Below are 243,793 nucleotides of genomic sequence, written 5' to 3'. Positions count from 1 at the left end.
TTCTTTGCCTTCATGGATGCAGACAGAGGGGTAGATGTTTTGCACCTGTGCCTGAGTTGTGAAAAGCATTAAACTATGAAGTTCAGGCACTCATAAAAAGTGCATCCATGACAGCACAGTGCATACATTTGGCTGCAAAACCCACTCAAGAAGCCGGGTAAATTCTTAAAGCAGTTAAATAATCATTACCTGAATGCATCTAGCTATGGTCTACCTGAGTTAAAGGCACAGAAGGCAAGATGCAACCCCTGTGAATCAAGGGCTAGTTAACAGGAGCCTATAAGAAGAAAAATACCTAAATACTTTTTGGAAATCAGTCATAACTGTAGGAAACCTTCAGCAGTAACAAAAATATTTATTTTGCTCCTGTTGAAACTTGCTAATGTCCATGTCCAGCTCATGGTAGCAAGAATGAAAACCAATTTTGGCAAATAAATAGAAGAGCCTTGCTGCACTTTCTGCAAGGCATCAAATGAATGGGAGGGCAGAAAGGGTGACACTGTCCTTGGGTCCCAAAGCACAGACTACGCCTAGGGGCTGCATTTCACACAGCAGCAGCTACTGAAACCTGGGTCACTGCATCTTCATGAACAAAGCTGGTGAGTACGGGCCACTGCTGAGCAGAACAGGTGAACAGAAGTATGAGGAAGGAAACATGATGTGTCATTTATTACACTCAAAATGTTTGAGTAGCTTTTTATCGACAAATCCTAAACAATGCAAATGCACCAGTATCTCACAGTGTGCTTTTATTATTTTTTCACAATATAAACTAGACAGACATGGAAAGTTTAATGGCAGCATGTTCTTATAATATTTTAAAGACAATGAACAACATAATCATATTAAATGATGATAAACTGACAAACTACATTACCATACCTACATCATCCAAAGGTACTGGATAAACAATATCTGCTTATGTACATTTATGCTGGTGATAATTAAAATTCAAATATTCAGAAGAAAAGGAAAAAAAAACCTGCTATTTAAATTATAAAAATATATAGTTTTTGTGTGGAACTCTTAATGCTGTATTACTTTTTGAAGATAATTTTATTGTGTGATGAAGCTGCATTAACTTAGTATAGAAGTGTGGTTTAAACCAAATACAGATTAAATTAGTTCTTTCATCTTCCTTGCATTTAGCCTTGCTGGAAAGAGAGATAGGAATGTGAAATAAAGCTGGGCTTTTGCAATTAGAAAGAATTTTATACACATAAATTATGTATAATTTTTCATATAGTACTGAGCCATAAACTCGTAATAGAAATAAATCATTTTTCTAGTTTGTTCAGCGATAGAGAGAGGAAAAAGAAGAAAGGCTTTAAACATGCTACTTCATGATACTTTTAATTAATAGGTTTGTGGAGTGCAGGTGCACAGTTAAGCAGTGTCATGCTTCAGGGTCAAAGCATGCAGTCCAAACTCTTGCTGCCTCAGCCGGGGAGACTGCATGGACTGGGGGGACTGGGACTGTGTTCTTTGAACTGCATCACCTTTGTGTTGCCTTTGCACATCTGGTTTCAGACTTACGTTTTTTCATAATTGTTCCTTAGTGCAAAACTACGCAGACTATATAATTCCCAATCATAACAGCAAACTGATAAACTTCTACAGACTAGATAATTTTATAATAATTTACCTGTAATTTTGTAATTGCAAATTTTTTAGTAATCATAGCCACGTAGTGCACACATTTGTAGCTGCTTTTAGTTAACAGTTATTTTCAGACTATCTTGAGCGAACTCCTACAACATGTGAAACCGAAGATTTTCTGACATACCAGTGTCATTCTTCAGATCTTCCAGCTCCCTTTCTCATCTGTATATATATACCTCTGTTACCTTGACAGCCCCATTAGTCCTTTGGTGGATCCAGTGCTTGTTCCATAAAGAAATTTCCTCTGTATCACCTCTAATTTCAGAATACCTTTGCACAATTTTTTAATCTATTCCTAAGTAACTAATTTATGACAGATCTCATGTGATCCTACAGATTATTTTTTCAGAAACATAATACTCTTCTTCATTATTTTCTTTAAAAACTGACTGAAAAAAAATTAAAGACACCTAAGCTGAATATAGCAAAACCAGTACTTCTCTTCAATGCCTATGCATTTGCTGTTTAAAAATAGACTGCCTTCAGCATTAACAAAGTTATATAGTGAAAAATAATTGTGGGGTCTCTGCAAGCTTTTTCTCTGACCTTATGGCATCCTTTTTCAATGGAAAGGATGAAAGATAAACAAATTCCAGGTAGCACTCATCTTACCAGGGAGATGTTTCAGTGATCTCTCTATTTCCCTCCACTTCTTGACCTCTTCCTTCCTTTTTGACCTCTGATTCTCTACACCTAAACATTTCAGAAATGTCCCTCTTAAATTTTTTTTCTTTTACAATTTGGATATGGTGGGAGTGATCAGATGTCTGTGAATACACAGTGACAAAGGATGAGTTTTCACTGAAGCGTAGTCTTTGAGCATGGAAGTCTGTAAGGCATTTTGTGGAGAAAAAAATCTTACATGGAAGTGTAATGAAGAGTAGGAAAGACAGGAATTATTGCAAAAGAAATGCAGGAATGAGAAGAGAGGATTTTATTTAAGAAGTTCAAGCTTTTATATACATTCAATGTTTCTAAATGTTTTCTTAATAAATGTATTATCAACTATCATTATACCTAATGCAGCCACAATACTGTACTATTCTGCAGTCAGGATGGGAAAACTCCATCATCTCTTTAATAAAATAAAATCATCAACAGTCACCATGACTCTTCTCTTTGCCTGTTACTAACAAATACACTGGGAAGTCCAGTGAGTAGACACAACGGAACACAAAATCCTCAGTATTCATTGAGTTGTGTATCATGTGTTGTCTTCATATTATTTCTAAAGCAGCTTTAAAAAACTTTAGCCATTGGAAGGTATTAAAAACCAAAACCCCATTCAAATTATCCTGGTATTATAGCAGCACTGGAATCGACATTTTAAACTACTTTTGACAATGTAAACCTTTAATAAAACAAACAATGTTGAAACAATTTGAGGTCTAATAGTTAATAAACTTTAATGGGCATATGGGCACAAATCAAAAAGAAGACTAGATTGTGAAATGAAACATAAGCTCAATAGCAGCCAATTCCAGTTGTGCAATTGGCTGCAAACAAATTCAGTTTTTAAGCTGAAATAAAAAACAAAGCCCACACTCAATCCACAATACTCCTCAGCTCCTCTGATTTGAAATATTTTTCACAAAACCCCTACATGACCATGCCCACTCCTTAGAGAAGCACTCTGAAAGCACTGCAGGTACTATTTGTTTGATGGAGGGATTTTTCCTTTTCCTTTAATCAAGAATAGTTCACATTTTTGTCCTCTTAAAAATATTTCCTTTCTACATTTCTATAAAATTAAGTAATTTCAAATCTGAAATGTAAGCTTGCCCCATCTTTGCTCATACAAAGTGTAGGTGCCACGACTAAATAGCAGTAAAAATGCTGAGATGTACAACTATTAAAAAAAAACCCAACCAAACATAAAAGCAGCTTTGAAGACACAATATCAACTACAGCCTTAACATTGAACATATTACATTCCCGAGTTACTGGAGATATTTTGCATATAATGCCACAAAGTTATTCAGCTGAAATCTTGAGGTTGGAACTACAGTTTATTCACTGTGTGTTTTTCACCCTTTGAGCACTTATGTATTGTACGGTACATTTTATCCAGAGCTTTGCAAACTTTCCTTTTATATCTGGACATCCATTTACCCACAAATTCCAGATTTCAAAAGCTTCATATCAAAAATAGAAGCGCAGGATTTAAAACATTTGTGAAGCTGGACATTTCCATGCCACAGAGCAGCCCCTGGGACTCGACACTTCAGAGTCTTCAGTTTCCAGGGGACTCCTGGCCCCGTCGAGCTCACAGAAAGCCCCACTTTGAACACAGGTCTGTTTATAAAACTGTGTTATGTACTCTGCATTAATTTTACTTGCGTTGCATTTTGTAACAGGAGCAGATGACTTCACACCTCCCACTCCCCCTTTTTCTTTACCCTATTTTCACTTGAGATGACAGTAGACACCTGCATAAGAGAGGTGTCAAAGAGTCTCTGTCCAGAGAGAGGATTTTGGGTTTCTTCATCAACTTTTCTTCTGTAGATAGTCTTAGGAGACTATTCGCATGAAAATATTTTGAGGGCAAGGGGCAGGATGGTAAATCTCACTTTCCTTTCCTGTTATGAATATGAACTCGATTTTGGTGTCCAGTTTGATAAACAAGGATAGTCAGAGCTAATCTGTAACTTAGCTGAGGTCTGCTTTTTGCCAAATAAAATTAAGATTTTTTTTCAACTTTCAGGGATTTAGAGACCACATCTAATTGGTTTCAAACCCCCAGAGGAACTCTGTAAGTAAGCAGGATTAGTTGCAGATATGAGCCCACTAAAGTGGGACACAGGTCAGGTCTTCAGACTCCAGCTCTGCTCTGTTGAAGCAGGCACTTAAGGTCTCCTGATGTTTCTGTGTCAGTAGCCACAAAAAACATTTTGCTGCTGAGAAAATCATTGGAACAGCAATTTCCTGCGAGCCCCAAAGATTTAACTTCACACTTCTGTTAAAAAAAGAGTTGACATGTATTGCGTGGGTATTGTGATTACAATGTGATGGCACAGCTGGTAACTTAAAAACACATGTTTAAAAGGCATAGGCAATGATATTTCCAACTGTTCTCCTGTAGGGATAGCAGAGTGTCCTTCAAGGAGTTTCTGTCTTGACTCCACATATGTACCATGTTGAATTGTTTACTACATCAGTTCTTGCCAGCAGGACAGGGTGAGAACTTTGTTCATGCTGACCTTGTCTTTCAGATCCCTCCTGGAAAATGCTAGGAAATTCAACACAATTTGGCAGTTTTTAGCAGCTCAAGTAACTGCCCTTGTAAGTGTAAGCAGGTAGGTCTTTGTCAGTATATTTGCTCTTCAGAGATAAAATAATCCAGCCAGCGGCATTAATTAAAAAAAAAAAAAAAAAAAGAACGTAAAATACTCTGGGGCTCATTAAAGTTAAGAATAAGAACATAATGTGATGACAGATACAACTTGCTGAGGTTCTGAAAATAGCAGGTTAAATGTAAATATCTTTTAATAAATAATTTTCCGGCAATGTAAAAATAAATGATATTTCCTTTGGCAGTAATAGCTGATTTAATCTTTCGCTGGGAAGTTGCTTTGCTCATAAAATATCATTGTGCTACAGAAAAAAAAATATTATTTTGTTGTTTTGAAAGACTTTTGTAATCCACAATAAACTGGGTGACTCTACTTATGTCCAAGATAAGCGCCAAGAGTGATGCAAGCTCCCACCAGAACCAGACTCAGGATAGTCTTCAGAGAGATCCAGGAGAAATCAAACAAAGGCCTCATATTGTTGCCATACAACTCCACAAAGGCATCCTAGAAAGGGAAATAATGAGAAAAGGAATATCAGAATTGCAGTTACTGTTTTTTTGGGGGGAGGAGGGGAACGGGGAAAGGGCGGTAACTTCTTCACCCTCAGGGGTCACCCAACAATCATGCTGGCACAAGAAGACCACACAAACCTATTAAAATAGTGATTTGGGAGGTCTGTTTTGTGTGCTTAAAAAAAGTTCTTCTGCCTATTTCTTTATAAATATTGCTGAAATTACTTATGGTTGTGACTTCTGATTTAGGCATGCCCAGTTTAACAGAAAAGACAAAAGCAGCATTTTAAAATATAAGTTACCACTATTTTGGGTCCTAAATATTGTCTATACAAACATAAGCAAAGGAAGTAGATGAACCTTCTTTCTCCAAATCTTTCATTTCCACTGGATATGGAACATCTATATTGCAGATCAGCTTCATTGAAAATAAGGCAGTATTTGTTTGGTTCCCTTGGGATGGGCTCAGAAGACTTTGTGTAGTAGCCACAGATGTTTCTTCCATATGAACTGAAGGTGTTAGGGTTGTGTTACACCTATGATAATCTTTCACAACTGTCACCAATAAGGGTGATGCCGTGGTCCAGTGCTCCAGGAAAATCTGGTCATGCACGTAGGCACCAAATGGAAAGGCTGTTTAAGTAGCAAAGATAAAGTTTTTGTGACTCATAAATACAGTGGGATTTGACTGGACAAACGACTGGATTGGTGATACTCTGCACGTAATGCCTTTCTTTCAGGCTACAATTCCTAACGAGCATGACGCTTCAGGGCATTCCTCAGAGACAGATAAATCATACTGTATGGCATGAAAGCAGCAAATAGCCAAGCTGAATGACTTTAAAAATGTGACAAAACTGATAGCATCATTTATGGCCACTCTTTTACTGGGCTGCCAATTAAGGTCTGCTCCCAAGCTATTGCAATAAGCCCATGAAACAGCTATCTAACGTGACAGTTTCTGTCTCTACTTTTATTACCCTAGACTTCCTATTTTTGGTAGAAGTTCACATTCTCTATTAAAGTTATACTGCCTTTAGCTGTTTTGCAATGTTATTATGCTACAAGTTAACCTGTCTTCTAATCATGCATATCTGTCTTCTAATAATGCATATATTGCTATGGTTTACAGCAGGAACTGATGAGAGAAAGGTGTAAACCTTCCAGCCGAGTTAATGACAATCGAATTCTGTGGTCAAATTAACTTGCCTCATCAGGCATCTCTAATTATTGTCAGAAGAGGCGCTTTTGTGGTTTTACCACGAGAGGGCGTGTAAGGATTTTTAATATTTTGACTTCTATTCACTAGACGCTGAGTGACATTCAAATAAATAATAGATATTTGCTTCCAAAATGTGTTATTACATTAAGTAATATTGATGTACGGTGTAGGTCAGAGTGGATGTAAGCAGGTAAGGCTTGGTAACAGAACAGCCACAGGCTCTGGCCAACTGAGTGACGTGAAAACACGTCTGCCTCTTGCTATTTCTCAATGCTTGTTCCTCTAGGCAATCATTTTCCAACTTGGGTTTCCAAAGGTATATTCTCAAGTGAAAGCAGCTTAACCTTTTGTGGGGAGGATGGAATCTTTCATTTCATTTCAGAGAGAAATTGGCAACTTTTACTTAGCTGCCTGGTTTTTGACATAGACATTCACAAACTCTGGCCTTAATATTCTGCTGTGCTGTTTCAGAGCTGAAAAAACACACTCAGTTTGCTGTGCAGCTCTTTGGAAAGCTGCTTTTATTTCTCCTTAAGGCTATGAAGTAACACAATATCCCAAAATGTTACAGACTGGGCTAAATCCTGTTGTCGCCAGTACAGACTCACTGACTTCCATGGGAGCCTTGTCTGTATAGGGAGCTCAAGATCGGGCCATATAAAAATACAAGGGTAAAGTTCAACACTTGGTGATATTATTATGGGTGGAAAAGAGAGGAAATGAAAAAAAAAAAAAACTCATGGAAATGCAAGTCATGTGAAAATATTTAAATGTTAAGGTTTTCATGGTTTCTTTCTGTGGGGAAGGTCTCACTTCTGTATATTCATAATAGCTGATGCATACACAGTATCAATATCAAAATGAGCGTATTTTGTGTCTTCCAGTTCAGGAATATTCCTCCCAGTTTTTCTGTGAGACCATTTCCAATGATTCCATCGAGCTTCTGGTACTGGGTATGGAGATGGATGGAGGTGAACAGTAAAACTTGAATACAAGACAAAAATATGGCATAACCTATGGCTCATAAGAGGAATGTTAACAAAAAATGTGCAGCATGCAGTACTTTTTTGTCCGAGATTATTACAACAATAACATGAACCCAACCTAATGGTGTCTGCACTATATATTACAAGTAGCTCTTTATGATCGTTCCCCCTCCCCTTCTCAAACATTCTGATTAGGCCTATTTCCGAAGCTTGTTTGAACAGCCTGTCACTATTTGTTTAAGTTTCAAACCTGTTTTAAATAAACACATGTCCATTTTATGTACTAAAACAAGGGGGGTGGGAGGAGGGAAGTATGACCCGTTGCTGAAAACTATTTTAGCACAAAGAGAACCCTAAACAGAATTTTAACCTTTCATAAGGTTTTGTCTTCTGTAAACCCATGTATTTGTCACTGGATTTTTGTCACCTAAACTGCTCTGTTTAAAATAAGAGAATTTCAGCTAAAATAAATAAGATTAGGAAAATTGTTTGAAACACTTGATGTCCTTTGAAAAGCACTCTTTATAATGAAAGCAAGGGTCGCCTTGGCAAATAGACTGAGGCAAGTTCTGGCTTGGTCAACCTTTCTGGAAGTCTTACACAATTGGAAAGAAAATCTTTGCAGACCTTGCTTTTAAGACCTTCAAAATTTAATGGGAAGTTATATCCTGGATGTAAAATTATATCAGATCTGTTAAAAATTATATGGAAAAGAACTCTTCATTCACTTCTGTAACTATTTAAAAAGCCATTTCTTAAGAAGATTTTATTAAGTCAAATCAGTCTGTTGCTGGTTTACTGTGCAACTTTGTGTTGACTGTTTCTGTGAAGCAAGAACGGTAGCGGTGGAGAAGGGAAAAGATGCTCTGCCTGAGCTCCTCTTAGGCAAAGCCCCTGAGATGCCTGCTTCATCTTGCCTGCTTTGACTGGAAGCATGAGGTGCCCCAAGGGCACCCCTTACTGCCTTCTTGCCCACTGGACTATATATAGGGAGGATAGGGCATATTCCTGGCCAGAGTTCCAGGGATTTGTAGGGAGCCCAGGACAGAAGTGGAGTTTGTCCCTCTGGGAGGATTAGGAGGCGTAATAGTGCACTGAGTCAGGGCAGTCTCAAAACAAAGAGATCACACTATTTCGCTCTTCCGCTGGCCCAAATTCGGCAGCTCTGATCCAAGAAACAAATGTCATCTTTAATTACACGGGCATTCTTTGCTTGTGGAATGAACCAAGTTTGTTCAGCCTCGGTACTTTGGCAGCTCAGCTTGCACCCCAGCTCGAGAGGCAAGGCACAGCTCCTCGACCACAGAGGAGGACTTGCTGCCCACAGTCCAGAGAAGCATTATGGATGTGAGGGCTCCTCACTGAAAGTGTAGAGGGAGAAGGCAATTTCTGCCTGGCATTTCTGACTGAGGGGGCGGCGGGGAGAATGAACATGAGGAAGTAAACGCTTCCTTTTTCTACCTGAATCAAACAGCTGGTGAGGAAGTGACTTTATTTCCCTCGTTATCATTGGTTTGGCAGGATATCCTCTTGAGCCACATTGTATTGAATGAAGAGCCAGAGAGACTTCCATTTTACTGTACGGGGAATTGCCTCGCAGCTATTTTACGCTGCCCTCTCTGTGACTGCAAAACAAACAAACAAACACACGCTAGCCCCCGGCTTTTTAAGAAACTTGCACAGGTCTGAACAAGACCACTTTGCCACCCACTACGGGGCAGGAGAGGGAATGGCACACACTCTGATGCCAAGGTTTGGCAGCTGAATGACTTTTCCCTCACCCCTGCCTCCACACGATTGACATAAATTCTCATAAAAGCCTTTGTTCCCGCGTGTTAACTCATTTCAGAAAGAGTTCAGGGAGGGAGGGAGGGAGAGAGGGGGTGGACAGAGCTGGTTAAATCGTCCCATGTTTTCTATGCTGTGAAACCTCATTAAAATGTCATCTAGCAGCTAACAAGAAAAGTTCTTGGAACACAAAGAGTAGACAAATGTGTAGCTGTTCTTTTCCCAAAGACTTTATAAGTCTTTTATGCAAGCCTAAGTCATGAGTACAAATAAGGGCAGCTCAGCCCTTGGCTGTGCTGTGCTGAGGTGTGGTGTTTCACAAGGTCCATATCTTTAGAGAGGCCGATATCTTTTTACACCTGGGAGTGCCAACCTGCTGGTAGTCCAGGTGCATATTAACAAATTATAATGGGAAGGAAAAGAAGGTGTCGCCACACAAGCCCTGCTGATCATGGAAAAAGAACCTGCCTGGGGAGTGGCTTTGGCATGTAAACCCCTGAATCGATTCCCATCTGGGTTTTTTTCTTTCCCCCTTCACCTTTGCTCGTGGTAGAAACTGGGTCTATTTTGGAGACATGGTTCAGTGGTGAACATGGCAGTGCTAGGTTAATGACTGGACTTGATGATATTAGAGGTCTTGTCCAACCTGCTGTAATTCTATGATTCTGTTTCGAATTCTGTTTCTGGAAGGCCTGACACATCTTAGGTCTGCAAATGATATATTAGATGCTGGCTGCATAAACCTTTTTGTTTCTTCAGTGTTGTCTGAGGTTTCTGACTTTGAACAAAATTGGTTTTCATCACAATAGTCTTGCCTACCTTCTTTGTTCCTTGTTCCTTACTATCTATATGTATAAATTCCTGCATCGGTGAGCCTGTGATTTTGGGGCTCTCACTGTAAGGTTCTGTGAACTGGCATTAGTGGAAATAGTATCTGCATGACTGACTATACATGTCACTCAGATGGAGACATCTAAGGATCCAGGATTGACTGTGGTTATGTTTGCTCATGAAAAGTGATGCATATGCTTAGAAATATATAAATGTGAATAGTTATAGTAATGGTGATGACTAGTTCCCCTGTCTGTGCTCCTAAAGAGTGATCCTGCTGGCAGGTAGGTTTTCTCCAGACCCCTGTGAGATTAAGGGTAAATCCAGGCTTTGAGGAATAGTCAAGCCATATCTTTAAACACGGGATTTGAGGTGTTGATCACTCAGCTTGGATGGAAATCCATCCGGTGTTCAGAGTAGGCCACATTCTTGTCAAACCAAGTCAGCATGAGAACTGTTTCAGTAATTTAGTCTTGGCATCTCTATTTAATTCATTTAAATGTGGTTCTGCAATATGCAAAAGCCCAGACCTAATGGAGGCTGCCTCGTTCTCTTATTCCTGGAAAGGTGCACACTATAAAACGAGGTATTTCTGGCATTAGGATAACAGCACTGCAGGATAACAGCACTGCAGCAGCTAGCTGGTGGTATTTGATGGGTGCTACTTCTAAGGGAGCACTATTAGCAATTATGAGAAAAAGAAGGCAAGAAGGCCTTCTGGACAAAATACTGTGTTCATACAACACAGTTAAACTGCTCTATTTGATCCTTCATATATTTTGTAGGTTGATAGTCCTACCCAAATAATTTGCTGCTTTATTTAATTTTCTGAAGATATCTTACTTAAATAGAGTGCTAGAAACTACCTAGAAAACAAATGTGTTCCTACACATGAATCTCAGTTGCACTAAAACCAAGTCATTAGTAGGCCATATTCTTCCCCAAATTACCAAACCCATTTAGTGACATCCATTTGTGAATTTGTGAATCGCTTTGAAGGAGAGAGCAAGTGTCCCAGAGCTGCTGGGGAGACTCATCTCATGCTGTAATGTCATTCTTATACCTGCATACTCCAAAAAGAGGCTGGATGCATGAAGACCCTGGTCAAATATTCAGAATGGCTTAAAAAAAAAAATGGGATTGAATGTCAATGGAGGCCTGTTTTTCTCTAAATCTTGCTTAAATTCTCTGTCTTGTTTGTAACTGGCTTTCAATATGAGTGGTCTTGTATTGCAAATAGCCCAACTAATTTAAAAGTGCAGCTCTGAAGATTTGTCTACAGTGGGTGTTGCACTGACAGTAGAGGGAAATGTGAACATATCCCCCATTATATTCCCTGCCTGCTCCAGCTGCCTGGGCTGCTCTTGGGCTGCCGCAAAAGAGTTAAATCACAATAACCACTTGGGAAATGGGAAATAAAAGTAGCTGCTTGTAGAAGTGCTCAGAGTGCTGTGGCACAGTGTTTGTCCTCCAGGCCACTGGGGCTCTCATTTAACAAGCGCATCCAGAGGTGCTGGGCTCAAGGTGGAGGCAGAGAGAGGACAGCAAGGTGGCAAAGCTGTCAGCCTGGGGAGGGACCTGGCTCAGGGTGGCCTTGGCCAGAAAAGGCTGAGTGCACATGTGAACCAGATGGGTGAAATCTGACTGGTCTGAGCAGGTTGTCCCATTGACTGCACCACGAGGGACCAGTCACGTGTTTTTCTGCTGCTTGTTTTAACATCCCTCAGGGATATGCTCCATCGAATGTTTGTTGTTTCAACACTCCGTTCTGATCCAAACTCCTTTGGCTTGACAAACTCGTGCTCAGCATTGAGCAAGAGTAGCACAGAGCTGGAGTGGTGGCCTGGCTGTTCCGTGGTGCTCTGTGGTGCTCCATGGTGCCCCAGCACCCAATCCTGGTGTGACTTGATGCAGGCACTTTTTTTTTCTAAATCTTGTGACAAGGAACTGATTTAGAGGGCCAGCGAGACAACACAGCTAGCATTACGCTAAAGTAACCTCACAATAAATCCACAATTTAATGAGTAAGTGCAAAAAAAGGCCATGCTGTAGACTTCAATGGACAGTTACATTTCTACCACCAGCCACCTGGAAAATACGAATTTGCCCATGTGTTTTCTTTGGCAGCCTACACCTCATTAGCAGCTCAGACCATTTCTGCTCACCTGAAAAAGGCTTATTTGAGACAGAGAAGAGGCAGCATTTTTTAGCCATTGCTGTCTTTAGCCATTTCCTAAGTCAGCCCTCCCACCAGGAGCTATGGGAGGCAGACAGGTCCTGGGAGTCTGATGGAACGCTGCAAATTCTCCCCTTCCAAAGTGGTGCACTTGAGAATGGGGCCTCTTGGTGTCTTGCTCCATGTTCTCATCAATTCACAGCTAAGTGATAATGGGAAATTAAAATAAGGGGAAGTTCTCTGTTCAGAAGAGATTGTTTTTAATTGGGTGCCTTCCTCCACCCCCCTTTTAGTCCTTTCTGTTCTGTTCACAACTTGTGCAAAAATGTGAGACCTGGTAGAGAAACGGAGGGTGAAGGAGCAGGGAAAGGAATGAGCAGAGTCTGCACAGACTGAGGCAAGTAGAAATTTGGACAAAATTAATTAAGTGGGACCGGTGAAAACTGTTGTCAAACAAGTTGAACTTTTATGCCACAACAGCTTTATGCGTTGCTTGCCTTATAGATGGGGGGCTCATAGGTTAAGGTGGGCTGGTAAATCTTCAATTTTTAGGTTCATCCAGAAAGTCGTCTGGTAAATGTTATCAGGTAAGAGTTAACAGGGACCACTTCAAAAAAAAAGGACCAATAGAATACAAGCCAAGTCACAGAGTAAAGGACTTTGTTTTGTTATTCAAAACAGCTCAAATTTATCTGCATACACAGTTGTAATTCATTAACTATGGCCAATAGATTTATTTAAATGCCACCCAACAAAACCAAAATATGAAGCCCTGATAAAAGGCAAACCATCTCTGCCTCTCAACCTGCAAAACCAACACCAAAACATACAACAGGCATCCTTCAGGAGAATTGGGATCTTCTCCCATTCAAAGGAAGTACCACCAGGAGGTTGGAAAGCAACACACCTCCTATCCATATATATACTTTGACTCTTCTGTAACAAGATATAATGTCTTGATGATATAAGGAAGAGCACAAATTCTGCATGTTTCCTTTCAGCAGGAAACTCTAAAACTGAAAAATACTGAACACTGCTAGCAGGAGAAAAAGTACTGTTCTTTAAGTACTTCAGGGGCTTTGCTGGTGTCACTGTTCTGGCCGTATTCCTTGATGGAAACATGGTTATACCAGCTGCAGCAGCCTGCCAGCATGGTTGAAGTACCTCCCAAACACTGTGAGTTATACTGGCAAAAAGGCTCCTCTCTGGTCTAAGTCTACGTAAGTCTACATAGTGGGGAATGGAATCATGCCAAAATAGCTATCTTTGTAGGCTAGGGATGTGATTTTTTCCTCATGAGATAGTTGTGCTGGCCAGACTTTGTCATGTAGACCCTAGGAATTTTTATTTGCAAAATAAGACTGTAATTTATTTTAACCAGATGTTCAGCACTGATCTGTGTCTGTGCATTCACAGCACACTCCAAGTAATTTTTACTGTGAAAGACATATACCTTGGACACTGGTAAGATTTTTAAAACATAATGCTGAAGCTTTAAGACTGTGGTGGGCTTTCCTTTCTTTTTGTTGGTAACGGGTAGCTCCCAATGAAGTAAGCTGGTGTTGTGGGTGTTGAGTTTTGCTCCTATCAATCAGATTCCCCACAGGCCCTGTGGGGAAAAGTCTCATCTCTCCCAGGTATCAGAAATTCACATCAATTGCTGAAGCAAGTCATGCAGCTCCTTACAACCTAATAGTTGCTGGGAGAATAGAGTGAGAGCTGAAATGACCTAGGATCTCTCTTTACTCAGTAAAAAGCAGGAGGTACAAGTGCCAGTCTTCTGAATAAACAGATCCCTCTTTGTTTTCTTTCATGCCTGGTGTTCTTGAGGGGAGGCAGGGGCTGGTTCTGCTACAGGACAGTGATCATCAGAGTGGTCACGTAGCTGTCACTGGAGCCTGATGTACCAACCACTATCAACAAGTTACACATACACATCCTTGGGAACAGCTGAAATACAGCTTAGCCTGCATTCCTATGGCCAGTCATTCAAAACAGAAATGAAAGGATTTAGCTAACTGCTGCTTTTTTTTTTTTTTTTCATAAGCCTGCATGTCCTTGCATATCATTCACAAAAGGCTGCACATTTATATTTCCTGTTGACATCCTTTGAAAGGGAGAATGCCAATGGAAATTGGATCTTTTAATCAACAAATTTTGTGGACAGCAAGCCAGATGAAAATTCATGAAGGATTAAATTTGATCATTGTGACCTTGAACTAAGAGGACAAGGAAAGAGAATGCTGTTAACTTCGGCAGGAAGGATTGGTAATTACTCCATGTGTTGGTATTTGCAAGTCAGTAGAAATTTCATGCAAAATTTCAGACATTCAAAGGAAAGAATATAAAACAAAATCAGGACTGTGTCAAAGGAAACAAAAAAGCATCACCTATGAAATTGTCCTTGAAAGCTTCCCCAGTTTCTAAAATAAATAAGACCCCACCAATCAGAAACCACATATCAAAATTGATATAAAGTCCTTCATAAATGTAATAATTATTTTTTTTTAATACTTCTAAGAGCAGATGGGAGCACACAGCAGAACACAGTTCTGCAGAGGGGAAGAGAGAGCTCACCTTGCACTCATCAAGCTACCTCAGGGTCAGGGATAGGGGTGCAAACACTGTGGGTATATTAGAACAGCACTCCAGGCAGAATGAATATTCCTGCTGTGAAACTGGCACAACCACTGCTCAGAGGCAGCTCCAGAATCCCTGTGCAGTGCTGCGCTCTGCCATGTAGATGTGCCCCGAGGCACTACCGGAGAAAAAATGAGGGATCCTGCTCCTGCTTACGGCACTGCCTTCCCTGTAGAGCCGCATGAGCTGTGACTCCTGTGCCAGCAGCTGCTGCTGAAAGCCTAGTCTCTCCTGCCCAGTCACTTCAGTGTAGCCTCAAGAATTTCATTAACACATTAATCTGCAATTAAAGAGCTGCCCTTGCTTAAGAGCCAGAGGAAGTGATTACAATGGCTGAGGGATTCATGTGTGGTGGAAGGAGAGACACTAGATCTGGAGGTAGGTACAGCAATCATCTAGAGGATGACCACAAGTAACTCCTGTGTGCAACTACCTCCCACTTCTGTCCCTCTTCAGGTGATGTCCCCTGCACATCTTGATGTTCTTTTCCTTGGGATTCTGCCATTGGTGCTTCTCCCTCAAGATCTTCCATCACCAATATCTGCTGCTCCTAGCCCGAAGCGGGAAGGCCCAAAGATGGTTTCCATCAGCTTTGCATCATAAGAGCTTCCTGCCACAGTGGTAACTCTCAGCTGGCACTTTATGGCTGGAATCCAATGTATAAGTGCCATAAACCCACCCAGGAGCTTCCTTCATAACCTCCTATAATTCACCGTTGCTGCTATAAGTTTAGACAAACCCAGGAAATCACATGCAAAATTCTGTCTGATTTGCTATCTAATCAGCTTCTATCTAGGTTCTTATACCACACACATTGCTGTGGTATCTGAGCATCTTGATGCCTGGATGCAAGTCAGATAAACCGTTTTCAACCTAGCTAAGCTGCAGTCCTGACACTTCTACACTCTTTTGCAGCCAACACTTCTGCTACCAGCAAACTGCAAAGAAGCTTCTTCAAAGATCTGCTGAATGTACCAGCTTCTCCTGTCTTCCTTTCCCAGATAATGTAAGGTTGGGAAATTTGCCAAGCATCATGCTAAACTGAAAGAGACATTCAAATTGCAGGGAGTGCAAGAGCCAAGGGAGCCCAGCCTGCCAGAATGTTATTGTAGTGTTCTCAAGAACTTCTCAGCATTAAGACTTCATTTCGTTGTGTGCCTGTCTGTCTGGTTAGGAGATGCTCCGCTGGAGACCAGAAAGTCATTGCTTCCTCAATATTAAACACAAGTGTCTCAGCCAGCTACAAGCCATTTGTTAGCTTCAAACTTTTGAATCAGTTTTGTTTCTTTTTCTTTTAATATTGGAGGCATTTGATCCTGCAATTACCATCACTTGAAACAGAACTTCTGCTTTCAAGAAGATTTTGGATATACCCTTTTCTGATGACCATATGATTGAAGCAAGAACACAGAGAGGGACCAGCAGTCAAAAAGGTGATGAAAAAAACATGTATTATTTCTGGATGAAAAATAATAGATAAGGGTTTGATTGATTTAAGAACAAGTAAGGGAGGAAAAAAGTTCAGAACTTATCTACACTTTTAACAGTAAAGAAGCAATCCTCCCCCCAGGAGGGACCATTTATACTGATATCAAAGTGTATTCTGACTCATTAACTGAAATATGTTGTGCTGGTGGGAGACAGTTGTATCAGCAAGATTTTGTCTACAGATGGGTTTGCACCAGTATAACTTATATCCATACAAAAAGTCAGATGCATCAGCAACATGGGCACATGGTGGAGTACAAACCAGGCATGAAACATAGGGAAGCATTTTTAGACCAATGTTTTGGGCTGTTTTACATCTCAGCATTGTAAAAGTTCCTGTATGTTCATAGTGAGAGCAGTTAAAATACAAAGACCCTCAAACCTGATCTAGAGCAACACAAGCATCAAGAAACTAAAAGAAAACCAAAGCAGCTTCTTCTTTTAGGCCATCTACTCCCACAGCTTTAGCCATAGAGTTTGGGGGAGGGGGGGTGAAGGAAAGAAGCTGAACTGAGCTAGTAATCACAGCATTAAGTTGATTTGACTATTAGAAAACTTTAATTTCAATGTTCCCCATGGCGTTTCTGGTATTTATTTCCTTATTTACTTCTTGAGCCTATTTAATACTTTGACCTGAAGGAAGAAGAATTCATACAAGCAAGAAGATTAAAGGTTCAAATTAGTTAAAGATGAAACAAATCCATTGATTCATTACAGACCAGTGTTCTCAGGATCACCAGTGAAACTATCACGTATTAATGCCATAATGTGCCATCATGTACTATGCTTGAAGAAAAAAGCCATTTTCAAGAACAGGTTATGGATGGCTTTTGATTGGAAAAAAATATACTGCTGCTTTGCATTCTTTTGTCCCAGTGCTTTCTGTCCCATCCAAATGGCCCTTCTACACATGTAAGAACCATGAAAGGGTCAGTGAGTCTCTTCTCACACCGACCTGACCTTGCATGTTGGTTTCAGTCAGATTTTACCATCTGTGTTCACTCCAAAATTGTACTTCTGAATTTGCATTCCTTTCACACATTGGGGGCTTTTTATATGCTTTGCTCATGTAGTCGCTTTCCTTCTGGTGCATGTTTCTTCTGCCATTTCTTGTGTGATTCCTTCTTCTTCTGGCTATTTAACCTTACTCTTTCATTACTTCTCTTTTCATTATTCACTTTCAAGCATTCGGTGCTGCCTCGCAGAGTTTCTACAAAGCATTTGTCCATACACATTTGTCCTTTCCTTAAAAGTATATTGCTTATTCCCATCTATGGAGCAGAAGTTAGTGGAGACAAATACATGATTGTCATTGTGCCAGCTAATCATGCTTGAGCTGTGGTCCCAGCAGGTTTTAACTGCAGCTGGCTGCCACAACGCTGAGTTCAGCCTAGGTGGATGCAATAGCCAAGTCACCGCAGGCACTGTGCCAAAGGTACAGTTGTGCTGTGACACAGTGGTAGCCTGCAGCGAGACCAGCCCTGACTAGTACTTGATGATAGCTCAAGACCCAGTTTGTGTCTCAAAGAAACCCAAGTCAAGGTGGTGTTCCTCTAGAAGCAAGCAGGGGTTGGGTAGGAATGTTTAAAATAAGGTTTAGTCCAACACCATTTGTGCCAGGTTTGCTGTGAAGCCAACACAAAACCATGCTCAGAAAGCAGGGATGCCTGGGCAATGTTCAGCTGGAAACCTGCATGCAAAAACCTCCTATGTGAAAGGCACAGCACACCTGCGTGATTTATCAAGGAGCTGGTAGCAGCTGAGACATATGAGAAGTTCTCTGAAGGCTTTCACACTCCCGGGAGGAGGAGCAGCTCATAAAGCTGTGTTTATTACTTCACCTCTGGTCAATTTTAAGGGTAGATTTAGGAGGAGGAAGGTGAAGTTGCTCTTTGTTGAATTTTTACATATTAAAATACATATTTATGTCACAGAGGTTAAAGAAAACAAAAAGAGCATCATCTCGAAGAGGTGAAAGTTTGATCCCTGAACTGCCATCCCAAATTAGGTTTCTGGTACACGTAAGTGTTAGTACTCAGTGAGTTAGCTTCAATCAGTTTGTCATTGATACCCGAGTTAAGGGTAGTTTCTTCCTCCTGTCTCTCTTTTCCAAGATAGAGTTGTGCCAAGTGTTAACAAAATTGCTCTTCTAATTTCTGTGCCTCCTGATTTATTTGGCCAGGCTTAGGGGAGTAGCCCAAGTCCCCATTACCACAAATCTGTTAACAATTCTTTTGAGCTCAACAATGCTCATTCTTTTTCCTTTGCTTAAGCTGGATATTAGCAACAAAGACCTGCTAATGTCTTTACTTTTCGAAAGTTGTAAAAATGCTTTGGAATTTCTACTTTAGCATTTATTTATTTGTCTTCAGAGATTCAGTTGCACAGCCCTTCCCACTTACAGTTCAGCTAAATAATGTTCATGTTATCCTTCTATACAGGAGTATTTCCTCTGCCTCCATGGCCCAGTCTTTCTTTCCTGAACAGTTTGTAGGTAGATAATTACATTGTTCCACTACATTTCCCTACTACTCATTGCTATTAAAATCATCCTCCATGGCAAAATACTCTGATTGTTCTTTTCCTTTTAAGCTTGTTACACTTGTCTAAATAGTTACGCTATTCAACTCCTTTTTCTGATACCTTCCCAGTTTTCCTGAATTCCCTTTTATACATTACCAAAATTACGACTCTCCGATGGTCGTAATTGGCATCATGTTCTCTGAATTCACAAGACGCTGCCATATATACAGATGTCTTTAATAGACATATCTGACTAATATGTTCCCCAGACGCTCATAACTTCTGGCTTATTTGCAGGATCTACTTCTGTTCTGGTCCTCTCCATTTTCTAGGCTCTCTTTCATGCAGTTACTGTACTCTCTATCTAGAAAACTAAAACACCTTCTTGCACAGTCTGTTCTGGCAACACTGAGAACTGGCACAGATCTCATCACTTCATCAGACTTGCATATGAAACTGGGAACAGCTGAGTCAAAGCCATTTGCCCTGTCTTGGACCAGAGTTCTCTGTCTAGCCAAATGATGTTACTTCCCAGACAATTTCTCTTACTTACTGGTAAGAAAAGTTCATCCAGTGCCTCATGATATCCATTGTTTTGGCTGAAATTAAGAAGCTTGCTGAGCTCATGTTCGTCATGACCGTGTTCCTGGGGACAACTGGGGGTGTTTGCCTCACCAGTCTCATTCTGACTGGTGGCTAAAGCCAGCTTTAGTTGCTAAGGGTCACATTGTCTGCCGGAGAAGGATGATCTGACCCTCTGCTCTGCAGCCATAAGGAGACTGGCTTCTTGAAGCAAAGACTTGGCCAGCTCGTGCCTGAGAGCCACCCTTCCCCTCCCAGATGACCTTTCAGCTTCTGAGCTTCCTCAATTTGTCACAGACATTTGTAGGACTTCAGAACATTTGAAAGTAAAGAAGCAGAAGCTGTGTCAAATCAAGGGTCCTTAAGGTAAGATATTTTAACCAGTTCCATAGTCAAAATTAGAGTTACTGTCTTTTTATCTACTTGCTTGTGGTAATAAAATGTTTGGCTTTTGGCTGGGAAAACAACTGTCAGTACTGTATAGCCCACGTGAGTTCCTTCTTAGTGTCACGGTAATGTATCCCACTCAACTAAATCTTGAAAAACTATGCTTTCAAGTTAGATTCCTAAACACATGAGTAGACATCTGAGTAGACTGAGCTCTGCAGTGGGGGCCTCCAGCCTTGGTGGCCTGAAGTTAGGCACATGACAAATATTGGAAGTCCTGGGCTGAGAAACATACTACAAAGCTACAGTACGGATGGGGACAGAGGAATCAGTTAAATTCCTGATTCCATTTCTAAAATTTTAAAATTATGCATTAATAATCATTGCACTGATAATAATTTATTAAAGCTGTTGGAATTTAAGAAATCTTTCCTGAAAATTATGTTTGAATTTTCTTTATTTGACAGGGTTATTTGACAGGTCTTACTGCTCTCAGAGTAGAGCAATAATACTATAAGAACACAGAAAACTTTTCAATAGGGAGAGCACTGGAACAAGGCATTTGGGAATGTAGCCATCTAACAGAATAAGGAGTCAATGAGTGACAGGGAGAGAGAATGTGCAGATGGAGATTCAGCACTCCCAGTCCTCATCATGCAAGAAATAGAGGGATTTCAATAACATAAGGAAGGACAGGAAATTCAACGCTGGTAAGACAGCATACTTTTGCATGCCATCCATCCGCAATTAGACCATCTTATTATATAAAGTATTTAAATTAGGTAATTGCTACAGAATGCTGAGATGAGAGTTTAGTGAGCTTCGAAGAATAAGTAAATATTTCTACAGTAAACAAAAGCCATTAACAGTCCAAAATAATAGGGACAGTAGTAATAATAATGGTGGCAATAACAATAATAGTAATAATAGTTGTTATTATCATAATAATTATAATGAAAGGCTGTTGTTTGAAGGATTAAATAAATCTCTGATTTTTGGGATTGGTGTGAGATCTTCAAAAGGACTATACAAGACAGGGGGAAGGGTAGGAGATGACATTATCCTAAATCCACCTCTTGGGGCATTTCTTTACCTTCATTGAAGCAGGTGGTGTCCAGCACAGGCACAGACACAGTCTGTGCTAGATTGATCATGATTCCAATAAAGATGGACAATTTAAAATAATTATGTATTAGCTGACCAGGGGATTTTTGTGTCCTTTTGTGTTTATAAAGACATTCTTCTAAATTTTTTCATGTTCATCAAAAAAAAAGACTTTGAGACAAAAATACATGGATTCCTAAAGTAAGAATTGTATAGACATTTGAAAAAATTCTACACAAACAACATAGTACCCTTAAGAAAAAATTCCAGTATGCCTTTTTATCTTCAAAAAATGTTTTAAGTTAAATGCAAGGCATAATGAAAGACTGAGAAATTAAGTTCAAACCAAATTTTTAGAATGGGCAATTTTTTTAATCTTGGAATGAACATTTTCATAAACTATTAAATGAAAACTAAAATTAAACAGAACAAAATTTAGGTTTTGTTCATGTGCTTTATCCAAATGGAAGGAATAATAATTCAACATATAATGACAGTAACATAAAGGAAAGAGACTGTGTTTAAAAAAAAAGAAAAAAAAGATTGTTCTTTTTCTTACTTAACTGAAAATAAAGCTAAAAAAACCTGGTAACAATACAGAATCTAACCATGTGCCAGGGTATAAAATACTACTTGTTTATGTAGGGCTGCCTTCACTCCTTTGTCCAGCCACAGACACTGTGACGGGTCAGTCATGGATTTTTAACTGAATTAATCACAGCAGGGGAGGACGCTCTTCCCGGCTGCTCTGAGGACCACCCCTGCATTCCTGCTCTGTTTGAGGCTGGAGTGAATGCTGGAAGAGGCCACAGAAGTATGGCTGATGGTGCTGATGCAGAAGAGGATTCACCATGCTGCAGATGGGCAACTGGAGCCAGGGGCAGGCTGAGCACAGGCATCCTCGTGGAAGGCTACCTGTAGGAGCAGGGCACAGATTGTCTCCCTTCACATGATGGTGCTACAGAAGACAGCAAAATCACATCAATCTGCAGGACTTTATCAGTCTTTGCTTCTTCTCTACTCTCCCTAGAGGACTCCTCAGTTTATTTTTATTTTTCAGCCTTCCTTGAATCTCTTTCATTTCCTCCCCTGCTTAATTATGCAGCATTACATTATATAATTTAGACAGAAGAACGTGAGCATTTTTAATGACATCTAGTCTTTTAAAACTGCTTCTGAGAAGAAAATACAGCTTGTACATCTGTAGTGTGCCACGGGGTAACACAGTAGTGTGTTTCCCACCATAAGCTCTCCCCCAAGTACTTTCACTCACCCCTTTTCAGACCACTAAGTAACCACTGCCAATCACCCTTCACGCCCCATCCCACCACTTTCGCTCTCAGTCATTTGCTCACTGCCTGTGAATCTGTCAGGACTTACTTCACTAAACCATTAGACACCCACCCCTTCTTAATCACCTCCCGAACACTTTCATGTGGGCAGGGATATTCATCAGTTGCTCAACTACAGCTCTCAGTACTGTGGCCAATGCAATAAATTCAGAGAGAGAAAGAGAGGAAAGAACCAAGTGGTATGGGCACTAGGTGGGAAACTCCTCAGTCAGAAGTTTAAGCAGGTATGAGTGGCTCAGGGCAGCTGGGGAGTGCAGGAAACTCTTTTGCTTGAAGCACTTCTGTAATGCAATAACTACACCCTGAGGCAGGTCCCCTTAGGTTCAGTAATTGCAATGATTCAGAAAGAAACTCTTCCAGGTGATTCAGAGAGGCAGCCACATAATGTGGCTATCCCCACACTGCCCTCCGATGAAACCTCTCTTCCCGTCTATCGAGCATACAGGGGAAAGTCCTTGCCTACCTACCTGAACCAGAATGCCTCATTTAGTCTTTGTATCTCAGTGCATCATCTGTGGGTGGTGGTAATAAAGTGCTTGTCTGGGGTCCATGGAGAAGTGTTCCTGGAAGGTGAGTGCTATGGCAGCTGTGGAGGATCACCCGCAGTGGGAAATGACAAATGACAAATGCCTCTGCACGTGCGCAGAGCTGGGAAGTCCCCACAAATGGGGTGTCCATGCCTGCTGAGATCAAGCACAGACACTCTTCTCTGTTTCTCTTGTAAAAAGGGTCATGGTATTTCCCTTTGGGAATTGTGTATTGTGGTAAGTCAATTTTTAGCTGTGTTTATCTTAAGTGGTTTTATATTCCCGCATTACTTTGCTACAGTAAAAGAAACTTCCATGCGCATATCTCCTCAGTTTTTGAGTGGAAAATGACAAGAAGAAGAAATTTCTCAATAACTCTTCAGCCCGAACACTGTTTATCTTTCCTTTCAACCTACTGTTGAATGAAGTACCATTTCAAGCTAAGGGAGGCACTATTTGACAGAACAAAAGGTATCTCTCCATGCCTGTCGAGCTCAAGGATATCTGGAAGGTACTGTATTCAGATTTACTACCTTACAGAAGTATTATGCAGAATCCAAAGATACTTTTCCCTGTAAATACATCTAATGCCTAAATACTGGAGATAAACATATATGTATATATATATGTATATATATGCATATTATACATATGTATATATATACATAATATATGTGTGCGTATGTATGATGCTGAGCAGTCTGAAGAACTAGGTGAAAAATCAAGACCCATGCAAGGAAATTAAATCCAGTATCCTGTTGCTGTTTTCCCAGCTAAAGACCATCCTCTAAAATACTCTGGTTCATTAGTAGAGCCCACCACTGAGTGGTTACCGATGTAAAACACCCATCTTACACGTTGTAAAGGCTCAGTGCCAGAGCCTGCACTTCCTGTAAGCACCTGTTTCATCCACAGCCCTGAGGTCAACTGAAAGAGTTCCCATACTTCCATTTGACTTTGATCAGGTCCTCGACATCCTAAAGTGAACCTTCCCACCGTTCAAAGAAAGAACCTCCCAGCTGTGAAAAGGACCCCAGAGCTCAGTTTGTTGTGTTACCAGGGGTGTGGGGGTAGTATCTGCACAGAGACCAGGCAGACCCTGGAAGAGAACGGTCTGGACTGTGCACTGAGGGTTTCAATTACAAGGTTCATTTAACCCAGAAAGCCTCCTGCTGCAGAAGGCCACAGATGTTTCATTACTCCCCCTTGGTTCTTCCTATCTTGACAGACATCACAGAGACACCGTGCATAATAAGGGTTTATTCGAGTTTTCCGCTCGGGACTGTGCCCTGACCCCAGACCACTGAAGAGCCGATCTCATCCCAGCTAGCAGATGCCTGTGTGAGATCTTAGAGCTCCTGTCCTTCACAAACACTTCTTAGTCTGTCTATTGCAAATTAAATCTCTCTATTGTGATGCAAAGAATGATAGCAGCATTTTCTATGTCTACACACTGCCTAAACTGATAAAACGCTCAGTATATGTTAAGAATATAAGTGTGCTCAGTCCATTCACAACACACAATAAGTGCACAATTCAATTAACTAATGCAATTCATATTTCATTAGGACAGAAGCTGTTTGTGACCTTAAACGGACAACAATTTCATGACGGCACTGCAGAATTTTAATTAGATAGGAAAATAACAAAGACAAATGAAACAGAGGGAAAACGCGCTGCCTGGCATAATTGTTCCAAAGAACTTAAAAACAAAAGATGCAGTTGTTCTGCTAAGTTCTTCTCCTCCTTCCCCCTTCCAAATGATGCAGAGAACAAAACATTATTGCCTTTCTTTGCCTTTCATTTGTAGAGAAGACTGTCTCAGCATGTGAACCTGGTATGGTACCAAAAGGCACAGGGAAGAGTAGTCCAAGGGCCTGGTTTAGCTTTTGTTCATGGGTACCTAAGTGAAGAGCAGCTCCTCTAAGAATAGTTTTTGTATCAGTTTTCCAGAAAAGGCCTAAATATTGGGCCCTAAAATAATTTGTGAAGGAAAATGGTAAACCAACCAACAACAGACATGATTAATAAAATTGTTAGTAATATTAGGACAAAATAACACACAAAATGACAGTATATAAAGGACTCTGATTAAAGCAGAGAAGGATTCAAATATTAAGCTGTGATTGCTGTAATATTTCTTTTTGAGCTACTCTTAAGAAAATAAGAAAAGATTAACAAGGTTCGTTATTACAGTCCTGTAGTAATTTCATACTTAATCCAAAGTATTACCATATATGCTGACCTTTATGTGAGAAAAATGGCTCCCTACAGTCTGAAATTTGGTTTCATTATTTTACTATGTATTACCAAAACTGTATCTCATCTTACAGAAACATAAAAGGATGATATCCTTCAGTTTTTGGATACTACATTTAAAGAGATGACAGAAGGATGAAAGGATGAAACTATCAGATCAGAGTTCACGTTCTGCAGAACAGGCTCCCCCTGCCCCCTCCTTCCCAGACTATGATTTATGTTTTAAAGATAAAAACAGTAAATACATTTTGTACAAAGCTGGCCAGATTTTGTGTTAAAGGCAAGATGCTGAATAGGAAGCAGTTGGATGTGGAGCAAGATGTGTCTGTTTAATCAGGGTATTTGTTGATCTGGGTCAGTAACAGGATGGTTGTTTGTCCTTGGCCAGTGGGTGGCAATGGCAGCAAATGGCTTATAGTAGACAAGGATTGATTTTGATAAACATGTCCAGATGGGTATGATTTAAATCAGTAAATATATTGCTTCATATAAAGAGATATTTTCAAATTAATTTTAAACCAATGTTTGCATCTACAAGTCAGTAGATCCTACATATACACTCTTAAAATAGTATTTGAACCAGGGGAATATCAGTAAAGAAAAAGGAAAATAGCTTTGCCTTCTCTGATTGTAACACCACTGATACTTTATTTTTTCATGATATATTAGATCAAAATCCTGTTGTCTGTATATTAATATCATTTATTAGTTATTTTCTCAAACTTATTGTGATCTGAAGCTAATTTTACTGGAAGAGATGAAGTTAATTTATCGTCAGTCTTGTAAAGTAAGTTTTTAATGCAATGAAAGTATCATAACAGCTGCTAAATGAGAGAGACCATAAAAAGGGAGTTTCCAGAACTCACTGATATTAGCTGCTCACCCATACATTCCCTTCCTCTCAAGTTTCAAGATGAGATTATTATAAAAACAGGCTGATTTGTTACCAAAAAAGAAAAAAAGAAAAGAAACTGTCTGAACAAATCTGCAAATAAACCAGCTTGGGGGAATTCCCATGTCTGTGTCTAACCTCCATGATCAAAATAAGGTATCCTCGAGCTGACAGAAAATTCTGCTATTTTTTAGTACTTAACTCTTCACCTGATGGGGTATCTGAGCATCACAAATCATGCTCCAGGAGGAAAGCTGTGCTTTAACTGTGGTGGGCCCGGCGGGCGCCAGACTCCTCGGGCTGGAGGGGTGACTGCTTAGGGATGAGCAGTGGGAAGCAGGGTGGTGGCCATTGCTGGTGACAGCGGCAGCATCTCGCCCAGCCCTGAGCTCCGCACTGTCCCCACACCATGGAGAAGCTGGGCCCAGGCTATTTATCTGTGATAAGTGCAGCCAGTTGTGCAGCCAAATTGCTCTGTACGGCTTCCTTTTTATTTCTTTCCTGTTGAGTTTTTGGCTTGGCTGATGGAAGACAGAGAGGAAATGCATCCCAGCAAAACTGCCTCTCTTGGATTTGTGGGGGCCTTGTTCCAGTCTGCTTGCTGGCCTTGGGCTGACTATGAGCTGCAATTGTTTTATTTTTTTTAGCTTTTCCTACACTTAAATTTACAAATCTGATGCCAGATTATTTTCTTTTCCTTACAATACTGCAAAATTGGGATAACCCCACAGCCATTCTGGGATCTGCTCTGCACAGCCAGAGATGCCACTGACAGTTTTTAGATAGAAGGAAGCTGAGGCTAAAGAGCAGAGAATATTTCTTGCCCTACATTGTTCTTAAAGACTATTTCTGGCACACAGGAAGGTCTCACAAAATTACCATCAAACTTATTTTAGCTAATTCCATATGTGACTTGAAGTACTCCAGAGGTGTGTGTCAAGCCTTGGAGAACTGATGGCAAGTTTCACTCCCTGATTAGACATAGAAATAAATGTATGACACTCTAGGGGTTGCCTGGAAGTGCTTTTCTTATAAACAGAGGAGAAAACAGCCTTCAAATAATACACAAGCAAATTAGCAGGAGTGGGTCCAAATATTGTACTCTAAAATGAACATTTTGATAATCATAACAATGTGGTTTGAAAAGCATCACTTTAAAAGGTCAGCTATACCAGCATCTGATTGCACATTGAAAGCATAGCGGATATATTGACTCATACATATTGTTCATTGTCATTTGCATTTGGTGAAATCCCTGCATTTTACCCAATTTAGTAAGCAAGCACCGCCTCGGACTCCCTTGGCAATACCTCTAAATGCAGTTACTGTTTGTTGGGCTAAAACAACATCTTGTCCCATCCTGCACCAGTAAATCACTCTTCGGTCTTTTGATCAATGTTTGCCTTTTCAAGCCTGTGAGTCATTTTGCATTAATGGAAAGAGAGGGAGTGACACATGAGAGCAATGCGGGTATTTTGAGCTGCACCTCTGGGATACTTTTGTGCACGTTGTTCTGAACAAAACGACCATCTGTATCAGTTTGCTAACAGCCACTAGTGCACCAAAAGATCTGACTTCCTATCTTTGTGGATAAAGGCTGGCTTAATTCTACAAACCCCATGCAGAGTCATCAGGCGACATGTCATGAAAAGGCTTTACTGAAAACAAGCACACTTTGCAACCCAGCATTTTTTTCAAAATTGTCCTCAGCATCCGATCTCATGGCCTTTTCCATATTTTTCTGCACATCACCCATCAGTGTTCAACTTCCCAGTAGTCATGTCAGTGATGTTTCCAAACAGAATAGGGCGGAAGCTGTCCTCACCCTTCCGGGGGCTACACCTTAAGAGTAAGCAAATTTTGTGGGTGTTTAAGCCTGTTTTAATTTTCTATGAGCAATGTAAAAATGACTCATTCGTGCTTTGGCTGGAATATATAATTGGTGGGGAGCAATCATATTTCTAAATTTGTAAATATAAACAGTCCATAATACACCAACTCTTTGGTCCTGTATTTTTTGTGGGAAGGGCAGGGCAGGGACTCAGCTTCGCAGCTGGGCAGGTTTGGTAGCTACAGCCAACAGCAACTGAGGGGGGAACCAAGAACTTTCTGGCAACAAGGAGACCAGGAGGAGGTAGAAGAAAAGAAACAGAGGCACCTTCCCATCATAGCACTGATCAAGGTTTTAAAGCCATAAAAAAAACCCCAAAACAATCCCTCTCACAAAGATGTGTGAATATGCAAAGCACCATGGAGCCTAATCCAAAGAGCACCACAGGCAAAAGAAGATCCAGGAAGGAAAAGTCATGGATGCTCTGGATTGAGTTCTGCAGGGAGAGCAGTCAAACACATGTCCCTGCAACACACAGACTACTTTAAAACTAGATGGTTTGCTGACTGAAATAGCATTTAGACTGATTGTGTAAAAGCACATATATATCATGCACAGATTCATCACAAAAGAAGTCACCTTAAAGTGCATTTATAAAACCTAACACTTTTACAGTGCCTTCAAAATCATAATATTGCTAATAAGGGTTTTTATTAGTATTCAATAATTTTAATACTAACAATAATTAATTTGTTAGCACTCCATCCAAGAAGGTATGGAAGTCATATGCCTTTCCTTGTCCCTGATATGCACAAAAGACCAGTGCTCAGAGGGTTTTATTTGGACCCCATACCTAACCTGTACAAGCAATTCTGATGAAAAATCTGGAATGGGAACCCACTGACTTGCTCCTTCTCTCCATCAACCACCAGAAGGAGCACACAGGCTGCTGAGGGTCACCTGTGTGTGTCCTCCCATTTTGCTACTCCTGCTGGACTGGGGCTGCTGGGCTGCCATGCCCAGCACTCTGGTTCCCGCAGTTATTCACCCACTGACTTCCTAGTCCCAGCTGAGGATTCATCTCACACAGCACTGCTCCCCTGCTGCTGGGCCACAAAGTTTCTTTGAGAGTCAGCACATCCCTCCAGTGAAGCCTGTTCGGAGTTACCCACTGATGAGTAATAGCATGTAAAAGTCAATTACATTTTTATTCATAGAGCTGCTACTTAAAATGTTAACAATGAGGAAACTTGCCCTACAGGAATGAGGATGGGGGCAAACTTTTATTAGCCCCACATGAGCTTTTATCTGCTTTAAATGTTACATTGTCCTAGGGAAAGAAGTGCCATTGTTAACAGCATTGGAGGCAGTCAGCTGCACTCAATTTAAAATTAAAAAGGGAAGAAAAAATAAATGAAAAGGGAAAAAAACCAAGGGTCTGCCTGACGCACTGTAGTATGGCAGGCTATGGTAAATTGCTCCAGAACCTTTTTATTGAATCCAGTCTTTCACTACAAAAGAATTCATTAACCGCTTCATGATGCAAAGTCTGCTAAAGACATTATCCTCAGTGGCCAGCACGGGGCTGTTCCCATACACTGTGAGCACTGTTTTCACTGTTCACTGTTGAGTCCAAGGTCACGTCTACGAGTCACTGTTACCCAGTCCTGGGCACCAGTGGGATGTCCATACTTCCAACTTGAGATGGCTCCACATCTCTGCCCACTGTAACCCTGCTCAGGTAAGGTCTGGAGAGCTCACCTTCAGGAGAAGGCATAGTCTGGGAGCATTAAGTGTGAAGCTGGTGTTTAAATCAGCTAGTATTGAGTCTTTTGTGGGTTGAACTTCCTCCCCTCTCTGCACAAGGACTACCAAGGGTGCACAAAAGCCTTCTCCTGCCTTCCCCAGGAAATTACCTGTGCCACACATGTGTTGCACAAATGGCACAAAAAACACCGTGCCAACCACCAGCTCAGTTCTGTATGGTTGGGTACACCTACCCTTGGGGCAGTGCAGAATCTACTCTAATGAAGTTATCTCAGTGTAAAAACTCCACAAACAATAATGCCACATGAATGCAGTCTCTGCCCCACCTTTGAAAATGTTCTTTTATGGGCCTTAGAAAGGCTGGGGCAAGAGAAGCCGGCGTGACTCTGGGAACCGCTAGAATCTTCATATTATTTCCATTATGATTTCTATTCACTATCAGCCAGCTTGCACTTCACTGATGCCTGTGGTGCTGAAAGAGATGCACTAGTGGATGTTTGTTATATTTATGAACCAGGTGGCCCTAAGCGCCCCAATTACACTTGCTGCCTTCCATTCATCACGCCGCCTTAATGAACAGGGAGGCTGGCGGATGTCAAACAAGCAGCCAGAAGAAACAAAAGAGAAGCCAGGCACAGTGTCACCCGGCTTGAGCCAGCCCACCGGTACCCCTCGCGTGGCTGTACCCATTCAGCTTCCCTGCAAATCCCAGCGTGAATGAACCACAGCCACTGCCGAGCAAACAGATAAGAGTCCGGAGGAAGTGATCGATATATTTAGATAACGTGTAACAAGAACACGTAGGAACCTGCCCCCTTTTCAATGCTTGGACAAAGAGGAGAGCAAAATAAAAATCTCTATATTGGTTGCTTCAGGCTGAGTCATTCTTTGACACCATGGTTAATCGACACCACTGTAACCATGGAGTTAGCCTAAGTTCAGGATAACACTGTGGCTTTATTAAGAAACTCGAGCACAGAAATACAGTTGGAAAGTCCTAGTTCTCCTCAGCAAATTAATCTTTTGAACTCAGCTCAGCCACCTGCACCTTTGCGTTCACTGTTTTTACAGAGTAGATGCTGGAAGTGTAAAAATAATTCAAAATATGTTAGTCATGCTTGAAATGGTCAAATGAAGATTAGAGAAAAACCCAACAGCTTAAAAGAATGTGAAGGGACATTAAAAGGTATGTAAATATTTATCCATAATTTTATAGCAGTATGCTAAATACTGCACTTTTTTTTTTTTTGCTCATACACTGATTCCAGTGCTCATTAATTGGAATTTCTTCAACTCTGAAAAGGACCTTTATGGGATTGAGAAAAGAAAAACTAGGACAGAACTGAATATGAACTAGCTTTTGAGACAAGAGCCACTTACGTGACCAAGACTATGCTCAATTGCCTTTGCTGTTTTCTTGCAGAGAAGCAGCTGAGCAGTTTTAAATAATAGAAGAAAAGAGTCTGTTTATAGAATAACATGGAAATGAGACTCTACCTGCAGAGGCTGAGCACACAGCCAGCCTTCCTCTGGGTTCACATTAGTTTGAGTTTATTACAAAGCTAAATTCTCAAGCTGAAAACAATGTTTTTCAAGCTGAGAGTTAGTCTTTGCTAACTAGGGTATAGTTCAGCAAAGAGGATATAGTTCATCTTTTCCTTCTCTAAATTATATATATATATATAAAGACACATATAGGGGCACACAGGACAGAAAAAGTTAACTCTGTCTGTATAAAAAACCCTCTACTCCTCTAGCTGAAAATTTTCTGCTGTTGTCAAATTCATAATACAGTGCAAAACCAAAATCTAGAGAAGAGTATTTTGAGACCTATTTAGTTTTCAGGGCACTTTTTCCTTATGGATAAAATAAAGACTGTGAACTTACCTGTGTCTTTTGTAAGAATCTCTTACTTTTCTGTGACTATATGTCTGTAAGACGAAGTGTTTGGCATAGGAAAGGCACCAGTTACACAGACTTTTGTTAATCAAATTTTACAGAAAAGCTCAGCAAATTGCTTATGGGAAAAAAACCCCATCCCATTAACGTTGCAGCACCCATGTTTGTTCAAATGTATTTTTTGTAAGCACACACTGTATTACCTACCAGGAAAAAAAAACTCAGCCAAGCTGCATCCCAACACTGAAGCACAAGGCATGCACATGGATCTCTCCCTCTGCTCTGTTCCTTTAAAAGCAATTTCCCCACAGTTTACTCAGGTACTTTATTTATAGCCTGGCCCAAACATTCAGCTGTGGTTTTAGCTTCAGTTTTCATACAGTTTTCATATACTGAGTCCGTTAGATTTCAAGTGCTGTTTTGGCCTGTGAGGTGCCCATCGTCCATCCCATGTGCAGATTTACCTCTTGGCAGATGGCCACAAGGAACCCTTCAATGCCAACAGCATACAGAAGGCCACAAAGTGATTAGAACCTTAGTTGTCATCTTACCCATGCCAGCCCCAAATTCAGGCAACCCCTCTCAGTCACTGTGACCATTAATGTAATATATTTTTAGGTCTCTAGGTGTTGGCTGTCTATGTGGCTTTGCTCTGTCTTGATCTGGTATGCATCTACACAGATCACTGTCAAGATCAGGCCTTCCAAAAAAACAAAAGACTTGTGTAATCCTTATGCTGCTAGTCCCAAGAATCAAGGTCTGTTCTCTCCCTTGATCACTACAAAGGGTATATCATGACCTACAAGACTACTCTATAAAAGAGCATTTATTTTCAAGTGCATATCTCTCCTATTGAAAGGTCTTCCATTTTGTTTTAAATATTTAAAATTAGTCCCTAGAAGATGGTGAATCCCACATCTTACATCTGGACTAGCATGAGCCTGCAGAGTCAATCTGCAATGGTGTCTAATACAGTTATTGCAGGCAAAATGAAACAGTATGGAGAGGAGATTACATAGATGTGGGCCTTGCTACATAATTCTGGGCCATGGGAAGATTCCTCAGGGATGGCCACTGCAGCCCTCAACAATTTCTTTGTGAAGAACAGACCAATGCATGCTGCTTATGCTTCCAGATTGCAGGATGCAAAATTCACTGTAATTATAACCCTAGCATTTGGATTTGTATCAGAAAAAAGCAGCTCGTTGCCAATTGCAATTGTAAATACCGCTTACATTTTTGCAAAGCCCAAGCCAACAGATAGATCCCTACAATCCAGAAAATGCTGAGCTACAGTGTTCCTCATTTGCCTGCTAGAGCCAGGGATGCCCTAATACCACGATGCCAAACTGCAATCATGCACTTTTCCCCCCTGAACATTTACTTTAATGAATCTGCAGGCATAGTAATGATACCAATTGTCATTTTGATCACCTAAGACAGGCACATTATCACCTGTCTGAGCTAATAGTGCACGCAGGGCTGGGGTTTTTTCCCCAGCTCAAAAATAAAGTCTAGCAGAAAGTACTGCAGAATGACCAACAGCTGTGACAGTCTCTAGTTAGCAAAAACTAACTCTCAGCTTGAGAAGCACTATTTTCAGCTTGAGAAGCACAATTTCCAGTCAGGTGGGGATTCATGGGGCAATTCCCACACTGACTGAGACACTGGCTCCTTAGAAAGGAAGAAGTAGCATTGCACTAGTGAGATATCGAAGGCCTGTAAGAGAAGGTCTTGTAGAAAGGACAAAGTCATCCACAAGCCCTTCTGCCGCCAAGTCACCTGCAATCCTGAAAACATCCCCCAACACCTCTTTCACAGGACAAAGAATTGAGAAAAAAAAAATCTAAACAAACTAAAGCACAAGGAACCAACCGTAACTGTATCTTGAGAGAGGCAGAGGGGGATATTTTACACAGAGACCCTGAGAACATCTTGCCTCATGCAGGTACCAAATGTCCCTCTCCCCTGCCCACGCTGGGAGTCTTTTCCAGGGGTCTGTCCAGGTGGTTATGTTCTACTACCTGCAGATATAGAACCCCATGCTGAAGTGTATCTTAACTGCACAGCCCAACGCTCTGCATCTGTTCAGCTTGGATGGGTTCAGTGGTTCAGTTAATGTAAGCTCAGGCTCGTCTGAGCCTGTTAAGTGCTCAATTAAGCCTGATCCACTGCACCTCTTTATTTCCTGTGTAGCTGGATTCTGTTTTTTCCATGACACAAGCATTTCCCTAACCTTTTGGAAAAGGCATTTAGCTGAAAAGCACAGAGTAGTAGGAAGCTGTTTGCTCTTGGTATGCTGTGCCGGAAATAAAGTCAACATGATAGATTAGTACTGAGTGAGTGGAAGTTGTTTTTCCCAAAATGTCACACTTGTGTTTCAGAAATGATTGATCTTGAGCATCAAATAAAGCACCAGCAAACCCATGAAAATATACATCATGTATAGCAAAACAAATGCCATAAAGAAATGTGCTATAAACTCTTGCTGAGGCCTGCAAAGCCCAATAAACATTTGCTTGTCACAGTGCAGAGCAATGGTTACAGCATGCAGAGGAAATTATGTCTCCACCACAAGAACATGTGTCTGGACTTAAAACTAGGTGAATGGATCAGATCTTCATCTGGAGTAAGTCAGAAAAGCTATAGACATTTCAGTCAGGTTTTAGATGATTACTCCTAATGAGCTCGTGTTCCATGATGTCTGCAGAGACGCTTGGTTTACAAGGCTACGGCTTTGAAAATTCATAATCTTCCTTTTAGGCTTCTCCATCAGGAATTCCTTATACAGATTTGTTGTTTGATCTTCCACGGAAGGAAAAAAACCTGAATAACTCCGCTCTTGTTTGACTACTGCTGACAAATTGACACAGGCACCGAAATTAAAACTCTGTTCCGTTCAATTTGGGAATGAAAGAAGAACCTGCTTAGGGGTTGGGGAGGTGGAGTTAAAAATAAAGCCCACACAGCAGATTGCCTCCAGCAGCTCTCGCAGGTCCTACGAGCTCCTATGACACAGACAAACTTCATCTCCCGAAGCAGGGATGACGGGGAGATTCCCTTGAGAGCTGTAGCTGTAGTTTATGAACGTGCAACTTCATTAGCAGCCGGTGACCCCATTAGACAGGGCTCTTAATTTCTTGGCTTGGACAGAACTCTCCAGGGATTATCACAGCTGTATGCCGTGCACAGAGATCTCATTGCTGGGACAAGGAAGATGGCTTTCAAAGTCACCTTGAGAAAAGCTCAGCAATTCAAAGACCATCCTGTGGATTCACAGAAAATAAAGTGTTTAATTTCAGATTTTGCCGAATGAAATTGCTGTAACTTGTAGGAAACCCACTCGAACTCCCAGGTGAGGAGCTGACACAGAAAATCACATGTAGCCCAACAAGGCTCCTCTTTCTATTATTAGGGGAGAAGGATGAGATTATTTCTAACATTACTTCATACTGTGGAGTTTTTTTGAGAAAAAAAAAATTAGAAACAGAAGGAAAGCTCATAAGCAGCTGATGACCTGCTCCATGCAGAACAGTTACAGAGAAGCAACTGTGCTCTTCACAAAGGACTTTTGATGTAGGCAGCAGGCCATGATTTAAGATGGGCTGGGTTTGCGGGGTGGTAATGGCAGGCCCAAACTTTTTTAAAAGTCAGTTATCTCAAACCACAACAGACCTCAGAGTTCTGTTCTCTGGGAATGACGGTGTTTGGGACACCCACGGGGGTGTCTGGATAGCTGGGGGATGCTGCCGAGACCCAGCGCTGTCTTATCATCCCTCTACAAAACAGAGGAGAGGGAATAAATACCCCTGCGACTAGAGATCCTAGTGGGATGGATGGATGGATGGATGGATGGATGGATGGATGGAACAAACTCAGAGTATCAGGCACTAAGACTAGGAAGAGAGCAGAGATTCAAGTATCTACTGAGAAGAAAGGAGCTGTGAGAACAGTGCGGAAGGAAAGGTCATTCTTATGTCATGTTTTTCACTATTCAAATCTGTCAGGTCACAGAGGCTTTCAAGCAGCCTGTAATGCTTTAAATTGGATTGTTCAATTAACTGTTTACAGCTTACCCAAGTTTAAATTTTGTGTGGAGGGAGAAGCAACAGTAGTAGTGTTCACAAAAGCCTGCAGTGATAAGAAGATGTGGTGAATGTTGTATTAACAGAGTTTAAACAGTGTGCTCTGTCTGTAAGGTTCTCACATCTATTTTGGAGAGAAAGGGGATATATATGTTGTCATTAGTACATGCCATATCAACTGCTATTCCTAATGTGTTCATCTGGCATGATTCTCTGTTCCTTTCCTTAAAATCTCCTTTTATGGCTGCCACGCAGTAGATCTGTTATTTTTAAACTACTGCATTTTTTTTCTCCTAATACTCATCTGATTGTTCAAAGCCTGACCATGGACTCTCAAAATACACATCTGCATTTTTCCACAGCTTCATGCTGAGTTCAATCTAGATTTTTATCAGCAGAAAGATTTCAGCCTGGGAGGTTTCATGGCTTCAGCCCCAGTGGCTACAGGTGGGAAGCATTGATTCACGAGCAAGCAAGTTCGAAGGCTGCAAAAGAACCTTCTGCCATGGCTCTGAGGCTGAGCAATGAGCTATCTGATGTACTGGAGTTTCCAGTGAAAGGCATTTTTCAAGATGTATCAGTAGTCTTGAACTGCTGGTATGAGCAAAGGGAAGTTTTTTTAACTGCCCCAAAGTCTCCCTTTGTCCCGCTTTTGTGCTGTTGTTCTACTTGGGATACTACTTTTTGTTGTCAGTTTCTTAATGCCGACGCTTTCGTTTAAGAGAGCTGCTCTTCAAGGCAGCACCGTGGCTGATGCGGAGTGGTTCGACTCCACTGACTTTTCACTGGAGTTGTGCCAGCTTGCACCACCTGAGACAGAACCCTCCCTGCATTTTCAGAATCAGATCTGCTGTATTTAGAAGCAAAAATCAATTTCAACAGTTTCTTAATCTCGTTAGCTCTATAAAATCATGCAGCAGGGCAGGGAATGGCAGCTGGCAGGCATCTGTTACAGAACAAATTTTACCAGTGAATGGAACATCTCCTCAACCATCTGTTTGTAATGTGTAGAGAGAGGAATTACCATCGTTGGTGACTTCAGCCTCAGAGATATTTGCTGGAGATCTTATGTGGACATTCAAAAAATACCTTAGACGGTCATGCACCCAGCACACTTAAGATGAGTACTGACCTCATTCAGATAGACAAAAAGTAAAAAAGTTTACAGACTGAAGAATTATCAGGTGGCTGTGCATAATGATGACCATATTAGGATCAAGTAGAATAAAACATCAATCATGGAACCGTATTAAATAAATTTAAATGCATCAGTATCCTCAAACTTGACGTATTAGCATAACTGAGGGACGACAAAAATTAACAACAGAAATAATTGGCAAAAAGATGGTTTTATAAAAAGACAGCCACAATTCCACAAGAAAATTCATGACAAAAAAGACTAAAACTACTAGTCTAGATAGAAATACATTTATACTAAAATACATACAGAAGCAGTATAAAACATAGAGGAAAACCAAAAAGACATACTCAGTTAGTAAGAGATTCAGAAATCACCACAGGAGCCTGGTGTGAAAAGACGAATGCCTTTTTCCATGGTCCCAAGCCAGTGAAAGGTGCGTGGAAGGCTTACCCATGGGAAGCACCACACTGGGGAGACATGCATGAGACTGTGGTGAATGTTGTATTAACCACACTGGGGAGACATGCATGAGACTGTTGGGGTAACACAGCACAGCACAGTGTTGTGTTTGTCTGTCCTGACCTGCTCTTGTATTTCCAGGCCCATAGGTATCTTGGAACCTGCATATCACAGGAGACAAGCCTCTCACTATGATCCATCACCTGCACCAATCATCTGGAGTACATTTCTGGGTCCATCTGGGGATGCTTCATTTTCCCCTCCCTTTGTGGCTCCAAACACTGCAATATAAAATCTTTCAGGTTTAGCAAATGAATGTGTGGGTGAAAGTTATGCATGACACATAGGCAAGTAGGCCAGGTGAGTTAATAGCCACCATATCCATAACCTCTGCAGATCTAAGGAGACTCTTACTCTTTCCCACAGATCAGAAACAAGTTTAACTACCCTCTAGCAAGCTCATTTCCCAGCCAGGATGCAGGAGGCAATATAAGACCTGCTCTTCATCTCAAGGCAGGAAGGCATGCAAAGCTGCACTGGGGTTGGTCTGGTGGCTGAGGAACTGTGCCAGCCCTAACAAATGCAAGCTGCAAAGTATTTAGATACAACTGCAGGTATCACATCATAAACAGATAACTTTTACTTGGCTGTTTTGCAAAAACAAAGTCCAGTATTTACAAAGCTCTTTGTGAAGGCACATGAGCACTGCAAGGAACTTTGCTGACTCACTGAGCCTTTGCAGTGAAAGGAGACCACAATCCTTAAGGATCAGCATATGTGTGGCAGGGGAGCTCTTCGGTCAGCAGGTGAGGATGTTTACGGCCACCAGAATGTCTGTCATTAGACATGAGCCTCTTTTCAAAGGGAAAAAATCAAAGGCAAGAGAGTTCAGCCATAGACTGTCAATAGTGACAGTTCTGCAAGGAGGGGGAGCCTGATACGTGTTACAGAAGGAAGGGCTGGGCTGCTGTAATCTTAGGGTGGGCAGGGGGAAAGACTCATGTATTTTAGCATCTGAAGGCTAGAAGGTTTTGCAATGAACTTCAAGGCTCATCAGCTGTAGACAAGGCATGGGTTACACTGGGCCTGAAGGATTTTGCAAAACAAAATCCTCTGTCATGGAGCTCCTGAAAAAGATTTCTTTCAGCTAAGGACATCTTCACATATCCAAGCAGAGGGTGCCAAATGCAGAGGCTTTCTAATCAGCCCCTGGCACTACAGATTGGGCACTACCTTGCCTTGGGAGAATCTTATTCATGACAGCCTCAAGCCCACAAGGAGCTGGCCTTTGAGTCTGGCCAAACCCATGTGTGGGGCTGGGGTTTCTCTGCTTGGAGCAGAGGGAATTTTAAACATTTAGGAAAAGACTTAGTGGAAATCAGCTGGCTAAGTGATGAGCAAAACCAGAGAAAATGTGGGAGACAAACCATGCCCTCACCCCAAGGCCAAAGTGTGGGGTTAACTCGGGATTGCAGAGCAATGCCTCTGTCCTCAGGGAGTTCAGACACTTACATTTGGAAGCACTTACGTTCCTTCAAAGAAAAAAATATAACCCAGAGGCCTGTGCTTTCCTCTTCCTTCCAAAACTACTTCTCTCTGATCTAATCCATGGGATCTGGGCTCACCCCACTCTGCAGGGATATGGGAAGACTGGGGATCATTCCTCTCCCAGCCCAAAGGGATTGCAGCCCACTCTTTCACTTCATTTCAAACTCAACAGTGTGGGTTTGAATATCCTGAGGAGAAAATGCAGCAAGCCCCACTTGCTGTAGTGTTTTCACATCTCACAGCTAATTTGTTGAGACAGAGGGAGGAACAATCCCTGTGATGGAGCAGCAGATGCCCTCACCCAGGAACCACTGTGAGATCCAGCATGAATGGCAACAAAGAATGGCTGCCCAAACATGCATCTGGCTCCCCACCACCGTCCACTGGGGTAGGAATGCTATAAAGATACCACTGCTGACTACAAACCCTACCTGACCCACTTTCCAGCACTGGGGTAGCAGCAAACTGCAGATCCACACACTCCCTGTGTGGTACCATAGCCCACAGAAATGCTGCATAATCACTGGAGCAGTCCCTTTACAGGTGTGCACACTGTGCTTTCTTTCCTTTGTTCAAAAACCAGACAGAGCATTTAAAGGAAAATAATCTCTTTATCCTTTGTTTCTGCAAGTAGGATTTACCTTGTGTATCTAAAATGTCCTGTAGAACAGCAAGAAGTGAACATAAAATAACCTCTTGCAAAAGCACTTATTTTCATGTGTCTTTGAGAAAGATCATTTTATATGTTTGTTACTTTATGTAATCACAAATATGTTACAAGCCAGTAGATACAAACAACAGAGTTTACTTAATTTAGGGTTTTTTAAACAATTTTCCTACATTTTTCAGGTGTCTTTCTCTATACCTTTTATCACTTCACTTGGCTTAAAATTGGAACTATTGCTCTTTGACCTAGGACTGATTTGTTTTTCTAGACTTTTGGCCTAGATGTTCGTAATACAACAACCCAGGTTATCCAATATCTAATTAAACACAGGTGGAGCTTGAATGTCTTATAGGAAGGCAGCAGAATCCATTTTGAGCAGTCTGAAAGGGAAAGGACTGCATTGGCAGAGAAGTGAAGATAAGATGGTGAGGGAAAGAGATCACCTTGATTAACTTTGTCTGCTCGCAAATGTATTCCTAAATAACCAATCTGTATGTGAAATTTTTTTGGGGGGTTTGCTAGTATCTGTTGCATGGATTATTTAATTCTGGATGAACAGGTTTATCTGTAATGTTGAAGCATCCCCACAGCACTCATTAGAAGATGGAGCTAGTTCATCCTTACCCACCCCTGCTTTTTCTCTGTGCCTTGAATGTATTTTGTATTAGGTTACTGCTCCCTGTAAAAAGCATTGTGTTTTTCACCTTCTCCTGCCTGCAACTTCACCACTGACAAAGAAAATTTTTAGGCTTATGGTACAGAAAATAGAGGAGAAATGAGTTCTTTGAGTTCCACTTATATACACAGCTACTTCTAAATAAGAAGAGCTCTATTAACAACCCTGTCCCAATATGAACCATACTCAGGTTCCAAAAGTGGCAGAAACTGTAACCTTGTCTCAGAAAGCTGGACTCCAAAAAAAGATTTCAAACTCTGCACCAGTTTACTGCCTTGGGCCTCCTGCATGGAACCACAGAATCATGGATTGGTTTGGGCTGGAAGAGACCTTAAAGATCACTCAGTTACAAACCCTGCCACAAGTAGGAACACCGTCCACTACACCAGATTGTTCAAAGCTGCATCCAGCCTGGCACTGAACACTTCTGGGGATGGAACCTGCACCAGTGCCTCATCACCCTTCCAGTAAAGAATTTCTTCCTCTTATCTATCCATCACCCTTTGTCCTAACCCTGCATATGCTTGTAAAAAGTCTTTCTCCAGTTTTCTTGCAGTTCCCTTTTAGGTAGTGGAAGGCTGCTATAAGGTCTTCCCAGAGTCTTCTCCATGCTAGATGGAACAACCCCAGCTGTTTCAGCCTGTCTTCATAGAAGAGGAACATGTATGTAACAGCCTTAAAGACAATTGATTAAAGATGTGATGCTTTTCCTGACACAAGAGTATGGATCTGGACACCAAATAGGCAATTCCAGAACCATGCTGTGAGCCATCCTCCCTGCTTCCTCATCCAAACAGTATTTGGATGTCGGGTGTTGGATTTATACAGAGATTACTATCACAGGTAAGTCAGGCAGGTGAACACCCATGTCTGTTGGCTGCCAGTGGGCAGCGGGTACCTGATGCACCTCAAGTCCCTCGACAGTGTTACATCAATTAAAGGCACACACTTACTGGTGCTACAAAAATGAAACAACTTTGTGCCATCTTCTCCTGGATTGCCTCCTCAGCATTTTCCTTCTGAGTGCAAGGAAACAGCAATGGGAAGAAGGGCTATGGAGCCAGATGGGTGAAGGCATGACTGGTGGTGTGTCTTTAGGCAGCTGATGACTATGAGGGTGATGAGTGACATGAGCTGGGGATATGGAGCTCACTGCCTCACTGCCAAGTGTCTTGCACACAGATGGACCCAGGATACCACCCAGACAATTCCCCTAAGACCAGAGTGATACCAGCCCTCCTATGGTAGCAGAATGCTGGTGTGTGTGCCTCTGTCTGCAGGATCTTTGCAATTTGCTATTGCATTAGCAACACAGAAAACACTGGTGATGACAGTCTGTTTCTGTAAGGAGGCAGTTGTTCAACACTCATGGGCATGGGTATGAGCACCAAGTATGGACACAAAGTTTGCCCACATTACCCTGCCGGTGGCCCCAAGACATGAAGTTCCCATGAAAAAAATGTCACTGCGGTTCCAGCCATCAATCTTTTGGGACCTCCCTGGTGCTGGAGGCTGGACAAAACCCAGGGACGCCTGCCTGGCTGCGAGGGCACTAGCAGCACCACTGCCGCTCAGGGCGCAGAGGCGAGGACGCACCTCTCCTGCAGTCGGGGCGAGGTCACAGGCACTGCAGAGTTCTTCCTTCCACGATCTCCCCCGTCTGCAGGAAGCCTCTGTGATGCGATGGGGCGATGCAGCAGCCCGCGCCTCCCCCACTTCTGAGAACCCCAGCTTTCACCACTACCGGCTTTCCGTGAGGCCGAGTGCCACAGCTGGCACAGCACAGCACCGCACGGCACCCGCCTGCTCTTTTCACTGGAATCCCCTGCTTTTGGCTATTTACATCCTTTTCTTAGAGAGAGACAGGAAGCCAAATGAATCAGAGCCATCTATGGTTACCTCCGCCCCAGCCCTTACCGGGCTCTCAGCGGTGCCCGTGCCTTGATGGAGATACCTCTGTTTGGGTTCATGCTCTGCCCACTGCTGAGATGGGGCAGAAGGGGACCAGGAGCACCTGTGTCATCCCTGCTGGGGCAGCAGGTAGGGACCAGGAATCACAGTGGCCATAGGGAAATGGGGAGGGGGGGCAGGCTGCAATGGCCCTGTCAGCATTTCCCACAGGAGGCAAAAGTAGAGCTCTCCTCACAGAGGCTCCTGCAAAAAGCAGAGACAGGACAGGTCCCAGGGCAAGCCTGCAGCATTCCTGCTGCTGCAGCCAAAGTCCTAATCCTGGGTCTGCAGGGGTGTACCCCAGAGGAAGAGAGGAAGGATGTAGATGAAACACTTCATGGTAAAAGTTGGTTCCACATAAAACTAAAAAGCAAGCTGTACCTTTGAATGAGCACAAAGTATATGAAAACAGCTCACCAGAGGAACTAAAGTAATATCCTTTGCTCTTCTCTTGCAATACCTGACTGACACACAGGGTTAAACACCAGTGAGCTCTGCTGCACATCTTCTGTGGAAAGGCTTTCTTCCCTCTGAAACTTCGAACAGTTTAAAAGTGCAAAGCAGCAGTTTAACCAGATGCCTCTGATCAAGGAAATAAACCCCATGAGTGAGGATGGGGCCCTTCCCTCCTGTAAGTGAATCGCAGTTACAATCTTTTGCCCATCAGATGTAGCAGGCTGCCTCTGAACTCCAGTGATGCATCCGTGCACTCCAAATTTTGCTCTGTTTTAAATGAAACCTCTTGCTTCAGGGAATCATTTTAGCTGCCAGAAAAAAAAGAAACTCCAAGGAGAAAATTAACATAATATTTGGGCCACCTTTGTCCAGCTTTGTCCAGTCCTCCTTTCTTAGGCCTTATTAGCTGAGGGTCAGTACTGCAAAGGAGCTCAACCCCCACTACCCTAAGCACAGCTGTGCTCAGCTGCTTGGATCCTTCCAGACCTCCTGGGACCTCCCAAAGTTACCAGGATTTCTAGCTGCAAGGCAGGTTTCCCACCAACTCATGGAGGCAGCTTTCTGCTGTACCAAACTTGCTCGTGACATATGCATGGGGTGTGGGACATTAAATCAGAGCCAGGCATCTTCCTGACAGCTTTAGAGCCAGGCTTGGCAGCACCATGCCTAGTGCTGCAGCACCTGAGGTGAGGCAGGCGGCTTGCTGGGGACTCATGGAGCACAGTAGAGAAACTCAGATGCCTGCAAATGGCACTTGCAGAGCCCTGCAAGTATTTCCTATAGAGGTCTTTCCTTAGTGGGCAGCAATGCTCAGGGGAGAGGGAAAGTGATGCTGGGAAGCTCCCATGCCACCCCAAAAAATTCTTTGTCCCGCAGGCTGCCAGCACATGCTCACTCTGCTGACCACAGCTGCCAGACTTTGCTCTGGCTCACACTGCAAGCCCAGCTCTTGTATGAGAAACTGGAAGTGTTCAGGACTTCTGAGGTCCAGGCCCTTTTTGCCAATATAAAAAATTTACCAGCATGCTGGGAAGGTCAGAACAACGCACCCTTTGTGTCTCAGCTGAATCTGCAAAACAAAGCGTATGTCTTCTCTTTTCCTTTCATTAAAGGAAAAAAAATAATCCCTAAGTTACAGCAACAGGACATCCAAAAAAACCCTCTCCAACCAAACGAAGCCTAAACTTGCAGAGGCAAGTACTCAAAAGTTCAGAGATGCCAGAACTGAGACTGCCTGCTCGACACCAGAAGCAGCGAGCGATTGAAATAAAGGACATTCGTCCTGCCTCGCTCACAGGGGGAAGACTGCATTCTCTGGCCACGTCGCACTGCCATAAAGTACCTGGAGAGAACAAATGGAAATATTTTCTTAAGCAGCAGGGGAATGACAGGGAGAGGTGAAGCCAAGCAGCTCAGAGCCAGGGAGCTCCAGACTGAATGCTGTCCCTCCCGCACCCAAGCACTGTCCCACTGCACGACCCACAGAGGCAAAACCAAGTTCTGAGTCTGACTCAATCCCGCCTTGTTCCAGCTTTCTGCCAGTCCAACACCCATTACTTGAAAACAAGCAAGCCCTTAGCTATAAAAGTCAGATTGCTTTTCTTTTTAAGGGAGGGACAGAGGAAAGAAAAGAGAATAAAGGAACCTCTACCAATAATCCATTATATGGAAGCATTTCACGGGAGCTGCATTGCATAAAGCCCAGCAACAAAGCAATGGTTTTGATCTTTTCTGAACAGATAGAGCAGACAATGCTTTTTATCAGCATCATAAATATCAAGTTATACTTTTTGGAACTTGCACTTCAATACATTTCTGCATTGTGGTGTAGTCATAACAGCTTGGGCCGTCAACTACTCAGGTCCTGTACTAATTCTGAAACTAAATATCCGTGCTTACAAACAAGCACCACAAAATACTCTGGCAGCTCAAAATCACACAACTATATAGAGAGTGCACCCACCTCCCAATAGCAGATTATGTCACTGAAAAGTCACCCTTTTTTGGAAATTCAGGATCTATACATGTGCGATAGGAAAGGGTTTGTTTCGAAGTTTCATTTGCTCCATGGTTCCAGTAATTTGGTTTATCAGAGGGTGTGATTTATTAGAAAAATACAAACAGTGAATAGAAAGTAAAAATGTAGTGACCTTTCACTGCAAGGAAAAGCAGTATCACAATGCATTCCTGATTAGAAAAGAACATCAAACTACCCACATGCTGGTAGCTGAGAAACTGCAAAGCAGACTTTTTGCTATCTACAAAATCATGGGATTTTTCAATTTTTTCTTTAAAAAATATAAACAGTCTGTGTTCATGTTCCCAAGTGGAAAAAGTGTCTGAGGACCTTATTTACAGACTTGGAAGGACAGGCTAATCCCTTGTCCTTGTAGCCAGTTTTAGGAACTTACAGGTTTTTCTTGGCAAATACTCAAATGCAACACTGCTGTCTTGCTCAGACTAGCTGTAGTCAATATGATTTCTGTTAAACTCACCTGCAGTGTGAATCGGGCAATTGTTTGGCCTTATTGCTACCAAACAGCTATTTTAAAGAGTAATCCTTACAGTTTACGAAATGACAGCGGAGGCCTTGGCTTAGATATGCACCAGGAAGAGAGCATTTTCTTAGAAAAGCATAGTTCTCAGTAAATGATAAACCACAGAGCTACTGCTGTGCACATTAAACCACAGAGCTATATTTATATAGAATTAAGGGGCTGAAATCCCACCTCCACCTCCACTCCCCAGCTTCTGCCATCCAAAAGCAAGGATTTTGAGATGCACATCTGGCATTTGGACTCCTAACACAATCTCCTGACCCACCTATAAGGCATACGCATTATAGTCACGGTGAACACAAACTCTTTTTCCATACGACTGTTTGATTTAAGGCATCTGAAATGACTCCACTATTTATCATTATTGATCTTCTGGGCTATGGTGATGCCAAGAAGCCTTACTGTGCCAGCTTCTCAGCAAACTAAAAGTCCCTTCCTCACAGAGCTGCAGTTCAAAGAGACCACAGAAGCATCAGGAGTCAGAGGAAACAAGTGCTCTGATCCCAAACACGTACAGGAGGAAATAAATCAGTCTCCAAAACAAGCAAGCATTTCAATTCAGAAACACACTTTAAAAATGCCCACACTTAACCCTTTTCAGGGACCTGCGGGAGTAGTGAACTCCATAACTACTGCTTGTCTGGGCTTCATTATTTGTCCCAGGCTCAACCAGTGCTACCACCAGCAGTGCCATGTTGGCAGGGACACTTCAGGCTCACTTCATTTTTCCAGTGGAGAAGCGTGAATAGCCCTTACAGAGTGTTGGTATCCAAAGCTGGTATCCATAGCTGTGCAGCTGCAAAAAAGTATTTGGCAAAGCAGCTTCTGTCCTGAGGGAGAGAAAGGCAAGGCTCATGGAATGGGACAACAAAACAGATCATGGAGATGTTTTCCTATGCCTGATCATAAAGCATACTCTCCTGGAAACTAGACTGAGGCACATGGCAAATAAAGATGTGGTTGGTAACAGCCAACGTGGCTTCACAAAGGGAAATCATGCCTGACAAATTTGGTCACCTTCTGTTATGGGGCTACAGTGCTGGTGGATGAGGCAGAGGAACTGACATTGTCTGCCTGGACTTATGAAAAGTGTTTGACGTTGTCCTGCAGGTTATCCTTGTCTCCATATTGGAGGCATGGATTTGAGGGATGGACCACATGGGGATAAAGAACTGGCTGGATGGCTGCACACAAAATGTTGTGGTCACTGTCCACAGGGACACCAGTGACCAGTGGTGTCCCTCAGGGGTCGGTCCTGGGGCTGATACTGTTCAACATCCTGCTGGTGACATGGACAATGGGAGTGAGGGGTGGTCAGCATGCTGCAGAGAAGGGATGGCATCCAGAGGGACTGGACAGCCTGGAGAGCTGGGCCTGTGCAAACCTCCTGAGGTTTAACAAAGCCAAGTGCAGGGTCCTGCACATGGGTCAGGGCAACCCCAGGAGCACCCACAGGTTGGGCAGAGAGGTGACTGGGAGCAGCCCTGAGGAGAAGGACCTGGGGGTGATGGCTGGTGAAAAACCCAACGTGAGCCAGCAGCGTGTGCTCCCAGCCCAGCCAGCCAAGGGAGCCCTGGGCTGCACCCAAGGGAGCGTGGCCAGCAGTCAGAGGAGGTGATTCTCCCCCTCTGCTCTGCTCTGCTCTGGTGAGGCCCCACCTGGAGTGCTGCACCCAGCTCTGGGGTCCCAGCCTAAAAGGACATGGAACTTTGGCAGGGACACAAAGCTGGTAGGAGGACTGGAGCCCCTCCCCTAGGAAGACAGTCTGAGCTGGGGCTGTTCAGCCTGGAGAAGAGAAGGTTGCATGGAGATCTCATAGCAAACTTCCAGTACCTGAAGGGAGCCTACAGGGAAGCTGCAGAGGAACCCTTCAGCAGGAGCTGTACTGATAGGACAAGGAGCAATGGGCAAAAACTGAAAGAGGGGAAAGTTAGGTTAAATATTAGGAAGAAATTCTTGGCTATGAGGCTGATGAGGCACTGGGAACAGGTTTCCCAGGAGGTTGTGGATGCCCCAACCCTGGCAGTGTTGAAAGCCAGGCTGGACAAGGCTTTGAGCAACGTGGTCTGATGGGGGATGTCCCTGCCCATGGCAGCAGGGTTGGGACTAGGTGATTTTTAAGGTCCATTCCAACCCATTAATTCTATTATTCTATGTGATAAACTGCCAGCAACATTACTTCTGTGGGATTTTTTTCACAATTTCAGATAGTCAAGAAGAAATAGGAGTTAACAGTGCTGCACCTGCACAATGCAATCCAAATCCACGTTCCAGAAACACAGACTGTCCTCAGAAGAGAGTTATGGAGCACATCCTGCATTTCTCCAGGCTTACATATGTCTGACCCTTTCTAAAGAAACCATGGGTAGGAGGCAAAGGCCACATGAATCTTATTCCAGCACAGTCTCCTTGAAGGTATCTGCTTGAAGGTGGGAATCAGAAGGTAGAGAGACAGCTGAGGCTCTGTTAGCACATTCTAACATTTTAAGAACAACACAGAGCTTTCTAGATGACTTGAAAGAACTTCTCTTGATCCTAGGTTAAATCCTGCTGTCACATAGCTTAAGCCAAGAGCAGCTTCACTGAAGCACTTAGGGGCAGTGCTTCTCAGGAGTCAGGGGACTGTGTGTTACCATGAACAAGCCCCACTCTCGATCCCAGCTTGCAAGGACTTCTTTCTCCAGCTGACAAAGGGAAGTAAAATAAACCCTGTCTGTCAGAAGAGGCTTCAGCTGACCACAGTCAGACCATTTCTGGCCTCCATTGTTAGGTGAGTGCCAGGATTCAGCAATAAATCCAGCAGAATTGAAAACTGTCCTAATACTTCAAAAGTAATAAGTAAGATACTCTTTGCAAAGTAAGGTGGCCACTGGTTGTACCAAAGCCTCGGAGCAATTGCTGAGATTTTCCTTGAATTTATTTGCGATTTTGGGCAGTATTAGCTGTAAAATGACAACTGCCTACATCTTAGTGGTACAGAGTAGTACAGGGCATGCAAATACCAGCAGGGCAGGGCCTGTGATAAGCAGTAAGTAACAGAAAAATCAGTTTCCCAGCTTCTTGAGCTCTCAAGAGAGTTAACAGAGCTGTGATCAAGAGGACAGAAACCAAAACACAGTTACTGGCAGGACAGGGGCTGTGTAGAAGCAGGATGTGCAAGCTCAGCCTGGCAATGCCTGCCCATGGCCCAGGGGCAGAGCTGGCTCAAAGAACAGCCCTGAGGAGCTATTCAGTAGTTTGTGCCACGATCTAAATAGGCTCTGGGCACCACTGAACTGCATAGTTACTAATTACTACCCTGATTGGCTTGAGTTGGGCAAAGATTTCATGCACTCCTCTCTGACCTCACAATGCTGACAGCTCCGGGAAGAAAGTGGAAAGACTCCAGCAATGACTAGGAAAAAACCAAAACCATTGGGTGACCCACTTTTCCATATCAAACGTGATTATTTTGTATCTATAAAGATATTTAATCCCACAGAGACTTCTACATCAAGTTCACTCACTTCACAAAGCAAATAATAATTTTCCCCTCTCAAGACATATAATTTGGGGAGCACCTGTTATCAAACTATGTAGGGCTGGAATGAAGGTGCAATTGGCTGTTTGACCTAGGCTGACCAAGCCAAAATATTACATACTGCAATCTTCAAGCTGCTGAGGAATGAGGCAAACATGGGTTAAAAGTACTCAACTAACGTGGTGTGGAAATAGAAGTGTAATTCTGGTACCAATGAATCCTGTGTTAGCAACGTATTCACTGGCGGGAGGAGAGGAACAATTCTGTCACTTCTCAAAGGCAAGTGGGAAAGCAGCCTTATGCTGGAAATATAAACACTGCCTCAGTAACCCTTACTATATCTAAAGGGGTTTCTGTTTGGGTATAATTATCTTTCTTTCCCTCCAGGCACTGCCTTAAGTAACTGCTTTGAGTAACAAGGAAAACAATGACTAAAATGGTCACTGTGCTCTCTATAAACCTGCAGTGCTCCATAAGCTCCCAATGGGAGACACTTTGGACAAGCTTTATTCCCTGATCTGCACCACGTAAAGTCAGTGAGTGCTCCATTTCTGCTCCTCCAAGAAGAATTTCACCCATATATTTAACTACAATGACCAAATCCATCTTATTAGATTTGGGTGGACTGGAAAAATGCCCCAAGTATTTTTACACAGCAACCTGGAGGACACTCCAGATCCCGGGTTTTACTGTGGCTAAGCTCTAATTTATGAAGCAAGAATTTGGCAAGAAGAACAAAAGCACATGGACAAGCTATTGCACATCTCATGATCAGTTCTTAAATGGAAAAATGTATGAGATACCTGAGCTAGGAATAAAATCATTCCAGCCAAGGGAACACACAAACTGAGTAGGTCTTTAAAAATTGCAAGGCATCACAAAAACATGAAGATACCAGTCTATTGCTATATCACTATGTATTACACTATTATTATGATAAGAAAGAGTTTACTAAGCAAAGGAGTACTTGTTTCTTTTATTCAAAACAAATCAGAGTGGAATAAAAAGCCACCTAACAGATTAGCAGCTAAAAGATGGGGAGAAGACTAACAAAATCTCCTACTCATGTACCCAAAATTATGAGTTAGATAGAGCACACCAGAGAACCAGTTTCAGATGAGGAACCAAACAATTCATGTTTGCCATTCAGATTAGCCAGCATTTAACATTAAAAGTTTAAATGCTTCATAAAATTAGTGGGGGTGTTGGTGTTGGTGGTGCTCTAGTTTATGTCTCTAGACTAACTGATGATATGCTTCTGGCATTTCTATAATCTCACAAACTTGTAGATATAAATTAAAAAGAGTTGCTTAGATCTGTAGAAACATTAAAATATAAATGCCTGGGGAAGTGAGGAATCCCTTTTTTAAAGGAACAGGATTACGTGGAAGAAATGTGAAGAACTGTAAAAGGGAAAATATCAATGGAAGAGTAGCAAAAGCCTTCCTGATAAGTTTAGTTATAAAAGGAGTAAAAACTATCACTGGATGCATATAAAATTTTACTAGGCTGTCATAGATGTCTTGCATACTCACTCACAACCTTTTCTGGTTAGAGCTTCCTTTGTAACAGATGGATAGGCATGAAGAAGCAAAGTGTTTCCCAAATACTTCTCTTACAAAAAAAGTTAAGGCGTAAGACAGCAGAAAAACTTTTCACTCTTGAAAGAAACAAGCTGAACAAAATGACCACCACATGACTTTTCAGTAAACCCTACCAATTTTGCACAGAGCAGAAGAGGTAACTTTACCTCTTTGTTCAGGTAGTAACAGATGGGAAAGCTGGGAGAAGAAAAGCTGCCTCTGGAAATGTTAGTGGCATCAACAAATTCTTAGCTTGATTCGCCTCCATACCACCAGCTCTAAATAATCCTTCCTTTACTGTGGCACTGGAGGATCGAAGAAAATCTCACCTCTGTACAACTGCAGCAATTGGAAGGACCTTATTTGGATTCCTCCCCCCAGCTCCACTTTGCGCTGAGAATACATGGCTTCAAGAGCATTCACGAAGGGATTTTTTTCCTCCTCTGGCTTAAACAGTGAATGGCAGAGCTCCGAGTCTGAATAAACAGTGTGGGTGGTGACTGCTCTGTGAGGCCCATGTAAAGGATGCAATCATTTTCTGACTCTGTTCAGCATTAAATCATGTGAAACTAGCTTGATTACCACACATAACATTGACTCTGTAACAGACTATAACATACCGTGTATCCTTCCCTAACTTTGCAGGGGAAAAAAAATAACAATTAATTCTCCTAGCTTCAAGTGTTTAATTGTGTATAAAGTTCATTGACCTCACTAGTTGCTGTCAGATGATCTTGCTAAGGCCTGTGAAAAACATCCCAGGAATGCAGTGATGTGGGCAGAAACAAAGTGAGTTCATGCCACAAAATGCTTTAAATGGAACAAAATCAGCAACCATCCGGAGAGCCTGCACTGAAAACAGGACTTCGGAATAATCGTTGATTTAACCTCACCTAAGCACAGCTAGTCCTTGAAAAGGGGCTATTATAAATCATAGCTTTTAAAAAAAAAAATCCTTCAGGGATCCTGCATGTGACTACATGAAGTAACTTTGTTTACTGGGAAATCTCTGCAGCTGACTGGGAGGCAATGTTTTGGAATGACTGGAGAAACTGGGGCATGCAGGAGATAAGCTGGGAAGTGGGGAACCTGCTTTTGTGCCCTGTCCAGTTCCCATTAAGTGCAACCGAAGATAAGTCCTTTTGCCTCCCTGCACTCAATTTCTTCCTCAATAAAAATGGAAATAGGTACGCTTATCTACATGAAGGCATGCTCTGTTTTTTTCTGTGTGGGGAAGACACTGTTAATGGGAGGTATTATCATGTATTTGACACATATGTGAGCATCCTGCATAATTTTTGACATCTCTCTGAAATGCAGCTTCTGAGCTATGTTTTAAGAAATCCTTCCCTCAATGACCCTAAAGAAGTGTGTTGTGTTACTAATTTCATACATCGTTTCCAAATGAATAATTCAGCATGAATTCTGCTGGTAGTGCCCATTAAAATGTAAACTGCTCCTCTTTCCTGCTTTTCACAATTGACCTATGCGATTTCAGCGGGGTGTCACACTCCAATTTTCTAGGGAAGCATTGCAAGAACCGCTGATTAGATGGCAGCTTTTGTTAACCTGTAAATCTTAGTACAACTTAAAAGCAGGTCTGCTGAATCTCTAACCAAAGGTACCCTATGGGCATGGATGGCATTTTTACAATCGCCACTTTCATCTCAGGGTGATGCAGCCAGATGAGCCCCATATCTCACCAGGGCTGGAAACGGAGTTCTTCCCTGCTTCTGGTGTTTTCTTGGGAGCCTCCAGCAGAACCTGACTAAGTAACAAGTTCAGTAACAAGTTCTTTAAGTGTGATCAGGCAAACATCACTGCAGGGTGTCTCTTCATTGCATTTATTTCACATCCCCTCCCGTACTACTCTCACCATCCCTTCCCTCCTCCTCTCCAAAGGCTGATTTACACGGTGAGGGAAGGTATGGCTCATAGATAGTAGAAAGGGGATTGAAAAGCTGGTCTGCAGTGATGATCTAGGACATGCTTTCATCTTATCTAGTATATTGCCTAACAGCAGCTGTCTCCCTGCTTTGGTGTGGGGCACCATTGGCCGAATCCTTTCCCATATACTTCTGATATTCTGCATATCTTATGGTGGCTACAGCAGATAAGCTCCTGAACAAATAATTCTGGTGTGACCATTTTGCATTTGGTTATTTGGTTCATTTTGGTGATCATAACAGGCTTGGATTATAACTTCTACCATCTGGAATTTAATCTTCTTCACAGACAGTTAAAACCAGATAATAGCCATATTAAATTGTGGATTATGATTTCTCCTGGTATTAAGTTCTAAAGTCTTGCCCCAGAAGGGTATGGGATTAAGACAACCTCTACTATTAAGTGCACTGCAAAATATGTAGTTCATAATTTCTCATATCTATTTCATCTACTCATTATCAATGACAACAGTGGCCTTAAAAGATAAGAAAATGCTCCAATCAAGCTCTGTAACCCAAACAAAGTGGCTGTGGGAGAAGGGGGTTTAATTAAGTTTTTCTTTCCATTGCCCCATTGCAAGTGTTTGGATGGGAGGGGAGGGGGATGGAAAAGAAAAAACAGAAAGTGTGATGCAACTTCATGTTTATGGGAAAAATATTTGGAGGACAAGATATCTATGAAATCAATGGGTTCCAGGCCTCAGCCAGCATTTCATGCTTTTCCCAGATGGTGACATATTGGAATGTTTTCCCAAACAGCAAGAAGCCAAACTGGGGTTTTTGCAGCTGCAAATAGGTAAGAAAACTTTAACCCAATTCCTCGAAAAGCTACAAAATATCAAACCATTTCAAGGTATGTGTAAAAGACAACTATAACACACAGTGACATACAATTCTTCTGGATTGTATTTTTACTAACAGCAGAGCAAACTACCTAAGTAGTAATAATAAGAAATAGGCTTCTAAGCAACACCCACACGTTTAAAAGTAATGTAAAGACTTGGGTTTAGTTCAATCATTTCCAAAGTTCAAGATAAATAATCTTGAACAAAAGGCTTAATGTAAGTGCAATCCTATTTTATTACCCAGAAAACTACACTCCACCAGAATTAACTGAAGAGAAGTCATGGAGTTTGCAGTTTGTCAGAAATGGAGAAGACATTAAACTTGCCTTAGGGGAAATACACACATGTATATATTATACACTGTACAATCCCTGGCCATTAAGATTTCCTCTTACCTGAAAATGCCATTCTCTCTTGTTAGGACATAAAAAATACAACACTAGTAATTCAAGAACAGCTGGTGAAAACCAAACAAACCTGGGAAACCATCTGCATATCAATTCAGAAATTCTTGCCACATAACTCCCTTCCTTCAGTTTAATTTCAGGAAACCAAACACATCCTGGGAGCAGTTTTACCTGAGAAAATCAGGTACTTCAGTCACGTTTGATCCTAATAGCTCCTTGAATCCTCTTCTTCTATCTCCTCCCTGCTGTTTAAATAAAAATTATTTTATCAGCCCAGTAGTTAAAATTTCCTTGTACTAGCAACCCCTGATTTACAGATTCCAAATGCTGAGTTTCTGGACTGTATGAAGAAGGGGTTTGTTATGTTTGATAGTTCCTGACACAATTGACAGCAAAAGCATGCAGAAATCTGAATTAAGATGACAAATATTATCTATATATACATGAATAAAGACTTTTATTTATATAAGGTTAGTATCCTCAGATAGTATGGAGCTAGAACATTGTTTGGATAGCGGTACAACAATATAATCCCAGCATTCCCTTGGGATGCAGCATGTGTTTCTATCCCTGGTGATTTATGAACTATTGGACCTTAAAACTCTTGCTGCTTCTTTCCTTTAGCAACCTTTCACTGGCACAGGTCCAGCTCTGAATACAACCAGTCTACAGCCTTTGATTATTAAAAATATTTGGTGCCTGTTCAAGGTGCCTGTTGTCATGCACAACCCACCCTGCAAGGCCGACTGCTGGACTCACAACCCCACCACGTTCAGCAGAGACATCCTGATTTACACCCCTTCAGTATCTTATCCACAGTCCCACAGCAATCCATTAAAGAAACACTGAAAAATCTAAGAACAAACAAACAAATCAACCCTGCATTCCCATTAAGATAAAAATGTAAAATGAACATAAAATGAAGGGAGATACTGCTGTCACTTCAAGGAGTGAGGATTAAAGGACTCCAGCCTCATCAGATAAGACTCTGGATTTTCTTGTCTAGCACTCTTGTTTTAATCCATTTTCCAGTTCTATATGAAATGAATTATAGCTAGATCTGCATAGCGTTTAAGGACATAAATCTATCCTACAGTGTATTTGAATTTAAAATACACACAGCCTAATATCTTTCATGCCTGAAAAAAATGGACGTGAAATCTCAGGGGGAACGGAGCAATTACCTATTTCAGTCAACGTGTGAAGAATAGTCAAATAAATGGGCTAACAGGCCCACCAGCTGGAAAAATTAAACTGAAAGCCTGCTTCTGAATATATGCATTATATCACCCTTAGCCAGAATGGCTTTAATTATTCTTAAATATAGCAGTGGAATGAGAAATAGGAAAATCTTACAGCCCTTTTCTCCCACAATGGAGAAGGAGACTAAAATTGCCGTCATTATGATTTTTGTTGCCATTAGATAAATGAGTAGTCTTCCAGGTCATGGTAATCCTCCTTGGCTTTTTATATTATCTATTTAGCCCGAGGATCCAGAGATATTTTTTTAAGTGCTTGTGGATTCTGTCACTCATATGTCATCTGCTGGTTATGGAAATAGAATTGGGCCCATTTTGCAGGCAGACACAAACACAGATCTGTCAGTGACAAAGCGTGACACTCACTGAGCCCGTGCAGTCAGATCTCTGCTCAGACCATGAAGCCACTCAGAGAAGTCACAAAAAGGAGGGTAGGATGTATTTTACCTAGCTTGAGCTGCCTTAAAACTGCAAGTCTAAACAAAGTGTTCATATAGACTTGCTCCCTGGATGATTCATCTCATTTTGCACCACCTATCTTAGGACCAGATGAATCACCTTTTAAAGTGTCTGTCTGTTGGATGTCTAATTTTTAGATACCTCAAATCCATCCTATGCAGAAAAGCATCATTATCTCTACTAAATACTTGATAAACTCTAAAGTGCATCTCTCTAAGGCTAATAACAGAAGTTTTATCTAGTATTCTTTGACAGAAATTACAAAATTTCCGAATGCTTAATTTTCATACGCTCAACAGTTTCTTCTGATGGAAAACAAACAAAAAGAGCCACTATGTTTTAACAGAAAATGCTTCAAGAAGAAACCACTACTTTGTCAGGCACACCACACAATTGAAATAAAACCTCTCCGTTGAGATGGTGAAGAAGACAATGCAAACACAGAATCAAACTTTGAAGCCAGCATGCCTTTTTCTGTAGTTCTAGCTTTGTACATATGTTTCAGGAGGGGCTGAAGTGACATTTGTGTTTTCTTGCCAGTCATGTGCCAGATGGGTTCCTTCTCAAATGTGTGCTGTTTTAAGACCCAATCTTGCCTGAAACAACATATAGCTCCTGGATCAAGCCCACTTTGATGTTACAGCTGGACACAAATCTCTGCTGCTTGTGTCTCTGTTGCTCACTTTTCTTTTAATGTCCAATTCCAAAGAAGATGGTGGAGTTCAGTACAGATCTAGCTACAGAAATTATTTGCAGAGATGACAAGAGTTTCCCCTCTTAGGGAGACTCCCCAGTGATTCCCATGTGACCAAACCCCTTCCAAGCCATCAACTTAAAAATAACATGTTGGGTTTTGGAAAAAATGCAATTCCAGTGGGTTTGTGGAGTGTCTGGTTTTGACTTTTTTAGGCTGCACTGGTGTTGAGCTTTCAGAAGCACAACCGAGAAACTTCTCAGCAGCCAGTTCCAGAAGCAAAGGTCTTAAGGACATGGGTCAGGGTGAGACTCAGCCCTTGTAAGGAAGGCTTGGCAATGCTGCCAATGTACATGGCATCCCAAAAGGCCTCTGAAACCCAAGAGGCCTATCTGAGCAGACCTACAGACAGATAAAAAGCATCTTTGCTCCCACAGTGACAAGTGCCTCAGCCAAGCCAACAGATAGACAGCCTCAAATTCAAACTGGTGAGTTTCTATTTCATGACTGATTTCACTCTTATGGGCAATCCCCAGGGTAAAAAATTCTCCTTGTTTTATGCCAAACTGCTACCAACAGGTTTTAGGGAGGTTCTGCACAGCTTGGGGATTTTTACTCAAGTGTTTTAAAGCCTACATGATGAAAACCACAGTGACTAAAATGAAAAGCTTGGGCATTCTGCACCATATGTTACTGCTTTGCCACAGAAAACTTCAGGGCTTTAGGGTTGGCAGCTGGGAAATGATGACCTCCTGCCTGTGAAGTTGCAAGTAATTAGTGCACTTGCACAACTGCACTGTTCATTCTTTGATTTCATAGGCAAGAGGAACAGTGGTAGTTTTTGTTGTTAAATCTGTTTGCCTAAAAAAACATTATTTTAAAACCTCTGAGCAAAAATGGACTTAGTGGATGTTCAGAGGTCACAAATGGACTTCTCCCCTTTGCCCCAAAGTGCAGTTTCCTTGCTTTAAGAAGTCAGGTCTTACATTGTTCAGTTGCAAACCAAAACTCCTGGATGTGACCTGATGTGACACATACACTTAGAAAAAGATCAAAGAACTGCTCCTGTTGAGTTATATGGACAAATTTATTGATAACAGCATCAAATTACTGCATTGCTGATAATAATAATGGAACAACTCCCTCGCCAGGTGTACAGGCAGGGCCAGTAGTTATGGGTGAACCTGAATATAGCTGCACATCTTTCCACCAACCCCTAACCTTATAGTATCTTCTCTATATAAACAACTGACAAAAATTATAGAGGCCCTTGAATCTTCCTCTGCTTAAGTTCTGAAATCTAGAAAAGAGATTATATTACACTTTACCTTACAATGAATTAACTCCTCATCATGTCCATTCCAATGCCGGGTTTGTGAACTGTGCCATGACAGAAAAACTTTCAGTAAGCTTAGTTTACTGCTAAGGAAGATAGTTCTCTAAAAATGCAGCAAAGAGAGGGTGATAAGCCCCAAAACATTGTAACACAAGTTTTACTGAAGTATGTATGTAAGTAAAAAAGTGAATAAAGGGTGGCAAAACTGAAGGCACTTTCCCTACTCTGGGTGACGAGATTATTTGGGATTAACTTCTGTATTGGATGGATGACTCTGAGTACACTGTGGGTAAGAAGGAAATAATACACATTCTTGTGGCTACAAACACTAAACCAAAAAACTAAACTGTCTGGCTTTATATTGCTAAAACACTGAATTGTGGAAACATTGCTGAAGTTTTGTTGGTACAGACCATGGAACTAATCTTGTCCCTTTCTCACTGTATTTGTCTCATGCTTTATCTTCCCTTTACTTTCTACTTTCATCCCCCTTTCCTTTTCTTTCATCCTTCTCTCCCCACTCAGCATACAGTTTCTTTGTGTCTCAGGTACAGTAAGGTTGGTTAGCAAGGAAATCCAGACACAATCATGATGCTTTCCTGCCACCCTTCATTAGTCATTAAGGTTATAAAGCCATAATGAATGATATTGTTATTATTAAATAAATTCTGCACAGATTAGATTTCAATAGCTCAATCTTCCCCTTTTGTTTCATTCTTTAAGACAAAACCTTTCCTTTTTTTCAGTATAGTCCATGGAGGGCACATCATCCTTTTTCTTTTTTTTTTTTTTGACAGCCCATGAGGCCACCTTGATGGATACACCTGTGGGGCAGTCCACCCTCCCTTTGACCCAGTGGCATTGTCCCCTCTGGCGGGACACTGACCACTGAGGTGGGCAACTGATTCCTGAAGGCTCCTGAGATAATGGACTGCATCCCTCTGCCTGCCTGTATCCATAGGGAGAGTGGGAACCACAGCTTTGCTGCCAGCATCATGCTGCCGTGCTCAACAGGAGGGCAGTGATGTCCCCACCCCAGGATGCAGACAGAGATGGGGTCACCACATTTCCCTGAGGTATCTAGCAAATGACCCAGAAGTTAGAAGGAGCCATAAGTGGAGAGGATTTTGAAACTCAGTCCAAGGCTTGAAAAAGCAGGCCCTAATATCTCCTCTTCATTTTCATCCAGTGTAAAGCTCTAAGCAAACTAGAGATGAAAGAAGAGAGACTAACATACTGTGTCTACTGCTTCCCCTTTAGCACCCTCCTACCGATTCCGTACTCATTTCCATCTGTGCAAAGTGCATGTAAAACAACTTCACCCCTTGCCAGATAGACATTGAACTGTGGGATTTGAATCTTTCTGGGTTCCTGGGCCTCCTTAGGTACATAAAAGCCGTGTCTGCGCCTCGGGAGGCGGCTGAATCGCAGCCTTTGTGTGCTAGGCACAGGGGAAACGGAGCCCGACCGTGGGCATGTGCCAGCCCCCGCCGGGTAAGAGCTGGCATTGTCTGCCCAGCAGAGCCTCGACATTTCCACCAACCACACTGAGGAAATTTTCAATGGCAGAATCTGGCTGTACATGAACAAATCCAAGTTTCCTAAAAGCGGGAAGGTCTGTGATCAAAATACAACATGGAAAGACCTGGGTTTGCTAGCCTGGTGCATAGAGCAGAGAGAGCAGCACATTTGGAGCACTCTCAAATGCTGAGTTTTAGACCATCCTCTGCTGCAGCAATCCGTGCCTAAGAAAAGGGCCAACGGAGGCTCAGCATTGCAGGGCATCACCTATGGGTGCTCAAGGGGGATGTGCCCAGCAGGACAGTTTTGAATGAAGCAGTTCTATGCAAAATAGCCTTTGCTGTGTCCTGTTTCCCCTGGACGGATGCATCTCCCTATCACAGAGTAGTGAGTGGCATGTACTTGACACAGCAGAACAGAAGCAGAGCAGCATTATGGCACACCAGCAATTCCAAAGTTACATCTTCCAAAGTAATAAGAAAGAATAACTTGTAGTCTGCTACATGAAAAAATCTTTCAGCAAAGTCTTTCCAGCTACAGTGACATACATATAGCTACATATTTACAGTTAAGACACCAGGGAGATAATCTATGTACATATACTTCCAAAGTAGCTTTGGACAAGAACTGGAATTTTCCTCTGCAAGTAGCGTAACAACTAAATATTTAAATGGTTAGAACAACAATTGCAAACAACTCAGAAACAACTATGTTTCTTTCAGTTCCTGACATTGCCCACTAAAGACAGCTGTAAGACAGGACCTGAGTAAGCCCCAAGTTATTCCTTTAAACTGAACATCCTCCTCCTCCTCCTCCCAATAATAATAATAATAATAATAATAATAATAATAATAATAATAATGTTCAAGCAAGCAACAGCTATATGAAGTAGAAATATGTATACCTCTCTCAGAAAATCTGCAAAAAAGCCAGTGCTTCAGAGAGCTCATCATTTTTTTTCATGTAGCCATCATTAAACACTTCTTTGACAAATTGCTATGCAAACTGATGCTTGATGGAGTTTGGACTAACTAAATAGTCTTGTGTCAGAATCACACTCATAGAAGAGCCTTATATGGGTACCCAGCATCTCAGCAAATGCTCCCAAGTCCTGCCTGCTCAACTGGTGCTGTGCCCTGCAGACAGTCCATACCCCTGGCACCCTCACAAGCCCGTGTGTCATGAGCAATGGCCGAGCAGGCTAATCAGAAGCAGCCAGCGGAGTTTCGGGGTGCGAGGCTGCTGCCCTCGCCAGCCAAGCGGGAGATGGGTGCAGGGGGCATGGGGAAGGACGTCACGGGAAGGAAAGAAGTGAGGCTCTACAGATGTCCCGCCAGGACAACGACACAGTGTTCCTGCTACATCCCGAGCGCAAACGTGGCTTGTGTGCATTCAATGAAATTGTTTTTGTATACAAAGAGGATTTCAGCTGCTGTGAGGCAGATGGAAGGCGCTTTTGGCCGCGCTGAAATGTCTGGTACTGCCCGCGTTCGGAAGCATACACAGGGCAAGAACAAAATACACTACTGTGCAATGTAAGTTGTCTGGTAAAAAATTAATTCAGCACATAGCTATCTGAACTACAGGAAAACAAGGAGGAGTGGATGGCTTACCCCGCTGCTCTGCCCGTTCCTTTCTCTTAGAAGAAAGAGCTGCTCACTCTGCCGATCATGAACCCGGGCCACTCAAAGAAAGGTGAGGAGGCGGCAAATGTCAGAGGGCAGCAACAACCATGAGAAACTTCATTTAGATGAGTTTAAACTTGGAGTGAGAGAGCAGAGCAGAGTGAGCAGGGAGCAGCTACAAACAGGGAGCCTTAACCTTCGGCAGAGCACCGCTCACCTCCTGTAGTTGCTGGCAGCAGCTCTCTGCCCTGGGCTGGGGGGAGGCACATCCAGCCAGCGACTACAGCTCCCCCTCTCTCTGCTCTCCTTTCCCCCAGGAGCTGAACTGCTTCTGCATGCCTTTCAGGGTGGCACAAAAACAGGTGAGACAAAAGGCAGTCCTGCTTTCAGAAAGTTTGAGAAACTCTTTACTAGACCAGCTAGTTCATCCTACTAAGGCGATTGCATCACTTAAATATCTGGTTTGCTAAACTCTTTTTAATTGAGAAAGTGTTTTTCTATTAAAATTTGCAGGTCTCCATAGATCATTTACCTTCCAGTACCCCATGCCTGTTAAAAATCTTTCTCCCAGCCTGGTTTTGTATGGTGCTAATGTCAATCCACATCAAAGTCCACAGGAATTCTACACATGTGAATCCAAGTTTAAGCAAGAAAAAAAAAAAAGGGGGCTCAGATTTTTATTACGTGAATTTTATTGGAACATTCCCTTCATGTCCCTACATACAGAAGAGCGTCTGGATTGAGTTACAGCTGCATTTACTCCCACACATCTGCTCCCTTATTGTTATAGTTACCTTTTCTCAGAGGATTTAAGAAACTACTCCCCCCAAAAAAAGCCCTTCACCTTTAGGTCCATGATGACAAAGATCAAAAAGCCTTCAGCATTCCTGCACCATGACATGAATTATGCTCTGCAGCAGTTTAAAAATTGCTTTTCTAATTCGAATGCTGCTGCTTGACCGCTGGGTTTCCAACAGCGGCATGCAGCAGAGCCGGTGCCCTCACTCTCCCTGTAGGTGTGCAGCTTTGCTTTATAACCCACAGCACGTCTGGGACTGGTGTTTCACTGGGAGGGGCATGAGGCAAGGTATAGCAAATCTCCCTAGCAACAAACATAGAAACAGAAAAATAAACTTTGGATGCACAACATTCAATTGATTTCACAAGTTGCTGGGCTGGCTGCATGATGGAAAGCAATCGGAGGACAGCGGAGCCCGCCAAGAAGGGATGCCAGCCAGATTAAAGGTACCTAACACTTAGAAACATAAGGGCCCAATTGTGTCAAAAACCTTATTTTTGTAGAATAATACAGTATGAAGCAAGATACTTCCCTACTTTCCAATTACTCTATTGTGCAGACCCTCAGGAGAGCTTTGAAGACCAGATTTTATCTTGGTCTCACTGCAAAGTTGAATCCCATCCCAGCTGAAGGCAGGAGGAAAGTCCTGGTTTATTTCAGTGCTAATGAGGGTGGGCATTAAATGTGTATGTTGATGGACCTCTTGCAGGAAGACAGACAAGGATGACAGGGACATCAGGAATGAAGCCCTGCAACAGCACACCTAAACATACACCCTGGCAACGGAGGCTTGAGCAAAGGAGTAGAAACCACTGCTCCGCTGCAGCAATTACAAGTGACAAGGCTATTACTGACATGAACAAAAACACATAGATTGCTTTCATTAGCTGGTTATGGCCAGCTAGTGCATATTTGGGGTTGAAAATTGAACTGGTTCAAAGACAGACACTGACTGCATTTTCTATCCAGGAAAACACAAACTAGGTCTCAGAAGTAATCATCTTGCAGGGAAACAGTTCAGAATTACTTGCTTTTAAGTATGGATGGGTATGATTTCAAAGAAGCAAACTGGTATATCAAGAAACTTGTGCATGGCAGGGATAAAGGCTAAGACCAGGGGAGGCACAGCTTATCTGAACTATCTCCTGATAACCTCAATAATGAGCTAACGTTACTTGGAGCAGAAATGGCATGGGCAGATGGGGTGCAGGCTGCAGGACTGCCTTTGCCCTGCCCAGCGTGATGACTGCCCTGGGAAGATGCTAGTTAGTCTCAACATCAGTGTGCACATTACCCTCCCAACCATACAGCAGCAGTCCTATCTGAGACCTGTAAGTAAGGAGAAACAGCGTATTCCTCAGCTTGTAAATTAATTTAATTCCTGGAGTGCACTTATAGAGTAATGCCTGAGGCTTATGAAGGCAAAATGGAGCTAGAGACAGCACATTAGTCTCTGGAGAGACATACCAGCTGTTTCGTGTCCTGATGGGGGTAGGGTGGAAAACAGTTGTATATAGTCTGCACCATGCACTTAAAATTGGAGTATTTTCCCCTTACTTCCCCATACTATTAAAAATCATATACCTGAATGAATATAGCGAATTAGCAATTCACAGAGATGCATTAAGCCCAAATCCTGCACCTCCGAGGTGCAATGCTAAAATAGAAACAGCAGCCTTCTCCTCCTACAGAGTATTAGGAAGAAATAATGATTCTCTCTGATGAAGAAACAGATTAAGAGGGAAATTAAAGTGCAGATTTAATTTCAATAGTAATGCACCCAAGTCAGCCTGTAAATAAGCCAATCTCACCACCTAAATTAGGCATCAGTAGAGAATTAATGCCGACCTTAGGAAAACTTTAGGCCTTAAGAAAAGGAAAGGGTAGATGAGTGCACCCTTTTCAAACATAAATCTATAACGAACTCTTTCAAAGCCAGATAGGGGTTGATGGCAGGCAAATTTAATTTTAGAAGTATCTAAAGAGTTTTCATCTTACTGAAGGGGCAGGGTTGGCCTTAAAGCTGGGATCCTATTGCTTCTAAACTTTGTGGAAGTCTAAATTTATATCCAGACATTATGACTAGTCTAAATATCTTTAATAAGCTACATCAAGAGCCTGCATTCAGATACCTTATCAAGTTGAAACATGCAAAGCTCATCTACGGATCCCAAGGTTTGATTTCCATTAAAAATCCCCTACCAAAAGCTTATAGTACCTGCTAGGAGGTTCTGTTTGGTGTCCTCATTTCTGTCTCCCAATGAGTGGTGGTTGGTACAGTACTGAGTCAGAATATGATGTCTCCAGCTCAGCTTGAATCAGCCAGGTAAGGCACAATGCAGCTGATCGCTTAGAGCACATAATTATAGCATCCATGAGCTGCTCAGAGGATGCTGGCACTGACAAAGTAGGAAAGGCTAAAAGCATCATATTAAAATGTCATAAAACATTCATTTTACATGATTAGAGAAACCAGTAATTAGCATTTTTCTTTTAGTGCTTGACTTTTTATTCCAACTGCTCTAATCCAGCTTCTTTCCATGGCAATTATTGCCAGGAAAGCTGAATTTGGCATTCTTTTCATGTCCACTTTAAAACCTGCTCTGTAATCCGTCAGCTAGGCAGGTCTCACATACAGTATTTGAAGGTAAGTGAGGCGGTTTTTGCCCTATAGTCAAATTACGTTTATATTAAGTCTTAATTGTAGGACTATGTCCATACACTATTAAACCATATCAATATGTTTATTCTCTGTTAGTCTAGATTTATCTTGCCAAGGCTGAAGCTTTGTGTAAAGGACTGACCCCAGGAGTGCATATGTCAAGCTGAATTAAGGAAGAGGGAAAAAAATAGAGCCATATCTAAACTTCCTTAGAATAATAGGATGTTGATTAAATTGTTAGAAAGTTAAATAAACAAGCGATTTTTTTGTAATTGTCCTTTGAATGCCTCAGACTTCCACTGACCTGAGCTGTCTCTGAAGGTGAGGAGGAGAAATGGCCCATTGCTGGAGGGCACATAGATTTCAGGAGGCAGCTGCCCTGCCAAAGCTTTCTGAGTGACATTGGGTAAGTTGCTGAACCCTGGGGCATTTTGACATCTCATTTCCATCAAACTAATTGAGTTGTTGTAGGAGTAAATAGAGAACAGAGCCCGGGACTCCTGCAGCAGAAGGGCAAGCTAAGGTCTGCTTCAATAGGCAGGGCAAGCAGCCACATTGCTCCAGACATGAGCTGTGCTGGGGCCCTGGGCTGGTCTCCTGGAGAGCAGGCACCAGCACCATCCTGCCAGGAGCACGGACAGAAAACCTTGGTCAGGAAGCTCTATGAAACAAGTTATCACATGGCTTTGGCTGTGCACTGTTTCAAGAGAAAAAGACAAAAGCCATCAAGTAATCCCCAAATCTTCTGACCAAGAAAGGGTCAGGTACTATTTAGACTGGGGTAACACGGCCATGTCTGTGCCACAGCCACAGAACCACTGCTGTGAGGGGTAGAGAGAGGGTACTTCAGAGGCTTAAGCCATCATCCATCCTTTTTTGGGATCATCGCTTCTTGGTTTGGCTTTAAGAGAACAATCTACGTTCATGATTTGTAAATTGCTTGCCACCTTTCACATCCCCGAGGAGGCAATACTAAACTCTCAAAGCCCTTAATGTAGCAAGATTTCCTTGCACTTAAGCTAAATTTTGGCTTTTTCAATGTAATTTCTGCCCCTGCTGTGCTCTGACTGTCAGCCCTCATTATGTGAGTTGTGCTAACCAAGAGTCAGTGGCTCCAGCCACCCACGGCTGAACTGCCTCCACAGCACTGAAAGCCATGCAGCCACCTTTGCGTGGCACAATGCTCCAGCCACTGTCTCCACTCCCCAGCAAGTGTGTTACCTTGGGGACAGCCCCACAATCACCCACAGACATGGATTTTGGTTTGGAATTGACTTAACCTTCAAGCTGCCCTTAGTGGGTCACCCTGGTCAAGTGTAGGGTCGTCCGCATTCCCTCACCATGACCCACAACCACTTAGAAAAAGAACAGGCATCCTTCCTCATACATGTCCTTTTTAGCACTCCCCCCCCCAACCTGCTTTTGTTCTTTCCTGAACCCCTGCAGAGCTATCAATCTCTCTCTGACAAAAAGTGTCAATTTTTCCAACTACAGCAAAGTCATACAGAAATGCAATAGCATTTCTTGGCTCATTAATAATTCCAGAGAGGTAGAGACATTTTTCCTCTTTTGTATGATTGGCAAGCTGGTTTTTAGTTTCATATTAAATACCATAGGTAGACATTAACTAGCTAAACAAAGATACTCTTATTTCCCTAAAATGATGCTTTAAATATTTCAAGTTCCAATCACCTTTCTGGTGCAACATGAATTCCTAATAAAACCATTAACTAATCAATGCTCCTCTTTGATATGTTAGGAAGAAGCCTCAGTATGTCCATGTGCTGCCATAAAGCTCTAGAGAAACTTAGAAAGATGCTTGCATTATTTACTTATAAAAGGATCTCGCCAGTATTTGAGGAAGAAAAACATGGAAATCAATATCAAGGAACATAAACACAAACAAGGAAGATATTAAATTAAGCCACAGTTGAAAAGTTCCTTCTCCAATGAGTACATGGTGTGCAGCCAAAAGCCTATTTTTATACTACAGAAAGTATTTAAGTGAGCACATCTGCAATAGGCTTCTGTGGGAACATATATGGGGGGATCTTGTTCACAAAACGCACTCAGGTGGATTCCCGTTCAGACAGCAGACTTCCAGAGCATTGCAAGTGGCTTCTGCCCACCACCCCTGCCACACACCACTACAGAAAACTGGTTCAGCCTGGCTTCCCAGCATTTTCAAGATCTCTACACATATGGCCATGGCTTTTCCTATTGCCTGTCTGGTTTTGCTGAAAGGGAGCGTGACTTCCTACACGTCAGCTGTCCCCCACTACTTCCCTGTGGCAAGCAGGCAAAGGTATGGGTACATCTTTTTGCCAAATCTTGCATCTGCTGAATGTATCTGAGGATGGTGTCTGCCTTGCTCTCCTCCACCACACCCTCTCCTTTTGGGAGCCCCTGGCCCTCCCACACCTGTCCTGGCATCCTGGATGGATATGAAGGGCCCCTGCATTACAAGCAGCTCCCCAGCAGCTGAAATTATTCCAAAAGAGCCAACTGCAATGCAATGCCCAGGAGCAGCGGCAATTCTTGACAGATACCATCTCCTGCCTTCAGATACAATGTCAGCAGCGCACTTCGCTTATCTTAGTGACTGATAAGAGGAAGTGGCAAGGTAATGTTGGACCTTACAGGAAAAACCTGAAGAGTAAAACTTTCACAGCTGAGCAAAACCATTCCCTTTTAGTCCTTCTTCTCTCTAGCTTGTAGAAATTGTGAGCTCTGTAAATGTTTTCAATAGGCTGCAATTCCTTTTTGTGCAATTATAAATATTTTAACATATGACATCAGTACAATATGTTTTCATTGTGTTTAGATCTCTTTAATTAGGATGGGGCCTGAGTTCTCCTTGCTGCCTTTGGTACTTGGACTTGGCAACCAAATTTGTTTTGTCTCAACTTACTGTTCTTTCTTTCAGTGCAGAAGGAGCAACACGCACTTTTTTATTTATTGTTCTTGATAATTGGCTTCATTTTCAGTCAGAACTGATCTGATCATCATGGAAAAAGAAATAAAACACATAAAAAAACCATTAAGGGATATTTATCTCCAAGTTAGAAGGGTAGTGAAAATATCCAGAAGGATGAGATAAGTGGTATTTCTAATCTAACGGACAAAGTCCCCACTTAAACATCTACAGACGATGATACAGCTTTCAAATGCAACTATTTATGTCCTTTTATTTCTGGACTTTGCACTTAATACCGCAGTTAATTTATAGCAAGCAAAGGCAGAATTTACAGGACTGCAATAAACCAGGAGCCCATTCCTGACATGAAAGAAGTCAGTGACACACTGTCCGTTCCCTCTCCATCACACGGGCCATAGCTGCATGCTGGGTCACACCTGGACAACGTCACCAGCTGCAGCGCTGGGCCACCCCAGGTATCCAGCACCCCTTCGCCAAGAAGTGTGTTCCACCCCATCCAGTTGGTCCAAAAAGCCCTCAATGCCCTCTAAGTGACAAGTCCCATCACCTTGAAGCCATACTGGGAGACTTTGGGATTATTCATCCTGTAGCTGGAGCCCCTTTGTGCCACTTGGTAATGTGAGAAGTGCCAGCAAAGGGGACTTTCCATGGCTTGTTTAATGTTTCCTGGTAATGGCTTAGGTGACAAGCAGGCACAGAGGCTGGGTAGAGGGGACTGCTTCACTGGGACTTAAACGAATATGGGCAGGAAACTTCTGTTTGGGTACATCTGACTACCAGAATTAGTCTACAACTTTTGCTTGCTTATTTGTGGTCATCGAAATTGAGCTGCTGCACCACATTATTAGTCAAGGCTGATACTAAAACAACTGAATCTCTAGAACATGGAAACAAGCTAGTTAGAATGAAAGATTACAAATTAGTAAAGTACATGGAGTAAGAATGCAACTCCCTTTGCCAGCCAATACAGCAAGGACAACTGTTTTCTTCCCTGTAAGCAACCTGATCAGGGATGCTAAGAAGAGCTCCATTTGCTCTTGAGAGAGAGGCTTTTAAAGGAGATTTAAATGTATTAACTAGCATACCAAGATGCTTTATGAGAAATCCTGGCAATAGAATTACTGAGGTTGACAGCACATTCAAAGTGAGAAATTAAATCATAAATGGTGTTCCCTGTCTAATCCCATTCATTTCAATCAGTACAAGAGCAAAACTTGTCATAGAAAGAAAAAAAACTAAACTATCATGATGCTTGGGGACTTTCTGGTTCTTTCCTTGATGTCTCCTAGAGGCATTGAGAGAAAGTTTCATCCTGTGATTCAGCCAACTGCCCAAAGACTGCATGTACCTGGGCCTGATTCTCTGCTTCCTGCCTGACTTCAGGCACATCAACTCATGGTCTGATCCAGAAACAGCAATTGCTAGCATTTAAGCAGGACATGGGCTCTTCATGTCTCTGTAAGACCCACAGTAAGAACCGGAGAGCCCAGCTGGGTACCACATAGCCCTGGAGCTAGGGAAGTTGCTGAGTCGCCACAACTTCATTTTTCAAAGCAGCCCAACCCAAGGAGGTAGGACTAATTAGCTATGGAGCCAAACCAGTAAAGCACCCCAATCCCTATCCCTATGCACAAGAGCAGCTTCTCCCAGCTAACATAGCTCCTTTCTTTTCTCTGAGCACAGAGCGGTGGCTGTCTCCAGGCCAGCAGTTAACATTTACCTAGGGAGTGGTTTTCTCGGCCTCCAGTCTGATGGAATTCAAGGTGTCCACTACCATGGAAAGCAGTCTAACCATCTGAACCTGGTGCTTGGAGAAAAGGAGACAGCACATTGCAACCACAGATGGACACCAAGAGCTGAACTCAGTACTCTGTACAGAGTGCCCGGGAAATCAAAGCTTACAGAGTGTTCTCCTGGAAAAAGAACAGTGCTGCGAATGTAACAAAAATACACACACAGGGTCTCTTTGAATTAAAAGAAAGGATTTCACAATGCAGCATTAAATGCAAAAATATGACATGTGAAAGTACTGAAGTAGTAACATGAAAGAGATGGATATTTACATTTTAAAATCTCCAACTATTACACAACTTTTACAATGTTTTTTTTTTCTTTACGGATACAAAATTTGCATACAGAAGAGGAAAAATGTTTGGGGGGATAAAAACAAGGAGGAGTAACATGATCCTCAGTTCAGATCTTCCTCGAAGTATTGAAAGAAACCAGAAGGAAAGCAGAGGCAAAGCTTCCAATAATACTGTGAGTTACTCAGTAAAAGTCTTCAGGAGCACATGTCTTTGAAGTACCACAGGGAAGGCTCAATCCTATTACAACCCTCCTGAGGAAGTGTTAATCTTCTAGACAAAGAAACCAAGGCTCACTTTTTATGAACTCCCATGTACTTTTGATTGCTTCTGGCTTAGTTTATTTGTTTCTTTAAGGCTCATCAAACCTGATTTTTTTCCTGAACCACTAAACCTACAGTTCAACTCAAAGGCAAATGGAAGCTGCTATGAAAAATCAGGCCACTTTCTTTTGGGAAGGGTGAATTTATGGCCTGTATTCTACTGTTATTGATGAAAAGCCAGCATTGTGGAAATCAATAAAACAGCCTATTGCAAAAAATGGCACTAGTACTAGGACTGTATTCTTGATTTAGAAATTGCTGGCTATGATTAAAAAAAAAAAAAGCAGAAAAGAAGACAAAATACATGTTTTGTGAAAATGCATGTTTTGTGGGTTCATAAAAAAGGCAGAGTGCTAGGAGATAAGCTATATTGATAAACTGTAATCCTTTTAGGTTGGAATTATAAAGGATTCAAGGTTTATATTTATGATGCTTTAGACTGAATTTATCATAAATAAACCAAAGTTAGTATAACATCATGGCACTGTCTGTTGGTGAAAATGTATAAATCTCCCTGTTTAGTAGGATTACTATTATTACTTTAGGGGGAGGGCAATCAAATCCAAACTCTGTTTTTTTTGGGTTTTTTTTATCTTCCAGAGACAGATGAACAGCTTTTGGTTGGGGATTTTTTTTTTTTTTTGTATGAAAACCAATTACTGGTCTTGACTGAAGCTGAATTCAATTCTTTTTTTGATGTTCTGCAGTGTACTTCTGAGCAGTTTTTGCAAGCTATGACTAGAGCAGAGCATTTGCAGTCCCTCCAACAAAACAGAAAAAGTATTTGTAAGCTCATTACTATCAGAATAACAGCACAAATACGACTCATACAGTTTGTTCTTGCAACAATGATGAAGAAAATTCACAGTATGAGCAAGGGGAAAATCGCAGTGAACAGTTTCTGATTTATACAATCAGTTAGGGTTTTTTTTAGTTTAGATGTGGATACATTGCCTCAGATGTTTTTCAACATCTCCATATTCTTGCAGATAGGTTGGCAAAACCAAAAGGCAAGCTGTCCCAGAGGACAGCATGCATCTTATAGAAACCTGTATTCCTGCTCAGGAGGCCTTCAAAATGGGATAAAAGAATTGAAAGTAATTTTGCATTTCTTCCTCCTTTGCAAGGATCAGTGATGCCATCTTCACCCTTGCTCTCAGTGACCAGGGCATTGGCTGCCTGTAGTTTGCCCACTGCTTCCCCCACATCTCAGCCTTCTCCCAGGATGTGCATCATCCTGCCTCCCAACCAACAAGAAATGCTGCACGCAGCCAAACCATGGAGAAGGATTTGTGACTTCAACATGGATTCTACCTGGTATCCAACACTAGGGCCAAGACTTAAAACTCAGAAATTGCATTTGCTGTGGCACTACTGCTGTTCTGCATGCACACTGCAAGCTGCTCCAGAGTAAGTAGAGAAAAAATGCACCATGGAATTTAATTATTACATTAATTTGATTTTGTTCAACAGCAAAAGGGAATAAAAAAAGACATACGAGAGCAGCTTCAGTCACAAACAAGGAGTGTATCCCATTTTGGACCGGCTCACGTGCTGTGTATGGCACAATATGTAGTTTTCTTCTTTTTGTTTGTTGTTTTCAGTTTAGGTTTTATCCAATTATATATCTATTGTGTGACAGGCCTGGCATGAGAGATCCCATTTACAGGAAATATTTCTGAGATCACAGGCCCTGCAGGCTAAATGCAAACACTGGAGCAGATGGTAACTGATCCAGTAGAGCTGTACCTAGGGGTGCTGGAAGGGGGAAAAGACTTGGAAAGTAAAGCCGCTAACAAAATAACCTCGCATTATTAAAAACTACAACCAAATCAGCCCAGCAAGCAGCTAGGGACCTCATTAAGGATGCCTCTGACCACTGCTGCCGACCTGCTCGTGGCAGGGAGCCGGGGTGGGAGGGAGGACAGGCAAAAGAAGGTGCTTGCTTATGGAATGACTTGCTACCTGCCCAAGAGCAGAGCAAAGGGGGGTATTCTGCCCATTGAGCAATCCCCATTGAACAGAGGTGAAAGTTGCAGAGGAGAAACAAGAGAGCTAAATGCCAATCCACTCTTTAACACAGTCGTTCCCAGGCTCTCCCTCTGGCATGGCTGCAGGATGCCGAGACCAGCCCGGTGAGACTAATTCCCGTCCCTCCCTAAAACATACAATGTCTGTGTCCAGCCAGCTTGCTGATGCTCCTTTTCAAGCAGGTGCCCTCTAGACAGCAATGCCTCTTGGGTTCACAAAGCTGTGCTGAGGCTGGGTCAGCAGGACGAAGAGCTGACCAGGTCAACAGGCAACTTCATTGCACAGGTGAGCTCAGGTGTTGCAAACGGCATTTACTCTGGGGAACAGTGCATAATAAAGAAGGAAGCTTGCATATGCTCCCTTTCTTGCAGCAAAGAAAAAACCCTTTTGATGATAAATCTGTATTTATACTAGGGTTGTAGAAGTGCTGTGACAAGAAATAACAGCCCTAATGAACCAAACAGCTGCAGGAAAATTCAACCACAGACCTGCAGAAACAGGTAACTCTGTCTCCCCATATATTTAAGTAGCATCTATCACAGTACATTTCCAACCTTGATGATACTATGACAGTATTTCAGCATACTGACTGACATTAACCTGGTTTTGAACACACGAGGGGAAACTCAGAGAGTCTGGATGATAAAAGTGAGATTCCAGACCAGTAAATGGGAACAGCTGACCAAAGCCCTTGAGAAACACTGACTCATTCACAATCAGTATTTCAAAGGTTGGTAAAAGTTACATCATTTCATAAGGCAGTGTGCAAAATATCAGCTTAAGTACTTCACCTACTTTATTTTCTGGAGAGGGACTAATTATACCCACTTAAAACACATCAATTGTACTGTTTCATCCTTTATAAAGTAGGGTTTCATTAAGCTAAAGGTGATCCCTCACCTATGTGTTTTTTGTCACTTCTGTTCTTGTCCCTTTGTTCACTGTCTGCTTCTCACTCATTTGAGGACTTATCCTTCTGCACTTTTTCACAGAGCAAACAAGCAGATTTACTCTGATTTTCCTTGCAGACGATGCCCCCCAAGCCACGGGGGAGTCCCCAAGGCTCCCTCTCACAGTGGTCAACTGCTTTTTTGTTTGAAGCAGGGCACAGCATCCAGCTGAGACTTCCCCAGCGTGGAGTCACTGTATAAAGGTTTCTTCACACGTCTTGCATCTCACTCCCCTCATGTGACTTCTTCACCCTTTGGAATGCAAAAATAAGCCTTGATTTACATGAACAGTCCAATTTTACCGGATCCTCTAAAACAAACCTTCCACTGCTGCTGAGCCCTGTTTAAATCAAGAGGCCTTCACATGGGTGAAGATGTCTTAAAGAAAGATCGGGATGTAACTCTGTCACAATTATTATGATTTGGTAACATTTAGCAGCTGTGTTTTTTTGCTGCAGACATCAGTTTATAGCTGAAACTGTTCCTTTAATTTTTTTGCAAGAGTGTTTCACTATTTTTTTTGTCATTGTTGTTTCCTGGACTCCTAAATATAGCCAAGTGGAATAACTAGCACCTCTGTAAACTGTTGGTTAAATGCCACACTGAGTTTCATTTTGCTCTCTAAAAGGCCATTTAAAACACATCAGACTTGCAGAGCTCAAAATTTAGGAAATTATTTACATTCTGGGAATAACTTCTAAGATTTCCGCAGGCTTTTCTGCCTTTAATACACATTAATGCTATTCCCACCAAATAAAAGCGTGACCTGAAAAATACCAGGTATCAAAATAAATGGCACTTCAAAGTTTAAGAAACACAATTGAGAAACAAAAAACTGTAAAGGTTGCTCTGCTGTCCTGAGGTGTTTTGTCACCAGGGTGCTAAACAGCAAGCAGTCTGCTTTAGTCTTCACGGGACATTTCAGGCAAACTCACTGGTGGCAAATGAAGTCACTGCTGCTCTTAACCCTACGGAGCTGAGCTCATTTATGTCATTATTTAGTATAAAGATGCAGTACTTCAAAACTAATGGAACTGAATGCCACATTCCTGCTGGAAGGGGAAATAAGATGTCCATATCTCTTGTGTTTACGTGCCACAAGGTGTAAGATGGTGAATGACACTGCTGTTGGACACAAGGCCAGGAGTTATGGAATCACAGGTTGGAAAAGGTCCCCAAGATCACCCAGCCCAACCACAATCCCTCACCCCATCCTGAAACAGAATCTCACACACACCAGAAAGCTGAGGTATGGGGATCAGTATTGAAAAACACAGTAAGTCCTCAGAGATTCAGATGCCTGTGCTACATCCCTTTACTCCAAAGTCATTTGAAATAATGGAAGCTCTGAAGTCCCTCTGAAAATAAGACTGCCTGACCCACAGGGACTAGAACTTGCTTATTTACTCAGTTTTCTGTCAACATTTAAAAGGAATCATCATTCCCATTTTGCAGCAACTAAGCTGTTTGCCTAAGGTCAGAGAGTGAATTAACGTTAAACTAGATTACACAGTATCGTAGCTCCCATTCCTGTGGTCAACCAGCTACCATCTGATTAGGTCACCTCAGCACATTTAATTTAAAAAGAATGTTGAATCTAACACTTTGCCGAAGAAGTGCTTGGGTCTTCAACAAAAAGTCATGTGAAAGCGAGAGAGGGAACAATAAACAAGAAAGCTTCCTACGTCTCAGTTACTTGCAAGTCCAAAGAGACAAAGAGTAATTCAAAGTCCTGAAATACTGTCATTTGTTGCAGAAAAAGTCACATACAAACTCTTGGCTTTTGGGGTAGAACTGCAGCCCACAAGGCCTGATCATTGCTGCAGCTCAGGGCCAGGGGAAGCAGCTTTGGGGAGGCAGAGCTTTGGGGAGGTTCAGCAGTTCCTCTCCTATAGCCCCAGTCCTCCTGCCACACTGCAGCCTGCCCAGAGGCAAGGTGTTATGGAAATTAGGTAGAATGAATACAACTCAAAATTACTTCTTGTATTTTTCAGCTTTAAAATGAGCAAAAGGGCTGCAGGACCCCTCCAGACATCCACATGAAGAGCCTCTCAGAAACACCAACCATCCTGTGCTGGAAGAAGACTGGAAAGGTTTTAAATGATGAACTGCATTCCTCTTTCAGGTGCTGATGAAACCCGTAACACCAAAACAATTAAGATGTTTTATATTTTTTTTTTTTTTATTTGCTGAAAGAGCTGGAGCTTCTCAAAAGACAAGAAACACATGTTTTTGCAAGACCCAGCTATTCCTTCTGTTACCATTAGCAAAGCAGCAAATTGCTGCCTGCCTAAACAAAACTGCAGGACTCCACAAATGAGCACTTGTACTCCTGCACTTTTAATATTCTCAAAGCATCCTGACTCTGAATTTGTACTTTGAAGCAGTAGTATACATACGACGATTTTTCTGAAAATTCAATGTCATTTGCTGACAGTTACAAACATCAACTAGCCTTCTGTACCTGTGTGGTTATTTAAACAAAGCTTGTTCAGTTTGCCTGCCAAGCTCAGTGCTTCTGAAGTCATCATTCAGACAACCACTACGTAACATAAACTGTGACGACAGGTCTTCAGCAGGCCCAAACCAAACCTGCAGCACATCCACAGAGACCACTGAAAGAACACAGCTCAGCTTCATGTGGGATTCCTGAACAGCAACTATTTATGAATTCTTCCACAAGTTGCCACTTTTTCCTCTGCAATAAGATTGCTCTGTTCCTCTTCAGCCAAAACCAGTGCTGCACTACCCGAAAGACTATTGGGGGCAATGTGGCCTCTTTCCAAAAGAAAAAGACTACTGGTTTATGGACTTGTTCTGGAGCAACTGCTCTTCCATACCTATTTCTGAATAACACATGAGTAGAAAAATCATGGGATATCTGCGTCATCAAAAATGTCAAACTATAGTCTAGTGGGATATGTTAGTCACCTATGCACAGGTCATTACAAGTTTGAACAGTGCAGGTTAACTACCACTCCTGGATGAGGTGCATAAAAAGCTGTTAAGAAATTGGAACAATCACTACAAAACCTTAAAGATCAGAGTTTCTGCTGGCAGAGTCACCATGTGTTTTCCAAAGGAGATCTCCCTGTGGTATCACCTTTCATCTGTGATAGTTGTATACATATGTACAGGGCTGCATTTCAATCAAATAAATGATAATTATGTACTTAAATAAGCTTTTTTTAAAGGCCAGGCAGCAAAGAAAAATAATGTATTCATCCATCTATGCAATGTGGTCTCTGCTCACGAAAATCAGAGGCTTCATAGTTGCATAAGGAGGATATGGGATGCCTTTACACTTGTACGCTTCCCCTGGCTCTAAAAGGTCTTAAAAAGCTCTACAAGCTCTACAGCTCTGGTGGTAATTTTTCCAACCAGATTTATTAAGCCTCTCCTCCAAACTCCCACACAGCAGAAGTATCCAGCTTGCATCCGCATCTTGTGTGCTAACATGGAAGAGAGCTTGAGAGATACTGCTACACCCACAGCTGTTTTCCGTGAATCTGAAGAACACAATCAGCTTAAATGTTTCTCTGAAGATAGACCATCCTTTTCCTGTGGCCTAATTTAGACTCAACATTACAAGCATATAAAGCTAAAACTGGAAAATCAGTCATAATTAAACTTTTAAAATATAGAATCCATTTTTCATGAAACAATCTCAAATTCTACTTTATCCCTTCCTCGTTCAGACAGTTTCCTACTTCAAATGGAAAACATTATAGCAATGACCTACTCAGTTATGAACTCCGGCATTTCTGATCTGTAGCAAGTAGGACACCACCCGGGGTGAAAAAAGATAGCTTAGAATCTGACTCAAATCGTACCAAGGTCAAGTGAGAGCCCGCTGGGACTGGGATGATGCCCACAAGGACTGCAGGTCTTCTGAGACAAGAGCATGAGTGCAGAAGAGTACAGAGGCAATAGGAGCAGGACAATAACCATTGGTCTTTCAGTGAAAACAAGCAGCTGTTGGATGTTAGAATAAGCTGCTAAATAACGCTGCTTACTGCCAGTGAGTAAGCAGTTTCAGGGCATGCTTGGTAGAGGAAGTGTCATAGTGGCAACATGCACAATTTTGAAACATGCAACATCTTCGATGCAGCAGGAGAAACCAAGGTTATGATATACCCAATAGCCCGTTTGCCTCAGGGCCCAGCTGACAATATCACCTCCACACAAAGGCCGGTGTGGAAGGAGCTCCCAAAATGCCACAAGAGAAGAAGTCTTAATGGATCCTTGCAAAACCTGGGAACTGTGCTATCCATTCTTCAGCACCATCTGCTGGTACCGTACCTAGCATCAAACTGGTTATCTGCCTGCAGGCCACAGCCAGCTGCCACTTGCCCATTCCTCCAAGCCAACCATGGACCCCATTAGGTATAGGGTCCCTCTGTCACTAACAACAAGGTGGATAAATCCCAATGACGCTGCTGGAACTTACCAAATTCCTTCCCATGCTGAGACATCTAAAGCTTAGACTTGAACCATCTTGATACCAGGGATAAAGGCTATTCCGGCTCAAGAAATGAGATGATGTATTCCTGTGATCAAGAAGTTCCTGACCATACGTGTGACACTGACCTATAAATATCCTTGGCTCTGCTGACCAGAGTGCTATCTGACAAGTGCTATCTCTCTTCCTCTTCACACCTTTATCACCTTTTGGTCTTCAGTCACATCTAAGTGGCATCGTAACACTGCAGTGACTTGGATGGCACTGCTTGACTCATTCCAGAGTGGCTTCAGGAGGACAAGAGTCCAAGTGCAAGGCACAGCAGCATCCCCAAGGACGGCACTCACGCTAATCACATGCAAACAGACTGGGCTTTCATGGGGGAAGTGCAGACCACCCCAGCTGAGCCTCCCCAGATTGGAAAGGTTTGTGTCTCACCATGCAAGCTCTGAGCAGCACTCAGGAAAACAGCCCCCAGCAAATACTGCAAGTGCAGGTCACAGCTGGTTAGGCTGCTTCTGGAAAGCAAAGCAGTTGAAGGAAATATTCCCATTAATAGAAAGAGGCTTTCTGAGGCCACGTGGACAGTTCTGGAGACCAGAGTCAGTACAATGCACAGGCTCTCATCTCTGCTTCAGTGTCCCCATGCTCTGCTGTTTCATTGCTTTAGCTAATGTTGGGAAAGTGCTGACAGGGATTTCAAAGGGAAGTTTCTGGTCTAAGCACATTGTTGAATCCAGGCCCTTGGTAGTTATTTTGTTGCACAAGAGAAAGGAGGGAAAACACTGAATAAAAAACCCACTGCAAGCACTTTCCCAGGGCACGGGCACAGTCACCCCAAGGGCTGAAGCCTGGTCAGTCCTGTGCCCTGCCACCCCACCCACCACCCCGCCACCCCTACTGCACCCTGCCAGCCCGGCACCCAGCCCCAGCGTGGGGACACTCCCCAGCGATGGTTACTGGGTTACTTTGCAGAGCATGGTCTGAAGAAAAGATGAAAACTACCGCTGGCAAAAATAATTCCAGCTGGGATTTTTCAGCCTGTTTTGGGAAGACACAGTACATGTAAAGACCAAAAGAAAAAAATCATCTTTCTTATCTTACTGCCTAAGAAAGCACCTTTGAAGAACCAGAACAAACAAAATTTACCCAAAAGGGGAATAAAGGAGGACCCAAATAAAGATGATAACTACTGACATTCTACTTAAGGCCAAGTTTTTAGATCTGAACATGGAATTTAAATATACCATACACAATCCTGGAAGAAGTGAATTTCAACCTCTGTTACCCATGTTTTTTTCTTGTTTGGTTCAGTCATTTAAAGGAACAACTTTCCCCTTGAACTCTAATCATTTTTGAATGAATTATTAAACAGCCTGACTTTACAAGCAGATTTCCTTTTATATACAACAGTGCACAAATAAAAGAGGAAGCTGATTAAACGGGAACATGACAGTATTCACTTGACAGCATACTTTGTAAAAAAACAAATTGGGCATGTGTGGTGCATGTGTGCACAACTGCTGGCAAGGAGGGGTGGTTTCTTTTTCCAGTCTTCCTTCTCATTTAGAATAACCGTGTACTGTTCTGGCATTTTGAATTTTAACATTATGATCCAGCTAATTATGATAATTTTTTAAGTGGGCAGTGCCTCTTTAAAGAGATAAAATATTTTAGCTTGCAATTACATTCATTCCTATAGTTTTATTGTGAAGTAATGGAGCTTAAGTTGCATTCCTAAATGGCTTGCATTTTATCTAAATAAATACTAGCAACTACAGAATATATAACTTATTCCTTCTCTTTGAAAACAGATTCTATGTATTATATCCATAACAAAAACCCAGAGGTGCTTCCAGCTCTCTTTTGAAAACTCATGGCAAATAGGAAGTCTATGTTCTTCATAGAACATAGAAGCATGAAGCAACTTCTTCATGAAGCAACTTCATGTACTTACCCTTGACTGATAAAAGGCTCTTTTTGAAGTAAATTATAAGCATGCAGTACCTTGAAGGGACTAAAATGGAGTAAAATATCTAAATATGCTTAATTCTTGTGTTAAAGCAAACACTTTTATAACAGCAAGGAAATAGCATAAATGGCAAGAGTTTTCCCCTATCTCCACATATTAAAGGAAAGATGCTCTCAGGGTGAGTGGGCACAAGGGACCAACAATGGTTCCATGTCTGCTTACGCTGAGGCTCATTGATGACCAAGGAGCCACAACCATCCACCCACCTGTACTCTTCATTTGGCATGTCTTACCTGTGTTACCTTTGCAACAAAGACTTTGTCTTCCAAGAACAATTAAATCTAAAATGAAACAGGCAGCTTAGCTCTGCGCTTCCTCTCTAACACATTTTATTTTCATGTCCTTTCTGTCCATTTCTACAGAGGGCATACACATCCAGTAACTTACATGTTTGTCTGTATTAGATACTTTTAGCTTCCCACATGACTTCCATTAAAAAGAAAAAAGTTTTAAAAAAAAGATTTATGAGCAGCATGAACATACCAGCCAGCCTGCTTTCAGAAAATTACAAATCTATGCAAGAACATGATGACAGGATGATTTTGAATGAAAATAACACCAGCATAATCCAAGCCTGGGAAATCGTTCCTCTGAAATTATGTTCACAAAACACTAAGGCTGATTTCTTTAGGTGCAAATTAGTCTGTGAATCTCAAACGACATGGCTACTCAGAGCAACCTCTGTACAACTCTCCTGCGCTCAGAGCCTGCCCACCACCAAGTGCCAGCTGAGGCTCGCTGGGAGAAGCGCTGTGATGCTGATGCCTTGCCCTGACCCTGGGCACTGGGGTGAGCTGTGCCCACAGCGAGGAGGGGACCTGCTGCCAAGTGCTACAGCCGACACGGAGCAGCCGGATCACACACCCTGCGAGCGGCATGGAGCAGAGGACGTGGATCCTCTCCGACGTGCGATCCTGGAACCTCGACTGACGCGGATGTCCAAGGACTGCTTGCCAAGATACTGACTGCTGCACTGGGCCCTGGGGTCATACATCAAATGTTCACATGCACTGACAGATGTTTATGTTGGTCATCCCGATTTAACTCCCATTACATCATTTACCAAGCTACTGATGTTATCATAAACGATTCAACAAGCCGGCAAAGGGGACTCAAATACAAAGCTGATTTCCTCATGGTACGAGGGCATTACCACTCCAGACTGAGTCTTGCTCTTAAATCAAATTGAACAACTGCACAGATTCTTTAATTCATTTGAATTCTGTATGGAAAAGTGCTCTTTTTTCCCAGAAGACTGATTTCATTCATCATTTGACCATCACAGGATGAATGAAAGGTATTAAAAGGCAAAGGGGGGGTCAGACTTGGAATCAGAAATTATTAGTGTAAAACTAAAAAACAGTTTTGTACTTTAATTAAGGAGCTGCTCAGGCTGGGATTCATTTAAACTACCTTCAAAGTCTGCTGCATTATTTAGTGCTTCCAGTCACTTCTGGTTTGTGTCTGGACTATTTTAACATACTGAAAATAACTGAAGGTTCTGAGAGAGCAAAATTAATAAGCAGAGGAAGTCCTCAATCTAGTGTGTACATAACATGCTTTCTGCCTGCCATTGAAACACAGTATTATCAAATACAAGGGGTTAAATTTAAACTCTGTGACCACCTCCCTGCTTGCTTGGTTGTCATTAAGTGTGGGGAGGGAATAGGAAACACTTCACACATCTTGTTTTCCGCTTCTAATATATTTTTGAGTTTTCTACTGCAGGCTTTGCTTGATGTGTAATCACTGTGGAATGGCTACTATACTCTTACTTCACTGCATAATACTTTCCCTTCCTCCTTCTGTAGGATTCCTCATGAAAATAGGCACTTTGTGTTTTTGGCCCTAAGGACAGAACATAATGTACTGTCTCTAGGAAAAAATTAAAAAAAGAAAAATCATTAAAACATTTTCCACTACTTAAAAAAACTTCGACACATGAAGTACTACTGTATTTCTGTTACACACATAACCTCATAGATAGATGTGTGCATCCACACACACACGAATGCATTCAATTTTCAATTTAGCTATTTATAGAACTCTATAATTTTTCCTGGCTCGAGTTTTAGTAAGTCTTCCCTGATGGGGTTCAGTTCATACGGTTTTGCAGCCCTTCATTTTGCTTCAAGTTTGTATCCATGGAATGCCCCTCCTCAACCCTGCCTCTTCTTAGAACCCCATTTAATGTTTTGCTGATTAAATTGGCCCTTTGCTTTCCTGAACTAATCACAAAAACCAGCAGTTTTTTTCTTTCCTAAGAAGCTCTGTGTGTCTTGACAATTTTTTCTTGCAATCTCCTAACAGCAAAGCTCAGTTGCTTTTGTCTACAACCCCCCCTTTTCCTGCTGATGAAATACACCTAGGAGGTCTTGGCAGAGGCACATAAAGGTTGTCCAGCCATGCTGCTGCTCCCTTAAGTAGGAACGATGGAGGTTTGGGGAATGTTTGAGAATCATTGAGCCTTTGTCCAAGCTGGCAGCAGGGCAGAAGTTCTGGAAGACAGGCATCTATATGATGCTGCTCTACTTGCTCCACTTTCAGTGAGATGAGCAAAAAAGAATGAAGTGTTCAGAAACCTCAAGGAAGGGAGAACCTTTTCTTCCCTGTGTTCAGTTCCCTCATACTTGAACAAACCATCCTGCCCCAGAGTAAGGATGCCCTTAAACTGATTTAGGATAGATGGATCTGATGGTACTTCCATCTCTTCCAATTCTCCATCCTCTTTCCAGCCTGCCAGGTGGGAAGACAAGGCTGAACTGCACTGCAGCCCAGCAGTTGTGTGAATGCCCACTGAGAGCTAAGTGCCCATTTATGTAACGTCCAGCTAAGCTCTGTTTTCTTTTGGTAAGAAAAGCCATCCTGCCATGTCAAGGTGCAGTGCTGGAACACACAACAGTGACAAGAGGGAATTGCCCCCTCTCCCCACTCTCCAAAGCTCAGCTTACTTGGGCTGGGGGCATACAGTCTGAGGCAGTACTCAGAAAGCAAAAAGTCATTAAAGTGAAAACCCATGAGGCAGATAACAGCTTGCTGCCAGACTTCTCAAAATTTAAGTGTTGATTGTTCAGAATTTATGTCTAGATTTTTCTTAAGAATGCAATTTCCTGGCACATGGTACAAGTCACTCTAGACCTGCATGTCAGCACAGCAGGCATCCTGTTGCAAAGGTTATTATGGAACTATTGAATGTTTTCATGCCAAATTTGTCCAAATTAAGCCGAGGGGAATGGAAATACTTTCCCTGGATAGGTGGTGGTTGCATTAGGTGGGTTTGTTTATAAGGAGAATAAAAGTTACAGCTAAATATAAAAGCAGATATATCACAATATTGTCTGAGAACTTGAATAACATGTCATTCAGCCTGTGTGCTGTGGAAAGAACACGAAGGTCAAGTCTAAAATAAGATCAGTGACTGTTTGACAATAGAAACATGTAGGAGGTAGAGCAGGAGAATTTTCCATATTTTTTTCAAATGGCATTTTTCTTTCAAAAAATATTCTTCTCTACCTTGCAACACATTTGATGCAAAAAACCTGTTGAGCTTCATGCAAAACATACTGCTGAATTCAGTGTGTTTTTGATCAGCCTCCTGGCAAACCTGTATTAGTAATTTGTGCCAACTGTTTACTTTTGCATTATTGGGAAAATGAAAGAAAGCTGCTCTGTCGCATTTGTGTTTTTAAAGAGTTTCACTTTCTGCTTGAGCCCTCTCATTCTGCTTCCCTGGAAGCCAGAGACTTCAACAAGTCTATTGCTACCCTTAAAGGTAAGCATACCTGAGTTCCCAGCATCAGGGAGCGTACAGAATCCTTGCCAAGGTCTAAAAGAGAGAGAGGGTGAAAAAAAGCCCACCCAAACCACTACTTGGAAGTATTTTATAAAATCTAATGCATTATTTTTTATTTTGTCCATCCACCAAAACCTAGGGTGAACAGATGATGTTAAGGTTTTGCCATTTGCCAAAGTGCAATGGAGGTGGGGATTTCAGCTTCTACCCTGCAGCAGGCAAAACCATCCCTCAGCAAGTCTTGCAGGAGAAAAGGAACTTGCAATCCCAGTCTTGACAGAGACATCCAATTCCCTCTACTTTTACTTCAGTCAGTGATGTCAGACATACTTCTTTTTTGTCCCCTACATTCACTTTCAAATAGTTACAACCACTTCCCTGTAAAATGTGTTACAAAAGGAGTCTTGCAAATGCCCCAATTCCCCTGCCAACAGTTCCAATGTCAAAATCCCATGACTTTAAAACAAAGGCAAGAGACAGAACCCAGCTCAAGGCTAAGGCCTGAAGGCAGCTGCTCTTTCTTTCCCTCTGAGCTGTGGTACACAGTCCATGTAGTTTTCAAAGCCAATGTTGAAAGATTAATTGCTAACTTGTTCCTCCATGGGAGGACTCTCAGGGTTCCTGGGAGGAAGGGCTTGGAAGAGGAAGGAAATGTGGGAGTAGATCATCCTCTCCTCAGCTCCCTCAACCTGTCCATGTCCCCTGGAGACTTTGCACCAAAGCTCAGGATGGCAAGGAGAGGACTCGTCCCCTCTGAGGAACCTTCAGTGAGGCTGCAGGGGAGGTGGAGGAAGAAGCCAGCCTCACCAGGGAGTCAGAAGAAGTCCCAGGTACAGGCTGGCCAGAGCCCGCTGCAGGGACAGGTCCTGCTTGGGTTTGTGCTCAACAGCCCCCTTCTGCTCGACCTCCAAACCCTGGGACAGACATGGCCAAAATTAGTATCACACTGAGGGCTGGCACATGGTGGCTTAGACCCTAATGATCCCATTGGAAATGCAGTATTGTTCTTGCCCTATTAACAATAATTTGCATGTTGTCTAATGGCCCTGGAGGAAAAAAATAAAACTAAAAAGGGTGGCAGGCCCTGAGGGGAGAGAAGAGGAAATGGGACTGCTGCCATTTTCTTCTGAGACCTGGCAAAGTAAGAAGGCTGACTTTCTTAAGGAGCCAGAGGTAAAACCATTCATTGCAAAATTATTTAATCTCTAACTTAATCATTCAGCCTTCATTGCTTCAAGGCAGGGTTTTGAGAAGCCAAGCTATTTAACTACTCTGAAGAGCTCCTGTCAAACCAGCCTGATGGGGACCTTGATCATAGGAAACTGATTTTAGCAGGAGTCTGGGTCTCTCCCAAGGCCCCGGTGACAGTGATCTTTCAGGATGAGGAGTCCTCTCAGCAGGAAGTTCTGAAGTACAGAGACAAGGGACATCTGCTCACAGCGCTTCCCCATCGAACTCAGAGCCTTACATATAAAGAGCAGTCAGTAACACTGAGCTGCCACAGTTCCAGTCATTATTTCCTTTTGTTGAGAGGAATTTCTTTAGGGATCAAAGACTCCTGAAAACCAAACAAGCTGCCTGTCCATCCCTTCTAAAAGAACAGGTAGTTTATTCCAGCTGTCAGCAACTGCAAACCAAACAGCTCCTCTCCCACTGTCAGTTTTTGCTCTAGGCCAGTTATTAAAGTTAAACAGTTGCATTTGCAAGAATGATGTATTGTGTCTGCAGGGGGGAAGAGAAGGGAGTAGAGAAAGAGGGGGGAAAAAAAAAGCAAGCAAGTTTTCTAAAACAAACCCTAGGCCAGTTTACACAGCCTAACAGTGTGCCAGTGCTGCTTCTTCCTTTGGTCCATTGGACTCCCACAGAAGTCCCAGCCTGCAGGGACTTGTGACTACCATGTCACAAGCATCCTTCCCAGTGCATTGGAGAAAATAAATATTAAAAAAAAAAAAAAGACCAGAAAAAAAAAACCCAAACAAACAGTTGCTTGTAAAATACACTATTGGCTTGTGAAAGAATCCACTTCAATTGATATGAAAAAAGGTACAAAGGTACACCTTGGCATACCACCTGTGCCACCCAGACTGAGAGCAGAGTGGGAAGGCGCCCTTCTCATGCTCCTAGAGCATCAGGCAGGCTCCCCCGCTTGCCCTTGGGGATGAGAAACCTCTTTACTGGCCAAGCTGAGCAGGACCAATTTCTAGAAAACTGCTGAGGTCCTGGGGAACACTACCACCCCTGTCCCACACAGCACAGTCAGAAGGATGTGTGTGGCATCCTGGGCCCCCCTTACAGTGAGGATGCCTGGGGAGGCTGAAAAGCATTCACAAGGAAAAGCCAGAGGCAGCCTTGCTCCAGTTTTCCACCACTGCACAGCCGTGCCCACCCACCCACCATAACCAGGGCCCTGCACAACACTTTACTGATCCCTGTCTGGGTCTGTCCCCATGCTCACTGCTGTGTGAGGCTGGACACCACCAGTTCTAGCACCCACACTATAAAAAACAGCTGTTGACTCCAAACGGGCAAGAATTCCACACATTCAGTCCAGAGCCAAATACATGGGTGTTCTACTGCAGGGATTTTTTTCAGACAGCCGTGAGCTACCGCAGAAGCCTGAGCAGACTCCAGGCCGGCTCATTTACTCGCAGCCTTGATTGCCACCTGACATTTCAAGAGATTGGTTTATTTTCTCCCTTGTCAGGGCATCCTGCTGCGGCACTCCGGCCCCGTGAGGAGCAAAGCCTTTCCCTCAGCCAAGCTCCACAGCAGTGCTGCTAATTACTGCAGATCTGGAATACAGAGAAAGGAACAGGTCAAGCTGGAATCTGGAAATAACACATGCATTAGGATTCCTTCTCAGTTTTATCTGGGACCTTGTGCATCCAGCAGCAGACAGAGGATTAGATATATTTGGAGAGTGTGATTTAACGTGATGTGCCAGATCACTTCAGGAGAGGGGCTTTGGATATGTCTGACTTGAGCAAAGATTTGCAGACACTTGGAGCACAGTGTAGAATTTGCTTCAGTTATGAACAAGGGAGTCATTATTATAGTTTTTTTAGTGTCTTTTCTTTTACTTAAGCTGTGAGCTCATTCTTGAGAATCAAACCTCAACAGGTTTTATCTATCTACAGCACTGACCACCTTATTCTGCTAATGGAAATGCCAACTCATTTACTAGAGTATTTATATTTGATTTATTTCTAAGTCGTTTTTCTCTACTAAAAATAAGAGATTAGAAATAGGATCCTCTGCTACATCTTATAACAAGTCTGAACATTGAAGAATATTCTTAAGAAAGGAGCTCATTCTGTTAGAGAAAAGCCTGCAATAATTATTCCATCACAAAAGCAGGCTACAGGACTGTCCCACAGATTTCACTGGACTGCTGTCTGTGTTCTTATTCCATCTTTCTAGTGACTTATGCAAGTCTCTCCAAGGTACATATCAAGAATTTTGTCTCCTAAGCCTTAGTTCAGCAAGATAGTTAAGAGTAACTTCAAGCTCATGGTTAAGCCAAAAGGTTTGATTACTACCCACTTAAAAAAAAAAAATAAAAATTGCTTTTGCTGCTTTCATCTGAACATTTAATGAAGCTTGTGAATGGAAACACAAGAATACAAGTGTATAAAGATACTTCCTACAGGTGCATATGATATACCTATACTACTCCTTCCCTGAAATGCCACAGATAGTTTTTCATACAGTGGGAATAGAAAAGGAAAGACAAATTCCTTCTTGAAACACTTAATGAACTGTGCTGATACTTAAAGGAAAACACAAACACTATCACTTGCCATTTCTCACTGCTTGCCCTTCCCCTATATAAAAGCTAAACATCAACACCTGAAACCAATCTTTTAAATTTGTTTCCATCACAAGGGTTGCTAAACACATCCAAACAGTGGAACTGAAAAAGTTTAATTTCCATTTAACTCCTTTTTCCTTTTTTATCTCCTCTCCACTCAAATCTCACCCAAGATACTTTCACAACCTGACTCACTTTGCTCTTTCCCAGGCTAGCAATCTCCAGCAATGATAAAATGAAATGCTACAGATTTGAGCTTTATTCTAAGCTCCAAATTACTAAACTGGACATTTTGTTCAAAATTGTACCTTGTATCACTCATTTTTTTTTAAAATTATAGACCATCAGCTCAATTCATGATAGCATGATGGGCAACAACAAATTTCCCATACCTTGTGTGCCATATAGCAAGAATACCTATTTCATATATGGGTTAACTGAAAAAGAGAGATATTAGTGATTTGCCCCATTTCCTATCGTACACTCAGTACTAGAGCAAGAAGAGGAAGTTAAGTTTTGACTCTCAGTTACTTTCTCAAACAACTGTGTGATGGCCTCTTTCAGTCACTATGTGGGGTATAATGAGGCCTTTCCTTTTTCATTGTACCTGGCCCACATTCTTAAACTACTCACTGAAGTGTCCTGAAACCCACCGAGCTGCCTTTTCAATCAACAAAGCGGAATCATTCTTTTTATGCTTCCTAAAAAAAACAGCAATAAAATTATGTATGCACTGAAGGATCCAGACTATTTCTTTCAACTAATGAAAAATCATAGAATCACAGAATCCTTTAGGCTGGAAAAGAACTCTAAGATCATCGAGTCAAACCACTAACCCAGCACCTGGTTCTTTTCACAGAACTTCGATGACAAATACAGGGAGGATTGGCTTGCAACTTTAAATGAGAAGTGGCAATGCATAACCGAACTCCCGTCAGCACATGAGCAAACTCTGTGATGTGGGTGCTCTTAGAAACACACCAAGTGCATTTACAATTATCTTAACAAAACACATGCAGGAGTAAATTTTCCCTGGTTGGATGAGACCAGCAGCGCATCCATCCCAGTATCCCCAGTCACCGACCAACACCAGCTGCTCTGGGGGAGAAGTAATGGAATTGGTAATTTTGAAATAGCATTACCTGGAGAAAGCTCTACCCTCAGTACCTGGTGATCTGATTTCAGCAGCTGATGTTAAATTTACCCCAAGGTGTATGACTTCCCTTTCAAGGAATTTGACTCAAACAGAAGCATAGATGTTTTCCTTAACTCTTACAAATAAATATCTAAACCTTTCCTGAATGCAACTCAGTACTTTCACTCACAGCTTTCCCATGAAAACAACTCCCAAAGGTTAATCATGTGTTGCAGAAAAGGCTGGTTTTCTCTATTAGCTGAAAACCTGTGGCTTTTTCATTTGATCTTATTCTTCTTGCCATGTATACAAAGTAAACACAACTACAATTGTCCAATTAAGTGCTTCTTCCTGTTCCTATTGAAGTCAATGGCAACACTTTCGAACATAAGATTTGTTTTCTTACTCATTAACTGTAAAATCCAGAAACTGGCAAGGAACTTTCCAGCAAGGGGGAATTTTGCAAAGTCTATCAATATACAGTAATTATGACAGCAAACTAACATTAAGATAAAATAACAGAAAATAAATTCCAGACTTTCAGATGCATTTGAAAAAGTTATATGGTTTATAGTCTTTTGGAAGCCAAAAGGAAAAAAAAAGGCAAAAAAAAAAAGAAAAAAAAGCCATCAGATTGTTAATGAGACTGAAAGCCAGAGTAAAATAAAAATCCCTCAAATCTGTCATCAGCATTTGTGTTTGCCAAGGCCTGGATGTTATCCTGCTGGGGAAGAGAAGATTTATAGCATCACATACCTTCATCCATCCTATTATTATATATGGAATGGAAAATAAAACAGGCTGGTACTGCCCTTAGAAATAATCAGTATTTTGCTGCCACTGAGTAACTAATGTTGTTATTATTATTACTAAATCAGCAGGAGAGCAGCCACGAGGTGCTCATAAATAAATTACTTTTAAAAAACCAACAAACCAAACAGGGCTGGGCTCCACCCTCCCAAGGGTGTGAAGGAAAATAAAACAGGGATGGAGGTGGGCAGGGCAAGGCCAGACCTGGCACACACAATTCCTGAGGGCCAGGTGACAGTGCCCAGCACCCAGTGCCTGGCGCCAGCAGCAGGGATGGAAGGGGGCAGTCAGGAAGCTGGGGACTGCTGGTCCACTTTGAAGCAGAAAGGAAAAGCAGGCAAATAACCAGAATGTCTCACCATAGCCCTGATCACCAAAAGGGATGGAAATAAATCGGGCAAGAATAAAAAATCTTCTTTGCTAACAGGATAGTCATTATTCAATCAGATAATTCACACTGTTTTTTAGCTCCATGACTGTCCAGGCTGCTGACCTAGTTTGAGGCTACCCAGAGCTCAGGTCAGATGCCAGTGGCCACTGCCTTACCAGAGCCCTGGGGCAGGACCGTGGTGATAAAAGGCTTTGGGCTGGTTTGGTGAGGGGGCTAAAGAGCAAGATGGGAGACAAGGACACAGCACGACTGCTGGCATCTGGCTCCAGCAAGCAGAGAGCCACCACTTCAGTCACCCTTGCCCCAAGCCCCAGCCCAGCAGCCCTTGGTGGCGATGGCAGAGCACCAGTCTGGCTTTCTGTGCGCCAGGCACAAACCACCACACGAGACCAAAACCACAGAAGAGGTTTCAGAGCGACACCTGAGCGCCACTCCTGTTTCTGCATCCACCTCCTTCCACCATTCCAGGTCCAAACCTGCTAGAGATGACCCTCCCTCTCATCGAGGACACCTGTGTTGAGCACGAGGGCTTGATGTTTGCCGGCGATGCAGTGCAAAGTTCCCATGCTGCCTTAGGAAGCCCAGGCCCTGGGATCCAGCCGCTGGGAAAATGCTTCTGCTCCACATGCAATTTCACACATCATTGCATAGGTCTTGTGATTCTCCTGCTTGAGCCGAGCTTTGCCAATGGAGGAACACTTGTGCCTCAGCAGAAAAATTCAACTGGATTTTCTTCATGGATTACCAACTCTGAATTTCAAGCTACATACTCAAAAAAATTAAGCTCCTTACTGTCCAGCAGAGCTAACACAGCAGCTCGGGAGATGCCTGTGTTAGTGCAGGCACAGAACAAACTTATTTCTCAATATTGAAAGTAAAGTAAAACTTTTTAATAGGATTGCTGTTTGAACTTTACAGTTCTTTGCAAGATCAAGGCAAATGACATCATCTCCACAAGTGAGACCCCTGGTTCTGAAATTTTAAAGGTCACAGTCAATACATTTTTTTTATTTTTTTAGAAAAAGCCCAGACTTCTGAGAAAATACGCAGCTCACTGTTTTTGCAAGTTACAGAGAAAGCTATCATAAATGAAAGGGACTAGAGAACCACAATTATTTTCTCTTTTTGCCCTAGCTCTTCTCCTTGCACAGATACTCCACAGAACGAATTTCTTTCTCTTCAGCAACAGCAAAAAGAAAAATATTTTGATAATATTTCAAGAATTCGATAATAAACCCACAAAGCCACAAAAACTGGCAAAGGACCTAGAAGGTGCAACACTTGAAACTGCCAATTCACTTATTTAACTGAGTGGATTTCAGATAGTTTCCTTTTACCAGTCAAACAGTGACTTGGGGTTAGCCCCACTGGGGATTGAGTCGTCACAAGGCCGTGTGTCACCACTAAAGAAAGTCGAAGCGCCTCTGCTCCATGCTCTCCTTGGAAAAGCATGTGGCACCCCTCTCCAATCAAGGTGAGGTCCTGTGCTGAAAGAGCAAGAGGCTTTTGCTTGGGACTTGCACAAGAAGCAGCGTGTTGTGCAGGCCCTGTGCCGTGCTGATCCATGATCTCTAGATCTATCCTGGAGGCAGATCTGCCATTCCTCACCTTCATGACACAGCCATGGACCACTGCAGCAGGGCACAGAGATCCTCCCAGCTTCCTTTCCAAGGTGTGCCACCAAGCAAAGAAAATTAATTATTTACTAGGCACAAAATAAAAGAGGAAGCTCAGCGATTAGGACAGTCAGCTCAGAAGAAGAGAAACCCGGGGTCTTGTTGCTCATGTAAGAAACATTTATTGATTTGGCTGTGGGCAGCCACCTAAGAAAACACATCAGACTGCAGGAATTAGACAACCTAGCTCTTCCTCCTCCACCAAATGAAATCTCACCCCTGTAGAATTAGAAGGAGTCCTGTTGCCAGAGGGGAAGACACCTCAGCATAATCAGCAGCCATCTGGAAGGTGAAACTTCCAGAGATGCTGGAAATGTGATGCTTCACTGCCAGGCTGGAGAAAGTTTCACTGCCAAAGCTCAGAAGAGACCTAAACTAAGGAGCCACCAGGAAAAGTGGGGACTTCTCCTCAGATGCTTTTGCAGGTGAGGATGGCACCTAAGTGACAGCAGCTGGGCTAATGGGTGCCGGCTAGTTCGGGACATGTATGTTCTTGGGAATGGTGTCCCGCACAGCCACGAATTTTCTTCCTTCTCTCACGGAAGAATCTCCTGACCAGCTTGGAACAGTGAGAAGCCAGGGACTTCTGCCACCACTTTGGCTAGGCTTGCATTCGGAGGATGCACGTGCTTATGTTCCACCTAAGGTCCTCTTCAGACATCTAAATCCTGTATGTGACTGTAACTCTCGAGCAGAATATAAAAAACCACAATAAAGGAACAGAATCAAATGAAAACACATGGCCATTGCATTCCTGGTTCGAATGTAAATAGAGTAATTTAAAATTAAGTGTTCTTGGCTGAATTTTTTCTCTGGTTCTCTCACCTGGGCTTCTTTTCATACTTAACATCAAATATGTACATGCCTGCGTAAATATGACAGTGCCTGTGTCTCCTTCTGTAGTGCTCACACTCTTGTTTTTCTTGAACAGCTTGGAGAGAAAGCCATATGCTGGACTAGAGGTGCCCAGAGCTAAACAGGCTCCCACGTCTGTTAGGTTGTGTGACCAAAGAGGGAGCCCATCACTGCAAGACAAACACAGTTGTTTCAACCACACCAACTGCATCCCTTCAGTGTTCCCCACGTCAATGTCAAAAAAAGTTGCCAAGTGCGGCGGGCCACTGCCAAGCCAGTCCTTCTGCAGCTCTGGAAATTAAGATGAAGGCATTAAGTTTTTAATCAGAAAGCATATATTATACCAAGTAGCACAAAATTGCAGAGATGAGCTAGTTCTCTTCTTTCTTCTTTTTTAATACAATTAAGATGTTATCAGGCCAAAGTACAATATTGCGGTATCCTGGCCAAAGTGAAAATCTTTGAAAGGGGCATTTATTTGCCACCAGAACCACAGGCTAATAATGCAGATTACGTGCAGTCCCCATCTGTTGCTTTTTCTAAGTTTTGAACAAACCCATGAGGCTGTGTATTGTAAGAGCATTAACAAGCCCAGACACCATTATCAGCGATGTCTAGTGCCTAAAATTTATACTCCACCACCTAATATCCCCCTCCCACCCTGCCCTTCGATATGCTTTCCTTCTTAGTTTCCCTTGCAATTAAAATAATTCACACCCTGAAAACACATTGCCAACTTATAGAATGGATTCAGACCAAACAGAAAAATAAGAAAAACATGTCAACCAAATTTCAGACCTGAGTGTAAGACACAGGCCCATTTATGAGACACAAGGCCCATGTTGCTCAAATGACCCACTGTGTAAAACATGCTCTCATTACTATGATGCTCTCTCCTCCGGTACTATGTAGCCTCTAATAAACTTACCACTCCACAAAATACTAAGGAGCCAAAATATAAAGGAGGAGAAGGCTGCAGCAGCCAGGGATCCTGCCTGTTGTAGTGCCCTGCATGACAGGGAGATCTTGCAAGAGGCTGTGCTGAAGTCCTACCAAGCATGACCACATACAAAGCTGGAAGAGCTATTGGAAGAGCTATTTATGAGTAAGGCTCATATGGTGCAAGAGGCAAGTTGAAGACCAAGCACATATATTGAAGCATCCTTTTACACTGACAGATCCTGAAATGTAGAAAAAGGAAAAAAAAAAAAAGAAAAATCCACTGCCCCATGCCCTCCTCGATTTCTTCTGCCTGAAGAGAGGATCCCAGAAGCTGTGTTTTTAATTTCATGTTAGTCTTTTGTTTTTTGTAACCAGCTATAAGGTTTTTGCCTGTGTTTAATAATGCTAGGGTTCAAAGGTACCAGCCATGTACCAGAGAGACAGGCAAAAGCCACCTTCATGTAGTATTTCGCACATCTTCCATGTGTACATTACAAGTAACAAGTGACAGTAAGCGGTATCACATGCATCCAAATTCTGGAGCTTTTGTTGGTAGGAAACCTCAATAAACAATTAAATTGCTATCAATGAGAAGTATCCTTTCCTTTTAAAGGCAGTCATTGTTTACAGTCTGAGTTTCTTGTACTTCTAACTGTCAGCAACAGCTCCAGCACTCACCTCCTCTGGCCAATCACGCCTGGTAACACCTGTCTTTTCACATTCTCGGTTTTATTCATTATTTATGTTTCTCTTTACACAATACACCCACAGGACAATACATCTCCAGCATGCTTACGATTTGATCCAAAGCTTACTGGAGTCAACAGAATGACTTCACTGGCTCTGGAGCGAACCGAGGGCCCCAGCTCCGCAGACGGGTTTCCAGCCTGAGGAGGGACTTACGCACAAGTTAGGCATCCCAGCCCAGAAGTGCAATCCCAAAATCCCTAACCCTTTAGCTGCTCATCTCTGAACAAGCCAAGGTCTCCAAAAGCCTGAACCATTCAGATTTATTTTTTCCTCCAGTTATCTTTTTTGTGAAAAAAGACCCCCAGAACACTAACAAACCCACTGTAGTGAACCATGAACTACGAGGTCAGGGGATAGACCTCCCTCTCCCAAGTGTGGTCCCAACAACCAAGTGCTGGAGTCATGCTGTGTGTATGTGTGTATATACATAAGTGTGTGTTTGTATATATGTGCATATTTGTATATAATACACAGACACACACACACATTTTTTGCTCCCCCTTCTGGCCCCATGAATCTTGGTGTTTTTTTTTTTCTTCTTAATGGAAGTGGAGGAGAGCAGGAGAACAATCCTTCCTCCAGCGTAGCCAGGGATCAGCAGCACTCCTCTGGGAGGCGTGCAGTGTGGATTCCTGCTGAGAAAAGGGCCCCAAAGCCTTGCTCCCTCTGTTATAGCAGCAGGAGATGTCCTCTGCATCCCTGGACACGAATCCCCTTTAGTCAGGCAGGTTCAGCAGCAGGGAAGGCAACACCTTCTTTTTTTAACAGAGATGGTCAATACAGGCAGCACATTATTTAGCCTAACACTGATTTACCAAGAGACCCAGGGCTAACAAACACCAGGCTTGAAAAACATGTTAAGTGGGAAACATACATGCAATTTACTTTTTCCTACCTCTTAAGCACCTCTTAAAGATGTGCTGTGTAATCAAGTCAGCTTTCTGTATTTCACAGGAGACCAAACCTGAAATTGCCAGTGTCCTACCTAGCTGACCTCCATTTCTAGGTGAGTTATGCCAGCTTTCAACCCAGGTTTCTTCTTCAGTATAACTTTTGCCATTTCTCCCTCCAAAACAGTAATATCATAAGCTCTACACATACAACAGGTTTGGTTTGTGGGAGAGTGGCTGGGACCACATTTTGTTCCAGTACATCATACTAATAAAGGAAAAAAGGAAACAGTTATCCTTCTAATTCAATGCAGTTACTTCTGGAAAGAGGGGGAGAGAGAAAAAGGAAAAGCTTTTGACTGACTACAAGTGAAAAAGCTATCCATTTTCCACAAATGGAAATCTTGCCTTTCTAGTTGATGCTGAAGCCTGCCCCAGACAGAGGTGATCTCTACCCCAGAAACACAGCTGCCCATCACTCATTTTCTAGAACAATCCCACAGACACAGCTCCCAGCACCTTTGTTTCATCTCAAGATGAAGATTTTTCACTCTAGACATATCTTATCCCATAAAACCCCACTCCAGTGACGACCACAGCGGCAGACACTGTCACTGATGGCTACCTGCTTGCCAGGATCTCATGTTTGTTGCACACTGGTCTGGTGCATCACCTCTCACGGCTGGGGATACTGCATGCACACACAGGTGGTCCCTGCTGTCCCAACACTGCCTGGGACCTCCCACCATGTGCCTCTTCTGCCTGGCAGCTGGATAGGCATCTCTGCTGCCCCCTCCCACCCCACTGCATGACCTGCCTTGGCTAGGAACCTGCCTCGGTTCTGCCAACAGGCGTGGGCGGACAGGAGAAGTGGAGACCACAGGAAAGTGGAGACCGCTGATAAAGACACAGCCTTGCTCATCCTTGTTGCTCACAAGCTGTAGCTGTTCCCCCAACCTCAAACCACTCCACCCTACCCTGCATCCAGGTGAAACTTGACAACTGGCAGAAGGCCAGCACTGCTTTGGCACATCCCAGTGCAGACACCCCCTGGACAAACTTTTTGCTCCCACAAGTGCCATCCCCCGGGCACTGCCCAAACCGGGGTCCAGCCAGCCACGGGCCAGAGCCAGGAGAGGAACCGAGCAGTCAGGGGACTCACCCAGCCTCCGTTGTCCTGGATCCAGTTGTGCAGGTGCCGGTTCAGGTACTCAGTCATCCAGGTGGCAATGTTGTCCACGAGGGGAAACATCTCTCGGTTGACGCTCTCCACACACATCACACCGCCAAACTCGAAGAAGGCCACAATTCTGCCCCAGTTAACCCCATCTCGGAAGAGCTCCTCCACCACCGCCACGAAGCGGCTCCTGGCCGTGAAGGGCGTCAGGTGCAGCTGGCCAGACATTTGGGAAAAGTCCCTCTGGTAGCGTCGGGAGAACTCATCCCCCGCCTGGCGCAGGACGAGGTGGACGACCTGGGGTGCAGGGCGCAGCCCCTCTGCCGGGGGCGTGTGGCTAGCAGTAGCCGAGCCGGGGGGCTCGGGGTGCGGAGACACCAGCCCAGTGTGATCAGAAGTCCCAGCAGCAGCAATCGCAGCAGCAGCAGAAGCGGAGTGATCTGGAGGCAGGGATACCCTGTCCTCACCGGCAGCCCAGTCATATCCCCTCTGAGAGAGTTTATAGTGGATGTACTTCAGCACTATCTCCCGGTTATCGTAGCCTCTTCTCCCCGGATGAGCCATAATTCCCACGAGGAAGCAGCAAGAGGAAGGGAGAGAGGAAGAAGAGGAGCAGGATGAACCCAAAAAAGTAAAGCAGCCAATAATAATAAAATTAATAACACCAAAAATTATAATCCAGTTATTGTATTGGACACAGTTTCATTCATGCTGGTGTGGGGGAGTTCTCGGGGTCTCGGAGGTACTTTTGTCTTCTCAGTGTTTCCTCCTTGGTTTGAGATGCACGGCATAAATAGGGATTACAATGCTGTAAATACTTTACTTCCAGGTGCACATTTATTACTTATTATATATTTACGTTAGGACCATTTCCTCCTCGGTGTTGAAATACATCTTAAAAAATATTATACCGATTCAAAATCAGGTGCATTTTCCCCTAGGTGCTGGACTACCATGGACACGAAGGAGCAGATGAACACACACTGTAAAAACTGCAATTCAACACAATTTGCTAAAGCAGCCTTGGATGGACGTTAATCCAATGCACTTTAAGACAGAAACCTCAACATTAGGATTTGGGGTTTTTTTTGTTACACAAACTAAGTTTCCTCTGTAAAGTACTTACTTGGACTATAGATATGTTCCTCTGTCAAGTTTCCTTTAAAAGAAAAATAGCAACAATAAAATCCAAACATCACAAGTCTTCAGAAGCGTTAAGTTCTGGTTGCTTTTGATGCTTCAAGTCAACAAGGGGATAGGAACGGGGCAAAAAAAAAATTTCTACGATTTCAAATGTTTTTTCCCAGACTCCTGTTTAACAGACATCTCCAAAGATGTGTCAAAGCTCAGAAAATCCCGCCTCGCAGACCGGGAAGGCGAACAACCCCAAAGAGACGGAAAATCCTGGAGACCAGATGAACCACATTTGAATCCAAGCTCTCGCAGAAGTGCTCTGTTTTCCCCTCCAGTGCAACGTACAGACATATGCATTTACGTAGTTTCATTCAGACACCGATCGCAGGAACGCGGTGCTTCCACACACACGCACGCACACACCCAAAAATTTAAAAATAAAAAAAAAAATTGCATGTATTTAGGAAATTAATTCTTTTTCACAAGAAAGCGCGGAAAAAAATTAATTAAAAAACGAAAATAAAAATAAAGAAGGAAAATTGCTTTTGACTGCTGCCATTTCCCGAGCAGCTTTGTATCGGCGGAGGAAGAGCCCCTGGCGCTGCCGAACAGGGGCGCGGACGGGGCGTGTGTGCGGTGTGACTGGTGCCGATGGGGACCGCGGCCGCGGCGCCGCTGCTCGCCCGCCCGCCCGCCCGCGCAGCCCCGCGCACCCGCCGGCTGCGGGCGGCTCCTCCGGGCGCTCCGCGCTGCTGCTGCTGCCGGCGGCGGCGGCGGCAGCGGCGGCTCCGGACGGCGGCGGCGGCTCCGAGCGGCGGCGGGCGCGGGCGGGGAGCTCTCCCGGCGGCGGCGGTGGCGGCGGCGGGGGGAGCGCAGCGGAGCGGCGGGGGCGGGGAGAGGCGGGGAGGAGCGGAGCCCGAGGGGGAGGCTCCGGCTCCGCTCGGCGTAGCCGGGCGCGGTGGTTTCCTAGAGCTCCGCCTCACGCTTCATTCAAGAAAAGGGGGAAATGGGGAGGGTGCTTAAAAAAAAAAAAAAAAAGAAAAGAAAAAAAAAAAAATAGGCGGCGGCGGGGGGAGGCGAGCAGCCCCCCGCAGTCCGGGCCCGCCTTCCATCGCGGCGCGGGCCTGGGGCCGGCGGCGGGGCGGCGGGGGCGGCGCGGAGCGCGGCGGAGCCGCGGGAGCGGAGGAGCGGCGGGCTCCGGGGCCGCGGGCGGTGCTGCCGGCCCGCGCCGCCCCACCGCCCGTGCGGAGGAAGCGGCGGCGGAGCCGGGGGCTGCCGGTCCCGCTCCGCGCCTCTGCCGCCCCGCGCGGATTCATTTAATTTTTTTTTTTTAATTTTATTTTTAGTAAATGAAACGGGGAGGGAGAAAAAAAAAAAAAAAAGAAAATAAAGAAGTCGGAATACACCTTTTTAAAAAGCAAAGTGGCCCGCTGCAGGCGTGCAGGGCTCCGTGCATTTTGCCTCGAGGGTGTGCGCTGGCCGCAGCCGCTGCGCGGCCGCGGATCCCGTGCGCTGCCGATCTCGCCGGCCTGGCTGTGCGGATGCCCCTCTCCCGGAGGCGGCCCCGGCCATGCGGGACATGCGGGTCCCGCACACCTGCTCCGCGCAGGCCGCCCCCGGGTCGGTGTTCTGGCGATGGGACAGGCAGGGGGGTAGGTTTTAGGACTTTGTATAGAAACGAAGCTCAGGCTTGTTCCTGCGGCCAGCCTGAAGAACTTTTTTACATTGAAGAGAGGCATTGAGGAGTTGCTTGAAGATGAGGTCAATCTGGAGTTGACCAAAGGAGCAGAGTTAACCTTTAAAGTTGGTTAAATCCACAGAGCTGGGAAATAGCGATGGCTGCCCCCTTGCCATCCGAGCAGGGACACTGGGGACCAGGGATGTGTGATGCTGGGACTGCCCCAGCTGAAATGGGGCATCATACCGGGGAAATGACAAGCCGAACGTGAGCAGGTGCTGTATTGAGTAGCACCTTTCTCTGCTCAATACAGGAGGGGAAAAGAGATGTTTGATAAATTCTTCCAGTTTTTGTCGATATAAGGGTGATTGGGATGATAATCTCATCTATAAACTACCCCGAAAATAAAGGAATAAAATGCATAAACAAAGCTGTGACCATGAGTTCTCTTGGACAGGGGCCACTGGGAATGAATGCATCCTGCCCTCCAAGTCTGTTCTTAGAGATGGTTCCTTCAGGCACGGACTGGTCACGCACAGTCACAGGGTGGCTGCTCCTCTGAGGAAATGGCACTGGTGTGGGAAGGGTGAGCAGCTTTCTCTCCAACAGAAGACGGAGAAGTCTCCGCGTCCAAACGAGGATTCCCCTAAAAGGAGCTCACCTGTGCCCTCGGTGATCCAGGGTTTTGTTTCGAGGCCACACCAAGGAATTGGTTTCTGTCACGTACGAAACAGCGCTTTTCCAGGTGCCTGAGGACGCGTTCAGGCTGTTTAACCTTCTGGCGTCTGTTTTTTAGGGGGGCACGGGGAGGCACTCGCACCATACCTAGTGCCAGCATCCTCCCCTCTCTCCCTCCCTTCCTGCCTCCTCCTCCTCTCCCTCCCCGCTCCTCTCCGGCGGGCGGCTGTTGCCACCCAGCGGCCGCCGCTCGCCCCGGGCTCGGGGCTCGCCGGGACTCGCTCAGTCCCTGCGGGAGCGAGGAGCTGGCCTCACACCCGCCCGGGAAACTGCGGGAGCGAGGCGGAGCCCTCGCATCCGTCCTGCGTGCGCTCCCGCCTGCCGATGTGCGAGACGGGTTTGACTGTGGATGGTTGAGTTCTCGGGGGTTAAGAGGGACAGAGATTGCAGGACAGCAAGGGAAATGAGTTCAGGTAAGACTGATGAAATCGTGGACTAAGGGCGGCTGTACCTCACCAGGGTGAGTGTGTAACTCACAGCATGCTTTAATGATGGACCACAAGCTCATCTCCATCCATATGAAAGACTCCCAAGGTGAGGGATGAGCTGAGGGATGGCTTCTGATGGCAGAAATGCAGACAAGGTATCTGTCAACCAAGTAACATCATCACCTTTATATTCTTTCACCGACAGAGAACAAAGAACAAGAGGTGTCTCAAAACTGAAAGCAACCTGACATTTCCATGTACCCATTTCCATGGTTTAAATGGAACAAGTGATACAGGAAATCAGAACGGCCATAACCAACGTGGATGCTCATTCAGTCACTGTGTTGGTGATTGAATCTAATGCAATTGGTTCTGCAACTGAAAATGCATCAGAGATGCTGAGTAACACAGAAACCCTGTCTAGGTAAGCTGCACATGACGTTCTGGCAAGATCAGTTTTAAAGCCCAAAGAATCAACCAGTGTGGGACAGATGCAGAAGATGCATATAAAATCAATGGGTTTTTGTAAGGAGGAACTGAAAATATCACTAATTCTGCTTACAGTATTTAAAGGTATTTTGCATGTAAAAATGCAAGTGAGGCTAGGTAAATGAACAGTGTACTGAGGACATAGTAAAATAAGAGTTTCATAATTTATAACTGATTCCTCATGGAAACAGGTACAGCAGAATTTTATGAGATACCCTGTTTGAAAGGGTATGATTATGCTTTTCCCTCAGCAGCTCTACATTCAGCACTTTGTTATGGGAGTGATAGCTCCCAGCTTTTTAAAAATGTTTAATAGGAAAATAGTGGTCATGGTTCACCAGAAAGTTTGCTAACACCAAACACAGCTGAGACTGTACCAAAAAATATAAAAAACACAAGGGAAAATCCTGGGAAGTGTTTGCTTTAAGCAAGGGTATTAGTGTTGAGTCACAGGAAACAAAAACTGTGCCTTGAAGAATGACAAATTGGGACTCTGTAAAAACGCAAAACAAAAAGCACATTTGAAGCCTTGTTCTTAACATTAACCGTCAAAAGCATTGCATCTGACCTATACGGCTCTAATTGAAGGGAGCGGCATCTTAAAAACAATTATGGTACCTGAATGGGTGACAAACATCTATTACAGTGTCACGAGTTTGCATCACAGCACTGCTTTTCACCTCGCTTGTTTGTCTGAGCTCAGCAGGATAAAACAACAGTTAAGAACACATCCAAAAGAAAGGCAATATGGTTTTGGAGGCAGATGGAAGAAATGGCAAGAGAAACTCAAGATTTATTAAGGAACATGCAATCAGTGCACAAAGTCAGCTAAGAAATCATGGGGCTTTTAGGTAGCAGCATATATACTACTCAAGATTTGATCCTGCAAGTCCTTCCACACATATTTACCTTTATGTGAGTCAGCCCACCAACATTAATCAAACTTATAAGAATTAGCTGTACAAAGAATTGGAACTTGATTAGGAATACAAGAAGCAGCTCACCTGCAGAAAGCTTTTTTGACACTTAAAGAGAGGTGAAAGTGTTGCCATTCAGGCATCAGTCAGGTCTGGTAGCATGAGAGACAGATTATTTTCTTGAGATAGCTTTCTTATTCATGCTTGGTCAACTGACCAGACAGGATCCTGGAAAGGCTGCTTTTTCTTCAGTGGCTTCTCAGATGCCCACTGTACAGCAGATGTATTATTAACAAATTATGTAGAAAAGTTTGTAATGTCTGGCAACTATAAACTTAACAACAACCTGAAAGCAGACACCTTTTCCCTGTACCTTTGTGTTGGACATCAACAGGCTTTCAGCAGCAATCCTGGTTCCTGGTGACTGCCCACCCTTTTATTTCCTTGGCTCATGCGCAGGGAAGTTAGAGAGAAGCAAATGATTGTTTAAAGCCCTGCCTGAGCAGGCACGAAACAAGCAGGACGTGTGTTTGCACTCACAGTGAGCAAGGACATTGCCACATTTTTTCTGAAAATCTTCAGGGGTTTTCTATCCTGGAAAAAAAAAAATCAAAACCACCATCACCACCTACCAAAAACCCCAAAAGCAGTAAACTAAATTTGAGCGACCTGAAGGAAGCATTTAGAGCAATATAGGTAAATACACCTATGACACTGGAGGTCTATTGCCTTATGGTGTTGGAGCACTGCCTAAATACTGGCTTCACTGAAAGAATCCACTAAGACTGTGCCCACAGGTGGGGAATTTGCACATATGCAAATCAGCATGCCACTCCTCACAAAGCCAATGGCTCTGTAAATACTTTTTGGTGCCCTGTCCAGAGAGGTATTTGTCTGTGCCACCCACTATGACCATGCTTCCCTCAGTTCCAGGCATTCAGTGCTGCTCCCTCCCATGCCAGCATTCATTTACTCGGCATGCTCTTGTGTCTGCAAGAGCTTTCTAACCCTGAGTAAAACTAACCACCAACCACATGACCTTTCATGTTTGTTTCTGTCCGTGAGACCACAATATCTACAGATCTATGTGGTATCTCTGCCAAGCTGGATGAAATGTCTTGAAAGCAATGTTCTTGTACAGACTTGCATGGATGCACATAATTCTCAGCTATCAGGTGGCACCATTTATTGCTCAGACTCTCATCTGGTTTGCTCAACATGAGGCCCAGCATTGCTGCCTAGGAAGCAGCTGTCTGTCATATAGAATGCTTCCAAAATCAGTTTTCTGCACGAAAAAAATATAGGAAAAAGGACTACCCATGAAGCCTGGATGCATATTTTCCTTATTCTTAACCAGGATGGCGGTAGGCTAATCTGAACAAACATCCTCGCTTCTTCAGAGTGCATTCCTGAAATGGGAGATTGCCTTTCATCGTGCTGGTGTTGCAAATGCTACAGGTGTGGAGTGGATCCTTTTTGGCTGGAAGCGCTTACAGAGCAGATAATGCTACTGTAAAACACTTAAAGCACGCCCAACCTGCAATTATGGTTTATTTCATGGGGTTTAATTGCGCTCATCAGGAAAGGCAGCTGGATGAGATACTCGGATAATATCCTTAGGGTCCAACATAGCAAACAGCTCCTGGCCTTCAGATGCCTTTTAATGTACTCATCCCTCAGCCATCTTCACTTCTTGTCAGGGTCCATAGGCCCCATGGTTTGGATTGGAAGGAGGCAAAAAGCTGCATCCAGCCCTGGATATCTCTTTCTTTGACATCTCTACTTCTCTATGTGGCAATAGGGTCTTGCCTTCACAAGAGCTGAGCTGTCTCGCCACCTTTCGCAAGACTCCAACCTGTGCTTGTGACTGAGGCAATGCCGCCCATGCCCTGTCTTTCTGCTCTGTGGAAAAGGATTGGACACCAATTTCCCAGATGAAACTGCAGAGGATCAGAGCAGGCAGCTTCTGTGCAAAGGAAATCCAGTCTTCTAGACAAACAGGAACATCCATGTCTGATTCATGAACTTTTATTACACCTGTTAAAATTCCTTAAAGTAAAAAAGGGGGAATGTGCTTTTTTGAGTAAATGCTTTGAAATAAAGACCAACATACTTAATTTTAACAACTTTCTTTGAAGCACCTGTTAAGCACCTGAAAAAGAGCATTTGCCTCAGCTGGAAGTAACCTATATTGTTAAAAATTTCATTTTAGGCTTAAATTTTATATACATTATTTACAGTTGTTATCTTTATAGATTGAACCCCTTTTGTTGGACCAGGGAGTTGATTCTTCGTGCTTGGTAGCATGATTGTGTTAATCATGTATGTTTTGCTCTTGCCCCTTATGTTTATTTACATTGCTCTTGCAGCCGACTACAGAATCAACTTCAGAGTTAGAACTGGAAAGGTTTAAAATTAACATGGGGATTCCCCTTCAAGCTGAAAACAAACTTGTTTTCAACTTAAAAAAAAAAAAAAAATCAGACTGGATTGGCAGTAGTCTACCACAGAGAAGACTTAGTATTGTATTCGTCAAGGTTTCCCCAAACACCAAACCTTCCAAGTCAATTCTGTGAAATTAATCTCCCACATCAAATTAGATTCTGCCTCACCCCCCCTCCAAAAATTAGATATGCATCTTTTGGGTTAAAAAAAAAAAAACAACAAAACGTGCACTTCCCAATTCCTGCAAGTTTCATCCAAAAGCTTACTAGCATTATTTCCCCCCACTGCAGCCCATCACCCATGGTCAGCCTTTCCCACCAATTTAGAGCAACTTAGGTTGAAAGTAGTAAAAGAGAGGATGCTCTCATCTTGCATGGCAAGACAGACACCTTTTGAAATCTCCCTCCAGTGACAGAGGCAAGGAAATTACTTCATGAGGCTTATAGTAGCAGCTTTTGACAGACAATCATGCACACACCTACTCCATAGCATGCCTGGTACTGGTTGTGCAGGAAAAAACCCAATTAAATGGAACTACAAGATAATCTTATTTCACTTACAAGGCTAAATTATGAAAAAGATTGAGGAGCAATCTGCTTTGGCCTGTTACTTGTACTGAACTGGAAAAAACAGGAGCTCCAGTTGCAAAATGGCCTTCTCCCATTTAAGAACTTAGAATATTGGGGGATAAAAAATTAACATCAGCAACATATTTTAGACAGCATATGCTTTCCTCAATCCATCTTTGATTTTGTCTCTCTGATAATTTAATACAAATGTCTCTTTAAAAGATTGAACATTTGAGAGTTTGAATTTGCTTTGAGAATAAGTATCTTGGCACTGTTTTTCCCTCACTATTATGCTCGGGGCAAGCTACACACTCAAGCCCTTCCTACCACAGAACTCCAACATAATACAGTGATTTTCTACGTAGCTGCATAATCAGTGCTGGTACAGAAAGACATCTGCCCTAACTGTTACTTCCATTGTTTTCCACTAGGAAGAATGAGCACCGCTTTGCTCCTCAGGATTCTCAAGCACTTCCAGAGTGCACAAGCACTGGTTACATACTGGCAGTACTTCCAGCAACAAAGGCAGGTTTTGTCAATTTAATCTCACTTTCATTATAGTTTGAGGATACTGGGTCTACAGACAATGCCCAGTCAAATTTTTTACATCCTTTTTTACCTCTGCCCTAAGCTGCTCAAATGGAAGGACATGTTGCCCCTTCTGCTGTGCTAAAAATTAAGAGACTCTTGCTGAGCTAATCTCAGGTTTAAAAGAAGAAAAACCCAAACCAAAAAATCCCACCACACCAAAGCCCTGCAAATGAAATTATCCATTGTTCTTTATCCTCTCAAAGAAGTTAAAAGTTACAGGCTTTGTTGATTCTCCATTTATTTTGAGAAATATAAAATATGAAAACTAGTTTACAGTTCTGGCACAAAAAATGATGTCGCAATAAGCACAAAGTTTCTTTTTACAAATAATGCTATATATCTTTTCCATTTAAAAGTGCCTAGAGTTCTTCACAGCAAATAAACTTTATTCACCTATATATTTTTTCCTTATTAAAATATTAGATCTATTTAAATTGCACGTGAACACTTGGTGAAGTAAACTAGAAGTAAATTATAATAAATCTGTATATAAAGCAAACAGTCACTAGAAACTACATGGAATAGGAAAGACTCTCAAAGCCTAAATTGAATCTTAAAGGATGACCAAGAAAACAAGAGACAAGACAGCAACTGATATGGCACAAGTGATTAAATTATTGACAATTAGACAGTAAGTAGAAAGTAAAGCCTATTTGAAGATCTTCATGGAACTAATACACTGCTAAAACATTTCAATGCAGAGGTTTTGTAACATTTAAACTGGCAAGTTTTTTAACTGCTAAACATTTTTCCACAAGATTACAAGGCATCTCCTTCACTTTATACTGGACCTTAAAATGAATGCATTGGTAGATAGAGAATGTACATAATAAAACAAAATTTACACCAAAGGTTGCTGTAGTTGACAATTTACCTTGTTTTGACAGTAAAACAGTGGAGAAGTTTATCAGCTAAAACTAACATCATTAACTTGCAACAGCAGAAACTAGAACAATGAAAAAGATTATTCTTCTTCCTTAGAAAACATACCTTGTCCCAATCTCCACAGCTGCTGGGCAGTTCAACCTACAGTTTCACTGTCAATACAACCACTTACACTATGCAAAATCAGGTCTGCAAAACTGAAGTGTCTATAGATCAGGGCCGTAACTTTCACCTGGTAGTTTTACTTATCCAGATACTTGCACTGAATTCTATCAGTTATGACTGGAAGGTGAGTGGTGATCCAAGATGTCCAACCTGAAAGCTTTAGAGGCCCAGCTGCCACAGTGTTGTGTGTGCTCTGATCTTCTGGGTCATTTTTCTTAAAAGCAAACCCTTAACGTTCCAAGTTGAAGATCCAAAAAATTCAAGTATCCAAAGGCTTACTGGTTTTAAGTCCTGACCTTCAAGCTTGTGCTGGTATCAAGTCACTTAAATAAGCACTTCTTTCAAACTACAACACAACCAATTCACCCATTGTGGCATCTTTTCCAAGTGATCAAAAGAATATTTGGTGTGCATCAAAACAAGAGTAACATAGATCACAGGGTCTGAGAAAGTGTTCCAAGGCCAGGTTGAATGGAACTCTGAGCAACCTGGCCTAGTAGAAGGTGTCCCTGTTCATGGCAGGGGGGCTGGAACAAGACGATTTTTAAGGTCTCTTTCAACCCAGATCACTCCATGATTCTATGAATAGCATTGTTATGTTGCTTTAAGAAACACAGTAATGTTGACAATGGATGTATGATAAATGCTCCTTTATGTCATTCACATTAAGCAGCACAGGAAATACAAATGCACACTAGATTTTTTCTTTTCACTGAAGCCAAACTGTTTAAAAATGCAGGAATACACTATATTCTCAAAATTAGTATTATATTATAGGCATGCACAACCTCACATATCTAAACAAAATCAGGAGGCAGGACCTAAAACACAGGCTTTGTGAAGAATTCAACAGCACCTCAACATTTGCAATCTAATGAGTTTTCACCACTTAAAATGAGAGCGCTAATGTGATCCTCTCCATAAAAATATGTTTATAACCAGGTATTAAAGTAAGTTTAGTCTATGTGAAGAAAATTTGAAAAGTGATCAACCTAATTCAGAGAGGGGAAAAATTAGTCTCAATAAATTACATTCTAAGGTTTACCAGTTAACCACCTAAGAATTTTCATCTCAGTTTAATTTAATACCTCTTCTTAAATAGATATAGAGAATCTCTCTCTTAACAATAGCAATCAAATTTGCCTATTTTGGTTGTTAAATATTACTGTCAAAGAAGTGAAAGTGTCCAGTTTTACACATAATTTTAGATTCAGAGTACTGAATGAAAATGGAAATATGACATTGAAAACACAGCAGTGCTAACAAATATAAAATATGCAGCTTTTGAAAAAAAAAGCAGCTCACAAGGCACTTATACTATAGTGGTCCATTAAACAAACTGTATACATTGTGCACCCTTAAAACATCATTATTATGCATCAAGCTTTTTCAGTGTTAAACAAGATTTATTAGAAACAACCACTGGATTCTGTGTATTTTGAAGCAGTTATTGAGCAGCCTTGTTTCATAAAACGTAAATGAAACAAATCAGAAGTGGGTCATATAAGGACAGCATTTTATGTAATTTCTCATGTGAAAGCTTTTCTGTGCAGTGATAAAATGCAGTGTGGAAGGCAAGTCTGACACACATCTCTCTCCCCTCCTGACCCCTCTGCCCTAAAAAGCTACATTCCTGCTACTGGAAGAGCCCGGCATTTTAATTACAATTGATTCTATCATCAACTACTGGCTTGGCTCATTGTTTGCAGCTTTGAAATTAATGTGCATAACAGTAGCATTAAGCCACTTTCCTTTCCAGATCAAAAACTGGCAGATTAAATATCTGTAAAAATTGTACGTTGTTTCAATGGCTTAAAATGCTGAGTTATAACTGACACACTTGATACTGGTTTGATTTGTTTTTGTTGTTGTTGTTCTCAACATATTTCAAAGGCCAGAAGGGCTACAGACCCAATCACATCTCCTAGGATTTCTCTGTGGGAACGGGTTCTTCATCTCCCTTTAGAAAGTATGCATCTATTAAACCATACTTTTTAATTACTCCCACACTGAGAAAGCTTGGATTATAGAAACATATTTGTGATCTTCAGGTTTCCACAGTCGTATGTTGGACAGAATAAGGAAAGCTGTCATTGACAGAAGGATCTGTAGATTGGCCAAAGGAGACGTTAACATTTTAAATCAAAAGCAGTCCCAAAATGTTAGCAAAAGGTACCAACTTGTTCAGGGGACTTCAATCTACTTCAGCCCAGTCTGTCCTGGTACTTATTTCATCCATAAGCACCAATGTGAGAAAACTTAAGTATTTGTCCAGAATTACCACACATAGTCCATTCTCAAATTCTACTCTGCAGATCACTTAACGAGCTCTCCAAATTCTTTCCAACTCAAATCACCAAAAAAAATTGCATCTAATCCTCATTCACACTTTTGCATAGTTTGGCATTTTCTGGATTTGTACTTTTGTTTTTTCTTTCATAGCTTTTGAGGGGACTCCTCTGTCACACATGCAAGTATTCCAGCCTAAATCCTTCAGGAGCAAAACTGAGTCCCACTTAAGCAGCAAGCTGTCCAGGACCGCTTGACATTCTTCTTTCCACTCAAAGTAAAGATTACTCAGTTTTATCTGCACTTTCAGATTTTTCCCTTTGCATCATGCAGCGACGAACTATGCTGTCAAAACTTCCTAGGTAAAATAGGCCAATGATGCGAAAAATGCCCATGCAAACAACCTGGAAACAGAGAGAAACAGCTTTCAATTCATTTTGGATCCCGGATTGCACCGTATTATTGAGTCATAAAATTTAAAAAAAAACCCAAGTTCTAGGTAGGCATGTTATATAATCTTCAGAAAACAAACTTCCCAAACCAAGCTAACTATGCAGCAGTTCAGGACTGAGTAGCAGCAAACACTCTCAGCTTTGTCACCAACTTGCTGCTTCAGCTTGAAAATACTACTGCAGTTTCCTAAACTCAAGTGCCACAGTATTAACACCCCTTGGATGGAAAGATAATCCATTTCTTCATCATGTTCTACTTTCTGATATTATTTTAAACTACCAGAAATTATGACAACAGGTTCTTTCCAAATCCTACCTGCTGAAGACCTTCAGTAATAGAAGTGACTGGTGACATTCCACTTGTCAATATTGACAGCATGTAACCATCTGATCCAACTGAGCTGTTGAAATTCCCTTGCTGGATGGAAGGATTAAGAAAACAAAAAGTAATTTCCCCAGTTGTGGCAAATCATGATGTGTCTTATTTCAACAGCTACTCTTGATGGACACAGATAACTGATATCACTAACAACAAATACTTAATTGTAAAAAAATATTGCCACAATTAAGAAGCAAAATACTCCAAAATATTCTGGGCTGTACAGAAACATTCCAAAAGGCATTAATTTAAAAATGGAAAAGGAAATTAACTTCTCTTTAGAGAGAATGTACTAAATTACTGCAAATTTTTACAAGATATCAAGGCTGTAAATTTCTTCTTGAGGCATGCTTACTTCTGTAGAAAATACACTACAGTCTTCACAGCTACAAGCGTATTTTAGAAACAGAATGGCACTCTAACTCTATCAGATCACCACCCACAACCGTAATTGTATGACAAATACAGCTTGCCTTTTGTTAAAATTAGCTTTCTTATCACATGAGATTTGCAAGGGGGTGTATTTCAAATGCTAGGTAGTAGGTTCTCTTTCACCTACATCAAGGATTTTTAACAGCAAGACACAGCTTGCTAAGCAATTCAAAGGAGAGAGAAGGGGGGAGAAGACACCAGGAAGAAACCCCAAGCACCAAACAACTTTAATTACTTAACAGTAAAATTGCAGTTCTACAGCTCTTACTCCCAAGCTTCTCTCATTTGTTTTCATTTGAATTTATGCCAGAACACAGACTTTCTGAAACACTGTGGGACTAAATCTGTGGAATGTGGAAGTGAAAGGAAAAGGTGGAGTTCCTGATTCAGGGTTAGGGGTAAAACTATGCAAAGCAGTAGAGGTTATTAGATCTGCTTATTTCCCAACACACACCTGAGAGTACACAAACACTTTCTTGTTTTCTATGTCTCTGCTAATTGCCAGAGTGCATAAAGACCATGTCTGAACTAATATATGATCCAAAGTGTAGAAAGCATAGTATAAATATACCAGATGCTTAAGATGAGAGAGGAGATTAGTTTTCCTTAATCACCAGAGAACAATACTCTGTTGAGGTAATAATCACTTTTAAAACAAAATCGGACATAATTTTGTGTTTATGTGCTGTATTTGTGAAAACACTGTAAAAACTCCACAACTGAACACCTGCTGTAGATGTAAACCATGTTGAAGATCAAGAGTATTTGGAAATGCAAAATAATTGCTGATTTTAGGATTCTATGAGTGTGCTTTATGATCATGAAATTTCATGTTTGTTTCTATTCTGAGGTGCTTTATTAAGCAGGCAGGCATTCCTTAGCACAAAAAACATTGGAGAAAAATCCTCAGAAAGGCAATAAATTAAGAACAGCATTTTATGTGTTTTAATCACTCATAAATCACATACTTCAGATATTAAAAGCCAAAAAAGGTCAACTGCCTTCTTTTATTGTAAAATTATTTTTATATGAACTCATTTTCAAGAAAAATGAGAGTACAGCAACCTTTTGAGGTTACACAAATGGTATTTGATATACAAAAAGTCAACAGTTTAGTGCTTTCAAGTCAGTCATAATCCATCTTTGAGACATTGCATCATACTGATGCATCTTTTTATTCTGTCTGTACAACTTCAGATACCTTTTACTTCTGAGAGACTGTATAAAATCATTTGTGGGCACAGTGGCAAAAGAAGAATAAAGAAAACAGCTCTTGTTCAAACTACCCTAAGAGAACTGTTTTGTGTTAATTAGTTTTACATTTAGCATAGCCATTATCTTACAGTCACAGTCCTAGTCTCTTTAACACAGAACATGCTCAAAAAACCAATTTACTTACTATGGCATCTTTCACTATAACTCTGGCAACTTGTTCTGCTTGGCAAACAGATGAAGTTTCAGAAATTAGCTTCGTCTCCAAGGGCTTTAATAGAAAAACACCAGTTTAAGTTTGACTAACAACACACAGGAGAGAAAAACATGGTAAAATTTTGGGTTGGGGTCTTTTGTCACGGATGACATCACTGCTAGCAAGTGTCACCTAAAACACCCATTTAAACAAAGGTATAAGCATATTTATAAATAATAGTCCAATTTTACAAAGGGAAATAACAACTTATCCTTGAGTAGTACTTTTTTTGTATATAGTTTATTACTACAATGAAAATGAGGCTTTTTTCCCCCAAGTATTTTATTTTCACTAGAAGGTATCAAAACACTTTTAACTATTTTTCCTCAATACTTATAATGATTAATTTATGTTTTTTGCCACAAATGCAGTATAAGATAGGCCTGAATATTTTAAGATCCTATAAAACAGCTTGGGGTTTTTTTTCAGCCCTACTCTAATATTGGGACTAGTTTAATTCTGGAATTATTATTTTTTTAAAAAGCACTTCTAGGGAAAAGTTGAGCAACTACAGATTTCTCATCATCAATTCAAAGTACTACAGTAATTAAATTTCATAGAAAAGGGCCTATTTCCCAATATTTGTAGAATTATGAGTTCTGATTTTTCAACCAAGCTCACTGAATTTTATTATTTTTAGTATGTGTATTTTAAAGGTTTGCCAGTACAAATCACATACAAAAAACCTTCTACGTGCATTCCTAGAGTGATATGGCTCATGTAATCAGATCTCCATTTCACAGCCCCTTATTTACTTTTGAATTTACTAGTCAGTATCAAACAAACCTGAATGAGATACAGTGATATCAGCAGTAATTAAAATACTCTAAATCTGGGGGGAAAATAGCAGCTGTTCAGGACCAACAGCTAAAGTTAATGACATGTTGGGAATAAGGCAGGCAGAAATCGGCCATTAAATGCTTGATCTGGCTACTCAGCTGGCCAAGGCACGGCTGTCATTTGTGATGCAGCTACCTCAATGAAAAAAAAAAAAAGCTTACTGAATAAACACAGGAAAGCTGTATCCTAGCTCCTGACATTTTCTTTTACTATATTCAATAACCACAGAGAAAAATAAGGAGATGCAAGATGGAGGCATATGTTCTAAATAGTATTAAATATCAATATTAATTCAGTAGTATTAAATAAAAGAAACAATAAATGAGTATCTGAAATGTCAGAGCAATCCAATATTGCAGAGATTTAAGGTACACTAACATGCTAGGAGCAAGTCATCCAAAGAGGTCATATAGGCTAAAACAAAGCAGAATCCTCCCCTAAAAGACAAAATATTTTTTTGTCAAATAAGATAAATCTGTCTGAATCTCTTTCAAAGAGAAATCTTAGATGAACAGTACATTCTCCTGGTGCCTGCTGGTGGCCTGAAATAGGCTAAAAATCCTAGAGAATATGCAAGTTATACAAGTATCTGCAGATGTCTAATCCTGGCACTTTATGCGGATGTGTGGGAGTATACATTTAATACAGAATATCTGTATCAAGAAATGATGAAGTAAGAATTGTGTTATACAATCCCTACTGATTCCTATTCAAAGGGTGAAAGACAAAATGTAATTCAAACTCAATTTCCAATTGTACGTGATGGTGAATGTTGAAAAGATGATAGCCTTAGATACCAGATTTCTAGTTCACAGTATGCAAATAAAAAAAAAGTTGATTTTTTTTTTCTGGTTACCTGAAAACAGGGGGCCTGAATGTAATTTTTAGAATTATACTTCACATGTATGGACATGGCAAATGACAAGAGGTGACTAAAGGTCAAAACTTTCACTTTTAAGGTAACCCAAATGAAAAAGGCCTCCTGCTGCTGACACATCCTTTTGAAAAGTGATACTGTCGTTTCCACTATGAACACAGTGCCAGAGAGTTTCCTTTCTACTGTAATACTAGAGAACAGCCATTACTGAACTGGGTCATTACTTGCATTCATACAATATGATCTGGTTGCAGGCTCCACTGGAGGAACTGATGTTTACTTCGATCTGTCACATCTATCACAACAGCCACACATTATCGAAGATGCAAAATGGGAATATTATTTTTTGGTTAATTAAGCTTTAGTATCAAAACAAATGACTTTACAGTTTACCACCCCACAGCAATATTCTGATTGCATGCAAGAATACTTTGGAATGTTTCAGATCTTAAAGGCAAGTATTAAAGCCACAGAACAGGAAACTACACAAAGTTATCCTACAAGCTGTATAACTCTGAATAGTTAAAAACTGGTAAAATTGAAGTGTTTAAGAGTACTTCTTAAAATCCTAATATGCTTTAAAAATACTGATTTCAAAAACTGAAGGACAATTTACCTTTGTTTTACTTTCTTCTGCAAAGCCAGGAGTATCAGTATCTGGAGGATAGGCCACTGTTACGTAGACATTGTAAGGTTTTACCTGTGTTTTACAAAAGCATTAAGTGTTATCTTAATACTGACAGCTTTTACATGTCCCTTATAATTCCATCATTTTCTCTTGTAATTAATAAGTTCAGCAAGCAACAATTCAAATTGCTTCTAGGTTTAAGTACTCAGCAATTTCAAGACTTGCAGCTTTGTCAACTGAGAAACAAAACAGCAAAGATTTTTAAAAGGCAGTTGTGGTGCTTTTTCTAATAAAATCCCCTAAAAACTTTGCAAACTTTTTGATGAATCTTGGTAGTTTTCAAGATACTTAGGAAGAATATTGAAATACTTTGGGTCTATAATTTTACCAATTTCAATTTCTAAAAGAAGACTAAACCACTGTCAAATACCAGTACCCAACATTTATAAACACAAGGCCAAAAAGGCTTTCACAGAGGGGAAAAAAACAACAAAAATGTAAAATTCAAATTTGTTGTCTTTAAGAGGTATACTCAAGTCTCAAGGCTTTTCAACCCATGGCATAAACTTCCAAGAGATCAAAGCCCAAGGAGACAAAAAATAATTGAAAATGTGAGGGAAAATGGAAAGTCTTACATCAAGGATTGTGTTTATTTATGTATTTGTATGTACATGTCATAGAATTACATTATTTAGTGCAATCCTATTGAAACTGCTACAATGTAAATCTCTACCACAATACAAATAAAAACAAACTTTTAATGAAAATATTCAGAGGGCTACCATGAAGAAAAATGTTGTAAAACACTGAGCATTTTTATTTATATTATGAAACATCTATATTGAAAGCAATTCCTGAAATACCACACCACACACCCATAAACACCCTATTTTTAGTCTTGAATAATTCAGTCTACACAAAAGTATGTGTCACCAGTCTGAAGAAAGACCCTGCAATCACACTGTTCTATTTGGCACACCAGAAGTGATTAGAGGCAGTTTTACCCCACATTATTATCCTGATCTAGGCATATGACAGGGACTATGCAAGGGTCTGAAACCAAACAAAGGCATTTTATATATAAACATGTAATTACTCAAATATCTATTCTTGACAGGAAAATGACAAAAGTAATCTTCAAACCAGTTTCATATCTCTTACTACAATGTACTTACCCACCCTGTTCCACTGAACAATGGAAACAGTGTTTGTATCATTTTGGTCTTAAACATAAGCTTAGATCACTGCAGGATAAAAAGCTCATATATATCAAAATATAGAAGGATGAGTGACTGCAAACCCAATTTTTGTTTTGGTGGACAATTCTCAAATTCTAGCTTAGGAGTTTTACAGTTTCATATAGTTCACATACCACTTACCATGGACACTCAAACAAACTGGTCATCTCATGCATCCATGTGATATCTTCAGTACCATTTTGCACTTAGAACCTTGAAGAAGGCTTTTAATCAAAAGTCTTAAAAACCTAGTCCTTTTAATTAAAATAAAAATTAAAAAAACATCTGCACATGTGGTCATACTCAGTTTTAGGAACAGACTCAATCTATTCCCTCTTATGCAACTGAAATCAGGTTAATTTCTGCAACCCATGCAGAGCAATAGGATTGTACTGCTGCCAAACTGGTATTGCCAAATGAAGTCAAATAACAAAAAGACATTAGCAAAGCTGCACAATACAAACCCCCCTAACCCTATTTAAATGAAAATGTCCGGTGCTAAACAGAACAGTCAACACAAAATTGTTTATAACCAAAATGACTTAAAATAATTGCACACATACCTCCATTTGCAGGGCTTCAGCCAACCCTCGAAGAGCAAATTTCGTGGGGGAATAAGCTGTATATCCAAACAGGCCTAACTGCCCAGCCTGAGATGATACAAAGACAATCCTTCCCATTCTGCGTTCCTTCATGGTAGCAATTACTGCTCGGCTTGGGTAAACACTGCCCAGGTAATTGACTGCCATTAATCTCTGTACAAACAATATGAATATTGGAGTATTTGAGCCTCAGATCCAGAATTCTTCAGCTGTTTGGTCTTATTTATCAAAAAAAAACCAAAAAACTACTTCAGTCTGCTTTAACAATCAAGTTCACCAGATCTTTTCTGGCAAAAGAAACAACTGTTTTCTATTCTACAGCTTCATAAACTGTTTTATAGCTAAAAATCTCACTCCACGCCAAAAGAAAGCCTGGAAGTCTTAATAGCATCCAGGATACTGATAACACTGTGAACCATATGGCCTTGAAGGAAAAAGAACAATATTTCAGGGAAAATCTAACCTGAACAGCCTCCAGGAAGCAATCCATTTATGCATGACGGATGAAAACATACTGAAAGTTTAAAGAGCTTTCTAAAACAGGAAACAGGAAAAATGCTATGTATTTACACATTTCAGAGATTTTATTCTTTGCCAGGATAAAGGGAAGTCTTTAATTTCATTCTCTACAAGACATAAAACACAACCGATAGCCTACACAAGCAATAAAATGGATTATTCAAATTTATTATAAAATTATGTCCATTTAGTATTTTCAAATGATTCAGCATTGTCTGTAGATTAATGGAAGTCTGAGGGCTGTGGGCAAAAAGTAACCAAAATAGAGGTGTTTTGGGGTGGCTTTTTTGTCTTTTCATCAAAGCAGAAGCTTCTCAAGCTGAAACAATTTGTGCATCTCAGAACTGAACACCGAAACAGCTGCATTTTTTCTTGAACAGTTTAAAATATTTTTTAAAAATCTTCAATAGAAAAAAAATTAAAATATGTGAAATCCTTATGGGAGAAGTTAGAGGCAACCTTTGCAAATCTGAAGAGATTCTGCACAAGCTAGCATAAGTCAAGTGTAGCACTGTTCAAGTCTGCAGACATGGGAATGCAATCTAATTGTTAGAATGGTTAAATAAGAAATTATAATATGATAAAATGAAAAAGTATGCTCACTCACTTCAAAAGAATTCACTTCGATATCCTCAAATTTTCCTGTAACTGATGTTCCTGCACAGTTTACAAGCATGTCAACTGGCCCCAACTTCTCCTGAGCCTGGAAGAGGTGACAGAAGTTAATATATATTTTTATGAGGAAAAACCTTCCTATATCACTGTACCAAGTAAGAAACTATTTCCAACAGAAATAAAACACACAGGGATAAGTTTCTTAAGATATATAGGTGAATCAGTTATTTTCTCACCTGTTTTAGAACATTCTCCACCTGTTCGTAGTCTTTAGACACATCAACAGAAATACAGAGTACAACCTAGAAAAGGAAAGTGAAAGCACTTTTTCACAACACAATAAGTCCAGTAATTGCTGACTTAGAGCCTTTCAAAATGAAACAAGCCCAATGTCATATCTTTTCCACACAAAAAAAAAAAAAAAAAAAGCCTTTTAGACAAGATATTCTGCCTTCTAGCACATTGGAGAAAACAGTTTCTGCTACCTCCAAGCTCCTCCCTGTCACAGACAGGTTCTAGTATAAATAAAGATTGCATTAAAAACAAATAAGCACCTCATGATCTTCAAAGCATTGACTCATGTGCAAAGTACAATTTCTAATTTACTGTACTAAGACACAGTAACTATTGACCAAGTTATTTACGTGAAGTTAGTAAAAGCTATTTTAACTAAGACAATCAAAATTCCCTAGTGATATGTTTAATTTCCAACAGCTAAACCTAAGTCAAACCACTTGTATGGCTTAGGCTCATCTTTAAAGAAAAAATGTTTTTTTCCACCTCATAGCAAAGCATGGTTGCAGTGTTAGTTGCTGAAACAGCAGCACCAGCACTGCAAAAAAAATCTGTTCCAAAATTTAGAAAGCAAGTGTTAAAACCCTGCTAATTTTAGTACTCAAAATGCACAATACCTCCTTATTTCATGGGGTTTTTTTTAAGAATAGTAGTAAACCTAGTTGCATAATATTTAATTGGGACAAAATGAAAATAAAAATTCTATGAGTAACTGACTCATTGCAAAGTGTCATAAATATCTAAAAAAGTGAAGGCATGTGTACATATTTACATCTTGTCTGAGTATCAGACATTAAGGGGTTTAGTTTGAAAGACACAGAAAAATTAAAATAACCAGGGAAGAAAGAAGCAGAGGAGAAGGGTGGGCAGGAAGGATGAAGGAAAATAGATTATACTGATATGGATTTTTTGCAACTAAAAGTTAGGTCCTGTTTTCCTTGAAAGTTACTGACTACTTTCAGCAAGATGGTCTCAGAATCTAGGTTTTCAAACATCTTCAAATCAACTTCTGGCCAAAGAAAGCAGTGCTTCTTTTGGGTTACTACTTCCAAACTGTAAGACTGCTGCAAACACCAGGTACTGAAAAATAAGCTACTCTCTCTGCTAAGCCATCAACAGAGCTCTGGGGCAATTCCTCATCTTGAACAGAAAAGCCATCTCCTATTGCAATAATAGGAGGGATTCCAGTATTCTTATTCCAACTTCTATTCTTTCTGTTACTTTGGTCAGTTAAAAGTCAGAGATTACCAGTCACTTATTACCAGTAGCTGGTAATAAGTATGCTCATGACCACTTACCATGGAGCACATGGGCAAACACACACACACAAAAGCTCACCACAGTGTCAGTGTCACTAACTGCTTTGGCAGCCAGCGATTCGTCAGTCCTGCCCCTGGTCAGACTGTGACACTTCTTAGCTGCATAAACAGAATCTGCCTGCCATTCCTGTACAGCAGGTTGGCTATTCCTGCCTCCCAGCATTGTGTGCAGTTGGACAGCAGAGTAAACTTGTGGCACAAGTTATTGGCAGGAATCCCCTTAAGGCATTTATTACACTTTGGAAACATATATCTTTTCCCTAAGTTTAAGAACAGAACAGCAGCTGAATGCAAACAACATTGAATTATCATTTGGATATCATGGTTCTCTATAAAAATTGGAGCAATTTGTTAATTTAACAGATTGCATAGATTAGTTACACTGTGAGCAACACACTCAGGAACTACCACAGCTTTTACTGACTACTATCATGCTCTACAATCCACATCTTTGCTTCTATTATAACACATTCTTTCTGCTACCATATACTAATTACCTGTACTCCAAAATATGGACCACAGATCCACATCTAGGACACTAAAAGTTGTCTTATACCCAGCCCTGCTCTTTATATTTTGTTCTAAATATTGCATGGTATTAGATCATTAATAAAGCTTTCCCCAGTAAAAGATAAACTCAACCCTCAGTAAAGTAAGTGAGACTATTCTAGATTAGAAAAAGGATTTTAAAAATACTGGGAAAAAACTCAAAGGGTAAGGATTTTGCCACAGTCCACACCTACATCCATAGAGGTTGCACCATCAGCACTCTAAATCCCAAGGAAAGCTGAAACATTAAAGGTACAGATACACCAGAATCTGGTTATCAATGCTTGGTTTCAAGTATGTGTCCAAGAGCTGAACAGTGACAGCACATGCCCAAGAACAGTATTCTTTCCTGAGGATCTCTGCCTCTTGACATGGGACCATTCAGTGTCTTCAATGACACAGACAATGAGCTCTGCAGGAAGCTTGCAGATGACACCAAGCTTGGTGGTGCAACTGACACAGACGAAAGACAAGATGCCATCCAGAGGAACCTCAAAAAGCTCGAGAAGTGGGCTCTTGGGAATCTCATGAAGTTCAACATGACCAGGTACAAGGACTGCACCTAGATTGGGGCAAATCCCCCCCTGCCATTGATGCAGGTTGGGAGATGAACTGATTGAGACAGACTGAGAGCAGCCCTGACGAGAAAGGCTTGGGGTGCTGGTGGATGAGCGGCTGGACATGACCCAGCCATGGGCACTCACAGCCCAGAAAGCCAAACATGTCCTGGGCTGCATCCAAAGCAGCATGGGCAGCAGGGCCAGGGAGGGGATTGTGCCCCTCTGCTCTGTTCCACCTGGAACACTGCATCCAGCTCTGGAGCCTCAGGAAGCACATGGACCTGTTGGAGGCCACAGAAATGACCAGAGGGCTGGAGCATCCCTCTTAGGAAAAGGGCTTAGAGAAGGGTTGTGTAACATGGAAGAGGCTTCAGGCAAACCTTACAGCTGCCTTTCAGTATCTAAAGGGGGCCTGCAAGAAAGCTGAAGAGGGGCATGTGATGATAGGACAAGGGGAAATGGCTTAAAACTGAAAGACAGTAGGTTTAGATTAGATATTAGGTAGAAATTCTTTACTGGGACACACTGGCACAGGTTGCCCAGAGAAGTTGTGGATGCCCCATCCCTTGAAGTGTTCAGGACCAGGTTGGATGGGGCTCTGAGCAATTTGGTCTAATGGAAAGTGTCCCTCCCAAGAGCAGGGGAATTGGAATGAGACAATCTTCAGAGCGCCTTTCAGCCCAAACCATTCCACGATTCTGTGATCTACTAAAGGTAACAGTCAGTGTATGTCACCTATACCAGGCATCACCTTTTTCTACAACCTGAAAGTAATCCTTGTGTACATCTTCTCTGTTCCTCTACTGTCACTTTAGAGCTCTTGATCTGTTGCTCCAGCACCAGCTCTGTCCCAGACTCCCTGCCTTCTCCAGTTCTGTTTTTTCCATTTGGATCAGTCAGGCTTCCCTGAGACCACATCCGCAACCCACCAACAGCTACAGAGGGGCCAGCCTGCCCACCACCTCTGCTGCCAATTGCTTCACCTGGCTGCAAGCCTGAAATTGATTCTGCAAAAAAACTCCTAGTCAGTCCACACTGGAGCTAGCTCAGCCTTGAAGATGCTTTTGGATATTTTCATTGAACCTCCTAGGTACTAGCACCAAATAATAGACTTTTAGAAGTCAGCACCTACCAAGCTAGGACAGATTTTAACAAAAACATCTTGACACAGTGTTTGACAAGAGATTAACTGCAATGCTAAGCTTGGGAAACTGCTAGAGAAGCTAAAAGAAAATGGTTATCAGGATTTTTTTTTTAATGGGCAAAATACAGCTTCTCCTCACCTCAAATGGTTTAAGATTTTCAAACAAAGTTGATCTGAGTAAGGCAGCATGCACAGAAAAAAAAACCAAAAACAAACAGCTTCAGCCATTTGACAAACATTTAAGAGAGCAAAGACAGAATCTTATCTTATAAATAGAGGTATTAAAAATTTTTGTATCAGCTACTATACTAGCATTTTTGCCTGCAAATATTCAGCTTTTTTTCATTGCTTCTTTTAAACAGAATATCTACTTTATCAATTTAAATCTCTAAAGTTCTTGAGAACTTCAAAGTAAGTTCTCAAGTGTAAGTAAATTATCAAATCAGCTGGGACTGAGGGCCCCCTAAAAATTATGGACAAATTACTTTTATTTGTCATCATGAAATGAACTTAATTACTAAGTTAATTTTATGATCAGCAAAGTTCTGAGCACAAGAAATCAAATATGTTAACAGTTTCAGTACTATTTCCCATCTCCTCTTCATTATTACTAGTAAGAAAAAAATTGTTTTACTATTTCACCTCACACAGCAAGCTTAGCTATTCCAAGCTAGTACTTCTGCAAACTCTAAACCATTGCCTTCATGCATGAGTGCATTATCTATTCAGCAAAGCAGCTTCTGTGTTTAGAAGTCTCTGAACTTCACAAATTTAATTTGTGTAACTGGTACAGTAATTAGACAGGAAAAGGAACAAAAGTATAACATAGTGAAATAAACCTGGGAACAAGCAACTAAACTTCCTTCCCAAGATAGATGCTGTATTTATGAATTGCAAAAACATGGTATTTGAGGAAAAAAAAAATTTGGTTCTTCCACTTCATTTGAAAGAATAAAATGCTCATCAAATGACAGTAAATTACAGCTATCCAAAAAAGCAGTCTACACCTACAGATGAAGACATCTCCTTCTAAGAAAAGCAGGCTAATGCACTAGCTAGGCAACATCAAATATAGCAAGAGCTCAGAACATCTAATGTAAACAGACTGGTATTCCTGAATCCAAATACTGAGTCCTCACTCAGTTTTGCCAAACAGCTTTGTTTTAAATACAGGACCAGTGAACTGTGTTGTAGTCACTGTCTTAAACAAAGCACACAACAGCCCCTCTTGGCATCGACCTTACCTGCTTGTCATTAACAGAGTACTTTTCTATTTCCTTCTTCGTCTGCAACAGCTTATTCTGAAATGGACACAAAGACAACTGTAACATAGTTCTGAGAGCAGTATTAGTCCTCAGTACTTCAATAAGGCTTAAACCCTAAAGCCCCCCCCAAGTTATCCTTGAATAGTTACAGCATTTTACTGTAATCATTTTGAAGACTTACAAAGCTATGAAAACAAGAAATTTATCAAGAACTCTGTTTTTCACTTTCTGTTCTAAAGCCAATAATGACTTCCACAGATTTAATGATTTTGTTTTATGCTACAGAGAGCACCTAACACTGTAGGTATTGATTCTTCTCCTTTATTTTGGCTCTATTTTATATTTATGTGATATTACATAAACATTCCTGCAGAATAATCACTGGCATGAAAATCTGGTAAATTCAAAGTGTAATAATCCTTTCAAGAAAAATTCGCTTAATTCTGACTACATTCAAGGTTGTATCATCTAAGTCCTCAAGTGTAAATAAATTATCAAATCAGCTGGGACTGAGTGCCCCCAAAAATTAAGTGCTTTTGTTTCCAGAATAATTAGGTTTTTTACAACAAATAAAACAACAACCTGTCATGAAAACAGAGTAACTTCAACTAAATTCTGAATACCTCTTATTTTTAAAAAAAGCAACAACCAAAAAAAATAACCCAAAAAACCCACAAACAAAACCAAAAACCCAACAAAGCAATGCTTTTTCTTCCAAAGCTGTCTTGATTAAGAGTTTTCCACTAGTAAAAAATATGATATAATGCTGATTAGACATCAGTACAGTTTGTGAATTTTAGAGATGATTAAACTCCCACATGTTACTTACTGTAGGGAAATTCCACAGGTTTAACCAATATAGGGGTTTTCTGATTTTGTGCTCTGGCACAAATCTATACAATGATATAACAAATGCCAATAACAAAAGCAATAGCACTGGCAAAGTTTTAAGGCAAGCTAATCACGAATTCAATCTTGGGCTATGCTTCTTAAAAAGGCAACCACCTCTGCTATTCAAATGCATTAATCTGGAATGCTTAGGGTCCCCTTAAAATATACACTGAAGAAGTATGAATAATCACCAATTCCAAAATTATTCCCCACCTATACAGATTTTGTGAACAGTTTAGCCAGTAAAATGACATGTACACTCACCTCATCCCTTGCAATCAGTGTTATGAAAGCACCTTGCTTATAGCATTCAATAGCAATACATTTTCCAATTCCACTGGAGCCTCCAGTTACCTAAAAGTTGTTTGAAAATACCAGTGTTAGTACACTATTCTCATCCCTTCTCACATATGCATGAGTCAAATCACATGAAAATTATAAAAACATACTGAGGTTAAAGTATCGCCCAATGAGACATAAATACAGAAGATGCACTAAGATCTGAATAGATCAATGAGCTTTTGCTTCTACCCTAAAACCAGTTCTACCTCAGTGGTAATTTTTGGCCATTTCTGTTGTCAGGCACACTTAGACCACTGCCATGTGGTTGCTCATATGCTCCATAGGTTATTTCTAAAAGCATGTTGTTAGAAGTTTGAAATCATTGTGAATGTCATGATAGTGGCCACAGTAGAAACAACTTGTAAAATCAGGTATTGCAGATTGTTTTCGGAAGATGTCATAATGTAAACATAAACAGAAAACACCTTCTTTCTTATTAAAGGAAAAATCCCATTCATTCAACAGTTGGCCCTTTGTAGTGTGTTTTTTTCAGTTCAAGTCAGAACCTTGAACTGCCCCCATTCCATCCTGCTATTTCAATTTAGTGGGGATGCCAACATCTAAACTTCCATAACCTTTTCTTCTTCCTCCAAGCTGTAACACCTGGATAGCCTTATACACAAACAGGAAGTTAGTATTTCATTAATATTAGACAAATATAGGTTGATGGCTACAGTCCTGCATCATATGCTGCAGGAATGTACCCTATCAAATCATACCAACATATAGATGAAGTCACCTTACCACCTCTCACTACCCTCAATAAACCTACTTATGAACTGCCTGTGGAACAAGATGTAGGTGACAATCCTGACCTCTCTTTTTGACTAAAATAAAAATGTCTGCCTGACATCTTTAGGTGACTTGGATCAGTCTCAGTCTGCATGTGTCTTTACTTCTAAGACACTGGTATCTTTCTTGTATGCCCAAGTTATTTGAATTTTCCTTAAACAGCATATTAAAACTCATATTGGGAAAACACTGGAACAAAATACCTAGAAGCAGTTATTTTAAAGAAAAACACATAGATGAAATGAGTTCAGAAGAACAGGAAGAAGATTAAATTCAGATTTCTTCAGAAATCAGCACCTTTTGCTCTCTGTCAAAACCTTTCCAAAGACTCCAGTGAAAGGTTACCTCTTCCATTTTAAGAATAATTAGTGTACCAGTGAAGATCCCAATCTCTAACTACACATCCTATCAAAAGCCTTGTGTTGTCTCCTCAATAGGCAATGTCTCAGTTTTGTTTTCAGAGATGCATTATCCTCAAAATTCTTTCCATTCCTGGAGGCAGTAAAGTCAGAAGAGTCAGAAGTACATTCCCATGAGTCACTAAACTCTTCTTTCATTTGAGTATTTTACCACTAGCCTTCAAAAACACCTTAGTGCAAATAAAATAATCCCAGCAAAGTTTTACGATACAATCCACAGCTCCTGATTGGTTCATCTTGAGCCGTAAATGGGCACAGTACTCACAAAGATTAATTCTGGCACTTAAGGCTTCCTCTGTTATTAGAGAAAACTGCTGCAGATTAACTTCTGACTGCAAGATCAGCTTCGCACTACCCAAACCTTTGAGGTTAACTCCAAGATGTGTATCCTGTTCTGGAAATGCAAAACCATATCTGTAGTATTATGAACCAACAATGACAGCTTTCAGAATAAGTAAGTCCATAAGAGTGCGAGTGTCAATAATTGATTTGTGACTTTAGCAGAACCACAGAACTAATTTAATGATTCATTATGGAAAGAAGCAACAAATACACTGAAATTCTTAAAGCAGATTGCAATATTTCAATACATATCTGAAAAGGTTAAAATAGTTTGATACATTCAGGCAGCCCTCAGACCCACATTATGTGTGAGATGCTTCTACAGATCAGCAGCAGGTACACCAGCACAAATCAATGGGCATGGAAGACTGCTCCAATTCCAATTTTTGGTGAGACAGCTGACTAACCAGCACGAACTGGCAACTATCAGGAATGGATCAACTACACCAGTGCTTGAGGAACTCTCTGCAGGTGACGGTACTGGCACCAAGCCTCCAGCTTGTCAAACAGCGCTAATGTTCACGTCGGAAAGAAAATGTCTGAAGTCATGCAAGAACAGAAAGAGGAAGTTTCTATTTACAGTCACAACCAAGAACACTGGACAGAGCTCATGTCAGATTGGCCAATGATAAAGTGCAATATCAATTAGCTGGGAACTTTAGCATTTAGGTGGGAGGCTGCTACAAGCACATGGGAGGTTGTTACTAATACATCTTTAAGGAGCATTCACTGTAAGTGTTAATGTAATAGCAAAAAAAAATCCCCAACACCAGTGAAAAGTTTGCTTTGTGCTAAAATGAAGTTAACCTAAGCAAATTTTTGAGGTCTGTTAGTTATGTAAGCTCCTAACACATGCTCAGAACTAACAGAAGAGCACACACCTGCTCTGTTAAAGACAACATTATTACAATGACTTACCCTTGCGGGCCAATGGTGCTACACTGCTACTGCATTTCATTAATTTTGGATATTTGAATTTCCACTAATCCCATTTTTAAATTTTACTGTAACTCAGCCTCAGAGGAGTTACCAAAAATAAAAATCTGGCTGCTGCAAGTCAAATCACAGATTAGTATTTTGACAAGAAGGCACAATTAAAACTTAGTATTAATTCAGATCTTCAGAATGCAGCACTTGAGCAGCATTACTGAGCTGTTTCTATGTTTAAAAACAACAGGTACCAAACTAGGTATGCCAAAAAGTGCCTGGCTCCAACTTGTTGAGCTATGATCCTTGAAAATAGAGTTAAAATTTTAAGTCTCAGGATTTATTTCCCTCTTTTAAATGGAAACAGTGGTGTGAGATACAGAGAATTGATCTATTAGATCTTCAAATTTGAGATACAGGTAATTAATTTCATTTGATGCGACAGTCCAAATCCAAATTAACTGAACTGTCATCAGGAATGATCAAGACTTGATATGGCATCTCCAGTAGAATTTAATAATTTTCACTCAGAACTGGATGCAAGCTGTCTTCATGTTTTTAGACTGATAGAAGGTTCTACTGAAACAGAACGTGTCTTCAATCTGCTCTAAGTGGTTAGCACGCCTGACTAGACTCAAAATGACCTCTTGTTGAGCCACTCGGATGTGTCCAAACCACAGATCTTATCACTCCCAACACAGGAACGACAGTGCTGAGACACCAAGATGGGCCTTCCTTAAAGCTGACCACAGCTACCAGGCTGGGCTCCGCACAGAAGTGAGGAAATTACTGGACTAGAGATGACCCATGTACAGAAGGGTTCGGCACGATCATCCTGAACTACATCCACATGAAAAAGGGCCCTTGTCCAACTAAAGGGGAGACAGTCCCGAGCAAGTAATGTCTTTCCATTTCCTGCCATCGCTAATCTGGACTTTGATAACTGCATTCATAACACTGTGACCTCAGGGGTTTGGGCTCTTCTCAGAAATTCAACTTGGTTTTAGAAAGATTAAGGCTGAAACAAGGGGAGAAGATCAACATTCATATTTCAACACGGAATTTTTACACATCACTCAAGAATTTTTGTGGAGAAACTTAACAGAGAACATGTACAGAGAGCAGGTGTAACATCCCTGACAAAGGGCAATTAAATATGGTCTGAACAAGCTTAATGAAAATGCAGCAATGGTGACTGCCTTAGCTTATTTTCATATTCCTGTCTACTTTTACAGCCAGTTACCAAAATACTAGCTTATTCTCACAGAATCCGTGACATGTACTAGTTTGTAGCCTGAGACCAAAGGAGAGAGATAAAGCCAATGGCAAAATAAGAAATGTATTAAACTACCTTCTGAATCACAAAGCACAAAGAAGTTTAGCACATTAAATTGCATCTCTACAGCACAAAAAAAACTTTTACACCCTTTCTTTGAGAATGTTTTACTAGTTATGCAAGAAATCAAAAAGTATTAAGCATCTAAAAAGCATTTTGTTTAAAATAAGCTAAACCTAATGCTTAAGAGCAGAGAAGGCCCTTATCATATAATGGAGTAAAGAAAATACATAGCAGATAAGGATAGGGTGTGGGGGAGAGGGGGTGAGGAGCCCACAAGATTAGATGATGAGTAATTTGGAGTTCTCTAGACTCTCACTCTGAAGAGCACTCCTTTTCAAAGAAAAAGGGACTCTTATAATTCTATGATTTCTCCAGAAACCATGTCTCACCTAACATAGCAAGGGCTTCCATCATGCAAACGCGCAAATGACTGTGGGAGAGGAAAAAGAAAAAAACCCCTCAAATTTCTGCTTCAAATTCCTATCCCAAATGGCAGCCAGAATAAGTTACTCAGACATCTCCTAACCATAATTACTAGAAGTAAAGAGAAATAATTTTTCTGAAGGATTTAAAATGAAAAGAATGCTGACTTAAGTTGAAAATAACAGGTATGTAACAGCCTCTGAAATTGCCCAGTGACCTTCCTTCAGAAATGTAACACATTTCATTATACTTTCAACAGACCCCTAGAAAGAAAATGTTTCTAGGGAAGACTGACTTTTTCTGCTTCAGTAAAGCAATTTATTCAGGTGTATTTTGAAAAGTTATAGTGTGCAATGACAATCACTTGCCCTCTTGAAAGGTCTCAACTAGCTGCGTACACAATTTGCGAGCCATTATTCTTTTATTTATTTCGATAGTGGGTTTAACTAAGGCCTGATACTTGAACAGATTTTGATCTTTTTCTGTGAGAAGACTTCAAAGAAACCCTTACATAATGTTACGGTCCTTAAATATTTTCATGAAGTTTCTCAGCCATTTCAGTAGCAAAGAATGTTCACTCCCACCATATGGTTAAAGAATTCACTTTACACACACAACATGGGAAGTCTTCTTGAATAGTATTTCCGATTTACATTACCATCGTCCAATACTCTTCCTTATGCATGACATTAGGGAATCTGAAATCCACAAGTACAAGTGTCCAGCATTATTAACAGCATCTACACATCTAAGAACTAGTGATCTTCAAACCAACAGCAGTTCTACAAGCAGTGACATCAATAAAACTGTTTGCCTATTTGATGATTTGTATCATCAAGTTGGATGTATCTTACAGCCTTTTTCTTCATCAATATATTCATATAGTTAGTTTTCCCATTGAACTCCTAATTTTACAGGACTCGCAGGAATACTGTTTTTCAGACTTCTAGTACTACCAAATTGACCTTAAACTGCTAGTTAGCAGCAATGGTTACAGGGAGGCTTCTCCAACAAAACCAGCATTTTCAATGTGAATTTGTTTAAATGAACCCTTCTGATTGGAAGAGCCAGTACAGTAGCTTTTAAAGAGTTTAATCACTATACAGAATGAACAAAACTCCATGTAATCACTGCATATATAAATAAATAAAACCAACCAACCAAAATCCATTTCACTTTTTATGTTTGCTATTCAATTTCTTCACAAAAGTCACAGAAAGTGTGTAAGTTTCCTTCACATTTGCCTCAAGAATCATTAGTCCTGCAGGGAAAGAGCCACAACCTAAGAACCTTAATGCAACCTTGAACACACCTCACGCAGAATATGATGCTGTAAAGCCAGTTACAGCACCCAAGTTACCACCTACTGCATAAAGCAACTGGGAAGCACTGTTACAATTTCAAAATATCTTAATCATTCTGGGGACAGCCACATCCTCCAAAGAGGAACTCCAAAATATAATAATGAAAAAAACAAACCAAAACTACTCACAGTAAATTTAAACAGTAAACTGCAGCTTCTCTGCACAAAACATACCCTGAAGATCTGGAGGTAAACTAAGAAAGCTAATTCTAGGATCCTGAATCTTTTGAACTGCTTAACTCATTTGCTGTCATGTGCCCACATCCCTATTTTGTGATGCCACCTGAAAAGACCTCATCTTCTGTTCCCCTCTTCCCAAGCCACACGCTCCTAAGACTTCCAGCGATGTACTACTCATGGACTCCTTCAACAGTATGCTCTTCCAAAGACTTCCTTCTACCACCTTGTCAAAATATTGCTCAAAGACATCCATATCTATCTATGTGCTTAAAGATGAAAGGGCGCCCAAGTGTCATCTGACCACTTCCTTTGTATTAGTTCTTCCATTTCCTCATACCTGACTTGGTTTTTAGACCAAGGAGATAATAGATTTGGCCTTTGGTTTATGCGTGTGTACACACACCACGTCACTACCCCGAGAGATGCTAACAGAAAAGAAAACTCGAGGCTTGGAGAGTACAAAAGGAATGTCTCAAAAAGCCAGCGCTGAGATTGGAAGATGGTGACTCAGACCATCGCCTTAAGCCAACCGGGACACGCAGCGGTTGTCAGAGCCATCGGGACAAGTAATTTCCTTATCACCCGGGACTTGTGGCTCCCGGTGTTTTGGTAGCTCGGGGTGCCTCCGCCAGCTTTCCACGATTCCTCCCGGACCCGCGGGCACTCCCAAGGCCGGCGCTGCCCGGCCGCCACCCCGCTCCGGGCGCCCCAAAGCTCCCTTCCCCGCTCCCGCCGCGGCATTCCCGCAGCCATGCCCCGGCTGCCGGCGGGACACTGCCCCAGCCCGGGGGCCCAGCCGCGCCCCCACCTCGGAGAAAGCGGCTCCCTTGCCTCCTTCCTTCCCTTTCCCGGCGCAGGGCGGGCGGCTCGGGAGCCATCCCGGCGCCGAGGCCGAGCGGCAGCGCCCGCCCGCTGCCTCCTCCCGCGGCGGAGCGGGCCGGCCGCGGGACCCCCGGGGCGGCGCCGCACTCACCACGACGTGCGCGCCGGGCAGCTTCAGGGACTTGGGGCTGATAAGCGGCGACACCATGTAGAGGAGGAGGACGAAGGCCACGATGAAGGCGGCGGCCAGGAGCAGCATGGCTTGGGCTGCGCCGGCGGAGGAGAGGCGGCGGGCGAGCGGGGTGCCGAGCCCCTCGGGCGGGTGTCGCGGCGCGGGGGTGGCGGGGCCGCCCGTCCGCTGCCCGTGCCGCGGCGGGACCGGCGGGGACGGCGCTGCCGCGGCGGGAGCGAGCGCGGCGCGGAGGAGGCGGGCGCGGGAGGCGGGGCCGGGCCCGGCCGCCGCTCCGCCGCCCGATTGGCTGCCGGGGCGGGGCGCGGGCCGCGCGCCGCCATTGGCCGGCGGGCGGGGGGCGGGCGCGCGCGGGTTGGCGGCGCGGCGGGGCCGGGCGCGCGGATTGGAGCCCGCGGCGCCCCCGGGTCAGGGACGGAGGCGAAGGGCGGCGGGAAGCGGGAGCCGCTCCCGGCGCCGCGGGCGCCCCCTGCGGGACGGCGGCGGTGCTGCGCCGCCGCCCCCCGGGTCCGCCCCCGGCGGCCTCTCCGCAGGGCACCGAGGCGCGGCCCCGGTCCGCAGAGCCCGGCCTTGGCGCGGTACCGGCGGCAGGGCGGCGTGGGGCGCCACCGGCCCGGCCCGGCCCGGCCCGGGGCTCGCCGCTGCCGCCCGCCCCGAGATGGGCGGTGCGCGCCGGCTCGCCGCGGGGGCGTGGGCTCGGAGCTCGGCCCTGAATGCCCTGCCCCTGAGCAGGGAGCGGCCGGCCTCGGGATGGAAAGGAGGGAAGGCGCTTGATGTTGGCTAATCATACAGCCTTAGAATGGTCTGGGTTCCAAGGGCTTAAAGATCGCGTCGATGCAGCCTCCTGCCGTGGGCAGAACACCTTCCACCAGAACAGGTTGCCCAAAGCCCCGGCCAGCCTGAATGCTGCCAGTCATGGGTCATCCACTGCTTTTCTGGGCAGCCTGTTCCAGTGCCTTATCAGCTTCACAGTAACACAGTTCTGTATATCCAACCTAAATTTCCCTTCTTCCCGTTTGTACCCGTTCCCCTTTGTCCCATCACTACCGTTCTTGACAAAGAATCCCTCTCTGTCTTCCCTATGCGTTCCCTTCAGGTACCGGGAGGTTGCTCCGAGGTCTTTACACAGACTTCTTGTATGGAAAGTATGAAGCACCTGTTTGTACACCAGCTTCTTAATACATTGCCTGAGGTTACCAACTGACACGAAGAAAATTGTGGAGATGTGTTGGAACGTCCCTGCAACGTGCGCTCAGAATGGGATGTGAGCAGAGAGCTCTCCCTTGTATGGGAAATATCGTGTGTCAGTGAGGTAGAATGCATAAACCCTTTATGCAAGATAATTAATAGACTTTATCACGGCGTGTTTTAAAGCCTGTTTTACATCATCACCCCAGTAAAAACAGATGCAGGTTCTGTGGGACTTGGTTTGCACAGGGATTGAGTTCCACTGGGTTGTGCTGGCTGCAGTTGAAGCTCATGCAGCTCTCTTCTGAATCCAAAATTTTCTTCAGCATGGTGTTCCCTGCTGAGTGAAACTACAGGTTTTTCATGTTATTGACATTAAAAGAAGATAAAGCAGTTTTCAGCTTTAAGGCAGAATATTGGAACAAATATTCAAACAAAACAAAAACCTAGAGCAGTTTGAGTAAAATAATTCTGTATATTTGACATAGACATTTAGATATTTATTTAGGATATTTTCATTTAAGTTATAATTATTTGTAACTTAAAAACTCAGATTATTTTTTCGCACTAGTTAATGCAGTCACTAGTTAAAATGCACTAGTTAAACTGCAGTCCTTAGCTTGTACAAAATAGTTCCCCCCTCAAAAAAAACCTCACAAAAACAAAATAAAACAAAGGAAAAACTAAAATCCCCTAGGCAAGAGGGTGTGCAGAAGGGTGTTGAAAGTAATATTGTAGAGGAGGAGACTAGAACTAGTGAGTAGGTGGAAATGGAAACAGAGTTGTGGGCAGGGATTATGCAGTTTTTAGGGTGAGAACAAAGGACCTGAATTTGATGCAGCAAAAGGATGAGAAAACCAAGGATTAGTCTTGAAATGGGATTAGTCTTGGAATGGAATATGTCTTTGGTGGCATTTTGAATCCAGTGCTTCAGAGGTGGAGGCACAAGGAAGTGAGAGGAAGATACTGTGCATAATAAAAAAATGCTAGCTGCTAGGGTGACATCCATGGCAGCTGATTAGTGATCCATCTAAGAAAAGTATGTAAATTATGCTGTTAGCAGAAGTTAAAATAGGATGTGGACAGGAAAAAGTAGCAACCAAATATGCTCATTTCCTCTTTTACATGTGGGACAGTCTAGATGTGCTGTCTTTCCAACAACATCAAATTGACACAAAAGAGGAGATTAATCAGATAATAGCTACAGACTATTTCTAGACTTCCACCACAAGAGATATTGAGGCTTTCAAAGCTCAAATGTCAGCAGTATAGAGATAAAGCAGACAGAAGTAAATCTGTCCTTCACCATATAAGTTTCGAGATCAAGGTGAGGTGAGGACATGAGTGCAAAAAATCATCTGCACTAAGGTCCCAGTAAAATTAAGGTTAAACTTTGGTAGGGGACCTTTAGTATCCTTGAACTTGTGATACTGCCCTGTTCAGTCACAGTTAAATGTTCACAGCTTGCTAATAGGGAAGTTCTCTTGTGGTAGATTTCTTGGAAAAAAAATACTGCTTTTATCTTCTGGCTAAGAGGCCACTTTAGTAACCTTGGGATTGACAGTGCAGCTATGATAATGTTTGTTCTTGTTTTGCTCTCTGCACTATAAAAGTGACGTTGATTTCTGTGTGAGAAAGGCAATCAAAGGGGAAGACTTTATGAACTCCATAAAAGTAACCAATGAATTCCCCAGCAAAGCTTTTTGATTATTTTAAATAATGCCAATGGAAACTGAAGTCTTCCCTCCCCAGGTCACCTGGTTTGTATTCATCTCACATGACCTCAGTCATGGAGGAAATGCATTCCTGGCATGAGGGAATTATTTACAATAGAACTGTTTTCTCAATGACTCTGGAGCTGGAAATTGAATGCTAACATAAACATCATAACACTACTCCAAACAGCAGTTATATATAAAGCAATAATTAATCTGAGCTTCATAAATAACATCACAAAGTGTATAATTTTCAAGAGTGAGCCGGCCAATGTCTGTATATACCCTGAGGATGGGGAGGGAGAAAGAATGGATAAAACATACTTATTACTTTGCTAATTAATCTGCAGAAGAAGCTTCAATACAACTGTGTTTAGGGAAGGACAGGGAACGCAATACAAGTAGATGAAAGCAAAGTATAAGAGCTGTTGCAGCTGTGGTTTTCTGCTTCCTCACATTTGTTAATTTAAATCTTTCAACGGAGTTTTGTGGGTTGAACCAAAGTGTGGCAACTGTAGAATCAAAGTTATCATTTAAACATGGAAAAAAGTTTTTGAATTGGTAATACTGCAGGACAAATGGCTGATAGTAGAAATGTCCTTTTGCTCTTCAAAGATACATGTTCCCAAAGTACATCAACGTGCAAATGAAACATGTCACACTTCCAGAGGCCTTTGGGAGAAGGGCTGAAGTTTTGGAAGAGTGGGCAGCATGATTGGAGGCTCACTTGTGCCTGACTCATCATCTGCTGAATTTTCTGTTTGTGTTTTCTGCCTATTGGGAAGGGCAGGGGAAGACCAGGGTCCCATAGTCTACACTGTGATAAAGTTGGAGACACCTTGGTGTGATTTCCATTGAAATTCTCCTACTGCATTTAGAAAAAGAAATAGCAGTGAGAGAGTAATTTCCATGCCCAAGCAAAATAACTGTTTTTTTCTGTTTCCAAAATAACTTGCTTTCTTTTCTAGCCTTCCCCAACCTTTTTTTTTTTCTGTTTTTCTTGTAGCAAGCATAAAATTAATGTGGCATCTAACAGCCCTCTTAAGAAATTAGCATTAATGGTTACACAAGATAAGAGCCGTGTTAGTAATTCTGGGATTCCTGGGAAACTCAAGGTTTTAGAATAATGGCAGTGCAAATAGGTGGTTCCTGTGAACCAGCTTTCATGAAGAATAGGTAATAGGAACTCAAGAGCTGCTGTACTCCATCAGAAAAGGATCTAACATACTGTCTGTCCCTGTCCATTGTCTATAGAGGATACTTGGGAAAGGGGAATGAAATGATGGCCAGTAGTGACAATGTAGGCTGATTGAAATGTGTATCACACCCAGTTGTCTGTGTGGCTGCACTTTTCCAAACAAAAAACTGGTCCCGCTGTATCTGTACAACACCTTATGTGCTGGTGGTCATGCTGGCAGAGATCACAGAATTGCCTTTGTCTTGCAGGGCCACACAGCTCCCAGAGCAGTGCTCAGGCCATAGCACCCCGTCCAGGTACCCTCTCTGCTGGAAAAATGTCCGTCTAATCCTGTGGGTTTCCCTGGAAGGAAATTTCCTGTGCCCCTGCACTCTGTGTATCTGCAGGAGGTGCTTGTTTGCAGCAGGGCCGGGTCCCAGTGCTCTCACAGCCCTTGCCACGATGAGCATGGGCAGGGCTGATGGCCCAGGGGCTGCTGCAGTCACCCCCAGGGTTGTGTGCACACAGGCAGGCGGTGCTTGTAGGCAGCCAGGGCTCAGGTCGAAGAGGGGCTGCCTGCTGGGAGCAGAGGAGGTGTTGGTGCCTGATTGTGTGCTGCAAAAGCAGGCGACATGTACATACATAGCTCAGGCACCAGCCTGCTTCCCCAGGGCTGCTGCAGCTGCTTTGGGAGGAATGCTCTGGAAACAAAAGTGCTCAAAGCACTGTTTGAATCAGAATTTTGCCTTCATGCTGTACTTCAAAACTTATTTAACTGCTTAACATGTTTGGCATAGGTGTTAGAAAGAAAAAAAAGGAAAACAATATTAAGAATTAACTACTTGTAAATTATGAACCATTATATTATAATTTTTATTTTATGCTGAAGAAGTAACTGTACTGATATTTTGCAGGTTGAGCACTAGATCTATTGAAATAAAATTAATGACAACCCAGTAGTAAAAGCAAATCTTTATTCTCTAATTTGAAAAGACATAAATTAAACTTGGGACCAAGATGATCTTGAACTTCATTTAGTATGTGTTTATTTTCATTTGGCACTCCTACTTATACCAGACCTCACATGGGAACAATTTGCAGTTCACACTTGGACATGAGACTCCTTTGGCTTGCTAAATATTTCTAGGGATGCTGTGGATTGTGGGTTGAAAGAGAAGGCTGAGCTGCCTACCTTCTCCTCAGGTGGCATGGAAAAGTACTGCTGAAAGCGAGCAGGCACAGGCACAGGAGGGAAGAGGCTGTGGCTGGTCCCTGCACTGAAAAGTTCAGAGCTAAAACATACTTAAGTATCTGCAAGAAGTGAATGCAGGCCTTTTACATAGGGACATCCACTTTGTCTCTTGACATGAGCATCCACTCTCAACTGGTCCAGTCACCTCAAAAATTATACTTAAGCAGATGATTACAATGGAAATTCATGTTACAAGATAGCACAGCTGATATTACAGGTAACAGCAGTTGTTTGACTAGATGAAGCTCCAGAGACACCAACTGTGTGTTCATCTGACACTGTAACAATACCCCCAGTGCCTCACTACCTTATAGCACTTATCCCCTAGGAACACTCTACTGGGCCACAATCATTGAACATGTACAGAAAAATGCACTATGGGATTAGAAGTGATACACTGGAGAGTTTGAAAATGCAGTTCTACCAAAATCACCTTCCTTTCAGGTGTATGATTTTCTCCACTACTTATTATACCTTGAGTGCTGGGGAAGGGGGTTCTTTTATTCCAAATGAAAGGCAGTCCTTTTTATAATATGCAGACATGCCATAGTCTTTATTGGAGAACGCTTATAGCTTGTGTTCCAAAGGTCTTTGTCATAAAATCGAATGGAGAGCCATTCTTACAATCAACAGTGGTTCAGGATGTGATATGTGTCAGCCTTTTCTGGAATTGCTCTGGCTTTTCACACCTTCCCCTGCATCCTTCCACTTCTCAGCACTGCCATGCAGCCTTTCCTCCTTTTCCAGCAAAATCAGTTGCAGCTCCTATCCTGCCTCACAGCTCTCCAGCTGGTTGCAGCTGCTCCTTTTCCCCAGTGTCCTAAGGAAGAGCTGAATGGCTAAGTGCAAAAACCAAGGATCTGCCAACCAGTAGGATCAAAAATGTGCATTGTCTGAGAATTTGTGCTTCAGGGGGATGGAAGAGGAGAAAATGCCAGTGCTGTGCTTACTGTAGGGTGACACACATCTCCTGCTGAAAACTGGATAATGAGAGAAAGAGAAGAGGTTCATAGGCTTGAGAGCCTCCCTCCCCCTTTGTTTAACAAACTCAAGTAAGAGTAATGTGAGGATTGCCATGGCTTCACCTTCCCTTGGCCCCTACATGTCTAGAAAATCCACAGCTGCTGCTGTTACGGTTTCTAAGCTCCTATTATGATACTGTGACAGAGAGAGTTTTAATACAGAATTTCATCCATGGGGAAATTACTTCCTTGGTCACTATAGTTTTCTAGGTTTTCAGATAGAAATTCTAGGCAGACAGCTAAAGGAGGGAGCCTTTTCTGGCTGTTTTCAACTATGTCTTAGGAATTACCAATGAAGCCACTGCATTGCTTGCTCAATATTTGTGTAATGTTTTGCATTCCCTCAGACACAGTCTTTACCTATTACTGTCATCATTATTTTTCTGGATATGTATTTTCATGAATGCTTTCACTTTTTAGCCAGATAGGGAACACTTTTGTAGTAAAACTTGCAGCAACTTCTCGCCTATATATACTCAGCAATTTGGTGATTAAGTTGCTCCACCCAAGCTGCTAGCTAATGTGATTTTCAAAAATAGGAATAATTTTCTGCTTTGTATTGTGCTTTTGGAAACACCTCTACATAATCTTTAAAGATTGACAGCTCCTACACGTTTGTGAGTCTTCTCTGCTTCAAAACTAAGCTACCAGTTATACCACCCCAGTTAAGCCATGTCTATTAAACTCGTGTTGATGAGACTCGATTTTGTTACAAAAGGCCAAATTAATGACTTGTAGTCTTGGTGGGCCTCTGGTTTTCTCAAAAACTTACCTTTTGTAGGTGATCTTGGGTAGTTGCTATTCTTGCAAACCACCACATTGCTCCCCAGGTCTTCTTTGTGCCTCTCACTGACAACTCTTGTTTCTGGAGCTGCTTGCCCTACCCCACATTGCTGTGTGGGACAGCATCCTACTCTCCCATTGCTCTTCACTTTATAGCTGCACTCTTAAAAATACCAGAAGAACTGAAATTACGTCCTCCAGGTTCATGCCAGGTTCTCTGTCAAAGTAATTCAGACAACTTTGTTTGCACAATCTTTTAACATGAATTAAGTCTGTTTCCATTCCAGGTAACACACAGGGTATTGACAGCACTGGCAAGAGGCTGATGTTTATTCCTTTAAATGAAATTACGCAACCTCTGCCCTTGCCATCAGTCCCTGCTAAGTTATCTTTGCATTGCACTGCAGAGAAGCTGCTGCTACACAATGGAAATCTAGAAGATGCCTTATACATAACTTTGTTTCCCCCCTCTAACCCAAGAAATAGGTACAAAACAGGTTGCTGAATACAAACAATTCAGCCATTCCTCCCCCTTGCACTGCTACCAAGTACATTAGAGTTGCTTGTGCACCTCCAAGTTCATCTCTGCCCTCCAACAACAGCACAGCCCATTGCCTTCCTGCTGTCAGCCTGGAAAAGGACAGCATGTACAGATGGACCTGTCGCTTTGAAGGGAAAAACAGAAATCAGAGACACTCTGTCAGCTTTGCTTTGTTGGATATAAACTTGCTTTGCTATAAACACTGGAGAAATATTGGAACATAAAGAGCTTTGAAATAGGATTTAAAAAGAAATCAGTGCTTTATCTTCTTTTTGAGAAAGGAAAAAAATGGTGTGAAGGACAGAGAGTAAGTCAAAAAAAGAAAGAAACCGAAATTTAAAAAAAAAAAGGCAAAAACTTCAGAAAATTAGTCAAAAGCAACAGGAAAGAGGCAGGCAAAAATTGCCAATTAACATTCACATCAAAGGAAAATTCTCATCAAAACCTTTTTCTTCCTGTAAGAAGCATCATGCATTTCCAGTATATACTGCAGTGACGCGAGCACACTTTACACAAAAGAAGGCCCAAGAGAATAAGCCAAATAGCCTCAAAGCTTGTGAAAACCATTTTACACAGCTGACAACTAGGACAAAACCCCACAGGAGCCCTGAGTAGCAGCATCGCTGCCCTTGTTCACCAGTCAGCTTCCAGCCTGTGCCAACTCCAGGGGATCTGAAGCACAAACCCTACACGTGTTTCTATGGATTCATTTACCCCATGTAGAGCCTCAGGCTGCCCAGGACAAACAACACCACTGTGTCCCACTGCCCCACAGAAACCCCAGAAACTCCAGCACATTTGTTCCTAGCTGGACTGAGCCTATCTAAATGTGGGATGGACAGGAACCTCCAGGTGCTGAATGGAAGTAAATTTGCAGCACCTCCCTGGTGTGCATTGGGTGGGTGGTCACACAGGACTGTGTGTTTGTGACGTGTCTGTCACCAGTGTTCCTATGTATGGGTGTGCAGGTGTGCCCTGTGTGTGAGTTTGAGCCACGGCAGTGTCCTTATAGGGGCACCCCTTCTGTCTTGAAGCTGGTGAAGGGGCAGTGAAGATGAAGGGTGGGCAGAAAGGTTTAGGCTCTGTCAGCAGGTGCTTTGGCTCCTGTGTGAACTTTGGCTATGCTGCAGCTGAACCAGCTTTGCTGTCAGGCAGGCACAGTGCCCTGTTTGCTCCCACACTGAAAGGGGACACATGTATGGTGGGCATGAGCTTTTTGAGCAGGTAAGAACAACAACAACAAAAAAGAAAACATTTTAAAATTATAGTGACAGGGCAAGGCAGGACACAAACATACCAGCCCACAGCAAAACAAGAACAGGTATAAAGATTAAAACAGTAATAAATTCTTTGCTGTTCAGTTGTACTAATAGCTGTGATTAATTAATTAAACATCATTAAAGCTTCAAGTGAGCTCATTCTCAGTCAGGCAACAGCACGAGTATTTTAATGGGCAACTTAAATGGGACATTTTAAAACAGTAATCAGCTGATTTTTCCATATTTTCTAAAATCTTGCATAAAGCAGAAGTCTTAATAGGTCAGAGCCTCCCTGCTAGAGCACATGCTCTAGCCTTCAAGGAAGAGAGGAAAAAATTATAATTTGCATTCATATGGTTTAATATTTTCCTAACTTTCTACTGGGCAAACAATTCACCTGGCTCTGCCAGAGCCTAAGTCGCAGCTGCAAATAACAGTCCCCATTTGCTGCTGTATTTCCTGAATGAGATGATGATATTTACAGCCACCTTCCTAGCCCCTTGCCTAGCTGACTCGCTATTGCTGAGACATGGATAGAGAAGCAGCAGAAGGCAACTACTCCAGCTGAGATTTTTGTAACAAATTACCTGTGGATGGTCATCAGACCAACAACAGAGTGAGTCAGAGTAAATTACTGTTTATAGTTGACAGAATGCATGTGACACTGAGCATGTTTAAAAGCAAAGTCCCTGTCTTGAATAGCTTGGATTTAAATGAGTTGAGGCAGCAGAGGAGGAGCAAGGGCAAGCAAAAGCAAGTCCTGCCAATTCATGTTACAGTGCTTGATAATAGGTCACCAAGCAGGAAAGAAGACTCTGGCTGCATTATCAACATCAGGCCTGTGTCAGGTGTCAGTGACTTATTTCCTGGAGATGTCTCAAAACACAACCAAAGCCTATTTAGAGGGGAACCTAGCTCCTGCTATGATGCAGATAGGACATTCTATTGTGTTTTCATGACTAATGGTTGAGAAGTTCAGCTGAATGAGCCCAAAAATGTCAAGTATTTCTGCAAAAGACTAGCAGATTGCACATGTGGCAGGTAGCATACACAGGTGGCACAGATAGATGGAAATCCAGTGTTCCTGAACTCAGGACATGACAAGGGCAAGAAGTATCTTTGTTTATTCATCAAGTTGGAGCCTCTCTGGTAGGAAGGCTGCAAGGGCGAGTAAACAGAAAATGTCACAAACCAGCAACCTAATCGAAAAGCTCCCATCAGAAGGGTGTGTGTGCATGTGGAAGTAGGGAGGGAGAGGAAAGATTCTAATTAGGTCACAGGGACCAAAAGATAAAAACAGGACAATCTTATCTAATACCTGGGCTGTCACTACACAAATGCCAGGACAAAGGATGAACGACCAATTAAAAGAGTTTTTACACAGCTAATTATGATGACAGAGGATTTGTGGAATAAAATCCCATGACTAGTATGTTAACAAAAAGCTGAAGAAAAATTGAAGGGGGAAGCACTGAAGCTACACCACAAGAGCTACAACAAAAGCTGACTGCTCGAGAATAAAAGGAACAATGTTTTGATAAGAATTAATTATCTGTTGGAATAGCAGCACAGTATGAAACAAACAGTCCACTGAGCTCTTGCAATAGTTTACGTAAGTTACAGGAATGGCTTTAAGTCAACCATGATTACTAGGGTGAATCTGGTTAAGACCAAAAACATGTATGGAAGCCAATCCTGAAACAAGCTTGTCATTCTGGAGGAAGGAAGAGTAAACAGCAAAATGCAGATGTTCCTGCTGTTTCAACATATTCAGAACTATTAAATAGCTTCCTGTCAAGATAGTCCTAAGAACAACAAAAAATGTGGAATATTCTTATTAAGAACACTAAATAAAAAGTAGATCAAAACACCTGACCAGAGAATATTCAACAGTCTCTTTGCTTCAGTTGACAAAAAGTGCAAATTCTGACAGGCAGGAACATGAGAAAAAACAGTTCCAGAGTGTCTCCCTCAGCTACATTTGTTCTTCTCCACTAGTTAAAACAAAAGCTTATGAGTATATTCAAAGACCAGCAGACTTGAAAAACCAAACCAAATGAAAAACTTAATAGATTTATGGAAGACTGAAAAGATTTGTATGCTTTTGTTATGCTAGACAAGAACAAAAAAGCAACACATAAATCAAATGACTCTGGAACTTGATGTTATTCAGGGAATGTAGGAAAACATGTAAGTTGATTTACTGAGCTATTCTAACCCTGTAAGTATGTACATCAAGACACAGACCACAAATGGTAGGAAATCAAAAACTTAATGTCACTGTGAAGAAACCATCTGTGAAGGACATAAGCATATACAGAAGTGATTTAATTGAAAAAATTGTTTTACACACTGGAAGGAAAATTACATTTTTTCATATTGCAGTCAGAGTAAGCAGTAACACCAGAAGGTATGAAAAAAATTTGTGAGCTAACCAGCCAAAGATCAGACCTCATTAAAAATGTACAACTAATTTGTCCAGTATTTACAGAGGTTTTGATTATTCAAAGCAAATACAGTCTTTCATGAATTCTTTGATTTAGAGTATTTTCAATTAATACTGAAAACTACACAGTGGTTTTACATGCTTCTTCGTTAGGCTATCATCTGCTATGGATAACTTGGCTAAGAAGCTCGGTGATATATATATATATATATTAATTTATCATTATTTTACAAAGACAGCAAACCAAAAAGTTGCCCTTGTAGCTGCAATTCTAAGCAGCAAAGTTTATTTGGAATATATTTCTAAAAACAACTTTCAACATCAAATAGTAAATGTTCTGTTACAGATGTTATCTGAGCAAGCAGCAAGATGTAAATTTAAAACATAGTATATTTTTCTTTTGCATTAAAGATACAAGATTACACAGTTAAGCATATGGAAGCCCATAAGACAAATCAGCTTACCACAAAAAGGAAAAAATAAACCAAAAACCAAAACGTTCCTGAGAATTTTAAGATTGCAGAATTGCAGTAAGGACTCTCATTTTTCAAAAGGTCAAGAGATAAATACTTCAGACAGTGGATTCAAACCTCTGAAGGACAACCACGCTAGTATGTGGCTCACTTCGGAAGTGTTCACAAAAGAAAACTACAGACGACATCTTGTTGCAATTAAGGATTAAGTTTACTAACCATAGTTGCCTGTACCTACACTGGAATTCCCGCCCTCACCCACTCCCTCTCCTGCCATCCTCCCAAAAGATGTCAGAAAGATCTGCAGCCCACTGATTCACATTTACACATTCTGATGTAAGACAACAGTAAAGCTGTGTAACTGAAGGATTTTGGAAAAAATGTTTCATCATGTTAGTAAAAAAAACTCAGCACCTTGCAGATCACAGAATATTTACCTATTTTGTTTGGCTATTAAACACAGAAACAAAAGTCTAAGAAGACAATAAAGCAGTAAAAACTTGAACATAACATAGAAGAAATACTCAAATAACATAGCTGATGTTGTACTACAACATTTTACTTCATTAAGTACATTAAGAAAATGCCACCCATCCTATGATTTATAAAGTACACAAAATATGTACAGAGAAGAAACCAAACCCCATCAAAAGATGATCATAGTTGTGCATATGTACATAGAACATACACACCTAAAATGTGCAAATTTCTCGTAATGCAAGTTAAACAAAACATTTGCAGGATAGAGTTGTACAATGGTAATGGAAGATAGAGGATTCTAGATATTCTAATGGTGTTTCATCTCTACAGCCAGTGCAAACTTACAAGGCACAAACTCAATGATGATGCTGTAGTGTTTTTAAGTTACATTCAGGCACATCTCCATTTGCAGTTCTGCAGAAAAAGAGCAATGGAAGTGCTACTTCTATACTAAATTGCCAGCTTTCTCTCCCAGTTTAAGCACTAAACTGATGTAACCTATATGCTACAGTTACCAGTGGGGCTCTGGGTTAATTTATCACTGGAAAGACCGTGGCAAAAACATCTGCTCTAATCTCCTTGCATGTGAAGTATGCTATTTCCCAAAATACCACCCAGACATTCGCCAAAGACTACATATACCTTGCCAGCTGCAACATGTGGGATCTCAGAGGACATTACTAATGCTTTTTTCTACCTTCAGTCAAAACTTCCCCAGGAAGAGAATCCAGATTTTAAAAACCAAAACAACAAATAAAACAAATCCAAACAACCCCCCAAGAAGAGCCAGCAAAACACCTTGTGAGTTACTTGCATTTAACAAACTTGTGTTAAATTGCATAGTGACAGTGTGTACCAGCTAGTAAAGAGTTAAAAACAAAAGCTTGCTGTTTAAGGCAAAATTTTAACACAGCATAGCAGAAAAAAAGCCAAATAACAGGTCCATCAATATTTAATCAAAGTACTGGCCCATGTAGTCTTATCCTCCAGTGTCTTCTTTCTTACTTTAACAGCAAACCCACACTTGCAGTATGCTTGATTAGAAAATTTTGTTGCATTTTCCTAAATGAAATGAGAGCAATTAATACATATGCTGATTGACTGATATTGAAAACACCTGACAAACATGTTCTCTCCTACCGTTTAAAAAGATTTTTGACCTTACAGGGAGATAAGGTCAAAACCTAAAACTCATTGGTATCCAGGTCTAATATACCACCTAATATGGAACTAGTAATTTAAAGCTTTCTAGTATTTATTAGACATTACCACATCACTTTGCTGTCTCACCTAAAAATTGTATTTTTGTATTACTTTTCAATAGAATTAATTTAATAGACATCTGAGGAGAACAATACAATACAAAAGCTTAAGGGTCTTTGCAAAGGTATCTTCTATTCCTTCTGCAAAGTGTGAAAGGGGTAATTTTATTGGCATTTATTTGAAGTGCCATCAATAAAGACACAAGAATACTTAAAAAAAAAAAAAAAAAAAGGTTCTAATGCTTCACACATATCTTTGGTTTAGCCTTCCTGACCAAAGTCTTCTGTAAACTTCTTTAACTTCTCCAAGTCCTGTTCATTAACTGTTGGTTTTGTGCTAGCAAGCGACCTGAGCATATCAGCCTGTCAGAAAAAAAACAAACATGTTTTCAGAAACAAGTACAGTACCACTGCTAGCAATTTTGTTGTCAGGACAAATATGCATTAAAAAAAACATTAAAAAGTTCCTATTAACACAAAATTTTAAGCCTGAATACTTCTGCACAGAGGAAGTCTTTTAACCTTTTGAATACAGACAACAGTCAATGAGTTTTCCAGTAACAAAATCACAATCTCAGGTTTAGGTTTAAGCCATTCATCCATTCAAGTTTTATTCACCTATTTTTTTAAAAGAACTGAACTTTTTTTTTGGTCAGTTACTATTTTCAACCCATGATTAACTACAGCAGATTAGGTGGAAAATAATAAGACGTTCCCATGTACTCTTCACAGTCCAGCAATGTAGAACAGCAGTCTGTGATTCATCTCTAGCGAAGTTTTACTGCTCCTGATTGGTAATTTCTGTCCCTTCAACTCAGTAAATTTCCTAGATAAATATTTAGATGCTAGGAAATGGAATTTAGAAAAAAAATCATAGGCCTATGAAGTTGGAAGCAGCAATTAAAATACACTATGAATAAAAAGGGTAAAGAAAACGAATCAATTCCCAGCCAAGGGCAACTGAAAATAGTAGATGCCCAGCACCTCATATTGCTATAAAATTACAGGTAAAATCCAGAATTTAGTATAATGGTTCTCCACAACTGATATTTCTCTCATCAGACCAGAGGCACCCTGCTCAAAAAGAATTAAAGCCTTATGTTTTAGAGACAGGAACTTATTTTGGACACTGAAACATCTGCCTGTAATGCACCAGAGTTGAGCTACCATTAGGGGCACACAAGGAACTGCTGTCTTTAATTCCAGGAAAGACTGATTAAAAATCCAATTAGACCATGCAGAGAGAAGTTTTAGGGCAGGCCTGCACCTGCATAAATCCTCTTCTGCTTCCTCAGTATGCAAATACACACAGTAAATTCTTTCCTGAAATACAGTGATGGTTCTATTTTCAAAGCATTGCCTGTGAAACCCACGATCACACTGATTTCTTTTATTCCTTACAGGACTCTGCACACACGAAACTACAGGAACACAGATTTGTTATTAAGTGCTTCCCACAAACTTTTTACTTAAATACAAAATACAGAATGAGTGTCCAGCAATTATTTTTTTCTTATACAGTGATCTCAAATTGAAAAATGTCTTACATATTTTATTCCCTAGGCCAAAGCAAGTATTTTCATATGTGCAAAGAAAACAGCAGAAAGAGCTGTATCACCTATGATGAATTTAAACCTAAACTACCATTATATCCAAAATCTTCTTAACATTTTGGTTTTATACTTGTATTTGGGCAATAGAAGGACAATATTTACCTATAGCATATCACTTCCTAATTTACAGTGAATGTAATTTTCCATTTCCCAGTATTAATGCCACAGTGATGAGAAGAAAGTGCCATGGTGCAGGAACCCTAAAGGTTTTGAATGACTAAAAGCCAAGTGAAAGAACAGTGCAAGAGGCAGATACTGTCTATGGATGAAAGGATGGCAGCTGCATGCCAGCAGACAAGAATAAGAAGTGCTTATCAGGGATAGACAGCTGTCTTTTTCATAGCATGCCATACTGTAGTGATTTGTATTGAGAGTTCAAATGTTATCTGGTATGCCCAGCATTTCTGAAAACAAACATCCAATTGTCCTGAAAAAGACTCTTTATCTTAAAGTCTTTTCAGAGTTCTGTAAAATAAGAAAGAAATGCTACAAGGAATACCTACCATGGAAACTCTAGGCTCCAGTAATTTATCACCTGGGACCTCCATCCATGTCATTTCTATGGCTTCAGGATCACCTGGAGAGCAAGGGGTGAATAAATCTACCATCGTATTTGGATTAGACACTGATGGTCCTTTTACCTAAAAATAAGAAAACACTCAGTTTATGGGAGTTATTATTTTGAAGACAGAAACCAGAAGCCAAACAGCATCCCAAGCAAAAACCATTTCTTGATTTTATGCAGATGCCCTACCCATTGGGAACATATGTCCTGTGAAAGAGAAATTGTACAAGCGTACTGGTGTTATTCACTCTGAAAACCCGCAGCTGTAGCCAGATACTTAAATTCACATCAGGTCAAATCCCAGAAGCCACATCCTCTCAAGGCTGAGGATTTCTGCGGAAAACTGACACGGCAGGAAATCTGCTTGGTGAAGACCACCCCTCCTGGTCCCTGGTCACTCCAGGAGTTCATTCATCGCTAGTTCACAGCCCTCTAAAAGCTTCCCGGTGCTTTCCGCTCTGACATCCCGCATTCCCAGTGTCCCAGAAAGTTTCCCGGCGCCACCTGGGCAGCGCTCCGCGGAAAGCAGCGCGCCCTAGCGGGAGAACACGGCACCATCTCCCCCGCCCAGCCAGACGGACGGACCCACAGCCCGCGCATCTGCTCGCGGTGCGCAGCACACCGCCCCGCGTGTGCCTTCCCTCGCTGCTCCCCGCAGCCCCGCACACCCACGGCAACCCGCGGCATACCCAGGGGCTAAAGGACACCACACTAACTGGCTGTGGACACTACTGCGTTTGCTGCTCCAAGCTGTATTTACAGCAAGAGGCTGGGGAGCAGATTGTCATATTCAAAATGCACTCCGGCAAACCTGCATTATCACATGCGGCAAGGAAAGGTTTACAGTTAATTACTGACAACTGAGGAAAGCTCTGCTGAACTGAGGCAAGTCGTCTGTTATAATGCAAATAATAACGCTAAGATTTTTGCTTACAAAAACACCAAATCACATCCAATTAAAGCATTAACAATACAAGTGGAATCAACTTGGCTCATGTCAGAGCATTCAAAGCATCGCACTTTTGGGTTTTTTCCTTCCATTTTTTATTTTCTTGAGCAAAAATAGTTAAGATGCAAGAAGCGCTTTTGAAGTTGTTCCACAAACAGTGACAACTGAGGTTATTTCATTGCTCCATGGCGAGCTGGAACATACCTCAGATTGTTCCAAATTTGAACCAAACACTAAAACCCAACAGCCCTTTAGCCGGAAATGCCATTCTCATGTAAAGTTAACAACAGATAAATACTTCAGACATCACTGCTTAAGGGAAGGAACCATCTAGAAAATCCTTGATACATCAAAGTCACTGTTTATTTATCAACAAATACAGTTTACATTACATTGTTACTGTGAGTGTCCCCAGAAATTAAATTTCCTGCCCTCTCATATTCTGGACCATACTGGATTTAAGTGTGTCTTTCTCTTTAAATCTTAAGCTGAATGAATTCATTGGAAGAAAACACATGGAAAAAAAAAGAGTCTATTTTCAAAGTGAGTGTAGCTGTTCAGTTCAGGGCCCTTAACCCTTTTATGTCAGGTTGAGATACTGGTAAAAAAACTGTTAATTGTAACTGAGATGACAAAGACCTGCTGCCAACACAACATACATGGTACTCGACACCTTAGGATCTGAAGTTTTTCCTACCACACCTGCTCTTTTAAAAAACAACAAATTAAAGCTTCCTTTTACAGCAATTAGCACCTCTGCAGAAAATCCTGACCCACCTTCACCCAAAAAACATTCTGTAAATATCAAACTTTGCACTAAAAATATTAACAAGTACCTTTAGTCCGGGTCTACTTTAAAAATATTCTACACAGCAAAATAAAATTTTATTCAACTGATACACACTGTATATATTTTAAACTCTGATTATAACCATTGATACTATCACTCCTTTTTTTTTCCATTTAAGAGTTTAATAGTTTTCAGGGAACAATAAATTTGACTGAACAAGGCCAAACTGTGCAAATTCTCCAGGGGAAAGACATTCCCAGATGTAACAGATTTAGACTGGTGGCAAAGAATGCCAGTTGGTTTTTGCACATAGTTTCTGAGATTTAAATATTGTGAAGAGATGTTACTTAAGTCAATACATAGCATGTAGAGGTAACTGGAACATAAGCCAAACAATGTAGTTTGAATTGGCTCTTTGTACCTATGTAAAAGTAAACCGGTTTTTACATTACAGCAGTGTAAATGAAACACAGACCTTGCTCAGTTGTGCTGCATCTTAAGTACTATAATTTATTCAATGTTTCTTCCAGAACTCTACAAGAACCTTAATTTTTCAGTTTGAAAAATATGCCAAGTAAACAGAATGCACTTAAATACAATTCATCTGTTCTCAAGTGGATGAGGGATACTTTTTTTTTCCAGCACATTAAGAACCACTTAACTTGAAATAGGAAAAAAGCACTTCTGTAACATTGCCATTTAAACAGCAAACTGAATGCTTTCAACACTCTCTAGAGACATTAAGAGTCAGAACATGAAAATTAGCTCCACCAGACCTATGGCAGGACTGGGGAGAGGTACAGGAAAAGGAAGAACACTTCTCCCCAGTCAATAAAAGGGACATCATAAACATCCAGCATTATCCAAAACCAAAGGAATTTTCAAATTCAAACTGTTCTCGTAGATGAAATAACTTGAAAAATTTTGATTCCTACTTACTTTTTTAAAGTGAGTCGCCAATTGCACTTTTCTAACAGGCTGCATCAGTGCATCACGGACAATGATGCTTATATCTGCACCAGAATAGCCATCAGTTCTCTTCCCAAGCTCTCGATAATCTGAGTCTTTTAAGTCATTTGGAGTTGACCCGAGGTGAAGTTTGAACATTGCAGCCCTGGCATGGTCTTCAGGTAAAGGAATATAAATACGCTTCTCAAACCTGGTTTAAAAAAGACAAAAACAAAGCGTCCCCAAGATGCTAACTCATGCAGGTGCACAATGGAAAGAGCTCATGCAAATGAGCTTGCTTCTAGCAATATTAGAAAGCAGTTTCAGTACCACAAACTTTTAAAAAAAATTTTGAAGCTAGTATTCAGCAACCTGTTCTCATAAATAATAGGTTAGTTACTACAAGCTAATATCCAGAATAAGTGCTGCTTCCTTTCCATTACAAAATCCTCTCTCCAGACTGACGTTTTTCCAGTAGAGTTTGAGTCTTAAAAGAAAAAAACTGAGAGGAAGAAGTCTTTAAGTGTTAAAGCGTATTTGAACAGATTTCACACTCAAAGAAAGAACTGCCTGATAACCAGTTTACGCAACAACTTTCTACAGTCTCCAACTAAATTAAGAAAACACCATAAATGGAAGTAAATTTGAAGTAATTCTCAAGAAAATATTGGTAACAGCAGTTCCTCCTTTGAAGCAGCATCTGTTCTCAGAGTGGAGATTACCTCCCACCAACAAAGTAAGAGCAATTCCAAATTCTGCTGAACACAATAAACCTCATATACATGATAAAGTGGCTGAAATCCATGAAAAATTAATTTTAGTACAGCCACTGTTGTACAAGTTTTTTTAAGTCTTGTGGGCAAGAGCTAGGGAATTTCTCTTTCATGTTGCTGAGAATGAGAAAATGGTTTGGGTTGAGAGAGACCTTGAAGACTGTCTAGTTCCAATCCCCCTGCCACAGGCAGGGAGACCCTCCCCTAGACCAGCTTACTCAAAACCCCATCCAACCTGGCCTTAAACACTTCCAATGATCCACAGCTTCTCTGGACAACCTGTGCCAGTGTCTCACCACCCTCATGATAAAAATTTCTTCCTTATGCCCAATCTAAACCCATCCTCTTTCAGTTTGAACAACTGCCCCCTTGTCCCGGCATTACAAGCCTGGGAAAAAAACCAAGGAACATCTCTCCACTCTTCTAATAGTTCCCTTTATATACTGAAAGGCCACAATGAGGTCTCTCTGGATCCTTCTCTTCTCCAGGCTGAACAGCCCCACTCTTATAACTCACCTTCAGAAGAAAGGTGTCCTGATCATTTTCAAGGTCCCCTTCTAAACACACTCTAATCAGGTTCATGTGGTCTTTTACTGTGGATCCCAACCAAAGGTGGAATTTCAAGAATGGCTTGAAATTCTCAGCAATACCTTCACTTCTAAATCTGGCTCATACAACTCTAGAATCATGCAGAGGAGAAGTGACATCTGGAGGTGACCTGGTCCAACCCCAAATCAAACTGAGGTATGGCCAGCTTGAATTCAGTATATAAATAAAAGTTAGCGTCAGTCACAAAAAAAATCAATTACTCTTTAGCCAACAAAAATGGCCATTATCCAAGCTGTGTCCTCATCACAACATAATCCTATTTGTCACATAACTGTATCTGTCCTCTGTTTGCTCTGCAGCTCAAAGAAAATCCAAATAATCAGGTACAGGCAATCCTGTATCTGCAAAAGTCCTTTATCTGCAAAACAGCAGTTAAAAATCACAAGTTATGCCTGACCAGTAGAAGAACATGGCATTTCTTTGTAAGGTTGCACTTCCATGAAGAAACTCACCAGTTTGTTCACAGCTAAAAAGGAAAGCTTTACCCTCTCTTGCCCTTCTGAGGTGTGTATTTTCTATCTTGTCCCCTAAGTCCCCTAGAAAACTAAAAAGCAAGCAGAAAACTCCTGTTTCTTCAAGCATAATCATCAAACCAAGAAATCAGGTAAACTACAGAACTGAACAACCTACCTCTCTCTAAAGGGGCAAGTGACTATCAGTTTAACTATGTCTAGTTCATGGAATTGAGTTGCAGAACTTTAATGGTGTCTGCAAACATGAGCTGGATGAACACCTTAAGCACTCTCTGGCTGAAGACTCACACCAGTTGTGAACTGCACATCATAAAAAAAGTGCCATCATACCTTCTCCTGATAGCAGAATCCAAAACCCAGGGTATGTTTGTTGCTCCTAAGACCAGGATTCCTTCATTGTCAACACCAACCCCTGTATCAGGATAGAAATAATTTCAGAGTTTAGATGATACACAGAGATTGTTTTAAAAAGCCATCAAAATTTAATGGGGTGGAACTGCAGACAATTTCAGTATTCTAATGCAAGTTACACTTAAAAATACATGTCTTAATTTCTCTGATTTTGGAAACCAAATAAACTTACCTTGCATCTGGACTAGAAATTCTGTTTTTATCCGTCTAGCAGCCTCGCTTTCATTTTCACTTCTTGACCCACAGAGGGAATCTATCTCATCAATGAAGATGATAGAAGGTTTGTTTTCTCTGGCAAGCTGGAACAAGTTTTTCACTAATCTTAAAGAAGGAAACAGCTTCAGCTATATTAATAATTACAACAGCAGAAACACATAACTTCAGATTGTGATACAGTATTTTCCTTTAGAGAAAGCAAGGGGAAAAAAGCATTAAAGCAGCATAAAGCTACTCAAAGACACAACATTCTTCCAGCTCCACAACTCAGAATTACACTGAATGAGAGCACTCAGAATAATAATAATAAAAAAAATAAATAGAGTGCTCCAGGCATGATTTTGCAAGATAAAGCCCTTTTTCAGTTTACACTTCTACATGACAGCCTGGACTATACAAAACCACCAATTTAGAATGATTCAAAAGAAGAAAGCTTTATCTAAACTTTTCTAACTTAAATTAATTCTAGAGGTTTTGTAAGAAATAACATGTATCTTTACTTTATACAACTTTACTTACTAAATAATTTTTGTATTACAAGAAGTACTGGTTTCAAATCAAATAAACAAAACAACCTAAACCAAACACCCATATACTCCTAGCCATCTCTCATGAACACACTTTACTAGTTTATAAAAGAAAAATAAATAGGAACATGCTGGGAAATTCTTCATATTACAGCACTAAATCTCAGGCAATAGTCTCAAATGAAGTCAAGCATAAAATCTAATGCCAAGCTAGTCTCCAGTTCTGTATTCCTTTTGCAACAGAAGAAAAGCAGCTTAAGGTTTCCAGCTTTCTGGGAAAAAAATAACTCACTTCAAACATTTTATCTAATAGCCTTTCTTTCTCATTCTATCAGCTTTAAATAGTGTTGCTCAGTTGTCCTACACTTCAAACTATTAAATCATGGTTATGACAAGTATGCTTATCATTATATGAAAATCCTTTCCCTATAAACCCAGAGCTTTTAATTAATACAGGAAATCTCTTTTGGAAGACTAGATGGACAAATTCCTGGACTTCTAGACTGCAGCCAACATGTCACTCATGGTCTTCTGGCTTCCTGGTCTTCTTCATACATCACACAGTAACAAATGAAGAGTTATCATGAGCTCTGTGGTGCTCCCAAAATCTTTCTGAGCACTGAAGAGAGTTTCTCAAAATGCAGCATATAATGGTATCTTTACATGGCACTGTAGCATGAAGCATGGAAACACTTATAATTTGTTTTCAAAAAGACAAGACCATTCTCTTAAATTCTTTATGGCAACTTATCTAATTTTATAAAAATTTCTTCTTGACAATATTTCCTGGATCTCTGGCAACTCCAACTTACTTTTCACTTTCACCTAACCATTTTGAAACAAGGTCAGATGAAGATACTGAGAAGAAGGTAGAGTTGTTTGCTTCTGTTGCCACAGCTTTTGCTAAATAAGACTTTCCTGTTCCTGGTGGTCCAAATAGGAGAATTCCCCTCCAGGGTGTCCTCTTTCCTGCAAGAGAGAAACCAGTAGTTTTGAAAAGACTATTTTCTGATTGTGCTTCTTTAGGGTGCTTGGAGGTTTTCCGCATCTGCCCATGAGACTTCTGTCAGACAGATCAAAATCTTTTGTTAAGAGATCAGCTTGAGTCTGTGATGCATTGGTACAACACACTGCACAGGCCCCAGTGCCAGTCCTGACTGCCAATAGTAAATAAATGCTCTAATCCTGACCTGTAAACAGGTGTGGAAATTTAATGGGAAGGATGACTGCTTCTTTAAGTGCCTCTTTGGCACCTTCGAGGCCAGCGACATCACTCCATTTGACATTTGGTCTCTCCATAACAATTGCTCCTGTAAGAAAAGATTGTCTAAGTTAGTGAGGTACGTATCTTTTCACAATTACAATAAATTCCATTTGGTGAAAAAAGAAATCCATGCCCATGTCTATAGTGAATAAAAACAAGGCATTTCTAAGATGATAGGAGCACTGAATTCCATTAGTCAAATAGATGTTATTTTTACAGAAATCTGTCACAGTTTTTTACCAAAATAAACCATGGATAACAAGAACATTTGTGTTAGTAGAAGTCCTGGCACCATCTCATAACTAAATCACTGCACTTCCCAAAAAATTTGAAATTTAATTTTAAACAATGTAGCTACACTAGCTCAGGATATTTTAAGATTCTCCAGCAGATGAAGTAATTTCTTGGTATCTGCAGACATGCAGGAAACAAATGGATCATCTAATAGAAAAGAGGTTTGAGAGCTAGGGCTAAAAGCATCAGAAAGGTTATATGAATCCTGTTTAGCTGTAGAAGCATTTTCTTAATCAAGACACGTTCAAAGTTTTGCACTAAGTCTCATCTTCCTCAGTGAATGAGTTCAGCCAACTGAGCTGTAATTCAGCCTTCTCTTCAGACTGGTTAATCTGACATGCTAAAAATTCTGTCTCAGCTACTTCTAGATGGGAAAACTTGGAACTCAAGTAGTAATAGATTATTAGATCTATAATATTAGATCTTGTAATCCTAGCCACTACTTCTACTATCTGAGGTCAGATTCACGTGGGAAGAAATGAAGTCTGTATAGTGAGAGAGAGAATAGGAGTTCAATGCTCATCAATTTTCTGTCACTTTTAAAAAAACATAGAACTGTCTCTTATAACTGTGCATAGGATTAAATAACGTGCAGAGAAGTAGAAAAAGCACACTACAGTTTCCAATGGTGATATAACAGCTCCTGAAATTACACAGGCGCAAGATCTGGTACGTGCTTTTGGTCTTTGTTACAGTCAAAACCAGGAGAACAACAAGGTTTCTTCAGATCCATAAGCACCTTCTAGTAGGGAAGTTCTGAACAGTTCATTATTAAAAGGAAATAAATACCAAAAAGCTCCCTTTTTACTGCACACCAAACTGTTGGAAGCTGCTATACATTGCTTCACTGACTGTGTTCTGTATTTGAGTGCAAAAACCCGAACTATGCTACTGAACTGGGACGGCATCATCACTCCATGTAAGAAAATGCTGCCTGTTATTATAAATGGGCAAGAATCTATGTTTCTTACTCCTAAACATGAATACCAGTCTTTTTGTGAAAACAGTCCTGCTTACACTAAATGTTTGTATCATCATTTCCTTAGCCTCTAGGAAACATGCTACTGCACTTCAGAGTAAAATATACTAGATGTTTAGCCAATAGCTACCTGGGATTTTGCAATTTCTGTTGGAAAATGCTAGCCTGATAGGTGATACAATTTTAACTTGAAGCGTAGGGTGCAGGAGATACATTTAAATATAGTCACTGTGTAAGTTCATGGCACACAAGTCCTTTTACTTTCATAAAGACTATGCTTTTGCACATGAAGATTACATACTAGCTGAGCCACTTACAGACATTAAGTTATCCATAAAAATTAGACGGTAAAAATATAGGAACTTGCTTGACTGAAGTAATCCCTGTATAAAAAAAAGATGCTTTAAATTACCTTGAAGTTGATTCTGTAGCTTCTTTTTTTCAGGGTCCTCTGATTCTCCTTCCCCATCACTGTCATTCCTGATTAGGAAACAAAATGTTGAAATACAGTAAGACAGACTTCTGTCTTAGCATAAAAATCAGAATGCAAAAAGCAGAAAACCCATCAGGCTGAGGAATGAAAGAAATACTGAGATGCTTTCAGACCCTCTACAGGTTTATATGATTGTAGAAAAGCAGAAGTACACTTTCTGTGATTTTTTTCTTTTCAAATTCAGCCTCCTTTGCCATTTCTACTTCCTCTTATGGGTCTGAGCCCTCTTAACACACTTCTATGTGCTTTGAGCCAGCTTTTAGGAAACACAGCCCCTATGTCCAGCAACACAGAGGTGCTGGAATGGTTTGTTTGTAGACATAGGCACTTCTCTATCTGGACATGCAATTTGTCTAGTTCCATCTAGTACTATGAAACTCTCATCAGAACAAAGGAAACGGGAAGTTAAAGGAAAAGAGACTAGAGAGGGAACACTTGGAGTGGAGGTAATGAAAATACATGTAGCTTTCATGGTATTACCATTTCTTTCTATTATAAATAAGCAGAAGATGGTACAGCTCAAAAAACAAGGCTGATAAGATGAGCAGACACTGAAAAAGACTGAAAATCAGGTGAAGTTTTAAGAGACGACTGAGCAACTTTAGCTGTTCAGGACTCCTATAAAGGGCAGTCCCACCAGAAGGTATAATCCTGAATCCTTCCTCTCTCCTATCCCCATAAAGGGAGTAGCAAATGCAAAAGAGGCTGGGCTTGTTTGGGTGGCTCTGCTTGTTCAACGCTCTGCTATGTAAAGCGAGAAACAAATCTATGAGAAGTGAAGCAGTGGAGAGACCAAACACTGGGAGGATTCAGTCCACCTTACACAACTTTACATAGGGCTTTTCATCTCTTATCAAGTATGAGACAGATCATACTCAGTAACCCCAGTAATTACCAGTCTGAAATAATTTTCTAGTTACTAAGTATTTAAATGCAGAAAGCCTTTAAAGGTCATCAGTCTCCTTGCCATTAAATCCAAAAATCATTGGATTCAGCTGTTCGTCTGAACAGCTTTCATTCTTCAGTGAACTTCCCAGGCAAATGTTCACATTTCAGTAAACAAGCACAGAAATGCTTGTGATTGTAATTCAAATTATTTTTATTAGTACACTGTACTTCAGCATTCGTAGTCATCTGAAGCATTTCAGAAACACAAGTTAAAATTATCTTTGAATAGCTGAAGTTTGGAATAAACTGAGTTCAGCAATTATTTTGCTTTACCTTCTCCAAAAACATACCCTTTTCCTTCAGCAGGACCAGACTCTTTAACTGGTTTTGGTGCAGTTTTTTCTCTCTTTTTCAGATATTCTTTCAGCTTTTCTGCTCGGTCCAAGTATTCGGTACATTTTGCTCTAATGCTTTGTTTTGCTTTATCACCCTGTGCTTCATCTAAGAGTTTGAAGATAAACAATTCTTTGTTAACAGCAAAACACAAGTGCATCGATCAAAAAACAAGACTAAAGATCTGTCTTCTTTATCTCTTATCAATACACCTCTCTCAGGGCTCACAACATAACCAAACATCTCAACTACTTGTTTTTCCATTATACCTTGGAATGAACTGACCAGAAGAATGTCATCATGTAACAGAAATCAAATATTCACCTGAACATTGCCTTGGCTTAAAATTTGACTGTAAAAGATTAAGGACATCAGCAGTGGAAGCTTTTCTGTCAACCTTTCAAGCTGCTAGACATTGCCTTAATAACTGCTTTTCTAAAATAGCTGATCAAGAAGCTGCTTGTGCTAGGCAATTTTTATTTAGAACCATACTTGATTCTTCCATAGCCTGCTAATTTTAAAAGATAAAGAAACATTACATAAAACATCTGAAAGAATTAAGTGTGTTTCAACAGCCACGCTGTTCTCATAATCACTATTACAGTATTTCAAACCAACAATCGAAATTTAACATGTCAGGTTTTTGAGCTAAGTTTCCAAAAGTACATCAGTTTTGTTAAAAGCATATAAAGCGATATTCTGAGAAAGTCTCTGAGATTCAAATGGACAGGAAGTGATAAACACAGATTATCCTAATAATAAAGGACTATAAAGAAAACTATTTTTTTCAAATAATGAAGATCTGTAAGTGTACTTTTGTCAGGCAAGCAACCCTAGCCCACTTACACTAGGGCTGTACCCACATTAAGAAAGCCCACTCCTTGCATACAAACACTGAATGTGGCACAAAAGGTACACAGCAGTGGGAAAAGGAATAAAGTAATGAGAAGATGGAAACTGAAGAAAAATTGTTACATACAAGTCCATCTCATACATTTTCTTGGCCAAGATCAACAGCAAGACTATGACATTAAGGAGCAAAAAATGTCAGCAGAGAGACTTTAGAAGGGCAAGCAGCATGAATTAAAGGAGCAAAAAGCACTCTGCAGATACAGCAAAGACTTCATGTGTAACATGGTTTTCAGCACAACAGAAATACAGGGATCCCTGTACTTATTGTCATATTTCCTCGTGCAGTGGCCAGCTTGAAACACTGCTACAAAAGTCCAGAGGAGAGACAGCAAACACCTGCCTCCTGTCTTAAAAAAACCTAAAACAAAACACAAGTAAAAAATAATCTAATTTCTTACAAGAACGGAGCAAGCACACAACACAGTAAAGGTAAAAGCTGAAAAATATATGACCTCAGTCAAACTACAATTAGCAAGTATCAACTGTTGACGAGGGCAAAAATTTAAATACTGATGTCAACATAAGAGAATACTCTTGTGCAATCTGACGACTAAACTTTACTTAATCATCCAACACATCACACTTACATTTAACAACATGGATAAAATACTGCACGGCATGTTGGTACAAGCGGAAGGCTTCCTCATAGTTTCCTGCTTTATCTTCTTGTGCTGCCTTGCTAGCAAGGTCTATTGCTTTCTGTAACACAAACAAATAATTAATTGCTGTACAAGAGCATTTTCCATGATCAGAGACCATTTAAGCTGTTACTGTCATTTGACGGCCAGTTTTTCTGCTCCTCAACATTTATCCCCTCAGAGTTGAAGGCAATTGATTGTCATAGGTAGTGTTTTGTACAAAACACAATATTTCCATCCTTTTATGAACAGCATGATTTACAACCTGCTGAAATTTACTAGCACACAAAAAAGCACACGTGAGAAGAAGTTTCTGTGTACTAAGCTGGAACTACTACTACTACTATGCAGTCTGTCTTGCCAAACTCTTGCACTTATTATGAAAAAATCTGGAAATCCATTGTAAGGCTTGGGGTTTTTTTATTACAGACATAGAAACTTTGAACTATGATACAGATATGCTGTTTTAAGGCATGGTTCAGGGGTGCACTTGACAGCGCTGGGTTAATGGCTGGACTCAAATCTTTTCCAGCCTAAACAATTCTATGATCCTATGACTGATGACATCAGTAAACCCTGTAAACAGCAAAGTCAATACAGGAAGTAGCTGATTACAACCACTGAAACTAGCACTATCACTCTTCAAACATTATGCTGGGAGACATCTTCAAAGACCAGTTGCTTGGCTTCTCCAGGAGGATTCGGACTCTTGATATCTTAGTGAGAAATTCTAATTATCATTCCAGTGGGAGAGGAGAAAAAAAAGCTCAAAACAGACAGAGAACATACCCAAATCTCAAGCATCAAAGAGTTCTATGAGAAACTATGAATGGATTTTTACTTTATTTGTTCAGTTATTTTCAAGTAAATCTGACTGAGATCTAAGCACACACTGCCTTGTGGATTTATTGTATCACCACTATTCCGTTGCTCACTCCTAAGTGCTTATTACTTTTTATTACACTTTACTCCTTGGAATGACCATACCATTTCCAGACAATTAAAACTGTCATTTTGACCACTGGCTCATGTAAGTTGAAAATAAGCAGTCAGCCAGTTAACCAACACCAACTAAATAGTCTATAATCCTTCATCTATTTTTTCCCATGTGGTTCCCTTTCCTAAGCATTGCTCAGGATGATTATGTAACGCCAGGGAGCAATGTTGAGAGTTTGAGCTGCAGCAAGGAGTTTCCATTAGACATTCCAGTACAGATATTCTTGCCACTACCTACACTCTGCTGTTTCAGGCAGAACAAAGCTAGTAAACAATAGCCATGAAAAAAACAGCAAAATCTTGCATTCTATTGCTTTGTGTTGATGTCTTGGAAGCAAAGATCATCTCAACAGATCTACTTGACATTAAAGGTATTTAAAAGCAATGAACCAATTAAACAGACTATGGCTCTGTTGTGGCAAGTGCTGGAGCACTTTAACATCTGTTTCTTTGGAACAGAAGCTAAGTCTTTCCTTCTTGGAGAGGCTGGGAGCTCAAGAGCAGTTTCCCAGGTATGAATGGACAGCTACCTCCTTGCTGCCCATTTTATGCTGACTCCCTTACGCATATCTGTGCACCATTCAAATCTAGCAACAGAGCAAAAATTAACCCCCCAAAATGTTATTTTCATATTAAAGTTCTTAAGTCTCATTAGCGACTTTAATTACTATGGGATAGCCCAGTAATTCCTGGATTCAGTATAAGAAAGACAGGTGACATTAATTCCAAAGAATAAATGTCAAAGATCGTGTGCTAAAACAGAACGGTGAGAAAACAGGGCATGTCACAAACCTGTTGCTCTGAAATCGGCAAAAGTCTGCATCATGTACTGCCTGGTTTTGCTACACTCTCTTTTTGTAAACAGCCAAAGACTATTACCTGGCTATTAGATTCTCAGCTCTAATACTTCATTACATCAGCTGCACCTTAGCCTGTTACTGTGAAGAACATCACTGCTATCAAACAGAAAATCATTATTAGAAAGCTGTATGAACTAGGGCATAGATGACCAGTTCTAACTATGCCTAAGGCACAAACTACGTTTATCGGCCATGGGCTTATAGTTTGATGAACATCCCCCAAGGAAAGAATGTCAGTTTAAAGAGGTGTCATTCTTCTGCTTATTATAAATCCTGTAACATCTCCTCCAGCTTTGCCAATGCAAACATCACACTGCCAGTGTAAACACCGCATACAGAAACGATCACGGTTCAAACAGCCGAAGAGAAAAAGGGGCTCTTTGGAACGCAGTTATTTCACTTCGGGGTCTGTTTCGCCGGCCAGCCTCAGCACCGATCGCACCCCCGCAGCCGAGGGTTCACACAAGCGGAACAGCAGAGCAGGCAAGGGCTTCCTACAGCCACCAGGAGCCTTACGGCAACACAAGCCAAGCCACGCGTCCCGAGCACAAGAGGCAACAGCGCTTCCCGGGCGAGCACCAGGCCTCGCTGCCCGTGTCCCGCGGGGCTGGGACGCCCTCCCCGGGACGAGGAGGGCTGACCCCGTGGGCTCTGCCCCCCGAGCAGTCCCCCCACCGCGGTGCCCGCGGCCCGCTGAGCAGAGGCGTCCGCGCTCCCTGCGCCCCGGAACACTCCCGGCCCGGGAACCCCGGGCCCCGCTCCTTCCCGGCGCCGCCCCCCGCCGCCGCCGCCGGCCGGGCCCGCCCCGCGCGGGCAGGGCCGGCGCCGCTGTACCTGCAGGTTGCCGGTGTTGGCCGCCATGGCGGAGCGGCAGGGGAGGGCAGGGAGCGGGGGGAGAGTGGCGCGGGAGCGGGCCCGGCTGCCGGTGGCGCAGCGCCGCCGCCCCGCCGCCCGCGGAGCCCGAACCGCGGCCTCCGCCGCCGCTTCCGCCCCGAGCGCCGCTTCCGCTTCCGCCTCCGCTTCCGGGCACGCCCCGAGCGCCCGGCCCGCCCCGGCCGCGGCGCTGCCCGGGCCGCGCTCGCCCGCTGGGGCTTGGGCTTGGAACGCGGCTCTTGGAGCCTCCTGTGCAATCCCGCTGGGATCTCTCCACAGGAGAGCCCACGGCCTCCCTGGGCAGCCGGTCCCAGGGCTCGGCCACCCTCAACGTGAGGTTCTTCCTCATGTTGGGGTGCGGCTAACCGTGCTTTAGTTCGTGGCCGCTGCTCCCCGTCCTGTCGCTGGGCACCACCAAAAAGAGTCTGGCACCGTCCTCTTGGCACCTGCCTTGGGGATATTTATATGCATTAAATAAGATCTCCTCTCAGTCCTCTTTTCTCCGGATTAAACAGGCCCAATCCTGTCTAATCAAGCATGACAGTGTCATGGGCAAGTGTCACTCGCCCGTGGGTTCGTGACAAAGATCAGTTGACGTGCGATGCTTATAGAGTGGGGAGGAGGAAGTGACTCAACACGCAAGCAATTACGAACCAGTTCTGGAAAGCCAACTTGCTGTATGGATGCAGGGATATCTGCTAAATAAGTGCCATATCTTTCCCTCTGGTACATTAATTTCTTCAGGGCAAAAAAAGTATCTGGCAAACTCAACTGCAATAAAACCCGTTCTTCCAAATACCTTCAAGTTATCACAGTGCAGCTTTAACTTAATAATTCCAATGTAACTTTTTTGATTTTATTTTGTAATAAAAGGTCTCTGAACCTTTTTGATATAGTCAAGTAGGCTGTATACTCTGGGCATACAAGGGAAAAAGGCACATTCACAGTTCCCCCTGTACCAGGGAAGGTCGTGGTGAATCTCTTCACTATGTTGTCTGGCTGGCAGTTTATTTTGGTAAGTGTCCTCACGAGTTGAGGATGCTTTGGTTGATTTTTAGATGTTGTCAATAACAGCTGTTCTCCTTGGATTGACTGCAAATGTGTAAAGACATGATGTAGGAAAGACTAGGTCATGTAATCAGGCTTTGGGAAATGAAATGGTAAAGAGGGTTTGCTACTAAAGACAACTGAAATTGGTCAAATTAGAAGGAGAGATGATGATTTCTAAAGGAACCTTACAGCTGTGTGGTCATCAGGATTCAAGCATAGCATCAGTGGTGGGAGGGGCTCAAGGGTTAAATATTGTATACCCATTTCTTTCTTATTCCATCTTCAAAGGATGAGGCGAAACCATTCCTTTCACTCTTTCATGGTTGATTATGCCATAATGAAGCCTTTGGGCTATTTTTAACCTTCTTTTTATTTAAAACAAGCTACTTCCTTGAGTATCATTTCCTTTTTGGCTTTACCTTCTCATTCTGGTTGGTGTAACAGAGTATTTTCAGATATGTTCCTGATGCTAGTAATTCTGTGTCATCTGTACCTATGATTTTTAATTCTTTGATGTTATATTTAGGTTTTAGACTGAGGTCTAAAACAATACGTACCTCACAAGAGTGTAAGTATGCCTCTCCTGCCACACTGAACTGGCTTCCAGAAAAAATGACTGGTTTCTGCAAATGTGATTAAAGAAAGTAAATCAGGAAAGGCACCTCTGTAATTTACAGATAACAGGCTAAACTTTGCAGCCCTTACTTAAGTCTTACTCATACAATATTCCTGCTATGATTTGACTTTGCAGCTAGTTTTGCCTGAGGAAAGACTAGATGAATGCTGAGTAATGACATCAAGATTATTTCTTGAGAAGCTAATGAAGTGTCATGTTAAGGGCATTACTTCCATTTGAGGAACAACTACAGCCGCATTATCTAATACTTCCCAGTGCTGAAGTTCCTTTGTTACTATATTCTAAGAATGACAAGTGTAATGAAAATAAAGCATATTAAAGGTGTTAATATGGGTACCTACTGGGCTCAACTAAGTCCATCCCATAACTACCTGGGGCATTATTGCTCACATTGCTATGGCATTACGTGGCACAGGTACTGATGATCTGTGTTTCCTAAGGCTGAGTAAGCTGTTGTGGAGAATGCTTCCTGCTGCCATGCCTTGGATTGGAGGGAAGGGGCCTACACTTCACCTTGCCTGGTCACCTTGGGCCAAGAGTAAGTAGATGGATGCATCAACTAGATAGATCATGTGTCTGCAGCACAACCAGGTGTCGTATCTATGATTCTCCTCCGCCGTGGCAGCTGAGGAGTGGCTAGAGATGACTAATGTTACCATCAGAGTGAGATTGGCATCAGCTAAATGACGTGAGAGCCATGCAGGTAAGGGAAGTCACTGCCTCAGAGACCTTTACAGTGCAGACAGACAAGGCAGAGAAGGCAGGAAAATATAGCCTTGTTTTCCTGTATTTCTTTACCAGATGAAATGATGATGAATCTGGTCAGATCAATCTGACCTAGGTAACAAAGGCTGTCAGTAGCAACACTAAGAAGTAAAATTCAGATTGTCCAAATTCCATTGTGGCACCTCGATCCTGTTTGGTGTACACATAATGAGCTCATGCACTTGGGACAGGACCTGCAGTGCACTCGTGGTGCAGCTGGGTCCCTTCTTTGAACCATGCTGGGCTGAAAAGCAGGAGCACTTCAAGCCACCAGCTGTGTTGGGGAACCTTTCTACCTGTTACGTAGTGCCTGGCCTGTGGGAGTCCTGCTGGGAGAATTGCAGGTGGATGGCTGCCATACATAACCCCTTTAATAGCACTGAAACCACAGCAGCCTTATGGAGGAGAGCTGTATCCTAAGAGCTCTTATTCCTAAAGCACTTGGTGCTTTGTGTGCAGAGAAGGTGTTGTGCAGCTATAGAGCTTAGGAGGGAAAGAATTAAAGCTGTGTTCAGGACCAGAAAGACTGACAACAAAATAAAGCCGTGTTACATTTATGGCATTAGAGACAAGAATGAGCTTTGGGGCAAAACTTGAAGCACTGGGTTTTGAGGAGTTCATGGTCATCCAACTCTGCCCCATCTCATGGGTCTGAGGTGGATGGTGACAATATTTCCTGCCATAGTACAGTAATGGGTGTGGCTGTGCCTACCTGGAAAAGAAAACTTAAATTTGTCACTTTTGAGCTAAACTCTTCATATTTTTTAGTTATGTTAATTTTCACTCTACTTCTATATACAAAATGTGTTGTCTTCTGGACTAAATTAGTTTATTCCAGCCAATGGAATGACTTAGGATGCATATTCCTGTAGTTCATAGTGAGATTAATCCAGCACAACATGAAAATAGCCTAAGAAAATGATTGCAGGTATAACTCAGGGCACATTTTGAAAACTGTTCATTTGATCTTTTGACAGAGTATAGAAATAGAAATGTGCTTATTTTCTTAAGTTGTGAAATATACAATCCACTTCTACTACTATGTTTTTTGAATGACATTTAGCATAGTGAATTTCAGGACTTTTTTCCTTACTGTTACGTGAGTACCAGCAGAAATTGTCATGAATAAAAATGAAATCTGAAACAGTATTTTTCTTAACTTCACATGTGTTATCTTCAAGGGCAATATTTGCCCTCTATGAGCATAAGGTTGGAGATTTCTGAGGTTTTTCTCATCTTGAACTCAGCGGATGGGGACACTCGTGGGCATTCTCTGTAGAGACCAAGGGCAAACAATTCACCTAAGTCTTTTCTGCATAGCATTTCATTTGTTAGGTCTTGATAACTTGTTGAAATTGAATGGAATAAAATCTCTTCAATTATGGTTTTTGTACAGTTGAGCAGACACGGCCTCAGGGATGTATCGGTTGACTCATTTTCATTTAAAATACACAATTTTGCCAGCTGGAAACTACCAGCCCTTTTAGACATATATGAGTTCAGGGATTTTGTGCTATGCATTGTTGAGTTTGGTGTAGCAGCATTTCTTTTTGAAACGTTTTCATAGTCACAGGACTTAACAGTCTTATATAGCCCTATTCACTTCAAGAGATTTTATTGTTAAAAGTTTAAAAAGTGCTCCCCAGCCAATGCTTCTTTGAGTTTAGAATGTTCGAGTTTGGACTGTGCGCTTCAGATTGCTTCATACTGCCTTCATTTAAAATTTTGATGACCTGTGGAATTATTGGAACAACTCCTAAGGATATTCTAGATGCTCTCATCAACTGGGGGTCTGTTTTGATCACTGCCAGATTTTTCAAAAATATATGGTCTAACCCAAAGAAAAATCATGAGTCTCATAAAATTGGTAGATCAGGTTCTACAATCTGTGTTATGAAAGGGTTCAAGCCAGCTGGTTGTCACAGCATGTGTCTCACTGTCTTAAAAAAGTCACAAATCTGTGAGTTGACCCAGATTTTCTTTCCATGAATCTCCTATGCAATAGAAAGTCTGTAGTGTTTACTGTTGCCAGAGTACCAGAAATCTGAATTGTATTAGGCAGGGAGAAGCATAAAAGCAGTTCTGCTCCAGTAGGTGCTTTTAAAAGTATTACCAGACTCCTCTAAACACATGACAGGGGAATAACTTTTGCCATTCCAATATACAGCAGAATAACTGAACTTGGCTGTTGCAAAACAAGGGATTCATCTGCATGAATAAGTTTTAAGGTTGATGAGCTGCCTCTGATGCTTCCAGGCTTACTTTTCATGCTACATTCAGAGTGGCTTTTGCCTGTATGACTGTAGAGAGCAGTGTTTCCAACAAAACTGAATGGCTTGTGGTCTGAATGATTAAAGTGATAAAGGGAAAGAGAGCTGGTCTGGGACTAGACTAGCTGTGAGCTACACTAGCAGTGTAGTCTGCACTAGATTTCTGGGCTAGAATTTCCTTACTGGATCCCTGTTTATTAACCCCTAAGCCTTTTAATTAGGTATGGAAAGGAGGAAAAACTGGATAGAGAGGTCATTTAATTTTCTCTTGATCCAAGCCACTCTTAGCAGAATAATTTTCATTTTAAGCAGGAAGCTCTTGGAACCAGGCTATTATTCTACCATAACCTGTCTATAGTGCTTCCACATGTACAGTGCTTCCACACCTTTCAATACAATTGTCTCTAGGAAGTCTGTTGCCCTTTTTTACCCAAAACCCACTGAAGTCAGTAGCCATATTTGCATTGGACTTTGAATGCTGGCCTTAGATAGACAAATAGGGAAGTATTTGCATTACCACAAGTAGTGACATCTTTCCTTATTATGTTTTTGTGTTATTAAATTTAATGCCCTACTCCTGTTATATAAATGTTAATGTTATTGTGCTAATAAGTTTATTAACTTGTAATATACATGCAGTATCCTCTGAAGTTTTTCCATAGAGCTTAATGGGACCATTAGATCTCAAAAGGACTGAGGAAAACTAGTTTTCAGTGGACTACCTATTGCCTGGGTAAATGTAAGTGGGAAAGTAAGAAGGAAGAATTCTATTATCAAGTCCTAGAACTTTCTTTTGTAAAATATATAACTGAGTCTCACAATTTACAGAATGTATATACTTTTCCAATCATGGGCTAATAAAATATTACTTTCTACATATTTTTTGATGCAAATCTTACAGTCCTGGGTCAGTGGTATAGGTGCTGAATCAACTGACTATGGGAATAGCTGCCTTACTTTCATGGACACTAGGTTTGCATTTTACATTAGCTGGAGTCTTTGACTATTATTTGTAAATTTTAAAACCAGGAGTCAAGATAGGTTTGCAGGCATAACTTCTGTAATTTGCTGATTGCACACACAACATGCAGGGTGTGATTGCACACACAACATGCAGGGTGTGTTTCTCCAAGCTGTGCATAAGAATCCACACAGTGGTTTGATTGCCTTTCACCTGAAGATATGAGAATTAACATGTTCACCCCTTGTCTTAGCTGCATTCAGGGATAAACAAAGACCTTCATCCTACCCTGAAAACATGCAAGAAGTGTAAATTCACATGTGAAGTCACCATTTCAATTGAAATATTCAGCACATATTAATTCTAAGTTTTTATTTTCCTTTAATTGCATAAAATTGGACTGTGAACCTGCACTAATCAAGCCTGGGAAAATATGTGCCTCCACCAAGATTAATCACACAGAGTTAACTACTTGGATTACAGAAGAAAGTGACTCATCTACAGATGACAATGGGTAATAAAAAAGGGGGTGAAAATTCCCTAAGTCTCATTCCCCCTTTCTCTATACTGATAAGGAGACACTTAAGGGAGTAGTACAAAAAATACATAGGTGGAAGAGAAATTGTGTGTCAGAGTCTAGGTCTTCTACGATGAGCAATTAAGGTCATGTAAACCCTTCCAAAATCTGCTGGATCTTGAGTTAAAACTGATTTGGTGTCTGAGGGAAGAAGCTGCTTGGTCTCTTTATTTCTTTTGGGAAAGATACTTCTGCTAATTTACCTTATGTCAATGTGATCTCCTCCCTCTCTAGATTCCACATTGACAAGAGCAATCTTATTCACATAAAGACTTTATTTTTTTTATTTGAAGTCAGATAATTCTAAAATTGTTCATATGCTCAGTTTGGAATTTACTAATGGATTATTATGCTGCCAATAATTCACTAGTGAGGTCTTTCACAAATCTATAATCAAGCACAATAAATTGTGGACACATAGGGAAAGCATTCCTAATAGCAGCACACCTGTGGTTAAGTGACTTCAACTAAATAATACTAGAGAGTGATGCTTCAGACATTTGAAAATATCACTAAATTGAAAAAAATACTGAGAAAACATAACAAATGTGAGTATGTTTGCATTTTTTCTGGGACAAAAATAGGGCAGGTGATTTTGAATCATCGATTCAGTCTGGTGAAGGAAGCTGATGCAGTAACAGTGGGAACTGGTGACAAAGATAAAAGAGTATTATCTTTGTCCCCGTGAGATGGCACCCTGAACCAGCAGTGCAAACAGGGATGGGTTCCAGCTTAGGTTTTTTTTCATATGAGGAATGGATCACAGGTGTTTTGGTGAGAATTTATTAATCAAAAGCATTGTCTCTCTGCTTTTGTTTCATGAAAATTGATCTTTGTACAATTTCAGAATAATGTGTCAGAGTTTTTAGTCTCATTTACATATATTAATTCCCCCTTGTGTTTCAAATTCCTAGTTATATTGTGGGGCTCTTCCAAGTAGTCAGTCAAACCTGTGTCTTTATTAAGTTGGTTTACATGAAGCATTATGTCTGGTGCCAAGTGTTGGGAGCAACACCTTTAGGGAAAGTAGTCAAATCTTCAACAACCTTATCTCAGCACATAGAATCATTCATTTCTTACTGAGCAGATTAAAAGTCTTGCTCTCACTGAAATCTGTTAGCTGTTTGGTTGCCTATTTCCAGTTTTTTTCCCCAGTGAAACATATACCTCTTCAGAAGAGTTCGGAAGAACCTCACCAAAAAAAAAACCAAACCAAAAAACTCAACACAGAAGTGAAAGCATTGAAGTATGAGTAATGAATTTTCTGTCTGTTATTAGAAGTAACCACTGGTGAGTAATACTTCTACGTTAGCAGAGATGTCTGAAGAAAACTATTTTGCTACCATATGTGTTGGTTCATTGTGTTGCTATGTGACTCCCTCTTTTACATGTGTTGGTGAAGATGCCTTGGGAGGGAAAAAAATAGGCTTGCTGTTCTGTTTACGTCTCTCTCAATGGAAGCATAGAGTAATGCTTTGTTATTGTAATGTTATTTTAATTTCAAATTAACTTGTGGTCAATGTGATCTTTTACTCTCATTTCTTATTAAATGAAAAATGCTTTGGCTATGGCTTATTCCTGTTATTAAAGAGTAATATAGACCCATGCTGTGTGAAAATTATGAAAAGCTCTGCTATGTATACTTGTTTACAGACACTGCAGTCTTTCTTACCTTTTGAATATTTGTAATTGTATTGAAGCTGTAGCCACTAAATCAAAACAAAAGTGTACAAATAACCTCCTACCTCTGGTTTCCTTGCAAGATCCAAAGCTTATTGTGAAAGCTGTAACATGATTAGAAGATCTTTCGTGACTGAAAGTATAGAAAGAGTGCACCAGTTTTGTTCTATTTATTATTCAATCCCACTTGTAGATGAGTTCCCGTGTGGTCTTCTAAATATGCGGGCATTAATTGCAATCAGACATGCACTAAGACTTTATGATTAGGGGGAAGGAAAACTAAGGACCACAGTGGATACATTGAGCTTCTGAAATAATTGAAATAGTTCTTCATGCTGTATTGAGCAGCATGAGTATTCCCTCTCAGCAGCAAGACTGGGGAGAAGGCAGCTGGAATTCCTTCCTTTCCAGCAGCATGTAGGAACAGTGTTTCTAGGAGGGAGTGGCAGGGAGAGCCAGGGGAGTGAGGACTGAGAGCAAGCTGAGTAACAGGAGAGTCACCTGGTAGGTGGCATCCCTTCTGCAATGGAGTGTGTCTGGCATGCCATTTCAGAGATGCAGGCACACAAATGTAACTGCTGGATCCTGGCATCCAGCAACATCTTTGGATTTTTCCTTGAGACCTGGAAGAGTGAGGACAGTAGCTCATTTATTACTTTGCCAGTAGACTGTAACTTGCCTGTGTCAAAGGCTTCACACTAAGATTCAAAGTGTTCCATGTCACATCCCCATTGTTTCTACCTTACTCTTTTTACCTACTTTTTGATAGGAATTGTCCCATTTACAGAGGGCTTAAAAATAATTTTCATTTTTTCATAAGGAAAAATCCTGTTATTTGTTCTATTTTTTTATTGTGGTTGTAGAAAAATAGGTCATAATTGGTGTGAGTTGAAAATACTTTGAGATTAAGCTAAACAGAATTAATTTAGTGAAAGGCAAATGAAGGACATGGGGATGCTGATACAAGTAGTTGTTATTCAGTCAGACTGAGGAAGAGTGTTTGTGGATAGAGACAACTACTTTGCTTCTTGTACTGTGCAAACTTGAACTACCTGAGATTCAGCGTCTTCTTACTTTTCAAGTTAGCATCTGCTGCTTTCACACATCTTCCTTGTTGGGCTGTAAGTAACACCCAGTTATATACCAGCAATTCCCATAAATACGGATATAGTTAGCAGGAAGTCACAGTTATTTTAACACTGCCTCCAAGAGCAAGTGAGCCCAAACTGTCCATTCTTAGGGGAAGCAAAACTGTCCTGTGAGTCACTCAGTTACCAGAGCCAGTGTACTTCTTCACTTGAAGCTTAACAATTGCAGCAGTAATTACTAGTTTCATGGCACCATGATCAGAATTAATTAATTTCTCAGCACTAACTAGGTCAGACTGAAGGATTCTGTACTGCTACATGGTGCCAGATCTCAGCCATCGCAGAGCAGTTACCCAGTGAAGTGAAAGTGATGTTTACACGTCTGTCTTGGCAATGCAGAGCCCTTTCCCTTTTCCACTGTCCAGCCCTTTGAGGCACATACTTATATGTGTATTTCCTGCCTATCAGTAAGAAGGAAGTGGATCTGGTGAGTTGTGCTGTCTCTCTGTCTCTGTGAAGGCAGTCTGCCTGTTGTCCACCTCCCCGCAGCTATCCAGAAGCTCCTGAGCCACTTCACAGTGACTATACTTGTTAGACCTGGGTCTGAAAAAAGTTTTGCTTCTGCAGAGGTGGCAACACTTGGCTTTAGATTACCTGCAGACATCTGAGAAGAGTCTGGCAGCCAAAATTATTGTGTATTTACATAAACATTTCTCTTACAGAAAGCTTAATTAGATACATAACAATGATGTCCCAGATGGCACAGTTTAGCAGCTGGCCTGTATCTTATTTTAATTGCCTAAACATATCCACACCCTGTCTTTGTTATGAATTCAGTTGTGGAAAAGGATATGAATTTTAAATGTGCTGTCTGGCAGTGATGGAAGGTGAACTCCAGTTGCATCACTCCATCTTACATCATCTGCAAAAAAAAAAAAAAAAAAGAATTCATTTGGGTAATAAGAGCTTAGGGGCCTCTTGGAAGGAAACATGGGTAGGACCCTATCAGGATACTGTGGTGTGGCCTGATTTATGCTCAAAGCAACACAGAACCATGTCGTTCCAGAAGGAGATACCATCTCCCCATTTCCTACTGTCACCTAGGGAGTACCATGCTGGTGAAAATGCATCCTTTGGTGTTCTATCCCTTTCATTTGGGCAGCTGGGCATACCAGCACTTCAAACCTGAAAGCAGATTCAATTATCTTGCTTGTGCTTTTTGTAGTCTAAAAATATTCAGGGCCACGTGGAGTTACTGAGGTGTGAACTCGAGCTGTGCCTGTGGTGCCATTTCCCCATGGGGACTGAGGGGCAGCCATGGCCTCCCGGGGGTACTTGCTGGTGTTGTCCACTGTGAGCAGCTCGGAGCAGGAGGACAGGACCTGGTAAGGATTGCACACATCTTTCAAATGATAGAAAATAGACCTGGTGGGCTTCACTGGTGCCTCTCCCCATCCCTTTCTTTTCCCACCCTGTCATGTTCATTGGTACTGACGTGGGATGTGTTTACGTGAACCCAGTGGTGCCCATTCTGGAGGTGAAGGGGTTGGATTTTCTGTTCCCCTAGCTCCTCTGGGGACAGCTGGAGCAGGGAAGTCTGCTCCCCTGCAGAGCACCTGGCTGCTTATGGGAGGGAACTTTGCTTTGCAGCAACAAGGTATTTTCCTTTGAGCATTAACTCCAGTTTGACCTTGGGCTTTTTAGGCAGCCAAACACACACATATGCCTCGTAGGCAGAGTTAAGATACTGTCTTAATGCATATACAGATGCAAAGTGCCCAGCCACACACTTCTACATGTTTTGGTTTTCTTCTGGGTCTCTTTTTCACTATTACAATTTTTCTGCAAATAGCGGTAATCCCAGTTGGAGTTTCTTGGAGTGCTGGTTTTGCTGAGAAGATCTTTAAATTGTTCGTCAACTCCTGCTTTCACTCCCTTCGTTCGTTCTTGTCTGGTGCCTTTTGTACTGTGCTTGCTGAAGGCAACACACAGGGCTGCTCTTTCCTGCCAGAGCTTGTTGTTGTCTTCAGTGGCTGGGCAGGCAAAGACAACTCTGGTGTGAATCATTTTGCTCCTCCAATTTAGGAGTTGCCATGAAGAATGATTAAGGGAGGGGAAAAAAAAGCGAGAGTGAGAGTGAGTGTGTGTGTGCACAAACTGAGGTTGGGAAAGTGGGAGTGGTGTCAATGAGTAGGCAAGTGACAGAGTCTTCTCAGCTCAGCAAGGTTTCAGTACGGGCAGCTGGTTCTTCGTGCTGTGCTCACTTCATTGATTCGTTTACCAGGATTATAGCCCTGCAAAGTAAGTACGGCTTTTTTCTTTCTCTGATACTTTAATTTATGCTGAGCTAATAGTTAACAAATCTTGGCTGTGGAACATAATTGCATGGAAGGAGTGGGATAAGGAAATTTGTGCCAAAAATGTATATGTGGAATCAATGAAGCTTTTTTGCCTTCCCAAATGACACTGTTTTGGTTTCATTTCAAAACTGCTGCAATTGCTATGCTAGATTTCTTTCTTTTTGGAAAGATTCATTAGAAGCAGTGAATAAGATCTGACAGGTGAGACAGCAAGGGCATCAGGAATTATTAAAATATGGTGGTTTATTACAAATGGCTATTCCCATATCAGAAAAAGCAGGTTGTGTATGATGCCATGCAAATCCTCCATGTACCAAAGTAGGATTTAGGTTGGTTTGTAAGCCCCTGTTAGAAAAGAATATTCCTCTTGTTTTCTGAAGAGGTGTGTACACTCTGCTCTGTTTGTTCCAAGTTACTAACCAAGTGACTAATCTGAACTTGTTTAAAGTGAAGGACAGGAGCTAGGCCTAGTAATTACAAATTTATTTTCAGTGCGACCATTTAGTTTGAACAGTTCATTGGCTATTGAAGTACAACACAGTATATTGCAGTGGCTTGTTTCTCTTTCTTTCCTGGAGTGCCTTTCCCCTCTCTGTTGCTGCCAGTACTTTTTCCTCAACCATATGAGATGCTCTGGTCCCACATAAGTCTGATGTCTTGCATTCCTCGATGCCTGTTCAGACAAAATTTCGTCCTTGGCTTTTTAAGTAATTTGTCAGGTGGAGAGTTGTCATTTGTGTAGAAGAAGAAAAGGCTCACAGAAATCTTTTATTTCCTTTGTATCGTATATGCTGAGTAAGAGCTGAAGTAGGGTCATGTTAAACTCTTGATCTAGTTTCAATATTAATGCCTCACTTGTGAAATTTGCATGTGGTTGTTTTATATAATTCATCCTCTTGGAATTTTGTTTGGACTGGAGAGACTACAGCACTGGCACTCACAGGTCCTGAGATGTAAACCAAATATGCCCCCCAGGACTGGATGGCCAGCATTGTCTGTGCTTTATCTGCCACAGGTGTCTTCTCCTGGAAAGACTGCTTAACCGAGACAAGAATAAAAAAATACTTGGCTCTGCTTTATTGGATTATTCCTGCCATACAACTAACTTGACTTGTCACGCATTTGCACACAGATCTTACTATTCTTATGATTATATTTTTAAATGTAAGTTATATTTAGATTTTCCCTTAGTAAGCAGATAGTAAAAAAAAGCCTCCCTGTTGTTTTTTTTGGGGGGGTGGGGGGTTTGTTGTAGTTGTTGAATCCAAGAGTGACTAAGCAAAAATGTTATTTTATACCAATAAACAAGTTTAAATCAGGGTTTTTTTTTTCCTGAACTGGTTCTGTAACCTTTCAGCTCCCTTCTGTATCTGAAAATGTTTCTTTCACACTGTGACAGTCACAATTTTAAATAAAGTTGGGTGGATTGCAAGCTCCAAGTGCTTAGAAGATGCCTCAGTGCTGCAGGCTGTTCTGGAAATGCTGATAGTCTGCTTTCCTGGGAAGGGAGGGACCCAATAAGAATCCATGCAGCAGGCCTTTGTAAAATTTCATTTTCAGTTTTTTGACTCCTCCCTGTTTGAGGGTTCCCTGTGATTACTGACTCAGGAGCTATGTCTGTTTTCTGAGACTCTTAATGGGCAGCTAATGGGCTTTCCTCTCACTGGGAGCCGGACTTGCAAGGCTTGGGGTGCTCAAGGCTTTAAAGAGACTTAGGATTTTAAATATTTAATTTAATATTTAATACTGTCAATTATTTTCAGTAATATGAATGTTGTAAGCTCTTAAATATAAAATAATAAATATTATATAAAATACACTAAAATGTAATATAATATAATAGTCATTAATATATTGAGAATAAAAACCAGGATGACCAGTTGAAAAAGATGGTGGAATAGAGATTATTGTTTGCTATCCAGCCAGTAATTTAAGGTCAAGGGTGCTATTGAGCTTTTTTTCCCCAACAAAATGTCATGAATGGTCCTTATTTCAATAGTAGCTTTAAAAGGAAGAAATTAGAATGGAGAGCTTTGCCACTACCGGAAACAATTTCACTCTCCTCCAAAGAAGCTTTGAGAGTATCAACAGTTACTGGATGAACAAAGGTACATAAAAGGTTCACCATGAAATATCCCCTGTTTTTCTCACTGAAAATAAACATTGAAACTTTATAAAAAATCATCCAACACGAATAGTATGAGAGTTACTCATGAGACCAGAGGAGTTTTTAAGCCATGGTACAGTTTTTAACTGGCACAAGGAAGAAGAATTTAATTCAATTATGTAAAATTTCCTATTTTATTTTCTTACTCTGAATGTCTTGCAACCTGAGGAAGTGAAACACAGGTAGTGCATCTACATCTCAAAGTCAGCATTACGCCAGAAAGGAACAAGGGGTATTTTTAAATGGGTATGATTTAATTTTGATTTTTACCCTGTAAGGAAGATCCAGAGGCCTGAATAGAATAATATCATGCCAGCTAATACTAAATAATATACTCCATTAAAATTAAACTGCAAATTAAATGTTTTTCAGGTGTACTGCATGACTCATGAGACTTTTTGTATTATTTGTCTTTTTGAGGGTGGTAGATGTGTACTGAATGACGCATTCTTGGTTCCCTAGGTAATTTTCCACCAATTCCTCAGTAAGAAATACCTGTGAAGTTAGTACTTGCCCCAAATCTTCAATTTTGGGGGGTGGAGTGGGGTGGGGCAGAGAGAGAGAGAGAGAGAGATTGAGAAGCAGACACAGTATAAGAGTGTATTGTCTGTTCATGTGAGAATCCCTGAGTTAATGGCAAAGATAAGGTAGGTAGCCTGTGCAGGGGAATTTATTTAAGACATGCATAGGCACAAAAGAGCACATTTGTGATGAGCAATTGCAAGGAGGCATTTAAAGGAATGATTTTATGTTTGCTTCGTTGCCCCGTTGTTCGAAGTTACTTCCTCATCAGCATTCTCAGTCCTTCAAACTTGTTCTGTCTTTTGCCACTGTCCTGCCTAAAGCTCTCCTCCCTTAAGGTGTGTGCTGAGCCCATGATTGCTGGCAAGCTCGACTTTTCTGGTAATTAGTTGCTTTCATGCCCAAGAAATTGTGTCTACGTAAGTGAGGTGGGTGGTTGCAGTGCTAGGCTGGCACTTGGTTCTTTCTTTACACCCATAAGATCTCTGAGACGTTTCCTGAACCTCAATGTGACATCAGCTTGATGCCTGCTGATGGTGTAAAATGGAATCTCTCATGGAAAATTCCTCTTTGCCAAGCAGCTGCCAGAGACTGCCAGAGTACGGGAAGAGAGACGAGTCCAACCAGATCCATTCTGAATTCTGGTCTGACAAAGCATCTGGATGTTGCAAAGCAAACTCCGCTGTATTTTCATGTTGGGATAAGTTTCTCCAGTGAAATATGTTCAATGTTTGCCATCTCTCAGACAAATTCTTTTTCTTGTGTTTTTTTTTTTTTTTTTTTTTTTCTTGTGTTCCCCCAGTGGGAGGAGATTTGTTAGCAAACAGTTTGTTGCTAATACCAACAGTCAGAACATTTTGCAAGAATGCAGGGCCGGTTAGCTGTGCTTTTCAAACTCTGACTTAAAAAGCCTTGGTTTAATGCCACTATTTTTTTTTTAAAACTTGATTAAATGCAGTGCATTTCACTAACCTTTTATACTGCATGTTTTAGCCCAAAACAAACTAGTTGTCAAGTAAAACAATTGCCTTACCTAATAGATCCAAGAACAGGTATAAGTTAATTAAAATAAAAATAAAGACATTTATTTTGTAAAAGGACTTCTGTAGTCAAACAGGTCATACAAGTAAATCAAAGTTCTTTCTCTACTGTGTTGCAGGCAAATTACATGCCCAATCTGTTACTCCCACAAAAAAAAAATAGTTATAAAAATTTATAACTATCACAAATTATTTGGAAGCCATTACTTGTCAAGTACCACAGCTGCTCTACAATGTCTCGTACAATAGTGTCAGATGTTCAGCTACATTTGGGCAGTGTAACACATGCAAAAATTTCCATTTCCTTTCCGTCTCTGTCAATAGCTTTGATGGAGCAGTTTTAGCACCAGTTTTAACAGTTTCCTTTTTTTTAGGCATACATGGTATTGGGGGCATGGTACTGTCAAATTCACTATGCCAAAGGGGTCATCTTCTGTGTGGTTGCTGGTCTAAAGCCAGACTTGTGCTAGTGACTGAAATTCTGGGCATCACCCTTCTTGGCTTGAATCTACACAGATGTGCTTATACAAAAGTGCAGCTTTGGGTATGTGAAAGCAACCTGGAAGATGGGAATAGTCTCTGCTTTCCCAGAGCATGGACAGCAGCAACTATGCCTTGCCTTTCCTGACTGCACAGGTCATGTAACAGCCCTGTGGCAACTGCAGTTACTGAGAGTGGCTAAGAAAAACTTTGAGTTAAAACAGTGTAAGCATAGGTGGACGCACAGCCTATTTTTTAGAAGGCCTCCCTTAAGTTTTTAAAATAATCTCAATGTACAGGACCAGATAGTTTTCTGGAGACTTCTAGCAAGGCCAGGGATAATCAACCCTGAGAGGACAGACATGTACCAAAGCTAAAGGCTTAATGGACAATTAGCCATGAAGCAAGAGAGAGAAGTTATGAGACCATTAAAGACCTGCCTGAGAGCCAGGAGATCCCAGAGCACAGGCAAATTACCTTCTGAGTTGGCACATTTTAAGAGTATCAATTAAAAACAGATTAAATTCATATGTAATCCAGTTTGACTCAGTGTGTGTGGGTCACCCTAACCCACACAGATTTTCTCAAGTGCTTCTGATAATACTGGCTCTACCTAACATGTGGCATTGCCCGCTGTCACTTGAAGGGGATGGCTATTACTGAACGTCTCCTCTCCTCTCCTCTCCTCTCCTCTCCTCTCCTCTCCTCTCCTCTCCTCTCCTCTCCTCTCCTCTCCTCTCCTCTCCTCTCCTCTCCTCTCCTCTCCTCTCCTCTCCTCTCCTCTCCTCTCCTCTCCTCTCCTCTCCTCTCCTCTCCTCTCCTCTCCTCTCCTCTCCTCTCCTCTCCTCTCCTCTCCTCTCCTCTCCTCTCCTCTCCTCTCCTCTCCTCTCCTCTCCTCTCCTCTCCTCTCCTCTCCTCTCCTCTCCTCTCCTCTCCTCTCCTCTCCTCTCCTCTCCTCTCCTCTCCTCTCCTCTCCTCTCCTCTCCTCTCCTCTCCTCTCCTCTCCTCTCCTCTCCTCTCCTCTCCCTCTCCTCTCCTCTCCCTCTCCTCTCCTCTCCCTCTCCTCTCCTCTCCTCTCCTCTCCTCTCCTCTCCTCTCCTCTCCTCTCCTCTCCTCTCCTCTCCTCTCCTCTCCTCTCCTCTCCTCTCCTCTCCTCTCCTCTCCTCTCCTCTCCTCTCCTCTCCTCTCCTCTCCTCTCCTCTCCTCTCCTCTCCTCTCCTCTCCTCTCCTCTCCTCTCCTCTCCTCTCCTCTCCTCTCCTCTCCTCTCCTCTCCTCTCCTCTCCTCTCCTCTCCTCTCCTCTCCTCTCCTCTCCTCTCCTCTCCTCTCCTCTCCTCTCCTCTCCTCTCCTCTCCTCTCCTCTCCTCTCCTCTCCTCTCCTCTCCTCTCCTCTCCTCTCCTCTCCTCTCCTCTCCTCTCCTCTCCTCTCCTCTCCTCTCCTCTCCTCTCCTCTCCTCTCCTCTCCTCTCCTCTCCTCTCCTCTCCTCTCCTCTCCTCTCCTCTCCTCTCCTCTCCTCTCCTCTCCTCTCCTCTCCTCTCCTCTCCTCTCCTCTCCTCTCCTCTCCTCTCCTCTCCTCTCCTCTCCTCTCCTCTCCTCTCCTCTCCTCTCCTCTCCTCTCCTCTCCTCTCCTCTCCTCTCCTCTCCTCTCCTCTCCTCTCCTCTCCTCTCCTCTCCTCTCTCTCCCTCTCCCTCTCCCTCTCCTCTCCCTCTCCTCTCCTCTCCCTCTCCTCTCCTCTCCTCTCCTTCACCCTGAAAATTCAAGATACCCAGTCCAGATACTGGTGCCAGCCTCTTTCAGTGCTCTGACCCAACCCCATCACAACAGGAGCTGGAATTACAGCCTGAGTCATCTCTTTTCCCTTTTACATTTCAGGATGACAATGGACGCTCTGCAACTAGCAAACACTGCCTTTGCAGTTGATATGTTCAAAAAGCTATGTGAGAAGGACAAAACAGCCAACATTATTTTTTCCCCACTGTGTACCTCAACGTCTCTGGCTCTGGCATATAAAGCTACGAAAGGTGATACTGCAGAGCAGATGAAACAGGTAAGCTGCCAGCAACCTGTTCTGTAACTGCAACTATATAGCTGTTGTAGGTGTCTTTCTTATTAAATCTTGTTAATGTTCTCCTGGTTGTCTGGCTACCTTGTAAGAGAGACTTCAAATCATCCATCCAAATTTCTTGAATAATTCCACACTCCATGGCCCTGCACAACAAAAGGGTGAAACTCTGTCTTAAAGACAAATCTTTTCAGGCATGTATAAGGTGAAAGTGGACATAGCAGGGTCCTTACAGATGCATTAAAGCCTTGTCTCCTTTTAGTGTAGTCACTGTCCGGATCACTGCATTTTCTAGATAACTGTTTTTTCATTATTCAATAATGCTTGAACTTTATAGAATTGAAAATGATTTTGCCATTTTGTCAGCAGCAAGTATGTGTAGCAGCCCTGTCATTGACTCTTCCTCTTTATCCCACAATACTGTAAAGAGGAGATGGATAAAGTAGAAAGGCACAATTTCATCCATGTTTCTCCTTTCAAGCAGCTCACGATATTCAAGGGGTTTCCAGCATCATGATCCATCATGGTAGTCATGATTCAATCAGTTTATGGAGCTCACCCTGTGATGCAGGGAGTCAGCCCTCTATCCTTGTATGCTGCCTCTGTGTAAGCAAAGATTGAGCTGGAACCTTTTAATCCCAGCGAAGGTCCCCACAGTTTCTGCAGTTACCTAAAGGTGCATGAAATGCAAATTAAATATGCATTTGTATGCTGATTATCACCTGGCTCTGAAAGATTCTCTATATATTTGAATGTATTGTCCCTCCTTTGGAAATTTCTCCATGTAGTTTCTCATTCACTGAAAGTACCTCTGAGCACAGACTTCTGTGTCTTGTGCTGTTCACAGAGCTGCACAGCAATATGTCCATGAAAGTCATAGAACTATAGAATGGTTTCTGTGGGAAGGGACCTTAAATCTCCTTGCCATAGGCAGGGACATTTTCCACTAGACCAGGTTGCTCCAGACCCTACCCAACCTGGCTTTGAAGACTTTCAGGGATGGATCTTGTAAGCACTGCACATTTTTTCCAAACAGTATTTAAAAATATAATTAAAATTTAAATTTAAATGGTACCCTGAAGTGAAGCTCCCTTACCATTTCAAAATTCAAGCATTGGCTTTCTGGTGGGAAAGTTAAAAATATTACCCTGCCCTTATTTTGCTTTCACTTGTGTCTGCAATTTGCTTTGAACCGTTCCATAATAACAAGTTAACCTGCACCTCCACAAGTGGAGCTCTGTTACACAAGCACACTTGTGTTTCATATTTCTCTAGTGGTATTTAAAAAGTGCTGACAACAGATGCTAAGGAGAGCTTGGTATGCTTTTAAGTGTAATATCTCCTATTTTCCATGTCTGTTCTATCTTCTGCCTTCCCCTGAGTTTGTGCTTGGGTTTTAAATACTAGATACAAAAGGAGCCAGGTTGGCAGCTGTACTCTGGAACATCGGTCAACAAACTTGTGCCAAAAATTCTCCCGGGTAGAGAAGCTGCAGTAGCTTTCTTCTCCAAGCTAGATCCCAGTCACAGAAACTTTCCACACTTTACATGCAAAGAATAAAACTGTTGGAAGAAAATGAAATAAGTTGAGAAAGCTGTTTCTAAGGAGATGGACCTGGAATTGGCTATGACAGGTGTGCTACTGCTGTAATGGGAGTTTATTTCCTTCTACTCCCACTGAGCAAGGAGAGGGGAGGATATGGAAGGGTGACTAAGGCAGAGCAGCAATTTTGTCTCTGAAGATGTGATGTGTTCTGGGAGAAAGAGCAGTAGTGATGTACAAAAGGAAAAGAAGGTCACAAGTGTGTGCTGTGCTTCATAAGGCAATTTGAGTCAGGTGAGGAGGGTGGACAGGCTTCCTTTAATGAAACAGCCACCATCAAAGAGCCTGTAATAACTAGGCATTAAAAGTTGAATTCATATTTATAGGGTTATTTTCAAACAAAGGTGTCATTATCCCAGTATTTCCTAGAACTGGACTTGTCATTCCCAGGAGCTGGGAGGTAGCCATGTGTGGGTCAGCAGCCCTACCCATGGTTATACTCTGTCTACAAAACCAAACACAGTTATCTATACCTGATCAGTTTTTGCTGAAATATCATGTGATGTCATGTATTAGTCACAGCAGTCAGAAAACTTGATGATCTGTCAAGCATTTTTAAAGGTATAGCCCAGTTCTAGAAAGGAGATTATCTGGGACCCTCACATATCTGTCTTAAAAGCTTCAGGATTTTGGGTGGGAATGTAAGTTTGACAAAAACATTATGACTCCATACTATGGAGTTTAGTTGACTAAGTCACATCAGCAGCATGAACAGCTCTATTGGTTACTTTGGATTGCTCATAGGAAAGAAATGCATTTGGTGAAAGTTCTGTTAGGATCAGGTTTTTAGATCTATGTGAGCATGTCAAATACATAAATGATTTTTGAATAACAACATTGAGAGGCTCTGTCATTAGCTTAAATACAAAAAGCAACAGCTCTGGTCACAAATTTTTTGCTTAGCTGTTAGGAACGTTTAGACAATAATAATAAAAAATATGCTTAGTGTTTTATCATGTTCATTTAACAGGTGCTCCATTTACAAGATGTCAAAGATGTTTCTTTTGGGTTTCAAACAATAACTTCAGATGTTTCCAAACTCAGCTCTTTCTTTGCACTGAAAATGGTTAAACGGCTCTTTGTAGACAAGTCTCTCAATCCTACCACAGTAAGTACAGCAGGAAAACCCTGGTGTTAGGAACTACTTAGCCATCTCATGGATGGATTATGGTGTCAGACTGCAATGTTATTTAAAATTAATTATTGTACTTTTAGTTATTGGTTGACTGGACTCAAATGATAAACAGCATAATATTGTCTGCTGCCATAAAGGTTTGTAGGAGGATAAATGAGTCTGTTGCTTGACCCCGAGCTGTGCGGCTCTTACAACACTTTTAATTCTGTCATTAATATGCTTTAGGTCAGTAGCAAGTTTGGTTTTGAACGCAACATAACTTCTATGCCACATCAAAGTGTTTGCTTTGCAAGTATGAGTGAAAATGAGTATAAAATAAAATTGGTGGTGCAAGTGTATGTCCAGTTCACACACCCAAGTAATTACTGCATAAGCTTCAGTTTTCTTAATCTGCCTGTGAAGGCAGAAGCCTGACTATTGAAGCAACACAAGTGAAGAAGTTGGTGTTTGGCATTTTAACTTATGAACTCTGCAAAAAACTGAGAAGGATGCTGTGTGTGTTGGGTTTTTTTCCCCCAAAAGTTGTCTCTGAGTAGAGTCCCAAGCAAGGACAATATCAGGCTAAAAGAGGTGTTTGAGAAAACTCGACATGCTGCAGTGATGCTGTGATCATATCACCTGCTGTTCAGCCTCTGCTACAGCAAGGCCAGGACCCAGAGCAGTGTCTTCCCTGGTGAGGACACACATGATGGGAGCAGACTGTGGTCTCTATCTCAGTCTTGCTCTGCCCTGGACTGAGGGTTGTTCTTTCCTGTAAACACTGGCAACATGGTCACTCCTGCAATATCCAAAGTTGCTTAACTGCTGATGTAGCACCACTGGTCTGAAGATGACCTTGGGAGTGACGTGCTGGATGCAGGTGTATGTCTTTATTGTCTCCAGCAGTTATTTAATACCTTTCCTCAAAACTAATGAACTCCTCAACTACCCAATGGCACTTAACCAAGAATGACTGGTTACTTGTGTCTTTCAGGACTTTGTCAACTCCACAAAGAGACCTTTTCCATCTGAACTGGAATTGGTGGAATTCAAAGAAAAAACTGAGGAAACCCGAGAAAAGATCAACAAATCCCTTTCAGAGCTGACTGATGGTGGGTACAGCTTTGGAATGCTCTTTGCCTCTTTGGAGAAACATCTTTATCCTTGTGAAACCTCTAGGAGTAAATACATAGTGAAAGAAGACTAGGCCTGCTATTTGGATTCATGAGGATTAGCAGCACAGACTTCACTGCTTCAGCACTTCTGAAGGTGGAAATGTGAGATTGACCTTACATTAGCCTTGGGGAAAGCTGCTCACATCTGACTGCAGCAGGATGGTCTGGGAGAATGACAGGTCCTGGCTGTGGAGCATCACAACATGTAAAATCAAAACATTGAACCCTCTAATTCCTTTAAAAGCTTCATTGTAATGGGAAGTACTCGTTGGACTCCGAGTTTCAGGCTGTTAATTAATATCTCAGCTGCTTTTGGGTTCCACAAGGTGGCACAAGCAGATGTGGGTCTCTCATTTGCCGCCTGGTGGAAGCCCCAGCAGAGGTGGCCTAGGGTTGGTTGCCACCCTTGCCCTCGTGTGGTGCACATATGGAAGCTCCATGCACGACTCTGGTCCTTCCCAGGCTGGCACAGGTGCCCATGGGGAAGCACCTGGCCCTGCCTCTGCAGCTCCAAGACAGGATTTGCCATCCCAGTGCTCTGAATTCAGGGTCATTTATGGCAGTGCTTGAACAGCTCTAAAACAGACAGAGTGGATCATGAGATTTACATCCTCTTTTGAAGTCTGTAGCAGCATTTGGATATTAAATGTAATCAGAGCAGCATTTTATTGTTATCCAAGTTGTTTTATTCTTGTGTATCAGTCTAGAAAAGAGTAGCTGCTAATTTGAAACTTCCCTTCAAGTCTTGCTCTCCAAATGACAGTGTTTTTTTCACGTAAATCTGTTGAATTTCACTGAAAACTCAGCACCTTCTTTAAGGTACTGAACAAAAGCAGGAGATGTAGTTTTGATTACATGCGATATAAAACAACAAAACATGTCATTTAGATCTGCCCCGATCCCAAATCCTGCATCAAAACTTAAGCTGCAATTTTAAGTAAGTGCTCGTTTTTGTAATTTTCCATTATAAAGAAAATATTTTTTCTGTGAGATGCAGGACACAAACATGTTTAGTTCAGTGAAATGTTGCCATATTCACTCAAAGCAATTGATATACTGCTAATGATTGTTGTATTAACAACCACTGTAAATCTGTTCACAGGAAAAATGGAGAATGTTTTGAATGAGGACAGTGTAAGTGACCAGACTCAGATTCTTCTAGTTAATGCAGCTTATTTTGTCACAAACTGGATGAAGAAGTTCCCAGAGGAAGAGATCAAAGAATGTCCTTTTAAAGTCAACAAGGTATGTTCTGGGGAAAAAAAAAAAAAAAAAAAAAAAAAAAAAAAAAAGGTACTCTTTTCTCTCATGAAAATGCAAACTTTGACCTAAGGAAATCCCAGTAAGATAAAATGAGAAATATGTATTACCATGGCATTCTTAGACTCTGTCTAATCTTACACAGTGTTGCAAAGGTCCCAGACTGTCCTGGGAGTATGTTTAAACAACATGAGCTGAGTACAAGTGGTCAAAAGCAGCTGTTGTCTGCAAGGAGATGCAAATTCTCATGGATAGCTTTTCCCAAGAGATTGGAAAGTTGCAGATACCAGAGGCTGCATCCAAAAACCAGCAGAGGTGAAGCATGTTGCACTTCTTGAGCTGGTAAAATGTATACAGTTGTGTCACCTCTTTAACAATGTCCCTTAGGTGCCTGGCCCTGTGTTTTCCTCTTCAGAGATGTCATCCCATCAGTCTCCCTCTTTCCAGTCAGGCTCAGGACTGCAGCTCCCTGCATGTCAGTCCTGCTGAGTGAGCCATGAAGTCCATGTGGGAGCAGCACCTGTGGCTGGTGCATTCAGGAATCTGTGACCAGTGGTGAATATTGTAATCAGAAAACTTACAGCCAAGATACAAAGCTGCACAACATTTGTGAGATAAAGAGATTATATTCCAAATATACACAGACATACATATAGAGATGCATAAGCACAGTTGGAGTTTCAGGTTCACTGAAAATATTCATAAATTACCTCATCAGCCAATAGTTCCAGCTCAAAATGTTTTTAAAGTCACACAATCAACACTAAAATTTTTATGTAAAATATCTCAAGAATATTTTTCCCCTTAAGTAACATTTTTCTACTGAATTTGAATTTTGAACATTTTCATGTGGACAGAACAGTTTTAAAGTCTTCCCTATGAAATGTTTTATTTTGTTCTGTTTAATTTCATTCAAAAGCAAAGACTTAGAGATTTAGGTAAGCCTGAAATTTCTTCTGATTCTGTTTCAACTCCTGAACCAAAATATTGATTGTTGGAATGAACAGCTTGACATTCCCTGTTGAGCTGAGCTCAGTGCTTGACACTTGATAGCATTACAACACCCTGTAGTTTGTAGTACTCAGGGAAAAGGCATGAAGGCGCACCAATATTAGATAAATTGCTCTTTTAAGGCACATCCCCCATATGTTGCTATTGTATTAAGTAGAATTCTGTTCACTTTTGTTTGGGAAGCTGCCTAATGTAAGAAGCCAACTCTTGCTGCTACTTTCATTATCTGTGAAAGCCAACAAATTCTCTGGTGGTAACTCAATGTATTGCTTCCATGCAAGCTTACAAACTTTCCTCTGTCATCATCTTATCTGTGAATTAAAAGGAATGATAGACTGTTTCCTCTATGTTTGCAGACTGAAACTAAACCAGTGCAGATGATGAATCTGGAAGCTACTTTTTGCCTGGGCTACGTAAAAGATTTAAATGTTGCCATCCTTGAGCTCCCGTGCCTTAACAAACATATAAGCATGCTCATTCTCCTGCCCAAAGAGATTGAAGACGAGACCACTGGCTTGGAGAAGGTGAGAGGAAAAGATAGAATTACTATGATACTTTCCTTGGAAATAGCCCATATAATGCCATATGTTTATGGAAGATTTTTGTTATTTTGAAGCAATGCATAAGGAAACAAAAAGTAACTTTCCTGTGAATTTACCATCTCACTCTGCTTCTCTGTTCCTCCTCTCGTATTTGTGGCATCTTCATTTTCACTGTGTCCAGTGTGAGGTTGTACATGAGGCTTTGCTCTAGAATAGGGAGTGCACAGAAGGCAGTTTCTAGTGCAGAAGGTGCCCTTATTTCTGGTATCCTTATTTTTTTTCCAATTGACATGTGTCCATGATTTATTTTACTAAGGTCTTACACTTCTCCAAGTTTTAATTTTGAGCAGAGGTGCTGGCAAATGAGCGATTTTTTATTACCAATTGCACATAAATGTGAAAATTAATAAGGCATTTTTTCAAGATCAACAGTTTCTTATGTCATTTCTCTGTGAAAATTTTACAACATATTTTCACCCCTATTCAAAGTTTATTAAGGACTAAGTAATTAATAATATTAATTAATAGTAAAGTTATTTAAAGATTAAAAGACTTTGTATCCTTTGTCATTTGCTGCAACCGGCCACAAATTTTAAAGGCAGGAAGAATCTGTCTTTGCAGCTGTAAGATGATTTTATATGTTGGAGTGAATTACAGAACACACCTATCATACAATGCAAGTGGGGCCTTTCCTGATATCAATTTGTTGTGGCCCCACATTCTGCCTCCTCCCTTTCCAGGTTAAAAAAAAAAATTTGCTTGAACAGCTGCATGTTTGACTGAGATCAGGCTCTGGATTTGGATTTTGTGTCCCAAATACCAGCAATTTCATTACTCGGTAGGGTCAGGAATAAAGACTTTTGGATATCTGCCAGCTGGCCAGGTGTAACCTGGGTAGGGACTGTCTTCCTCAGATTCCTTCATATGGCTGTTGAGGTGATTGCTTATCAAAAGCTTGCCAGAGCATGCACATGCAGAAGAGTTGCTCCAGAGGCCTGTTCTATAGATTAAATCATACTTGAATCAATATAACTGGGAGTATGTTAAGCCTGAATGCTATGGTTGTGAATTCAGAAACAAAAATTGCCTTTGGATTTTATTTTTTAAAGGCTTGATAGGAGTGAGAAGTTCAGGAATGGTCTTTTTTTCCTCCTTTCACTTTCCTCAGCCTGCTCAGTAATTTTCTTTGTTTGTTTATGTTTTCAGCTGGAAAAGGCACTGACCCCTGAGACATTATTACAGTGGACAAATCCCAGCATGATGGCCAACACCAAAGTGAACGTATTTCTTCCAAAGTTTAGTGTGGAAGGTGACTATGACCTGAAGCCACTTCTGGAAAGTCTGGGAATGACAAATATCTTCAATGAAAGTGCATCAGATTTCTCTGAGATGTGTGAGACAAAAGGTGTTGTTGTGTCAAAGATCATCCATAAAGTCTCCTTGGAAGTAAATGAACAAGGTGGTGACTCCCGAGAGGTACCTGGATATCGGATTCTGCAACACAAAGATGAATTTAAAGCTGACCACCCATTTATCTTTTTGTTTAGACACAACAAAACTCGCAACGTGATTCTTTCAGGCCGATTTTGTTCTCCTTAAGCTGGGCAAGAAAGCACAATTACATTTGTGGTGGTGCACATTCCTGTAAAGCTTTTCTTCCTGACTATCTCTTTTGAAAGGAAATCTAAGAGGTTCATATATTGGCTGAGTAATACAATGTACTCTACATATGCAGCAGAAGTAGTTTCTCTACTTTTGTTTCCTCCCCTTTAGCGGAATAATTTCCACTGTGAAGAACACACCATATTTTATTGAGAAGTACCCCAGCTTCAGCAACAAGAACATTTTGTTCCTCTGTGACACTTTCTCCCCCAAATGAAATGAGAGTCTGATTTAAGATAGCTCAGGAGCTGGAAAGGGCTCTAGGTCAAAGAGCTGCATTCCTGCTCCCTAGTGAAACCTCTTGTCTCGTGACTCACAGCCTCTGGATTCCTAAAGCCTAAAAGGGGAAATGTGAGCATGTGGTATGATAGCTCTCCCCTGTACCTGGCCACACTCTGGTGGCCCAGGGTGCTCTACCAGACCCTACCAGCATCCACTGAAGAAGTGAACATGTTCTGCAGCATTGCTACAACAGTTCAGGCTGGCATCAGGATTTGCATCTGTGAAACAGCAGCCACACTGAGGCCAACAGATGCCAGAGGCAAAAATCATGGGGACAGTATGTGTCCCCAGAAGAATCTTCAGCATGAAGTTCCCAGACTGGGGAGAATGAACTTTGCTGTGTGGCCTTTTTTGACTCATTCCCTTCAGACATGGAAGATGGGACAAGAGGAATCTTGTTGTATATATCCTAAGGAAAAGAACATTATGCAAATCAAAGATAGAACACAGCTGGATTAATACTGGAAGTGCCACACTTTTCATGCACAGATTATCTGCCATTTCTAGCTCTGGATTCAGCATTAAGGAAACTCCTTACAATTACTTAATGTCTAAAACATGAGAAAGAAATAAGGACTTCAACTTGAGTGAAATTAACATTGTAATTACTAGTCTTCAAATTCCACATGAGATTATGGTAATCAGATTTCATTTCTATCTAAAGACAACCTGCTGCATATGTTCAGTACTCATTTACCTAAATACTGTTCAGAATAAAGCACTATAAAACCTGTGTCAAATGTACAATACCTCTAGTGTCAGTCTGTGTGTTCATTGACAGTATCAATGTTCACGCCTGACTTCCAATAAATTACAGGAACGGAAATAAGTAGATTCACTTGGGCCACAAAGTCAAAATAACAAAAAAAGCAACTAAGTGAATGTCTGGATTGCTCTTCTGAGCCACATGGTGATAGTTTCCAGTCAGGACTATGTTACTAGGTGGTAAGGATACATGCAAAATGCAACTATGTATCCTCAAAATATGGAAGCATTTTACTTGAGAAATCCTCTTGGTGCCTCAGGCCTGAAAGAAACTGGAAAGAGGTCTCTAAATGAGAACACGCAACAACCCCTAATACGCATACTTTCAACATCAGAGCACTGGTTATTGTGAATTTAGAGGTGGGAGTTCTGTTTTGATTTTTGAGCTTAACAACCCATGAGAAGCCTTCAGTCACAATAATTCAGTAGTTCCCTTGGAGGACCTTTAATGGTTTCTAATGCATTTTAGTGCCAGAGGGTTAACTGGGGTCTTTGGCCCACATCTTTGAAAGTACTGAGGAGACTAACTTGGATCAAAAACAATGGGAAGTGAGAACTTGCAGATCTCTGGGGGTCTTTGCTGATATGCATCAGATGTTTTGACGCAAGGACACTGGTCAGAAAAAAAACCCACAGCAATTAATGTGAGCCCATCCTGTCTGAGAAGGACTTAGCTGCAAAGAGCTTTACTGGCTCAACTTCAGTGATATGTGAAAGACTGGTAATGATTGATACACCCCATCATTGTCTGATCTGCTCTGGAGGCTGGGGTCAGATGTTTCCAGGGCTGTTGTCACTGTGTCTTCTAGTGGTTCTCCGGCAGGAGGTGGATCAGGACATTGTGCATGGGGTTGGTGACTGGGCAGCTGCACAGGCAGCCCATGCATAGAGAAGAGGGACTGTACAGTTTGTGCTTGGGCACTGACTCTTTGTCAGGTGGTTCCAGTTGTCCAGCAGGACATTTCACACTTACTGCTACAGGTCTGCTGCTCTGCTAGACTGATGAAAACCTCTGGTAGAATGTCCCAACCCTCATTTCCTTCCTGGATGAGCTTTCTTAAAGGAGACATTGCTTTCTCAATTTTTTCAGGTTCTGAAAACATTCCAGTTTAGGAATCAGTCTTCATTTAATGGAAGCTGTAGTCTGTTTAAATGCTGATCAGAGCTTTTATTTATGACAGCATTCATAAATTTATGACAGCATTCTTCTCCTTGTGACAGCTTGGCCAGGAAGGGTTATCCCATGAAAGTAGAGACAAACACTGCTTCAGGGTGGGGCTTGTTTTCTCCGCCTGACTAATTTCTCTCTCTCCTAATTCCAAGTTATTCCAGCCTGTGCAAGGCAAGCAGATGTTAGAGATACAAAACTGTCTTGGCCCACATGAAGCAAACCCACTTATTAGTTATTTATGAAGAGGGTGGCTTGCTCATGTAAACTTCAGGTTCATTTTTCACTTCTGCCTCTTCTCTCTGCCAGTCCCAGGGCGAAGCTTTTCCGCCTTTCAGCATGTGAGGGAGAAGTATCCATGAAGCTCCTGCTGCTGTGAGAAACCATGTTACAGTCTACTATTTTCATTCTACCCTTTGCTGGCCTCTGGGCCTTGGGCAAGAAATTGCCCGGGAGGACATGGGAAAATGTGTGTGGGAGTTTGTGTGCGGGAACTCTTACGTGCTGGAAGGTGTTGGTCACAACAGAGAGAGGGAGCATAGCTGAGGGCTTGCTCAGATTGACAGGGTGCCCCACCTCACCTTTCAACAGGGCATGACTATCCAGTGATGGATGAGATGATGCCCCTGATGGAAAAGAGCGAGCTGAGGCTGGTTCTTGCAAGCTGCAGGGCTGTGTGCCTGCTCACCTCAGCACTTGCCCACCTGCACAGTCACTGCCTGCTCCTCGCCCCCAGCATTTGGTTGGGAAGGGGCACAATGGCTTGTGGTAGCAAAAGTGGTTTGTGGGGAAGGTCTGAGCCTTGAAAAATGCAACTTAGGGGCAAATTGGCCCCACTGGAAAAGCAGTACATTTTTTTGGTAATATGCTGTCCTAAGGGCCTAGAAAAGATGGAATTTGCACCTACATTTTCATTTCTTGAGGCAAAGCAGTTAAGCAGATGCCAGGGAAGCTCTGAGAGCATACATGACAGAGCAAGCAAAAAAATCAGTGGAGGAATGATGTCAATAGAGAAGGAAGGGAGAAAATACAGAAACTGGAAGAAGGAAAATCTTGCAAGATACTCAAAATCACTGAAAAGATGCATGGACTAGAAAAGCATCAGAAGATACATGACAATGTTTATAAATAAATAAATTTAAAAATAGAGAAAGAGCTGAGAAAGAAGGCTAAGAAGCACTACAGAAACATACAGGAATTAAAAACAGAAACAAGAAAATTAATTGCAAATGGAAGCAAAAAAGGAAGGAAAAGAACTGAGGTAATTAGAATGGTTATTTTATCTTTGTATCTTCCATTGCTTATGGATTTCTGTTTTCAGATGGGTACTGGAGCACTGGAACTTGGCCAGCTGGGCTGAGACCTGGACAGAGGAGTGGGAAACAGCAAAGCTGGACATTGCTGTGCCTATAAAGAGAATGGTCCATCTTCTGGACTGGGAGGAAAGCATGGGTAGGGCAAGATAGTACTGAGGGCCTTCTTCCTCTTTCCTACTTACCATGTTTGATCCCATAAGTATCCCATGAATCCAAAGCCAGTTTTATGCTTTGTGGGAAGAAAGAAGAGAGAGAAAAGACATAAAATTTTTGGTGTTGCAAAGCCACATACAACCTAAGTTTAGCTCTGATCTCTGAGTCCACCTGCCATAACCCGGTGTTGCATCTGAGTTCAGTGGTACTGATTAGAGATCAAACACTGTGCTAGTGCAGCTCCGTGCTTCCCCTCTCTTTCCTTCCTTCTCACTTTATGCTGGAGACTTAACCTCAGTGATCAACCACTCCTGGCCTTCTTTTATTGTTATCTCTAGTGATTTAAGATTTAAAAGAATACCCCCTGGCTGGGGATTCCTGTTACAGTTCAAGGAAATATTTCTTCCCTTCTCTAATTAAGCTCCTTCCACGCACATAAAGCCAGATCCTTACCTGAGAGGGAGAGATGGCTGTAGGCAACATAAAGCTCATGCTTTCATTTCCCGTTCATTTGCTCTGTCACTGAAAGCAAGCTCAGCTCCAAATGATCTTGGCATGAACCCTACACACACCTTTGTCCAGGCCAGACCCCATCAAAATTCGAAAGGGACTAAGCACAGCAGTGCAGTCATGGGTCTTCTTAGGGTTAATGACCAGTTTTCCAGCTGAGAGTGGCTTGGCATTGCAATCAGGAGATGTTGCCAGCAGATATTGCCTGCCAGACTTGTTGGGCAGCTTGAGAGAAATGCTAATAGCATATTGCTAGATACAGGTTTCCCATTCTTCTGTGGGGAAACTTCATGGCAATGGCATTTGCATTGAGCAGCAAGATGCTGCTATCAGCAATTATTGGTTAGAGGCTGAACTTTCCCATAAGAGAGTGGGAGATTTTTTTTAAATACAATATTCACAGGAACGTGCGCCAGAACTCAGCTGTTGTCTTCTTCATTTAACCTCTTCAGGCAAGAAGGTAAAAATTCTATGTTGTTTTGTTGTTTTCTTTTATTTTTCCAAAATAACTGTGATTTTTTTCCCTTTTTTCCTTTTTTTTTTTTTCTGATCCAAAGTACTCTACAGGCTGGTAAACATAATTTTTACATATTTGGCAGAAAGAGAGATAATTTTACAGGCTGCAAGCAGCAAAACACACTGCTAAAATTCAGGTGGCTCAAGAGCTCACATAAAGGGAACTGGTCTTTAGTGGGACATGAATGAGGATTTTAGGGACACATCTAAAGATTCTTGCCTAAATTTCACAAGCTTCTGCATCTGAAATTTCCCCAAAACCTCTCTGTCCATCCAGTGAAGTCTAATTGCCACAAGGCTGATGAGTTCAGTGAATTGTATGAGAAAGCAGATGCTTTTTTGTCTGTCTCTCTAGAAGGGCTGAAGTACAGGCACTTTCAGAGCACCTCTACTCACTCTGGTAGAAACAGGCTTCATATAAAGTGCTGGTGACCTGGGCAACCTGACACACTGCATGAGAAATGCAGGTTAATTTCCCTTCTTTACTCACACTTCCATGGCACAAGAAAAAGCCTTGAAATGTTTGCTACATGAGAGAGAGGGCAGGCAATTCTTTGACTGGATTCTAAGGCATTTCCCCTTTACACTGATCCCCACTATCAGGGAAGTTGTTTACACATCTTAAATAATGATGCTATAAAAGAAAAAGGGCGGAGTGGCATTCAGATTTTGTTTTGTTAATGGGGGTGCTGGTCTTTGCTATGAAAATATGAGCTCCTGGGTTTGGCAATGCTGTTTAGAAGCTTGCAGAGAAGTCAGGACAGCTGCACACAGGCACAGCAAATAGCTTGCTACTGCACAGCTTGTAACAGGTCAATGCAAATCCATGCCTGTTTATGCAGAAATAACTGGCCTGGAAGGAGGTGTAGAAGATACCAGAGGGGCTGATGCAAACTAACAAAAGCAGTCAGGAAAAATCTTTCTGGCATAAAAGTAGCATCCTGAGAGGCTAAGTAGTTTGGAAAATGAACTTGGCACCATTTTGCTTGAAAAGCCGCTTTGTACTGAAATGCATTGTTTTTTAATTTAAGGCATGTGTTGTGCTACTTAGGGATGATCAGAATTGCTGTGTTGTAGGAAATTTAATTTTTCTTATGTGCTGTTTGTCCCTTTCACTTCAGATCAGCACAGAAACTTGTATTCTTGTATGAATGATCATGACAAATAAGAAAGTCACTTCTACCAATTTTCATGTGAGGGAACAGCCCTATCTGTCATGTTGTCTTTTTGTAGAATAGACCATGTAATTTCTGCCAAGTCTATTTCCTTCTGTGTATGAGAAATTAATGTATATTAAAGCACTTTAATGGGACACAGATTGATTGAGTAAAACATGCAATGGGAATTATCATGTGCATCAGCAAAACAGGTTCCTTCTTACTTAACTTGTATGAAATACAGAATCACCATAACAGCAAGGCTACAGGTCTCTTACCTTCTCCACCCTATTTACTGCCTCCTCCTGTTGACTGAATAATATAATCTAATACAACCATTAATTATGACAGCTTTTGACACAGGTTTCTTTATTTTTTGATAGTTTTTGTTTTGATTTCATCTAACCTTAGCCTAAAACAAACTATAAAGAGAGAACAGATCATGGATAGTTATAGAAAAGGAGTGTTCATTATTTCACACAGCCGTGGAGGATGTTTGTAATTTTTTATGAGGTCCATGGTATGCAGTGGTCTCTTCTGGAGGAAGCTATTTTCCTGGGTAGCTTCTTGCTCACAAACTGCAGTGCCAGTAATTTCATTTGCCAGACTGTTAAAAGCTGTTGAACCATCATGCAAAGGATCTCCTGTCATCAGGGGCTCTGCACTACTAATAATGCTCAGCACAGGTGCTTTGGCTAGTGCAGATCAACAGCTGGGAACTTCCTGGAACACTTCTTTTGATCCTGTGTCATCCCTCCTTACCACTCTAAGATTATTTAAAAGTAACATTACCATTTGCTGTCCACCATGTAGATGTTCTCCAAACGCTGTGGTCCTTGCAGTAGCTCCAAAAGTCTGACTGAATTATTGCACAGATTACACAGAAGGCTTTGTGGTGAAGAATCATTCATGCACTTGTTCCCACCCCATTTCAGATTAAGGAAGTTCACTAAATCCTTTCATCGTGCAGTAAGAAAGTTCCTTCACTAGCCTATACCTGCCCTCCCTTTCTCTGGATTTCTAGGGCAGCTCTCTAAGTAGTTCCCACTCACAAAACCATGGAGTTAGCTGCAGTGTTTGCACCTGGATGACTCCCTGGTGAGAGCCAGCTGCTTTTGCTGAAGGAGTGGCCACATCAGTGTGCCAGACACATTAAAACCTGTTCCCAGATCCTGGGCTCTCTCCATTCTTGGCATTCAGCCCTTTCCCTGCAGGGTGGGGTGGAGCTGCCTTCTTCCTACTGAGTAAGATTAGTAACTCTTTTTTTTCTCCTTGACTCGGTCTGAAGGTGGGACACACCTACAAAGTGCCTCATGCCCTACATTCACTGTGTCCGATTTCAGAGCTCCATTTCAGATCTTTCAAGAGATGTGGGAGTATGGCACTACAAACTTCAGCACTGAAGATGCACTGTTTTGTTTTCAGAAGGTTGTGGATAGTAGGATATGAAAGTGGAAAAAAAGAGAAATTGTTTAATGCAGTATCTTGTTGTAAGATTACTGCATTATTAAAAGGAAAATTAGAAACATATTACATAAAAATACACTAATAGCAGAGCTAAAAGAGCTGTGTTCAGAACAAATGAGATAAAACTCATCTTTGTCTGTGCAAAGATCCCTTTGGTATTTCTCATCTGTTTTGTCCATTTGCATTAGTTCTTCATGTGAAGTACTTCTGGATTCCAGAGCAAAACAAAAGTATCAGTATGAAACACCTATGAACTTTTCTTTCAGCATCACAGGTTCTTTCCACAGAGCATCACTCAGAAACAGGATGAAGCATTGACTGTTGCTGTTGTTAGTCCAATGAAAAGAAATGTCTGCATTTGCCGCATGTTGTATATTCATATATGTACCTTCATAAAACTTTACTTTTTCATCTCTTCCAAGCCTCTGCAGCAGTTTGTTTTAGGCTCAGTCTGTTTTCCTGTGGGCTGAGTTCATTCCCATTGTCTAGAACTTGCTGCAGGTGAAGGTGGTTTCACAGACAAATGTTGTATCTTGGCTGAGCCATATCAACTCCTAATGCCCTGGTAACTTCTGGCACCTGAGTCCCAACTTTCCATGCAAAGTCATGCCTGGCTCATGGCTGAGCTGGAGGTAGTGTGCATGCTGCATCTTGAGAACAGTGCATTTTGAGCAGCTCTCTGTATAAAGAGAACTCTGTAAAGGTCTGTGAAGGGAGGGAGCTATGTCTGTGGTAGAAGAATTGGGGCCTCAGTGGGAGGCTGACAGGAGAATTTTGGCTGGAATGGGTTGCAGGTCCCCAGCACCAAGGAACCTCTTCCCCAGAAAGCTCAAGATAACTCTCGAAGGGACACCAACAGCCTAGGGCAGGCTGTACAAGTGCCCTGCTGATAAAAGACCCTGAAGTTCAGCTTTGCACCAGCCTCTCCCCACCTTTAACCTCTGGTGACACAGACTGGAGCTCCTCATGTAACCTCACCTTGCAGGCTGCAGCTTCAGGGCAGGCAGGGCTGAGGAAGAGTGCCTGCTGTGCTGTGGCCATCTGTGGGCACTGGGGAGAACTATTTGGCTGTGCACTTACTCCTTTTTCCAAAAGAGAGGAACTCAGGGGAACTCCAGCTTTCTCTGGACCTGACCCATGCTGGTCCTAGTGCAGGCTGAAAAGTAGAGACAGTGAGATCTGTGACAAACAAGATATGAAGGACTTGTCTCCATACTGTGGCTGTGTATTTTGCCCTAAATAAATAATCTTTCTGGAACACAGACCAGGGCTATTTGTCCAAAATGTTTGTTTGATAGTGAAAGTGATGTGGGGTTTGTTTGGGGTTTTTTTTGGTATTCTGATTCCAGAAAATTTTGTGTGATCCTACTGGTATCTACACAACACCTTTACAGTTCTCTTAAGATTCAGGAAAAGAGTTTCTAATCACCCGTTTTTTAGATGGCCTCCTTCTTGCAAGGACAGAGCTGAACTTGTTCCTAACTTGTTCTTGGTGGAGTGGATTGAACATAAATGACCCATGGGAGAGGTATCAGGCTGTAATGTTTCTAGTACAAAAGTAGAGAGTGACATATGACTTGTTATATCACTGAGCAGGAACTTAGAGACTTCTTTTTATGGCTCTTGGGCTATTACTTTGGCATTTTTAATTGTCCATCCCGCCTCAATCTCTGACTCCTGGAAAACTTTTTAGAAGTTAAAAGTGTATTTCAAACTGTTGGTGTTTCCATAGGAAGACAGACAGTCTCCATAGCTGTTAATGAGTGTTTTTCATGTATGAAGACATTTAATTAATAGTGATTTTATTTTTAGAAACCTGTTGTTTGAAACCCCTTGCCACAGTTCTGATTACCACAGATGGTTATATACAGGCTTAGTTTCTGTCACCAAGTCCCTATCACTAGTGTATGTTGTTAAGAGAAAAGTTATTGCAGGTGTAAGCATCAAACCAGTGTGGAGAAGGAAAATGTTAATCCATGCCTGTCTAATTTCAATACCAAAAGCTGAAAGAAGACACAGCATGGGATAAGGCAGAAAAATGTCCTTTCTGAGGAATGTACATATGTTGTGAGCATGAGTCCCTTTTGCAGACCCTCTGTGCCTTTTCTCCTGCTGTGCATCATAGACTGATCTGTGCAAGGCTGATTAAAACTTCCAGGATTTAGAAAATGTCTATTATGTTCAACAACCAGCTATGGGACAATCTCAGGGCAGACAGATGCTTCACAGTGTGGTCTAGTTAAGCCAGCTGCACTAAATTTTTTCATTCTTTTGTGCTTCCACTTAGCAGCCTCTTCATGATGGACTCAATTTCTAGACCAGTTACTGAGTTTTGCCTTGATCTCTACAAAAAGCTCAACAGAAGTGCAGAGGACACAAATATTGTCTTCTCTCCTATGAGCATCTCTGTTGCCCTGGCCCTGATCCATCTTGGTGCAAAAAACAACACTGCTGCTCAGATAGAAAAAGTGAGTATGAATGAACCATGGTGAGGTGCTGCCACACTGCTTGCTGTTCCCTCAAAGGAAATGTCTGGCAGCCCAGCACGGCACACGTGTGAATGCCTCACAGGAAAGCTGCACAAGGGCAGGCACAGGCGCTGCCTTCGCAGCTGTGCTTGGAGCACTGTGATCCCTGCCATCACACCCCCTGCACCAGCACAGAGCAAGGGCTGACTGAGGGCAGGTGACACAGCACAGTGGGCTGCTCTGGCTTTCCCCAAGCCTGTGGCAGAATACTGGGCTTTATTTCAGAATTATGGGCAGGCTTTCCTCTTGTGGTTGCTACGAGAATCCTGAGAGTGGGAGTCTGGTGGGCAGTGGGGAGAGCTGCAGACACCTGAAGGAGTTACACCTGGGTGGCTGAAAGCATTGATTCACATATCCCTTATGACATTCAAGAGTCAAAATGTCTCAGCCCACAGAGACCCAGGTGGGCAAGGAGGAAGTGAAGAAGGCCACCCCTCCAGTCACTGTGCCTTTACTTCCTGCAGTGCAAGTTCTGCTTTCTACAACCTTTCTTCTCTTCTTTTTTTCTTTCTCCTCTCTACCATGAGTGGTAGGAGACCAATAATCCTAAGGCAGAGCTTCTCACCAGGGTGTGGTGGGTTGTCCTTTGCTGTGGCTGTCAGGTACCCACCCAGACACTCTGAGTCTGTTGTCTTTGCACAGAGACCACCCCTACAGCCCCCTGGCTACCATAACCCTGCCACATCAATACTTTAGGCAGGGACTCCTGCTTATTTTAGGAAAGCAAAGGGAATTGCTTAATATCAGTATCCTCTAAAAAACATGAGTAAGTCTGATAGTAAAAGGGTTTTAAAATCATAGGGATCTGGGGAGTTAGAAGGAAAATTAAGCTTAGTAGGCTCTAGGAAAATACCCTGGGAAAGTGTAGATCTTGTACTTGCTAGTACTGGACTTGTGTAGCTAGTATATGATAAATTATATAATTGTTAGATGTGATGATTATTTAGCAATTAAATATAATTACTGTTTAATCATAAGAATAGTAATGAGAAACTGTAGTCAGGGGCTTAAAAAAGATCACGAAAAACTCATGTTTGAATAAGATCAATGTATACAATAGAAAAACATAAGTTTAAATATTAATATATAAGTTATATAATGATAGAATATAAAATATGTTCAGCTTGGAAGTCATGTCAGAGTCAGATTTGGGTCTGTACCCCCGATTCCCAGAGCTCTACAATAAAAGCACCTGCATATAATCATATTCTGTGATTATGTGTGAATGCTAACAAGTCTATGTGTGATGCAACATTATTGTAATAGAAAAACTGCTGTAAATTTTTCAGTGATGTATTTGCACAGTAGAAACAAGGACTGGTTTCCATTAAGAGCACTGTGATTTTGATTTCTTAACCTGATGCTAATGTTAAGAATGATTGCAAGAAGCCATTTTTGATGTTTTTAAAGAAAATTAATTTTGTCTCTTTACTTGGGGCAACTTTTTGTTTTGAAATTTAAGATAACTGTAGCAATGAAAACACAAATCAAATATAAACATTTTGAGGTAGTGAAGAGTAACATTTTGAGGGATTAAGTGCAAGTTCTTCTTGGTTCGTTAATATAGAAAAGTGAGTCTGAATATGAAATATGAACAAGTTCAAGTCTGTCATTTCAGCTGATGAGTGAAGGTGATAAAACATCTTTCATGAATCTACACCACATATCCAACAGGGCACAGCAGAGCTTTTAAACACGGAATATGGTTTTATCCCAGTTAAAATTGACATAAATTGACATCTTCACCTGCAGGTGCTCCATGTCAGGAAAGCTGCAGGAAGAATGAGTCTTGGATCTGATCACGAGAGTGCAGCCCCAGAGGCGGAGCCAGAAGGGAGCCTGGAGAGCCAGCCTTTCTTCTCACAGGTGTGTCCTCGGGTGGGGAGCCCTGCCTTCACTGCGTGGCAGGCTAGTGTGGGTAAAAATCTAGCGTTTGCCACTGGAGGGAGTCAAAATTACATGCTCAGCATCTGCCTAACCGTCTAGGAAATGGCTGATACAAGGTTTTATTTTATTAAGGGCCAGTAGATCAATACCAAAGCCTACAGTGATCTCATCTGAAGAAGGATCAGGCTATAAAGCTTGGACTAGCTGGATTTAAAAATGCTTATAATGTTATCTAATCAAGATGCAAATTAGCAACCAAAGGTGTATGGAGGAATAATTTTAATTGTTGTGTTTGTGTTACTCCCAGTGTAACAAGGAGGGAGACCTTAACCATAAAGTGTTCCAGGAGCTGCTTTTGCAACTACAAAACCTTGGTGAAAATTATGTTTTAACCTTGGCCAACAATCTCTTTATACAACAAGGATTTGAGCTCCAGCAGGTAAGTCACCTGCTAACTGCTGTGGCCATGACCTCAAGCTTCCCTGTAATTGTGAGCCTCACTGTTGCCCCTCTTGTGTGTGTTTTGGAGCACATGATGTGCTACATGGAGTTATAGCTCTTGAGGCTGGTAGGAAAGAAACAAGACTGTCAACTTTCCATGCTTTTATTTAAAAAAAACCCCAAAAACACAAAAAACCCTAAAACAAACAACAAGTAATAAACCAGAAGAAACAAAACCAACAAAATATAAACAAACAAACACACCACCCAGGTTATAGAGCAAAAATAAAGCAGGGATCTGTTAATTTTTGGCACATTTTTCATATGTGTGCACTCAGCCAGAGAAGAACCTACAGTCAAAAATAGCCTATTCAAGCTGTCTGTAAACTACCTACTTCAGGTCTTGCAAGTGGGACAGCTGAGGCAGCAGTAAGCTTGGAGAGGGTTTATCTCCAGGAAGGTTGTACAGGTTCATGCACAGGACTGCTCTGCTGAACTTCTTGCTCCTTTCCTACAGAATGACTAAGTGGTCTTGAGACTACTTAGTATGGCTAACTTGTTAGTCACATCTTTGCTTTTCTGTCAATTATTGCAATACTTAGGCATCAAACAACTTGTCTTGAATTTTTTCTGTTTCTTTAATTTTTTAATCTGAAGCTCAGTTATGCACTTCTCCATGACAAGACTCATTATTCTGGTTTTCTTTTTACTTATTTACATTTTTAACCTATGCATTAGAATATTTTTTTCAAAGATCCTTTGAATAAACTTCAGATACTTGACATTTCCAAAATGAAATTTTGCCTTTCAGATTCAACAGGTCCCTCCCCATTTCTAAAATACTATCAAGAGATTGATTTCTTTCAAAAGGCAGTAAGTGCTTAATTGATTTGACCAATTAATAATCCTTATTTTTTTGCTTTACAGCAATTTCTAATGTGTAGCAAGGAACTATATGGGGCAATGCTGCAAACAGTGGACTTTCATGGTGCTGTTGAAGCTGCCAGAAGAAAAATTAATGCTTGGGTTGAAAGTGAGACACAAGGTAAAACAAAGCAAAACTATAGCCATTCTATCCCTGCCTTCCTACATGGGTTCAACAAATGAAATATCAGGGTAGGAAAAGCAAAGACCTGTTTACATTTCTGTGTGTTCACTCTTATGCTGCTTAAGGGTAATTTGTCTTCCCATCTGCTTTTGAAATATTAGAGTAAATTACCAACTAAATTATTTATGAGTTAAAGATATGTTTGCTGTAAAATATTTTTTATTCCTGCCCTTATGCCTAGCCTGATAATTGCAGTAATTACTATTCAGTCTTGATCAGACAAACTGTTTCTGCAAACAGCCATAAATGCAGATTCATAACACCAGGGGATAATTTGGTAACCCCCATTCTCCCTGGCTGGTAAGAGGGCAGAGGAATCTTCTTAAACAATTAGGAAATTTGTTTACCTATATTGTTTTTGTCCTTTGAATCAACTGAGAACTGTGTTTCTAAGTTTGTCCAAAATTAAGTTCACTGACCAATAATAGAGCCTCAGTCCAGAGTCTTAATGACAGCTAACAAATACTTCTGTGTTTCAAAATTCCCTTTAGGTAAAATCAAGGAACTCTTTGCACCTGGTGTGATTGATGGACATGCACTGCTGGTGCTTGTGAATGTAATCTACTTTAAAGCATCCTGGGAACACAAATTTGAGGAAGAAAAAACAGTTCAGAGGGATTTTAAACTGAATCAGGTACAGCTGCATTCTGTAAATCTTAACACTATTCACCTTAGATACTGTGAGCATTGTTGCAAGCATAACAATGTCCAGGGCTGAGCTACCCTGTGTGTAAACTGTGGGTGCATTGGGAGCTTGCATTGCCTCTCCTGCTGGGCAGAGGTGTTGTTAAGAGCTGTATTGCCTAGCTATGTAATTTTCTTTTCAACAGAACAGAAAGAAACCTGTGCAGATGATGTATCAGAAAGGCAAATTTAAACTGGGCTACATTGAGGAGGTGGGTGCTCAGATCCTTGAACTGCCTTATGCTCAGAAGTCACTGAGCATGATCATCCTGCTGCCGGGGGATGCGGCTGATGGATCTGTCAGTGGGCTGGAGCAGGTAAGGCAGTATGTGTTATGGACTAGGGCTGGAAGCCAATTGTCTGAATTAACACTGGGTAAAGATCTCAATTTTTCAAAGCTTCCCACCTATTTTAATCTCCTTTTCCCCCCCAACTTATAGATTGAAAGCACAATCACCCATGAAAATTTAATGCTGTGGGCCTCCTCAGAGAACATGTTTGAGACCACAGTGGAGGTTTACCTGCCCCGATTCAAGCTGGAAGGCACCTTTAACCTCAACGAGGTTTTACAAGAGATGGGGATGACCGACATCTTCACTGAATCAAAAGTTGACCTTTCTGCCATGACGTTTGCAAAATCTCTGGTGCTGTCAAACGTTGTCCACAAGGCGTATGTGGAAGTCAATGAGGAAGGCACCGTGGCAGCAGCTGGCACAGGAGCTTCCATTGTGAGGAGGTCTCTGCCTCTCACAGAGGTGTTCATGGCTAATCACCCTTTCTTGTTCTTTATTAGACACAATCCTACCAGTACTATAATTTTCTTTGGCAAACTCTGTTCACCTTAAAATCAGGGCCGTTTTCTAACACTGTGAGGAACACCTGGATGAAAAGAAGAAATCGTATTTTTCTCCCAAATGCTTTCTTAATCCTTTGATATCTAATTTGCACTTCAAAATAATCACTGCAGCCAATTTTGTTTAGTACCTGTGAATCAAATGCTCTGCCACTAGGCTCCTTGAATTTTAGATATTGATCTGAATCCAGAATCGAGTAAATTTTACCTTAAGCTCACTGGATATGAATAACACTTGGTTTCCTTGATGTGCACATGTGCTCATGGTGACAGTAGGGTTGAGGTGGGAGTGGACCTCTGGAGGTTATCTGGTCCCCCTCCCCTGCATGAGCAGGGCCATCTACAGCTGGTTGCCCAAGACCGAGTCCAGATTCCTTTTGGATACCTCCAAATATGGAGACTCCACCACCTGTCTGGACAACTCTCCTAAGTCTGTGTTAAGTTCTCAAATAACTCCAAAGAGAATTTTGTATGTATGGTGTCTGCAGGAAGAGGATACAAACCCATGTATTTCTAAAGATGGTTAATTATTTACATAGTATAGAAGTCTGTCTTTTATATGGGGATAAATCAAACTATTTGTCTCAAGGTTTCAAAGAACAGGAAGAAAATGAATTCCACTGAAGTTACCAACGTGGAACACTGTAGCAATGAATTTCCAAGAAATGTGTTTTCCTTTTCCCATGTTGCTGAGTGGTGAATTTAGGAGTTCTGAGATGCAAGTCTGAGAGACAGAGCTCTCCATGCTTTGAAGAATGAGGAAAGGTTTTTTAAAGTGCAATGTAAATCATGGAAATCACAGTTAAACATTACCTGGGAATGCTTGTGGGAGAAAAATTAAATTTCTTTCCAGCTGACAGACATTGCTGATAATTTCCTGGTTTAACATAAGTGACATCTTCCTCAGAGGGATGAGGTTTGAAAAATTAACATGTTCTTTTAAAATTTATATATAATGGAGAATCAGTAAATAGCATGTTTAATGCACAGAATTATATATGGCTTCAGGAAGAAGATACATTAAAAATGGCACGTCTCCCAAATAGAATATAGTCTGGCTTTAAACTGGTACCTCCAAAAAGCCATCTGAAAGAAAACTTCCCTCATCCAAAATGTGTAGGCATTTTGTTTTCTCCTTTTGTAAATTTTCTAGCAGCTAGCATTTTCCTTTGCTTGCTCTGAACTATCTTGATGTGAGCAATTAGATGCTTTGCCCATGTTGAAATTCAGGAGCAAGGTAAGATGAGGTGTAAATTCCTGGAGAACATCTAGTGAATGGGTTCAAAGCAGACCTTGAGAAAGCTGCTCAAATAGGTCTCCTGAAAAACGCCATTTCAATGACTAATTTTTTATTTTTTATGTTTTTTTAAAATTCAGAGTAGTACCTAACTTCTGTAGTGGAAAAATACATGTTGCCGAGGAGGTGAAGGGCCTGCATCCCATATCCTTGCTGAAATTCAAGCCTGCAGCTCTCAAGAGAATGCACCAAGTTCTCTCAGGCACTAGGCTTTAGCATAGGCTGCAGGGCAAACCTGCCCACCTTCATTTTGAAGTTCTTACATGAGGGGGTGCAGCTCAAAGGCACCAGAAGAGAATTCCAGGACTGGATAATTTTGCAGTTCAATAACTGCATTATAGATGAGTTCTGGTTTCCAGGGTCTGGTGCCATTTCTGTTTTAGTCCAGTAATAAAGGAAAAAATTATCTGTATGTGGGTGTCTATCAACTAGAATGCTATGGAAGAATTTTTTTCTGTATTTTTTCTGATGGCATGAATTTTTCTTCACTTTCTTAATATCTGCCTAGAAAAAACATAGTAAATGAAGTAGGTCATCTGTAAGCGTCCTCTCAGCTCTTCAGAGAGTGCTGCTATGCAGCTTTTTCATCTGAATCCTCAGGCATGAAATTAGATATTCTTAGTTATGGGATGGTGAGTCACAGCTTTTGTGTAAGAGCACTGCCACCTACACATCTCCAAGATTATTTTGCAATCCTCCCTCACTTGAGTGCTACAGTTTGGAAACAGAGTCCAGCTTTTCCACACACTTACTGACAGTTTTAAACATGCTGGAAAAGCATCCCCAAAGGACCTCTCTCGCCAATCCTGATGGATGCCTTATTTTCTTGTGCAATGCCTCATGAGGCAGGTAGCTTTTGGCACAGCCCTATTTGCAGCTTGCAACCTCACAGCACCAGCTCTGCCTCCACTCACACCCCGACAGCTCCTTTTCCAAGAGACCCCTACTGAAGCCCACTCTGCTGCCTCTCACTTCTTTCCCCTGCAATCTGTCAGCATGAAGCTGTCCCAAAAGTGGGCCAGTAATGACCAGTCCTGCCTTTTCCACAACCTTCAGCTTGTCCAGTGAGGAATCATCTTACTAAGCTGTAGTGGGACAACCACTGGGGGGAAAGGCTTTCTCAAACTAGAGTTTCATAACAGGAAAAGTCTCCTCAGTCTTTTTTTCAGATTATATTCATGCAATCATTGCATGTTATCTACCAGGGAGTTAGCTGCATTTTGCTCGATGGGTTTAACTGCTGGTCTTCTGTGAGAAATGTAATATTCTGCCCAGAGCAGTGCTGAGCACAGTGCCTGTTGGCCTAAAATACCTATATTTTAGGTTTTTTGTTTTTGTTTTGTTTTGGTTTTTTTGCTCAGCCCACAGCCACCCTCCAGACACCAGGAGGAAACACTGTGAAAAAACTGACTGCTGCTTGTGATGCAGAGCAGCATGGTTGAAGGATGAGTGCTTTGGTAGCGTGGAGCGATTTCCTTGCTCATGAATGGTGATGAATATGAAGGATCCTGAAAGACATGCCCAGGGGCTTTTGGTGTATCTCTTTTACCCCAGACAGGAACAACTCCACTTTGCTGCCTTATTTGCTTGTTGCTTGGTGCAACCCTTCCAGAGGTGCAGACTGACAACAACTGTGGAGGTCAACAAAAGCCTCAGGAGGCCAACACACATTTCAAGCCATAATCATTGATGCCTCAAGCTCCCCACACTGTTCTGCTGAAACATGTGGGCTAGGCCTAGGGTACAGGAAATCAGATCCATAGCTGGAGTACAGCAGCAAATATCCAGAACTGAGAACCTCAGCTATGCTCTCATACCAGTGTCTAACTTCCTGTGGTGTTGTGGGAAAAATCCACATCCAGTATGATGTACTTCAGTGAGCCACAGTGTCTGACACTTGGTCAGTGCTTCTAAACCATGTAGCAGTTTTTGCAAAGAACCCAGGATGCTGACTGCATGACTATGTTTTACACAGAGTATAGCCTTTAGAAAAATAAAAAGGAGGAGATTAAAGTGACTGTGGAGCTAGCTGGAGCAGATGGGGAAGAGTTTTCTTTGTGGAAGTTAATGAAGAAGGAACTGAGGCAGCTGCTGCTACAGGGGTGACCAAAAGAATGCTTTGCCTCCACAATTCCTCATGAGTTCAGAGCTGACCATCTGTTCCTCTTATTGATCAAACATAATCCAAGCAAGAACGTTCTCTACTTTGGCTGATGTTGTTCCCCCTAAGGGTAGAGCAGGTTCTGCTTCTTTCTGCACAAAGAGAGCACAATACTGTGGTAGAAAGGAGTAAGGCATAAATAACATGTTGCTATCAAGTTCCACTGACATTTCCTGATATCTATGTTCTTGAACCCAAGGAAAAACACCACATTGTTTCAGCAAGACAACTGGAAAAATTATAATGGCCTTTCATGTTTAGAGCTCTTCTCAAACCAGTGAACACACTTAACAGAGCTTATTTAATTCTTATTTCACTCTTAGCCTTGAAATCTCCCATTGCAGTGGGGTTGTCTAAAGAGTTGGATGATGTGCTATATAAATCAGAAGTCCAGCATGATGCCTTCCCTCCTCAGCCACGTGAGAAGGCTGATGGTGAAACCACACTCCAAGAGGTGCTGCAGACCTCTGTCCCCAGCCACCAGGTCCCACGCCAGAGACAGCTCAGTGTTGAACCCCCACTTTACTGCCACATGTCTCCAGTAACTCCATCTCCAGTGCCTAAACCCACCATGAGGGAAGGCTCTTGGCTGCCATGAAGGCAGTGAAACCCACAGGTCATATTCATGTCCTGAGGGAGACTCCATGCAGATGTTGGGCATGGTGATATGTAGAGATTTGTCCCACACTCTTCTCCTCAGATACTCTTTCCAGGCCCTCTCTTTGGAAGCAGTAAAGTGTGACAGCAATAAAAGTATTCAAAGCATTTACTTGGTATGGCTTTTTGAACTTTGATTTGAAAGTTGCCTTAGGCACTCAATCTTTTGAACCTCTGCCATGTCTTGTCTCTTGCCTGTTGTATTTAATCAATGAACTACAAGCACAGCAAGGTGTAATTTACCACTACCAAGAACTTGAAAGAAAACTGATCTGTCATTCTGAAAATAATAATGAATGCAAAAGGTAGGGTTTGCTTGGTATCACTATAAAATTTTCTAAGAAAATTCTTTTCCAGTGCTGTGGTGTTTGACAAGTGCCTGAAAAACTGTGGTCCTTGGAGACCATGAGGTGTTTGGCCTTGGAGGAAGATTGTTCTCAGTCTATAATTTCTCACCCTGACAGTTCTATGACCTTCTGCCTGATGAGTGGGAAACAATCTTACTGTACAACACAGATGTGACCACTGAAGGGAAAGTATTTCTCGATCTAGAATTCCATAATGGATGAAAGCCCCTCTAAAGTACTATATTAATTTCAGAATATATTAATGCAATTGTCTCGTGTCTGCACTGGGGTGCGCTGAGTGTGACTGGGATGGAGCTGACTGTGTCCATAGCAGCCTGTATGGTGGCCTTTTGGGATTTCTGGCAAAAGCAGTGTTGATATATTTTGGCCACTGCTAAACTGTACTGCAAAAGCAATTCTGGTCTAATTCTGGTCTAATTCTGGTCTAATTCTGGTCTAATTCTGGCCTTATTGTTCCTACACAATTTTTTGCAATTATACAAAATGTGTTTATGAGCTATTAAAACATTAGTGAACACGTATTGGTGGAGTTATGATAGATTTACATTCATGTCTGAGAACAGAATTCAGTTCCAGTTCTCTAGCTGAGCAGGAAGAAAAAAGGGCCATCTTGAAGTCTCAATTTAGAAATGAATACACAGTTTTGTTTGTCCACGTAGCACAAAAGCAGACAAAAGGAGAATATATTTATAGGTACATCCTGTTTCTGGTTTGCAAATACAGGAGGAAAAAATTAATCACATTTTAAATATACAGTAAACTTCAGCTCTGCGAATGAAGATGCAGGAGGCTTTCCCAAATCTCAAATGAGAAGGCTTGCTGGCAGGGTCAGAGCTTTGAGGTCACCCCACAGGCATTTGATGGTGTTCCAGATCCTGTTTGCCTCCCATGGCTTACTGGTAATGTTTATTTTGCACAAAAAAAAAAAAAAAAAAAAAAAAAAAAAAGGAAATGGGGCCAAATGGCACCAGGGGGGGGGTCTCTGTTCCAGTGGCACACAGAGACTTGCAAAGGAAGTGTTGTGTCATGATTTATCACACACCCTCCATACCTGCCTTCATCTGGAATAATGTGAGGCTCTTCTGTGTCTGAATTTCACTTGGGTGTCCCAGGCCAAGCACCAAAGCTATTGAACATCATGTTCTGTCAAGACATTCTTGTTTGCATCCAGTGGTTACTCAAGAACACAACAGCAGGAACTACTTTACATGTTCTGCACAAAGTAGTGGTTCTTGGAAGCATAATGCTTTTAAATCAAGTTTTCTTAAATATCTTATTCTGTGCAGTAAAAGTACCTTGTTTTATGAAGGATGTTGGTAAGTGATGCTGGTCACAGGTTCCCCATTAGATTATACACAAATATTTAAAACCAGCCAAGAATCTGGGAACCATAAGATTATGTATCTGGATTACAGGCAGGCCAGAAGAGAAAAGGGCTGTCAAATTTTATCCAGGATAATATGAGAGGAAAAACTCAATGGTAAAAATCAGTGGAACTGAGGAAGAGCAGAAATGTGAAGAGATATAGAAAACTTATTTTCAGGACAGTTCAGTAGTCCTTGGTTACCCCAGGCATGTAGGAATTTGAATTGCAGAATGAAGAAATGATATATTGTACAAATTCCATGGCAGTATGTGCAAAACATACCATTTACACATCTGTATTATTTTGTGGCCTGAAGAGGAACCTTTTTCCATGGAAACAAGTTCTCTTTTCACACCTCAATTGGAGCTGACTCCGCTTACATTGGCTGAAAATTTGACTCTGTGTTTTCAAATTATTCACCTGCCTGTGTCTCACAGTTTAGGAAGGGTATTTTCAAATCTCATTTTGTTTTCAAAACTCAGTTACTAAAAAATTATGTCCACAATATTGGCAAACAAGCTCAATTTCTGCACCTATGATGCATCTGACTTCACTAGCTGTAAGGATTGGCAAGAATTTCCACATTAACATTTATGCAAATAATATACGGGACTACTGAGCCACAGCATAATTTGACTAGCTGTGGAAATAATACCACAAAGATTGTCACAGGAATGAGGAAGAACAATTATTTTTAACATCCAGCCTGATGGCCAAAGCAATATCTTTCTCCTCAGAAAGGTGAAGATTATACAATGTGCTACGAGGCTGAGCAGCCCTGTAGGGTGTTTCAGGTTTCCAAGTCCATAATTTTGTAAAGTAGCTCAGTAGCTAACAATACCCACAGGTTTTGGGTAGTGTGATTAGTGTAATGTTAAGTTCCTAGTTATGAGTACAACTACAATAATTACATTTTATGACCAGGGAGACATTCCCAAATACTGCGTCTTGTACAAAAGAGAAATTGACTAATAAGTATTTGAACAACTTAGTCAGTAACACAAATCAAAGTTTAAATATAACTGAATGCAACTGTTTTAATTTATAGTCAGGATAACTTAGGACAAAGTTGAGTTAAAACTTCAGGAATAAGGATGAACAGAAATGTAACAGAGATTTGAAAACACTTTGTCCAGAAGCTTCAAAAACAGGTTCAACAAACACTTATCAATTGTAATCTTGATCTTTCATCCACCTTAGGGCAGCACATGTACCAGGAATCTCAAAGATCCTTCCAGCCAAAGTTCTGTCATTTCTAGCCAAAGTTAACAGAAACAGCTCCATTGCATGAAATGATGTTATCTTTTTCACTGTCTAAGCAATATAGGAAAACAGCCTCTTTTTTAAAATGCAAAGGAAATTTCCTACTTTCTACTTCCTTCTACAATGGTGAATGACAAGAAAAAGTACGCACTGAGGCAGAGCAAAGAGAGGAATGCTTATAGACATTCTGTATCACACAGCTTTAAAAAATGCTGCACTTGCTATTAAGGTAAAGAAACCTGGCTTATAAAATGACTTAAATTGCCACAAAGAAATGATATTCAGAAATACTATAAATGAGATCACTCACAAAGCCTGAATCAGCATTATAAAACAGGGTCATCATGCAGAAATATTTATCTGTTTGGTCATATCACCTTACACTATGAAAGTCTGTTAAGAAGACATACAGAGACATCCCTGCCAACAAATGTAATTTCTTGTTAGTCAAAGCTTGTGAACAAGTGAGAAAGGGCATGAGCAGAGAAGGTACAACAGGCAGAACCGGCTGTATTGCTAAAGCTATTTTTGGATGCTGGTAAGTAAAACAAAGATGAAGAGTATTTTATGTCATGTCTAAATTTCACTGGGGAGTGAATGGGGCTTATTGCAATTGTGGAAAAGTTTCTTGTGCACTAAGAAGTTAAGTTGGAAAAACAACAGTGCTGGGTTCAACTTTTCCCTGGCAAGTTGAATGGCCAGCATGAGGTGGCTCAGGTCCCTGAAGGTTTACACTCATCAATTCTTGTACCTTGTTGCCAGTAAATTCAGTATTAGAGTCAGCAGTCAGCAGTGCTATTTATAAGCTGTTTCAATTGGTTCTTGACTCATACAACCTGAAGATCACAGAAATTAAGATCAGAATCCCCTCATGTGATGCTTCCCAAATGAGCTGAGACCATCAGCAACATCTGAAGTAACTCCAGCTTCTTCAAATTCAAGAGGTATGTTTCCTGTCATGCTAAAGTTTCTGTTGATCACCACAGACACTTTATCATCATAATTGCTCTGATATATTGTATAAGACTTGTTATTTGTTGTAGCAGATGTCTGACAAACAGGGAGGGGGGCCCTCTTGGCCAGTGAAAATCAAAGGAGTCCTCGTTTTATTCTTACTATTCAGCAACTCCACTTATCTAATGGTACCTTTACTCACAGGTAACCTCGGACAAATCAGGTACTCTGTAATTACCACCTGAGCAGGGTGGTAGCAGAACGTGCATTTTGTAAGATGAAAGGGACAAGACAAGCCTTTGCTGTCAAACTTGAGATCAGTTCTTTGACAAGTATCTGCTTCCCTGCTACGTCCTGCAGACACTGACAGCAAGGGAAGCATATGGCTGCAAACAGTGAGAAAAAAGCCAAGGGAGAACTGTAGACATCCAAGTTTCTTGCATTCTCTTGAAGCAAAGAATAATCACAAGGAATCTGCTGGTGGTCTGTTCTGCTACTGAGTGAGTCATTGCTTCTTGCTGTGAGGTTGTGTTCTGTGATTGACATCACCGGCTGGATCTTTGTTCCTTGCTTTGGCCTTCCTATGCTTATCTCATCCATGTAATCAGAACTCTTTGTGGTTTAAAAATCATATAGAGAAGTCTTCATTCCCTTGATCCTGGCTCCAAGGCCATCAGAAACATTAAAAAAATGTTGCTGGAAAGTGAAGTAAAATGTTGAGACTTTCAGCCAAAATAGCTGCAAACAGATAAACGGTGCTGGGCAAAACTTATCCCTAAGGATGTAGCACTATTTACAGTCTTATTTAAATATGTGGAAATTTAGGTGTAGAAATCAGGTCAGTCTGCAATCCATTCCCCTGTGCCTTAAAGCTACTTTATTATGACAAGAATCTGACCACTAGCTAAAAGGGCAGAAATTTGCATTCTTGACAGCGTAGTTTAACTATCTGAAACAAATTCTGTCAGTGCCTTTGTACTTGCAGTGTTTTTGCATCTTCACCTTCCTTTCCACACAACAGCATTTCAGCAGCTGCTTCTCTGTAACCTTTAGAAAAAGTCCTCCTGCCATTTATCCTTTCCTTTTAGCAAGGTTATCAATGGAAGGGAATAAAAGAGTCTCCTGGTTCTGAGAATACTGTGACTATCTCAAATTCTCATAGCTTTTCTCTAGCCTGCAATGAACCTCTGCATTATTTAAAGAGCAAGGAGGGAGTCACAGATCTGGAAAATGTGGTGCAAGTCCTAGTCTAGCCCTCTGTTCAACAGCAGGATGAGCTGTATCTTTGCCTTTCCCAGCAAGCATTTGCACAGTGAGTCTCCTCAAAACCTACAGTTCAGGAGATCCTTCAATCTGCTTGAACAAAAACTCCTGGATTTCTCAGACATTCCCATTAAAAAGATATGTCTGTCTAAGCCACACTCTAACCTACACTAAACTATCCTAGAAGAGAACAAAATAGCAATGCAGGAGACCAGAAGAACAGCAGAGAATGTTCCTTTCTGGGAAAAAAGGCCTGTCCAATTCCATTGTCTGTAATTTGACCTCTAACAAAAAATTATTCATGTGAAACAAATATCCACCCAATAGAAAAATGGAGCCATAATTAACCTTTAGATTAATTAAAAATTAATTGAGAACAGAAGTACCTACAAAACCAGAGAAATAACTAACAATGTTGAAGAAATATGCATAAACCTGTTCACTTAAGACAGTTAAGACAGTTAAGACAGTTAAAAGTATTAGAAAACTAAGCAGGGGCTAAGAGAGTGTTTCACTCTGCGAGCATATTAGATAACCTGAACTTTGCATTAACAGATTTCTACACAGAAGAATGCATTTTAAAGGCACTTGTGGCTTTTAGCATGCACCCCTGTGCCCAAAGGCCAAGAATTATTGTGCTTCAGGATTGCAATTTTTCATTCACTGTATTAATTTGGATTAAAAATTCCTAGTGTTCCTGAAAGACAAATACTTGTTTGTGTCTTGCTGTTCAAAAACCCTCTAATTTCTGTTCTGGGAGACACCTGGATGCTACCCTGACTTAAAACTGTTACATCTTGTAGCTCCTACCTGTATACTTACCCCCACTTATATGCCACAACATTTTTCCTCCAACTGTGCCTGGTGCCCAAAATAAGACTGCAGAGAACAGCCCATGGCCACAAGAAAGGGAACAGCATCTGCCCAGTTCTGCTCTGCAGTTCCCTGTCCATGGCAGTGGTGAGTGTTGGGGAATCCATTCCATGCAGGTAGCTCTGGGTGCAGCTGCAGACTGAGCTCTGGGTGGGAGCCCCAGGCTGTGAAATTCCCAACCAGTGCAGAACAGAGGGCCCAGGGAGCTATGGCCTGGCCAGGGAACCAGACACTCAGAGACACAGCAGGAGCCAAGGACCTTGGACTTTCCCTCACTTAGGTTGTGAGGGTATAAAAGCCCAAGGTGTCCTTTCTTTGGGGTCCCTCCTTGGAGGCACCAGCTCGAGCTGATATGTTGTTATTGCACCATGATTAAATTATTTAAAGGATTGAGATGTCTGAGGCTCTGTGATGGTAAGGAAATCTGGTGTGACTGTGGGTGTGGGGGATGCAGCTGTGAAGTGGCCTTGATCCCCACTTGTGACAGCGCAGATGTGACTGCTGGAGTGGCTCCTGGATGGTCAGACCAGGTTTAGCACTGAGAAACAGGCTCAGTAGGTGGGCTTTTAGGTGACTGTGTGGAGAGCAGCCAGAAACCAGGAAAGCAAGCCAGATGCTTCTTTGGGAAATTTTCTTGCCCCAGTGTTAGGCAAGTTAAACCAGACTGCATTGCTTCAGGCAAAATCTGTGCAGGTCTGACTCTCTTGTTCTCAGGACTTGAATGAACAGTGTGTTTTTATCTTCTGTTTCCTCCCAAGAAATAGCTCTGAGAAAACTCAAACCGAAAGGGAATTAAACCTCGTGAGTACTTTATGACTTATAGGAAACTGCCTTCAGAGTTTCCTAAATACCAGAGTATTCGGTTGGATTGATGTGTAAATATATCTCAGTAGTGATAACTAAGTACTTGTTACAAAACAGTGTTGTTAGTGCTTGCATACACTCATTAGAATACTTGCCCACCCACACACCATATCAACCTGAATGTGAAGAAAGATCATTTGTCAGGAAAATAACACCAGAAATATACTACTTATTATAAATAGGTTGCTCTGCCCCTGCTGCCTATGCCTTGCTGAAGCAATATAAGACAGTGATCAGGTGTCCTCAGAGACACTGACAAAAATGAGGAGTAATTGGAAGTTCTAGACTAAACTTAGGATATAGTTTAGCCCTGGACTAAATCTGCGGGTTATAGCAGTATAATTGTTTCTACTACAAAAACTGTATGTTGCCTTCATTGGTGCCACTTCTTATGTTAAAAAAACCAATAAAACTCTTAGAATTAATTATTTACAGGTAAAAAAACCCTCTGGAATTTGTTTGTTTCTAGGAGTTTGTTTTCTTTTTTTAATAATTAATTAGATTTTTTTTTTTTTTTTTTTTTTACATCTTAGTATGCATTTAAAATCGTGACTTCTTTCTGAACTCCTAGGGATATGGAAAAATTCAAGATCCCACAACAGGTCCCTAATTATTCTAACTGGTTGCAACAGATAGGAATGTGATTCATCATGAGTGAAATTTATGCTGCCACTGGGAGTGGCAATGATTTTATATCCCATTGCTCCAGAAGCTCCGTCAAGAAGCTTGAGTGTCAAGTTGACACCGTCAATACTGAGGAGAAGGTAAATATCTCCATGATCTTTAATTCTAAATGACAGAACTAGGATCTAAGAATCAATATGTGCATTAGTAATATATACCTCCTTTGCACTTATATATGGCATGTGATGTATTTTGAAGAAGTGACAATGTTTTGGATTATGTTAAAATGTATGGGCTGTGTAATGAATCTGTGCTTAACTTGTACAATAATACTTCTAAATGTCTACTTTCTGAGTGTGCTTCTAAGGAAGATAAAACCACTTGCCACTTCTTCTGTATGACCCAGACTGGTAATTTATAAGAACATAGTCTTTCTGTAGTGCTCTATCTTTCAAATATTTATATGGATACTTTATTCTTTTTGTGTAATAGGGGAAATATGCTTACTACATGTGTGGAGGAAATTATTCAGGCTCAGTAAGAATCAAACCAAATGTGACTTAGAATAGTGGAGCTTCTAAAGTACTGAACATATGATCAGATATTTCTGCAACACTTCACTGGATGCAGACACTACATTTTTAAGTCTTTAATGAGACAGGAACTCTGTTCTGGGTCTAAGATATGAAGAGTTTTGCAGAACATTCAAGATGACCTATTTGTAATAATTGTGATTGTAACTGAAGGGTATCTGGGAAAAAGAGTTCAAGCTGCAGCAAGAAGAGTTTAAGCTTCAGATAAAAAATATGTCTGGAATTTTCAACTAATGCAAAATGTGTTTCTGCTCAAAATCTTACTAAGTGAGTCTGTCTGTAGTTCCATTTTCTGTCAAACATTTGTTAAGCAACCAGCCTTAGAAGGACATGTATCTGAGGCACAGCTGAGTAATACGCACAAAGTTTTTAGAGAGAAACAAAGAGTAAGAAACAATCAAAAGTGTAATTGATAAGTGCTATGCCTAGAGGACTCAAGGCAAAAAGATCAGGATATAAACTGAGCTGAAAGTTTGGTTAGGACAAAGTTAGCGCTAAGTGGCAAAGCCATAGCTATTGCTTGAGCTGGCTCAACTCAGAATATTGTTTTGGCAAATGTGTTTCTTTTGCTATTCAAGGCGCTGGTTTTCAGATTCACTGTGAAATCCCAAATGTAATAATGAACAGTGAATTTCCATGAAGTACTGAATGATTCAGCCAAACTATTGCAAAAAATCTTACCAGGGCATCTAAACATAGCAGGTATAAGGATGAAAAACCTAAATTATTTTTACTCTTGTTTCAGGTCATCACAGTGCCACAATGTGCTCTCTCAGTGCAGCCAATGCCAAGTTCTGTCTTGACTTTTTCAGAGAGCTAAACAAAAGAAAAAGAAATGAAAATATCTTCTTCTCCCCATTAAGTCTGTCAGCTGCCTTCGGAATGGTTGTCCTTGGAGCCAGGGGCAGCACACTCGAGCAGATTGAGAAGGTAGGGCTTTGCTCTGAAAAGGGAACCCTGGTAAGATATGAGCCAAGAGGCTGATTGTACCATGTGATACAGTTCCTAAACATCCAAAGGGCTGATGCATACAGAAAGCCCTTTAAAAAATACATTATTCTGTTCCTAATACCAAACTTCTTCAGACTAAGCATTATTACTGAATTGACTGTTCAATGAATACATCAATGCCAAAGAAAGTGTTTTGGAGGTATCCCAGCACTCTTAGAGCTCAGAAGAGTTCCTTACCTGTAATGTGTTTTTTTTTCCTTCTCTGGATGCCCAAAGCCTCCTTTCTCATATAGAAACATTTCAAAGATTCATGCACTCACCATCTTCTAAAACTACTTGTTCACTTGCAAGGATTTTAGGGTAAAGAGCAAAAGGGCCTTTCTGCAGGGCCTGTGTCTGGCTGTGCTTTGGGATAGGCTTGCAACACTGCTTTAGCTTTGCAGTACCTTCACTCATCTGCATTCACCCAACATTTACATTGCAGGTCTTTCATTTCAGAGAAGTTTTGAGCAGTACGAGACAGAGAAACAGATACCCTTCTCAGCAGGTAAGACACAATTGCAGCTCTGAGCTGAATCCACAGGAGCCAGTTTGACAGCCTTTTTCCTTGAAGACAATCACTTAATCAGAAAGCACATCAGGGCTGATCAGCCTCTCCATCTAGATTTACAAACCTGCTTATTACTGTTCCTTTATTAGTTATTTAAGGGGCCTTGTGAGATCACACACTTCAACAGCTGAGACTTCTCATTATGGATGTCTAACCAAAACAGCTGTGCCAATCTAAAATGTGATAAGTGCTTCAATTGCCACCTGCAAAGGTTTGCCTACAGAGCATGCCAAAAGCACCTTGGAGCTTGCTTCTCCCAGTCTCCAAGCCAGCAGCCCTTTGCTGTGCACAGGGACACCACTGTAGGATACGGCATGGTTTGGAGGTCGAGAGCAAGAAGGGGAACAGTTTTGTCATTCTGCACATGTGGCACAGGGAGAATAGGAGGTGGTGTCCTGGTGCATTTACTCCAGTGCCTGAATCAGCTGGGTGGAGCAGGGTTTCTCATGCAAAGAGAGGCTGCAATTCACCCTCAGGTCCAACTTTGCATAGGAAAGCTCAAGCCTACCACAAAACATCTGTTTTCCTGTTTGAAGTGTGAAGAAGATGAAGGAGTCCATTCCCAGTTCCAGGCTCTGCTGGCTGAAGTCAGTGAACCTGGACCAGGCTGCTGTCTCACCATTGCCAACAGGCTCTTTGGAGAAATTACTTATCCATTCTTCCAGGTAAGGGATCGTGGTCTCCCTTGTAACAGCTCCTAGGAGTGGGGAGCTCAGCAGAATGTTTTCCATCATGAAGTACAAAGGGACATATTCCTTTTTTACCAATTTCTTTCTTGCTGATCTATTACATGGAACTATCCTGAAGCCATAAAATGACCCATCTTATAAAAATAATCACATTGCAATAAACTTCTACAATTTGTACTTTCCAGCAATACTTGGATTCCACAAAGAAATTCTATCGAGCAGAACTGGAACCAGTAAATTTTAAATACACTGAAGAAGAAGTCAGAGACAAAATTAACTTCTGGGTTGAAAATGAAACAAAAGGTAAAGAAAAAATGTGCAGTTTTTTTGGTTTGCAACTGAACCACTTATGAATATCACTCTCCACTTTTTTTCCAAAGATAGCAAGATTTTTATATATTAAATACCTGCACTAATTTTTTTATTTTCAATAGGAAATAAATGTAATAAGGGGAATAAAAATGTCTTGAGCTCCTTGGTTCCAAAGCTGTACATAAATATTTGTCATTTGTCTGACAGCATTATTCCACTTGTCAATTTAAAAGAAATAACTATTAATAGTCAAAGTCAGCTGATTGCTGGAGCAAAGTAATAATTTGTCTTAATTTGTTATTTTTCAAGGTAAAATTAAAGACCTATTTGCTGCTGGTTTTATTGATCCCTCTACTGTACTTGTCCTGGTCAATGCTATATATTTTAAAGGAAAGTGGGCAGTAGAATTTAAGAAAGAAGACACTAAGGAAGCATATTTCCACCTGAACAAGGTACAGTATGGGCAGGAACTGAAGCAGCTGGGGGATGCAGGTCAGATGTCTGTCTCCTATAATAACAGATGGGGGCTTTTCTTCTCCTTGTTATCCCAAGAAAAAACAGTGGTCTTAAGTGAGAGTGATAAAAGGCTTGTATTTCTTTCTTTTCCTAACCAAATATGTAAATGTTTGTACCAATTCACATCAGAAGTGGTTCTTGTGCAGCTGAGATCCTTGTCGGACCAAATCCACTGAGCACATGTACTAACTGTGTTGGGGATTTTGCAACTAAGGGTGCTATTTCAAAAATAGTCTGCTGTTGAGATTGAAAGTGAGGATTCTGCTTCTCTCCTACTATTTATTAACAGAACAGTGTGTGCTTTCAGGAAAAAAAGTATTAAAGACAAATTATCTCAGGGGAATGTATACATTATTCATGAAGAATTTAATTTATGGCTGCATAAGATGAATCAGTTTCCTCATCTGACACACCAGAAAAAAGAAAGATGTAATGAGAAAGTTCTGAGTAAAGTAATTTTGCACCATTAGAAAGGGAAATGTAATTTTTATGGTTCTAAAATGGATAACTTCATTGTGACTACAGTTGAGGGGAGCATATAAATGCTACAAGTATATTAAACACATGACCAGTTTAAATAATATTTTTGAACTGAACTCTAAGCTCAGTGCTGAAACCAATTAAAACCAGGGTGATGATTTCTGTATTTTCCATTTAGTATGCTTCTTGCGTTCCAGAATGAGAAAAGGAAAGTGCAGATGATGTTTCAAGAAGGCTATTTTAACATGGCCATCATAGAGGAACTGAAAACAAAAGTCATAGAGCTCCAATACTTCAATAATGAACTGAGCATGTTCATTCTTCTTCCTGAAGATGACTGTGAGGACTTTACTGGCCTACAACAGGTAACACTTCATTTTCTCTCTAGCAACATAACTAGAGAGCAATGCTTTAGCATTGCTCCAGTGTAGTCAGAAGACAAGGGGGAAAAACTGAACTTTCCTTGCATTGATTATGGTGCCAATCATTGCTTCCAATACCACCTTACAGCTTGAATGTGCCCTCACCTATGAAAAGCTCACAGAATGGACCAGCTTGGCTATGATGGAACCACTGAGAGTGAAGGTGTTCCTGCCCCAGTTCAAGATGGAGGAAAGTTATGTTCTCAACAACACTCTCCAGGAGATGGGAGTAATGAATGTTTTTGACTGGGGAAAAGCTGATTTGTCAGGAATCTCTATGAAAGATGGCTTGGCTGTGTCCAAGGCCATCCAGAAGACAATTGTGGAAGTCAATGAAGAGGGCACTGAAGCAGGTTGTTCCATGGGGCTTCTTGCAATGCCTCTGTGTTGCCCAATAACTTGTGAGTTCAGAGCTGATCATCCATTCCTCTTCTTCATCAGACACAACCAAACCAACACCATTCTCTTTTTTGGAAGATATTCCTCTCCCTAAGTGGAGGTTATATTGGAAATTACACTTACATTCCAACTGGGAAACAATAAGCATAAAAGACAAAACAAAATACATTTCTCTAGACTTTATCCTAAAGTCTAGTTTGCTGTAAATAAAAAGATTATCTGAGAAGACCCAAATTAAAGATAAAACCCTAAACCCCATGAATCTTAGGCATATTTTACTTTTAGAAGACCTCATGAAAATGATATCTACCTTAAAATTCACTATGAGGTATTTACCAAAATGCTGTAGTCCTCTAGAGGTATCTTCAAATAAAATTTTACTTGAGCCTTTCCAAATGCAGTAGAGATCCATTAAACCCATGAGTTTAGTGCCTTGAAGATGAGTGATAGCTTCTCTCACATGAAGTAGACAGGAGGATAGGGATCTGCATTAAAAGCATAACCTCAGGTACTTGGTCTCTTTTAGCCTCACCTACCTAAGGTCTCAAGGAAAATACCACTTTATAGGGGAGCATCAAAATATTCCACTAGGGCCTCCTTTTAAATACTGATTGGGGGCAGTGTTTCAAACTGGAGCTCTCAGGGTTTATTCTCAGAGAGCAGAGAAGACAGAAGATTTTCTGGTGTAATTTTGCTTACTCTCAAGAAGGGCAGACCCATTACTTTTTTTTTTTTTTTTTTTTTTTTTTTTTTTTTTTTTTTGGTGAAAAACTCTGTATGTGTGACCAAGTTCTCCAACTTCCTCATAAACACCCACATAACAAAACCAGGGTTTCAGAATAATGGAACAATTTTCTGACAAGGCCTGCTTTGTGATGGCTGGGAATGAGACACATAATTCCCACATTAAACTTGAAGTAGTGATCAGCTATTCTCACTTCTAAGAGCCAGCTCTGTTTTGGGCCTCAGGTAGCATGTGTTTCTTGTTCCAGCTATTTTATTAATCATTAATATTAAAAAAATTAAAAAATCTATAGTGATGTTTTTAAAATGGGTAGTCTGTGTTTATTATTTATTATTATTATTACAATTTATCATTCTAAAATCACTGCAAACTAAATAGTAAATGTAATAGTCTGCTGAATTAAGTAAACAAAGGAATAGTCTAATATAGTAAGTAAAAATAATGGTAATCCTTTCCAAAAATGTAAATGACACTGAAGTCTATCTCCCACTTTTAAATATTCACCATGCTGAGTTTAGGCACTGGACAATTCAACATTAGGGTACATAAACTCTGAACCTTCTCCCTCTTTTACATGATCACTATTCGCTGCCTGACTTGGGGATAAGCAGTTCTCTGGGAAGCAAATCAAGAGGAAAAATTCTGGTAAAGCCAATTTTCTTGCTTATGATCTAGTTCCCTAAACCACCTCCTGGATGTTGTGGAGTAGGTGGTGAGAAGGAATAGCACAAGGTCACAAGAATGGAGCAGCCTGCCCAGTCTGGCAGTAGGTAACGTCCAAAATCCACAGACACATTAAGAATACTTGCTTTTATGGGAAAAGTATTCCAGCCTTTGATGAATCACTTCTCCTTTTCTTGTTACTCACTGATGGAAGAAAGGTAAACACTGGGAGCATACTGGTACCATTGTAGAACTGAGTCAATGGGGTGTTCCAAATGCTGAGATATGCAGGAAAAATTACAGTAAATTACAGTACTCAACACAAATTGAACTGCTGAATAAAACAGACCCATTATAGTCTGGAGAAACTTCATATGGCTGCAAAAGCAGCATGAAATACAGCCTGAAATAGTTAAATTGCCTGTAGAGACAGTTTTCATACCATTACTTGGTAAGAGAACACAAAACACAGGTTGTTAGCTCTTTGATAAATAAAGCATTCAAAAAACAGCTATACATGTTTTTCAACAACTACCATTGGAATTTTGTGTAAATCTGGTTTGTCTCCAATTAAAATTACTCAGGTTAAAAGGAAAAAAGAGTGAAACTAACAGCATTAGAATTTATTGGCTTGCACAATCAGGCCTATATATTTTCAGATAAAATGTAAAAGAAAAAGAATTCATGTGATAAAGGCAAGTTCTTTAACATATTAGTCCAAAAAGCACAAGTCTAACAACAGGAATTTTGTGCGTGAGCAAAGGAGATGTGGCTGAAACAAGGTTATCACTTAGTTTCCTACAGCAGAAGTAACTTTGTATTGTTTAAAAAAACTTCAAAAACTTACTTCAGTGATATCTAGATAATTCAGAACCAGCAACAAAATACAGTATAAATTATAATTAAAAAAACCCTTATCTTTTCCTTATACACTCTTTTTTCCTTATTGCCATTTTAATCTACAAGAAATGAAAAAAATGTTGTGAAAAACACCAGAAGCTGGAAAGTAACCTCCTGCTGCTAGTGTAGTGGCAGCAGCTCCTACCGCAGAGGGCATTGCTTCCACAAAATCATGGATGATTATTTAAAAATAGAAGGGAAGCCCTCCACTCTGGCTGCAAATGCTTCTCCTGTGGGAAACTGTCGTTTGTAACAGTTCAATGCCGAGCAATAGAGCTCACAGAGCAGAGAACAGCTGGAAACTCCAAACGGTGACTGGAGCAGACATAGCCCTGCAGGGCATTCCACTGCCTCCTCCCCAGGGACACGCTCTGTGCCAAGTTGAACCACGCCAGCACACATGACAGCCTACAAAAGTGTAGACTGGCAAAAAGCAAAGCAAAAGATGTCAAATAGTATTTGCATGAGGATCCATGGAAAGGTAACACACATTTGTCCCACAACAGAAAGATCTGTGGCTTCCCACAGTCTGCTTACTGAGTAGCTCTTTACGTATTCACATTCCACTAAACTTTATTCTCTCCGATGGTTACAGTTTGCCTCAGTTTTCTCTGAAACTGTGCTTTCCTTTAAACAGTTTCTTACTATCTATGTGTAACATAATTTTTAATTATATCTTCAAAAGCTTTGCAATAGATAGGCAAGAAGGGCAAAGGAAGATTTTTAAATTGTCACTGAAAAAGCCTAAGAGGGAAGCTTTGAGTCACATTCCACACTCTCCCTCACCCTCCCCCCCCCTCCCCTCCCAACCATGAAGAAGACTAATGTTTATTTCCTCAAAATATAACTGGTAGTAGGTTTTATAGTAGGAAGTCCTGGTTCCTTATGGTCTCAATCATAAAGACACTCAGACACAGTGCAGGGCACACGGTGTGTGTCATACAGATGCACAGGCCCTCCAAAAGCACAAGCAAACATTACTCCCAAGCACTGCTCAGTAGTTCCTGAGCAACCAGGAGAAATTAATGTGAAAATAAGAACATGTGAAAATAAGAACAGAGAAATGCTGGAAAGAGCTGCTTTCCCAGCTCCTTGGTCCCCTTCTTTATGCCAGTATCAGAGGAAAGCTCTTTCTAATCTTCAGATTTCCCCATCTTCATTGCTGCTATAATAGCCTCATTCTGAATTGGTAAATTAAAACCCACTCCAATTATCAGGCTCTGCACATACATCCTTGCATTTCAGCAAGGCAAAGAATACTGTTAAGGGTAAAACAGCTCCCCTTCCTTTTCACAGAGGGTGCACTTACTGCTGTATGTTCTGTGACTTGTATAAATTTGGATTTCTATTATCCACCCTTATGGCCTTTGCAGATGCCAGATTTGTTTCTTTACTGCTCATCAAGTCTATTATTTAATAAAGAGTAATAGCTTGTTACAATTGAATTATATTTTATATTGTACATTATGGTTGTCTAACAGACCATGAAAGTTCCTGCAGACAGATTCTGTAGTTTATTCACCTGCCATAGTTACAAGGTTAGGAAGATCTATGGGAATGGCCTGTGCAAGTACCATGGGCCTTGTTGCCATGACCTGCACAGAATGAAAATTAAAAGCTGACTCTTAGTCATTCTTTAAATACCACTGGCTGTTTTAAATAAATTTCTGAATACCTGAATACTCTGGAGTCAGGTTTACAGCCCAGGAAATATGTAATTCCTGACTGTTCCTCATATCTCTTCCTCTTCCATGCCCATCTTCAGGCCTCTAAGTCATCTCAACATTGTTGCTTTAAATGTTTTCATCAAAATAATGTTTTAGCAAAATGTGCTTTCTCCTCAGAGCCTTTCTCCCCTCTTCCTGCACACCTATTCTGTAGACCCTCATAGTCTGGCCTCAGGTAAAATACTATAGTCTCACCTATGCAGAGAAATGGATGTGGCTTTTAACAAGTACAAGCCTTACACCGCACCAATCTCTGCACTCCAGGAATATTCTGAATTTTGTCAGACCAAAACCCTTTCAATCTTGAAAACTAAACAAAAAGTTTTCAGTTTATTCTGACTTGTCAAAAAATCCATTTCAAATCCCTCTCAATAGAATGACCATCCTGCAGCTGGCTTTACTTGGAATAGCAGTATTTTGCCAAGGCCAGCTGGCCACCATTCTTGAAGAACTTCCCTCTGTTCCACTGCACAGATGTTGTAGTGAGCTGTTGCGTATCTACCAGATGTTCAGCTGTTAGCCCAGCATCCACCTTTCCCTTCATGATTAGTGGGAGTACTGTGTTAGAGTGCTTTCAGCACTGAGAGTGCCTCCCCTCTCTCTTCTCCACTGAGAAGAAGAGAATGTTACAGCAAAAGCTTAAATAATTAATTTTAAAATAAATTTTACTTCAATAAATCAAGGTTGACTTGCTGCAGATAGAATATCAGCTTAGCATTGGCCTGCTCAATTTTTCAAGGTGCAATGAATCAAGAGGTCATGATGGAAGGCTGAAAAACTGAAAGATTGAAAAGATGACTCCTTGAAGGCAACAGTGGGAAAAGGTCTTGAAAACAACAGTGGGAGTGTCTCAAATAGTGCTATATATATCGCCAACCAAGAGCTCAGGGAGATGTTTAGCTTCAGCTGGGAAGCTGGATTATTACATGCCTCTTTGAAGTTTGTGGGGTAAGTATTTATCCAAGAAAATGTAATTACTAATTTGTATTCTTTAAGATGGAAAAAAAATTATATTATGTTTAAGAACCTTAAGGTAGTATAAGACAGGTATGTAAAAAGACAGCATATACAGTAATTTTGCCTTGTGTTCTCATTATATCTTATACTGTTTGACTGTCAAATACTTTTTGGTGTGCAAAATATGTGGCTTGTGCACCACAGCATTGAGTAGAAATAGTTATTTTTCATTTGAAACCTGTTGTCACATTAAAACTATCCTTTTATAATTCTAATAATTGGGAATAAAGGCATTTCTCTTTTCTCAATCTCACTCCCTGACAAAATCCCTATATTATATGTGTGTGTGTAGATACGTATATACGTGCACGATTGTGCTAAAAAGCATCAGCAGCGATTAAATGTCTGAAACAGGACCACAGGAAAACCCTAAATTTATATGTCAGCTTCTAACAGAACAACTTACTAGTATTACTGCTATAAACTACAGAAAAGCAACCTCCAAATTTGTGGCTGGTTGTACTAAGCAACAGTGAGAAGTACACAGAGAGTGCAGTGAGATGACTACATTTAATTTAAAGATGGAAAGCAGCCACAGAAGAAATGAAATATTAAGTTTGCATTGTCTCAAACACCATTCAGAGCCCTCTGGATACCACAGGGAAACTCATTCAATGTTATATTTATCATATTGAGGGGGTGGATGAAACTTTCTATTTCCTAAAAGGCAAGTACAAGGTACTATCTTGCTGATAGGATCTTGTTGAAAGAAAACAAAAACGTGTTCATATGTAAATGGAGTCACAATATTTCTAATGATCACAGAATTTGTAGGCTTCACATAATTCACTTTCATTTGTGTTCAGCATCACAAAACGAGCAATGAACTGGCAGTTTCTGGGCTATTTGCAATGCTCTTTAAAACAAGCACTACATAAAGTCATATTTCTGTTTGCTTTAGGAAACACTGGTTTCACAATGGGCTCCATCAGTGCAGCAAATGCAGAATTTTGTTTTGATGTATTCAAGGAGGTGAAACTTCACCACCCTAACGACAACATCTTTTATTGCCCCCTGAGCATGATTGCAGCCTTGGCCATGGTCTATCTGGGAGCAAGAAATAACACTGAGTATCAGATGGAGAAGGTAAGTTACATAAATGGGTAGAAACTCTCTTTGATCCCATTCAAAGAAGCAATAGATTATCTATTTCTATCTTCCAAACCTGCCTAGCAAAAACATTTTTGCTTTCCAAATTCTGGAGCTATTTTTTGCTTCTTGCATTTCCTTGTGAAGGGCAAGAACAACCTTTGGTTTTCATTATGAAAGAGCAGTTTTGGAGCATGGTTAAGGCTTCAGCTTGTATTATCTCAGAGACCTGATTCCTTCCAGGTGGAAAGGACAACTTGAAACATACAAAAGATGTAACAGGAAAACAAGATTCATAGTTATAAACACAATGCTGTAAGGCTATAGATGATTTATGGACAATGCCATTAACTGGAAAAGAAGGGATCTAAGCTGAAGAGCACAATCACAAATTTTCACTGTGATGCCTGGTTTAAAGCTCAAATGAAACTTCTCAGTTCATCCATGTGCCAATCAGACTTGGTTAGTGAAAACCTACTTAGCACAAATATCACTGACTGACAGTGGACTTCACATACCTAATTTCTACTTTCAATTGCAGGTTCTTCACTTTGACAAAATTGCAGGACTTAGAAGTATCCAGACCAAGGTACAGAAATCTAAGGTACATTGATTTCTCTTTCACATCTTTTTCCTGAGAATAGACTCTTCTAATTGTGCTTTTAGTAGTTTCAACACCTTGTCACACCGTAGTCAATTATCTTAATTTAGGAGATGTAAGTTAAAAAAAAAATACAAACCACCAACAAAACAAATGCCAAGCAAACAACCACCAACAAAAACAAATAAAAAAAAATCCCCAAAAACACCACCAGAGAAAGAAGACAGGCTGCACATATTGCAAGTAACAGGACAGGATAGGGTGCTTTGGGCACCAGGATACACTGGTGTAAATGAACTCCACACCTGCAAGAGCTGCTGGGGTACAGCCCTTGAAAGGGTCTCAGTACCTGAAGCCAGAGTACAGTAGACAGACTTGCAGCTGAGACTCCAAAGTGGGACAGCAGAAAAGAGCCCAGAATCCCCAAAGCATGAAAAATAACCACACTCTTACAAAGCTACAGGGACTTTTCCAACCTCCAATTCCCTCTCTTACCCCAAGAGAACCATGAGGGGTCCTGGTACCTTGATACCACCTGTATGCTTTTGTCCATGTTAATCTGCTGCCTCTGTAAAGATAACAAAAGCCATGGAGCCTGGTGTGTCTCCATTCACTTGGGATCCAAAACACAAGGTGGGACTTAAAAAAAGATAAAACTTTTTTTTTTACAAAGGTAGTATCTAAACCTAGGGCATTTAGAGATTCAGTAAGCATTTAGAAAGGATCTGTTCAACACAATTATTTTCAAAAAATAAAGTTCCACCTACTCTTTATAATTGTGCAGTTTTCTTACATGCTTTTAGCCTGTGTCACAACTCCTGGAACTTGAGATAGGTAATCCATTTTTTCGCTGTATTACAAAACACTTCCTGGCTCCCTTGCCATCTAGCTCTCTTCTTCCATCTGCAGCTTCTGAAAAAAAAAAACCAAAAAAAAAAGCCATGAAAATGCATGGAGCACCTGGGATTTAGAGGCTTTGAACCTATGAAAAGTCACCAATTTCAATAATTAACCTCTGGCATGAGTGGCATCATAGACTGTGAATGAGTCCTCATTAGCTGCTCATACTGAACATACCTCCCATGGAACTCTTAGACTCCATTACATGTTAATTTGCAAATGTTCACACACTTTGTGTTTTCCCACATTATTTGTACCTTATAAATAATCCTCTTTCTTATAAAATAACCTAACAGCTGTACTTTTCTATCTTCTTATCAACAACTCAGTGTGGCAAGTCTGTGAATATCCACCTATTGTTTAAAGAAATTCTTTCTGATATCACTGCACCAGAAGCCAATTATTCACTATACATTGCCAACAGACTCTATGCTGAAAAGACAAGTCAGATCCTACCGGTAAGTGATCTCTTGCAAAACCCTGTAAAATTCTCTGATCTGGGAGGACTGGCCAGAGTGGGTGACCAGTTAATCCAATAGTCCCTATTGGTGTGGATTCACACAGCTTTTCCCTTTGCCATGGCCCTGGTGACAGTCTAAATAGAAAGCAATTTGAGGCAAAAATATGGCCCTATTAAAAAAATGAAAGAAGTAATAAACAAAATTACTAATAATATAACTTCTCACTCCCCACTTGCTCCTCCAAAGCATTTAATTTTAACTGGTTGTTGGAGTTTTTTTTTCAGAAATAATTTGACTTTGGGAAATTTCTTCACTTGAAAACTCACCTCAAAACCAAATTTTGAAAGTGCCACAATCTTTCTTTAATGTTTTCAAAGCAAAAGATACAGTCTAAATCAAAGGAACTTCTTATTTTTAAAAATAAGACAAAATGTTTTGAAGAAAGGAAGTGGACTTAAAGATGACAGAACAGTATAAAATTAGCCTGAAAACAGAGGGTTTGGATCAGGCTTTCTTCCAGAAACTGTTAAACATTTTTAATATATGCTCTTAACTGGTCACATAGTAAAGATGTCAGATCTGGAATTGTCATGAAATAAAATAATTTTTCTGGCCCAGTTTTAGCAATTTTTTTCAGAAAGTAAGTAATGAGAACACCTTAACCATGATATCACTATAAAAATCTTATTAAGCATATTTTATTTCACTTCCATGTTGTTTTAAAAAATTACTAAATCACTGGCTACAATTAATTGGTATCTTTACAGATCTACTTAAAATGTGTGAAGAAACTGTACAGATCTGGTCTAGAAATGGTCAACTTCAAAACAGCATCAAATCAAGCCAGACAGCGCATTAATTCCTGGGTGAAAAATCAGACAAATGGTAAGTCAAGACTATGAACTATAGTTCTCTCTGACAACTGTATTTTAGCAACTTCTGAAAGGACTAAACATTAGAGGAGAAATTTCCTCTTCCTGTCCCCATTAGTGCATATTTTCTGTGGAAAGGGATGACTCTATTGCAGCTGTGTGGCAGTGACCGAGTGTTTTAAACACATCTGGCAAAGGCAGAGGTGCCATGATATGCACACTTAATATGCACCTTTTATATGTACAATTTTTGTATCTAGAGGGATTAACTCATGCAAGGTTACTTCCAGCTTTCTAGAATATTGGCATATTTTTACAAGGATGTGCTGGATAGGTAAAAAGTGGGCTTCCAGGGGAGAAAGTAATGCACACTAAACTGATGCTGGGAAATCAATGACTCAGAAGCTTGTGTGCATTTATAGTGTCTTGAGGTAGGAGGAAAAACCTAAAGTGAATCGTGAGAAACAAACATATTGAGAAAATCTGTGTTGGTTCTTCTGTCTCCCTTTCCTTCTTTTCTATAGAAGTATTTATTTTTGGCAAGTGCTGGTTGGAAATGTTCCTGGGAATCTATAACACTCTTGAACTTCCATGTCTTCTTGCAGAAATGTCTGGCCAGAGTAATGCATTCAGTGTATTATTAAATCATTGTCATGATCCTAAATTCAATGTGCAGACTTCTGGAGAAGGAAAAGTCAAGTGAAGGAGAAGTATATTGATTGACTTCTAAAATGTAAGAATACTGCTATGAAACTTACCACTCTGTACCCTATGTTTTTCTTATAGGACAGATCCAGGATTTCCTTGAACCAAGCTCTGTTAATCCTCAGACTGCCCTATTCCTTGTGAATGCTATTTACTTCAAAGGGATATGGAAGACCCCGTTTAAAGAAGAGCAAACGCAGGAAGTGCCTTTCAATGTGACAGAGGTATGGGGCACAGACACAGTTTCTGGCCTGAGAATTTGTTGTATTTACAGTCCTGTTGTCATTGGCTGAGTGATTTACCTGGGTGCCTCACTGTCAGATTTATAACAGCTGTGTCTGACAGAGCAAACCAGCAGATGAGGCAAAAATGGAAACACAGCTCCTCTCCAAAGGCAGCATGATTGAAGATTGAATCCTGTCCTTTTAAAGGCCTTGTACATTTGTCTGACCAAAGAAAAAGATTGCTCCCACATCACATCACCTCACATTTTTGTTTTTGCAGCAAGAGAGCAGACCCGTGCAAATGATGTATCAGAACGGCACCTTCAGAGTGGCAAGAGTGGCTGAAGACAAAATTAAGGTCCTGGAGCTTCCGTATGCCAGTGGAGAGATGAGCCTGCTGGTGCTGCTGCCTGATGACATCTCTGGCCTGGCACAGGTACAGCCCTGGCAGGGCAAGCAGAGGAGTTACGGCTTCAGTGGGGCTTGGTTGCTGTCAGACCTTTTGCTGCCCATTGGCACCAGTGGCTGCCCACCCCACGGCTGTGCTGGGCAGGCAGGGGAGCACAAAATCTGCCCAGGTGCTCAGGCAGAGCCTTTTGGGAGAGTCCTGAGCTCAGTTTTATAGAATGAAGGTAAAGCGGTGTAGTGCTGCTGCAGACCTGCAGAAGAAGGTGTGTATATATAGGCAATGCTATAAAATTAGCCAACTGTACTCAAGAAAGTAGAAAAATCAATGCAGTCTAAAATATATGAACAATTACTCATATTTCAGTAATATTTTAAAATTATAAAATAGAGTTTTTATAGATGTAGAAGAGTTTGCATTTGTTAGGTGCTACCAACTGTAGGTAAATTTTCATGGTCTTGATTTTGCAATCTTTCACAAAGCTGACTAATTTGCTAAGCTGTGAAACTGTTGGGTTGTGCTTCATGAGACACAAGATTACCTGGACAAAGGGGGGTGTGTTTAGTTAGTAAAAATCTGAATAAAAGGAAAATGACACAGGCAGTACTAGAGAGGCAATTAGTAAAATACCAGAAGGATGCCAATAGGGTGAGCTTCAGGAACCATTCTGGTTGGGGTTTTACTTTTATGATAGCCTTAACAGAAATGAATTGTAGGAAGAAGTTGGATTTTCATCCCATGTGTTTCATTCCCTGCTTCTCTTTGCAGCTTGAGGACAAAATCAGCTTTGAAAAACTTGCCGAGTGGACCAGTTCCAGGGTGCTGGAAAAGAAGAAGGTGAAAGTGTACCTCCCACGCATGAAGATAGAGGAGAAATACAACCTCACATCTGTCCTGACATCCTTGGGTATGACTGACCTGTTCAGCCCCTTGGCCAACCTCTCTGGCATCTCTTCAGCAGAGGGCCTGAGGGTATCTGAGGCCATCCATGAGGCATACATGGAAGTCACTGAAGAGGGCACTGAGGAGGCTGGCTCAGCAGATGACACAGAAGACATCCAACATTCCTCTGAGGTTGAAGATTTTAGGGCTGACCACCCATTCCTTTTCTTGATCAAACACAATCCAAGCAACCTGATCCTCTTCTTTGGCAGATATAGTTCTCCCTAAAGAGAAAAGGGCTGGAAATAATGCTTGCCTTCTCCTAAGAAAAAGACTCCCTTCACTCTAGTATTGTAGTATAATCTCATCTCTTCAATATTTTCTGCAAGTGGAAAGGTTACTCTAAGTTGTGCCCTTTCTCAAAGCTTCCATAGCCAAGACACACCTGCAGGTGAGGAAACAGCAGCAAGTGTGTTTGCTCCTTTCCCTTCTCAGACTGGTTTCAGTGTGGATTGAGCCAAGCAAAGAGTAAGCCCTCAGACAATAGAGGCACTCACAAGCCAGGAAGGGGTCAAATGGTTTTCACTTGAAAGAGTTGCAGACAGGGCTCCAAGTCTTTGGTATTCCATTACTTGGAAAGACATGGGCTATGCTCATCCCATTCCCTGGTAACTATCCCGCTAACAAACCCATACAGTTCTCAAAACACTGGCTTTGAAGTCCCCAGACTGAAGAAGATGCTTGTGGACAAGGTTCTGCTGTGCAGGGTATTAATTGGTGGCTATGTAATTTTTTTTTCACTTATCTCTTGGGAAATGGTGCACGTATGACCAGAGCTGTCCTCTCACCATGAGCACCTCATGTAATACTGAATTTCTTCCAGAGGTTTTCCAAAGTCATGGAGTTTCCCTTCCACTTCAGAATGTTCAAGGAGATCTAACTTTGTCTAGGTGCAGTTATGTCTTATCACAGAGTATAGCTTCAAAGCATGAAACATGGATATCCGGATGATCTAGGACTCAGAACTGCAAAAAAAAAAAAAAAAAAAAAAATCTGAATTCTTGTTTAAAACATCAGAAGTCACTTTAAATTTGAGAACATTTTGATTTTTGTGAAAAATTATGAAAGTGATGTTAAAAAATCTGATTTCTCCATGGGAGTTTTGTGAAAAAAAACACAGTTTTAAAAATAATTCCTGTCCCTGTTTATCTTGCTTAGCAAGATACACTTCAATTTATTCCTGAAAAGCTCTCAGTTGTTCAAAATTCAAGAGCATTATTATTCCATGAATGTAGCTGGGCTTCTTTATTCCTATGATAGTTCAAGACTAAATATCTTATTTTCAATAAATACATCAGAATCCTAATTTTCTCTGTCTTTTTTTCTGATGTGTCCACTAGCATCTCCAAGTATGATTCCATTGGCACAATATTATGACTGTTTTCATTCTAATCATTTATTGCTGATTTTGATGCACATAATTGCTTTTTCTTTCTTAACACAATAAAAGAAAGTCACAAATCCTGGTAATAAAATTGTGAATTTTCTTAATTTTCTGTGTGACTGACCCTTAAAATATTATCACATTAGTAACTGTTGTGAGGAAAATGGGATTTAGTACAAAATCCTCCAGTTTTTAGAATGAATAAAGTATGTAGATATGAAGTTTCCTATCCATTTATGAAATAAATGAGTGCACACATCTATAGTTTGATTCCTCTCTGTAATATTGATTACCAAGAAATAGCCCAATGAAATATTAACTTGTTCTTATGTATTCTTTGATTCAAATCCAATGGATATAAAGATGCATTATTAGCTGGATAATATTTCAAGGAAAAATTGTTCCAGCAACTCTGCCACTTGAGATGATGAAATCATCCAAAAAATCATATAACTCAAAGGGCATTAGAAAGAATAAGTAGATGGACAACTCTTAGGCAAAGCATTTCCCCACTGAGTTTGGAGAGGAGGTATTCTGACATTAATATCAGTTATTCCAATAATAAGGGACATATAGACTGGGCAATAAGTTGCTGGAGGACCCTATGCAAAAGGACCTGGTGGTCCTGTTCGATGATAAGTTGAACATGAGCCAGCAGTGCTCTGGCTGCCAGGAGGGCCAACCCTGTCCTGGGGGCACCAGGCACAGCATGGCCAGGCAGGCAAGGGAGGGGATTGTCCCACTCTGCTCTGAGCTGAGGCAGCCTCACCTCCAGTGCTGGGGGCAGTTTTGGGTGCCACAATATAACAAAGACAATAAACTGTTGTGGAGTATCCAAAGGAGGGCCATGAGGATGATAAAGGGCATTGAGGGGAAGCATTAGAAGGAGCAGCTGAGATCTTGGTTTATTCAGCCCGGAGAAGAAGACATTGAGGGAGAGACCTCATTGCAGTCTGCAGCTTCCTCAGGTGGGGAAGCAGAGGACCAGGAGCTTATCTCCTCTATGGTGACTCGTAACATGCCCTGAGGGAATATCAGGAATCTGTGTCAGGGTAGGCTTAGGTTAGATACTAGGAAAAGACTTTTCACCCAGAGGGTGTTTGGGTGCTGGAACAAGCTCCCCAGGGAAGCAATTATAGCACCAGCCTGATAAAAATTCAAGAAGTGATTTTGGGTACATGCTGTGATTCCTGGGGCTGTTGTATACAGGGCCAGAAGTAGGACTTCATGATCCTGATGGGCCTTGTCCAACTCAGGACATTCTATGATTCTATTTCCACATTATGGTATAGTGTGGCATGATAAAAGTGGATCTGTAGAGGAAAGAACGTGGTGCTACCTGTCTGACATCCACGTTATTTGAATGTCATCAGGATGTTTGTGATGTAGACTTAGTTTTTTTTCAGTGATACAGGCAGCTATTTCACCAAGTACATTTTAATTATTTTTCTTTAGAAGTCAAAGCAGTGGTCTAAACAGTTCCAAGAGATGCAAAATTTCAACATCTCAAGGCTTGCAATAAGCAGTTTAATCACTATCTGCATCTCCTGTAGCCAGAAGCACTTGATCCAGTCTGTTAAATTTAAAAGCCTGTACACTTAAACAATAAGAAGAATTCAAAAGGGTTACATTTGAAAACTTTCCTTCCTCTGATGATTAAACTGGAAGGTTCTTAAAGTACAAAGATATGCCTCAGTGACCAATGTTTCTTCCTGAACATCAATAGTGGTGAAAATGAAGGCATGGGAGAAAGGCAAAGGGGCCGCGAGACTCAAAGGCAAGTACAAAGGTTCTCCTTTCCAAAAAGAAAACACAGGAGGCAGTAAAAAGTGCAAATTCAGAAATCCTGTACTAAATCTGTAACTTGCTTTAATATTTGCTTTTAACAATAGTTAAATGCTTCAAAAGTTTTTCATTAAAAAAGGCAAAAATAAATAAACCTTGAAAATGTGCTTGTTTTGACTGGCATTTCTGTTACAGACTTCCAAATGGGTTTTCTGGAGAACAGAGACCCTTCTTCTTTTACAGACTGCTGTGCATTACCAGAAATAAAGCTTAACAGGTAACAAGACAAAATCTGAAACCCTCTGCATCTTGTGGTACAGACTGCATGCCTCCAGAAAGCACAAAGAGACATCCAAGGGTCTGCCACTATGAGGCAACATTTCTCTCTGTAAAGCATGGAAATAATACTTGTCTATGAAGTGCCACACAAAAACTCCCATTCCAAGTGCCTCATCCACACTGCTGTACTTTCTTTGCACATTAATGTGCAATAACTCTGCTCTCTCAATCTCCCTTGAGATCTTCCTCTGGATATAGTATGGAAGCAGAGAACAGCTGAGACTGGAAGTGACCTCTGCTGATTTTTTATTCCAAGCTCTCCCTTTCAATCAGGGTCAGCTACAGCAGGTTACTTGGGATCATGTCCTTCTGGGTTTTGACTGTTTCCAAGGATTGAGACTCCACAGCCTCTTTGTGCAACCTAGATTTACCTCCCTTATCCAAAAGAAATTTTATTTTCTTATGTAATGAGAAATGTATGTTTCATATGTATTTCTTATGTAATATAAATGTAATTTCTACTATTTCAGGTTTTGTCCCTTCTCTCTTGCTGGTTCACAGGAGAAAGTCTAGCTGCATCTCCTTTTTACCCTCCCATCAAGAAGGTTATGTGCATGGATAAGATTCCCCTGCACTTTCTCCTCTCCAGGGTAACAAGTCCCATGTCTCCGAGCCTCTCCTTTCATGACAGATACTTTAAGCACTTAATCATCTTCTCTGGTCCTGCTCCCCAGGACATCCCCATCTCTTTTGGAAAGGAAAGCCCAGAGCCAGACAGAGCATTCCATCTGTGGTCCCACCAGTGCTAAGTAGAGGGGCAGGAAAGCCTCCCTTTACCTGCTGGCAGTGCCTTTTTAAGGCATCCCCTTGTGCTATTGACTTTACTTGCCATAAGGACAAATTGCTGACTCACAGTCAGCTCAGTGTCTGCCAGGCCTCCCAGTTATCTTTTTGCAAAGCCAAAATAATGGCATGGACCTTTGTGTGATATTTCTCCTTTTCTGCAGTCTTTTCCTGCAGGAGGCATGTCAGGAATATTGCCAATAATCTCAGTAGGCTGCTATTCAGAGGAGAAGAAGGCTTTGTGGAAGGATATCTGTGTTGAAACAAACCAAGAGATTAGTTTATCCAATTTTGTGCAAAAGAAAAATGCTATTTTTCGTGGGAGTATGTGCTGAGATAAAGGACATGCTGGGCAGAGTGAGTGATGGGAGGTAACGTAGCAGGCATGGTGATATGGGCAGTGTTAGCCACAGGCTGCCACAGACAGGCTTCTCTGTGGGGAGGGATGCTGGTAAGTTCCACGTGGCACAGCCAATGCCAAATGTTGTGCCAAGGCCAGCTGCCATCTTTCTTGCCCTGTGTGTGTGCTGGCTTAAGGCCCTCGTTGCCCTGCTGCCTCCTTAGGAGCCAGTGAGTAAGGCCATACCCAGCGTCACCCTGGCTGCTGGCTGATTCCATGGACTTGAGGGATGAATAAGGGACATCACATATGCTGTGGTGACTGATGAAGGGACAGCTGTGCGTGTTGGTCTAGAACCTGTAGAGCTGCAGAACCTGGATGTTGTGTGCACTGCTAAGGGTGAGTGACTTGTGACCAAATCCATCACAGGATCCTTCTGAAGATGCCTTCACTGAGGAATGCATAGGCCTGTGACAGCCTGTCGGTGGCCAAGGCAGCCCTGCCAGCAAAGGTACCCAACACTTCCAGGGCACAGGGCTGCCAATGAAAGATACCAAGTGGGCCAAGAGCTCCTGTCTGAAGGAGCTTGACCAGACACATAAAGCTTCTTCAGACTGGGGGAAGAACACAGTCCTACAGGACAACTGAGAGAGAAACCATCATTAATTAGCTACAGCACCAAGGTCTGCAGCAGCACCTAACTGAACAATCACTGGCACTCACTCTGAGCAAGACAAACATGAAACAATCAAAATGCTCCTTCCCACTGACAAAAGAACAGAAGCATGGATGCGAACTAAATCTTGAGCTCTGCGTGGGATGTTGTGATTGGATGAGAGGCTTTGGTCTGTGAGCTGACCTGGACTTCATATCCTTTTGTGAAGGTCCAAATGTCCAAGAGTCTGTTGGTTTAGGAATAGCACCACAATGAAATGCCTGACAGAGGAAAGGGCAACCAAGCTTTAGTTGACCTCTTTCTTGGGACAAGCATTGTCAAACAAGGATGTGTGGATAAACACATCCTTTTGTGTTTGTGCTGCATTACACAGCTGTGCTGGACAGGGCAATACATTATCTTCTCTCAGAGGAAGCGTTTCAACTTCAGGAAGGTTTGCTTAACCTCACTGGACTCCATGACAGATCTAAAATTGCCCAGTTCACTAGGCACTACCTCTCATATTCTTACAATTCTGTGCTGATAGCTGATCATAACCAAGATTTTTACTTACTTGTGGAATGATTTAGTTGCCTCTGCAATTTGCTTTACATTAATAATTCATTTGACCAATATAAAATAGAAATGCTAACAAAATCAGTAACCTGGGTTTTGCATTAGCACACATCTAAGCAGTGGACTGCCCCTGCTCTAGTGTAAACCAGAAAATTTCTTTAATTAGTGAATATATTCAACTCAGAAATATTTTGCTAACAACATGAATGCTGTGAATCGGCTGTTACAAAACACCTGTACTAAGTCATGGGACATCTTTGCAGCCACCAAGTTACAGGTTGTCTATGATGATACAAATATGATTCAGGTAGATGGTCACAAGGGCCACAGTGGCTCACATACGGTGAGTTGAAGCACACCACTAGACAATTTGATTGTCAAGGAAAAAGACTAAAGGCATATTCAAATGTTAGAAGTGGCAGGGACAAACATACTGGCTAGTCCTCTGCCTTCTGAGCTGTCAGGTATACTGCAAAGGACCATGGCCACAAGTGGAGAAGGCAGTTTGAAAAGAAAGAAGGCAGTCTCAAGAAGGAAAAGCAGAAGAAGCAACAGCTGCAGGAACACCTTACAGTTTAGGGAGCACTCCCAGCTGCATGGTTAAAGGTTCACCCTACACAGGCACATGCATCCATTCAAGCTGTGTCCTCCTACAAGGTGGGATCCTTTTCAGCTAAATGGGACTCACAACAGTGGTGACCAGTTTACACACTGCTCCTGTGAGAGAATATCTCATTATCTTTGCAGTAGATCTGCAGTAATGAGCCACCCAAGGGGGTCAAAGTCTAAACATCTTTCCTCAAAAGCCCTGTTCCTGCATAACAAGGGTTGTAATAGATGGGCCTGGACCACACGCTGTACCATGTAAAGTACCAGTGTGATGTAAATGCACCAGTCCAGACCAAGCTCTCCATGGCTCCAATTGCATGAGCAATTTCAGCTGAATGGGACTATGAAGAACTGTTCTAGAGAGAAAGGTAGGGATGATCCAGAGGCTTTCCTCTCATGCAGACAATGAAAAGGGTTAAAAAGTCCACTTCTACTCTCCTGAGGCATAATTTGTTCTAGACAATTTCAGAGCCATTTTGTCTATTGACTTTGGATTTCTGTTTTAAAATTATGTAGCATTTAAGAGGTCAAAGCAGTTTCTTTTATTGTCCCTCCATTCTTTTATTTCAAAGGAATTATGCAACTGGTTTCTGCTGGCTATTGTATATTATGACTGTCTTGCAGACCATGAATGTTTCTTCAGCTGGTTTGTTCAGCTGATGTGCCATGAAGTTGCTTGTGGAAGAATGTAAGAATGGTCTTGTAAGAATGGTCTCTGTATGTAAAAAAGGCACATTTTGAACCTAGCATCTGGTGCTGTGACCTGTGGAAAAGAACAGCACACCTTAAACAACCCTTCAAAGTTATAGCAGTGATTTCAAATCCTTTTCTGGTAGCACCTCACTAGGATCTAAATATCCTGATGCCTGAATTTAAAAGTTACAGAAATCTTGTCTTCCTTATTTTCTCAACTTCTCTTTCCCCAACACATTTTTATTAATTCTGTAGTTCTTCCCTTTATAGAAGTGATGAAATTATTTTATATTCCCAGAATAGTCTCACTGAGGGTTTTGTTCCACTGATGTGCTGCCCAGATTGTGATTGTGTCTGAGTTCCTTGAACTAGATCGCTCTGGAATGAAAAGCTGTGCTCTGTGAAACACTGTGACTGTGGTCATTTACAATGCAGCAAGGGACACCAGACAGATACATTTAACATCTTGTAGAAAAATATACTTCAATTGTGTTAAATTTGGCAATAAACATTGAAAGGAAATGCTCATTCTTATGTTCCCCAGCAGCAAATTTTCTTCATTCTTTAGGAAGAGCTGTGGATTCTGGTGGGAAGGAAGAATAGTGATACTGGTAGTCCAGCCAACAATGGGAGAAAAGTTGCAATAAATACAGCTGAGCATATGCTGATCTTACCAAAATTTGTAAATTCACAAAATGGTGACTGTGAAGTGGATCTGGCTGATCACTATTCAAGACAGACAAATACTAAGGAAAATCAGACAAAATTCCTTACAGACATTCTACAAGACTGAATTCCTCACCATGCTTTTTTGTTTTATTTTCACAAGCTATGTTACACTATTTGCTGCCATAACCAAATCATTCTTACTATTCAAGTTCCAATGAATAGCTTTTATCATTATTTTTGCTTCAGTCATTTTAATGTTCACCTGTTTCTTCTTTCATGTGCTATGATGAATAAACCCTCCTTTTTGAAAACTTTAAGTTAAAATCCTTTCATTCAGGCTTTTTTTTTTCCTTTTTATTTTTGGTTCAAGGAATGGACTTATTCAAAGTAAAAGTGCATGTCTGACATTGAGCTCCATCTATCACTTTATTGGGTAAACACAGAACAGGCAGCAGGGGCGTGTCACAAAATAACACAAGATATATTTCAAGGGGTTTGTCAAGTCTGCTCCAAGTACAGCTGAGAAGCTGTGCTATACCATTCCCTGGTGAATCTGATAAGGTAAGGATAATTTTTTTCAATTATGATTTAAGTTCTAATCTGCAAGATAAAAAACAATTGTCTTTTAGAATATTTATAATCGTATTGATGTAACCTCATGTTTGTGGCCTTCAATATCAGTCGAAGAAACTAATTATCACAGGATGCCTTCTGCAGAAACCTTATCTGCCTTCAGATGTATTGTCTTTATTATTTTGCTGTTTCACAGACTGCCATGCATAAAGTCAAAGTGTTTGTATTTATGAACTATAGTTTTGTTTACTAACTCTTCCACATTGAAAAGCTGGTGATAAGTTACAACAGACTTTCTTCCTTCTCCCTCTATTACTTTAATTTTTCATGTACTATTAAAAGACAAAATTGAATTTGTTTAAATTCCAGGGTCTATGTAAGATACTCACTGAATGAAATCAAGGACTGGAGAATGTTCAAATGATCCCATCATTCTACAATTCTGTGTTATCTTTAATAGTTACATTTTCAAAGATAAATGACAACAACACCCCCCCCCCCCCCTCCCCCCCCCCGCCAAGCATTTGCTTCATGAATCTGTTTCTTTACCAGGAACAAAAACAGAGCTTAAAGCCTAAAATATAATAGTAGGTAGAATAGGTAAATAATAAAAAAATCTACCTTATATCATGTATACAATCAATTCAATTTAGAGAGAAAATGAACATCCATTCTACCAGGGGAACAGTTAGATGCACTATTGTTCAAATTATCTCACATGAAGAGATGACTGTCACATGAAGATGTTGATTTGATAGGGACTGTGATACATATGGCAGAGTACCCTGGATTTTGTTCTCTAGCAGTTGCACACTGTATTTTCTAGTCTGTGTCTTCTTCTTTCACCAACCTATGCACAGCTGGCAGATGTCCAGCACTTCGATTGATCATGAATCCAAAAGCATCTCTGCCTTTTAAATCCACACCACTGGATTCTGTTTGCTGAAAAAACCCTGTGCACTAAGTTTGGGGTTCATGTGCACTGAATTTTTTGCATTACAATTGACCTATTTCACCACAATAAGTCAGACTCTTTCTGTTTCCATCAGACAACAGGGATTTCACAATGGGCTCCATCAGTGCAGCAAATGCAGAATTTTGTTTTGACGTATTCAAAGAAGTGAAATTCCACCGCAGCAATGACAACGTGCTCTTTTCCTCCCTGAGCATGCTTTCAACCCTGGCTATGGTGTATATGGGAGCAAGGGGTAAGACTCAATCCCAGATGGAGAAGGTAAGTTACTTACATCAGTGTAAAGGGATCTCTACTTGTGCTACTTGCTCCTTCTAAGTAACATCACTGAAAAAATATGCACTGACGAGGTTCCCACCTGTTTCAATGCACAAGAACTAAGCCAAAGTCACAAAATGGAGAACTGAATCAAGAGGTACGTATAGAAAATACTAATAAAAAATGTGTATATTTTCAATATAACAGGCAGTTGACTTAAACATTAAAAAAATCTCAGCAACAATAGCAAGATAGATTACCAGTCAGGCAATTTTGTGATTTTTAAATTCTAAGAAGTTCCAAATAACATAATCAGATTTTCTTTTTTAATACATATAAAAGATAAATCCCAGACAGGAAGACAGATTATTTTTAGCAATGCATAATATGTAACTCGATTTCTAGATATTCACTAGAAAAAAAATCATCTAAGCAAAGAATAGTATTTACAGTTTCCAAGAAGGTCAGAGAAGGCATAGACCAGTTGCAAGCTTACCTGTGAATTTTTAGTTAATCTATTTTCTCAGCATCTTTTTTTTTTTTTTTTCCTGAGCCAACAGGTTTTTTACACAAGCAACACGTGTAAATCTCAAATTCACATTGGTTTTGGTCATGCTTCTCATGTCTACCACTGGTATTTTCTCTTGCAGGTTCTTCACTTTGATAATGTTACAGGAGATAGAGACGTTTCTGACTCCCAGGTACAGAAATAATTTAATCTTCCTTTCTGTCTTACTTTCTCCTCAGAACAAAAGCAGAATTATTCTGCCTCTCCTCCTGGCAGTTTCAGACCCTAAAAAAACTACAATAATGGCCTCAAACCAAGGGGATCTGTGGAGGGAGGGAAGGAGGATGTGATTCACCTGTTTTTAAACAAACACAGAAAGACAGCAGATTGCTTTTCTTGCACCAGCACAAGTAAGGTGTGAGGAGAATACTTTGGGCACCAGGGTGTCTTCCCAGGCAAGTGCTGCTGGGGGATGAGTGAAGAGGGCTCAGTACCTAGAACCAGGGTTCAGCAGTTTGATTTTCATCTGGGCAGGAAGATGCTGAGCAGAGAAGAGCCCTGAAGTCTCAGCGACAGGAACTCAAATGCATATTTTATACAGAACAGTTAGGGGATTTGTCTTGACAAGGATAATGACTTGTCCATTCAATGCAACAACACCACAGCACTGGCTGTCCCAAAGGTGACAGTCTGTGGGGAAAGACTGCCCTGTAGCATCACTCTTAACTGAAAGGGACGAGACTTAGGATCTTATTTTCTTATGCAATCTAACTTCTTTTTTCATGTCATCACCTCAGTGTGGCACTGCTGAGTACATCCACAGATCATTCAAGGATCTCCTCTCAGATGTCAGCAGGCAAAATGCTACTTACTCACTCAGGATTGCTGACAGACTCTACATTGAAAAAACATACCCTATTCTTCAGGTGAGTCATACTGTGAACTGACTTCCATGAGATTTCCTGTAATTCCCCTGTGACTCTGCCCTAGAGATGCACTACTAACAGTAGCTCACTCTGTTGATGAGGAGGTGCTTGTGAGCCATGAGGGGAACTGGTACAGAATGAATTTGGACTTTTCTGTTCCTGTTAGATGAAGGCAAAAGGTATAATGGCATAAAGTATGTCTAATTTGCAAATCACAGGGAGCAATCAAGATTGCTGTTAATTTACTAGAAAAATGGCTTGTAATTTAAAATGCAATTTTAAGGGAAATTAAATAAACTTTATTACTTGGAATAATGAAAACTGAAATTGTCAGTTTTTCTAGTGAAAGGAAGCCTTGCTTTTGAAATCTAACAATGCGAGAACACAATATTCAAAACCCTAAAGAGTGAACACAAAGACAAGGAGACAAACATTTTCTGCCCTTAGAAATGTTTGTTAAACTGAAACTGTTTTGGTAAAACAAAGGGAATATATAAAAATTTTAACTTGGAACCCTGTCTCATCAAAAAGTGCCAGACCTATATATGTGAAGTAGTCTTTTTTGTACAGCTTTAAGATTTGGTTACAGGAAGACAGATGTGACTGACATGTTCAGCATCTGACATTCAAACCCAGGAGTAAACATTCACTGTTCCTTAAACTATTCTGCTTTATTTCACAATCTTGCTTTAGACATCCATATAATTCCAAGTTCTCATCAGTCTGACATCTGTAACCCTTCTGCTTATAGGAGTACATAAAGTGTGCAAAGAAATCCTACAAAGCAGAGCTGGAAGAAGTTGACTTCAAAACAGCTGCAGAGGAAGCAAGACAGCTCATCAATTCCTGGGTTGAGAAAGAGACAAATGGTAAGGACTGAAAAATGAGTAGCAGGCATTTTCCCTCACTCACCATAAACTATTGTCTTCCTCTCCTCATAACCTCTAGAAAACGGGGTCAAGCAAGTGCAGGTTGCTTACTACTATGAAAATTAAACTCCACAAAGCAGGAACCCCCACCCTCACCCAGTCCCAGAGATTTGTGCATACCAGAGGAGCTGTATCTTATCTCTCTCTGTCTCTTTCTTAAAGGACGGATCCAAGACTTCCTTGTGGCAGACTCTGTTGATCTCAATACTGTGCTGGTCTTTGTGAATGTCATTTACTTCAAAGGGATATGGAAAACTGCATTTAAAGAAGAACACACTCGAGAAGAGCCTTTCAACGTGACCGAGGTAGGAGGGCAGGGACACACCTCTGGCCGGGGCAGCTGTTGGCTTACACAGCCAGGAGTCTGGATGCCACAAATACCTGTCACAGGTTGGGTGATTTATCTGAGTCCATCTTTCCAGTGAAGGGCTTAAAGGAATTAGTGTTCGCAAGATTTGTGTCTGAGCAGGCTTCCAAGGCACACAAACAGGCAAGAGAGGAAAATGGAGACACAGCTCCTCTCCAAAAGCAGCATGACTGAAGATTGAATCCTGTCCTTTTAAAGGCCTTGTACATTTGTCTGACCAAAGAAAAAGATTGCTCCCACATCACATCACATCACATTTTTGTTTTTGCAGCAAGAGAGCAGACCCGTGCAAATGATGTATCAGAACGGCACCTTCAGAGTGGCAAGAGTGGCTGAAGACAAAATTAAGGTCCTGGAGCTTCCGTATGCCAGTGGCGAGATGAGCCTGCTGGTGCTGCTGCCTGATGACATCTCTGGCCTGGCACAGGTACAGCCCTGGCAGGGCAAGCAGAGGAGTTACGGCTTCAGTGGGGCTTGGCTGCTGTCAGACCTTTTGCTGCCCATTGGCACCAGTGGCTGCCCACCCCACAGCTGTGCTGGGCAGGCAGGGAAGCAAAAAATCTGCCCAGGTGCTCAGGCAGATCCTTTTGGGAGAGTCCTGAGGCAGGCAAAGTAGCAGAATTTTTGTCACCGTGAGTGACTTCAAATGTTTGCTAAAGATGAAAATTTTTTCCTAGGGGAAATAAAATTGAAAGTGAGGAAGAAATCATTCCAAGAACTGACTAAAAGGATAAAGGGATAAAAGTATCATTAGAAAGGAATAAAGTTGTGGAAAGGGATCAGTAAAATAGCTTCCAAGAGGAGCAGTTTTAGAGTAAATTTGACTTGATGTTTTCAAAAACTGTACTTTTACAAAAAATACTTGATCTGATGAAAAAATTTTCAGATGAAAAAGGTTTGAGGAACTTCCTCAAGACAGACAGATGGTATAGGCTCCATAGTCAGGAGGAAGCACACAGGATAAACAAGTGCATTTAAAAACAAGTATCAGTTCTGTTGTGTGTCTAAAGTAAATGGAAAAAGCCATTAACAGGTGGTAAAAACACAGCATTTAAGGCCCTTGAACTTATGTCTCAGACATTTCATTCCCTGCTTCTCTTTGCAGCTCGAAAACAAAATCAGCTATGAAAAACTCCTGGAATGGACCAGTCCCAAGGTGCTGGAAAAGAAGAAGGTGAAAGTGTACCTCCCACGCATGAAGATAGAGGAGAAATACAACCTCACATCTGTCCTGACATCCTTGGGTATGACTGACCTGTTCAGCCCCTTGGCCAACCTCTCTGGCATCTCTTCAGCAGAGGGCCTGAGGGTATCTGAGGCCATCCACGAGGCATACATGGAAGTCACTGAAGAGGGCACTGAGGCAGGTGGCTCTGAGGTTGTGACTGGGGACATCCAACATTCCTCTGAGGTTGAAGATTTTAGGGCTGACCACCCATTCCTTTTCCTGATCAAACACAATCCAAGTGACATGATCCTCCTCTTTGGCAGATATAGTTCTCCTTAAGGAGAAAAGGGCTGGAAATAATGCTTGCCTACTCCTAAGAAACAGACCTCCTTTACTCTAGCATTGTAGTATTATCTCATCTCTTCACTGTCTCTGAGTGGAAAGCCATTAATATCTAGGGAGCTATTCCTGAAGAAGTGTGTGACTTTTCAGATCTTTGGGTGCAGATATTTCTGCTTACACAAGTTGTACTTAGGACCTATATCCAGGAATAAATGAGAACTTCAAGAGGTAGCTTAGAAGTATTTTCCATTGGGATTGAATAACTTGAGATTCAGGACCAGTGTTTTGATTCTGTGAGAAATTCTGATATTGAGAGTCTGTTTTTTCTACAGGAGTTCTCTGAAATAAACACAGCTTTTAGAATAATCCTGTTCCCCTCTGTTAAACTTGTTGGGCAACCATCCTTGAATTGATGCCTGGACAACTTGCAGATGAAATTCTTAATTTCAGCAAATCATTCTTCTTTGAGTAATGCATTTGTGCTTCTTTGTGCTGCACATACTGTAAGGCTAAGTTGTTGTTCTGAGGGGGCATACAGAAGGTTTACCATTTCTTCTTAAATCATCATCTCCAAACACAACACCTTCCTGACTGATACAATTTTCCATCTTCATTCCTGTGATATGTCATTGATTTTATGAATGTCAATTGTTGGTCCTTCTATTTATTCTAATAAAAGCATTGCAAACTAAACATGTCTCTACCTGTTCCGTGTTACTGCACCACACAACTAAAATATATGATATAGTGGGTCATGGTTATTGACAGAATGCATTTAGACTAGGAATAGATACTATTTTCAAAACCAGAATGTATCCATATATGAAGTCATTCAAGAGCTTAACATTTTTTCCCTAAAATTCTGAATTTAAGTAAGGTAAGCCCTATAGCTCCTATTTTTACCTTGCACTCATCTCCCTGTGACATAACAAATAACTCAGTTTTTTAAATCTGCAATTGGATTTCCACATAGTTGTAAAAGATTTCCTCTAATAGTCCTCAGGAAATACAATGAGGTGATGCCTAAGAGATACAACTTCAAAAACATGAGGAAAGGTGGATTGCTATTTTTTTTAAAAGGTGGACTGCTTCAGCTGTCCAATACCCACAAGAACCATGTGAGAAAATCTTTGTTACTGCCTTTTGATAACATAATCCCCTAGAGATATTATTTCCTATTTCAGAGTCTTTAGGGGGAAGGCTTTTCAGGTTGCAGTTTATCCAATTAAAAGATTTTAATGTTAATGTTAATCACTGACTTAAGCAATCTTCCTTCTGCTGGCATACATGTGCAGAGCTGCAAGTCACAGTACTTAAAAAGTGCTTAGAAAAGGGAGACGCTTGGCAGTATTTGGAGCTGTCTCAAACATTTTCGAAGTAAGTATTAAATATAACTTGAAATTAAGATGCTGACTACAGGGAAATGTCTCTTGGCTGCTATGAAGCCTATGGAAGTACTGCAAATCCCTTCTGTCTTCCCAGGGCAGTTTTAAGGGATTAGACACAGTTAACAGAAGTATTCAAGTAAAAATGTGTTCTTACTTATGCTATTTCAAGGATTTCTAAGTATATTCTGTTCTGCTTCCCTTAAAACCTAAGACAGCCAAGAGAATTTTGCTACAACTAAAGGAAAAAAGAAAAGAGCGTGATTTATAAAATACTTTTCTAAGAAGAAGAAAGTTTTTAAACATTATAGATCCGTTATTAAACTGAAACAAGCATATCTGACACTCTGCACTTTTTTAGGTATAATGAAAATAAAATTAATATTTACTGAATTATAGAACATGAATATGAAAAAAAATAACTAGTCTCTTGTAATTGTTCCTTTGCTTGATGACTATTTTAAAGAAGAGGAGAAAATAAATGGTAATGAAATGAAGATGAATGAAATGGTAAAAGATTTCCTAAAACTACATATGAGAGAGGTCCACTTAATGTCCTCACTGAAAAAGAACTATTTGACTCATTTTACACTGGGCCATTAGGTGTCACTAGGGATACAAAATGATGTCTCAAGTCTCCTGACAGAGACACACCTGTTGAAAACTAGGTCTGGGAGCTTAACGTAGGTTCCAATTCCGTTCTTAATTTTTGTGCAAGCAGATGATTATGATCAATATACTGAAAATGTAAACCAGTGGTACTAGGCTTGAAACTCAGTAATTTTTGAAGAAAAAGACAGAAATATTATTTGGTGAAAGATCAGAGGCATTTTAAAATGTCTCTGTGTCCTGGAAAAAATATCATCATCAAACACTGTAGATGGATGTAGTTGTTTTGTTTATGAAAGAGAAACTATCCTCTGTAGAGGATAAAAGGAGAGGTAGAAGTGCAGATTCAGTGAGGCTGAATAAGATCCATACCCTGTATCAATGGCTGGGCCCAGTACTGTGCTTGTGCAGTGCTGGTCTGGGCTGGCAGAACCTGCTGCAAAGACTCTGCCATGGTCAGTGTGGCTGCTGTAGCTCCCATGGAAAGCAATTCTAAAAAGATCAGCGTGGAGGGTGTTACAAAGGGATGAGGGAAGAGCAGCCATGAGGAGAGCAAACTCCACCTGCCTTTTCCTGGCT

At 41.2% G+C, this 243,793-nt stretch overlaps 8 protein-coding genes across 10 annotated transcripts; 5 read left to right on the top strand and 3 right to left on the bottom strand.

The window, feature by feature from the left end:
* Positions 1 to 640: 640 nt before the first annotated feature.
* Positions 641 to 96,771, bottom strand: BCL2 (BCL2 apoptosis regulator). 2 transcript variants are annotated; one of them, XM_021530556.3, is made up of 2 exons: positions 94,953 to 96,771; positions 641 to 5,459 (listed from the first exon to the last, which is right to left on the bottom strand). In XM_021530556.3, exons 1-2 carry the CDS (start codon positions 95,529 to 95,531, stop codon positions 5,325 to 5,327), a joined length of 714 nt encoding a protein of 237 aa, XP_021386231.1. In that variant the 5' UTR covers positions 95,532 to 96,771; the 3' UTR covers positions 641 to 5,324. The 2 variants fall into 2 exon arrangements, with proteins under 2 accessions (XP_021386231.1, XP_077642198.1); XM_077786072.1 differs by lacking the exon at positions 641 to 5,459 and adding an exon at positions 42,955 to 43,011.
* A 7,406-nt stretch (positions 96,772 to 104,177) lies between these two features.
* Positions 104,178 to 128,673, bottom strand: KDSR (3-ketodihydrosphingosine reductase). Its single transcript, XM_021530557.3, has 10 exons — positions 128,468 to 128,673; positions 121,632 to 121,721; positions 120,456 to 120,512; positions 115,582 to 115,647; positions 115,338 to 115,433; positions 114,173 to 114,364; positions 112,360 to 112,443; positions 109,958 to 110,041; positions 108,064 to 108,165; positions 104,178 to 107,699 (listed from the first exon to the last, which is right to left on the bottom strand). Exons 1-10 carry the CDS (start codon positions 128,573 to 128,575, stop codon positions 107,580 to 107,582), a joined length of 999 nt encoding a protein of 332 aa, XP_021386232.1. The 5' UTR covers positions 128,576 to 128,673; the 3' UTR covers positions 104,178 to 107,579.
* Positions 128,674 to 140,140: 11,467 nt separating this feature from the next.
* On the bottom strand, positions 140,141 to 158,677 carry VPS4B (vacuolar protein sorting 4 homolog B). 2 transcript variants are annotated; one of them, XM_021530559.2, is made up of 11 exons: positions 158,530 to 158,677; positions 155,789 to 155,900; positions 154,247 to 154,397; positions 152,928 to 152,995; positions 151,169 to 151,288; positions 150,791 to 150,947; positions 149,408 to 149,556; positions 149,155 to 149,236; positions 146,961 to 147,180; positions 144,221 to 144,358; positions 140,141 to 142,467 (listed from the first exon to the last, which is right to left on the bottom strand). In XM_021530559.2, the coding sequence occupies exons 1-11, from the start codon at positions 158,554 to 158,556 to the stop codon at positions 142,366 to 142,368; spliced, it is 1,326 nt and encodes a 441-aa protein (XP_021386234.1). In that variant the 5' UTR covers positions 158,557 to 158,677; the 3' UTR covers positions 140,141 to 142,365. The 2 variants fall into 2 exon arrangements, with proteins under 2 accessions (XP_021386234.1, XP_021386235.1); XM_021530560.2 differs by lacking the exon at positions 158,530 to 158,677 and having other exon boundaries at positions 154,247 to 155,559; positions 155,789 to 155,879.
* An 11,084-nt stretch (positions 158,678 to 169,761) lies between these two features.
* SERPINB5 (serpin family B member 5) lies at positions 169,762 to 184,609 on the top strand. Its single transcript, XM_021530575.2, has 7 exons — positions 169,762 to 169,897; positions 176,039 to 176,213; positions 178,801 to 178,938; positions 179,939 to 180,056; positions 181,222 to 181,364; positions 182,747 to 182,914; positions 184,139 to 184,609. Exons 2-7 carry the CDS (start codon positions 176,040 to 176,042, stop codon positions 184,529 to 184,531), a joined length of 1,134 nt encoding a protein of 377 aa, XP_021386250.2. The 5' UTR covers positions 169,762 to 169,897; position 176,039; the 3' UTR covers positions 184,532 to 184,609.
* Positions 184,610 to 194,215: 9,606 nt separating this feature from the next.
* LOC110470698 (serpin B12-like) lies at positions 194,216 to 199,421 on the top strand. The gene is made up of 7 exons (XM_077790870.1): positions 194,216 to 194,396; positions 196,209 to 196,322; positions 196,651 to 196,782; positions 197,712 to 197,829; positions 198,384 to 198,526; positions 198,723 to 198,893; positions 199,017 to 199,421. Exons 1-7 carry the CDS (start codon positions 194,226 to 194,228, stop codon positions 199,419 to 199,421), a joined length of 1,254 nt encoding a protein of 417 aa, XP_077646996.1. The 5' UTR covers positions 194,216 to 194,225.
* Positions 199,422 to 212,474: 13,053 nt separating this feature from the next.
* On the top strand, positions 212,475 to 216,442 carry LOC110470699 (leukocyte elastase inhibitor A-like). The gene is made up of 7 exons (XM_077790868.1): positions 212,475 to 212,642; positions 213,148 to 213,210; positions 213,810 to 213,938; positions 214,148 to 214,265; positions 214,584 to 214,726; positions 215,468 to 215,635; positions 215,781 to 216,442. The coding sequence occupies exons 1-7, from the start codon at positions 212,475 to 212,477 to the stop codon at positions 216,183 to 216,185; spliced, it is 1,194 nt and encodes a 397-aa protein (XP_077646994.1). The 3' UTR covers positions 216,186 to 216,442.
* Positions 216,443 to 222,061: 5,619 nt separating this feature from the next.
* Positions 222,062 to 227,574, top strand: LOC110470716 (ovalbumin-like). The gene is made up of 7 exons (XM_021530576.3): positions 222,062 to 222,229; positions 222,774 to 222,821; positions 224,063 to 224,191; positions 224,962 to 225,079; positions 225,853 to 225,995; positions 226,276 to 226,431; positions 227,170 to 227,574. The coding sequence occupies exons 1-7, from the start codon at positions 222,062 to 222,064 to the stop codon at positions 227,569 to 227,571; spliced, it is 1,164 nt and encodes a 387-aa protein (XP_021386251.3). The 3' UTR covers positions 227,572 to 227,574.
* A 9,232-nt stretch (positions 227,575 to 236,806) lies between these two features.
* LOC110470717 (ovalbumin-related protein Y-like) lies at positions 236,807 to 241,380 on the top strand. Its single transcript, XM_077786048.1, has 7 exons — positions 236,807 to 236,983; positions 237,631 to 237,689; positions 238,279 to 238,414; positions 239,166 to 239,283; positions 239,506 to 239,648; positions 239,982 to 240,137; positions 240,816 to 241,380. Exons 1-7 carry the CDS (start codon positions 236,816 to 236,818, stop codon positions 241,215 to 241,217), a joined length of 1,182 nt encoding a protein of 393 aa, XP_077642174.1. The 5' UTR covers positions 236,807 to 236,815; the 3' UTR covers positions 241,218 to 241,380.
* Positions 241,381 to 243,793: the final 2,413 nt, after the last annotated feature.

The sequence above is a fragment of the Lonchura striata genome, chromosome 1 (assembly GCF_046129695.1).
Source record: "Lonchura striata isolate bLonStr1 chromosome 1, bLonStr1.mat, whole genome shotgun sequence".
Lineage (NCBI taxonomy): Eukaryota > Metazoa > Chordata > Aves > Passeriformes > Estrildidae > Lonchura > Lonchura striata.
This window is presented reverse-complemented; position numbering and strand designations above follow the sequence as displayed.

Excerpts from the sequence above, each read along its gene's own strand:
- VPS4B (XM_021530559.2), bottom strand. The coding sequence starts at position 158,556 with ATGGCGGCCAACACCGGCAACCTGCAG. Across the intron at positions 151,289-152,927 it reads GCTACAGAATCAACTTCAAG|GAGCAATTGTTATGGAGAGA; the intron begins GTAATTTAAAGC and ends CTTTTCTTACAG. Across the intron at positions 142,468-144,220 it reads TGGAGCCTAGAGTTTCCATG|GCTGATATGCTCAGGTCGCT; the intron begins GTAGGTATTCCT and ends TTTTTCTGACAG.
- LOC110470716 (XM_021530576.3), top strand. The coding sequence starts at position 222,062 with ATGGGCTCCATCAGTGCAGCAAATGCAGAATTTTGTTTTGATGTATTC. Across the intron at positions 225,080-225,852 it reads GGTGAAAAATCAGACAAATG|GACAGATCCAGGATTTCCTT; the intron begins GTAAGTCAAGAC and ends TTTTTCTTATAG. Across the intron at positions 225,996-226,275 it reads TGCCTTTCAATGTGACAGAG|CAAGAGAGCAGACCCGTGCA; the intron begins GTATGGGGCACA and ends TTGTTTTTGCAG.
- SERPINB5 (XM_021530575.2), top strand. The coding sequence starts at position 176,040 with ATGACAATGGACGCTCTGCAACTAGCAAACACTGCCTTTGCAGTTGAT. Across the intron at positions 181,365-182,746 it reads GTCCTTTTAAAGTCAACAAG|ACTGAAACTAAACCAGTGCA; the intron begins GTATGTTCTGGG and ends CTATGTTTGCAG. Across the intron at positions 182,915-184,138 it reads AGACCACTGGCTTGGAGAAG|CTGGAAAAGGCACTGACCCC; the intron begins GTGAGAGGAAAA and ends TTATGTTTTCAG.
- KDSR (XM_021530557.3), bottom strand. The coding sequence starts at position 128,575 with ATGCTGCTCCTGGCCGCCGCCTTCATCGTGGCCTTCGTCCTCCTCCTC. Across the intron at positions 115,648-120,455 it reads ACTCTGTTAATGACAAGCAG|GTTGTACTCTGTATTTCTGT; the intron begins GTAAGGTCGATG and ends TTCCTTTTCTAG. Across the intron at positions 112,444-114,172 it reads CTGAAGCCCTGCAAATGGAG|GTAAAACCTTACAATGTCTA; the intron begins GTATGTGTGCAA and ends TGTAAAACACAG.
- LOC110470717 (XM_077786048.1), top strand. The coding sequence starts at position 236,816 with ATGGGCTCCATCAGTGCAGCAAATGCAGAATTTTGTTTTGACGTATTC. Across the intron at positions 238,415-239,165 it reads AAACATACCCTATTCTTCAG|GAGTACATAAAGTGTGCAAA; the intron begins GTGAGTCATACT and ends TTCTGCTTATAG. Across the intron at positions 240,138-240,815 it reads ACATCTCTGGCCTGGCACAG|CTCGAAAACAAAATCAGCTA; the intron begins GTACAGCCCTGG and ends TTCTCTTTGCAG.
- LOC110470698 (XM_077790870.1), top strand. The coding sequence starts at position 194,226 with ATGATGGACTCAATTTCTAGACCAGTTACTGAGTTTTGCCTTGATCTC. Across the intron at positions 196,783-197,711 it reads AAGGATTTGAGCTCCAGCAG|CAATTTCTAATGTGTAGCAA; the intron begins GTAAGTCACCTG and ends TTTGCTTTACAG. Across the intron at positions 198,527-198,722 it reads GGGATTTTAAACTGAATCAG|AACAGAAAGAAACCTGTGCA; the intron begins GTACAGCTGCAT and ends TCTTTTCAACAG.
- LOC110470699 (XM_077790868.1), top strand. The coding sequence starts at position 212,475 with ATGTGCTCTCTCAGTGCAGCCAATGCCAAGTTCTGTCTTGACTTTTTC. Across the intron at positions 213,211-213,809 it reads ACAGATACCCTTCTCAGCAG|TGTGAAGAAGATGAAGGAGT; the intron begins GTAAGACACAAT and ends TCCTGTTTGAAG. Across the intron at positions 214,727-215,467 it reads CATATTTCCACCTGAACAAG|AATGAGAAAAGGAAAGTGCA; the intron begins GTACAGTATGGG and ends CTTGCGTTCCAG.
- BCL2 (XM_021530556.3), bottom strand. The coding sequence starts at position 95,531 with ATGGCTCATCCGGGGAGAAGAGGCTACGATAACCGGGAGATAGTGCTG. Across the intron at positions 5,460-94,952 it reads TCCAGGACAACGGAGGCTGG|GATGCCTTTGTGGAGTTGTA; the intron begins GTGAGTCCCCTG and ends TTCCCTTTCTAG.